The sequence below is a fragment of the Lithobates pipiens genome, unplaced genomic scaffold (assembly GCF_037356315.1).
Source record: "Lithobates pipiens isolate NorthernLeopardFrog02 unplaced genomic scaffold, aLitPip1_a1.2 Scaffold_18, whole genome shotgun sequence".
In the NCBI taxonomy this organism is placed as follows: domain Eukaryota; kingdom Metazoa; phylum Chordata; class Amphibia; order Anura; family Ranidae; genus Lithobates; species Lithobates pipiens.
This window is the reverse complement of record NW_027507758.1, coordinates 632,962,148-633,199,950: the sequence shown is the minus strand read 5'-3', so window position 1 is coordinate 633,199,950 and position 237,803 is coordinate 632,962,148. Positions and strand designations below refer to the sequence as shown.

The following is a 237,803-nucleotide window of genomic DNA, read 5'->3' as shown; positions in this document are numbered from 1 at the left end:
GTTAGACAAGGCATTAAACCTCCCACCACTCAGCCTGTTGGCAAGAGCATCTAAAAGACACACTAAAGGGGTACAAATATAATCTCTCAGCAGCCTCCACTGACAGGGATTATGGTATAGGGCAGGGTGTCCCAGGGTCTTGCAGCACATCTGCCAGCAGCACACCACCAGCTGCTAGACTATAGCTGGCAAATTTCTCTGCCCCATCTGCTGCAGCGAAAAAAATAATACAGTCACTGCCACCCACATGCCCAACATCTACATGCAAGCTTGTCAAAGCTGCTGGCTCTACAACTTCTGCCTTTCCATCTGGTGGATTCTACCCCCTTCCTTGAATTTGCAGAATGTGCTGTACCACAATGGCAAGTTCCCTGTCGCTATTTCTTTTCACATAAGGCTATTCCAGCTCCCTACCATCACGTGGAAGGCAATGTTGTGGCATCGTTTGGCAAGGCAGTCAGCCGTAAAGTCCATATTACTGCTGACAAGTGGTCCATCAAGTATGGGCAGGGACGATTTATTTTGTTCGCAGCACACTGGGTAACTCTGCTTGCAACTCGGAAGGATGCAGAACAGGGCTCAGTGCTGCAGCTTGTTGTGCCCCCCCATGTCTCCATACAGCTGGTGTTGATGCCAGATTTGTCAGCTCTATCCCCTCCTCCTACTCCTCCCCCTCCGCCTGCATGCCATCCTCTGCTGAATAGTCCTATGAACCTCAAGTACCCCCTAAGCATTCAAAGGGCTATTCAATGTGTCAGGCTAAAAGGTGCAATGCAGTGCTTCAGCTGGTGTGTCTAGGGCACAGGAACCACACCGGAGTAGAGATTCTTGCAGCTCTGCAGGGGCAGGCCCAGAGGTGGTTCAGCTGGAGCCGGGGAATGGTGGTGTGTGATAATGGCACAAACCACCTTTCCATGTTTAGAAAGGGAGAGTTGACACATGTGCCATGCCTGGCACATGTCCTCAATTTGGTGGTGCAGCATTTCCTAAATAGGTACCCAGGGTTGGAAGATCTACTAAAGCAGACCAAAAAAGTCTGTAGCCATTTCAGGCAGTCACACACATCCAGTGCTCAGTTGGCTGAAATACAGCGGAAATTCTACCTGCCTGTAAACAGCTTGATTTGTGACATGCCCACCAGGTGGAACTAGAATTTAGCAATGCTGCAGCGGCTACACATGCAGCAGAGGGCCATCAATGAGTACCTGTGTGAGTATGGCACAATGACAGGCTCAGGCCAGCTTGGCTTTTTTTCCCCCACACCAATGGCTGCTTATAAAGGATGCATGCACTGTATTGTCATTATTTGAGAAGGCAACAAGGATGGTGAGGCGTGACAATGCATGCATCAGTGACACAATCCCTGTTGTGTTCCTTCTGGAGCAGACTCTGCATAGCATTATGGACAGGGCACTCGTGGCAGAGCAGCCGGAGGAAGAAGAGGACTTGCTTTACTCTCAAGGCCCACTTTATCCAGACACCATTGTTCCCCTGCCACAGAACACACAAGAGGAGAAGGTGGAGGAGGAAGATTCTGGCAGTTTCAGAGGCATTGAAGCAGAGGAAGACCTACGTCAAACAGTGAGAGATTGTTTTCAATCCCCAGAACCCTTGGGAGTAGTATGTGGCTGGGAGGAGGCAGTTCCAGATACTGTAATCCTCAGTCTGCTTCTCATGCCTCCACAAATTTGCGGTGCATGGGCTGCCTCATGCTTCAAAGCCTTCCAAAGGACCCAAGAATACGTGGTGCAAAGAAGAAGGATCACTATTGGTTGGCAACCCTCCTTGATCATTGTTACAAGGGGAAAGTCTCAGAACTCATCCCATCCCCACAGAGAGTGCAGAAGATGAAATCTCTTGAGAACACCTTAAAGAGGAGTTTATCAAATTCTTTTCCCAACTCTGGTAGGTTACAGTGTCGTGGAAAACGTAGTTTTGAGGATTACACCCACTGATGACTTTCTTAATTGTTTTGTCCTTGCTGCCCAGGGCTGTTAGATTCCACATCCCATTGGCAGCATCTGCATCACATGGTGGATTATTATCTAGGGGTGAAAACAGAGATGGGCTCTGATATGCTGCACTGATATTCTGCATTGATAACTTGCACTGATGGGGCTACACTGATGGGGCCTGTACATTAATATGCTGCACTGATGGGGATGCACTGATAAGCTGCAATTATGGATCACTGATAAGCTGCACTGATTGGCACTAATGGGGCTGCACTGATATGCTGCACTGATGGGGCTGCACTAATGCACTGACAATCTGTGCTCATGGGTCACTGATAAGCTGCACTGATTGGCACTAATGAGGCTGCACTGATTGTCACTTATGAGTCTGCACTAATATGCTGCACTAATGAAGCTGCACTAATGAGGCTGCACTTATGGGCACTGATAGGCTGTGCTGATTATTATTACTATACACAATTTACATAGCGCCAACCGTTCACGCAGTGCTTTACAATGTAGAGGGGGGCAGCACAAATACAATACAGTTCAATACAGAAGGGACAGGAGGACCCTGCTCATAGAGCTTACATTCTAAATTCTGATAGGCACAGATGAGGCGAGACTGATGAGCCTTCAGTGATAGGCTGCACTAGTGGGGCCGCACTGTTGTCACTGATGAGGCTGCACTGATAAGCTGCACTGATGGGCACTGATAGGCTGCATTGATAGGCGCCGATGAGGTTATTAAAATAAAGTGCTAATGTACATGTCTCCATGTGCATGTCTGAACAAACGATTGTCACATTCATCCCATGAATTTTCTCAAGTAGACCCCTTATGCCGTGTACACACGACCGGACTTTTTTCGAGGGACTAGGTCTGGCGGTCTTTCCGACGGAGTTTCGGCGGAGTTCCGACAGACTTTCCGAATTAACGGACTTGGCCACACACAATCACACCAAAGTCCGATGGATTCAAACGTGATGACATACGACCGGACTAGAATAAGGAAGTTCATAGCTAGTAGCCAATAGCTGCCCTAGCGTCAGTTTTTGTCCGTCGGACTAGCATACACACGAGCGGATTTCTCGGTTCGGCGGAAAAATTTAAAACATGTTCTATTTCTAAAGTCCGCTGGATTTTTGGCAAGCAAAGGTCCGATGGAGCCCACACAAGATCGAATTGTCCGACGGATTAATTCCGTCGGACCTTTGCTGTCAAAAAGTCCAGTCGTGTGTACGCGGCATTAGTTTCCTCTGTCAGACACGGTTTCATACTAATACCTGAGGATATATTCATACACTTGTGAGTACAGTAGACACTGAAGGATATAAAGGGTACATTTCCATGAAAAGTACCCTAAATGTAATTTTAGAGCATACCGATGCAATATTTTACCCAGTTGTTTTGGTAAAATTTTAAATATGAGGTTGTGCTGAGTAAATAGATACCCAACATGTCCAGCCTTAGAATTGTATTGGCCATTGAAATGATGAAAAACGTTGGTACCCAAAAAAATCCCACAGATGACACTTTAACCCTTTCGCTGCCATGGGCGTACTGTACATCGTACTGATCTACATAACTGCTTCCAGCTGGCCAGGTCAGTTCTACATAGGGGAATGGGAATGGTGGGACCCATAGAAATGACATGACAGAGAACCTCATAGATATGACGTTGTCATCTGATCTATCAGGATGACCAGATTGGAGGACAGTCTCATGTCTGGGAGGTACCTGCACAGTGTCCGTGTGCATTTTGGTCTGTGGCCTTCACCAACTGTTGCCCTGTCATTATGATGTTTGTGTTGCTCTGTAGTGTCTTACCAAAGTTTTATGTGCTGATCTTATCTTTACAACACTGCCCTCTTGCTGGTCTGACTTTAAATATGAAAGGTTTTCTCTAATTGTTGGCCATCCTTATATTAACTCATGATTCATTAATTAACAAACAACCATCCCCACCCTTAACAGTATACAACTAGAGCACCCTTATGGGGGCAGCACTTTGCTGGGGGGACGTTGCTGGGGTTCTTTACTTTAGTGATTATTTCCTTTAGTGATTCATTATACAAGTCATATGCACTCCAAGCTCTGCACTTCAGAGGTTGCACGAAGTGAACATACATAGAAAACTGCACTGAAAAGCACCAATAAAGCTGCAGGTTAGACATGTGCACTGACAAAAAATTTGTTTGTTTCGTTTCATTAGTTTGTTTTATTTTTTTGGAAAATCAAAAATTCGGAATTCGGAAACTTTGGGAATTTTTCCCCTTTTCGATTTTTCGGATTTTCGATTTTCCGAATTTCTAATTGTCGGATTTCCGAATTTTCAGATTTTCGATTTTCCGCATTTTCGGATTTACGAATTTCCTAATTTTTGATTTTCCGAATTTTGGATTTCCGAATTTCCGGATTTTCGAATTTCGGATTTTCGGAACTCCGAATTTTGGATTTCCGGATTTTCGAATTTCTGAATTTCGAATTTTCGGAACTTCGAATGTCCAGATTTTCGAAATTCGGGAATTCAAAGATTTGAAAGTCTAAAAAATTTGAAAATCTGAAAGAAAGAAAGAAAATCTGTTTAATTAATAACTAACGAGTAAATTAACGAGTGTGAATTTATCCAAAGTTACAAATTATCTGAAATAACAAATGCCACATCTAAACAAATGTTCTAACACCAAACAAATGTATGAACTTCCTTATTCTAGTCCGGTCGAACGTCATCACGTTCAAATCCGTCACACTTTGGTGTGATTGTGTGTGGCTGAAAAGCACCAATAAAGCTGCAGGTTAGACATGTGCACTGACAAAAAATTTGTTCATTTTTGTTTTCGTTTCATTAGTTTGTTTTATTTTTTCGGAAAATCAAAAAATTTGGAATTCGGAAATTTGGGGAATTTTCACATTTCGATTTTTCGAATTTCCGATTTTCCGAATTTCTAATTGTCGCATTTCTGAATTTTCGGATTTCCAAATTTTCTATTTTCCGAATTTTCGGATTTACGAATTTCCTAATTTTCGATTTTCCAAATTTTGGATTTACGAATTTCCGGATTTTCAAATTTCTGAATTTCGGCTTTTTGGGAAATCTGAATGTCCGAATTTTCGGAATTTGGGAATTCAAAGATTTGAAAGTCTAAACAAATTGAAAATCTGAAAAAAGAAAGAAAATCTGTTTAATTAATAACTAACGAGTAAATTAACGAGTGCAAATTTATCTGAAGTTACGAATTATCTGAAATAACAAATGCCACATCTAAACAAATGTTCTAACACCAAACAAATGTATGAAATCAACAAGTGAGTCCTTCTATGTGATCTAGAAGATCCTGAATCACAATGCCTTAATGGATGAACACCAGGACACTGCTTCTATAAGAAAGGTTACAAAAACAAAACCATCAGCAACAGCATAAACATGGCCCTGAAAACCCAAAGAGACAATCTCCTCCAATACAAAGAGAAAAAAAAAAACAATCATATACATCTAGTCACCACATACAATCCAGCACTAGAAGGGATATAAAAGATAATCAAAGATTTACAACCTACCATAACAGAGGATGAAACTCTGAAAGAAATGTTCCAACAACCCCCTACTGGCATTCAGACAACCACTTACCCTCAGACATAAACTAATTAGCAGGAAGCTTCATTCTGATTATGAGGTCATAATGGAAAAAAACCCTGCAATAAAAAACGCTGCAAATTGTGCAATCAGATCAATCCATCTAAAAGTGTCACACACACAAATGGGACCTTCAATATCATTGGATCATACAGCTGTACCTTCAGTAAAGTGGTGTACCTCATCCAATGCAAAAGGTGTAGCACAGACACACCATCAAGAACCATAAAGAAGATAGTTTCTGCACACCTGTGGGACGTAATTTCTCATAGCCGGATCACACCATGGAAGACCTCAATGTATTAATGCTTAAAGGGAAAGGAACACTTTTGTCCTAAGAATGATAGTTCTATTTGACACAAAAATGAACAGTCTAAATTTTAGATATGGGTTTCCTTACTCATTATTCTCCAGTTTTACAGCCCTCTCTCTGACTATTATCCCCCCCAGTCTATAGCTCTGCCTCTGTTTTATCTCACTAAATATGCTATTTGTATTACCATTGCCATGTATATTTGTTTGTGTGTGTTTGTTTTTTCCCCCCTTTCCCTCAGAGATTTTCTTCTTAGTTTTTTTTTTAACATATTTTCAACCTACTGCTAAAACATTTGTGCTGCTGGGACCTTAAAGAAAGGGACATACCCTGAAAGCTTGTCCTGAAAAATAGTATGTTAGTGCAAAATAAAAGAAGTATCACCGACAGTACTCAGTTGTCCGTGTAAGTAATGCCTTTTACACACACGGCCGTATTTTTTCGACAGACGGAATCCATCGGACAATTCGACCGTGTGTGGGCTTCATCGGACCTTTGCTGTCGAAAAATCAGACGCACTTTAGATTTAGGCTGGATTCACACCTATGCATTTTTTGCGATTTTTGCATTTTGCAGATTTGCACTACAGAACGTGTTCCATAGGAAACCATGTTAAATGGACTGTTCTGCAAATCTGCAAAATGCAAAAAGCACTAAAAATGCATAGGTGTGAATCAGGCCTTAGAACGTGTTTCAAATCTTTCCGATGGACTTGAGTCCGGTCGAAAAAATCCATTTGTCTGTATGCCAGTCTGACAGACGAAAACCAACACTAGGGCAGCTATTGGCTACTAGCTATGAACTTCCTTATTCTAGTCCGGTCGAACGTCATCACGTTCAAATCCGTCACACTTTGGTGTGATTGTGTGTGGCCAAGTCAGTTCGTTCGGAAAGTCAGTCGGAACTCTGCTGAAAAGTCAGACGGGAAGCCCGTCGGACCTCGTATGCCGGAAAGTCCGGTCGTGTGTACACGGCATTAGACATATAGAGGAATTATGAGACGTTTCTCTGGGCTGCAGTTCCTCTGAACTCCACAAGATGGTGATCTCACGTCTACCTAGACAGGAAGTCTCTATGAAATACAGACAGGAAGTGACCTGGAATAAAGACACAAAGTGCTATTAGGTACGAAGTAGAGAGAAGCCATCATTGAAAGTGGCAGCAGAGGAGGTAATAAGATCTTATCTTCTATTTACACACAGTAACCCCCCGTCATGTCCGTCCTCTTCCTCCATAGTCGCTGTGATGTCTTTTATCTCCAGCAGATGACGATACACACATATATAGTGTGGGAACCTAGATTAACCCCTTCAGGGTCAGAACATTTCCCTGTTTATGGGCCCAAAACATTTTCTTCATTGTGGAAATAAATTCCACTAATATGGTCCTCTAATCTGACAATAAATAGACAAGCCAGTGACCATACTGACCATACATGGCCTACAAAGGGCAATTATTACTCTACACAGGCAGAAAATGGGCAATCATTACAATGTGCAGCCAACGCAATGATGGAGTGCAGGGGTCAAGAGTATGGAGCATAGAGCCCCTTACATTGCTGGTCAGTAGGAAGAAAACATTCCCCAGCCTGCCATGAAGAATATGTTCCATCATTGGTGTCAGAGGGAGGAAAATACTGAGGGTTCTGAGGCAATAAGAGGAGCTAAGGGGTCTCTGAGAAGGTACTGAGGCTGTGGAACTTTGGGGCCCCTGAGGGAGTAGTGGAGTACAAGGGCTCTGAGGTAAAGTAATCAGATTTTTAAAATGAAATCTGAGGATATATATATATATATATATATATATATATTGTCAAATGGTAAACTATTTTATAAGCATATTTTCCTCAAATTATATATGCAGTGTATGTGGTATGTGTTTTTGGAATGATTGTGTGATATATATATGTTATTTCTCACATTTTGTCAATAAGGTAAAAAAAAAGATACTTCTTATGCCGCGTACACACGGTCGGAGAATCCGTCGGAATGCGTCTTATCGGACCGTGTCGTCAGATAATCCGACTGTGTGTGGTATGCATCGGACTGATTCCGTCCGAATCTCCGTCGGACCCAATTTTCCAACATGTTAGAAATATTTCCCGACCAACTGGGCCGGTCGGACCTAACCCGATCATGTGTAGCGAATTTTGATCAGACCAAGTGCCACGCATGCTCAGATCAAATTCCTACATCAAAGCTATTGGCTACTAGCCTGAATGTAGTCCCATCGTAACGAAATTACATCACCGCGTTCTTGGCAACTGCTAAATCAGACAACTTGGCCCGACCGTGTGTATGCAACAGTTTCGGACACAATCCGTCAGACTAAATCCGACGGACAAAATCCGACGGATTTGGTTGGCAAAATCTCCGACCGTGTGTACTTGGGCTTAGAATTTTTGGGGATGTGACTACCAAATGAAAAGTTTTTCTCAATCTTATCTTCTTAACAATGCATATTTTGCATTTTATTCTTACCAAAGAACAGAGTTCAGGGGTGTGCGCGATGTGCAGAGTTCAGGGGTGTGCAAAATGTGCAGAATTCTGGGGTGTGCGCGATGTGCAGGGTTCAGGGGTGTGCGCGATGTGCAGAGTTCAGGGTTCAATAGTGCGCTACATACACAGTGCAGAGATCGGGAGTGCGCTGCGTACCCAGTGCAGAGATCGGGAGTGCGCTGCGTACCCAGTGCAGAGATCGGGAGAGCGCTACATATCCAGTGCAGAGATCGGGAGAGCGCTACGTACCCAGTGCAGAGATCGGGAGTGCGCTACGTAGCCAGTGCAGAGATCGGGAGTGCGCTACGTAGCCAGTGCAGAGATCGGGAGTGCGCTACGTAGCCAGTGCAGAGATCGGGAGTGCGCTACGTAGCCAGTGCAGAGATCGGGAGTGCGCTAAGTAGCCAGTGCAGAGTTCGGGAGTGCGCTAAGTAGCCAGTGCAGAGTTCGGGAGTGCGCTAAGTAGCCAGTGCAGAGTTCGGGAGTGCGCTATGTAGCCAGTGCAGAGTTCGGGAGTGCGCTACGTAGCCAGTGCAGAGTTCGGGAGTGCGCTACGTAGCCAGTGCAGAGTTCGGGAGTGCGCTACGTAGCCAGTGCAGAGTTCGGGAGTGCGCTACGTAGCCAGTGCAGAGATCAGGAGTGTGCTAAATACAGCATTCAGGAGCATACTATGTACACAGTGCAGGTTTCAGGAGCACGCTATATACACGGTGCAGGGTTCAGGAGCACGTTATGTACACAGTGCAGGATTCAGGAGCACGCTATGTACACAGTGTAGTATTCAGAAATGCATTACATAGAGTGCAGAGTTGCGAAATGGCTTATTATCTTGAAAAGATTGCATTTGGAGATGGTACTGACCACCAAACTCCATATGGCAGGTATATGCAATTAGCGGACCTCCAGCTGTTGCAGAACTACAAATCCCATGAGGCATAGCAAGACTCTGACAGCCACAAGCATGACACCCAGAGGCAAAGGCATGATGGGACTTGTAGTTTTGCAACAGCTGGAGGTCCGCTAATTGCATATCCCTGCCATATGGGATATAATTGACATTAACCTGAGAAGAGAGAGATAGTAGAAAGAGAAAGTTCACATTACTTTTATTGAGATTCAGGGCTCTTGCACACAGGTGGCTGAGCCCATGCAGTGTAATTGCAGCCCAGGTGAAATGTACAGCCCGTCACTGACATAAATAGTTGTACGCTGCTGTACTGATGTTTATGATCACTCTATAGAGTAATACAGCAGCACACAACTATTCATGTCTGTGACAGACTGTACATTGCACCTGGGCTGCAATTACAATGATTGGACTCGACCACCTGCATGCAAGAGCCCTGGCCTGATGGCCTAGAGGGAGGGAGGGATGGATGAATGGGGGGAGGGATAGATTTATGGATGGAGCAAGGGATGGTTGGAGGGAGACAAGGATGGATGTTTGGATGGAGGGAGAGATGGTTAGATGGATGGAACAAGAGATGGTTGGTTGGATGGATGGAGGGGTGGTTGGATGGATGAGGGAGGGATGGTTAAAGAGATGGATGGAGGGAGAGATGGTTGGATAGAGGGAGGGATGGTCAAATGGGTGGATGGAGGAAGGGATGGATGGATGGATGGATAGAGGGGTGGATGGTTGGATGGAGGGCAGACTCCTCCCCCACAGCTCTCTACTTCAGCAGCAGCATCCTCCTCCTATACAATACAATCAAATCTAATGCTCTTACTGCAGAGAGTGACGGCGACATCACTCCTGTCAGTCAGCGGGCTGCTGGAGATTGGATCCATCATTAATCATGCTTTCTGCCACACCCCTGGACCCGGAAAAAAAAAATATTCGCCCGCAGCTAAGGCTAACCGCTGAATGCCTGCTCCTCCATCTGACAGTTCTTAAATAGGTAAGGTGTGGAGCCACCTAGTGACGTCACTTGGTGGCATTACCTCCCCTTGTGATGTCACCAACCACTGCATATTGTCAGTGACATCGCAAGAGGCGGTGCCACCAGGTGTCATTACCAGGTGGCCCCACTCTTACCTATTAAAGAACAGTCAAACAGAAGAGCAGGCATTCGGCGGTTAGCATTTGTCGCGGGCGTAGCATTTTTAAATTTTTTGGGTCCATCGGTGCAGTGGGCATTGTGATTGATGATGGATCTACATCAGGGGACATTGTTTTTTTTAATTTAAAAAAAAAGGAATTATCAAAAACTGTTGTACTGACTTTATTCCCTTTATCACTTTTTTGGTTTGAATAATCATTCACATGGGGGGCAGGATCTGGGGGCATCCTTGTTAAAAGGGGCTTCCAGATTATGATAAACCCCCTGCCAGGGGCATAACTATAGGGGGTGCAGCAGTCGCAACCGCAACTGGGCCATGTGATGCAGGGGGCCCATGCAGCCCCCTCTACATATGGCCGGCAGCAGCATAGGCAGCTAGGGGTACCAGTGCACCATGCACACGTGTGGCTGGAGGTGGATGGTGACTAGCAGAGCTCCATGCTCGACTATCGCACTGGCTGCTCTTTAGTTGTGCATTCCCCGCATGACCTGTGTCCTCGACCGACTCCCCAGAGTACCCCTCTCCTGCTCCATGCATTGCCGCTCAGTCCGATGTCTGTTCTCCCCAGCCAGAGTCCCGCCCCCCCGAGTCCGGCCCACACTGCACTGCATACTTCTCCTGGGTAAACAAACTTTAAGCACACAGATGCATTGCAGCCCTATGAGAGCCCCCCGGAGGACACTGCAGGCTTGTCTGCCAGCCCCCCTCCTCCCCCGTCATACACAGATGATGAAAGGTCTTTCTGGGAGATATGCTGATCACCCGTCCAGCACACTGGATGGAGCCCAGGCCAACATGGATGAGTGCGCGGCCTGCAGCTTGGTCATGGCGAGTGAGAGGACCCCATACCCCACACACTATTACATACCCCCTCCATCTCCCCCTGGGGACAGGGACCCCTTCTCAAGTGGGGACAGGGACCCCCACCTCCCCTGGGGACAGGGACCCCTTCTCACTTGGGGGCAGTAACTTCATCTGCCCTGGAGAAAAGGACCTCATCTCTTCTGGGGACAGGGACCCCATCCTGCCTAGGGACAGTCCCCCAATGGGGCACCTAAAAATGTAAAAAAAAAATACTGATACCAGTGGTGGAACTACAGGGCTCACAAAGGTCATACCCGTGACCACTCCACCCTGGAGTTCCACTGCCGGACTCGGAGGGAAGGGCCCTGGCTGGGGTTCAGGGGGGCCCTTTATGGTTTCTTGCATCGGGGCCCTGAAGGTTCTAGTTACGCCACTGCCCCCTGCCCACATACCCCCTCAACCACAGCTCACGGTTGTTGGGAAGAGGCCTTTGTTTCCGTCAACATGAGGACAAGGTGCTTTGGGGTGGGGGGGGCAGAGCCCTCCTGCCTCAAAGCACTTCACCCATGTTGAGGGCATGTGGCCTGGTATAGATGGGGGATGGTTTCTAATGGATAATTGTGCGGTCGTGTGACGCTGTACCCAAATACAATTGATGTCCTTTTTTCCCACAAATAGAGCTTTCTTTTGGTGGTTTTGATCACCTCTGGGGTTTTTATTTTTTTGCTCTGTAAACAAAAAATAAAAGCAACAATTTAAAAAACAAAAACAAAAAAATATATTTTTTACTTTCTGCTATAAAACATCAAATAAACAAGTGTATAAAATCGAATTTCTTCATCATTTTAGGCCAACATGCTTTCTGCTACTTGTTTTTGGTAAAAAGAAAATCCCAATAAGAGTATATTAATTGGTTTGCGCAAAAGTTATAGTGTCTACAAACTTTTTACATGTTTGGGAGTTCTGGTGCAAACTGAACAAGGGGGTGTTCGGCCCAACTATATCTGACAATTATCCTGATTATCCAGCAACTCTGGCCAAATGTCATTACGTTCCCCTTCCTGGACATCACGATGACCCGACATTGACCTCACAGCAATGACTCAGAGCAAACAAGTCAAAGGAAGAATCACATTTATCATTCCTTGTCTGCAGATCTAAAACTAATCAAAGCCAGTTCAGAAACCAAACAAACCCAACAGAGGAAAGGGGATTTCTGATCCATGAGGCCAAGAGGGTCCTGGGGATGTATAAAACACTAAACAGTCCAAACTAAATGTGTTATCATGGCTCAGTAGTTCTTCAATGTACAGCAGTCCTGTTATGACCCCCCTCACATCCACATCCTATTATTGTGTAATCAATACCATCCATATAATTCTTACTTTCATTTCCCAAAGTTATCCGTCTACAAGGAGACCTGTATAGATCAAATGACGGCACCAATGAGGATGGAGGAGGACCGGAGTCACATGACTGAGAAGATACAAAACCTCACCCTGGAGATCATCTACCTGCTGACCGGAGAGGTGAGGAGGATTCTGGGAGGTCACATGACATCACTCTTATCTCTATTAATAAAACACAGACCTGACCGGAGAGGTGAGGAGGATTCTGGGAGGTCACATGACATCACTCTTATCTCTATTAATAAAACACAGACCTGACCGGAGAGGTGAGGAGGATTCTGGGAGGTCACATGACATTACTCTTATCTCTATTAATAAAACACAGACCTGACCGGAGAGGTGAGGAGGATTCTGGGATTCTAACATGATATTCCTATTGGTTCCTCAATACAGAGATTTCCTCTTGTGAAGTCAGGTGATCATATGACCATCACAGTGCCTCCATGTGACTCCCTCAAACCTGAGAGACACAACATGGAGAAGATTCTACAAGTCACCAAGAAGATGATGGAGCTGCTGACAGGAGAGGTGAGGAGGATTCTGGGAATTCTGGGACATTATCCAGTAACAGACAAGGGATGTGTCTGGATGGTGACTGTATCATTGTGTGTGTCAGGTTCCTATAAGGTGTCAGGATGTCACTGTCTATTTCTCCATGGAGGAGTGGGAGTATTTAGAAGGACACAAGGATCTCTACAAGGACGTCATGATGGACCATCAGCAGAATTTGAGTTTTGTGAAGAATGTAAGGAAGGAATTTCCCCGCAATGAGATGATATTGAACCTCACCCTGGAGATCCTCAGCCTGCTGACTGGAGAGGTGAGTGTAATGAAGGGGTTAAATCTGACTCCGCTGTACACTGGGATGTATTTGGAGTCTCTATAGGTCTTCTAATGTTCTTCTAATCTGGTGTTTCTCAACTTTTTTGCCTTTGAGGAACCCTTGGCAAAAAATTTGAGATCTCGGGGGAACCCCTAAAATAATTTTCAGATCAACACCCCATGGAACATCGGTGTGATCAGTGAGCTGTTGATATAACAATTATTGTTTTTAGAAATAGCATTAAATAATAGAATAAATATTAAAACGTACTTCTTTAAAGTGGTTGTTAACCCAATTGCCACATATTGATCTGACACACATTACATGCTTTTACAAGCATTGCAGCGTGTCATTTGTTTTTTTAATTTCAAATACCTTGTAATCTGGTGTTATAAACTTGGGCATGTACCCCCTCTTCTTTGCTGTCCAGCGCCGAGAGAGCTGAGTAGGAGGGACCCAGATTCCCTCTGACGTATGCAAGATACGTCAGAAGATGAATCTGTGATCTTTCACCCTGTGGCAGCGCAGCACCGATTGGTAGCAAAGGGGCAGGAGCAGAATATTGTTTGGGGTTAACAAATGCTTTAATGGCTTTTTTCTGCACAAATGTTAAATTCTGGGTTCAATTTGTGATATGCACACACAATTTCCATCTTCAACTAAATTTAGGGGTGTCACCAGGTCAGGGCACAGGGGTGTCACCAGGACAGGGCATAGGGGAGTCACCATGACAACACACAGAGGAGTCACTTCACCAAGGCAGGGGTTTTTGTCAGGGAACAGGGGTGTCACCAGGACAGGGCATAGGGGAGTCACCAAGGCAGAGCACAGGAGAGTCACCATGACAACACACAGAGGAGTCACTTCACCAGGGCAGGGGTGTTGTCAGGGCACAGGGGAGTCACCAGGTTAGGGCACAGGAATGTCCTCAGGAAAGAGTACAGGGGAATCACCAAGTCAAGGCACAATGGTGTCGTCAGGGCACAGGGGAGTCATCAGGTCAGGGAACGGGGGGGTCACCGGGTCAGGGCAAAAGGGGGTCACTGGGTCAGGGCAAAAGGAGGTCACCAGGTCATGGTACAGGGTGGACACCAGGCTAGGGAACAGGGGATATGTAGTACTGTTTATTTTCCTCCACATGCAGAGCTGCACAGGGAAGCTGCGGGCACATGTCTGTTATGGTGCGCTGATCCCAGCCAGCTCTCCTCTCTCATCCATCCCAGGTGATGTCACACACAAGTACCTGGGATGGACAGAAGCGAGGGGCCGGTGGGGATCACTGGAGTACAGTTAGGATTAGAGGGAGTGCAGGTATGCTGCACACATTTCACCTATTGTGCTTGCCTCCCTACAGCATTCTACACCTGCTGGAATCAATAGTCACTGATAAGAAAGGGTGAGCAGATGCTTCTCACATGCTGCACGCCCTCCTCTAGTCCCGCTCCACCCTCTTCAGTGATGTCATAGAAGCTGGAATTACAGGGGAGGCATCGGGTATCCATGCCCCTTGTCAGTACTCACTGTCAGTGTCCATTGGACAGATATACATCCTCCACAATGGTGAATTACGGTAGAACCTCTGGTTGAGAAACCCTCTTCTAATCAATAATGACATCCAATCAAGCAGGGCCGTTGTTAGATATCACGGGGCCCTGTACAGCCTACCTGACAGGGCCCCCCTGAAAATATCAAATTTCTGGTTTTTCTAAGTTGTTGTGAGGGCCAGAATGTGGTATTTTTTTTTTGTATAGCACTCTACTCACAATGGGCTGTCTAACATATGGGAATTCATGATTTTTTAAAAGTGTGTTGTATCTAACTACATGTGGCAACTGCGTACATCTGCAGAGGGCAGTGCGTTTCCTTACTGTACAGAAAAATGGCCGCTCTTACATGTATTCCTGCACCACAAGTGGTGTGAACAAGCCCTAAAGGCTATTTTAGGTAGGGGAAGGAGACAGGCCTGGAATTGTGAATGCAATTGGATTAGCAGTGAAATTAAATTGGGAAATCTCTCTAGAAAAAGAAATACTAAAGGAGAGTTGGGATCATAGAGTAGATGGGTGACAGTCAGGAAGGGTAGAGGGGAAAGTGCCAGGGAGACCGGTCCTGGGCTGGAAAATGCCAATAAGTACGCCCCGTTGCGTGACATTGGTGAAACCAGTCAGGGACCAGTACTGCTGGAGCTGAGTGATTCCCCTAGCTGCCTGGGGAATAACTCCTCTAGTGATGGTGGGAGTAAAGCCAAGGGAAAGGAAAGACAGATTCTTGTGGTAGGGGACTCAATTCTTAGAAAAACAAAGAGGGCAATCTGTTACAAAGACCTGAAGCACTGAACTGTATGTTGTCTACCCACCACTCAGGTTCAGCACACCTTGTGGACAGATTACTGTGAGGGGCTGGGGAAGACCCGGATGTCATGGTGCACGTTGGCACCAATGACAATGTCAGAGGAAGATAGAGTGTCCTAAAACAATGATTTTAGGGACTTAGGAGCAAAATTGAGGAAAAAGTCCTCCAAGGTAGTATTCTCAGAAATACTACTGGTACCTCGAGCCACACCAGAAAGGCAGAGGGAGATTAGGGAAGTAAACAAGTGGCTGAGGAGCTGGTGTAGTAAGGAGGGGTTTGCGTTCCTGGAGAACTGGGCTGACTTCTCAGTCAGTTACCAGCTCTTTAGCAGAGACAGTCTACACCTAAATGGTGAAGGTGAAGATGGCCAACAAGTTAGAGGGGCTTTTAAACTAGGCAACGGGGGGGGGGGGGGGGGGATCCAGAGGTAGAGATAGCCAGCGTGGAATAAATTCCAGAGGATAGTATTGAGAGCATAAGTGGTAGATTGATTAAAGCACCTAAACGCGAAGTAAGTACAGTAACAAGTCCTGTTTGCAACCTCAGAAGACCCAATAAGGAGATAGTATGTAATTGGTCTAAACTACGTGGCATATTCATCAATGCCAGGAGTCTGGAGGACAAGATGGCACAGTGGTGTAGTGGTGGTGTAGGGGGTGGCACAGTGGTGTAGTGGTTAGCACTTTCGCCTAGCAGTAAAAAGGTTCGCTGGTTCGAATCCCAACCATGACACTACCTGCCTGGAGTTGGCATGTTCTCCCTGTGCCTGCGTGGGTTTCCTCCGGGTACTCCGGTTTCCTCCCACCCTACAAAAGACATGCAGGTAGGTTAATTGGCTTCTGTCCAAAATTGGTCCTAGTATATGAATGGGGACCTTGGATTGTGGGCTCCTTGAGGGTAGGGACCGATGTGAGTGTACAATGTGCAGGGATAGGGACAATTGCAGACACTCACTCAGGTTGAGCTGGATGGACTGGTGTCTTTATTCAACCTTATTAACTATGTAACTATGTAAGATGGGAGAACTAGAGCTACTGTTGTACGAGGAGGATTTGAATTTTGTGGGAATTTCAGAGACTTGGTTCAACAGCTCTCATGATTGACTGGCAACCATTCAAGGGTATTCCCTATATCGCAAGGATAGAGAGGGTAAAAAAAAGGGGGAGGGGTATGCCTGTATATCAAAAATTATGTACAAGTGAATGTGAAAGACAATATCACTAAGGGAGTGGGGAGGAGGTTGAATCCTTATGGTTAGAGCTACAAAGGGAGAAAACTAAGGGGAAAGTAATACTGGGAGTATGCTATAGGCCCCCTAACCTGAGGGAGGAGGGGGAGACGGACCTCCTATCACAATTTGGATTAGCAGCAAGGATGGGAAGTGTTATCATAATGGGGGATTTTAATTATCCAGACATAGACTGGCTGGAAGGAACCGTGCACTCATCTAAAGCTCAATATTTCCTAAATGTCCTGCAGGACAATTTCATGGGTCAGATGGTAAATGCACTGTGACGAACCCTCTATCCTCAATCAGGTCTTGGTCCGCCATCTATGCTTCCTCTGGCCAGAACCAGCACTATATACAGCATTGAACCTGACTAGCAGAGATCATAGTGGGTTCTCATTCACCCTGTGCTCCTATTAGAGACACAGGGTGATTTTTTTTTTTTCAAATATGAATTTTATTCAACTCTAAACAGGGGCGGGGCCCCACATTACAAATATAAACGTGTACAATACCATGACTACATAGGTTATGCAGGTGATGAAAACATACAGAGCAGTTCACAGATCATGTGTTAGCAAGCAATATTGTACTCAGCGACTGTCTCCGACAGAAGACACACTCGCTCAAGTCAAAACTCGCTCAGGTGTCCGCAATGTCCGGGCGCTCTCCCCCCACTCCTCCCACTTTTCATGAGAGGGGGAACCCAGAGTTTATTGAGGTGGGGGCAGGGAGGGGGGGCAGAGAGTGCAAGAAAAAAGGAAAGTAAAGAAGACATGGCGGTAACGGGAATTTGCAGATTCTCAAAGGAGATGGGAATGGGTTAGATCCCCATCAAGTGCTGACCTTCATCTGAGAATATAAAGATTTTCCATATACCCCAGGTCTTTTTATAGGCCTCTTGTTTATGTTGTGCAGTGAGGAATAGGTCCTCCATTTTCTTCACCTCCTCCACCCTCCGCAGCCAGTGTACAGCGGCTGGGGGAGAGTGTTGTTTCCAACAGAGGGGAATACACGCCTTTGCTACATTGAGTAAGTGGCACACAAGTGAGCTCCTATATGTTTTAATAGAGATCTTTGAGTGATGCAGTAGGAAAAATTAGGCATCATCCCGAATGACATAGGCCATGAACTTCTGAGTGATACGACGGACCTCTCCCCAGCATTCCTTTAAGATATGGATCAAAGTTCCCTCCTCTTCGGCACAGCGCCAGCACTGGCTCGAGGAGGAGGGAAAGCATCTTTGTAGCCTGGAAGGTGTCAGGTACCAGCAGTTGAGTAGCTTGAAATTAGATTCTTGCATTTTAGTACAAAGAGAGGATTTAAGGGCTGTGATAATGCATTGCTTTTGTGTTAGTTTAGGTCTTTTTCCCATTTTGTCAGACAGGGTAAATGTGGTTGTTCTTCTGGAGTGATTAACAGTGAGTACGTTTGGGATAATATGCGGGCTAGCGGGTAGGTTCCTGAACATAGGTCTTCAAATGAAGTCTGCTGGCGCATAAAGTCTTGGGGTCTAGGGAGGGAATGGAGGAAATGGTGTAATTGTATTGCTTTCCAGAAGGGGAGTTGGTAAGTTCCTGTTGGGTCAGTGATCTGAGATAGATGGCCACGTCCCCATAGCGATAAATTTAGCTGCGTGGTCAGAGTCTGAGAGACACAGAGTGATTTACACATAAGAGGGTTTGGGGAAGCTGGACAAGGAGCCTCCAGAACTCTCCAGAGCAAGCTGAGTTCCACAAACCCCCGACCCAAAGTCACTCCTGTCATATGTACCAACTAGAAACAAAGCGTTCCTAGACCTACTGATTACTGACAATACAGACCCGATCACGGATGTGGAAAAATGGGGCAATTTCCAAAACAGGGATCACAGGTCAATTAGTGCCAGTATAAATCGCACAAATAGGAAACATAAGGGGAATACAAAGGCACTGAATTTCCCTAAACTACGATTAGCGATCCTTGCTAGAAGATACTAAATGGGAGCAAAAAACACAGAGGAAAATGGGTATGCTTTAAGAGCATTTTAAATAAGGGTATTAGCCAGTGCATCCCGAAGGGAAATAAATTTAAAAGAGCTAATAAAAGTCCTGGGTGGCTTAACTCCAATGTAAAAATGAATATAAAAGCAAAGGAGAAAGCTTTCAAAAAATACAAGGCTGAGAGATCATCATGAGCATTCCAACTTTACAAAGAATACAACAAGAAATGTAAGGCAGCAATCAGGGCGGCTAAGATAGAACACAAAAGACACATAGCGGAGGAGAGCAAAAAAATCCCAAGAAATTCTTTTAGTACATAAATAGTAAGAAAGGGAGGTCAGATCATATTGGTGCCATAAAGAATGATGAAGGGAATCTGGTTAGTTAAGGATGGGGAGATGGTGAAGGTATTGAATTTATTCTTCTCATCAGTCTTCACGAGGGAATCGAGGGGCTTCAGTAACCAAAACAACAATGTTTATCCTCCTGACACCTCACAGGAAGCACCCTCATGGCTAACAGAGGACAGAATTAGAAATAGACTTAAACAAACTTAACATTAATTAGTCACTGGGTCCAGATGGCTTGCACCCGAGGGTCCTTAAGGAACTCAGTCAAGTAATTGCCAGACCATTGTTCCTAATTTTTATGAACAGTCTACTGATGGGAATTGTACCAGCTGATTGGAGAAAAGCCAATGTAGCACCAATATTTAAACAATAAGGGCCAAGATGCATCCCTGGGATGCCTAACATCAATAGTTAGCCTAACATCAATAGTATGCAAGCTCCTGGAGGGGATGATAAGGGACTATATACAGGATTTTAGCAATGACAACGGTATCGTTAGCAGTAATCACCATGGATTCATGAAGAATTGTTCTTGCCAAACAAATCTATTAAACTTCTATGAGGAGGTGAGCTGTCATCTAGATTAAGGAAGGCCGTAGATGTTGTGTATCTGGATTTTGCAAAATGATTGGATGCAGTTCCCCATAAACGTTTACTGTACAAAGTATGGTCCATTGGCATGGACCATCGGGTGAGTACATGGATTAAAAACTGGCTGCAGGGGTGATTTCAGAGGGTAGTGATAAATGGGGAGTACTCAGAATGGTCCGGGGTAGGTAGTGGGGTCCCCAAGGGTTCTGTGCTGGAACCAATCCTTTTTCATTTGTCCATAAACGACCTGGAGGATGGGGTAAACAGTTCAATCTCTGTATTTGTGGGCTATACTAAGTTAAGCAGGAAAATAACTTCTCCGCAGAATGTGGAAACCTTGCAAGAAGATCTGAAAAAAATAATGGGGTGGGCAACTACATGGCAAATGAGGTTTAATGTTGAAAATTTTTAAATAATGCATTTGGGTGGCAAAAATATGAATGCAATCTACTCACTAGGGGGGGAACCTCTGGGGAATCTAGGATGGAAAAGGACCTGGGGGTCCTAGTAGATGACAGGCTCAGCAATGGTATGCAAGGCCAAGCTGCTGCAAGCAAAGCAAACAGAATATTGGCATGCATTAAAAAGGGGATTAAATCCAGAGATAAAACGATAATTCTCCTGCTCTACAAGACTCTGGTCCGGTCGCACCTGGAGTATGCCGTCCAGGTCTAGGCACCATTCCTCAGGAAGGATTTACTGGAAAGAGTCCAGAGAAGGGCAACAAAGCTAATAAAAGGACTGGAGCATCTTAGTTATGAGGAAAGGTTACGAGCGCTGAACGGCCATTTACTAAAATTAGAAGAAATGCGGTTTAACTTTAAAATGCGTAGATGGTTCTTTACTGTAAGGCCGCGTACACACGGGCGGACTGTCTGCCCAACTTAGTCCACTGAACAGTGTTTCAGCGGACAATCCGCTCGTGTGTGGGCTTCAGCGGACTTTTTCAGCGGACAGTCTGACGAACAAAGTCTTACGGAATTTCCGTAAGACAGTCCGTTCAAACTTGGTTTTGTCCGTCCAAACTTGGTTTCAGCGGACAGTCCGCTCGTGTGTAGGCAAGTTGGACGGACTAAGTATGGCGCATGCTCAGAAAGGGTTTACACGGCCGAAGGTTGCATTGCAGTGTATAGGACGTCGTTTTTCTAGTCCAGTTGTACGTGCTGTACACGTCATCACGCACGCTTTCAGCGGACTGTCTGCTCATCGTGTGTGGTCAAGTCCGTTCATGCTAATTTTGAACGGACTGTTTGTCGGATTGTCTGCCGAACTTAGTTGGGCAGACAATCCGCCCGTGTGTACGCGGCCTAAGAGCGGTAAGGATGTGGAATTCTCTTCCACAGGCAATGGTTTCAGCGGGGAGCATGGATAATTTCAAAAAACTATTAGATAAGCACCTGAACGACCACAACATACAGGGATATACAATGTAATACTGACAAATCACACATATAGGTTGAACTTGTGTCTTTTTTTCAACCTTGCCTACTATGTAATCAAAAGTCAGCAGTAACAAATTCTGTAGCTGTTGGCTTTTAATAAAAGGAGACTTGTCCAGCACCTTCCTCACCAGGGCTAGTTCTTCACTAGTCTTCTTGTTCCTGGTGTTGAAATCTTAACTGTGGGCAGCTGGCTGTTCTGCTTTCTGCTTTACAGCCACCTGCCCACTGTGCATGCGCAAGCCACGCTGCTCTATCTAACTGGCCCTGGAGTCTTCTTGGACCTGTGATGTGTCCCAGAAGGCTGCAGGCAGGGAGGAAGAAAGAACTTTTGCTTAGATCACCTAGGCAATCTGAGAGGAATTGGGAGCAGGTACCTTTCAAAACCAAGTACTTTGCTCCACCCCAATAAAAATTTCATGCCAAATGTGGCAGAGAAGGGGGAGACTTAAAGCGGAATTTCCCCTTTTAGGTGAAGTTCTGCTTTAACTAGATCAGTCAGTGAACAGTTAAATAGAAAAAGTTGATCAGTGATATATAGATTTGGTGATGCCAGTGTAGGGAGGGGAGAGAAGAGTTGTATAGAATAGAAGAAGTGAACTGAAGGGAACCAGACTGGGGGAGAGGAATGGGAAGCCCAGCTACATATAGTGGGAAGCCCAGCTACATATAGTGGGAGAGGAGTGGGAAGCCCAGCTACATATAGTGGGAGAGGAGTGGGAAGCCCAGCTACATATAGTGGGAGAGGAGTGGGAAGCCCAGCTACATATAGTGGGAAGCCCAGTTACATATAGTGGGAGAGGAGTGGGAAGCCCAGCTACATATAGTGGGAGAGGAGTGGGAAGCCCAGCTACATATAGTGGGAAGCCCAGCTACATATAGTGGGAGAGGATTGGGAAGCCCAGCTACATATAGTGGGAGAGGATTGGGAAGCCCAGCTACATATAGTGGGAGAGGATTGGAAAGCCCAGCTACATATAGTGGGAGAGGAGTGGGAAGCCCAGCTACATATAGTGGGAAGCCCAGTTACATATAGTGAAGGGAACCAGACTGGGGGAGAGGAATGGGAAGCCCAGCTACATATTTATAGTGGGAGAGGATTGGGAAGCCCAGCTACATATTTATAGTGGGAGAGGATTGGGAAGCCCAGCTACATATAGTGGGAGAGGATTGGGAAGCCCAGCTACATATAGTGGGAGAGGATTGGGAAGCCCAGCTACATATAGTGGGAGAGGATTGGGAAGCCCAGCTACATATAGTGGGAGAGGATTGGGAAGCCCAGCTACATATAGTGGGAGAGGATTGGGAAGCCCAGCTACATATAGTGGGAGAGGAGTGGGAAGCCCAGCTACATATAGTGGGAAGCCCAGCTACATATAGTGGGAGAGGAGTGGGAAGCCCAGCTACATATAGTTGGAGAGGAGTGGGAAGCCCAGCTACATATAGTTGGAGAGGAGTGGGAAGCCCAGCTACATATAGTTGGAGAGGAGTGGGAAGCCCAGCTACATATAGTTGGAGAGGAGTGGGAAGCCCAGCTACATATAGTTGGAGAGGAGTGGGAAGCCCAGCTACATATAGTTGGAGAGGAGTGGGAAGCCCAGCTACATATAGTTGGAGAGGAGTGGGAAGCCCAGCTACATATAGTTGGAGAGGAGTGGGAAGCCCAGCTACATATAGTGGGAGAGGAGTGGGAAGCCCAGCTACATATAGTTGGAGAGGAGTGGGAAGCCCAGCTACATATAGTTGGAGAGGAGTGGGAAGCCCAGCTACATATAGTTGGAGAGGAGTGGGAAGCCCAGCTACATATAGTTGGAGAGGAGTGGGAAGCCCAGCTACATATAGTGGGAGAGGAGTGGGAAGCCCAGCTACATAGAGTGGGAGAGGAGTGGGAAACCCAGCTACATATAGTGGGAAGCCCAGCTACATATAGGGGGAGAGGAGTGGGAAGCCTAGCTACATATGTATAGTGGGAGAGGAGTGGGAAGCCCAGCTACATATAGTGGGAGAGGATTGGGAAGCCCAGCTACATATAGTGAGAGAGGATTGGGAAGCCCAGCTACATATAGTTGGAGAGGAGTGGGAAGCCCAGCTACATATAGTTGGAGAGGAGTGGGAAGCCCAGCTACATATAGTGGGAAGCCCAGCTACATATAGTGGGAGAGGAGTGGGAAACCCAGCTACATATAGTGGGAAGGCCAGCTACATATAGTGGGAGAGAAGTGGGAAGACCAGCTACATATAGTGGGAGAGGATTGGGAAGCCCAGCTACATATAGTGGGAGAGGATTGGGAAGCCCAGCTACATATAGTGGGAGAGGATTGGGAAGCCCAGCTACATATAGTGGGAAGCCCAGCTACATATAGTGGGAAGCCTAGCTACATATAGTGGGAAGCCTAGCTACATATAGTGGGAAGCCCAGCTACATATAGTGGGAGAGGAGTGGGAAGCCCAGCTACATATAGTGGGAAGCCCAGCTACATATAGTGGGAAACCCAGCTACATATAGTGGGAAGGCCAGCTACATATAGTGGGAGAGGAGTGGGAAGCCTAGCTACATATGTATAGTGGGAGAGGAGTGGGAAGCCTAGCTACATATGTATAGTGGGAGAGGAGTGGGAAGCCTAGCTACATATGTATAGTGAGAGAGGAGTTGGAAGTCCAGCTACATATAGTGGGAGAGGAGTTGGAAGCCCAGCTACATATAGTGGGAGAGGAGTTGGAAGCCCAGCTACATATAGTGGGAGAGAAGTGGAAAGCCCAGCTACATATAGTGGGAGAGGAGAGGGAAGCCCAGCTACATATAGTGGGAGAGGATTGGGAAGCCCAGCTACATATAGTGGGTGAGGAGTGGGAAGCCCACCTACATATAGTGGGAAGCCCAGCTACATATAGTGGGAAGCCCAGCTACATATAGTGGGAGAGGAGTGGGAAGCCCAGCTACATATAGTGGGAAGCCCAGCTACATATAGTGGGAAGCCCAGCTACATATAGTGGGAAGCCCAGCTACATATAGTGGGAAGCCTAGCTACATATGTATAGTGGGAGAGGAGTGGGAAGCCTAGCTACATATGTATAGTGGGAGAGGAGTGGGAAGCCAGAATACAGCTGTGTCAGAAGAGTGACAAGGAGAGAACAGGGAATATATATAAAAATGTATTTATTGTTTCACATATTTGTTTTATTTAAGTGGCAGCTACAGGATTTTCTCTGCACATATCCAGGAGCACAGTGGTGGTATCACGGGTGTGGGTAGATATACTTGTGGACCATCAGTAGGGGATATATATAGGCTGGGCAGACAGGAGGCAGGATAGATGGGACAGAATGAGGAGCACATGAGTGAAGGACTGCAGGGAGACACCAAGACACAATCAGAGATATCAGGGAGAAGGATCGGAGGTTGATTTCAAGGAAGGGAGATGGGCATATCTGAGAAGCAGAGTGAGTATGGCAAGAATCTGGATGGAGAAAGTGAAGAGAAACAAAGTTACAATCAGAAGGGAACATGAACGAGTCACACAGAGAGCAGAGAGGGAGTGCAGCTAACATGCAGAGCACTGAGCCGATAGAATGATAGGAAGCAAATAGAATGTAGCTTAGCAGCTGCAAATGGACGTTTTAGCTTCCCGGGCTCCCCTTCTGGAACTGAGAGGGCCCGGGCCCCATACATTGGGGGAGCGGTGGTACCCCCTTATCAGTGGCCCTGCACACAAGTACTATGAATACATGAAGGGTACGTATGATATTTGGTTGTAGCATAAGGTGCTGGCATTGTGTATAGAAGAGAGGAATTTCAGCTTAACCACTTCAGCTCCGGACCAATAAATACCTTAAGGACCAGAGGTCTTTTTGCAATTTCGCACTGCGCTGCTTTAACTGGTAATTGCGCGGTCATGCAATATTGCACCCAAACGAAATTTGCGTCCTTTTCTTCCCACAAATAGAGCTTTCTTTTGATGGTATTTGATTGCCTCTGCGATTTTTTTTTTTTTGCGATATAAATGGAAAAAGAGCGAAAATTTTGAAAAAAAAAGATATTTTCTTCTTTTTGTTATAAGAAAAATTGAATAAACTAAATTTTAGTCATACATTGAGGGCAAAATTTATTCAGCCACATGTCTTTAGTAAAAAAAATGTCAATAAGCGTATATTTTTTGGTTTGCGCAAAAGTTATAGCGTCTACAAACTAGAGTACATTTTCTGGAATTTACACAGCTTTTAATTTATGACTGCCGATCTCATTTCTTGAGGTGCTAAAATGGCAGGGCAGTACAAATCCCCCCCAAATGACCCCATTTTGGAAAGTAGACACCCCAAGGAAATTGCTGATGGGTATGTTGAGCCCATTGAATATTTATTTTTTTTGTCCTAAGGGATTGAATAATGACAAAAAAAAAAAAAAAAATTTTTTTTTACAAAAAGTTGTCACTAAATGATATATTGCTCACACATGCCATGGTTATATGTGGAATTGCACCCCAAAATATATTCCGCTACTTCTCCCGAGTATGGGGATACCACATGTGTGGGACTTTTTGGGAGTCTAGTCGCGCACGGCACCCCGAAAACCAATCACCACCTTCAAGATTTCTAAGGGTGCAAATTTTTGATTTAACTCCTCACTACCTATCACAGTTTCGAAGGCCATAAAATGCCAAAATAGCACAAAACCCCCCAAAATGACCCCATTTTGGAAAGTAGACACCCCAAGCTATTTACTGAGAGGCATGTTGAGTCCATGGAATATTTTATATTTTGCCACAAGTTGCGATGGCAGGGATCAGGCCTGACTCTGCGATCGCTGCAGTTATGTGTTTAGTGTTTTGTAAGTGACAGTGATCGATCGATACTGCACTTGGGTGGGCTGGGCAGAGGGGCAAAACGCAGGTGCCAGCAGGTATTTGGGCTGATCCCGCTAACAATGCGTTTTTTTGGAACCCTAAACTGCTGGGGACGCTAGTATAGATCTGATCAGATCAGATATTGATCTGTTCAGATTCTATACCACTACGGGAGGTGTATGCTTTGCGTGTGGGTGTTAGCGGTACTGGCACTAACCTAGCGCTGCCTGGGGCGACGCAGACCCTGACCCTAAAACCTAATTGATATCACCCGCCGGGTGATCAGGGGGTTAAACCTTTAACACTTATACGGTGATCAGTGGTGAAAGGGTTAACTAGGAGCAATCAGGGGGTTCAAATTTTTATTAGGTAGTATATGGGGGTCCCTGGCGCTATATAAAAACCTGACGGGGAACCTAAATAACTAACTGGCTAACCAGCGTCACCAGTGACACTTATACTGTGATCGCTGGTGAAAGGGGGTGAAAGGGTTAACTAGCAGCAATCAGGGGGTTAAAACCATTATTGGGTAGTATATCGGGGTACCTAGCGCTATAAAAACCTGGCGGTGAACCTAAAAAAATAACTAGCTACCTAGCGACACTAGCGACACTGATGCAGCGTTCAGAAAAATTATCGCTTAGTGACACTGGCAAAAGGGGGTGAAAGGGTTAACTAGCGGCAATCAGGGGGTTAAACCCATTATTGGGTAGTATATCGGGGTACCTAGCGATATAAAAACCTGGCGGTGAACCTAAAAAAATAACTAGCTACCTAGCGACACATGCAGCGATCAGAAAAATGATCGCTTAGTGACACTGGCAAAAGGGGGTGAAAGGGTTAACTCTAGGGGCAATCAGGGGGTTAAATCTTTATTGGGGGGTGATAGGGGGCTACCCTGGACCTAACACTAACTGTCCTGACAGTTTTTACTGTCACAACTGACACTGAATGCATTGATCAGTAAAGAAATGATCAATGCAATCAGTGACACTGTGACTGGGGGGGAGGGGGGGCGGGGGGGGGATCGGGGGGCGATCGGGGGGGGGATCGGGGGGGGTTTGTGTGCCTGTGTGTACCTACATGTCAGTGTAGTGTTGGTGCACACTTACTTTTACTCTTCTCCTCGTAGTCCGGTCAAAAAGACCGCCCCGAGGAGAATGACATCACTTCCTCCTTCCTGTGTAAACAATACACAGGGGAGGAAGCTTCTCATTGGCCAGGAGCGATCCAGAGGGGGTGGCCGAAAACCAACGGCCATCCCCTCATCACGGAGCGCTCCTGGACCGAATCGGACCGCCGTAACCAGCGGGAGGGGGTCCGATCGGACCCCCCACCCGCTGGAAGGCAATCACGTAGATGTACGTGATTATGCCTGCCTGTGCCATTGTGCTGACGTACATTGGCAATACGGCGGTCCTGAAGTGGTTAAATCCAACCAGTGAGACCCATGATTACCAGCATGTCACACCCACTGACCACTAAATCCATGGGTAACATTTCCTGGTGGGTCAGTGAGCCTTACTAGTGAAAAATTAGTGACTCTATTATATGACTTCTAGAATGATCTATAAATCTGACCACATTGTAATAATATTATTGGATGGAGATGTCTGTCCTATGCTGAATCAGGCACAATGTGGCCAATCCCTGGAGAATAAATATAGAGCTGACCGTAGAGGTGAGGGATTATGGGAGAGTGATATTTATCATTGTATAACGCAGAACTGTACAGTAATAATGAAGAAATCTACTGAAAATGACACAAGAAGGAGATCTCACAATATGGCCAAAAGATCCTCGAGAATCCAGAATCCCATCACCACCCCCCCATCCCTGATCCCTACAAGACACAAGACACAGAAGATTCTAGAAGTCACCAAGAAGATGATGGAGCTGCTGACAGGAGAGGTGAGCGGTGCCGGGAATTCTGGGACATTATCCAGTAACAGACAAGGGATGTGTCTGGATGGTGACTGTATCATTGTGTGTGTCAGGTTCCTATAAGGTGTCAGGATGTCACTGTCTATTTCTCCATGGAGGAGTGGGAGTACTTGGGACACAAGGACGTCTTGGTCGACAATCGGCCGCCCCTCACATCACCGGGTAAGAGGAGACTTTATTGTAAAGGAGAGAGCAGTACGGAGGGTCCACCTAGACCCCCCCATCATCTGATAAACACATAGAAACAATGTATTCAGTCTCAAGAAGTGGGAGGCAGCGGTGTGGGGCTGCTGCAACTTGTCTCATGTGAACATTTAAGCTTCCACTGATTACTGAATACCAATATTATGAGTCCTGACCCTTACACTGTATCATTTATATTGTACATTACATACTCCTGACCCCTGCACTATATACTCTTTGTTGTATATTACATAATTCTGATACTATATAGTCCTATCTGCTGTATCTTATGCAATATGTTAAATTACATTCCTGACTTCTGCTCTCTACCCTCTACCCACTGCTATATATACACATAATATGTATTCTCTTTTGTTACACCCATTTTCTACCAGCTGGACATTTTATATATGATGATTTGATTGGAGCACAGACTTTCACATGTTGTTAATAATGTGGATGCTGGAACATTAAACAGAAAGTGATAATGAGGGAGGAGTCAATAACCCAATGATGGGGGTCTTCAGGATCAGTCCAGTCTTCATCTTGGGTGTTCTCCCCCCATCCTCACTCTCTGACCTCTGGTTGGGCTCAGCCCCGCTGTTATTCATGACTAAATCATGGACTAAATAAGGAAGTGCAGGACTTCTTGTGTTGGGAAGATGGCAATGAGTCTGTTCTTTGTATTTCTATTTTAGTAGATGGACGGGAGATGAGGAAAACCTCAGAGGATTGTCTCACTTTGTCTCCAGACTGTAAAGTAGAAGATGAGGACATCACACAGTATAGTCCAGGAGAAAACCCGACTACCTCAAATGTCCATCCGGCACCACACAGTGTAGATGGACCATCGTATTCCTCTTATCCTGAGGAACCTCAGACTGTGAGGGACGGTGCTGTCCTTCCAACAGATAAGAGGTTTTCCTGTACTGAGTGCGGGAAGTGTTTCCGTTTTAATTCCCAACTTAATGTGCATAAAAGATCTCACACGGGAGAGAAGCTTTATTCCTGTCCTGAGTGCGGGAAGTGTTTTCTTTTTAAATCAAGACTTAATGACCATAAAATATCTCATACAGGAGAAAAACAGTATTCCTGTTCTGTGTGTGGAAAATCGTATTCACGGACCTCACATCTTCACACACATCAAAGAGTGCACACGGGGGAGAAGCCATATTCCTGTTCTGAGTGCGGGAAATGTTTTTCACGGAGCTCACTTTTATATACACATCAGAGATCTCACACGGGTGAGAAGCCATATTCCTGTTCTGAGTGTGGTAAATGTTTTTCAGTTCAATCCAATCTTGAAAAACATAAGAGGTTGCACACTGGGGAGAAACCGTATTCCTGCGCTGAGTGCGGGAAATGTTTTTCAGTGAAGGACAATTTTTACAGACATCAGAGGTCTCACACGGGGGAGAAGCCATATTCCTGTTCTGTTTGCAAGAAAAGTTTTTCAATGAAGCCCAATCTTTCCAGACATCAGAGATCTCACATGGGGGAGAAGCCGTATTCCTGTCCTGAGTGTGGGAAATGTTTTACACAGAAGTCCAGTCTTTACAAACATCAGAGATTGCACATGGGGGAGAAGCCACTTTCCTGTCCTGAGTGAAGGAATTGTTCCTCACAGAAGTCCTGTCTTCCGAAACATCAGGGATCCCACACAACCCTCAGTGTATTTGTGCCTTGAGTGTGGGAAATGTCTTCTATATGAATGTTGCTGGACATCACAGTTCTCATGTGGGGAAGAAGCACACCCTGATATACACCTCAGATATACTCCATGGCTGATCTTCATCATGTTAAAAACAGTTCATAAGGAGATCAGAGATCACCAACGACATGGATTAAGTGTTGTACCGTGTTGGCCATTGTTAGAAGTAGACAAATTACAAATAGAAACTACACAAATAGGGGAGGAGCGGTTAAACCCTGGGATTTTAGAGGTGCAAATAGAAAGAATCATACAGGTAATAACCAAATATTTCGTGCACAAGCACGGAATAATTTTTATTACAAAAAATAAATATTTCTGAAGAAATAGAATCACATACAAAAGATAAATTTCATTATCCACAGAAATCTCGCATCTAGAACACAACACAATTGTGTAACTAAAAACACTTTAGAATATACCACTCGACATGTTTCACTACAAAATAGCTTCCTCAGGAGTAATCGGTACATCTAGTGGATAAACTGTGAACACAAAAAGTATATACAATTCAGTGTAACTAATTGACATGCAAATGCACTCAGATGGCAATATTTAAATAAAATATCGTAATTTCATAACAGTTCTATTCATTATCTCACAGAGACAAAAATATCATATCAAATATTTAGTATGGCATAGTTCCAAATGTGATCTCACCTCAAATACCAATGCTGTGCTAACCGCATCACAAAATTTAATAAGCCCCAACACGATGGGTGGCATAAAACCTAAGCCCGATCTCTGGTATGGTGTCAATCAGTCCGAAAATTGGGGATCACAGGAGAGTTGCTAAAGATGGGACCTAGGTTATGAAATACAAATTTAAGGTCTGGCTAATGACAATATCTATACAATCTCAAGATATGTCCGAGTGTATCGATTTTCATACCTGACTGTTATCAATGAAATTGAATCAGCAATTCAACTAATTAGCCCATCTGCATATCCATGCAGCTCATTTTGTTGAAGTGGCTATAGCCATATAAACCCCAATATGATAGCATTTTGTTGTGTCCGGTTCTCTTTAATGAGACATCAGAAGTCTGTCAGACCCCTCATGTCCCTCCTGCCCACCACTGAAGATAATGGAGAGCAGATCACGCTCCATTCTTGCCCCCTTAATCTCGCATGTCCCATAATTTCCTCAAATTTAATCTTTCTAAAACGGAGCTGGTAATATTTCCTCCTTCCTGATCCCCTCCCCATGACTTTACCATCAAGATCAACAGTACAACCATTGGTCCCTGCACACATGCCAGACTGCTGGGTGTAATCCTAGACTCTGACCTCTCCTACAGCCCCCTCATCCAATCACTGGCTACATCTTGCCACCTTAACCCCCTCAAAAAATTTCCATAATTCGCCCCTTCCTGACTAACAACACCACAAAACATCTTATTCACTCTTTGGTTATTTTCCACCTCGACTACTGCAACTTCCTCCTCACTGGCTGACCTTTACACAGGCTATCCCCCTTCAGTCTATTATGAATGGTGGTGGTAGACTAATACACCTCAATAACCGATCCATGACTGCTGCTCCTCTCTGCCAATCCATTCACTGGCTTCCCCTCCCCCACCATATAAAATTCTAAATACTAACTGTGATAGACCTAGCTAGGGCAGTGGCTTTTGGAGAGGACTGGGAGCAAGCCTCTTATCCATTGACTATGGGCCCTGGCATTTAAGGGAATACTTCTCTTTTAAGGTGTATGTCTGGGGAATCCGTTGAGTGGTCTTGTTACTTTGGATTTAAGTTAATTTCTCCCCAAGACACACAGACTCTGGGACTGTAAATCCGGGGTCCATGTTGAGGACCTAGATGCCACATTTCCAGCAAGGACTGCTCCACATTATGGGACTCATAGCAGATGTTGATATCATCAGCAATCCACCTGTCTGGGGTTTCCTGCTATACTGCGTTTATTGCAAGTAGGTCTAGTGTGTCTACTAACGGTCTTTCATCCATTGTTATTTGTGCTAATTACTCACCTTTTGTCTGTCTGCTAAGCAAACCATCGTGGATTGTGTTAATACTTGTAATACTGTGTATTGTCCAGTACACTGTATTCAGCATTGTAGAAGTCGGCAAGTCTGACCTGGAATAAAACCTCTCAGTCATCCAGGGGGCTAATTAATGTAATGTTTATAGTATATGTCTGTTGTCCTAATTATATTCCTGTGTACAGTTGGTATTGGTAGGGTAATATGATCAGGAGGGGATTTCCTCCTATGGTGCATATATTCTGTGTTAGTTTGTTCAAATAAATGTCTTCCAGCTTTGCAGCCAAATGAGTCCTGCCTAGTTCTTGGTTGCAACATGTGGCTATAATATCTGATATCTATCTTCAAATTAGAGGATACAGTATATGATGGAAGCACTCAAGCAGAGTAGGAAGTAATTCCGTTACACTAACCACAACATACAAAAGCCATCCACAGTATGACCCCCGGCTACATCACCAACCTCATCTGCAGTTATCACCCAAATTGTTCTCTCTGCTCCTCCCAACGCCTCCTGCTCTCTAACTCCCTTGTTACCTCCTCCAATGCTCACCTCTAGGACTTAAAATGCTGTGAAAACTGTTGGTGCTATATAAATCCTGTGTAATAATAATAATTCACAGCATCACCGGCCACACCAGTCAGGAATGATAGCAATGAACCCGGAAGTAACCTAATACATATCACTTCCGGGGTCATTCTAGCTATAGGGATCAGCGAGTGGATTCTCTCTGGACTCTCTTCATAGGTGGGATAGTGGAGCCCAGCAAAAATAGTGGGCGTATATGGAAACCATCCAATCCTCAGTTTGGAAAGCTCGCCCTGTGAGGATATCTGAGAGCGCACTTAGTCTTCACCAGAATGTTCCAGAAGGGTACTGCTGGTCTCTTTGGCAAATGATTCCACCATTGTAGGCAGGTTTGGGAAGGTTTCCCTAAAAAACATAATTTGGTGTTTGGCAATTTCCAGCATTGGCCATGCCTGTAAAATATCTAATCTTGGTGTTTGCCGATACCGGACTAGTAATATCATACATTTCCATAACCAGGAATGAGATGAGGAAGGATCCATATTATGTCCAATCATAAAGCAGATTTCTGGCCTCACTCACAGCTTTACTGTCACATCTAGGGGATCCATCAATGTGCTCCAGGCAGTACAGTACAGGGACAAAGTTATTTGCACTAACCCACTAATCCACAGTTGACAGCTGAATGGGCTGGGCGGGGACACGTCATCAGTTGGGACACTGAAAGTTGCTAAACCCCCAAACAACCAGCCTGAGCTGCTATATACCAGAGCAATAGTGTTACTACAGTCAGAGGTTCACTGAGTCAAACTCCTATTGTATTCAGTTGTTTACCAAACCCCCAAAAAGCTAAATTCTGAAACTGGGTTCAGTCCAAACCTGGAGCTCATTTCTAGTGGTCAGTGTAGTGGCCATTTTCATTGGTGACCAGTTGAAGAAGGATCCCATATCAGTGGTCACTGTAGTGGTCCCTCACATTGGTGACCAATGGGAGAAGTGCCCCCTTATATCAGTGGTCGGTGTAGTGGTTTCTTACATTGGTGATCAATGGGAGAAGGATCCCCTTATCTCTGTGGTCAGTGGGAGGAGAATGTTCTTACATCATCATCATCAGTGGGAAGATTGCCCCCCTTTCAGATCATTTATGTCAGTTGTTACTGAGAGGCAGAAAATTTTCATTTCTCAAGGAACCCCTAGAAATCTTTGGAGGAACCCTGAGTGCGAAAGGCTGGAATGCAGTGTGGCATGGAGGCGATCAGCCTGTGGCACTGCCGAAGTGTTATGGAAGCCCAGGTTGCTTTGCTAGGGGCCTTCAGCTCATCCGCATTGTTGGGTATGGTGTCTCTCATCTTCCTCTTCACAATACTCCACAGATACTCTATGGGGTTTAGGTCAGGCAAGTTTGCTGGCCAATCAAGCACAGTGATACCATGATCATGTGACCAGGTATTTGTAGTTTTAGCATCGTGGGCAGGTGCCAAGTCCTGCTGGAAAATGAAATCTGCGTCTCCATAAAGCTGGTCAGCAGAGGGAAGCATGAAGTGCTCTAGAATTTCCCGATAGAGGGCTGCGCTGACTTTGACTTTGGACTTGATAAAACACAGTGGACCAACACCAGCAGATGACATCTCCCCAAATCATCACGGACTGTGGAAAATTTTGCATTTCATTTGTAAGTCCCAGAGTCTGGAGGAAGAGTGGGATGGCACAGAATCCAAGTTGCATGAGGTTCAGTGTGAGGTTTCCACAGTCCGTGGACATTTCATTGCCAGTGTTGTGTCGAATACTGTCCCCCGTCGGATAGTGTGCGCCCTTTACTGTGCTTTTGCAGTACGGAGGACAAGGAGATGCCATAGGTCTCCGAAGATGAATGGCGCCTGCGCACTCAGTCCAGGTTCAAGCCCCACCATCCAAGTGGACATAGAGTTAGAATAAAAAAATAGCAGAGCGAAGCGAGGCCGTGCCCCGAAGCGTGACGAGCGAAGCTAGCCCACGAGGGGCCCTCTTACTAAGTGCTACCGTATGTCCACTTGGATGGTGGGGCTTGAACCTGTGTGACTCAGTGTGCAGGTGTCGTTCATCTTCGGAGACTTTCAAAGTCTCCTTGTCTTCCGTACTGCGCAAGCGCTGCACCTGCGCAGTATGGGGCGGACACTATCCGATGGGGGGACAGATTTTGGCAGAACACCGGCTTTTTTTTTTTTTTTTAAACAACACACAGACCCTCCAAAGGCCTCCCAAATGCATAGAAGAACCTCTGGGGTTTGTGTGCTACTTTGGTAAATTTTAAAACACTTTTTCTTTTGTAAATGACAGCACAGCTGCAGCACTTTCTGTAAATCACAGAGTTGTCCCTTCACAGGCAGGATTAGAACCCCTCCAGGATTAGGACATTACCCAGACATGTTATTTAACCAGGTCAGCTCTTTGGAGGTACATAATACACCCAGAGAGTAAGGGGTTAATCACAAGCTGATGGCAGCAGTAGCAGTGCTTGTTTTCTTCAGTTAGCTCCCAGCCGCACAGTCAGAGTGATTGGGGTGGCTATATAGCTGCCTGATCCCATTTACACTGCAGACAGCCTGGTCCCCCCACCATGACCCCCCAGTGTGGTTCTTGGCCTCTCTCACTTGTCCTGGTACCCCGATACTGCATCCAGCGCTTCAGGAGGCCAAAAGGGAGGAGATTGGTGACCACCCATTCCCCGATCTCCTCTTAACTAAATTAAGCCGGCAGTCCTCAGCTCTGCGTGTTTCCCGTTTCGGAGCCGTCATTCCCCCGGATGATAGCACCAAGGAAGCATCTAACCGAGTGCCATCTGTGCATTGGAGGGTAAAGGAGACGTTGGAGGTCTAATACACCCCCCATGTCTCATAAAGAGGACCTGTCACCTGCCCAGTGATACCACATGGGGGTCTGTTAACTCCCTGTGATAGCAATACAGCCAAATAAGAAAAAAATAATAAAACAAGTAGAAAAAAATGATGATAACATTTATATTAAAAAGTAACCCCCATTGCCCTGCACATATCTGCAAATGCACCCATACTGTGTATGTAAAGCGTGATTGCACCACACATGTGAGGGATCACCACGAATGTCAGAGTGAGAGGAATAATTCCACCACCAGAAATCACACTTCTCTCTAAACTGATTAGCAGGAAAGCGCCTCTGATGGGTTTACTTCCTATTTCATTCCCTGCAAAGGTAAAGCATAATTGACTACTATGCATCGCATAGTAGTCCATTATGTGTCACTTACCCGACACAGGAGCCAGCGAAGTCACCGCTGTCCCCTGTAGTCCGGCAAATCCATCTTCTCGGTGGGTCTCGCATGCGCCGTAGACAGTGGTGTCTGTCTTTCGGCAAATATCTCCTAAACCGTGTAGGTTTAGGAGATATTTCTTGGACCTACAAGTAAGCCTTCATCTAGGCTTACCTGTAGGTCAAAGTGTGTTGTAAGGGTTTACAACTACTTTAAGTGCCCAGTGGTCAAGTGGTTAAACGAAATCTCTCTAAAACTGAGCTATTAATATTCCCCCTCGCCCGTGCCCCCCTCCATGACTTTTTAATTAAAATGCAACAATGCAACTATCAGTCCCTCCCCTCACGCCAGGGTACAGGGTGTAATCCTAGACTCTGACTGGTTATTTCAGCCCCAAGTCCAATCGTCAAAAGTTTGTAGAATTCACCTCCGTAACATCTCTAAAATTCGCCTCATTTTAACAAATGAAACCACCAAGCTCCTCATTCACTCGCCTTGACTATTGCAACTCCCTTCTCATTGGCCTGCCTCTCCATAGGCTACCCCTCTTCAGTCTATCATGAATGTTGCTGCCAGACTTATCCACCGCTCAGCATTCGCCAACCCTCTACTCAATCCCTACACTGGCTCCCAATCGCCCAGCTAATTAAATTCAAAATACTAACCACAACATCACCAATCTTGTCCAAATATCACCCAAATCATCCTCTCTGCTCTTCTCAAGACCTCCTACTCTCAAGCTCTCTCGTCTCCTCCTCCTATGCTCGTCTCTAGGATTTCTCAAGAGCCTCTCCCATCCTCTGGAACTCGCTACTGATCACAGCTTCCTGTATTCGGGATCGGTGATCAGTGTCGCGTCACACAGCCCAGCCCCCCACAATTAGAATCATTCCCTAGGACACAATTAACACCTTCACTGCCCCCTAGTGGTTAACCCCTTCACTACCAGTCACATTTACACAGTAATCAGTGCATTTTTAATCGCACTGATCACTGTATAAATGTAAGGTAAGACTCCACGACACATTCCAGTGGGCCTCCTACAACCCATACCCAATGGAGAGAGGCCCTGGACCCACCGGTCTATGGATTTCATTGTGGGGTTACCCAACTCCCAGGGCAACACAATTGTCCTTATGGTGGTTGACCGGTTCTCGAAAAGTCACATTGTATTCCACTTAAGAAGTTGCCCACTTCTAAGGAACTGGCTTCCATTTTTGCTCGGGAGATCTGTCACTTACATAGGCTACCAAAGGTGATTGTCTCGGACAGGGGTAGTCAGTTTGTGTTCCGATTCTGGCGAACATTTTGTGCACAGTTGGGAATTCAGCTTGCTTTCCCTGCTGCGTATCACCCGCAGTCTAATGGGGCCACAGAAAGAGCCAACCAGTCCTTGGAGCAATTCCTACATTGCTATATTTCTAATCATCATAACAACTGGTCAGACCTCTTAGCATGGGTGGAGTTTGCTCACAATAGTGCCTTGAATTCTGCTTCCCGATTGTCCCCATTTATGGCGAACTATGGTTTACAACCTTTCATGTTGCCTGACTCGTTTATTCCGCAGAGTATTCCTACGTTAGAGGATCATCTCCCTGGTCTTTGTTCCACTTGGGCACAAGTCCAGGAATCTTTGCGATGTGCTAATGCTAGGTACAGACTCCATGCTGACCGCAGATGCCTGCCTGTCATCTCGCAACCTCCGACTTTGTGTTCCCTCTCTGAAGTTCGGTTTATTGGGCCTTTCAATATTCTTTGCAGGATTAACCCAGTGGCTTACGCATTAGACCTTCCTTCTAATATGTGTATTTCAAATGTATTTCATGTCTCCTTATTAAAACCTTCGGTCTGCAACCTCTTTACCATCTCGGTGCCTCGTCCTCACCCCGTACAGGTTGAGAACCATGAGGAGTATGAAAAAAAATCCATTGTTGACTCCCGTAGGTTCCGCGGGGCGCATGCAGTGCCTGGTGCATTGGAAAGGGTATGGTACAGAGGAACGCTCTTGGGTCTCATCCTCAGATGTACATGCCCCTGTCCTCCTCCTCCTCCGTGATTTCCATAGATGTTTTCCCCTCAAGCCTGGTGGTCCTCCGAGGAGGAGGGGTCATTGAGGAGGGGGTACTGCCAGCGCTTAGCTCAGCCCTTCCTTGTTAAAGCTGGCCGCTCAGCTGTCAGCAAATTGCCAGCTTCCTTTCTCTCCACAGTGACTAACCTGTTGATGATATCCTGCTCGTCAGTCCTGCCTACTTAAGCTGTCCAGCCCAGATGATCTCTGCCTTTGCCTTGGTCACATCTCTAGAGATGCTCTCCTTTGCTCCTTGTTTGGCTGACATTCCTTCTGGCTCCAGATCCTACTTGCTATTCTACTACGCTCATCTCTGGCTCCTTGATATTTTGGCTTGTCTGACTATCCGTTCCAGTTCCTGAACTCTGGCTATGTTTTGACTATGTTTACTCTGTTTACCTGTTTATTATTATTATTAAAGAAGTGTGATTTAACTGTACTTCTGTCTCAGTCTGATTCATGGTTTCTGACAGAAGCACAGCTAAGAAAGTAGGGATATAAAATCACATGATAATGGATTCCAAAAAAATATACATTAAATAAGGGAGATAACATGATAGACATGAGTAGCACCTTGGTAATTTATTATACATAATAATGACATAATTCATAAACATTCTATTGGTAATAGATGCATTGGTATATGGTAATAAAATTGTTCCAGTTCATGAAAGACATAATTATGTTAATAATAGTAATGATTGATAATAAAATCCATAGCATTTGTATTGTTGAATCTCAGAATCACAAGATTGTATGATGTAACATAAGGCTGAGGCTCTAGGGGTTTTGTAGAGATATCCACTCGTCAGGGACAATTTACATAAGCATAAGTCTATAATAGAAAAGAAGAAATGAGCAGATGCTTGACAAAGAGGGAGAACAGAGCGGAGGTGGAGTAGATATTTCCAAATGCTCTTACAAATATAATGGGTAAATACTTTAATTATGTTGCTGACAGCTCAAGGCACCATGGAGAGACAGACATCTCATGGGAGCTGAGGCCGCAATTCCGTGGTCGCACTAGGGCCAAAGGACGTGATATAAAGGGCATCAGTGATGGTGTAGTCCCCTGTTGGTGATTAGATATTAATTAGGGTGTGTGCAGGCCTGGACTGGCCATAGGGCAGAACAGGCATTTGCCCGGTGGGCCGGGGCCGGGGCCGCCCATGGCCTGTTTATGATCAGGCCGCACAGCGGGAGGTAAGCGGCTACCGCAGCCTGATCATGGGTAACACAGGCCATGGCCGCGGCTCGCCTACCGCTATGCGACCGTGCCTGTGTCATGCGGAACTGGTGGCTGCATGGGCTGAGCTGTGTGTCTCTCTCACACACAGCTCAGCCTCAGAGCCACGCTTACAGTCCCTCTATCCTCCTCCAGCCATGGGTGTCTGCACGGTGGGGAGAGCTGCAGGCTGCTGTCACTATTCCCCCCTCGCTCCCCCTCCCCTTCTCACGTCGGCAGCAGGGGAAGAGAAGGCATTCCTGTATGTTAGTTCCCCCCCCCCCCATTGGCCAAAACAGAGGGCCAATCAGAAGAAACTAGAGGGGCATCATGGGAAATGTAGTCCCAGAGATAGGTGGCACCATTGGTCTCAGCAGGGAGCAGACTACAGTCCCCAGCATGCACTCTGCTGGGGTGAAAGAGAAAACCCAGAAACAAGCTGAGTGCTTGTAGCAGCTACTACAGGAGACATGAAAACGAAAGAGAGGACTGTGCTGGGGGAACTAATAGTCCCTGCACCACCAGAGAGAGCGCTACGCTGTACCCACACCACCAAAGAGAGCCACGCTGTACCCACACCACCAGAGAGAGTCACACTGCACCGCACCACCAGCACCGCACCACCAGAGAGAGTCACACTGCACCGCACCACCATAGAGAGCCATGCTGTACCCGCACCACCAGAGAGCCACGCTGTACCCACACCACTAGAGAGAGCCATGGTTTACCCGCACCACTAGAGAGAGCCACGCTGCACCGCACCACCAGAGAGAGCCACGCTGCACCGCACCACTAGAGAGAGCCACCCTGTACCTGCACCACCAGAGGGAGCCACCCTGTACCCGTGCCACCAGAGGGAGCCACACTGTACCACACCACCAGAGAGAGCGCCATGCTCTACCGCACCACCAGAGAGCAGGTCAGTGTCACTGGGCCATGGTCACAATAGGAGACAGACAGTACTGGCATTGTATGGCCACAATAGGACTGGGACACTGTAATATAAAGGGGACTGCCCTGTAAAGGGGCACTGTAATCATTGCAGTGCCCCTTTTTAGTGCAGTTCCCTTTATATCACAGTGTCCCTGCACATTACAGTGTGGAGGACCGACACCAGCCACCCACGCTAATGTCTACCGAACCCCACCCCCCTGGTCCCTGGAAAGGTTGGCTGCTCAGTCTAAAATGCCCGGGCCTATTTTTTGTCCCAGTCCAGGCCTGGGTGTGTGACAGTTACAGTGGATATACTGTAAAATAATCATTATGTGAATGTGTTTGTGTGTGTGTGATCGTGGATCCCGCGGACTCAATGTCTGCGGGGATACCCGCGGTTGTGTCACAGAGAGGAAGAACGGGGACATGCTGATGTAAACAAGCATTTCCCCGTTCTGCCTAGTGACACTGACACTGATCACTGCTTCCTGTATTCCGGATCGGTGACCAGTATCGCCTCACACAGCCCAGCCCCCCACAATTAGAATCACTCCCTAGGACACAATTAACCCCTTCACTGCCCCCTAGTGGTTAACACCTTCACTACCAGTCACAGTAATCAATGCAATCACAGTAATCAATGCATTTTTAATCGCACTGATCACTGTATAAATGGGAATGGTCCCAAAATAGTGCAAAAAGTGTCTGATCTGTCCGCCATAATGTCGCAGTCATGATAAAAATCGCTGATTGCCACCATTACCAGGGGAAAAAAAATTATTAATAAAAATGCCATAAAACTATCTCCTATTTTGTAGACGCTATAACTTTTGCGCAAACCAATCAATAAACGCTTATTGTGTGTTTTTTTTACCAAAAATATGTAGAAGAATACGTATCGGCCTAAACTGAGGGAAAAAAATGTTTTAATATATTTTTTGGGGATATTTATTATAACAAAAAGTAAACAATAATGTGTTTTTTTTTCAAAAGTGTCGCTATTTCTTTGTTTATAGCACACAAAAATAAAAACCGCAGAGGTGATCAAATACCACCAAAAGAAAGCTTTGTGGGGAAAAAGGGATATCAATTTTGTTTGGGAGCCACGTCGCACGACCGCTAAACTGGCCTTCACAGCAAGGAGCACATGGAAGAGTAATGCAGGTAAAACAAAACCAAAGGAAATTTCCAAGTTAACTTGCCAGCCAGTCTGAAACCAATAATGACTTTGCAGAGTGAACACAACCCCACCAGATGATCGCACAGGGGCCCTTAGCTGGCGGACAGGTCCCCACTCCGCAAACACTTCTCTACATCCCCAAGGAGCTTTTCACTACCAAGCGGATCTCAACCAGCGTCAGTCTGCCCAAGTCAGCTCTTTAGAGCAATCAACCAAATTAACTTGTCTACAAGTTTGCTTTAAATACAGAAATCTAGTTTGCACACATTTGCAAAAGCATACGTAAGCTGCAGAGGCTGCGAGAAGGCACCCCAATATTATCTGCGGTCCTAACCCTATACAGTTTTGAGAGCCTCCACAGTAGAAGCATATGCATTATAATAGATAGGCAGAGGGCAGGTGAGCCTGGGAGGAGGTTCTTTAAAGGCACAGGGGTGCACTGGACACCCAGCATATAGCACAATGGCAGCAAAGGTGTCCAGTGTATCCCCTCACCAGTATATCAACAGTAGAAACAAATGGCCACTGCCCCCCTCCTCCCCTGTTTTTAACACAAACAGTTATGCTGCGTACACATGATCGTAATTCTTGTCGGAAAAAGCTCTGATGGTTTTCCCGACGGAATTCCGCTAAAGCTGTCTTGCCTACACACGGCCACACCAAATTCCCATAACTCGGTGACGTACAACACGTACGACGGGACTAGAAAAAGGAAGTTCAATAGCCAGTAGCCAATAGCTTCCGTCTCGTAGTTGAATCTGAGCATGTGTGATTTTTGGAGTGTCGGAATTGCATACACGCGATCGGAATTACCGATAGAACGTTTTCCCATCGGGAAAATTGAGAACATGCTATCAATTTTTGGCTGGCGGAAATTCAGACAGCTAAATTCCGATGGAGCACACACACGGTCGCATTTTCCGATGAAAAGCTCTCATCGGTCTTTTTGTGGCCGGAATTCCGATCGTGTGTACGCGGCATTAGACAGGTTAATTTGGTTGGTTTCTGGCTGGCTGGCAAGTTGAGCTGGGAATTTCCTTTGGTTTTGCTTTACATGCGTTGCCTTTCCATGTGCTCCTTGCAGCAAAGGCCATTTAAAGGTGGGGGCAGCCTAATTACTTACGGAATAATACAACTGGACTCCTGGGGACACTGTACAAGTTATATATGTAGTCTCGGTGCTCTCTGCGGACATTTCTACCTATGATAAATGACAAATTAAACCCACCTTGAGACTTTCCCCACAGCTGGAGTGTGCTGAGTTCTTGGATAATATCTACACGGTGTTTACAGATTGGCTTTATCACTCCAACGAGCTCGCTCCACTTCATGGATGTAATTATTATGTTTGGATGATCTCACCAGTCAGGAGACTTTCCTGTCATCCTACATGATCCCTTCTGAGGATTCTTCTATCCTTCCAAACAAATGTATGAAATCATCGATGAGTCCTCCTTCTATGTGATCTAGAACAGGGGTCATCAACCCCCGGGCCGCGGCCCAAAGCCGGGCCGTGCCGCCTCTCTAGGTGGGCCGCAGCTCCAAGGACACTGTCAGGTCCGAGATTATCAACCCCCGGGCCGCGGCCGGCTAAGGCTTCAGCTTCACCGCTGACGGAGAAAACTGTCAGCGGTGCGGCCGGCCGAACAAGCAGAGCAGATGACCTCATCCCTCTGCGCTACGCACAGGCGCGCCGCTGTCCCGTCCTGGCTACAGTTACACAGAAGCGGCGGCTAATGAGAGAGAGAGAGAGAGAGAGTGACCTCATCTCTCCCCGCCCACCCTCACTGAACTTACTTTCCCGCAGTCTCCAACGGCTCCTCCCCTCACTCCCATGCTGGAACTGTAAGTACATTGCACTCTGCACTCCTAATATTTTATTATAATTAATATTAATTTAATTTAATTAATTTAATTAATTTAATTTAATTAATTGGGAAATTAATATTATTTCTGCAATGGGACATCAAATATTATTTCTGCAATGGGACAACTAATATTATTTCTATCACGGGACATTAAATATTATTTCTGCAATGGGACATTAAATATTATTTCTGCAATGGGACATCTAATATTATTTCTGCAATGGGACATCAAATATTATTTCTGCAATGGGACATCTAATATTATTTCTATCACGGGACATTAAATATTATTTCTGCAATGGGACATTAAATATTATTTCTGCAATGGGACATCTAAAATTATTTCTGCAATGGGACATCTAATATTATTTCTATCACGGGACATTAAATATTATTTCTGCAATGGGACATCTAATATTATTTCTGCAATGGGACATTAAATATTATTTCTGCAATGGGACATTAAATATTATTTCTGCAATGGGACATCTAATATTATTTCTGCAATGGGACATCTAATATTATTTCTATCACGGGACATCTAATATTATTTCTATCACGGGACATTAAATATTATTTCTGCAATGGGACATCTAATATTTCTGCAATGGGACATCTAATATTATTTCTGCAATGGGACATCTAATATTATTTCTGCAATGGGACATCTAATATTATTTCTGCAATGGGACATCAAATATTATTTCTGCAATGGGACATCTAATATTATTTCTGCAATGGGACATCTAATATTATTTCTATCACGGGACATCTAATATTATTTCTATACTGGGACAGTTAATATTATTTCTATCATGGGACATTTAATATTATTTCTATCATTGGACATCTAATATTATTTCTATACTGGGACATCTAATATTATTTCTATCATGGGACATCTAATATTATTTCTATACTGGGACATTTAATATTATTTCTATACTGGGACGTTTAATACTATTTTTATACTGGGACTTTTAATAATCCTTTTAATACTTTTATACTGGGACTTTTATACTTTTAATAATACTTTTATACTGGGACTTTTAATAATACTTTTTATACTGGGACCGTTATAATACTTTTATAGTGGGACTGTTATAATAAAACCAATTAGTGACAATCTGTTACGCTTTGGTGGCAGGTGACAGTGACAATCCACATCTGCTGGCAGCTGACATTGACAATCCACATCTGGGGGCAGAAAAGTGGCAATCCACATCTGGTGACAGGTCGCAGCAGTGGCAATCCACATCTGGTGACAGGTCACAGCAGTGGCAATCCACATCTGGTGACAGGTCACAGCAGTGGCAATCCACATCTGGTGACAGGTCACAGCAGTGGCAATCCACATCTGGTGACAGGGCGCAGCAGTGGCAATCCACATCTGGTGACAGGGCGCAGCAGTGGCAATTCCCATCTGAAGACAGGCTGCAGCAGTGACAGGCCGCAGCAGTGGCGATTCCCATCTGAAGACAGGCCGCAGCAGTGGCAATTCCCATCTGAAGACAGGCCGCAGCAGTGGCAATTCCCATCTGAAGACAGGCCGCAGCAGTGGCAATTCCCATCTGAAGACAGGCCGCAGCAGTGGCAATTCCCATCTGAAGACAGGCCGCAGCAGTGGCAATTCCCATCTGAAGACAGGCCGCAGCAGTGGCAATTCCCATCTGAAGACAGGCCGCAGCAGTGGCAATTCCCATCTGAAGACAGGCCGCAGCAGTGGCAATTCCAATCTGAAGACAGGCCGCAGCAGTGGCAATTCCCATCTGAAGACAGGCCGCAGCAGTGGCAATTCCCATCTGAAGACAGGCCGCAGCAGTGGCAATTCCCATCTGAAGACAGGCCGCGAGCTGCTGCCATGACTGGGCGGCTTTCTGGTTTTACCACTCGGGTCAAGGAGGTTGCTTCCGAATGTGAGTCTACGCACTGTGTCCTCCATAGAGAAATGCTGGCTAGCCGAAAAATGTCACCTGAACTGAACAACGTTTTGCAGGCTGTGATTAAAATAATCAACCACATTAAAGTACATGCCCTTAACTCACGTCTGTTCGAACAGCTCTGTGAGGAGATGGATGCAGAGCACACTCGTCTTCTCTTATACACAGAAGTGAGATGGCTTTCTAAAGGTAGATCACTGAGCAGCAGTGGCAATTCCCATCTGAAGACAGGATGGAGCTGCTGCCATGACTGGGCGGCTTTCTGGTTTTACCACTCGGGTCAAGGAGGTTGCTTCCGAATGTGAGTCTACGCACTGTGTCCTCCATAGAGAAATGCTGGCTAGCCGAAAAATGTCACCTGAACTGAACAACGTTTTGCAGGCTGTGATTAAAATAATCAACCACATTAAAGTACATGCCCTTAACTCACGTCTGTTCGAACAGCTCTGTGAGGAGATGGATGCAGAGCACACTCGTCTTCTCTTATACACAGAAGTGAGATGGCTTTCTAAAGGTAGATCACTGAGCAGAGTGTTTGAGTTACGAGAGCCGCTCCAGAGATTTCTTTCTGAAAAACAGTCACCACTTGCAGCACATTTCAGTGTCACAGAATGGGTCACAAAACTTGCTTACTTGTGTGACATATTTAACCTGCTCAACGAACTCAATCTGTCACTTCAGGGGAGAATGAGAACTGTGTTTAAGTCTGCTGATAAAGTGGCTGCATTCAAAGCCAAACTGGAATTATGGGGGCGACGAGTCAACAATAATATTTTTGACATGTTTCCAACCTTATCAGAGCTTTTGAAAGAGACTGAGCCAGAACCTTCTTTCACACAGCTGGTGCATGATCACCTCTATCAGCTTTCAAATGAATTTGAGCATTATTTCCCATCCTCAAAAGACCCCCGAATTGGGAAGGAATGGATCCGTGACCCATTTGTGAATAAGCCAGGTGAATCCACTCTGTCCGTGCTAGAAGAGGATCAACTGCTTGAGATCGCAAATGATGGTGGCCTTAAAAGTATGTTTGAGACGACTTCAAACCTCCATACGTTCTGGATTAAAGTCAAGGCAGAATATCCTGCAATTGCCACAAAAGCGCTGAAAAGCTTGCTGCCATTTCCAACATCCTATCTTTGTGAAGCTGGATTTTCTGCAGTGACAGCAACCAAAACAAGATTACGGAGCAGACTGGACATAAGCAACACACTTCGAGTGTCACTGTCTCCTATCACCCCAAGATGGGACCGCCTAGTTGCAGTAAAACAAGCTCAGGGATCCTACTGATTCTGCATTATGGTGAGTAGAACTATTTCATTTTATATTCCAATGTAATAGAAATAACGTGCTTCAGTCACCCTGACACCATAACACTGTTTAGTTGCAGGGAAACAAGCTTGGGGCTCCCACTGATTCTACATTACATTGAGTTGAACTATATAATCATTGTATTATATTGTAATAATATAAATAATGCACTTCAATCGTCCCGATATTATGGTATCAGGATGATTGAACCGATAACGCACCACATCGCGATTCCTCCCCCCCCCACCGGGCCTTGGAAAAATATTCTTCCACAAAACCGGGCCTTGGTGCCAAAAAGGTTGGGGACCACTGATCTAGAAGACCTGGAATCACAATGTCTTTATGGATGAAGTTGGATGACCCAGTTTATATATTATTTATTGCTTTACAGCTTTTTTTTTCCACTCCAGGATTAATTATTTTATTTATAAAAACATTCAAGGAAGTGCTCTTACTTTTAGAGCTCTCCACCACCATTCCTATGAGAACATTACATCCTTGTAAATTTATGTTTAACATCTTCATTATGAGTGCATTGATATATGTTTTCAAGCTTTTGGATGTATTTTTAAAATGTCTTCACCAAAAGGATCAGGTATCTTTTTTTTTGTTATACATCTGTTGTTAACTTGTGTTCTGTGTCTTTAAGACTTTTCAACATGTAATCAAATGTATTTGTTAAGCAATTGGTTGCATAAGAACGGTTTTAATTTTTTCTTACTTTTTTGTGTTAAATTTAAGTTTTGTGGTAGCCCTGTAAGATATTTTACATGCGTGGTTACTATGAAACATTTGGGGCTGCAGTTCCTCTGAACTCCACAAGGTGGTGATATCACTCATATCCAGACAGGAAGTTTCTATGGAATACAAATAGGAAGTAGTGTCAGGCACAGGCAGGAAGTGATGTCTCCAAAACGGGAAGTTGAGGAACACAGCACTTCCTGGTGTTGGTTATACAAGCATTGTGTCACATCTGTTCTTCAGTGTGTGCAGTTTTTAGTATTTCTTTTTAATAAAAGGCGTTACACGATGTGGGACTCCCCTTCCTCTCCTCCCTGAGTGTGTATGAAGAGGCGGAGCTCTGAGCGTGTATGAAGAGGCGGAGCTCTGAGCGTGTATAAAGAGGCGGAGCTCTGAGCGTGTATGAAGAGGCGGAGCTCTGAGTGTGTATGAAGAGGCGGAGCCCTGAGTGTGTATGAAGAAGAGGAGATCTGAGTGTGTATGAAGAAGAGGAGATCTGAGTGTGTATGAAGAGGAGGAGCTCTGAGTGTATATGAAGAGGTGGAGCTCTGAGTGTGTATGAAGAGGCGGAGCTCTGAGTGTATATGAAGAGGCGGAGCTCTGAGTGTGTATGAAGAGGAGGAGCTCTGAGTGTGTATGAAGAGGCGGAGCTCTGAGTGTGTATGAAGAGGCGGAGCTCTGAGTGTGTATGAAGAGGCGGAGCTCTGAGTGTGTATGAAGAGGCAGAGCTCTGAGTGTGTATGAAGAGGCGGAGCTCTGAGTTTGTATGACGAGGCGGAGCCCTGAGTGTGTATGAAGAGGCGGAGCTCTGAGTGTGTATGAAGAGGAGCTCTGAGTGTATATGAAAAGGCGGAGCTCTGAGTGTGTATGAAGAGGCGGAGCTCTGAGCGTGTATAAAGAGGCGGAGCTCTGAGCGTGTATGAAGAGGCGGAGCTCCTGCTGGAACAGGGGTCGGAGGAGGAGGAGAAGTCTAGGAGGGAGATGACAGAAAGCGCAGCAGACTTGCAGGAGTGAGCGAGGAGGATCTGGTTCCTTTGCCATCGGAGGTGGGGAGAGTGTGAAGGATGTTGGTGACTCTGGTAGATGAAAAGCTGGGAGTCATATTGCTCTGGTGAGTGGGGAAGCACCACTAAGGGGGCGCCCTCACTATCACGTGTGTAAGAGGAGGAAGAAGGCGTGGCTACACTACAGCTGCCACAGTTTGGAGCACCGAGAACTTTACACCTTATCAACTTTTAATTGATTGGTGGATTATTATTATTTTTTAACAAAATACTTTCATTGAAATAGTTGCAAAGTGAAAGCAGTGGACTTGCAGATAACACTATGTACAGCATAAAATATTGTATGTTTACATGAATTTGCACCAATTTTTAGTTTATTCATGTAGCGGCCACAACCCTTGGCAGGGCGGCCTTAACTTCTGGTCTTACCGGTTACCTCCGCTTGGCTGGTTCTTCCAGGTCTAGGGGTTCCCAGGGTTGGTACCCAACAACTTTGGACGCTGACACCAATAAAGTCCTTTAGAAAAGGTTTTTTTATTTGCAGGGGTAACATCCAACATCCAGTCTCATATGGGAACAGAGGGCAAGGGTGAAGGAACTCAGGCACTACGAACTGCAAATATCAGAAAGTCTCTAATACCACCCAAAGAGTAGCCACTCGCAGCTGGGAGCTTCAAAGCTGAACAAATCTCTAGCCAGAGATTATGGCAGTCAGCACTTTGATCCAGAACTTGTGAAATATTGGACCTTAAGTAACTTGTAACTGAAGTGAACAGGAACCTTTTTCCTCAGTACCTGGAATGTTCTCTGTCTCCTTGGCAGTACTGGAAAAAGCGTGGATTCGTCGGTGTCCTTCTTACCTCAGCAACCAGACACTTCTCTGGATGCCACTTGTCGGCCCTCCTCCGAAGAGTCCTCTCCCGGTCACTCACATGAGCTGCGGTGTCCCTCCAAGCCGAGAGCACACCCGGACACCTTGAATCCTCCCTCAGTTACTGTGCCTCGGACCAGCCGGTTCCAAGACTCGGGAACAGACGGATCCCTACCCCAGACCAGGCGCGTCTATTGGTGCTAACCAACCAAAGCATGTTGCAGAGCGACATACGCTACCGTGACCAGGACCCCTCGCGGGGCTACCCCAGTCCAGAATCAGGAACAGGTCGCTAGGGCCTCACAAACTAACCCTGAACACGTGACTTCCACATCTTAAGTACCCTCCCCCAGACTCCTCAGCAGGGCCCGGCGCACCCACTGATTGGTTCTGGGGAACGCCAATACCCAAAGCGACCAACCAGGCCTGGTTCTGAGCCTGTCATGTGCACCTCACTGTACACATGACCAGGCAGAACTCTAACACAGCCCAGCCAAACTGATGTCAAAGTTAAACCTACACAATTAACCCTCAGAACCCCACTACTGTTCTGAGGTAAAAACTAAATTTATGCATGACAGACACCTTGTCCAAAGTGTCATCGCTACCATTTAAAATAGCAGAAAATATGAGATTAAAGAAGTAGGTGCAAAGCGGAAGTGTGTGATCTGCAGGGAACAGCATCTTGAGCACAAAGCACTTTATGTTGTATATGAATTTGCACATGGCACAGTTTACTTAACCACTTAAGGACCGCCGTATTGCCATTATACGTCATCGCAATGGCACAGGCAGGCACGAGCACGTAGATGTACGTGCCTGCCTTCCAGCGGGTGGGGGGTCCGATCGGACCCCCTTCCGCTGGATACGGCGGTCCGTTTCCCTCCAGGAGCGATCCGTGATGAGGGGATGGCCGTTGGTTTCTGGCCACCCCCTCTGGATCGCTCCTGACCAATGACGAACTTCCTCCCACTGTGTATTGTTTACACAGGAAGGAGGAAGTGATGTCATTCTCCTCGGGGCGGTCTGTTTGACTGGACTACGAGGAGAAGACTAAAAGTAAGTGCACCAAAACACTACACTGACACATAGGTACACATAGGTACACAAACCCCCCCCCCGATCCCCCCCCCAGTCACAGTGTCACTGATTGCATTGATCATTTCTTTACTGATCACTGCATTCAGTGTCAGTTGTAAAAGTAAAAACTGTCAGGGCAGTTAGTGTTAGGTCCAGGGTAGCCCCCTATCACCCCCCAATAAAGATTTAACCCCCTGATTGCCCCTAGAGTTAACCCTTTCACCCCCTTTTGCCAGTGTCAATAAGCGATAATTTTTCTGATCGCTGCATCAGTGTCTCTAGTGTCGCTGGGTAGCTAGTGTTTTTTTTAGGTTCACCGCCAGGTTTTTATATCGCTAGGTACCCCGATATACTACCCAATAATGGTTTTAACATCCTGATTGCCCCTAGTTAACCCTTTCACCCCCTTTTGCCACTGTCACTAAGCGATAATTTTTCTGATCGCTGCATCAGTGTCGCTACTGTCGCTAGGTAGCTAGTTATTTTTTTAGGTTCACCGCCAGGTTTTTATAGCGCTAGGTACCCCGATATACTACCCAATAATGGTTTTAACATCCTGATTGCCCCTAGTTAACCCTTTCACCCCCTTTTGCCAGTGTCACTAAGCGATCATTTTTCTGATCGCTGCATTAGTGTCGCTACTGTCGCTAGGTAGCTAGTTATTTTTTTAGGTTCACCGCCAGGTTTTTATATCGCTAGGTACCCCGATATACTACCCAATAATGGTTTTAACATCCTGATTGCCCCTAGTTAACCCTTTCACCCCCTTTTGCCAGTGTCACTACTGATAAAAAGTTTAAAGATAGCTTTTGAGTCAAAAAGTCCACGTGAGGAATCTTCAGTGGTATACAGTCAGTTCATGCATAAAGTGATACTAAAGCTTTTCCGTGTCCGCTGATGAAGTCCCGCCCATAGGGACGTAACGTACAGACGGAGATCACGTGACGTCACCCGCGGTCATTGATCATTTTAAAGATCGTATGAAGCTTCGTTATTGTAAGTGTGTTTTTTATGTATATTCATCATTAAAACGTTTTTCTATGGAGAGCACTATGGCCTGTCTTTCTATCCACATGGTCTGAGGAATTGTGAATACTGCTATATACCGATCCAGTGTGGGTATTCCACGAACGTGTCAGTTCATTTGACTCTGAATAGGAGAAAGCTGTGTTTTCGTTTGTGAATTGGTCGGATATTGTCGGAGAGGAGTACAGCGATTGGATGAGTTGATATTTAAGTGCATACGACCCTCTGTAATTTAAAGGGTCCATACGATGAGGTGAGCAGCCAATTTTACCATTGGTGGTGGTCCCCCCCTTGGCACTAAGTCACTTTATGCATGAACTGACTGTATACCACTGAAGATTCCTCACGTGGACTTTTTGACTCAAAAGCTATCTTTGGACTTTTTATTAATTTTAATATGTTAGTAATCATTTTATTTTAGTTAGAGCGCTGTACCATCTGTTTGATATATTGTATTTTGGGATTTGGTAATTGATCCTTGGTGTCCAGCAGCTTTTCGTAAAGGGGTTGTACTGCGCTGATTTTTTCTGTATTTATACCCCGATATACTACCCAATAATGGTTTTAACATCCTGATTGCCCCTAGTTAACCCTTTCACCCCCTTTTGCCAGTGTCACTAAGCGATCATTTTTCTGATCGCTGCATCAGTGTCGCTACTGTCGCTAGGTAGCTAGTTATTTTTTTAGGTTCACCGCCAGGTTTTTATAGCGCTAGGTACCCCGATATACTACCCAATAATGGTTTTAACATCCTGATTGCCCCTAGTTAACCCTTTCACCCCCTTTTGCCAGTGTCACTAAGCGATCATTTTTCTGATCGCTGCATCAGTGTCGCTACTGTCGCTAGGTAGCTAGTTATTTTTTTAGGTTCACCGCCAGGTTTTTATAGCGCTAGGTACCCCGATATACTACTCAATAATGGTTTTAACATCCTGATTGCCCCTAGTTAACCCTTTCACCCCCTTTTGCCAGTGTCACTAAGCGATCATTTTTCTGATCGCTGCATCAGTGTCGCTACTGTCGCTAGGTAGCTAGTTATTTTTTTAGGTTCACCGCCAGGTTTTTATAGCACTAGGTACCCCGATATACTACCCAATAATGGTTTTAACATCCTGATTGCCCCTAGTTAACCCTTTCACCCCCTTTTGCCAGTGTCACTAAGCGATCATTTTTCTGATCGCTGCATCAGTGTCGCTACTGTCGCTAGGTAGCTAGTTATTTTTTTAGGTTCACCGCCAGGTTTTTATAGCGCTAGGTACCCCGATATACTACTCAATAATGGTTTTAACATCCTAATTGCCCCTAGTTAACCCTTTCACCCCCTTTTGCCAGTGTCACTAAGCGATAATTTTTCTGATCGCTGCATCAGTGTCGCTACTGTCGCTAGGTAGCTAGTTATTTTTTTAGGTTCACCGCCAGGTTTTTATAGCGCTAGGTACCCCGATATACTACCCAATAATTGGTTTTAACCCCCTGATTGCCCCTAGTTAACCCTTTCACCAGCGATCACAGTATAAGTGTCACTGGTGACGCTGGTTAGCCAGTTAGTTATTTAGGTTCCCCGTCAGGTTTTTATATAGCGCCAGGGACCCCCATATACTACCTAATAAAAATTTGAACCCCCTGATTGCCCCTAGTTAACCCTTTCACCACTGATCACCATATAAGTGTTACGGGTGACTCTGGTTAGTTTGCTTTTTATAGCATCAGGGCACCCACCATTTATTACCCAATAAAGGTTTAACCCCCTGATCACCCGGCGGGTGATATCAATTAGGTTTTAGGGTCAGGGTCTGCGTCGCCCCAGGCAGCGCTAGGTTAGTGCCAGTACCGCTAACACCCACGCGCAAAGCATACACCTCCCGTAGTGGTATAGAATCTGAACAGATCAATATCTGATCTGATCAGATCTATACTAGCGTCCCCAGCAGTTCAGGGTTCCAAAAAACGCATTGTTAGCGGGATCAGCACAGATACCTGCTAGCACCTGCGTTTTGCCCCTCTGCCCAGCCCACCCAAGTGCAGTATCGATCGATCACTGTCACTTACAAAACACTAAACACATAACTGCAGCGATCGCAGAGTCAGGCCTGATCCCTGCGATCGCTAACAGTTTTTTTGGTAGCATTTTATATTTAAATCCGGAAGGCAGTGCTTGGTTTTCGGGGTCCCATACGTGGCTAGGCTCCCAAAAGTCCCCCACATGTGGTATCCCTGTACTCGGGAGAAGCAGCAGAATTTATTTTGGGGTGTAATTTGACTTCTGCCCATAGCATGTGTGAGCAATATATCATTTAGTGACAACTTTGTGCAAAAAAAAGTTTGTAATATTCCCGCAACTTTTGGCAAAATATAAAATATTCCATGGACTCAACATGCCTCTCAGTAAATAGCTTGGGGTGTCTACTTTCCAAAATGGGGTCATTTTGGGGGGTTTTGTGCTATTTTGGCATTTTATGGCCTTCGAAACTGTGATAGGTAGTGAGGAGTTAAATCAAAAATTTGCACCCTTAGAAATCCTGAAGGTGGTGATTGGTTTTCAGGGTGCCGTGCGCGACTAGACTCCCAAAAAGTCCCACACATGTGGTATCCCCCATACTCGGGAGAAGTAGCGGAATATATTTTGGGGTGCAATTCCACATATAATCATGGCATGTGTGAGCAATATATCATTTAGTGACAACTTTTTGTAAAAAAGATTTTTTTTTTGTCATTATTCAATCCCTTGGGACAAAAAAAAAATATTCAATGGTCTCAATATGGCCCTCAGCAAATAGCTTGGGGTGTCTACTTTCCAAAATGGGGTCATTTGGGGGGGTTTTGTGCCATCTTGGCATTTTATGGCCTTCAAAACTGTGATAGGTAGTGAGGAGTAAAATAAAAAATGTATGCCCTTAGAAATCCTGAAGGCGGTGCTTGGATTTCGGGGTCCCGTACGCGGCTAGGCTCCCAAAAAGTCCCACACATGTGGTATCCCCGTACTCAGGAGAAGCAGCAGAATGTATTTTGGGGTGTCATTTCACATATGCCCATAGCATGTGTGAGCAATATATCATTTAGTGACAACTTTGTGCAAAAAAAAAAGTTTGTAAAATTCCCGCAACTTGTGGCAAAATATAAAATATTCCATGGACTCAACATGCCTCTCAGTAAATAGCTTGGGGTGTCTTCTTTCCAAAATGGGGTCATTTTGGGGGGTTTTGTGCTATTTTGGCATTGTATGGCCTTCGAAACTGTGATAGGTAGTGAGAAGTTAAATCAAAAATTTGCACCCTTAGAAATCCTGAAGGTGGTGATTGGTTTTCGGGGTGCAGTGCGCAACTAGACTCCCAAAAAGTCCCACACATGTGGTATCCCCATACTCGGAAGAAGTAGCGGAATATATTTTGGGGTGAAATTCCACATATAACCATGGCATGTGTGAGCAATATATCATTTAGTGACAACTTTTTGTAAAAAATTTTTTTTTTTTTGTCATTATTCAATCCCTTAGGACAAAAAAATAAATATTCAATGGGCTCAACATACCCATCAGCAATTTTCTTGGGGTGTCTACTTTCCAAAATGGGGTCATTTGGGGGGGGGTTTGTACTGCCCTGCCATTTTAGCACCTCAAGAAATGAGATAGGCAGTCATAAATTAAAAGCTGTGTAAATTCCAGAAAATGTACTCTAGTTTGTAGACGCTATAACTTTTGCGCAAACCAAAAAATATACGCTTATTGACATTTTTTTTACTAAAGACATGTGGCTGAATAAATTTTGCCCTCAATGTATGACTAAAATTTAGTTTATTCGATTTTTCTTATAACAAAAAGAAGAAAATATCATTTTTTTTCAAAATTTTTGCTCTTTTTCCATTTATATCACAAAAAAAAATCGCAGAGGCAATCAAATACCATCAAAAGAAAGCTCTATTTGTGGGAAGAAAAGGACGCAAATTTCGTTTGGGTGAAAATATTGCATGACCGCGAAATTACCAGTTAAAGCAGCGCAGTGCGAAATTGGAAAAAGACCTCTGGTCCTTAAGGTGTTTATTGGTCCGGGGCTGAAGTGGTTAATTTATTGATAAACACCAAAAGATCAGTGAAGTAGGTGTAAAGTGGAAGCAGTAGAATGTGAGAGAATATGATTTGATCACCTAGCACTTTATTGTAGCACTGACCCCCAAAGGAGCTGCTGAATTTGTTTGGGCCTGTACTCTGATAGTGAACCCCCACTGACTTGGCTCAGTCCCCTTGACACAAATTTTACTGCAAAATCAAAGGGGCCAAAATGTCCCCCCCCCCCCCCCCCCCGAGCAGTAATATATTTCTATCCCCCTTGGTTAGGAGTGGAGATGAGCCATCTATAAGGATATACAGTACATACACACACAGCACAACGCCGTGCTGACACTACGAGACGGTTCTTGGGGCTGCAGTTCCTCTGAGCTCCACAAGGTGGTGATCTCACCTCTACCCAGACAGGAAGTCTCTATGGAAGACAGACAGGAAGTCTCTATGGAATACAGGAAGTTCCATGTGAGAGGAAGTAGAGTGAAGACGTTGCTGGATCTGGCGGCAGAGGAGGTAATATGTAGATTAACCCCTTCAGGGGGATTAGTTGATGATGAATATATCTTCCTTCCAAATCTGGCCATACATGGTTCAGTTTTATCGTTCATCCAGCGGGATGAGGTGAAAAAACTGAAGTGATTCCCCCATCCACACATTGGAGGGGGATGGGGCAATCCTCCCGCTGCACTATTGTATTCTGACAATGGGGGGCGCTCCTCCGCTCTCAGAATACACAGATCAGTGATGAAGCTATTGGCTGCAGCCGCTGATGGAGTGACTTTTATCCGGCAGTGACCACACATGGATGGAAATGTGACCGATCCCTGCTGAACCAGCTGAATTTCCATGTCTCTATGGTCACCATAAGTGACTTCCTCCCCTCCCCCCTCATCTCCTTAATTATGTAAGTCATGCTGAGATCATCTCCCATTGGCTGAGTGTTAGAATATTATTCCAAATTCATAATTCGGCACTTATAGGTGTTATAATATATTTATGGCAAGCTTGCAAAACATATTTGGTTTTATGATTAATCTTAATAAATAGTATGTGTGAATGACCTTGATCAAGTTTTCAGTGAAAAATGTCCTCATCTGAAGCTGAGTTTTTTTTTATATACTCTTTATTTCTTTTCTCATTTACAAAACATCATAAGTGCATTTCAATTACATACATTATTTTAATACCAATACTAATATACCCCACCCCTTAACAAAAAAAAAAAAAAAAAAAAAAAAAGGGGAAAAAACCCCCAATCCCCCACATCACTCCCCTCGTTCCTCTCCTTCCCTTCCCACCCATGTATGTTGCTCTTTTTCCAGAAATGCTCCCCATTGTTGCCATTTACTTAGATGTTTTTGGCCTGAGTCCTCCAGTCTCTGTATGGACTCCTCCATTACCCTTATATGTTCTACTTTCCGGATCCACTCTGATACTGTCGGTACCTGCACGGACTTCCAATGACACAGAATCAGGGATTTAGCCACGTTCAATAAGACTGGGGTCATTGTACCTCTGTATTGCACAATCCCTTTCTTTGTATCATGGAACAGGCATTCCCATGGAGAATTTCCCACCCTTTCCCCTGTCACTAAAAATGTCAATTCTCTTATTTGCTCCCAGAAAGGGGTTATTTTGGGGCAGTCCCACCATATGTGCTTGAAAGAACCTAGTCCCCCACATTCCCTCCAACATAGCTTCTGATTTTCCTCACTGAACCTCTGTATTCTCTGTGGCGTCAAGTGCCACCTCGCTATTAATTTAAAGGACATTTCGATCGTTTGCACATCTCTTGCCAAGGAATAAGTCATTTTAATTATTTTGCTCCTCTGCTCCTGATTTCTCAAAGGCCCTATTTCTTCCTCCCATTTCCTCAAGTAGTCTGGAAGCTCCACGTCTCCCTCTTGCTTTAATATCTTGTATATTTTGGAAATCCTTTTCTGTAGACATTGTGGTTCTTTAAATAATTTTTCAAGTGGGTTAAGTTGTGTCTTTCCTCTTAATGGTTGTGGTAATCCTTGGATAAAGTGAACCATTTGCGTGTATCTCCAATAATCAAGTGGCCTACAACCCCATTCTTGTGTGATTTCCCTAAAAGTGATTATCCTATTCCCTTTCATTACTTCTAAAAGTGTTATATCATCCCTTTTTGCCCACCTACTGAAATATAAACGCTCCTCTTTCCCTGGGGGGAAATAATTTGTGTCCAGGAGTGACATTAAAGGTGAGTTATAGTGCCACTTGTGTCTCTTATTTATTTTGTCCCAAATTTTTAACGTGTGCCTAGTTAAAGTGCAAGTGCTCGTCCCTAAGTCCCTATATTGAGGGGGAATCCATATCATTTTAGCTAACTCTGTATTACTTAGTGTGACTTCCAAATCTACCCAACTCTTCTCTTGTTTGTTATGACACCAGTCCGCTACCCTTGAGATTATTATCGCCTCATAATATTTAGTGAGATCTGGTAGTGCTACCCCTCCCCTCTCTTTCTCCTTCACTAGGACCTTATAGGCTATTCGCGGCCTCTTTCGAGCCCATATAAACGACAAAATCATTGATTTGACCTTTCCCAGGTAGCTTATGGGCAGGGGGATAGGGATCATTTGGAGCGTATAAATTACCAATGGTAATATGAATATCTTTATTGTATTTATCCTCCCCATCCAAGTGAGAGCTTTATATCTCATTTTATTTAACTTGTCCTTAATTTTGTTCAATAGAGGTAAATAGTTAGCCCCGTAGAGGTTAACCGTTTGTGCCGTCAACTTTATACCCAGGTAGGTCAGCTCTCCTTTACACCATTTAAATGGTAGCTGGGAGCTTAGCGCTGTCTGTTCTACCTGCGTTAAATTTACGTTTAGGATTTCCGATTTGGTCGCATTTATTTTAAAGTTTGATAAGTGGCCAAACTGTTCGAACTCTTTAAGGAGGGGTGGAATTGTTGTAATTGGATTGACTATGTACACCAGTACATCATCTGCAAATGCAGAGATTTTATATTCCCTCCCACCTACCCGAAGGCCCCGTATATCCTGGTTCCTCCTTATTGCAACCAACAGTGGTTCCAATGAGATCACGAACAGAATCGGTGAAAGGGGGCATCCCTGCCTCGTCCCATTGAACAGTTGCAGGGGGCGAGACAGGGATCCGTTCACTCTAATTCTCGCTGTTGGCTGCAAGTATAGAGATTTAAGCCATCTCAGCATCTTTTCTCCCAGTCCTAGATATTCTAATATCCTATCTATAAACTCCCACTCTACTCTGTCGAAGGCCTTTTCGGCATCTACTGACAGCAGTACTGTGGGGGTCTTTCTCCTAGTAGCTTCCTGGATTAATGCTATGGACTTTAGGGAATTATCTCTCCCTTCTCGCCCCTGGACAAACCCCACCTGATCCGGATGGATCCATTCCGGAAGGAGGGTTTTTAGTCTTTCTGCCAGTATTTTCGAGAAGATCTTTATATCCGTGTTTAGTAGGGAGATCGGTCGATAACTCTCCACGGCTGCTGGGTCCTTACCCTCTTTCAAAATCAGGGTTATGTGTGCGCACAGAGCTTCCTCCCGGAACCTCTCTCCTACTCCCACCGCATTGAAGTAATCACAGAGTTTTGGAATCAGGAACTTCTGGAACTTCTTATAGTACAAAATCGAATATCCATCGGGGCCTGGACTCCCCCCGAGTGCTGTATTGTTAATTATTCTCCTCACTTCCTCCGGTGTTATCGGAGATTCTAATGTCTCCATCTCCTCCTTTACTCCTCTGGGGAAGTCCATGTCCCGAAGATACTCCTCTATTTTTCCTTTCCTTGTCTCCTTATCTCCCCCTTTCCCTCTTATATTATACAACTCACTATAGTACGTGTGGAAATTTTCTGCAATTTTTGGAGTGGAGTATTGAATCTCTCCTCTTTTGTCTTTAATCATTGAGATATGGGTCCTATTCTTATGATCCTTGACTCTTTTTGCTATCCATTTTCCCGACCAGTTCCCCCATTGATATCTCTCTCTATTTATTTTATGGAATGCCGACTCCCTTTCTTGTTCCAGAATTTTTTCCAGTTCTCTTTTTTTTTCCCTTAACTCCTGTCTCTCCCTTAGTCCCTTTGGTCTAGTTTCCTGTTCTAATTTGTTAATCTCCCTGTATAGGTGAACTTTTTGTTGTTCCCTTTCCTTTTTCTTCCCTGCTCCAATCCCGATCAAAACCCCTCTAATGACTACTTTGTGTGTTTCCCACAGGGTAGCTCTCATTATATCTGATGTATCGTTTAGTTCATAGAAACTAATCAGTTCCTGTTCTATCTTGGCTGTAACTTCCGGATCCTGTAGTAGAGAATTGTTTAATTTCCATGTCCTCCCTGTTCCACTCTCTCCCTGTACTTCGAACTGGATTACTACTGGGGCATGGTCCGAAAGGGTAATTGATTTAATTTCTGCTTTTTTCAGGTTTGGGACTAATTGGTGGTCAAGTAGGATATAATCTAATCTTGCGAAGGAATTATGTGGAGCTGAGTAGTGAGTGTAATCTCTCTCTTTTGGGTGGGAAATTCTCCATGCGTCTATAATCTGTGCATTGGCTAAGGTTCTCTTTAAAGCTCTATATCTCCCCTCTGCCGCCCTACTACCGCCCCCCGAGTTGTCCAGTTTAGGATTTAGAGTCCAGTTCAAGTCCCCTGCAATGATTAATTTACCCGCTTTGAAACCCTCCAGTTTCTCAAGTACACTCCTTAAGAATCTGTCTGGATTTCTGTTGGGTGCATATACATTCACTATAGTACATTTCATATCAAACAACTTGCCCCTAAGAAATAAGTATCTACCTTCCGGGTCAGCCAATCGCTCCTCTATTTCAAATCTGGTTGTTCTATCGAACCCCGTAGCTACGCCTCTTGAGTGGGCTGAAGGTGTGTCCCCGTAGAACCATAATGGATATTGAAATGATAGCAGCTTTACGGGGGATGCATTAGTAATATATGTCTCTTGGAGACAAACCACATTCCCACCTAGAAATTGGAGTTCTTTATCTATCTTGAATCTTTTTTCTTTTATATTTAATCCCCTTACGTTATATGATATTACATTAATTGCAACCATCAAATACTATCTGAAGCTGAGTTAGTAATAAGTTTCTGATGTAGCCAATTTGAGTATGACATATATGGTATCTTGGTACAGAATGTCACGAGAAGACAAAAATAGACATGTGTCTACGTAGCTAAAGCAATAATACATTGTGGATTATATCCTGTTAAAATAAGTTTAGAGTAGTCTCAGTCATATTAATACGTATTGGTATATAGTTACTTAAAGAGGAAGTAAACCCTTCCAAACAACTTGGACCTATATGTAAGCCTAGATTAAGGCTTACCTGTAGGTCCAAGCAATATCTCCTAAACCTATATGGTTTAGGAGATATTTGCCCGAAAATGGGCACCGCTGTCTACGGCGCATGCGCCGTAGACAGCGGCGCGCATGCGCACTAAATGCGGCAAATCCAAGAATGGATTTGCCAAATTTGTCGACTCCCGTGCGCATGCGCGGGAGTGACGTCATCGCGGCTTCGCCGTATGACAGCGGCAGAGCTGCGAGGCGCGGCTCCCGTGCGCATGCGCGGGAGTGACGTCATCGCGGTTGCGCCGCTGTGATTCGTCGGAGCTGCGAGACGCCACAAGCAACATGGATGCGGCGGACTACAGGGGACAGCGGCGACTTCGCTGGCTCCTGTGTCAGGTAAGTGACACATAATGAGCTACTATGCGATGCATAGTAGTCCATTATGCTTTACCTTTGCAGGGAAAAAAAGAGGAAGTAAACCCATCAGGGTTTACTTCCTCTTTAATGTAAAGTTGCTAATATGTGTTCATATTATGTAAATGTTTGGTTATATGACATTACATGATCAGCACATTACTTCAACTATGGAATGTTACATGTGGGCTTGTCAATCAAGCTCCATATGACACTCTGAGTTAGTATCTACTTTTGGATTGCACATTGCTGAAGTTAGCAGAAATGAATGTGTGCCATACAAGGTTCTAAGTTTGTGAGGTTATGACGTTCACGTATAACATATAAGCCAACGTTTCCGGATTGAAGATGGACACTCACACTCACAGACACACACTGGAGAGATGACTGACATATTCACACAGAGATTGATGAATTGGGACAGCTGAATTCTGCCAGAAGTCTAAGCACGTCATTTCCTGCTTCTTCTTGGAGGACACACGAGACAGCAAGGACAGAAGGCAGCAGCCATAAAGCACATGCTTTCATAAGCTTATTACAGTTTTATAACTATTCTATTTTATATATTTTTACCTACACTGAACTGAACTATTATACTTTTTACATTGTATTTATGATGCCAACTGTGTGACAAATAAACTCACACTTTGATTTAAGTCAGTTTGACTATCAATGCTATTCATCCGGAAACGCCTCTGAGATACAAGAATATTAGACTTAAATAATATTCTTTCACTGAGCAATATTCTTATTTGTCTCTGAGCTCTTTCTTGCTATTCCTCGTCCTGCCTGTTGTTTCCTTGGATTGATTTTCTGTGTAGTGACCCCGGCTTCATCTCTTGGATGCGCTCGTCTGTTGCTTGTCCTGACCTTTATCCTGATTCCTGGATCTCCTCATCTCTCCTCCATATCTTCATACACAGCTTTTCTCCACACCTGCAGTGATCCTGGGGGGGGGGGGGGGGTGGAAACTTTGCACCAGCACTCAGCAAAATCCATCCCCACCATTAGGAGCTCTGGAGAACATTGTCTGCTATTTACACTCCGTTCCTCCGCACGTCACCTGATCACATGAGAGCTTACTTTCATACATTCCTGACAGATTTCTGTATGGTGAAGGTCAAAGTTCACTCTTCAGTTTAGGAGAGGAAGGACACACCCAGGAACAATGATTTGGTTTGCACAGGAACCTCATATAGAGGACCCCTCAAATCTCCCCATCCAAATGTCCCTCCATCCAGAGTCTATATGTCCTATGACATCACACTGACCTCACAGCTCCTCCTCCCAATGTCCCTCCATCCAGAGTCTATATGTCCTATGACATCACACTGACCTCACAGCCCCTCCTCCCAAAGTCCCTCTATATGTTTTTTTTTTCTGATGCTCTTGATGTGGATGGACTCTTGGCATCCTCACTTGCAAAATGGAACTGTTAGTCCTATGTTGTATATAATGACACCAGAATTGCTTACGACAAGCCTTTACCCTATAGAGTTGTAGTTAAATTACATCTTTAGAGCCTTTAATAAATAGACAACTGCTTGAAGAGGCGAGGAGGATTCTGGGAGGTCACATGACAACACTCTTATCTCTATTAATAAAACACAGACCTGACTAGATAGGCGAGGAGGATTCTGAGAATTTCATTTACATATACTTTTTTGTGTTTTTATTTAGAGTTTTCCTCCTGTGAAGTCTGGAGATCATATGACCATCACATTGCCTCCACCTCCCTCCCTGATAGAATAGAGAAATACAAAGAAGATTCTAGAAGTCACCATATAGATGATGAAGGAGAGGTGAGGAGGATTCTGGGAATTCTGGGACATTATCCAGTAACAGACAAGGGATGTGTCTGGATGGTGACTGTATCATTGTGTGTGTCAGGTTCCTATAAGGTGTCAGGATGTCACTGTCTATTTCTCCATGGAGGAGTGGGAGTATTTAGAAGGACACAAGGATCTCTACAAGGACGTCATGATGGACAATCAGCCGCCCCTCACATCACCGGGTAAGAGGAGACTTTATTGTAAAGGAGAGAGCAGTACGGAGGCTCCACCTAGATCCCCCATCATCTGATAAACACATAGAAACAATGTATTCAGTCAGTGTGTGTGTTTCCTACAGATGGATCCAGTAATGGGAACCCACCAGAGAGATGTCCCCGTCCTCTGTATTCCCGGGATTCCACACAGGAAGATCACACCATCCCTCACCATCATCAGGTAGATGAGGAACAATCACTGATTGTATCATTAGGATCTGTACATTATCTGCATTGTTACCATTGATGTCATTTTTATTCTATATTCAGAGTGGAAACCTGAGAGATTCTAAAGTTGAAGTTAAAGAAGAGATAAAAGAGGAGGATGATGAGGATGGGGTGATGGAGGAGTCAGAGTTTCTAAAAGAACCCAAAGATCTGTACCAGGACACCATGGTGGAGTCATCCAGCTACAGAAACCCACCAGAGAGATGTCCCCGTCCTCTGTATTCCCGGGATTCCACACAGGAAGATCACACCATCCCTCACTGTTACAAGGTTGGTGGGATGGAGCATCTAGCGATGATGTGTGGAATTTTTATATGTGATGTCACAATAATAAATCTTATAGTTTACAGATGATATTCTCTCTCATTTTCTTGGTTTAGAGTGGAGATCCAATCGATATAGAATTTGAGGTGAAATCAGAAGAAGGAGAGAGGTATGTGAGGGATGATCAGCAGTCTATGGAGGAGGATGGAATAACGGGGACATTTATAGAGGAGGACACTCCTACAGAGATCAGCACAGGTGGGTCATTAACACTAAATACATTCCTCCACCCATACTGCTCACTGATTGGTCCAGAGTAGGGTGGGGACTGGGTGATATCAGCCTGTAATCCCCTGGTCCCTTTCCTGAGCTGTGTTCCCCGTCCTGTATTCCTGTATGTCTCTCTGATAATCTTCCTTCTCTGTGCTGCCGACACAATTTATGTATCTAGACTGGATTTTTGGCAATTAGCTGGCAGCAATGTTGTTCTACCTAGACACCATGGACATGTGCTGTGGGTCTTCTGCATTATGCCCAAGTATAGCATGATCTCTGGCAGAGCAATTCTCCCAGAGTTATTTGCTTTGTTGTCGGGTGGAGGGATATGTCTGTATAGTCTCAGACCCAAGTCACTGAGTGCAGTCTCAGGAGATGGGAGGCAGCGGTGTGGGACCTCTGCAACTTGTCTCATGTAAACATTTAAGCTTTTGCTTATAACTGAATACCAATATTAGCAGTCATGACCTTTACACTCTTGTACATTATATCATTCTGATACTATATAGTCCTATCTGCTTTATATTATACAATATATTCTGCATTACATAGTCCCGACTTCTGCTCTCTCCCCTCTACCCACTGCTATATATACACATAATATGTATTCTCTTTTATTACATCCATTTCCTACCAGCTGGACATTTTATATCTGATGATGTGATTGGAGCACAGACTTTTACATGGTGATAATAATGTGATAACATCCTCAAACTTTGGAACCTTAAACAGAAAGTGATAATGTGGGAGGAGTCAATAACCCAATGATGGGGGTCTTCAGGATCAGTCCAGTCTTCATCTTGGTTGTTCTCCCCCCATCCTCACTCTCTGACCTCTGGTGGGGCTCAGCCCCGCTGTTATTCATGACTAAATCATGGACTAAATAAGGAAGTGCAGGACTTCTTGTGTTGGGAAGATGGCAATGAGTGATAGAGGGGGAGGGGACACTTGTCCTATAATCCCCTCATCACTATCACTCCTATAAAAGACAGTTCTCGTTGTTTCCTCACTCTCTGACTAAGGTCCATGAATAAAGAAATGATCTGGTAGGAGATCAGAGGACCCATTTACTAGTTACCTTGAGGGGGGAATTGTAAGATCCTCAGAGACAAAGCTGCCTGATGTGGGCGGAGTCCTGGTTTAGGGGAACCAATCAGCTCATGTCTAGTAATAATCTTTGTATTTCTATTTTAGTAGATGGACGGGAGATGAGGAAAACCTCAGAGGATTGTCTCACTTTGTCTCCAGACTGTAAAGTAGAAGATGAGGACATCACACAGTATAGTCCAGGAGAAAACCCGACTACCTCAAATGTCCATCCGGCACCACACAGTGTAGATGGACCATCGTATTCCTCTTATCCTGAGGAACCTCAGACTGTGAGGGACGGTGCCGTCCTTCCAACAGATAAGAGCTTTACCTGTACTGAGTGCGGGAAGTCTTTAGGTTCTAAATACAATCTTAATGTACATAAAAGAACTCACACTGGAGAGAAGCCTTATTCCTGTCCTGAGTGTGGGAAATGTTTTTCACAAAAGTCCCATATTTACACACATCAGAGATCTCACACGGGTCAGAAGCCGTATTTCTGTCCTGAGTGTGGGAAATGTTTTATACAAAAATCAGACCTTGTCACACATCAGAGATCTCACACAGGGGAGAAGCTGTATTCCTGTCCTGAGTGCGGGAAATGTTTTTCAGTGAAGTCCAATCTTACCAAACATCACAGAACTCACACGGGGGAGAAGCCGTATTCCTGTCCTGAGTGCGGGAAATGTTTTTCAATGAAGTCCGATCTTCACACACATCAGAGATCTCACACAGGGGAGAAGCCTTATTCTTGTTCTGAGTGTGGGAAATGTTTTTCACAGAAGTCCAGTCTTTACAAACATCAGAGATCTCACACAGGGGAGAAGCCGTATTCCTGTCCTCAGTGTGGGAAATGTTTTTCAGACAACTCCAGTTTTAGCAGACATCAGAGATCTCACACAGGGGAGAAGCCGTATCCCTGTCCTGAGTGCAAGAAATGTTTTTCACTGAAGTCCAATCTTAACAAACATCAGAGATCTCACACGGGGGAGAAGCCATATTCCTGTCCTGAGTGCGGGAAATGTTTTTCAATGAAGTCCGATCTTCACACACATCAGAGATCTCATACGGGGGAGAAGCCGTATTCCTGTCCTGAGTGCGGGAAATGTTTCTCACAGAAGTCCCATCTTTACACACATCAGAGATCTCACACAGGAGAGAAGCCGTATTCCTGCCCTGAGTGTGGGAAATGTTTTTCTCAGAAGTCCAATCTTTACACACATCAGAGATCTCACACAGAGAACAAGCCGTATTCCTGTCCTGAGTGTGAGAAATGTTTTTCAGATAAGTCAAATCTTTACAGACATCAGAGATCTCACACAAGGGAGAAACCACTGTCCTGTCCTGAGTGATGGAATTGTTCCTCACTGAAGTCCTGTCTTCCTGTACATCAGGGACCCCACACAACCCTCGAAGTGTATTAGTGCATTGAGTGTGGGAAATGTCTTCTATATGAATGTTGCTGGACATCACAGCTCTCATGTGGGGAAGAAGCACACCCTGATATACACCTCAGATATACTCCATGGCTGATCTTCATCGAGTAAGAAACAGTTCCAGGGATGTGGACATTTTTTGAAAAAACTACTTGTCCAAGGGACTAAATCGGGTCCCAATCTCCTTGTTCCTCATCTACCAGAGAGCTCAGCAGCGGTGTGGGAGATCATTAAAAACTACAAGCCGACATCGGCAAAGGAGAGAACTCTGTGAATGAATGGCACGGCAGCGCTCTTTTCATAAAGTGACAGCCGGTACGGGGAACTTCTCCCCGCACTGCTGTCACACAGAGGACTCGGATCTCTGAGCTGCTACAGGAACATGTAACATCTTCCCCAAGGTGAACGTTTCCTTTAACCCTTTTGCCCTGCCAGAGACGGTTTTGCATATTTTTTTTTTGCCCACGTTTAACCCCTTCAATGCCGGACACTTTCGCCCCCCTTTGAGCCCAGGCCAATTTTCAACTTTCAGCGCTCCCACACTTTGAATGACAATTGCGCGGTCATGTAACAATATACCCATATGACATTTTTGTAATTTTTCCCACAAATAGAGCTTTATTTTAGTGGTATTTGATCACCACCGGGGTTTGTATTTTTTGTGCTACAAATAAAATAATACAGAACATTCAAAAAAAAAAAAAAAGGTTTTCTTTGTTTTTGTTATAAAATCTTGTAAAGAAGTAAGTTTTCTCCTTCACTGATGGGCACTGATGAGGAGGCACTAATATGAAGCACTGATGAGGAGGTACTGACAAGCATCCCTAATGGGCACTGGTGGGCCTGTACTGATAATCAATGCTGAATATCAGTGCAGATCCCCCCTGTCAGGAGAGACGCTGATTGGCTCTCCTCTACTCGTGCCTTGTCAGCATTAATAAAGGAAAGCCGATAACCTGCACTTCCTGATTATGTTGTGATTATCTTTGATTGGACACAACTGATCACATGGTATAGAGCCAACGTCATAGGCTTTTTACTGAGAATGGAGATGCGTTGTTTCAGAGCGACACACCGCACCACCGAATGCCACGCACCCGAGCAGCTTATTCTTCTGGACCTCATATGACATCCACTCAGGATAATGGAACCCCCCGGCTGGCCGTCATTCTGCTATTGGCCGGGCGGGAATGAGTTAAAAAATCATTTTGGGCCTTAAGATTATATTAAACCCCCAAAACATGATATATTTTCTGAAAGCAGACACCCTAGAGCAGCCTTTCTCAACCTTTTCAGCACAGAGGAACCCTTGAAATAGTTCTCCGGGCTCAGGGAACCCCAGCTAAAAATGTGAAATCTACAACTCATGATACATTAGTGTGATGGTTAGTGGGAAGAATGGTCCTTAGCCCTTGTACACACGGTCGGAGATTCTGACAACCGAGGAATTCCAACGGATTAATTCCGGAAGAGGTCCGGAAGTGATGTTGCATACACACGGTCGGACTAAGTTGTCGGAAAATCCGATTGTACATAACGTGATGACGTTATTTTGTTACGACGGGACTACGTTCAGGCTAGTAGCCAATAGCTTTGGTCTAGGAATTTGATCTGAGCATGCGTGGCACTTTGTCCTTCTGAGTAGGCTACACATGATTGGAGTATGTCCGATCGGAGCATTTTGACGGAAAATTTTACCGGCAAGTTGGAAAACTTGGTCCGTCGGATATTCTGACGGAAACAGTCCGATGCAGACCGCACGGACCGTCGGAATCTCCAACCGTGTGTACAAGGGCTTACACTTGTGGTCATTGGGAAGAATTACCTCCTTACAGATAGTTAAAAAGATCAATGGTGTCGGTGGGAACTTATCCGGGAGGCAGAAATTTCCCAATGCTGAAGGAACCCCTAGCAACCTCTGGAGGAACCCTGGTTGAGAATCACTGCCCTAGAGAATAAAATAGTGGTAATTCCAATTTTTTTTTGACACATATTACCACAAAAGTCTGGGAAATGCAAAATTTCAGTCAAAACAAGTTCATTTCAGGGGCACAAAAAGACAATAAATCACCCAATTTTTTGTAAAATATAAACGCCGAAGTTGCACCGAGTACTGTAAATATATACCCAACATTTCAAACCTTAAATTTGTGTGCGCCTGTGAAATGGTGGCAAATTTCAGTACCCTATATTTTCTAGAGGCGATGCTTTAAAAGCCCCCTATAGGTCATCAGATAAGTGTTATGGAAGAGGTCTGGGGATAGAATTATTCCTCTCATTCTGCCTTGCGTGGTGATATGTAACACGTGTATCACAATCAATGTTTTCAGGCGTGGGCACCACAATGTGTGAGTGTGTGTTTGTACATGTGTATATGTGGCGGCAGGGCCTTAAGTTTTTTTTTTTTTTTTTTAGCGTGGGTTATGTGACTGGGTTTAAATGTAAATTTGTACCATTTAAAAAATATATATTTCTTGATCATACATCAAGGGACACAGGAGCTTCATTACATAGTGGGTTATATAGGCACCTCTGGTGATTGGACACTGGTTAACCCCCAATTAAGCAGAATTCCTCCCCTATATAACCCCTCCCATATGGGAGGCACCTCAGTTTTTTCGCCAGTGTCTAAGGTGGTTGGTCACGTAAAACATGTGCTATGAAGAAAGCTCTGTGCAGGTCCCTGCCGGGGTCTAAGGACTATGATAACCAAGTCCATATCTCAGGCTGATATTTGACTCCCAAGATGATATGAAACCCGGGCCTCACCATCCGAAGAAACGAGGTTTTGCCTGTAAGTCCTCTCCTGTTGGAAGACTGGGCTCTGGGAAAACCAGACTTGGTGTACTATTTACATAGTGGCACGAAAGTTTCTGGCAGTCTTTTACAAGGTCCAGGTCCAGCTCAGAGCGCCAGGGGGCTCTAAGTGGAAGATACAGGAGCTGTGGGCAGTAAGCATCCTAAGGGATTGGATCCAGGCAAACCTAAGACACCTACTCAGCATTAGTGATGGCCGAACGGTTCGCCCGGCGGTCGTTTCACGGCGAATTTCGGCTGTTCGCGGTCCACCCGTTCGGCGGACTATTGGCGCCGTTCACCCGGCAGACTTCCGTGTTTACTGTGTAAAAGAACTTTGACCTATGATGACACATCCATCATGGAGTACAGGACAACCAATTGAGACATTACAGCACATGGACACTTGGACATTCCCCCTAACTTATAAATACACCCGATCCGGCGGCCATTTTACATTCTTTCTTCTGTCACTATAGGGAGAGGTTGCTGTGTGGAGCAGGGAGAGATTACAGTGACCCAAATCGCTAGCTATTTGGTACACAAAAGTTCTTTTCAGGACTGGTATAGGTGTTAGGTGTAGTTTAGGATAGGCAGTGCAGTGCTAGTGATTGTTGCAGCAGCCTGAGTGTCTTTTGTCAGATTAGAGAAAGGGACTGCAGGGAGAGTCAGTTTAGTCATTAGCTGTTACTATCAGGTCCACAAAAGTGCTATTTCAATTATTGTTCCAGTAGCCTCTGTTTTGTCAGTTTATATAGGGACAGGCAGGAAGCAGTGTGTGAGGCAGTGAGGGTCAGTTTAATCAGTAGCTGTTACTATTAGTTCCACAAAGGTTCTTTTCAGGACTGGTATCAGTGGTATGGTAATAGGCTTGTACACGTATAATATTCTTTCTTCCAAATATAGAAAGAATATTATACTTGACTGCTGCCCTTCTGCTGCAGTCTGCTAATCATTCACAACCTACTTGTTCCACAAAGGTCCTTTATAAGGACTGGTAATAACCTGGTGTAGGGTGCTATAGTACATAGGGTTGAGTGAGGTACAGTCTGCTATTCTATAAGGACTGGTATAGGTCCACAATACATAGGGTTGAGGTGCACTACTGCTGACCGCTGCCCTATACTGCAGCAGTCCTTCATCGGTATAGGGACTGACGTACAGTCTGCTAATCAGTCACAACCTACTTGTTCCACAAAGGTCCTTATAAGGACTGGTAACTTGGTCTGTCTAGGGTTCTACAGTACATAGGGTTGAGTGAGGTACAGTCTGCCATTCTATAAGGACTGGTATAGGTCCACAATACATAGGGTTGAGGTGCACTACTGCTGACCGCTGCCCTATACTGCAGCAGTCCTTCATCGGTATAGGGACTGACGTACAGGCTGCTAATCACTCACACACAACCTACTTGGTCCAAAAAAAATTCCTTATAAGGACTGGTAAGGTATAGGGTGCTACAGCACATAGGGTTGAGTGAGGTACAGTCTGCTACTCTATAAGGACTGGTATAGGTCCACAATACATAGGGTTGAGGTGCACTACTGCTGACCGCTGCCCTATACTGCAGCAGTCCTTCATCGGTATAGGGACTGACGTACAGTCTGCTAATCACTCTCACACAACCTACTTGGTCCACAAAAGTCCTTATAAGGACTGGTAAGGTATAGGGTACTACAGTACATAGGGTTGAGTGAGGTACAGTCTGCCATTCTATAAGGACTGGTATAGGTCCACAATACATAGGGTTGAGGTGCACTACTGCTGACCGCTGCCCTATACTGCAGCAGTCCTTCATCGGTATAGGGACTGACGTACAGTCTGCTAATCACTCTCACACAACCTACTTGGTCCACAAAAGTCCTTATAAGGACTGGTAAGGTATAGGGTACTACAGTACATAGGGTTGAGTGAGGTACAGTCTGCCATTCTATAAGGACTGGTATAGGTCCACAATACATAGGGTTGAGGTGCACTACTGCTGACCGCTGCCCTATACTGCAGCAGTCCTTCATCGGTATAGGGACTGAGAGTTTTGTCACAGGGTCATTTAAAAAATGACAGGCAGAGGAAGAGGCAGGCCCTTCCGCAGGGGTGGTAGGGGTAGGGTAGGAGCAACAGGCTTGAGCCAAAGTGGGAAGTTGCAGAAGGTGCGTTCAATTACTTTAAAGGATGCACCAGACTTGGTTGAGTGGTTCACTCAGCCTTACTCTTCTGCACCCTCCTCATCCTCTCGATCTGCACCCTCTTCTTCTCTTCTTCTCTGCTATGTGCACCCCCAAAGACACTACCACCAACACCACCACCATATACCTTCCGCTTGAGTCACAGGAATTATTTTCCGATCCATATCAAGACATTTCTGATGCGCAGCCACTCTTGGTATTGGATCAGGAAGAGGAGGTAACAACAACCGCTACTCAGCAGTCTGACGACAGTACCCAGCCCAAAGAGGAGGTTGGTCCCCGGTGTTGCTGCCTACTCCGAGATCTCTACTTATAGCGGTGGGGAAGGTGACGTTGATTATGATGTGTCTAGTGATGTCACGTGGGTGCCCACAAGAGAGGAAGAGGAGGGGAGTTCAGAGGGAGATGTGGACCAGCAGATAGAGAGGAGAAGCAGGAATAACTTACATTGCACAGGAGGGACAAAGCAGACTGCAAATGTATCAGGAGCGAGTCATCGACCATGTACGGTCACATCTGGCGCGCCCAGGACACCGGCACATGGCTCCGCAGTGTGGGCTTTTTTTAACGTGTCCGCTGCTGACAATAGCGTTGCCATCTGCACTCTTTGCAGTCAACGCATTCATCGCGGTAAGCCCAACACTCACCTAGGGACGACCGCCTTAAGAAGGCACATGAGCAGCCATCACCGAGCCCAGTGGGAGCAACGGAGCACACAAAGCCACACTCCAGGCTCTCACCGTCCAGCCTCGTCTTCTACTTCTCCTTCTCCTCTCTCCTCACAATTGTCCTCCACTCCTACCTTCCATCACGCCAAGCTCACGATTTTCTGCAAAAAGGCAGGCTTCCGTGGGCCTAATGTTTGAGCGTAAAAAAATGATAACGCCGGATAACCCTCTTGCCCAACGGTTGACGGCTGGCTTGTCAGAACTCATAGCCCGCCAACTACTGCCATATAAACTGGTGGACTCGGAGGCCTTTCGCAAATTTGTGGCCATTGGAACACCACAATGGAAGGTCCCAGGAAGGAAGTATTTCTCAGAGAAGGGCATCCCAGAGCTATATGGCCATGTTCAGCGGCAAGTGAATGTATCTCTGGCACACAGTGTCGGTGCCAAGATACATCTGACCACAGACACGTGGTCTAGCAAACACGGGCAGGGAAGGTATATCACTTTTACTGCCCACTGGGTGAACCTTCTGACGGCCGTCAAGCATGTAACCCGTGGCACCCGTGTAGATTTGGTTTTACCGCCACGGATTGCATGCAGGCCTGACTTTTCTTCTCCTCCTCCTACTCCATCCTCCTCCCTCTCCTCCTCGGCTGACTCCTCCTTTTCCGCTGCTAGCATCTCTTCCGCTGCGCCGCCCAAGCTCCCCAGAACCTATTCGACATGCCAGGTGAGACGTTGCCATGCCGTGCTGCGTCTGTTGTGCCTGGAAGCCAAGAGCCACACTGGCCTGGCACTCCTTTCAGCATTGCGTTCACAGGCAGATCAGTGGCTAACACCGCTCAATTTGACAGTTGGTAAAGTGGTGTGTGACAACGGTGCCAATCTGCTTAGTGCATTGAAACAGGGCAAAATCACGCACGTGCCACACGTCTTAAACTTGGTCATGCAGCGATTCCTTGTCAAATACCCTGGGGTCCAGGACATCTTGCGGCAGGCAAGGAAAATCTCGGCCCATTTCAGAAGATCTTACACGGCCATGGCTCGCCTTGCTGACATTCAGCGGCGACACAATCTGCCGGTCAGAAGTCTTATTTGCGATTGCCCGACGCAATGGAACTCAACCTTCTATATGCTTGATAGGCTGCTCCAGCAGAAACGTGCAGTTAACGTCTACCTGTATGAACTCTGCGGCAGAACCGGTTCTGGGGAGCTGGGTTTTTTTTCACTGCGCCAGTGGCTGCTCATGCGCGACACATGCAGACTTCTGCGCCCATTTGAGGAGATCACCAAACTGGTCAGTCGCAGCCATGGCGCCATCAGTGACATGGTACCCTATGCCTTCTTTATGGAGCGTGCATTGCGTCGTGTCATTGATCAAGCTGTGGAGGAGCAGGAAGATGAGGAAGTCGCAATGCTGGATGAATTCCCAGGGGGGGCTACTCTATCTGAGACAAGTCAACAACAGGAGTCTGAAGAGGAGTCAGAGGAGGATGGTGCCGGGGCGGATGAGGAGCAAGAAGAGCATGCTTTAAACCTTTCTGGGATCCCTGTTGTGCGTGGATGGGGAGAGGAGAATGAAGAGGACGACATTATCCTGGATGATGAGCAGGAGCCAGGCCACCACACCGCTTCCAGTTTAGTGCAAATGGGGGCTTTCATGCTCCAGTGTTTTAATAGGGACCCCCGTATAAAAAGCATAAGGGTAAAGGACCAGTACTGGGTGGCAACGTACTTAGACCCCCGGTACAAACACAAAATGGCGGAAATGTTACCGCCGTCACAGAGGACTGGCAGAATGGAGCACTTCCAAGCCTTGCTTCGAGAAATGCTGCATTCTGCTTTTGCGTGCACTGGCAGAGGAGCAATTCCCACTCCCAGAGAAGGAGTTGCGGGTACCAATCCAACAGCGCCTGCAAGAAGAGGCCGGTTTGAAGATGTGTTGGTGACTTCGGATATGAGGTCATTCTTTCAGCCGACCCATCGACAGGTGTCATCCAGATCCAGCATCAGGGAACGCCTAGACCGTCAGGTGTCCGACTACATTGGGTTAACGGCCGATTTGGACGCTCTGATGAGTGATGAACCCCTGGACTACTGGGTGGACAGGCTTGACCTCTGGCCATAGCTTGCCCAATTTGCAATCGAACTGTTGGCTTGCCCCTCGTCCAGTGTCCTGTCCGAAAGGATGTTCAGCGCAGCAGGGGGGATCGTGACCGATAAGCGTACTCGCCTAGCTCACGACAGTGTTAACTACCTCACATTTCTAAAAATGAATGAGGCATGGATCTCGGAGGAATTCAACACGTGACCAGTAGACCATGTATATGTCTATAAACAATTTTTTAAATCGAGCACAGAGACCTTCTTTCTTCATTTGGCTCACTTCCTTGTCCAAAAAAAGCACACCGTACTATATGCCCGTACCCTCCTCTTTGAAGAGGTTGAGCGGTGTTATATTTCTACTGGGGCTGCTTATTATGAGGGGCTCCCACCATCCCTGTGCTGTGCTGACATCCTCCTGGGGCTGTACCTCTGCTGTGCATATTTTGAGGTGCTCCCACCATCCCTGTGCTATGCTCATTATGAGGGGCTCCCACCATCCCTGTGCTATGCTCATTATGAGGGGCTCCCACCATCCCTGTGCTATGCTGACATCCTCCTGGGGCTGCTTATTATGAGGGGCTCCCACCATCCCTGTGCTATGCTCATTATGAGGGGCTCCCACCATCCCTGTGCTATGCTCATTATGAGGGGCTCCCACCATCCATGTGCTATGCTGACTTCCTCCTGGGGCTGCTTACGGTGCAGGTGTCAGTGCTGTATATCACGGTGCTGATGTCAGTACTCTTTATCACGGTGCTGCTGTCAGTGCTGTATATCACGGTGCTGGTGTTAGTGCTTTATGTCACGCTGCTGATGTCAGTGCTCTCTATCACGGTGCTGTTGTCAGATGACTTTATCACAGTGCAGGTGTCATTGCTGTATGTCACGCTGCTGATGTCAGTGCTCTCTATCACGGTGGTGCTGTCAGTGCTGCATTTCACGGTGCTGGTGTTAGTGCTTTATGTCACGCTGCTGATGTCAGTGCTGTATATCACGGTGCTGGTGTTAGTGCTTTATGTCACGCTGCTGATGTCAGTGCTGTATATCACGGTGCTGCTGTCAGTGCTGTATATCACGGGGCTGGTGTTAGTGCTTTATGTCACGCTGCTGATGTCAGTGCTCTCTATTACGTTGCTGTTGTCAGATGACTCTATCACGGTGCAGGTGTCATTGCTGTATGTCACGCTGCTGGTGATCATCTCCTGCACCCTCTTCTTTGCCTACCCTGGTCCCTGACCTTCCCTCTCCTCCATTGCCTTCATGCGCTCCACAGTCCTGAATTGTCTCAACAATTTCCCATATAAAAAAAGAATGCTTGTAGTTGTCGATCCCAGATTCACCTCATACATGTGTTATGTCATTGGCCATGTGGTGGGACTATGTTTGCACAGCTATTAATTATTTTGTGGCTGCAAATTTGACCTGTAGGTCTGCGAAGTTTGCCTCCCATTGAAGTCAATGGGGCCCGCCGCGAACGTTCCGGTTCGCGAACTATCGGCCGTGTTCGCGGTCCGCGTTCGCGAAGCGTCCCGTCGGAAGTTCGTCCATCACTAGTGATGACGTACGACCGGACTAGAATAAGGAAGTTCATAGCCAGTAACCAATAGTTGCCCTAGCGTTGTTTTTTGTCCGTCGGGATTAGCATACCCACAAACAAATTTCTCGGTCCAGCGGAGTTCAGGTGGAAAAATGTAAAACATGTTCTATTTCTAAAGTCCACCGGATTTTTGGCAAGCAAAGGTCCGATGGAGCCCAAACACGATCGAATTGTCCGACGGACTCGTTCCATCGGACCTTTGCTGTCAAAAAGTCCAGTCGTGTGTACGTGGCATTAGAAAAGATTCCGATCGATAGTTTACGCAATAGACACGTCAACTCCATCTCAGAGGTGTATAAATCGCTGCAATCGACAGCCACGGCCGAAACACTTTTTATGAAATTGCATAAGGACCTTCTGGAAGACAATCTGGGTGACATGATTCTGAAGGGCTATCTGAAAATTGGCCATTATATCATCATCAATGAACTGTGACGAGAAACTCAGTATAAATTGATACACAGGCCATTTATCTTTTTTTCAAATGTTACTCCTCATCCAGGAAGGTGCCTCCCAAGGTAGGATTTACAAGCCCTCACCGTCCCACCGCTTTTGGCTGTGCTCTCCAATATCAACCTTCTGGGACCGAGTTATCACCTTCATTTCTGGCATCACTGAGTGGCTGTTTCCCAAGACACCTCTCTTACTATTGTTATAGAGTTATAATGCACCTGGACACACACACGTTCTGGGGAACACAGTGTTTTTGCTTCCCAATGGACACATTTATGCCTCTTAGCAGCCTGCAAGAACATATGGAAGGTGGGGACATCTTCCTCTCCACCTATGGTTACTGCAGTTAAAAGGGACCCTCCGAAACTTCTTTACAGAGAAAACTAGACATAGAATCACAGAACTATGGCCCCACAGAAAGGTTCTTTACCAGATGGTGTTCATATATTGAACAACCCCCCATGGAAACTCTGTCTTTAATGCAATCCTTCCAATTTATGGAGTGGTTCCTCAAGGCACGCTTGACCAACCACATCTTGTCTGTTTGTTAATCTGGCTGCCTAATTTCACTCCCCTTGTGATCTGGGCTCTTATGGAGGGACAGCCATTCTCTTACCTGTCGCCCCCCCACCCTTATTTTTTTATCTCTATAGATGGGAGGTATAAAACCTTGGCTGTGTGTGCATATTAGCTCACAGCTATTATAACTATTTATTACTCAGCCTTCTTTTGATGAGAGTCATCCAAGCTTTGTGTTTGATTTCTCCCCACGTTCCAAGCGATGCGAGAAAACGTACAACTGTTATTTTGCCGGCGACGCTTTAATATAGTATATATTGTAACGCCAGCGTTACTCGAAACTCATTTGGTAATCATATTTGCACCATTATTTTTGTAATTACTTTTCTATACTGCGATTAAACTTTATTTTACTGTAATTCCACGTACACATGACCGGACTTTTCCCGGCAGACTAGGTCCGATGGACTTATGGTGGAGGTCCGTCGTTTTTTTTCCGAAAACGAACAGACTTGGCCACACATGAACGGACTAAGCCCTTGTACACACGGTCGGAGAATCCGTCGGAATGTGTCCTATCGGACCGTGTTGTCGGATATTCCGACTGTGTGTGGTCTGCATCGGACTGTTTCCGTCGGAATATCCGTCGAACCAAATTTTCCAACTTGTTGGAAATATTCTCCGACAAACTGGTCCGATAGGACATACTCCGATCATGTGTAGAGAATTCCGATCGGACAAAGTGCCACGCATGCTCAGATCAAATTCCTACATCAAAGCTATTGGCTACTAGCCTGAACGTAGTCCCGTCGTAATGAAATTACGTCATCACGTTCTGAAAGATCGGATTTTTCGACAACTTTGTCTGACCGTGTGTATGCAACAGTTTCGGACACAATCCGATGGACAAAATCCGGCAGACAAAATCCGACGGATTTGGTTGGCAGAATGTCCGACCGTGTGTACGGGGGCTAAGTCAGTTCGGAAGTCTGTTCATTTTGAACGTCTTGACGTAAGCGGGACAAGGAAAACAAGGAAGTTCAATAGCCAGTAACCAATAGCTTCCCTTGCGTCGTATTTGGTCCGTCGGACCACCACACAGACGAACGGTTTTCTTGATTTTAGTCCTTCGTAATTTAGTCCCATCGGATAGTTTTGAAACATATTCTATTTCTAGGTCCGTCTGATTTTTTTTTTCCCCCGAAAAACAATCGGACTAGCCCACACACGATCGGATTGTCCGACGGACTAATCCCTTCGGAACCTAGTCTGCCGGAAAGTTCGGTCGTGTGTACGCAGCGTAAGTGTTTTCTATTTCTCAACATCCTAATAAACATATTTTGAAAAAAAAAAAAATGTTTTGCATTTGTTCACTAGATGGCGCTAATTCCTATGATCCTTAGAACATGTAATAACCGAGTATTGCAGTATTTTCAATTTTAAATCAATGGTTGGTTTAATATTGTTAGTTTAATTAACTTATATCCTTCAGCATCTACTGTACCCATAAATGCATGAGCTCAGTTATCTGTACGATACCATGCCTGATGAAGGAAACTAAGGGGTCTACTTATAGAAAATGTATTGGACGAATGTGGCAATCATTCACCCAGCTGTTACAAATATTAGCCATATTTTAATTAACACAGTGATTTCCTACGATTGTCAGCTCCATCTAATGGCCATCATGTGGTATTTTTCCTGAAATACCTCCATCATTAATAATAGTTCAATACAACATTATGGCCACTAGTTGGACCAATGATCACATGAAAAAAATTCTTTCAACTAATTAAAAAAAAACTAAAATAAAAACAGTCCTCTAAGTGTTTGTGAAATCTTACACCACTAAATGTTCTCAGCCAATGAAAGGTAATGACTCAATTTTTATTTTTCTACTGCTATCAATGGCCAACACGGTACAACACTTCATCCATGTCTTTGGCGATCTCTGATCTCCTTACATGATGAAGATCAGCCATGGAGTATATTTGAGGTGTATATCAGGATGTGCTTCTTCCCCACATGAGAGCTGTGATGTCCAGCAACATTCATATACAAGACATTTCCCGCACTCAAGGCACTAATACACCTCGAGGGTTGTGTGGGATCCCTGATGTACAGGAAGACAGGACTTCAGTGAGGAACAATTCCCTCACTCAGGACAGGAATACGGCTTCTACCGCATGTGAGATCTCTGATGTCTGTTAAGATTGGACTTCTGTGAAAAACATTTCCCGCACTCATGACAAGAAAATGGCTTCTCCCCGTGTGAGATTTCTGATGTTTGTAAAGATTGTTCTTCTGTGAAAAACATTTCCTGCATTCAGACAGACAGGAATACGGCTTCTCACCTGTGTGAGATCTCTGATGTGCGACAAGATCTGATTTTTTTTTTTTTTAAAACATTTCCCACACTCAGGACATGAATTTGCCTTCTCTCCCATGTGCGATCTCTGATGTCGGTAAAGAATGGACGTTTTTGAAAAACATTTCCCACACTCAGGACAACAAAATAGCTTCTCTCTGTGAGATCTCTGATGTCTGTCAAGATGGCACTTCTGTGAAAAACATTTCCCACACTCAGGACAGGAATACGGCTTCTCCCCAGTATGAGATCTCTGATGTGTGTAAAAATGGGGCCTCTGTGAAAAACATTTCCCGCACTCAAGACAGGAATACGGCCTTAACCCTGTGTGGGATCTCTGATGTGAGTAAAGACTGGAGTTGTCTGAAAAACATTTCTCGCACTCAGGACAGGAATACGGCTTCTGCCCCGTGTGCAGTCTCTGATGATTGTAAAGGTAGGACTTCTGTGAAAAACATTTCCCGCACTCAGGACAAAAATATGGCTTCTCTCCCGTATGAGATCTCTTATGTCTGTATAGATTGGACTTATCTGAAAAACATTTCCCGCACTCAGGACAGGAATACGGCTTCTCCCCTGTGTGAGATCTTATATGCACATCAAGTTTGAATTTAGAATGGAAACTCTTCCCGCACTCAGTACAGGAAAACCTCTTCTCTGTTGGAAGGACGGCCCCGTCCCTCACAGTCTGAGGTTCCTCAGGATAAGAGGAATACGATGGTCCATCTACACTGTGTGGTGCCGGATGGACATTTGAGGTAGTCGGGTTTTCTCCTGGACTATACTGTGTGATGTCCTCATCTTCTACTTTACAGTCTGGAGACAAAGTGAGACGATCCTCTGAGGTTTTCCTCATCTCCCGTCCATCTACTAAAATAGAAATACAAAGATTATTACTAGACATGAGCTGATTGGTTCCCCTAAACCAGGACTCCGCCCACATCAGGCAGCTTTGTCTCTGAGGATCTTACAATTCCCCCCCTCAAGGTAACTAGTAAATGGGTCCTCTGATCTCCTACCAGATCATTTCTTTATTCATGGACCTTAGTCAGAGAGAGAGGAAACAACGAGAACTGTCTTCTATAGGAGTGACAGTGATGAGGGGGATTATAGGACGAGTGTCCCCTCCCCCTCTATCACTCATTGCCATCTTCCCAACACAAGAAGTCCTGCACTTCCTTATTTAGTCCATGATTTAGTCATGAATAACAGCGGGGCTGAGCCCCACCAGAGGTCAGAGAGTGAGGATGGGGGAGAACAACCAAGATGAAGACTGGGCTGATCCTGAAGACCCCCATCATTGGGTTATTGACTCCTCCCTCATTATCACTTTCTGTTTAAGGTTCCAAAGTTTGAGGATGTTATCACATTATTATCACCATGTAAAAGTCTGTGCTCCAATCACATCATCCGATATAAAATGTCCAGCTGGTAGGAAATGGATGCAAGAGAAGGCAGGCCTATGCACTGTACAACTTATTATATAGGATACAAAGTTTAGGACTGTACAGTATCAGAATGATGTAATGTACAACATAGAGTATATAGTGCAGGGGTCAGGAGTATGTAATGTACAATATAAATGATATAGTGTAAGGGTCAGGACTCATAATATTGGTATTCAGTAATCAATATTGGAAGTTTAAACCTTTACATGAGACAAGTTGCAGAGGTCCCACACCGCTGCCTCCCATCTCCTGAGACTGCACTCAGTGACTTGGGTCTGAGACTATACAGACATATCCCTCCACCCGGCACAGCCAGCAAACAGAGCAAGTAACCCTGGGAGAAATGTTCTGTGAGAGATCTTACAAGACCCGGGCATAGGGGCAGAAGACCCAAAGTACATACCCCGGGTGCCTAGGTCTAGTAACATCTATGGTAAAAATGAACATTTTGCTGCAAGCTGAACCCCAGAATCTCCATAAATCCAGTCTAGAGACATAAATTGTGTCGGCAGCACAGAGAAGGAAGATTATCCAAGAGAAATCCAGGAATACAGGACGGGGAACACAGCTCAGGAAAGTGACCAGGGGATTAAAGACTGATATCACCCAGTCCCCACCCCCTACTCTGGACCAATCAGTGAGCAGTATGGGTGGAGGAATGTATTTAGTGTTAATGACCCACCTGTGCTGATCTCTGTAGGAGTGTCCTCCTCTATAAATGTCCCCGTTATTCCATCCTCCTCCATAGACTGCTGATCATCCCTCACATACCTCTCTTCTTCTTCTGATTTCACCTCAACTTTAGAATCTCTCAGGTTTCCACTCTGAATATAGAATAAAAATGACATCAATGGTAACAATGCAGATAATGTACAGATCCTAATGATACTATCAGTGATTGTTCCTCATCTACCTGATGATGGTGGGGGATGGTGTGACCTTCCTGTGTGGAATCCCGGGAATACAGAGGACGGGGACATCTCTCTGGTGGGTTCCCATTACTGGATCCATCTGTAGGAAACACACACACTGACTGAATACATTGTTTCTATGTGTTTATCAGATGATGGGGGATCTAGGTGGATCCTCCGTACTGCTCTCTCCTTTACAATAAAGTCTCCTCTTACCCGGTGATGTGAGGGGCGGCTGATTGTCCATCATGACGTCCTTGTAGAGATCCTTGTGTCCTTCTAAATACTCCCACTCCTCCATGGAGAAATAGACAGTGACATCCTGACACCTTATAGGAACCTGACACACACAATGATACAGTCACCATCCAGACACATCCCTTGTCTGTTACTGGATAATGTCCCAGAATTCCCAGAATCCTCCTCACCTCTCCTGTCAGCAGCTCCGTCATCTTCTTGGTGACTTCTAGAATCTTCTCCATGTTGTGTCTCTCAGGTTTTAGGGAGTCACATGGAGGCACTGTGATGGTCATATGATCACCTGACTTCACAAGAGGAAATCTCTATATTGAGGAACCAATGGGAATATCATGAAAATTACGTGTTTTGTTTTTAACATGTTATGCCAACAATGTTATTTTTTTAATCATGTATGAATACAAATGCTAATTTATCTATCTAAAAGCTATTTGTGTGCCTTTAAAGTCCATGTTTTTGCTTCTCTAAATATTTCCAATAGGAATATCATGTGACCTCCCAAAATCCTCCTCACCTCTCCGGTCAGGTCTGTGTGTTTTACTAATAGAGATAAGAGTGATGTCATGTGACCTCCCAGAATCCTCCTCACCTCTCCAGTCAGCAGGTAGATGATCTCCAGGGTGAGGTTTAGTATCTTCTCAGTCATGTGACTTCGGTCCTCCACCATCCTCATTGGTACCCTCACATTTGATCTATACAGATTTCCTTGTAGACGGGTAACTTTGATAAATGAAAGTAAGAATTATTTGGATGGTATTGGTCACACAATAATAGGATGTGGATGTGGGGGGGGGGGGGGGGAATAGGAGGGTTGCTGGACATTTAACCACCTCAATACTGGACGCTTTTACCCCCTTCCTGCACAGGCCAATTTTCAGCTTTCAGCACATTTACACCTTGAATGATCGTGACACTGAACCCAAATTTAATATATATATATTTTTTTTTCAGACAGACATGTGTGAGACTTTTTCACAGCCTAGATGCATAGACGGACCCAAAATCCAAGGAGCACCTTTGGACTTTCAAGGAGCATACATTTTGCATCCAATTTCCTGACTACCTATCACATTTTTGGAGTATGTTTTCTTACACAAATGTTAAATTAGGGTCATTTTGTGGGTGTTTTTAGTGTCCTGGTACTCAAGGGCCTTCAAAAATGTGATGGGTAGTCAGGAAATTAGATGTGTAATTGAACTCCTGAAGGTATCATATATCAAAACAGATGGTACAGCGCTCTAACTAAAATAAAATGATTACTAACATATTAAAATTAATAAAAAATCCAAAGATCGCTTTTGAGTCAAAAAGTCCACGTGAGGAATCTTCAGTGGTATACAGTCAGTTCATGCATAAAGTGATTTAGTGCCAAGGGGGGGACCACCACCAATGGTAAAATTGGCTGCTCACCTCATCGTATGGACCCTTTAAATTACAGAGGGTCGTATGCACTTAAATATCAACTCGTCCAATCGCTGTACTCCTCTCTGACAATATCCGACCGATTCACAAACGAAAACACAGTTTTCTCCCATTCAGAGTCAAATGAGCTGACACGTTCGTGGAATACCCACACTGGATCGGTATATAGCAGTATTCACAATTCCTCAGACCATGTGGATAGAAAGACAGGCCATAGTGCTCTCCATAGAAAAACGTTTTAATGATGAATATACATAAAAAACACACTTACAATAACGAAGCTTCATACGATCGTTAAAATGATCAATGACCGCGGGTGACGTCACGTGATCTCCGTCCGTACATTACGTCCCTATGGGTGGGACTTCATCAGCGGACACAGAAAACTCCTGAAGGTGCTCCTTGGATTTGTGTTGGCAGGCTGTGAAAAAGTCTCACACATGTGGTATCACCATACTCATAAAAGGTAGCAGAATGTGTTTTGGGGTGTAAGTCTAGATATATCCATGCTGTGTGTTAGAAATATCTTATTTTTTGGAGAGTAAACACCCTAAGGTTTTCTTTAAGAGGCATGGTAAGTCTTTTGAAGACTTCATTTTATTGTCCCAAGTTATTGAAAAATGAGAAGAAAATTAAAATGATTTTTTTTTTTTTTTTTTTACAGAAAGATGTCAGTTTAATAAGAAATTTCTCACACACAGCATGGGCATACTTAGAATTACACCCCAAAACACATTCTGCTACTCCTTCTGAGTATAGTGGGGTGAGACTTTTTTCACTGCCTGAACTGATTAAATACTAGACATTGGGGTCAATTCACTAAGTGGTATCTACCGCTTTAAAACCTGTAGCAAAATAACACTTGGCTTTTTTAAATTTTTTTGCAATTCACTAAAAAATACTACTAAAATACTGCATGAACTATTTTATTAAGTGATGTGGTACTTTAGGATTTAAAGCTTGCGGTAATTTTACCACAAGATTTGTTAAGCCATGTCATGGCCAGTGTCCTTAACAAGCAGTAAAGGGTTGGTTGTTAACCACTTCAGCCCCGGAAAAATGTACCCCCTTCATGACCAGAGCACTTTTTGCGATTTGGCACTGCGTCGTTTTAACTGGCAATTGCACGGTCGTGCAACCTGGCTCCCAAACAAAATTGACGTCCTTTTTTTTCCACAAACAGAGCTTTCTTTTGGTGGTATTTGATCACCCCTGCGGTTTTTATTTTTTGCGCTATAGAAAAAAAAAAAAAAGAGCGACAGTTTAGGCCAATACGTATTCTTCAACATATTTTTGATTAAAAAAAACAGCAATAAGTGTTTATTGATTGGTTTGCGCAAAAAATATAGCGTTTACAAAATAGGAGATCGTTTTATGGCATTTTTATTAATTATTTTTTTTTACTAGTAATGGCAGTGGTCAGTGATTTTTATCATGACTGCGACATTATAGCGGACACATCGGACATTTTTGACACATTTTTGGGACCATTGTCATTTATACAGCAATCAGTGCTATACAAATGCACTGATTCCTGTTTAACCACTTCCCACCCGGCCAATGCATATATACGGCCGGGTGGGAGCCGTCTACTCCTGATAGGACGTTTCTGAACGTCATTCAGAAGTAGCGGGATCGCGCGCGCGCGCGCGCCCGCGCAGCGGCGCGATCCCGATGTGCTCGTGTCACCCGGACACGGCACATCTGAGATCGGCAGGAGGGCTCTGTGATTGGCCCTCCTGATCACATGACGGCCGTGTCCAATCACGGCCGTCATGTGATGTAAACAAACAGCCGGTTGCTAGGCAATCGGCTCTCCTCTCCTCACACGGAAGTCACCGCTGAGGAGAGGAGAGCAGAACGCTGCAGCCGGCTGATGATCAGTGAGTATGGGCTGCTTTTTACAGCTTTTTACTCACTGATCATCAGTCTAGTGTCAACACACAACACACCACACAGTACAAACACAGTCCCCACATATGTCCCCAAACCACACATGTCCCCAAAACATACATGTCCCCAAATAATAAAAACACATGTCCCTAATAATAAAAACATGTCCCCCACATATGTCCCACTAAAATCACATGTCCCAATGATTATCTGCACACATATGTACGTGATCACCTGCACACATATGTACATGATCATTTGCGTACATATGTCCGTGATCACACAAACCAATTATTATACAGTTAACGGAATTTTTTTTACCAAAAACATGTAGCAGAATACATTTTGGCTTAAATTGATGACAAAATTTGATTTTATTGGATTTCTTTTCAAATAGAAAAAAGAAAATATTGTTTTTTTTCCAAATTTCCGCTTTTTTTGCGCTTATATCGCAAAAAATAAAAAACGGAGTCGTGAATAAATAACACCAAAATAAAGCTCTATTTGTGCGAACAAAATGATAACAATTTCATTTGGGTACAGTGTAGCATGACCGCGCAATTGTCACTGAAAGCGCGAGAGCGATGAAAGCTGAAAATTGGGCTGGGAAGGAAGGGGGTGAAAGTGCCCTGTATTGTAGTGGTTAAATGACACTGGCAGTGAAGGGGTTAACCACTAGGGGGCAGTGTAGGGGTTAAATGTGCCCGGGGGATGATTCTAACTGTGGGGGGTGTGGCTATGTGTGATATGTCACTGATCTCTGCTCCAATCACAGGGAGCTCTGATCTGTGACACTGTCACTAAGCAGAACGGGGAGATGCTTGTTTACATCAGCATCTCCCTGTTCTTCCTCTCCGGGAGACGATCGCGGGTATCCCCGCGGCGATCGAATCAGCGGGACCCACGACCCGACTCACGGAGCTTGCTGCGTGCGTGCGCCGCCGCGCCCCCCCTCTTAAAGGGCAACGTACAGGTACGTCAGTTTCCCTTCTACCGACGTACATCGGCGTGAGGCGGTCGGCAAGTGGTTAAGGAGTGAGCAGCCACTGGCATCCTTAACAACCAGTAACTGTCATGGTTGTTAAGGATTGTGTGGCGGTCATGTTCTTATAAACCATAAGTAATCTGCTGTCAGTGGGATACCCCACTGACAGTAGAATGTAGGGCTGGGCGATTTTCCCCCCCAAAAAAAATCTGCATTTTTTTTATAAAAAACTAGATTTACGATTTAAATAGATTTTTTTTTTTTTTATTATATTAATTAAAGTGCATCAACAAACAAAATTGCAAAGGCAAACCCTTTCTCTAACTGAAAAGTCAGTGTGAAATGTGCAACAAAACGGAAAATTGTATACTCACCTTTCCGTAATTTTCCTTTCCTGTTGCATCTCATGGCAGCATACACCTATGGGTTGTGGCTCCGCCCCCGCAACCTGATAGGACCGTTTAACTATTAAATCTTGAGAGGGCCCCTGCTTCAGCATTCTCAATATATAGATACCTCACCTTAGACGGGTGGGCATCTGTATGCTGCCATGAGATGCAACAGGAAAGGAAAATTACGGAAAGGTGAGTATACAATTTTCCGTTTTCCTGTCGCATCATGGCAGCATACACCTATGGGGAATAACTCGCAAAACTGGGTGGGTCTAAGCAGAAAAAGTTTATTTACAAGGAATGGAGGAATTGGACTGAATAATCGCTCTACCAAATTCCACCGTGGACAACCTAGCGGAGTCCACTTTGTAGTGGGATATAAAAGTACTTTTTGAAGACCATGTGGCTGCCTTGCAGATGGTTTCTGAGGAGACTTTGCAGAAAGCTGCCCAGGAGGTTGCCATTGCCCTTGTAGAGTGCGCCTTTAAGCCCTCAGGTATCTGAGCTTGATTAGAAGAGTAGGATTTCTTTATGATTTTCACAAGCCATGCTGCGATGGTGCGGGAAGTAGCTGCCTGTCCTCTTCTGGAGCCATGAGGGATGACTAGGAGGTTTTCCACATTCCTGAAGTCACTGGTCTTCGAGAGGTAGGCCAGCAAGTTAGATTTTATATCCAGTGGATGAGGGTCGCCCTGCTCTGTAGAAAGAGTGGGAAGGCATATTTCCTGATTAAAATGAAAGGAGGAAGCCACTTTGGGGACGAAGCGGTCTGAAGGTTTCAGAACTACCTTGTCTGGGTAGATGGTAAGGTATGGTTCCTTTGCCATTAGTGCATGCATTTCCGACACCCTCTTGGCTGATGTAATCACTATCAGAAAGGTGATTTTGAGGGTTAGATTCCAAAGGGAAGCTTTTTCAACTGGAAAGAATGGGTCATGGGATAGGAAGTCCAGTACTATCGAAAGATCCCAAGTTGGAAATGAGGGCTTTCTGGGAGGTCTCAATCTTAGACAAGCCTTCTGGAATTGAGAAATAAGAGGTTCTTGAGCCCATTTCACCCCCGTTATGGCAGATAGAGCTGATACGTGTACTTTCAAGGTGCTTGAACCAAGACCTTTGTCAAGACCTAGCTGAAGGAACTCTAGGACCTGAGCAACTGTAGGGGATGACGGGTCCCAGGCTTGTTGTTGTGCGACCGATAGGAACTTATCCCAGATTCTCTTGTAAGTGTTATTAGTGGTAAACCTTCTGGCTTGGAGAAGGGTGTTTATCACTTTGTGGAAACATCCGTGAGCTATGAACCTAGCCCTTTCAGTCTCCATGCTGTTAGGTGTAACTTCTCCGGGCATGGATGGAGGAATTGACCTTGAGAAAGTAGATCCGCTGTCACAGGGAGCGGCAATGGTTCTGCTGTACTCAATTGGAGTAGGGTCATGAACCACGGCCTCCTCGGCCAAAAGGGCAGGACTGCTAAAACTGTGGAACTTGATTTCCTGAGTCTGAGTAGAAGCCTCGATATGATTGGAGTTGGTGGAAACACGTAACCTAGGTGGAAATTCCAGTTGTGTTGTAAACAATCCGTGCCTTCCGCCGAAGGAAAGGGAACTCTCGCCAGGTACCTCTGACACTTTGCGTTGTTTGGAGTTGCTGTCAGATCGATATCCGGAACCCCCCAAGTCTTCGTTATCAGAGAAAAGGCCTGACTGCTTAGGGCCCATTCGTGGTTGGATACGAACTGTCGACTCAAGGTGTCTGCTATCTGATTCTGGACACCTGGCACGTATGTTGCCCTGAGACTGGTTAAATTCAGTTGCGCCCATTGGAAGACTGGTTGGACTTCTTGCAACATGGAGCGACTCCTGGTGCCTCCTTGCCTGTTGATATAGGCCACAGCCACTCGATTGTCCATCTTTAGTAGGACATCTTTTCCCTCCAGAAATGGGCTGAAGGCTAGTAGTGCCTGGAATGCTGCTTTCATCTCCAATAAGTTGGAAACCACATTGTGTGTCCTGAATGGCCAACAACCTTGGGCTGCGTGGTGACGATAGTGTGCTCCCCATCCTTCCATGCTGGCATCCGAGGTGATTACTTCTTGAGAGAGAAGGACTAAGCGTTTGCACCTCTTCAGATTGTGTGGTTTTGTCCACCATGATAGCGATTGCTTCACCTCTTCCCGGATCACTATCGGCTGGGTCATTGACACGCCGTTCCATTGTTTGAGGAATGATATTTGAAGAGGCCTGGCATTCCACTGGGCCCATTGTACCATTGGGATAGTTGCCGAGAATGACCCTAAAATACTGAGACATTCCCTGGCGGGGATGGTAGTGGCCACGAGTAATCTCTTTACTTTCCGGATTAGGATGGGAACTTTCTCCTCCGGGAGTTCTACTGTATTGAGTCGGGTATCCAGCTCTGCCCCCAGAAAAATCATTTGCTGTGTGGGATTTAGACTGCTCTTCCCCCAATTTATCAGCCACCCAAATTTTTGCAGGGTGGAAATTAGGATTGCGCGGTGAAGTAGGAGGGAATCTCGGTTGTCGGCCAGGAGAAGGATATCGTCTAGGTAGTGGTGCACCCTCAGGCCTTGCTCCCTTAATAGGGCAATTACTGGCAGTAACACTTTTGTAAATGTTCTTGGAGCAGTGGATATTCCGAACGGGAGACTTTGGAATTGGAAATGTTGATGACCTACAACAAAACGGAGAAATTTCTGAAATGAGGTGTGAATGGGAACGTGCAGGTAGGCGTCTTGTAAATCGATGGAGAGCATCCAATCTCCTATGTTGATGGCCTGGAGGATTGTCTGCAGACTCTCCATTTTGAATGCCTCCACCAGGATTCGGTGATTGAGTTTCTTTAAGTCCATGACAGGACGTAAGTCTCCGGTTTTCTTTTTTACCAGAAATAGAGGAGAATAGAATCCTCTCCCTCTCTGTGGTAGAGGAACTTCCCTTATAGCTTGCTTCTGGATTAGGTCCTGAACATATCCGTTCAGTAGTACTCTCTTTTGGTGAGATGATGGTATCCTTGTTATTCGGAAATGGTCCCTTGGGTGCTTTCAGAACCTCCATCTGTGTCCGAATTGGACAGTCGCCACTGCCCATGGATCCTTTATTGTCCCCGCCCATACCTGCTTGAACAACCTTAGCCTGGCTCCTACTACAGCTGGTTGGGCGGGCGCACCTTCAAAAAGACTTTTGATCCCCTGAAGTAGGGGTCTTGGCTTTCTGGAGCTTGAGGAAGGATGATTGAGGATTCTTCCAGTTTCTCCTGTACTCCTTGCCAGGTCTATAGGATCTTGCCTCCCTATATTTGTCTGGGAGGTTTCGTCTGGGGGCTGACGGTCTTTGCTGTTTAGATCTTCTATCTGAAGGGATCAGACCTGATTTTCCCCCGGTAACTTTAGAAATCGCAGAATCTAGCTTTTCTCCAAAGAGATTTGCTCCGTCAAAGGGAATCTTGCACCAGTTTGTCTTCGAGGATGGGTCTGCAGACCAGGGTTTCAGCCAAAGTGCCCTTCTGGCCATTACTGAGCTCAGCATTGCTCTAGATGTAGATTTAATTATATCTACAGAGGCTTCTGCTACAAAGTCGCCTGCGAGAGATAGTTCCTGTAGGGCTGAGATTACGTTCTCTTGTTCCCCTCCTTCTGACACCAGTCTCTCGGTATTGGCGGACCAGTTGGAAATGGCTCTACCGACAGCTGCTAGGGCCACAGCTGGTCTGCATGCGCCTCCTGCTGATAGGTAAGATCTTTTCAGATCTAGGTCAATTTTCCTATCTAGTACATCTTTAAATGTAACCGCATCTTCGATTGGAAGTGTCACATGTCTGGCAAGACGCATCAGAGAAGAATCCACCACTGGCGGCGTCACTAATGGAGTGACACTAGGCTCCTTCAGGGGATAAAGTTTTGCTAACCTGTTAGTTAGACTGATCTTCTTATCCGGCTTTTGCCATTCCTCTTTAATCAAATCCTCTAGTTCCTCAATAAATGGGAAGGTCTCAGGATCTTTCTTGAGATTTGGAAAATATTTCCTCAGCTTCTGAGGAGTTTGTTTTTCTTCCACCCAATTGATCGCTTCCTTCACTGATTTAATGAAGGGTTCAACTAGTGCAAAGTCGAAGCCGGAAGAGGCGTCAATGTCATCATTATCTGACAAAGGATCTGACATCCTTGAAGTGGAGGGAACAGCAGATGTGGTGCCTTGCAAAGGTCTGCTAGTTTCCGGCCCTGCGATTTGGAGGGGCAATTCAGTAGCTGGAGTACTAGGATCTAATTCCCTGTCTTTTGTTGCTTCATTGAAGCATGAACGACAGGCCAGCTTATCTGGGAGTGCTATTGCGCCACAAACCCAGCATGAGTTTCCAGAGGGATGGAGACTTTGAGCGCGAGAAGAGTGTCTGCTAGTAGGGGATCTTCTGTGGTAGGAGTGTCCATGTCGAGAGTAGGACCTTGATCGCCTCCTCCTGTGATCTCCGCTCTCTCTGCGCCTTGAGCGGCTTCTGCTATGGTCTCGGTCCCGTCTATGACTTGAGCGGCTTCTTCTTGAGCACCTTGAGTGCGACGATCTGGATGACCTGATAGGGCTGTGCAATTTAGACAGCGTTAGTGACAGGCTCTCTTTTTCCTCTTCGTACTTACCAAGTTGACCCCACTTACCTAATAGGCTGGCGATGGTCTGCTGGGGCAGCGGCCTCCATGAAGAGTGAATCCTAAAAACGAACGGAAATCAGTGTGCAAAGACAGGTACGGAGATATGCCAGTTGCAGAAAAAGAACTTTAGAAACGAAGAGACTGACCTGAGATCCGAAGGGAACGATATGTAAGAAACGATCGGAATGACGAAGACGATCTTGGTCGTGAAGCAGCAGCAGCCACGGTACACAAAGCAAAAATGCCATTTTTAAACCCCACGCTAATGCCGTCGCAACGTCGACGTCATCCCGAACATGCGCAGAAATGTCCCACGACATTCGGCTCCATTTTGGAAAGTGGCGAACCGACAAGACAACGAGGCACTGAACGCCAGCGCATGCGCAGAGGAGTTCAATCATCGGCGCCCGAGGAGCGAGGTTCTACAGAGCTTGACAGGAAAGGAACAGAAAATACCTAGAAAGCACAGGTTAGAGGCCGCTGCATAATAAATCTGTTTAAGATTTGTAAAGATAAATAACGATACCCCTGAGACCATCAGAGTGGGGATTCCTCCATTAAGCTCATTTAGAGGCTGTACAGGTAGGACTTCCACCCAGGAGAGGCTTGAACCTGGCTGGGGCGATAGCGGTAAGGGGTGATGTCCGGTCTTCTCAGGTGTGGAAAAAAAGGAGAATGCTGAAGCAGGGGCCCTCTCAAGATTTAATAGTTAAACGGTCCTATCAGGTTGCGGGGGCGGAGCCACAACCCACAGGTGTATGCTGCCATGATGCGACAGGAAAGATTGTTAACCACTTCAGCCCCAGAGGATTTAACCCCCTTCCTTACCAGAGCACTTTTTGCGATTTGGCACTACGTCGCTTTAACTGAAAATTGCGCAGTCGTGCGACGTTGCACCCAAACAAAATTGACATCCTTTTTTCCCCACAAATAGAGCTTTATTTTGGTGGTATTTGATCACCTCTGCGGTTTTTATTTTTTGCGCTATAAACAAAAAAGAGCAGCGATAATAAATATCCAATTTAAAAAAAAATAAAAAAAAACATTTTTCTCAGTTTAGGCCGATACGTATTCTTCTACATATTTTTGGTAAAAAAAACAAAAACAAAAAAAAATAAAAAAATCGCAATTAGCGATTATTGATTGGTTTGTGCAAAAAATATAGCATCTACATAATGGATAGATTTATGGCATTTTTTAAAGTAGTAATGGCGGCGATCTGCGATTTCTTTTCCTGACTGCGACATTACGGCGGACACATCGGACACTTTTGACAGATTTTTGGGACCATTCACATTTACACAGCGATCGGTGCTATAAAATTGCACCGATTACTGTGTAAATGTGACTGGCAGGGAAGGGGTTAACACCAGGGGGCGTTGCAGGGGTTAATATGTTCCCTATGGGAGTGATTCTCACTGTGGGGGGAGGGGACTCACAAGGGGAGGAGACCGATCGGTGTTCCTCTGTACTGGGAACACACCATCGGTCTCCTCTCCACTGACAGGACGTGGATCTATGTGTTTACATGCACAAATCCACGGTCCTGCTGTGTTCCCGGGCAATCGCGGCCGCCGAGCACACGCACCGGGTCCCAGGTCCCCTAGACGGCTGGGAATTAGAGGACGTCATATGACGCCCATTGAGGATGGGAGATCCCATCTGTGGGCGTCATATGACTATACGCCGGGGGCTGAAGTGGTTAAACATAAAAAATTATAAATACTGTATTTGGATTGAGCTAATAAAACAACAAAAAAAAATTCTAAGGTTACTCTTATGCCGCGTACACACGACAGGACTTAAGTCCGTCAGACTTTCGACGGAGTTCTGACAGAGTTCTGACGGACTTTCCAAATGAACGGACTTGGCCACACACAATCACACCAAAGTCCGACGGATTCGACCGTGATGACGTATGACTGGACTCGAATAAGGAAGTTCATAGCCAGTAGCCAATAGCTGCCCTAGCGTCGGTTTTAGTCCGTCAGACTAGCACACACACGAGCAAATTTCTGGGTCCGGCAGAGTTCTGGCGGAAAAATTTGAAGCATGTTCCATTTCTAAAGTCTGTCAGACTTTTGCGAATCAAAAGTCCGTTGCAGCCCACACACGATTGAATAGTCTGCCGGAATCATTCCGTCAGACTTTTGATGTTGAAAAGTCCGGTCGTGTGTACGGGGCATTAGTTTAATTGAACATGTAAACAGTAACACCATTCCCATAAAATTTTTTATTGCATTTTAAACATTCTTTGCAAGGAAAATGTGCCCATCAACAACAGCAGGTTGAGGCAAGCTCGGTGACAGGTGACAAGTCACAAAACAACAAAAAATCCTGAGGTAACTGACTCTAAGCCCTTGTACAAACGATCGGAGATTCCGACGGAATGTGTCCGATCGGAGCGTTTTGTCGGATATTCCGACTGTGTGTGGTCTGCATCGGACTGTTTCCGTCGGAATATCCGTCGGACCAAATTTTACAACTTGCCGGAAATATTTTCCGACAAACTGGTCATACTCCGATCATGTGTAGAGAATTTGATTGGACCAAGTGCCACGCATGCTCAGATCAAATTCCTACATCAAAGCTATTGGCTACTAGCCTGAACATAGTCCCATCGTAACGAAATTACGTCATCACGTTCTGAAAGATCGGATTTTCCGACAACTTTGTCTGACCGTGTGTATGCAACAGTTTCGAACAAGATCCGTCGGACAAAATCCGACGGATTTGGTTGTCAGAATCTCCGACCGTGTGTACAAGGGCTAATACTGGCCATACTACCTAGTGGGGAAATAGACAGCACGCTGGACAAAGAGTACAGGATGCTTTGTAGCACATCGGCTATAGAACACTGCATGCTTGCCTTTTTTTTTACTGACACTTTGGAAGAAAATTGGTATTTAACTAATTGAGAAATAATTTATTTACTAAAAACTGTTTACAGCCATAGACAGCCAAGAAGATCCATTGACATTCCTTTGCGCACAATTCTTATTAATAATCCAAATGTAAGCTATTTAACTGCTAGGAACTGTTAACATAAATCACAGCTGCGGGCAGGATTATTAAGGCGAGACAGCGGCTTCTGCCTACTCCGTGGCGGCCCGGGATCACGGGTGGCTGACTGAAAGTTCAACTTCTCCCCTGCACGCGGTCACACGCTGGAGAGGCTAGGGGACACAGGAGGGTTGTGTGTGAGGGCAATAATAGGAGGATTGCGCCGGTAGGGGAGCTCAGAGCCTCAGACGCAGTGCACATTTCTGCTCCCAGTGTCAAGTTCCATTCCGGACATGCAGGGCCGTTTGAAGGAATTTGGGGGCCCCAAGCAAAATGGACATGGATGCCCCCCCCCCCGCGCACGCACGCACACAAAGCCTACAGGAATCACAGCATAGCGATACAGTTTAAGTTCAATAACTGGTGTGGAGGTAATCGGGGGACACAATAACTGGTGTGGAGGTGATCGGGGGGACACAATAACTGGTGTGGAGGTGATCGGGGGGACACAATAACTGGTGTGGAGGTGATCGGGGGGACACAATAACTGGTGTGGAGGTGATCGGGGGGACACAGTAACTGGTGTGGAGGTGATCGGGGGACACAGTAACTGGTGTGGAGGTGATCGGGGGGGACACAGTAACTGGTGTGGAGGTGATCGGGGGGACACAGTAACTGGTGTGGAGGTGTTCGGGGACACAATAACTGGTGTGGAGGTGATCGGAGGACTCAGCAACACGTTTTATTATAATTTAATATTCTGGCCCCATAAATGGGGAAATGTTCTGACCCTGAAGGGGTTAATCTACAAATAATAAATATTCGGGCATAGCTTGCACTATGGACAAAATATCTGAATCCACAACACGATCGTTCCAATAAAACTTTCTGATAAAGTGTCAGACAACTCCTGGGGTAACCTGGCAGTAATTACTCAGAAAACCCCTGACTGTAGATGACTAGGTGTGCTGGGCTCTGTAGTCCCACAGAGTTTGTGGTGCCTGTGAACCAATAGAAACCTCTATAGCAGTAAATGAGGAATACTGAGAGTCCTGGTTGCAGATACTCTAGTGAAAGGCGGGTCGGATATCGCTTATATGTAAACAGAGGGCGCCTTTCATGACCTGGTGACATCCGACGTGTTTGGATTGAAAAAACGCAAATCTTTGTCATGAATGGTTATTGGTGGGTGAAGAGGTCCTAAAATGCGCTCCTACCCCCGCCACGATTCCTAATCCATTTATAGCCCAAAATAACAAAAAAATAAAAATAAAAAAAGTCTGAAACTGGCATTTACTGACATCAATAACTACCCTTGTGGTAATTGTAATATACGGGATTAATCTACATTTCCACACTGTATATGTGTGTATCATCATCTGCTGGAGATAAAAGACATCACAGTGACTATGGAGGAAGAGGACGGACATGACGGGGGGGTTACTGGGTGTAAATAGAAAATAAGATCTTATTACCTCCTCTGCTGCCACTTTCAGCAATGTCTTCTCTCTACTTCCTCCCGACTCACCTCTCACCTGGAACTTCCTGTCTGTACCCCGACATCACTTCCTGTCTTCCATAGAGACATCCTGTCTGGGTAGAAGTGAGATCACCACCTTGCGGAGCTCAGAGGAATTGCAGCCCTGAGAAACATCTCGTAGTGTGAACCCGGTGTCTTGTCTAATAACGTCCTCCATCGGATAGTGTCCCCCCTGCGTACTGCGCATGCGCAGTACACAGGAACACAGATTCCGAAAATTGCCGAGGATGAACGGCACCTGCGCCGTGAGTCCAGGTTCTATCCCCACTATCCAAGTGGACATAGAGTTAGAATAAAAAAGAGCCGAGCGCAGCGAGGCCGAGCCCGAAGCGTGGCGAGCAAAGCTCGCCCGCGAGGGGCCCTCTAAAATTCACAACCCTATGTCCGCTTGGATGGTGGGGCTACCACCTCCACTCACGGCGCAGGCGCCGTTCAGCTTCGGAGATTTTCCGAAGCTTCGTCTGCTCCGTACTGCGCATGCGCAGTACGGAGTGGACACTATGTGATGCCCAGACTCTATATGCCAGAACACCGGCCTTGTACTGTGCTGTGTATGTACTGTATATCCTTATAGATGGGTCATCTCCACTCCCACCAAGGGGGATAGAAATATATTACTGCTCAGGGGAGACATTTTGGCTCCTTTGATTTTGCAGTAATATTGATTTCAGATTTATTATTATAGAGGATTTATATAGCACAGACAGTTTACTCAGCACTTTACAACTTGAGGGTAGACATTACAAATACAATACACTTTAATAAAGTAGGGATCAGAGGGTCCTGCTTGTTAGAGCTTACAATCCAAAAATCTAGTCATGTAGAACATCTGTTATATGGATACAAAGAGCCCCAGCCGAGAGTAAAGGGTGGAAATGGCTCCTGATCCCCAGATTTGGGCAATTATGTCCCCAATATAAATAGAATAAAACCCGCGCTATGTGTAACAACTCAAATACCTACAGAAATAACTTATACCGGACTGCTGCTGTAACAAAGGTAAGTGTTCCCTTTATCAACTAGAAGAACATTATGTGTCACAGCGCTGTCCTATTGTGTGTGCACATAAATCATCACAAATACACTACAATATGTGGAGACATTCATATATAAAGTGCTAGGAGCTCAAATAATATTCTCTGCGGATCTACTGCTTCCACTTTACACCTACTTCACTGATCTTATGGTGTTTATCAATAAATGAAGTAAACTGATCCATGTGCAAATTCATATACAACATAAAGTGCTTTGTGCTCAAGATGATGTTCCCTGCAGATCCACTGCTTCCACTTTGCACCTACTTCTTTAATCTTATAATATTTGCTGATATAATAAATAAACGAAAATTCTGTGCAAATTCATGTAATCATACAATATTTTGTACTCAATATAGTGTTCTCTGCAAGTCCACTGCTTCCACTTTGCATCTACTTCAACATACTTATTTTTCTTTAAAGAAAATCCACCAATCAATGAAAAGTTGATAAGGTGTAAAGTTCTCGGTGCCCCAAACTGTGGCAGCTGTAGTGTAGCCACGCCTTCTTCCTCCTCTTACACACGTGATGGTGAGGGCGCCCCCTTAGTGGTTCTTCCCCACTCACTAGAGCAATATGACTCCCAGCTTTTCATCTACCAGAGTCACCAACATCCTTCTCACTCTCCTCACCTCCGATGGCAAAGGAACCGGATCCTCCTCGCTCACTCCTGCAAGTCCGCTGCACTTCCTGTCATCTCCCTCCTAGACTCCTCCTCCTCCGACCACTGTTCCCACAGGAGCTCCGCCTCTTCATACACCAAGCTCCGTCTCTTCATACTCAGAGCTCCTCCTCTTCACACACACTCAGAGCTCCTCCTCTTCATACACACTCAGAGCTCCACCTCTTCATGCACACTCAGAGCTTCTCCTCTTCCTACACACTCAGTGCTCCGCCTCTTCATACACACTCAGAGCTCCGCCTCTTCATACATGCTCAGAGCTCTGCCTCTTCATACACACTCAGAGCTTCTCCTCTTCATACACACTCAGAGCTCTGCCTCTTCATACATGCTCAGAGCTCCTCCTCTTCATACACACTCAGAGCTCCACCTCTTCATACACACTCAGAGCTCCACCTCTTCATGCACACTCAGAGCTTCTCCTCTTCATACACCAAGCTCCGTCTCTTCATACTCAGAGCTCCTCCTCTTCACACACACTCAGAGCTCCTCCTCTTCACACACACTCAGAGCTCCTCCTCTTCATACACACTCAGAGCTCCACCTCTTCATGCACACTCAGAGCTTCTCCTCTTCATACACGCTCAGAGCTTCTCCTCTTCATACACACTCAGAGCTCCGCCTCTTCATACATGCTCAGAGCTCCTCCTCTTCATACACACTCAGGGAGGAGACAAAGGATATACAGTACATACACACACAGCACAAGGCCGTGTTCACACTACAAGATGTTTCTTGAGCTGCAGTTCCTCTGATCTCCACAAGGTGGTGATCTCACCTCTCCCCAGACAGGAAGACTCTATGGAATACAGACAGGAAGTGATGTCAGATACAGACAGGAAGTTCCATTTGGAAGGCCGTAGTGACAAGACACTGCTGGATCTGGCTACAGAGGAGGTAATATGTAGATTAACCCCTTCAGGGGAATCAGTTGATGATGAATATATCTTCCCTCCAAATCTGGCCATACATGGTTCAGTTTTATTGTTCATCCAGCGGGATGAGAGGAAAAAACTGAAGTGATTCCCCCATCCACACATTGGAGGGGGATGGGGGAATCCTCACCGCTGCACTTTTGTATTCTGACAATGGGGGGCGCTCCTCCGCTCTTAGAATACACAGATCAGTGATGAAGCTATTGGCTGCAGCTGCTGATCGAGTGACTTTTATCCAGCAGTGACCGCTAAGGATGAGCTCAGGCGCGTTCGCATGTTCCACGTGCAGAGCCCGCCAGGAAGTCGGCGCAGTGCTGCGCTAATCACAGGCAATGAGACATTGCCATGATGTGCGGCTGCAGAGATCGGGCAATGTCTCACTGTCTGTGATTAGCACAGCGCTGCGCCGACTTCCTGGCGGGCTCTGTGCGTGGAACATGAGAACACACCTGAGCTCATACCTAGTGACCACACATGGATGGAAATGTGACCGATCCCTGCTGAACCCGCTGAATTTCCATGTCTCTGTGGTCACCATAAGTGACTTCCTCCCCTCCCCCTCATCTCCTTCATTATGTAAGTCATGCTGAGATCATCTCCCATTGGCTGAGCAATATTCTCATTTGTCTCTGAGCTCCTCTTTGCTATTCCTCGTCCTGCCTGTTGTTTCCTTGGATTGATTTTCTGTGTAGTGACCCCGGCTTCATCTCTGGGATGCGCTCGTCTGTTGCTTGTCCTGACCTATAAATAAGATTACAGAATAGGAGAGTAATGCGGGATGCAGTGATTCCTTTGTATTGTACAAACCTAACACTGAAAAGATGAACTTCCCTTTCTTCCTCAGCTGTTGTTTCAGATTTGATAGAGTGGAAAACACTCAAAAGCTTTTCTTTATAGTTTATCGCAATTTCAGCAAACTCCGGGGCTATGTAAATAATTCCCTATGTTATATATGTCACTAATGAAGATCAGTGAGCAGACCCTGATGTGTGTGTGTGTGTGTGTAACTATCTAATACTAAGTACCATCAAGTACCAATTTTACACAGCCAGAGGGGCAAGATGGGGAAGGGAGGGGGGGGGGAGGGAATGAGGGGGGGGAGAGAGAGGGGGGAGGAGGGAGAGAGGGGGATGAGGGGGGAGAGAGATGACAGAGGGGGGTGGGAGAGAGAGAGGGACAAGGGGGGGGAAGAGAGGGGGGAGGAGGGAGAGATAGGGGTGAGGGGAGAGGAGAGGGATGGGGGGAGGGACGAGGGCAGAGGAGGGAGAGAGAAAGGGAGAGGGCAGAGGAGGGAGGGAGAGAGGGACGAGAGGGGGAGGGAGAGAGAGGGATGGGGGGAGAGAGAGGGGCGAGAGAGAGGGGGACGAGGGAGGAGGATAGAGAGGGACAAGGGAGAGGGGGGGAGGGAGAGAGGGGGTGGGAGAGAGAGGGGCAAGAGAGAGGGGGAGAGAGGGATGAGGGGGGAGGGACGAGGGGGAGGGAGAGAGGGACGAGGGGGGAGGGAGAGAGAGAGGGGGGAGGGAGGGAGAGAGAGGGATGGGGGGCGAGACAGAGAGGGGGGAGGGAGAGAGAGAGGGACGAGGGGGAGGGAGAGAGAGAGGGACGAGGGGGGAGGGAGAGAGAGAGGGACGAGAGGGGAGGCAGAGAGATAGGGACGAGAGGGGAGGCAGAGAGAGAGGGACGAGGGGGGAGGCAGAGAGAGAGGGACGAGGGGGGAGGCAGAGAGAGAGGGACGAGGGGGGAGGCAGAGAGAGAGGGATGAGGGGGGAGGCAGAGAGAGAGGGATGAGAGGGGAGGCAGAGAGAGAGGGACGAGGGGGGAGGGAGAGAGAGAGGGGGGGAGAGGGACGAGGGGGGAGGGAGAGAGATGAGAGAGGGACGAGGGGGGAGGGAGAGAGATGAGGGAGAGAGATGAGAGAGAGAGAGAGGGATGAGGGGGGAGGGAGAGAGACAGGGAGGTACAAGGGGGGAGGGAGAGAGAGGAACGAGGGGGGGAGAGGGATGAGAGTGGGAGAGAGAGAGAGGGACTAGGGGGAGAGAGGGATGAGGGGGGGAGAGAGAGAGAAACGAGGGAGAGAGAGGGATAAGAGGAGGAGTGAGAGAGAGGGACGAGAGGGGGAAGAAGAGAGGGAGGGGGAGAGGATGGGGGAAGAGAGAGGGAGGGGGACGAGAGGGGAGGGAGAGATATAGTATAAACAGGAAAGTCAGTGCTACTACCCATACACCCCTTAGATAGTGGAGCTCCCGGGCGCTCGATCCGCAGTCACCGGCTGAGTAAAGTAATGTGGAAAAAATGATCTGCGCTCCGTTTGTTGTTTTTAAAATTTCTTCATTTTATTGAATAGCCACAGTGAACAAACACAGATTAAGTCAGTTGACGTGTTTCAGCTTATCAGGCCTTAGTCATAACCACATTACAGACATAAAACTTTGAAATAAATAGTAGCTCTAAAGATCGCAGGCTCCACCTGCAGTAGCTCTAATTGACCACAGGCAATTATCTAAAAAAGAGAATCAGCTGGAATACATATAGGGTGATCCATGTGTATGCCACTCATTTTCACATACCTTGTAGTGATAGTATGCACATGTATGTGCACACACACATGTAAATACACGTGCATACATTCATACACGTATAGACATATACATAAGAAAGCACACCATAAAATTCAAAAATCATTAAATAAAAAAGATGAAAATAATAATCCAGGTATGTGAAAAAAAAAAAACAGAAGAGAGAAAGGAAGAGAGAGAGGAGGCTCTGGGGAGAGGTATTCTTAATGTAAGTATAAGTCCAGATCCCACCTCAGGTTTAACCCCAGAGGAGATGTAGTTTTAAATCTGAAAATCCACCATGTTTCTCTCCCCAATAGCCTTCTCTCCCCATCACCTCCTCTGGGCGAGTGAGACAACTGTTCTATTCCTCTGAAGTGAAATGAGGAAAGATCGCCCTGATGACATTCTCTGTCGTGACGTGTTGCACTCAAAATTTTCCAGCATTTGGCTTGTGTGTGTCACAGTGATGTTCCCCTATCCGGGCTCAAAGGACGGGTGGTATAACCTACATATTGGAGGCTGCATGGGATACAGGTGATCAGGTAGATCACATCGTTTGTGCCACAGTTGATGTATTGCTGCATAATGAACTCTTCATCTGTGGCTGTGGCAACAAACGTTTTACCCAAAAGACACAAGTTACAGTACCTACAGGTTTTTGTATTACAATGGTAACTTCCAGGATCGGAGAGCCAGGTGGGTTGGCAGTGTTTAGATGAGAAAAGACTAAGACTAGTCCCTAATGTGGGCACACGATGGCTAGAAAAATGGCAACCTGCTTGCAATATCCCATTTAAATCTTTATCTGTATACAGTATTGGCAGATTCTTTTTATTATTCTGACTATTTGATAATATTCTTGGGAAAATGTAGTTACAAACGTAATAGGTTTGCCCGTTCTTCTATTTCTAGTGTTGTAACGTTTATTCTTATTTTTATACTCTCTCTTGGCTTTAGGCTTATCTGGTAGTAATTCCTCTCTGTCCATTATGAAAACCCTTTCCAGTCCTTGGTGTATAACAGATTCATTATAACCTCGGTCCAATAAGCGCTGATGAATGACCTTGCATTCCAGCTAAAAGGCTTGGAATGGCATTGATGGTGTGGGATGGATGACAACTGGCTGCAAAAAGTGTAGTGTTACCAGAGCACCTATGGCTTTGTTCAGAGGGGTGGCTGTGGACATGGTACACTTGGACAGAGGGTTGGCTATGGACGTGGTATACTTCGTTAGAGGCGTGGCTGTGGACATGGTACACTTGGACAGAAGGGTGGCTGTGGACGTGGTATACTTGGACAGAGGGGTGGCTGTGGACGTGGTATACTTGGACAGAGGGGTGGCTGTGGACGTGGTATACTTGGACAGAGGGGTGGCTGTGGACGTGGTATACTTGGACAGAGGGGTGGCTGTGGACGTGGTACACTTGGACAGAAGGGTGGCTGTGGACGTGGTACACTTGGACAGAGGGGTGGCTGTGGACGTGGTATACTTGGACAGAGGGGTGGCTGTGGACGTGGTATACTTGGACAGAGGGGTGGCTGTGGACGTGGTATACTTGGACAGAGGGGTGGCTGTGGTATACTTGGACAGAGGGATGGCTGTGGACGTGGTATACTTGGACAGAGGGGTGGCTGTGGACGTGGTATACTTGGACAGAGGGGTGGCTGTGGACGTGGTACACTTGGACAGAGGGGTGGCTGTGGACGTGGTACACTTGGACAGAGGGGTGGCTGTGGACGTGGTACACTTGGACAGAGGGGTGGCTGTGGACGTGGTACACTTGGACAGAGGGGTGGCTGTGGACGTGGTACACTTGGACAGAGGGGTGGCTGTGGACGTGGTACACTTGGACAGAGGGGTGGCTGTGGACGTGGTACACTTGGACAGAGGGGTGGCTGTGGACGTGGTACACTTGGACAGAGGGGTGGCTGTGGACGTGGTACACTTGGACAGAGGGGTGGCTGTGGACGTGGTACACTTGGACAGAGGGGTGGCTGTGGACGTGGTACACTTGGACAGAGGGGTGGCTGTGGACGTGGTACACTTGGACAGAGGGGTGGCTGTGGACGTGGTACACTTGGACAGAGGGGTGGCTGTGGACGTGGTACACTTGGACAGAGGGGTGGCTGTGGACGTGGTACACTTGGACAGAGGGGTGGCTGTGGACGTGGTACACTTGGACAGAGGGGTGGCTGTGGACGTGGTACACTTGGACAGAGGGGTGGCTGTGGACGTGGTACACTTGGACAGAGGGGTGGCTGTGGACGTGGTACACTTGGACAGAGGGGTGGCTGTGGACGTGGTACACTTGGACAGAGGGGTGGCTGTGGACGTGGTACTCTTGGACAGAGGGGTGGCTGTGGGCGTGGTATTCTTGGACAGAGGGGTGGCTGTGGGCGTGGTATTCTTGGACAGAGGGGTGGCTGTGGGCGTGGTATTCTTGGACAGAGGGGTGGCTGTGGACGTGGTATTCTTGGACAGAGGGGTGGCTGTGGACGTGCTATACTTAGACAGAGGGGTGGCTGTGGACATGGTATACTTAGGCAGATAGTGGTGTACCCCAAGGTTCAGTATTATCGGTGTTATCAGTGGTGTACCCCAAAGTTCAGTGTTGGGGCCCTTACATTTGATCTATTTATAAATGATATCGGGTCTGAGATTTCAGTGTTTGCAGATGACACCAAGCTATGCAGTGGAATACTATGAGAGAAAGAAGGGTTTTGGGACGTTAATTGAAATCACGGTCTGGTGAGGCCGTGTCTTTCCATCCCTGTCAATATGACAAGAAGGCACGCAAGCCAATAAGCAAGCAAGCAAGCAAACAACAAGGGGGTGCTCACCGCCGCTGGGTTGTCAACCTCAGCCCCCGTTCACAATGTCCCCGGATATCTCACTACTATCTTCACCATCAACATACAGATTTTAGTGAGTAAACATGTATTTCGGGGGGGGGGGGGGGGGGGTCATGTTGTCATGTTGATATATGCCAGACGATTTATGTACTTCAAAATGAGAGATTTACCGTGTGCCTGCTCCTGATGAGTGGCCCATAGCCACGAAACGCGTCGAGATTTCAGATGCCGTGTTTAATGCATGTACCATTTTTTTCGAGCTGTTAGATGCCGTGTTTTATGCATGTACCGTTTTTTTCGAGCTATCAGATGCCGTGTTTTATGTATGTACCTTTTTTTTCGAGCTATCAGATGCCGTGTTTTATGTATGTACCATTTTTTTCCATATTTTATGGTTTTTCCTTCATGACAGGAAGATTGAGGCCATAGGTCATGTAGGCATTACCTTGTAATATATGTATATATTCATACGTTATTGGTGGATTACGTAATTCTATCATGCAGTGTTATATGTTACCAGTGTCATTACCATATCTAATTGTAAACTGACATTAGCAATATATAGGTTATCCACTGTATATGATTCATTAAACATTTTATATTTTTTTGAGTTGCAAACCACGTGCTTCATCTAAAGTCCCACCCCCTTGTTGTTTGCTTGCTTGCTTGTTGGCTCGCTTGCTTTCCAGTTTCCTCCCCTTCCCCGCCTCTTGCGATGTCCCATAAGTGCCATCATTGTGTATCGACGTCACACCACCCATGGCGGGTGTGCGGCGTCCTTGTGGCGCTGCTATGCCCGCGGCGTTGTTGTTTCCACGCTCCTGAGCGGCATGGGAGATGGTCATGGCACCACTGGCTTGGACGCTAGTCGCTCGGTTTGTGTTGCCTCCCTACCACCTACTACGCATGTGTGACGTTGGTGGGCTGTCCTGTGGTGGTGCTTATATAGGAGTCCTTCCAGGGGGGGATTCGGCACTTGGGGCACTTCACTTATCGGACCCGGTGCCCTCCATTGGATCACGTCCTCCCTATTCAGCACTAGGTAACCCTGCACATCATGAGTTACCTCTACTTAATCAGTCTATCATTCAGGTTTTGGTTTGTTGTAACCTGGCGGGCACTTTTCTACATTTCTCTCAGTGTTGGTATCTTCACCCCGGCACTCTTCACCCCTCAACCTCACACAGCTATAATAAAATTTTTATTCATCAAATTCTCCCCACAGAAACCTCACCATCTGTGTGTCTATTTCTCCATGGAGGAGTGGGAGTATTTAGAAGGACACAAGGATCTCTACAAGGACGTCATGATGGACAATCAGCCGCCCCTCACATCACCGGGTAAGAGGAGACTTTATTGTAAAGGAGAGAGCAGTACGGAGGCTCCACCTAGATCCCCCATCATCTGATAAACACATAGAAACAATGTATTCAGTCAGTGTGTGTGTTTCCTACAGATGGATCCAGTAATGGGAACCCACTAGAGAGATGGATTCCACACAGGAAGGTCGTGGACCCCTTTCAGGATGCCAGGCACATGAATTACTATGGCGGGGATAGGCAGGGGGGTGTGTATTTTGAAGCATGTGATTAGAGCCAGAGGCTCTAATAGGCTTCAAAATAGGGTGGGCTCAGGACACAGAGCACTGCGTCACGATCCCACCCTGTCGGGTGACGATAGTAAATACATTTTCACTATGGTCACGCTATAGTTCCTCCTCGCTAATCAGGAGGCAGGTCTGTGAGACCTGTTTCCCAATTTGGCCATCCTATTGGATGTCTAGCGCTTTGGTGGAAGAGGAGACACACAGGGGAGGAGGCCTGAGACACTGGAGCCACCGCTGCCCGCACTGGTGGAGAGAAGGAGGACAGCCCGCCACTGCAGGAAAGGAGGAGAGCCCCGCCACACAGCGGGTAAGTGCCACTGGACCATTTGCGCGTGGTCAGTGCCGTGGGTGGTCCCGCGGGTGCTGCTGGTGGCCAATGCCACACTATCCGGTGGGGGGGGAGTTGTTGCATGTTTTCTGCCCCCCCCTCAAAAAGGAGAACCCACCAGTCTCCACTGGCTATAAGTTCATAAGTGAATACACACTAACACAACAATACCTGCATGCTGATAGTGCATGCACTGATGATAGTGAAAAATGATGTAATGAAGAATTAAATTAAAAAAATTAAATAGAATGAAATACCAAAGTGATGATATTAAAACGCCATTAAAAAAAAAGTCCATGAGGAAAACATGAGGCAGTGTCTCACCCGACAGGAAAGTACTGCCGGAATGTCACTTCCGGTTTCACGTCCTATGTCGCTTCTGGTTGCCATACAGCTACGTCCCAATGCGTTTCGTCATCACGACTTCGTCCAGGGATTCTGTAGGACGTGAAACCGGAAGTGACGTTCTGCCAGTACTTTGCAGTGGGGTGAAACACTGCCTCTCCCGATAATTGGTCTAATCCCTGTTATACAAGTGTGTTAAACTGTGTTCAAGACATACTGCACTAGTAGAGCTGTACTCTTTCATCCTTTATATGAGCAACCTAATCCAGACCTACAGAAGTGAAGAACTTTGTGGTGTAATATTAACCTTTTTGTGGTTAACCACTCTATTGCCAAACAGGAGAATGTGTGGCATTTTGATCCGGTGAGTTCATATCTGATGGGGAAGAGGTGGTGTGTGCACATGTGGTGTGGTGTGAAGAGCTGAACACTATTGGAGGACTTTCTCTATTGCACATCGGCATAATGTTGCACTAACGTTTTTCACATGGACTTTTTTAAATGGTGTTTTAATATCGACGCTTTGGTATTTCATTCTATTTACATTTTTTTATTTCATTCTTCATTACATCATTTCTCGCTATCAGCATGCAGTTATTGTTGTGTTAGTGTGTTTTCACTTATGAACTTATAGCACTGCTGTATACAGATAGTTATTTGTTTTAGGTGTAATGTTTTTTTTAATGTATTCAGTCAGTGTGTGTGTTTTCTACAGATGGATCCAGTAATGGGAACCCACCAGAGAGATGTCCCCGTCCTCTGTATTCCCGGGATTCCACACAGGAAGATCACACCATCCCTCACCATCATCAGGTAGATGGTTGACAATTATTGGTAGTTCTGATATACTGTATACACAGCATGTTTCTTACAATTAATATTTCTCTTATATTCACCGACCGACACAGCTCCTCTCTGTAACAAAATGGGTTGTTAGCCCTATCACTGGAGATACTAGGCAAGTTGTAATAAAACACTTCAGAACTTTTAGTTCCGCCCAGGGGGCGCTCCCTAGGCTACAACCCCACAGCCTGCTCAGGCAGAACTCCGTTTTTTCTTGCCTAGTGAAGGAGATACACCTAGGAACCCTGCGGGCCCATAGGTCCGTGTTTTTTTGATGCAGAAGCTTGGCTTTTTGCGCAAGATGAATGATCCTATGATCTATCAACAGCCGGCTGGGTGACAGGCTGGTTCACTTATCCTTGTAGTCTCCCCAGTCCGGCCAGCGAGTGTGTGCAGGTCGCAGCTACGGCTCGGCAGGCCACGGCATACCTCAGCTCCAGAGGTGGTCGGGGAGCTTTATGCTCCAGGGCGTACATATGGCCGGGCTACTGATGTCTGCATCACAGTATACCAAGGCCAGTAGTCTTCCCTATACTGATCAGGAGCTGACTACCGTGCAATGTCTCCCAGCTTCAGGACTGGTAAGTAAAGCTCTCCCTGCCTGGCAGGGTGGAGCAGCTGGGCATTCCCTGGGAGGTCGATTCGGGAGCCCCCCTCTCTTCTCTCCCCTGTCCTGACTCCCTCCTTCCCCCCCCCCTCACGGGGGGGGGGGGGGGGGGTGGCTGTACATGTGCTGAGCGGTGTGTGTGTGTGTCTGGGCTCTCGCCTGGGGGTTTTAGCTGTGCTGGGTGCCTGGGTCCTGCAGCTTAGTCCCGCAGGATGCCTGTGTAGTCATGCCCCTGTGTTGGTGCAGCGCTGTGCCTGCCACATGTTCTCTCTAGTCCCACATAGCGCTGTTCGTGGCCATTTTAAGTATGGGCAAGGGTCAGACTGGCTTCTGGCTTCAGTCGGCCATTTTCCTGGTGATTCCCTATTAAGTACACTGGCGGCCATTTTCTTGTAGCCAGACCACGTTTTTGTGCTCTAGCCGCTGCCGCTGTGCTCTCTGCTTCCTGTTTGGTCATCACAGGGCGCTGGGAAGGTTTTCCTGTGTTCTGAACATGTGTGTTTGATTGCCCACCGATCGTGCGACCAGTCGCCCACAGACACAGTTTTCTGCTATCTCTGCATCTGGGAGCGCTGGGGATCTCCAGGCATTGCGGTAATACAGCGTGGAACAGCCCAGGGTAGTGAGTCCAGCGGGTTAGAGCCCCTCAGCCAGCGGCAGCAGGAGGGTGGGACTGTCACTGTCCTAAGTCCCCTTCGGGTGGCAGACAGGGTAGGGTCAGCATGGCTTCAGAAACTGGTGTTTCTTCCCCCGAAATCCAGACAGTTGCAACCGGGTCACCTGCGGACTGCGCGACCCCTATGGACACCCTTACGGCAGTCCTCAATTTGTTCGTTGCCAAGATAGAGGTGGTATGTGGGAAGAAAAGTGATAAAAAGTGGCCCCTGCCCACCCCCCCGTCCTCTGGGGAGAGCTCTGAGGCAGACTCGGGCCCTGCTGAGGCCGGTGACCCCTGCTCTGTCTTGTCAGATGACGCTGACCAGGACCGTTCGGACAGTGAGGATGAGTCCGGGTCCGGGCGCGATAAAGTGCTAGTTGGAACACTTATCACAGCTGTGCGTGATACCCTGAAGATTCAGGAGCCAGCGGACCCATCTGCTGATATACCGGTTCCCTTTGGGTCCCGCAAGCCAGCACGTTCACCTAAGGTGTTCCCGTATCTGACTTATTTTGATAAGTTAATTTACAAGGAATGGGGTCACCCGCAACGGACCTTTTCGGTCCCCAAATACATGGCGGTGCGTTACCCCTTTGAGGAAAGCCTTCTCAAGAAATGATCGGCTCCTCCGGTCGTGGACCCCCCAGTATCCAGGTTAAATAAAGTAACCACGATCCCGCTTCAGGGGACTCCGCATTCAGAGATCCCACGGATAGGAAGGCCGAGGCGGGGGCTCGTTCCTTGTTTACGGTTGTGGGGTTAGCCGTGCGACCAGTACTGGCATCCGCACTGGTGTTGCAGACACTGACTGAGTGGGCAAAAGTTTTGCACCTTGAATTGGGAGAGCAACAGGCTTCCCCTGTCTGCGTAGAACTAGCAGACCAACGAGTGTAAGGCCTTATGTACGTTTGTGACGCGGCCCTGGATACTCTCCCCCTGTTATCCAGGGCTCCAGTGTCAGCCGTGGTGCTGAGGCGCCTGATTTGGTTAAAATGCTGGTCTGCTGACCAGGCATCCAAAAAGCCCTGACGGATCTTCCTTTCCTTGGCGACCGGCTCTTTGGAGCCTCGTTGGATGACATTATTAAAAATGCCACTGGTGGTAAGAGTACTCTACTCCCACAGGCCAGGAAGGCTAAGGAGCCACGCCGTAGGCAAGGGCCCTCTTTTTCCGGCTTTTTCATCTGCCCGGTGCTTCGACAAAACGTCCCAGCCCGACAGGACGCCCACGGATGGTCAAAAGCGTCCCTGGAACCGCAAGCCTACTAAGCCTGCGAACAAGGGTGCTACCGCATGAAGGTTTGCCCCCACCCATGTCTCAGGGGGGGGGTCGCCTTCGGGAGTTTGCAGCCCAGTGGTCCTCCCGGTTATCCAACCAATGGGTCTGCGATCTGATTTCCACAGACTACAAGATAGTTTCTCTCTTGGCCGCCAATCAGATTTTCCCCTCCAGCATACCCGTATCCGCGGTTCGCCGGGAGGCCCTGTTGGGGGCGGTAAGGGACTTTCTGAATCAGGAGGTGATTGTACCAGTTCCGGCATTGGAAAGCTTCCAGGGATTCTACTCAAATCTGTTTGCGGTTCCCAAGAAGGAAGGGGTACGTCCGATCTTGAACTTGAAAGCCCTCAATCACTTTGTAAAAGTGCAGAGGTTCAGAATGGAATCATTTCGCTCAGTAGTCACTGCACTCCATCAAGGTGACTCCCTGGCGTCCTTGGACATCCAGGATGCGTAACTGCACATACCCATATGCCTTCGGCATCAAAAATGTCTCAGTTTGGCAGTCAGGGAAGTCCATTACCAATTTGTGGCTCTTCCCTTTGGCCTGGCATCAGCCCCCCGAGTCTTCACCAAGGTACTGGCTCCAGTATTGGCGTTGTGGGATCGCGATCGTGGGTTACCTAGACAATCTCCTGAGAGCATCTTCCGCCTCAGAATTAGAGGAGGATGTGGCGATCACCATGCAGACCCTGCAAGAATTTGGGTGGCTGTTGAACCTAAAGAAGTGATTGTGCCGACCCAGCGTCTGGAGTACCTAGGTTTGCTATTGTACTCCAGGGAAGCGAGGGTATTTCTCCCTTCAGACAAACTGCAGATTCTCAGATCTGCGGTCAAACTACTGTTGTATCACAAGTGGTCGTCGCTCCGCTTTTGCATGCGAGTACTGGGGCTCATGGTAGCCTCTTGGCAGTACCTTATGCCCAGTTCCACACCAGAGTACTGCAGAAGGAGATCTTGTTGAAATGGGACAAATCTCCGTTGTCCCTGGATCGACAGATCCAGGTGAGCCAACCAGTCAGGGACTCTCTGATCTGGTGGTTGAGGTCCCCAGTGATTCAGTCCATAAAATCATTCCTTCCTCTGAAATGGACGGTGATCACTGTGGACGCCAGTCTATCCAGCTGGGGTGGAGTGATGGGAATTCAGTCGGCTCAAAGCCTCTGGTCGACGGAAGAATCCAAGTTGGCGATCAATCTGCTCGAATTGAGAGCGATCAGGCTGTGTCTCCACACATGGTCGTTGAGTCTTCAAGGGCGTCCCATCAGGATACAGTCGGACAACGCCACGGTTGTGGCATACATAAATCACCAAGGAGGAACAAGAAGCTCAGCCGCTGCTCGGGAGGTCGCACACATACTTCGGTGGGCAGAGCGACACGTACCGGCCTTGTCGGACATTTACATCCCTGGGGTGGAAAATTGGCAGGCGGACTATCTGAGCTGCCAGATACTGGACCCAGGAGAATGGGCATTGCACCCGGAGATATTCAGGCAGCTGTGCCTGAAGTGGGGCACACCAGATGTGGATCTACTGGCCTCCCGTCTCAATCGGAAGGTGACAAGATTCGTGTCCAGGACAAGAGATCCATGGGCAGACGCGTCAAACGCGCTGGTGGCTCCGTGGGATCAGTACCAGCTGATCTACGCCTTTCCTCCACTGAAACTGTTGCCACGTCTGCTCCGCAGAGTGGAAGCCCAGGGGATTCCAGTAATCATGGTTGCCCCAGATTGGGCTCAGCGGCCCTGGTACACGGACCTGGTGCGTCTGGTGGCAGACGCTCCCTGGCGACTGCCGTTGCGAGAGGACCTCCTATCTCAAGGTCCAATCTTTCATTATGCTTTACAATCGCTGGCTTTAACTGCATGGCTATTGAGAGCCAGGTGTTGAGGTACCGGGGTCTGTCGGACTCGGTGATCCCAACTATGTTGAGGGCGAGGAAATCTTCTCGGAAGATATACCATCGTACCTGGAAGGCCTACATCTCCATGTGTGAGGAGAAAGGATGGCATCCGCGTTCCTTTTCCATATCCAGGATCCTGCTGTTTCTCCAGCAAGGAGTTGACCAGAGATTGGCATTAAGCACCATCAAAGGGGAAATTTCAGCTTTGGCTGTCTTTTCAACCACCCCTGGCATTGCACTCCTTAGTGAGTGCCTTCGTTCAGGGGGTACGACACGTAGTCCCTCTGGTGCGTCCACTGTTACCCCCATGGGATTTGAACCTGGTGTTGTCGGCACTTCAAAAACTGCAGTTTGAAAACATCAGGGAGATTCCCCTGTTGACTCTTTCCCAGAAAGTGGTCTTTCTAGTGGCCATTACATTGGCCAGGAGGGTTTCGGAATTGGCAGCCTTGTCTTGCAAGTCGCCCTATCTGGTCATCCACAGGGATAAGGTGGTGTTGTGTCCGCAACCGTCCTTTCTACCGAAGGTGGTCTCAGCTTTTCATATCAATGAGGACATTGTATTACCATCGTTGTGTCCTAAGCCGAAGCACCCTAAAGTGGTGACCCTTCACGTTCTCGATGTGGTTATGGCTCTAAAAGTGTATTTGTCTGCCACTGCTCCCTTTCGGAAGTCAGACTTACTGTTTGTTTCAGGGGCTGGTCCAAAGAAGGGTATGGCGGTCTCGTCGGCCACCATTTCCAGGTGGATCAGACAGATTGTAGTACAAGCCTACACCTTGAAGGGGCAGGTGCCCCCCTTTCCGGTCACGGCCCACTCTACAAGGGCAATCGGAACGTCTTGGGCTTTCTGAAACCGAGCGTCTGTCGCTCAGGTGTGTAAGGCGGCGACCTGGTCGTTAGTCCATGCGTTTACCAAGTTCTGCAGGGTAGACGTCAGTGCATCGGCTGATGCCTGTTTTGGCCGCAAAGTTTTGCAGACGGCCGTGTAGTTGCAATAATTATGCAAACTTGTTTTTCCTAGTTTTTCAATAAAAACGCAGTACTGTTGTGTTAATGCACTGTTGCATTATTTCCGCAATTAGTTGCGGTCTTGTGGATCACTCCTGTTGAGGATACCCGGTTACGTGGTGGTGTTTTTTCCACACACTGCTGTTTTTTGTGGGTTTAGTTTCACTAGTTCCCACTTGCCATGGTAGATGAAGTTTTATGCTGTTTTTCCCACCCCTCGTTTGGCACTGCTTGGGGACGTCCCATTTAGTTACAGAGAGGAGCTGTGTCGGTCGGTGAATATAAGAGAAAATAGGATTTTTGTACTCACCGTAAAATCCTTTTCTCTGTAATTCACCGACCGACACAGCACCCACCCCTCCTTTTTCTTTTTACGTTATACTGCTTGTTGACATACTGAGTTCTGCCTGAGCAGGCTGTGGGTTTGAAGCCTAGGAACCGCCACCTGGGCGGAACTAAAAGTTCTGAAGTGTTGTATTACAACTTGCCTAGAATCTCCAGTGATAGGGCTAACAACCCATTTTGTTACAGAGAGGAGCTGTGTAGGTTGGTGAATTACAGAGAAAAGGATTTTACGGTGAGTACAAAAATCCTATTTTTATTATATATTCAGAGTGGAAACCTCGGGGATGATAATATTGATGTTAAAGAAGAGTATAAAGAGGAGGATGAAGAATATGGAGTGATGAAGGAGTTATCAGAAGGACACAAGGATATGATGGAGCCACCTAATACCAGGAACCCACCAGAGAGATGTCCCCATTCTTGGGATTCCACACAGGAAGATCACACCGTCCCTCACCATCATCAGGTAGATTAGTGGATATCAACTCTGTCCTCAGGGCCCACTGACAGGCCAGGTTTTATGTATTACATTGGGGGAGATGCAGACTAGAATTACTGCAATCACTGAGCAGCAAATGATATCACCTGTGATGTATTTCAGTTATCTTGCAAACCTGACCTGTTAGTGGGCCCTGAGGACAGGGTTGATGACCACTGAGTTAAATGATGGCAATTATTGGTAGTTCTGATTTATACACAGCATGTTTGTTACCTTGAATGTTTTATTATATATTCAGAGTGGAAACCTCGGGGATGATAATATTGTTGTTAAAGAAGAATATAAAGAGGAGGATGAGGAGTATGGAGTGATGGAGGAGTTTTCAGAAGGACACAAGGATATGATGGAGCCACCAAATACCAGGAACCCACCAGAGAGATGTCCCCGTCCTCTGTATTCCCGGGATTCCACACAGGAAGATCACACCATCCCTCACTGTTACAAGGTTGGTGGGACAGAGCATCTAGAACATGGACAAAATCCCAAGAAATTCTTTAAGTATGTAAACAGTAAAAAAGGGATGACAGACCATATTGGCCCCATAAAGAATGAGGAAGGACATCTGGTTATAAAGGATGGGTAGATGGTGAAGGTATTGAATTTATTCTTCTCCTCAGTCTTCACGATGGAACGAGTAACCAAAACTGCAGTGTTTATCCTCATGACACATCACAGGAAGCACCTCCGTGGTTAACAGAGGACAGAATTAAAATTAGACTTGGGAAACGTAACATTAATAAATCACCGGGACCAGATGACTTGCACCTGAGGGTACTTAGGGAACTGAACTCAGTCAGGTAATTGCCAGACTATTGTTCCTAATTTTTACTGACTGGAATGGTACCAGCTGATTGGAGAAAAGCCAATGTAGCACCAGTATTTAAAAAGGGCCCAAAATACATCCCTGGGAATTACAGACCAGTTAGCCTAACATCAATAGTATGTAAACTCTTGGAGGGGATGATAAGGTGCTATATACAAGATTTTAGTAATGAGAACGGTATCATTAGCAGTAATCAGCATGGATTCATGAAGAATCGTTCTTGCCAAACCAATTTATTAATCTTCTATGAGGAGGTGAGTTTCCATTTAGATAAAGGAAGGCCCGTAGACGTGATGTATCTGGATTTTGCAAAAGCATTTGAGACAGTTCTCCATAAACATTTACTGTACAAAATAAGGTCTGTTGGCATGGACCATAGGGTGAGTACATGGATTGAAAACTGGCTACAAAGGCGAGTTCAGAGGGTGGTGATAAATGGGGAGTACTCGGAATGGTCAGGGGTGGGTAGTGGGGTCCCCCAGGGTTCTGTGCTGGGACCAATTCTGTTTAATTTGTTCATAAATGACCTGGAGGATGGGGTAAACAGTTCAATCTCTGTATTTGCAGACAATACTAAGCTAAGCAGGGCAATAACTTCTCCGCAGGATGTGGAAACCTTGCAAAAAGATCTGAACAAATTAATGGGATGGGCAACTACATGGCAAATGAGGTTCAATGTAGAATAATGTAAAATAATGCATTTAGGTGGCAAAAATATGAATGCAATTTATACATTGGGGGGAGAACCTCTGGGGGATTCTAGGATGGAAAAGGGCCTGGGGGTCCTAGTAGATGATAGGCTCAGAAATGCCAAGCTGCTGCTAACAAAGCAAACAGAATATTGGCATTAAAAAGGGGATCAACTCCAGAGATAAAACGATAATTCTCCGGCTCTACAAAACTCTGGTCCGGTCGCACCTGGAGTATACTGTCCAGTTTTGGGCACCAGTCCTCAGGAAGGATGTACTGGAAATGGAGCGAGTACAAAGAAGGGCAACAAAGCTAATAAAGGGTCTGGAGGATATTAGTTATGAGGAAAGGTTGTGAGCACTGAACTTATTTTCTCTGGAGAAGAGATGCTTGAGAGAGGATATGATTTCAATATACAAATACCGTACTGGTGACCCCACAATAGGGATAAAACTTTTTTGCGGAAGGGCGTTTAACAAGACTCGTGGCCACTCATTAAAATTAGAAGAAAAGAGGTTTAACCTTAAACTACATAGAGGGTTCTTTACTGTAAGAGCGGCAAGGATGTGGAATTCCCTTCTACAGGCGGTGGTCTCAGCGGGGGGCATCAATAGTTTCAAGAAACTATTAGATAAGCACCTGAATGACCGCAACATACATGGATATACAATGTAATACTGACATATAATCACACACATAGGTTGGACTTGTGTCTCTTTTCGACTATGTAATCTCACCTACTATGTAACTATGTATTGGTTTCGTGGACTTTTGTCCAAAAAATGTTGAAGAGACTCACAATCCCACCAGTAGTGGAGCATGGTACCTTATGCTTTCTCACATCTCCAGCATGTATTGAGTATGGATGGGGAGAATTTATGGAGGTGGGATGGAGTTCTGTACCAACAGTTTTTTTTGGACTTTGTAGCAATTTTCCTGAATGGCTGCATTAAGAGAGCCCTTGTGTGTGTATTCATTAATGGTATCCCACTGATCATCAGAAAGGGAAATCTGAATATCTTTCTCCCAGGCTAAGCGCGCTGACTGAGGGTGGTGGGAGAATCCTCTAAGAGCAAGGCATATATGGAAGAAATTAAGTGTCTTTGTCGCAATTTTTGTGTGCATTAAGATTAAAATGGTGTAAGGTGTCTTGTCTACATTGATGTTGAGGCATGGGTTGATAAGAAGTGGTGTAATTGTCTATACATCCAAAAAGGAAAAGAGTTAGTGAGGGACGTAGATACTAAGTTCTCATATAATCGGGGGGGGGGGGGGGGGTGCCTTTCAAAAAAAATAAAAATACTGTGCGAGTACATCTTTGTGAGGCCACTCATGGTCCAGAAATTAACTTGTAGCTCCTGGGAGGGAAATCCAGGTTTCCTTTTATCATGGTTAAAGGCCCCCAAAATCCAGGAGAAAGCCCTGAATTTTTCCACCTGTTTGAAGGTCGCCAGAGAGGGTTGAATGAAGGGGGGTGTCAGGATCTCCTGTGGCCAATGTTGAGGGAGTAACCAGGGAAGAGTATGAATTGGGAATTGCGTGAATGAGTTCTCTAGAGGTACCCATTTTTTTTTATGGTTTCACAAATGTTCCAACCCACAGTTCTTGTAATGTGACATGCCTGATAGTATTTATGGAGGTCAGGTAGTCAAATTCCCCTCTTAGATTTTGAGCGTGTGAGTCAAGCGTAGTTGATATGTATGCGGTGGGGCGTTTCTCCAGATAAATAGTGAGTAAGCCTTCTTGTAAGTCGCAATGAAGGATCCTGGCGTGGAAGGATGATCGATCTGTGGATTATTTTCTTTGAGCTTATATTTTACAGATGATATTCTCTCTCATTTTCTTGATTTAGAGTGGAGATCCAATCGATATAGAATTTGAGGTTAAAGCAGAAGAAGAAGAGAGGTATGTGAGGGATGATCAGCAGTCTATGGAGGAGGATGGAATAACGGGGACATTTATAGAGGAGGACACTCCTACAGAGATCAGCACAGGTGGGTCATTAACACTAAATACATTCCTCCACCCATACTGGCCCGTAGACGTGGTGTATCTGGATTTTGCAAAAGCATCTGCTCATGTCTAGTAATAATCTTTGTATTTCTATTTTAGTAGATGGACGGGAGATGAGGAAAACCTCAGAGGATTGTCTCACTTTGTCTCCAGACTGTAAAGTAGAAGATGAGGACATCACACAGTATAGTCCAGGAGAAAACCCGACTACCTCAAATGTCCATCCGGCACCACACAGTGTAGATGGACCATCGTATTCCTCTTATCCTGAGGAACCTCAGACTGTGAGGGACAAGGCTGTCCTTCCAACAGGGAAGAGGTTTTCCTGTATTGAGTGTGGGAAGGGTTTTTCACAGAAGTCCCGTTTTTACACACATCAGAGATCTCACACGGGGGAGAAACCATATTCTTGTCCTGAGTGCAGAAAATGTTTTTCAGACAAGTCCAGGCTTTACAGGCATCAGAGATCTCACACAGGTGAGAAGCCGTATTCTTGTTCTGAGTGTGGAAAACACTTTGTAGAGAAATCAGTACTTGTCACACATCAGAGATCTCACACGGGGGAGAAGCCATATTCCTGTCCTGAGTGTGGGAAATGTTTTTCAGTGAAATCCTATCTTTACATACATCAGAGATTTCACACAGGCGAGAAACCTTTTTCCTGTCCTGAATGTGGGAAATGTTTTTCACAGAAGTCCCATGTTTACACACATCAGAAATCTCACACGAGGGAGAAGCCGTATTCATGTCCTGAGTGTGAAAAATGTTTTTCAGATAAGTCCAGTCTTTACAGACATCAGAGATGTCACACAGGGGAGAAACCGTATTCCTGTCCCGAGTGCGGGAAATGTTTTTCACGGACGTCCAATCTTTACACACATCAGAGATCTCATACAGGGAAGAAACTGTATTTCTGTCCTGTGTGTGGGAAATGTTTTTCACGGAAGTCCAATCTTTACACACATCAGAGAGTGCACACGGGGGAGAAGCCGTATTCCTGTTCTGAGTGCGGGAAATGTTTTTCAGTGAAGTCCACTCTTTCCAGACATCAGAGATCTCACACAGGAGAGAAGCCACTTTCCTGTCCTGAGTGTGGGAAATGTTTTTCACGGAAGTCCCATCTTCACACACATCAGAGATCTCACACGGGGGAGAAGCCGCATTCCTGTTCTGAGTGCGGGAAATGTTTTTCAGATAAGTCCAGTCTTTACAGACATCAGAGATCTCACACAGACAAGAAGCCGTATTCCTGTCCTGAGTAAGGGAATTGTTCCTCACTGAAGTCCTGTCTTCCTGTACATCAGGGATCCCACACAACCCTCGAGGTGTATTAGTGCCTTGAGTGCGGGAAATGTCTTCTATATGAATGTTGCTGGACATCACAGCTCTCATGTGGGGAAGAAGCACACCCTGATATACACCTCAGATATACTCCATGGCTGATCTTCATCATGTAAGAAACAGTTTGTAAGGAGATCAGAGATCACCAAAGACATGGATGAAGTGTTGTACCGTGTCGGCCATTGATAGCAGTAGAAAAATAAAAATGGAGTCATTACCTTTCATGCATTTTGTTGCTTTTGTAAATATTTAGCGGCCTATTAAACAAAAATAGTATGAATGAATAAATGAATGTTGCATGCATTCCCCTAGGTGTGAAAAATATTAGTATTTTTTATTGTAATTTAACAAATATTTTATTAGAAAAATGGTGAAGTTAGATGACCCAAGGGCCTCGGAATACACAAAGGGGCAGTGGATACAATCATCAGTAACATCCAATTGTAAAAACAATATTTAACATAGTAAAGATATGTAAAAACTGTTGATATTCAAAGACAGTAATAGTAGCGAGCGTCTTGTCTCTATGACCAACATTTCAAAGCTCATCATGGAAACTACTCCAAGTAATAATTGTAGGAAGTGTGTACTGAGATGTAGTCTTGGAACAAAAGAGAGGCGGCAGAACAAGCCCCAGAAACTAAAGTATCGGTTATATTTAATTTCATACAATGATTTCCTATTATTATTGGTACCCTCTAGTGGCAATAATGTAGTATTGCTCTACTTTTCCTGATAGATGTATTTTAGGGAATATACCGCATTATGGCTTCTAGATGGAGCTGACGATCATAGGAAATGAATGTGTTAATTAATTAAATGATGGCCCAAATTTATAACAGCTGGGAAAATGCTTGTTATGCTCCTCCAACATATTTTCTATTTATTACATACTTGCCAACAGTCCTGATTTTTCCCAAGATATTGGCTTTGTCCCAGTGTTCCGTGATGGCGCTGCTGACTTTTAAAAGTTCCTTGGGGTGGGCCTTTGATGACACATGTGCAGCAGCTCATACCATTGCTGTTTGAAACCTATGTCTGAAGTGGATCAAGTGTGGCCAGAACAGCAGCCGTTTGGTCACTACGTGCTTAACCAGACATATGACAAACTGCCATGCAGTCCCTTGGCAGCAGCACCTGAAAAATCCACATCATAGAAATAGGCGGACTTCTCCTTCATCTGGTATCTCAAACCCTACAATAACTCCAGTGTTATCAAAAACCTGAACTGAGAGGAATGAAGGTAAAGCAATAGGTGTCCCAAGTACTTGCAGCCAATCTGCTAGCAGTACCACCAGTTGAATTCAGCAGGCAAATTTCCCTACCCCAGTTGCTGAACCGTAAAAAGAAATTCGGTCCCAGCCATTCACATGCTCAGTATTTAAATGCAAGCTTGGCCAAATTGCTAGCATTGCAACTGCTGCCTTTTCAGCTGGGAGACTCAGCCTTTTCGTGAATTTGTGGAATGTGCTGTACCACAGTGGCAGGTTCCAAAACGGCATTTCTTTTTACATAAGGCCATTCCTGCTCTCTACCGCCAGGTGAAAGGCAATGTTTTGGCCTCGTTGGACAGGGCGGTCAGCAGTAAGGTTCATATTACAGCTGACTCATGGTCCAGCGGGCATGGGCAGAGATGTTATCGTTCCTTCACGGCGCACTGGGTAACTCTGCTGGCAGCTGGGAAGGATGCAGAACAGGGTTCAGTGTTGGAGCTTGTTCCCACCACCATGCCTCCAAAAAGCTAGTGGTTATTCTGCCACAAAATCTGCATGCTCCACTACCGTCCTCTTCTTCCCCCTCTATGGCAGTGGCTCTCATCCTGGGGGTCGAATGATGATTTGCCTGGGGTCACTGAATCCTGGGCTGTTCTTGAAGCCCGCACCACTCTCTCTGCCTTTTTGCGGCCACCCAGCAGGGCTGTCCCTGGAGCCTGTGGCTGCCCAGCTGGGTTGTTCCTGGAGCCCGTGGGCGCCTTCGCGGCCGCCCATTCAGTTCACGGCATGGCTGGGGCACAGAGACTAGAGGTCAGCTGACTGTTCAGGAATGTGAAGTGGGAGGGACTGGAGGAGACCCTATCTCCAGATTTTGGCATAGTTGTAACTGCTATGAGACACCACAAAGTCGGAGACTCGGAGTGAATCCAGAGATAAAGTGTGTAACACTACCTGTGATTATAGTTGCCATTAAAAGTCCTACTACAGTTCTCAGTTCAGTTCCCCCCCACCAAGGAGTAAGAGAAGGAATTAAAATAGAGAATACATGGAGGGGAGAGGAAAAGGGGGAGGGGGAACAAAGCAAAGGGGGGAGAGAGAACAAGAAAGATTGCAAGAGAGGAATGGGGGAAAAAAACAAGAAATTAGAATAGAGAGAGATAATAGGGAAAGAAAGGAGAACAAAGAGAAAGAGTGGTAATATGTACCATAAAGGGGTTTTGATACTGCATGAGTGGAAGGGACTCATCACTTGTCTTGCCTCGGATGCTGAAAACCCATGCTACAAAATAAATTTTACTGTTAGGGGTCCCCACAACTTGGGCAATTTTATCAAGGGGTCACGGCACTAGAAATGTTGAGAACCACTGCTCTATGGCATCTTCTGCAGAAATGTCCTCTGAACCAGCAGTGCTCCCTAAGTGATCAAGGGCTATGCAAGCAGTCAGGCAAAAAGATGCCATGCGGTGCTTGAGTTGGTCTGCCCAGGGGACATGAGCCATACTGGGGCAGAGAATCTGTCAGCTCTGCAGGGGCAGGCTCAGAGGTGGTTGACGCCACGCCAGCTTCAGCCAGGAATGGTTGTATGTGACAATGGCACCAACCTTCTCTCCGCCCTCCGACAGGGACACTTGATCCATGTTTGGCACACATCCTGAATTTGGTGGTGCAGCGGTTCTTGAGCAGGTACCCAGGCTTACAGGATCTCCTGAGGCAGGCCAGAAAAGGCTGTGGTCATTTCTGCCAGTCATACAATGCCAGTGCTCAGCTGGCTGACATTCAAAGGGAAAGCAATCTGCCTACCAACCACCTCATTTGTGACTTGCCCACCAAGTTGCACTCAATATTAGCAATGCTGCAGCAGCTGCACACACAGCAGAGTTCCATCAATGAGTACCTGAGTATGGTACTAGGACAGGGTCAGCGGAGCTTGGCTTCTTTTCTCCACACCAGTGGCTACAGATTAAGGATGCATGCAGTGTCCTGGTACCATTTGAGGAGGCCACAAGCATGGTGAGCATCGACAATGCATGCATCAGTGACACTGTCCCTCTAGTGTTCCTGCTGGAGCACACGCTTTGTTGAATCATGGGCACTTGAGGCAGAACAGCGGAGGAGGACATCCTTTCCTTTCAAGGCCCCCTTTATTCAGATAGCATTCCTGCAGGTCCTCCAAACACACAGGAAGAAGAGGAGGAGGATTGTGTCAGCGTGGATGTTGAGGATAACAAGCAGCAGTCTTCAAGGGATGGTTTTCAGTCCCCAGAAACTGAGTTGTACATGGCTGTGAGGAGGTAGTAGTGAGGTAGTGAGGATAATGTGATCCTTAGTGACCCAGATGACTCAGAACAGAATTCCTCTGCAAACTTATGCTGCATGGCCTCCCTTATTCTGCAAAGCCTGCAAAAGGACCCTAGGATTTGTGGTATTAAGGCAAGGGATCTCTACTGGCTGGCAAACCTTCTTGATCCACGTTACAAGGGTAAGGTTGCAGATGTCATACAGCCTTCGCAGAGGGAGCAGAGGATGAAACATCTTCAGGAGGCCCCGAAGAAAAGTTTGTGTAATGCATTTCCAGACTCTGAGAGGTTACAATTTCCTGGTGCTGGACAATGTGTTTCTGAGGCTTCGTTCAGAGGAAGAGCGGTGGAGAAGGTGGCTGGCTGACCGTTGCCTTTAAACAATTTTTCAGTCCTCAGCGCCAAGGTCTGATAGATTCCAGCAACCATCGCCAGCATCTGCATTATATGGAACAGGAATATCTAGGGGCAAGAGCAGACTTGGAGACCTTTCCAACAGAGTATCCACAGGGTTACTGGGTCTTGAAGATGTACCACTGGCTAGAACTTGTTCAATATGCATTTGAACTAATGGCCTGTCCTGCATCCAACATGCTTTCCGGACGCACATTCAGTGTTGCTGGAGGGTTTGTAACAGATCAAAGAGTGCACCTGTCCACAGACCCCGTTGATAGGCTCACATTTATCAAAATTAATCAGTCCTGGATCAGCAGCTGTCGAGCACCTGATGCTGATGTAACTGATTGAATTTGCTATGGATCTGGGATCCCTTGAAAACTGCCTATGCTGCTTATCCTATTCATCCTCAATCACAATGATGCTAGCTTCCAACAATATTTTTGGTTTAGGGCACCACCACCACCCAAGGCCCAATTTTTCTGCCCCTGTTTAACAGGGGCATGTAATTACAATTTTTGAAATAATATTTAACAGCAGGGACCATTCCTGCGCCCAACAACAGTAACAATGAGGGGTTACCATGTTCTGCCACCACCAACATCTAAGGTCCAATTTTTCAGCAGAGTATATAGTGCAGTCAGTGTAGTGTATATAATACAGTGCAGGGTATATAGTGCAGTGTACAATATACAATATAGTGTATTGAAGTGCTTAAGGGAAGCCCTATGACAGAATTAATAAACAAAAAGGCATGGGTTCTCCCATCCATACTAGGCCCTTTGGGTCTGGTATGGATTTTGTGGGGGACTCCCATGCCATTTAAAAAAAATGTGGCTGTTTTTTTCAATGATTTTTTTATGTATATTGCAAAGATCCTGCAATACATTACAGCCGCAAGCAGTTTTAAATGACATTTTTTTCCTTTAGAAATGTCATTTTGCTGCGGTACTGTTGTAAACATGGGAAAAATTTGCTACTTTACATGCAGACTAAGGGGACCCGGCACGATATTTAAAGGAACATTTAATTTTTATTGTTAAAATCACTGCTCCTGAAAAAATGGCTATTTTGGAAACTTTTTTTGCATTGATGCATGTCCCCTGGGGCAGGACCCGGATCCCCAACACTTTTGATGGCAAAAATTTGCATATAAGCCTTTAAAATGAGCACCTTTGATTTTTCACATTCGTGTCCCAAAGACTTTAATGGTACTTGCATGCTCGCACAAATTTTTTGTCTGTTCATTCACAAGTTCTGGTGTGAACGGGGGGTGTTCAGTTCATCCCTAGTGGTGAACAGTGAGGCCGCGTACACACGCGCGGACTGTTTGCCCAACCTTGTTCGTCAAACAGTTTCGGCAAACAGTCCGCTCAAAATTTGCATGAGCGGACTTGCCCACACACGAGCGGACTGTTTCAGCGAACTGTTTGCCAAACAGTTCGCTCAACTTTTGAAATGAACGGACTCGCCCACGTAAGGAGGAGGCAAATCCGCCCATTTCGAGCGCGTGTACAGGTAGGCGGGGCCCGCGAAGGAGACGTCGCGGGCTCCGCCGCCTGGAATGGACTTAAAGGGGAACCCCAACGCCGAAAAAAATCGGCGTGGGGGTTCCCCCAAAGTCCACACCAGACCCTTGTCCGAGCACGCTACCCGGCCGGCCAGGAAAGGGGGGCGAGCGAGCACCCATGTGACCAACCCATGTGACATATACCATGTGACACCGCCCCATTGTCACTATATAAGTGGCAGCGGAGCGTGTCCCTGGCATTCCGGCCGGAGGGAGCGACGTGTCAACATCGCCTGGAGAAGAAGAACAAGAAGAAGAACAAGAACGGAAGGCGGCGACAGAAGACCGGGCCACCGCCTGTAAAAGAGCTACAAGAAGGCGCGGTGGCCCGGCAGAAGAACCGAAGGCGGCGACAGAAGAACGGAAGGCAGCGGCGACAGAAGACCGGGCCACCGCCTGTAAAAGAGCTACAAGAAGGCGCGGTGGCCCGGCAGAAGAACCGAAGAGGGGGACAAGACCCCCGAAGTCGGGAGAAGAGGCCGGCGGCGGGGAGGAAGAAAGCCGGACTCCTCCGCTAGTAAAAGAGCTACACACACATAGCGGAGGAGTCCGGCGAGAAGACCCCCGAAGACGGAAGACCCCCGGAGCTGTGCAATAAAATATTTTTTCCCCTGTGTTGTGTTTTTTTTTGTACTTTATTTCACAGGTGAATGGGTAGGGGTACATTGTACCCCATACTCATTCACATAGGGTGGGGGGCCGGTATCCGGGGGCCCCCTTCTTAAAGGGGGCTCCCGGATTCCGATAAGCCCCCCGCCCGCAGACCCCGACAACCAACGGCCAGGGTTGTCGGGAAGAGGCCCTTGTCCTCATCAACATGGGGACAAGGTGCTTTGGGGTGGGGGGGCCGCGCGGCCCCCCCTTCCCCAAGGCACCCCCCATGTTGAGGGCACGCGGCCTGGTACGGCTCAGGAGGGGGGGCGCGCTCGCTCGCCCCCCTTTCCTGGCCGGCCGGGTAGCGTGCTCGGACAAGGGTCTGGTGTGGACTTTGGGGGAACCCCCACGCCGATTTTTTTCGGCGTTGGGGTTCCCCTTTAAGCCCATTCCAGGCGGCGGAGCCCGCGACGTCTCCTTCGCGGGCCCCGCCTACCTGTACACGCGCTCGAAATGGGCGGACTTTCCGAGCGGGAACAGTCCGCTCATTTCGAAAGTACAGCGGACAGGCCCACACACGGGCGGACTGTTCGCTCAAACACAGTTTCAGCGGACAGTTTTTCGGAATTTCCGAAAGACTTTGTCCATCCAACTGTCCGCTGAAACTGTCCGCTGAAAGCCCACACACGAGCGGACTGTCCGCCCAAACACTGTTCAGCGGACAAGGTTGGGCGAACAGTCCGCCCGTGTGTACGCGGCCTGAGAGATTACAGAAAACCCTGTGTCACTGTGAACTTGAACTTCATCCCTACTAGGGATCAGCCAGTCTGTCCGGGTTCCATTCATTGGCCTCCCTGAGCCCCCATTTCATAAGTATATTTGTGCATACATTTTCAGAGACTGCAAACTTCAAACCCGCAGGATTTACTGTGAAATCAAAGTAACACCAAATCCTACACTCATCCCTGGTGACTACAAGTGTAGACATTATTCCTTCATCACTCTGAAGTCATTCATATGTAGCGCCATCCTAGGTCAGGTGATAGAAGTGAGCCAAATTTAGTTTTTTGGTTCTGCTGGACACTTAATTGTGTTTTGCCTACTCTGAGTTCTGCAGCTGCAGGCTTGTCTGTCTCCAGAAAGACTCCAGAATCTTTTGGAAACATAGTGAGCAGGAGAGGACAGAGTCTGAGCTGGCCCTGGATACGGCTTCAGTCAATCCTCCATTGAGAATAATGGCCAGCAGGGGTCTGTAAGGTGTGTATAAGGCTGAGAGCAGAGAGTTACCGGTTCCTTTTGCCTGCTGAGAGTGACCCAGTCTGGAAAGGCTGTTAAACCTTCCAAGGTTCAGGAGAAGCCTTATGAAGTCCTGGATGGTTCTCGCTTGGTGAGGAGCCATAAGATCACCACTAAAGTCACAGGAATATTCAAGGCAACAATCTAGAGAGGATCCATTTAGGATATCTTGTGTCAGTCAGATGAAGAAAACAAGTCCTTCAGTCTGCCTGGATCACAGTGAGTAGGCGTCAGAGAATCCTGAGCAAATGACTGTTGCTTGTGCACCCTTTCTGGATAGAGGGACAGTTCTAAACCAAGATGCCAGGGCTGAGCCTTAGGGAAGAGAATGCCCTTGTGCTGAAACTGTATGCTACCTTTCTGTAGCGGGAAATAGCTGCTTCGAGATAGTGTCCTCATTCATGTTGTTTGGTTCTGGGCATCCCAAAGCGTTTCCCAATCCTTATTCCAGTTCTTCAAAACAATAAAAAGACACTATCTGCCTGATTACTATCTGAGGAGCATTTGATGCATCTGAATGAAATACCCTGTGCCTAGTTGCTTGCTCCATTAAGGGATCATAACCTGGGATCAGATCGGAAGACCAAGTCAGGGGTCCATTACACATACATAGGAAGACGCCAATAATACTGTACGCTGGACTATTGTATCAACCAGTATGATCAGATCTTATTGATCGGGAGTTATAGAATTGTACATCCTCCATCTCAGTCTGAAGAAGGAGAATTCTTCTGTGGAAGGTGGAGGTCTGTCCATGGTCTGTCTGTACTATGGTAATCTATGGTAGATAACCAGTGGTTAAAGTCTCCCCAGATTAGGAATCCCACCAGACAGTCTATGTATGGCAGAAGGGAACATGGATACAAGGGATTATCACATCAAAGTCTGAGGAGCGTTTCTGATGGAGCGTCTTTTTATTCTTATATAATTAGGTTTTACTGGATATAATATATACTGGATGTAAATAACATTTATTTTTAGGCATTTTCTGTTGATTCTTCTAAATACCAACATAGTGACCCCTCCAAAATCCTCCAAACATATCACTCCAAATTCACACCCCCCATACACACAGCCTGAGGAAGTTTGAGACTTATTCTGATCTCTGTATCTAAAGAGGAATTTGGAAGCACCGAGCAATGAGTCGTGTAAGAAGTGACTGAAGGCAGAGCAGGCTCCAATAGAGGAAGTAGAAGAAATCCCGCTTCCCCTTTTCCTCTTCCTGCATTAGGAAATAATTGTATGTAAAGTTCAGATTAACTTCTTATTCAAACACATTCAATCTTCATAGAATAGAAGAAGTTGGACTCTCTTGGTGCCGTGGTTCCAGGTTTTATCTTCCATAATCTTCTGTCATTGGACTCTTCATATTTCTAGAACTACAGTATCTTCAGGTCTCTTCATTGTTGGGTAGTACAAACGATCTTATTGGAGGATGTATGGGCAGATCTAACAAGGTGAGACCCCACCAATCATCCTACTGACTGCTCTAACCAAAGGGGAGTTCCATATTCTGAGAGCTGGCAGGAAAGGGGAACTCTGCTCACAGCATTCTAATTCCAAATAGACCTGAAGTCTGTATATTGTGTAGGCGCCATATAGATAATGTATAAATGGATGATGTATACTGTATAGAAATTGACCGAACACCCCTCGGTTCAGTTTGCACTAGAACTCCCAGAACAGAGAAAAATTTCTGACCTGAACGGCAAACCCTATTAAAGTCTATGGGAGCCGAACTGTAAAAATCAAAAGTTCCCATTTTGAAGGCTTATATGCAAGTAAATGGCCATAAAAAAGTGTATAGGGGTCTGGGTACTGCCCTGGGGGACATGTATCAATGCAAAACTATTTTTTTTTTAAAGATAATTTTTACAGGAGCAGTGATTATATTGATTCCTAAAGTGAAACAATAAGAATTAAAAATCCCTTTCCTGGGGGGTCCTCTTGGTCTGCCTGTAAAGTGGCACATCTGTTCCATGTATTGAACCTGCTGCAGCAAAAATGAAATTTCTAGATAAAAAAAAGTATGAAATGCCATTTAAATTGGCGGAAATACAATTCCATTGCCAGCAATAGAAAAATGTTAAAACCAGTGTGGGGGTCCGTGCACTGTGGGCGCACGGGTGCCGCCCCCCCATCCATGCGCCTGGCCCCTTTCAGGACACCGGATGTATGGATTGCCATGGCGGGATGGTACTTTTTGAAGCACCTGATTAGAGCCAGAGGCTCTAATAGGCATCAAAGTAGGGTGGGCTCCGGGCGCAGAGAGTGCACCCTGATCCCACCCAATTGTGTGATGATAGCAAATTCATTTTTACTGGTTTCACACTAACCTTCCTCCCCACCAATCAGGAGGCAAGGCGTCAGACCTGTTTCCTGATTGGCCAAAGTGCCAGGCCACCCTATTGGATGCCTGCCACTTAGGAAGAGGAGCGGAGGAGACACGCTGGAGCAGAGGTCGCCGCCGCTCTGGTGCATTGGAGAGGAGCTGCTGCGGTAAGTCCCTTCTGTCAGAGGGGGGGGGGGTGCTGCCAGAGCTGCGAGCCCCGTGAATGGGGGGGGGGGGTCGGGGGGCACAGTGGCTGCGTATGATAGGCACAAGTGGCTGCATATACTGGGGGAGATGTCCATTACAGTGGGGGAGGTGACGTGGATATTACAGTGGGGGAGATGATGTGGATATTACAGTGGGGAGATTGTGGATATTACAGTGGGGAGATTGTGGATATTACAGTGGGGGAGATTGTGGATATTACAGTGGGGGAGATTGTGGATATTACAGTGGGGGAGATGACGTGGATATTACAGTGGGGAGATTGTGGATATTACAGTGGGGGAGATGACGTGGATATTACAGTGGGGGAGATTGTGGATATTACAGTAGGGAGATTGTGGATATTACAGTGGGGGAGATGAGGTGGATATTACAGTAGGGAGATTGTGGATATTACAGTGGGGGAGATGACGTGGATATTACAGTGGGGGAGATGGCATGGATATTACAGTGGGGGAGATTGTGGATATTACAGTGGGGGAGAATGTGGATATTACAGTGGGGGAGATGACGTGGATATTACAGTGGGGAGATTGTGGATATTACAGTGGGGGAGATGGCGTGGATATTACAGTAGGGAGATTGTGGATATTACAGTGGGGAGATTGTGGATATTACAGTGGGGAGATTGTGGATATTACAGTAGGGAGATTGTGGATATTACAGTGGGGGAGATGACGTGGATATTACAGTGGGGGAGATTGTGGATATTACAGTAGGGAGATTGTGGATATTACAGTGGGGGAGATTGTGGATATTACAGTAGGGAGATTGTGGATATTACAGTGGGGGAGATTGTGGATATTACAGTAGGGAGATTGTGGATATTACAGTGGGGGAGATGACGTGGATATTACAGTGGGGAGATTGTGGATATTACAGTGGGGGAGATGACGTGGATATTACAGTGGGGGAGATTGTGGATATTACAGTAGGGAGATTGTGGATATTACAGTGGGGGAGATGAGGTGGATATTACAGTAGGGAGATTGTGGATATTACAGTGGGGGAGATGACGTGGATATTACAGTGGGGGAGATGGCATGGATATTACAGTGGGGGAGATTGTGGATATTACAGTGGGGGAGAATGTGGATATTACAGTGGGGGAGATGACGTGGATATTACAGTGGGGAGATTGTGGATATTACAGTGGGGGAGATGGCGTGGATATTACAGTAGGGAGATTGTGGATATTACAGTGGGGAGATTGTGGATATTACAGTAGGGAGATTGTGGATATTACAGTGGGGGAGATGACGTGGATATTACAGTGGGGGAGATTGTGGATATTACAGTAGGGAGATTGTGGATATTACAGTGGGGGAGATTGTGGATATTACAGTAGGGAGATTGTGGATATTACAGTGGGGGAGATTGTGGATATTACAGTAGGGAGATTGTGGATATTACAGTGGGGGAGATGAGGTGGATATTACAGTAGGGAGATTGTGGATATTACAGTGGGGGAGATGACGTGGATATTACAGTGGGGAGATTGTGGATATTACAGTGGGGGAGATGGCATGGATATTACAGTGGGGGAGATTGTGGATATTACAGTGGGGGAGAATGTGGATATTACAGTGGGGGAGATGACGTGGATATTACAGTGGGGAGATTGTGGATATTACAGTGGGGGAGATGACGTGGATATTACAGTGGGGAGATTGTGGATATTACAGTGGGGAGATTGTGGATATTACAGTAGGGAGATTGTGGATATTACAGTGGGGGAGATGACGTGGATATTACAGTGGGGGAGATTGTGGATATTACAGTAGGGAGATTGTGGATATTACAGTGGGGGAGATTGTGGATATTACAGTAGGGAGATTGTGGATATTACAGTGGGGGAGATTGTGGATATTACAGTAGGGAGATTGTGGATATTACAGTGGGGGAGATGAGGTGGATATTACAGTAGGGAGATTGTGGATATTACAGTGGGGGAGATGACGTGGATATTACAGTGGGGAGATTGTGGATATTACAGTGGGGGAGATGGCATGGATATTACAGTGGGGGAGATTGTGGATATTACAGTGGGGGAGAATGTGGATATTACAGTGGGGGAGATGATGTGGATATTACAGTGGGGAGATTGTGGATATTACAGTGGGGAGATTGTGGATATTACAGTGGTGGAGATGATGTGGATATTACAGTGGGGGAGATTGTGGATATTACAGTGGGGGAGATGGCATGGATATTACAGTGGGGAGATTGTGGATATTACAGTGGGGGAGATTGTGGATATTACAGTGGGGAGATTGTGGATATTACAGTGGGGGAGATGACGTGGATATTACAGTAGGGAGATTGTGGATATTACAGTGGGGAGATTGTGGATATTACAGTGGGGAGATTGTGGATATTACAGTGGGGGAGATGACGTGGATATTACAGTAGGGAGATTGTGGATATTACAGTGGGGAGATTGTGGATATTACAGTGGGGGAGATGGCGTGGATATTACAGTAGGGAGATTGTGGATATTACAGTGGGGAGATGGCGTGGATATTACAGTGGGGAGATTGTGGATATTACAGTGGGGGAGATGGCGTGGATATTACAGTGGGGGAGATTGTGGATATTACAGTGGGGGAGATGGTGTGGATATTACAGTGGGGGAGATTGTGGATATTACAGTGGGGGAGATTGTGGATATTACAGTGGGGAGATTTTGGATATTACAGTGGGGGAGATTGTGGATATTACAGTAGGGAGATTGTGAATATTACAGTACTGAGATTGTGGATATTACAGAGGGGACATGACGTGGATATTACAGTGGGGACATGACGCGGATATTACAGTGGAGGAGATGACGTGGATATTACAGTGGAGGAGATGACACGGATATTACAGTGGGCACATGAGCTGGATATTACAGTGGGGGAGATGACGTGGATATTACAGTGGGGGACATGACGTAGATATTACAGTGGGGACAAGACACGGATATTACAGTGGAGGAGATGACACGGATATTACAGTGGAGGAGATGACACGGATATTACAGTGGGGGAGATGACGTGGATATTACAGTGGAGGAGATGACGTGGATATTACAGTGGGGGAGATGACGTGGATATTACAGTGGGAGGAGATGACACGGATATTACAGTGGAGGAGATGACACGGATATTACAAAGGGGGAGATGACACGGATATTACAGTGGGGGAGATGACACGGATATTACAGTGGAGGAGATGACACGGATATTACAGTGGGGGAGATGACGTGGATATTACAGTGGGGGGAGATGGCATGGATATTACAGTGGGGGAGATGACACAGATATTACAGTGGGGGAGATGACGTGGATATTACAGTGGAGGAGATGACACGGATATTACAGTGGAGGAGATGACACAGATATTACAGTGGGGGAGATGACACGGATATTACAGTGGGGGAGATGACACGGATATTACAGTGGGGGAGATGACACGGATATTACAGTGGAGGAGATGACACGGATATTACAGTGGGGGAGATGACGTGGATATTACAGTGGGGGGAGATGGCATGGATATTACAGTGGGGGAGATGACACGGATATTACAGTGGGGGAGATGACGTGGATATTACAGTGGGGGAGATGATGCAGATATTACAGTGGAGGAGATGACACAGATATTACAGTGGGGGAGATGACGTGGATATTACAGTGGGGGAGATGACGTGGATATTACAGTGGGGGGAGATGGCATGGATATTACAGTGGGGGAGATGACACGGATATTACAGTGGGGGAGATGACGTGGATATTACAGTGGGGGAGATGATGCAGATATTACAGTGGAGGAGATGACACAGATATTACAGTGGGGGAGATGACGTGGATATTACAGTGGGGGAGATGACGTGGATATTACAGTGGGGGAGATGATGTGGATATTACAGTGGGGGAGATGATGTGGATATTACAGTGGGGGAGGTGACGTGGATATTACAATGGAGGAGGTGACGTGGATATTACAGTGGGGGAGATGACGCGGATATTACAGTGGGGAGATTGTGGATATTACAGTTTCTTTTTTATTTGCTGATCCAAAAGATTATCCGATCCGAGGAACGATCAGAATCGTGAGTTTTTTGATCTGGAGGAAGCAATTTGCAAAACGCGTTGACAAGAGTGCATGGAGAAGCTTATGGACCCTACTTATTCATACATTTTGTACAGTATATGTGTCCATATGGACTTTATCCATATCTCCATGCTTATCGTATTGGGTATTTGTTGATCCTGTCAGTCAGTAGGGTGCTTTGTGTATTAAATGTATTTTTAATTAGTATATTTTGTAATAAAGATTTATATATTTTTATGTAAACACCGTCTCATGTTGCGCCCACAAAATCCACTTGTTTTTTGATACAGTTGCTTCAACTCATTCAATCCTTTTTCTTTATATTGGATGTTGGCATAGTGGGGGTCCTCCCTTTCTATTGTCTCATGTAAACATTTAAGCTTCCACTGATTACTGAATACCAATATTATGAGTCCTGACTCTTACACTGTATAATGTATATTGTACATTACACACGTCTGACCCCTGCACTATATTTCCTATATTGTGCATTACACACTCCTGACCCCTGCACTATATACTCTATGTTGTACATTACATCATTCTGATATTATATATAGTCCTATCTGTTGTATCTTATACAATATGTTGTACATTACATAGTCCTGACTTCTGCTCTCTCCTTTCTACCCACTGCTGTATACAGTATCTCACAAAAGTGAGTACACCCCTCACATTTTTGTAAATATTTTATTCTCTCTTTTCATGTGACAACACTGAAGAAATTACACTTTTCTACAATGTAAAGTAGTGAGTGTACAGCTTGTATAACAGTGTACATTTTCTGTCCCCTCAAAATAACTCAACACACAGCCATTAATGTCTAAACTGCTGGCAACGAAAGTGAGTACACCCTTAATTGAAAATGTCCAAATTGGGCCCAATTAGCCCTATTCCCTCCCCAGTGTCACGTGACTCATTAGTGTTACAAGGCCTCAGGTGTGAATGGGGAGCAGGTGTGTTAAATTTAGTGTTATGGCTCTCACTCTCTCATACTGGTCACTGGAAGTTCAACATGGCACCTCATGGCAAAGAACTCTCTGAGGATCTGAAAAAAAGAATTGTTGCTCTACATAACGATGGCCTATGCTATAAGAAGATTGTCAACACCCTGAAACTGAGCTGCAGCACGGTGGCCAAGACCATACAGCAGTTTTACAGGACAAGTTCCACTCAGAACAGGCCTCGCCATGGTCGACCAAAGAAGTTGAGTGCACGTGCTCAGCGTCATATCCAGAGGTTGTCTTTGGGAAATAGACGTACGAGTGCTGCCAGCATTGCTGCAGAGGATGTAGGGGTGGGGGAATCAACCTGTCAGTGCTCAGACCATACGCTGCGCACTGCATCAAATTGGTCTGCATGGCTGTCGTCCCAGAAGAAAGCCTCTTCTAAAGATGATGCACAAGAAAGCCTGCTGAAGACAAGCAGACTAAGGACATGGATTACTGGAACCATGTCCTGTGGTCTTTTGAGACCAAGATAAACTTATATGGTTCAGATGGTGTCAAGCGTGTGTGCAGGCCACTTTGCAGGCATACTATAGACACCCCCCAGGCATGATATTTAAAGGAATATTTCAATTTTCTTGTTTCACTTTAAGCATTAAAAAAATCACTTCTCAATTTGCATTGATACATGTCCCCTGGGGCAGGACCCAGGTCCCCAAACACTTTTTATGGCAATAACTTGGATATAAGCCCTTAAAATTAGCACTTTTGATTATTCATGTTCATGTCCCATAGACTTTAACGGTGTTCGTGTGTTCTGCCAAATTTTTTGTCTGTTCGGTATGTTCTGCTGCGAACTGAAGCGGAGGGTGTTCGGCTCATCGCTATTCAAGTCACAACGGTGAACACAAATATATGAAGAGTTACACATTATGTGGACTGGATTGTGCTAATAAGGACACATTCTATCAGTTTATGTTTATGTATATTCATTCACTGAGGGGTGTCTAAGAATTCTGGGTACTGTATTAACAGCCTGTGATTTATCTCACATTTATTATAATTTCTGACATGAACTATTGTTTTTGGGTAAGTTTTAAATATATACTTATTTCGAGAGGTTACTACTACAGAAAAATTCACATTAGGATCTCGAATCTGGGGTTTGATTTTTATTATTCAGAGCTTTGGAGGGGGTGGGTTATCTGATTTATATGTAAACTGCTCTATGGCCACTAGAAAACGATGGATGGAGCCAAGGAAATCACTTTACGAAATAAAATATGGTCACTTTTATCACGGTTGGATGAATGCTGCTCACATTTAGTCAACTTTTCTTTTCTTTTTTTAATAAACCTTTAGGCGTTTGTGAAATTTGCCACCACAAAATGTATTCAACCAATGAAAGGTAATGACTCCATTTTTATTTTTCTACTGCTATCAATGGCCAACACGGTACGACACTTCATCCATGTCTTTGGTGATCTCTGATCTCCTTATCAACTGTTTCTTCCATGATGAAGATCAGCCATGGAGTATATCTGAGGTGTATATCAGGGTGTGCTTCTTCCCCCACATGAGAGCTGTGATGTCCAGCAACACTCACTAAAGGCACTAATACGCCTTAAGGGTTGTGTGGGATCTCTGATGTAAAGGAAGACAGGACTTCTGTAACATTTCTCTTACTCAGAACAGGAATACGGCTTCTCCCCGTGTGAGAGCTCTGATGTCTGTAAAGGTGGGACTTCTGTGAAAATTTTTTCCCACACTCAGAACAGGAATATGGCTTCTCCCCCGTGTGAGATCTCTGATGTGTATAAAGACTGGACTTCTGTGAAAAACATTTCCGGCACTCAGGACAGGAATACGGCTTCTCCCCCGTGTGAGATCTCTGATGTCTGTAAAGACCAGACTTGCATGAAAAACATTTCCCACACTCAGGACAGGAATAGGGCTTCCCTCCCATGTGAGATGTCTGATGTGTAGAAAGACTTGACTTCCATGAAAAACATTTCCCGCACTCAGGACAGGAATATGGCTTTTCTCCCGTGTGAGATCTCTGATGTCTGTAAAGTTGGGACTTGTCTGAAAAACATTTCCCACACTCAGGACAGGAATATGGCTTTTCCCCCGTGTGCAGTCTCTGGTGTGTGTAAAGATGGGACTTCTGTGAAAAGCATTTCTCGCATTCAGGGCAAGAATATGGCTTCTCCCCTGTGTGAGATCTTTGATGTTTGTAAAGACTGGACTTCTCTGAAAAATATTTCCCACACTCAGGACAGGAATGTATATTTTCTCCTGTATGCAGCCTCTGATGTCTTTGATAGAAGGCCTTTTGTGAAAAACATTTCCCACACTCAGCGCATGAATACGGCTTTTTCTCCGTGTGCAAAATCTGATGTCTGTAAACATGGGATATCACTGAAAAACATTTCCCGCACTCAGGACAGGAATATGGCTTCTCACCTGTGTGAGATCTCTGATGTGTTTGAAGATTGACCTTATGTGAAAAACATTTTCCACACTCAGAACAAGAATACGGCTTCTCCCCCGTGTGAGATCTTTTATGCACATTAAGACGGGATTTGAAGCGGAAACTCTTCCCGCACTCAGTACAGGAAAACCTCCTATCTGTTGGAAGGACGGCACCGTCCCTCACAGTCTGAGGTCCCTCAGGATAAGAGGAATACGATGGTCCATCTACACTGTGTGGTGCCGGATGGACATTTGAGGTAGTCGGGTTTTCTCCTGGACTATACTGTGTGATGTCCTCATCTTCTACTTTACAGTCTGGAGACAAAGTGAGACAATCCTCTGAGGTTTTCCTCATCTCCCGTCCATCTACTAAAATAGAAATAAAAAGATTATTACTAGACATGAGCTGATTGGTTCCCCTAAACCAGGACTCCGCCCACATCAGACAGCTTTGTCTCTGAGGATCTTACAATTCCCCCCTCAAGGTAACTAGTAAATGGGTCCTCTGATCTCCTACCAGATCATTTCTTTATTCATGGACCTTAGTCAGAGAGTGAGGAAACAACGAGAACTGTCTTTTATAGGAGTGACAGTGATGAGGGGATTATAGGACGAGTGTCCCCTCCCCCTCTATCACTCATTGTCATCTTCCCAACACAAGAAGTCCTGCACTTCCTTATTTAGTCCATGATTTAGTCATGAATAACAGCGGGGCTGAGCCCCACCAGAGGTCAGAGAGTGAGGATGGGGGGAGAACAACCAAGATGAAGACTGGACTGATCCTGAAGACCCCCATCATTGGGTTATTGACTCCTCCCTCATTATCACTTTCTGTTTAAGGTTCCAAAGTATAACCACTTCAATACCAGGCACTTTCACCCCCTTCCTGCCCAGGCCAATTTTTAGCTTTCAGCGCTGTCACGCTTTGAATGAAAATTGCACGATCATACCACACTGTGCCCAAATGACATTTTTATAATTTTTTTTCACACAAATAGAGTTTTATTTTGGTGATATTTAATCGTCACTGTTTTTTTTTTTTTGCTAAACAAACAAAAAGAAATGAAAATTTTGGATACGCTCTGAGAGCAAGAGAGCTGCGCTGAAGCTGTTTTTCAGATATGACACAGTATTGAGGTGGTTAAGGATGTTATCACATTATTATCAACATGTAAAAGTCTGTGCTGCAATCAAATCATCAGATATAAAATGTCCAGCTGGTAGAAAATGGCTGTAACAAAAGAGAATACAGAAACCCACCAGAGAGATGTCCCCGTCCTCTGTATTCCCGGGATTCCACACAGGAAGATCACACCATCCCCCACTATTACAAGGTTGGTGGGACGGAGCATCTAGAACATGGGTTTGTGGAGATGATGTATGGATGTTTTTATGTGAGCTTATATCTTACAGATGATATTGTCTTTCATTTTCTTGTTTTAGAGTGGAGATCCAATCGATATAGAATTTAGGGGTTCCCCTTAAAATCCATACCAGGCTACGGGGCTAGCAAGGTGTCAATCTCGCTGATGGAGGCAGCGACATTAACTTCCTTCGCTAGTCCCGTCTTCCTGGAGCCACGTTCAAAATGAATGGACTTTACTCTGTGGGCAAGTCTGTTCATTTCAAAAGTCCTAGCACACAGACGGACAGATTGTCTGCCGGTCTGCCGAGTCTAGCAGACAATTTTGAGTCAAGACTTCTTTCTAAGTCCGCCAGACTTTTGGGAAGAAAAAGTACGCCGGAGCCTACACACGGGTGAATTGTCTGGCAGACTCTGGTCCGCCGAATAGTCCGATCACGTGTACTCGGCATTACATGCACTGCTGACTCACATAGGGGAGATCACATGACTGGACTGGAGCAGCCTGAAAATTAGTTAGTCAGCATAGCTATTAGGAGGGGAGGGGCATTTTAAGGCCAGTTAGGTTTATGCTGGAATTCTGATTTAATCTTCCAGCAATCATGATCAGTGTGGTAATGCTATTTAGATATCCCTTCCCATTGGTGGTCAGTGATATTTAGATATCCTTTCGCATTGGTGGTCAGTGACATTTAGATATCCTTTCGCATTGGTGGTGAGTGACATTTAGATATCCTTTCGCATTGGTGGTCAGTGACATTTAGATATCCCTTCCCATTGGTGGTCAATAGCATTTAGATATCCCTTCCCATTGGTGGTCAGTAGCATTTAGATATCCCTTCCCATTGGTGGTCAGTGGCATTTAGCTATCAATCGCCATTGGTGGTCAGTGGCATTTAGATCTCCCTCTCCATTGGTGGTCAGTGGCATTTAGATATCTCTTCCTATTGGTGATCAGTGGCATTTAGATATCCCTTCCTATTGGTGATCAGTGTATTTAGATATCAATCGCCATTGTTGGTGATTGCCACTGACCAACAATGGGGAGGGATATCTAAATGTCATTTACTGTAAATATCCCTCCCCATTGGTGGTCAGTGGTGTTTAGCTATCCCTTCCTATTGGTGGTCAGTGGCATTTAGATATCTCTCGCCAATTGGTGGTCAGTTGCGTTTAGCCATTCCTCCCCACTGGTGGTCAGTGGCATGTGCTTAAAAATGGCTGAAATACAGTCTGTATGCAGATTTCTATAGAAGGTAGAATTGAAGAGAAGAAGAAGTATTGCAGAAGTGACCATCTAGGCTTGCATCTTTCTTTTAAAGCGGGAGTCCACCGGGACTCCGCGTTTTTTTTTTTTTTTTTAAAAGCCAGCAGCTACAAATACTGCAGCTGCTGACTTTTAAATAGTGACACTTACCTGTCCAGCGCGCCCGCGATGTCGGCACCCGAAGCCGATCGCTCGCTCGTCTATCGGGTCCTGCCGCCACCATCTTGGGTATGGGAATCAGGAAATGGAGCCTTTCGGCTTCATTTCCCGGTTCCCTACTACGCATGCGCGAGCCGCGCGGCGCAATCCGGACGGTCCCCGCTGCCTCTGGGAGCTGTGTGTTTCCCAGCAGGCAGCGGGGCACTTGCTGAAGGGGGCGGGCGCTTGTGGAAAGGGGCGTAACGTACGCCCCTTTCCGCAGAGAGCTAGCCCGGAAGTGGGTGCAGTTACCTGGATTATCCAGGTAACTGCACCCCCCTCCCCCCTGAAAGCTGCCGATTGTGGCGCCGGAGGGGGGGGGATTCCGATGAGCGGAGGTCCATTTTAGGGTGGACCTCCGCTTTAAATAAACTAAATTTCTTTGTTAGAAAGTGTGCCTAAAAATGCACACTCCCATATTACTTCCCTCATCACCTCCCTTCCACTCCCCTCTAAGGGTGGGGGCTAAGAGTAAGAATGTAATATGAACAACATGACTAATTAAAGACAAAGCATAAGTGAGTTTGAGAGACAGCTTGGCTCAGAGTAATTATATAAACACCCAGTTTCTCAAACAAGATATCCATTAAATAGGAATACCCTTATGAAATATAAACTTAGAATATCAATCAAAAATGTCTCAACAGCTTCTTGAAACTGAGAACTCAGTTCAAATGTCACATCTGTAAGTTATTAGTTCAAAAGACATTCATATACACAAAATTACAGGGGATTTCATAACCTCAGTTATATTTATAGGACCTCCATCATTCGGCTCCCCACTACAGCTCTGCAAGAGCACTGTGTGTGCTGAGTCTGGAGTGAGCCGCAGGCTGGCTTTTACAAGCACTGCAGTGTTTGATCACTGCACTCCACCTGCATCACTCTCCAGTGAATTGTTGTGCCTGAGACTCCTGTCCCTTCCACCCCCGCTTGTCCAGGCCCTGACAGAGCATATAGTGTAAAGGCCAGGACTCATAATATTGGTATTCAGTAATCAGTGTAAGCTTAAATGTTTACATGAGACAAGTTGCAGAGGTCCCACACCGCTGCCTCCCATCTCCTGAGACTGCACTCAGTGACTTGGGTCTGAGACTATACAGACATATCCCTCCACCCGGCACAGACAGCAGACAACAGAGTAATCACTGGAAAATTGTTCTGTCAGAGATCTTGCTAGACCCAGGTATTGGGCAGAAGACCCAAAGCACATATCCCAGGTGCCTAGGTAAAGAAACGCCTATGGCAAATGCCAGCTGAACCCCAGAATCTCCATAAATCCAGTCTAGATACATAAATTGTGTCTGCAGCACAGAGAAGGAAGATTATCCCAGAGAAAGTGACCAGGGGATTACAGGCTGATATCACCCAGTCCCCGCCCTACTCTGGACCAATCAGTGAGCAGTATGGGTGGAGGAATGTATTTAGTGTTAATGACCCACCTGTGCTGATCTCTGTAGGAGTGTCCTCCTCTATAAATGTCCCCGTTATTCCATCCTCCTCCATAGACTGCTGATCATCCCTCACACACCTCTCTTCTTCTTCTGATTTCACCTCAAATTCTATATCGATTGGATCTCCACTCTAAAACAAGAAAATGAAAGACAATATCATCTGTAAGATATAAGCTCATATAAAAACATCCATACGTCATCTCCACAAACCCATGTTCTAGATGCTCCGTCCCACCAACCTTGTAACAGTGAGGGATGGTGTGATCTTCCTGTGTGGAATCCCGGGAATACAGAGGATGGGGACATCTCTCTGGTAGGTTTCTATAGCTGGATGTCTCCACCATGGTGTCCTGGTACAGATCTTTGTGTTCTTTTAGAAACTTTGACTCCTCCATAACCCCATCCTCATCATCCTCCTCTTTTATCTCTGCTTTACCCTCAACTTTAGAATCTCTCAGGTTTCCACTCTGAATATAGAATAATTACATAAATTGAAACAATGCAGATAATGTACAGATCCTAATGATACTATCAGTGATTGTTCCTCATCTACCTGATGATGGTGGGGGATGGTGTGACCTTCCTGTGTGGAATCCCGGGAATACAGAGGACGGGGACATCTCTCTGGTGGGTTCCCATTACTGGATCCATCTGTAGGAAACACACACACTGACTGAATACATTGTTTCTATGTGTTTATCAGATGATGGGGGATCTAGGTGGAGCCTCCGTACTGCTCTCTCCTTTACAATAAAGTCTCCTCTTACCCGGTGATGTGAGGGGCGGCTGATTGTCCATCATGACGTCCTTGTAGAGATCCTTGTGTCCTTCTAAATACTCCCACTCCTCCATGGAGAAATAGACAGTGACATCCTGACACCTTATAGGAACCTGACACACACAATGATACAGTCACCATCCAGACACATCCCTTGTCTATTACTGGATAATGTCCCAGAATCCTCCTCACCTCTCCTCCATCATCTCTCTGGTGACTTCTAGAATCTTCTTTGTATTTCTCTATTCTATCGGGGAGGGAGGTGGAGGCGATGTGATGGTCATATGATCTCCAGACTTCATCGGAGGAAAACTCTACATATGAACACAAATAGTAAAATCAAATGATATTCCCAGAATCCTCCTCACCTCACCATTCAGGTCTCCATTTACTAAAGCCTCTCTTCAGACTGAGGTATAATTTACCTACACAGGGCCTCCCACTCCATAGGTTAAAGCAAGACATATGCAATGCTTTCTTTATTACATAGAACACAGGACAATCCTACTTTTCTAGTGAGGATACCAAGGGTCGACCCACATCCTAAGAGCATCAGAAAAAAGAAAAAAAAAAGAGCCAGAAGGAGGGACATTGGGAGGAGGAGATTTGAGGTCAATGTGATGTCATAGGATTCCCTGACTCTGGTTGGAAGGACATTGGGAGGAGGAGCTGTGAGGTTAGTGTGATGTCATAAGATTGTCTTAACTCTGAATGGAGGAACAGTGGTAGAAGGAAAACCATAAGTCACCCTACAGTAATAAACTTCAAAAATCTCCCACTTCCTCCGCTCCCCTCACCCTCCCGCCTGGCCCCAATCTGAACCACATTCCTGTCTGAATAATGTGTCCGGGTTTCAGGCAGAAACATTATTCAGACCAACAGTGAGAATGGGCTGACAAGAGCCCAGGAGCCAGGACGCCATTTCTAGTCACCATGGTGACCTGGGATTTGTTGAGCCCCGACTTATGGTGACCATAGAGACATGGAAATTCAGCTGGTTCAGCAGGGATCGGTCACATTTCCATCCATGTGTGGTCACTGCCAGATAAAAGTCACTCCACAACGGCTGCAGCCAATAGCTTCATCACTGATCTGTGTATTCTGAGAGCGGAGGAGCGCCCTCCATTGTCAGAATACAAAAGTGCAGCAGGGAGGATTCCCCCATCCCCCTCCAATGTGTGGATGGGGGAATCACTTCCGTTTTTTCCTCTCATCCCGCTGGATGAACGATAAAACTGAACCATGTATGGCCAGATTTGGAAGGAAGATATATTCATCATCAACTGATCCCCCTGAAGGGGTTAATCTACATTAGGGTGACCAGACATCCCCGGATTGAGGAAACTGTCCCCGGAGCCAGTCTGTCCCCAGATTGCACTGGTATGGAGGGGGGGCATCTGTTACTCTCGCCCTGGGTGAAACCTGGTGCTGGGGAGAGCCCCCCACTCTGATAGATCATGGAGACCATGGAGAGGTGAGCAAAATCAACCAATCTACGCTGTTCATGTGGGGGGGGGGGGGGGGTGAGTAGTGCAGGAATCAGGTAGGTCAGTGTAGTGGTCAGTATAGAACTCAGGTAGGTCAGTGTAGTAGTCAGTATAGGAATCGGGTAGGTCTGTGTAGGAATCAGGTAGGTTAGTGTAGAGGATAGTGTAGGAATCAGGTAGGTCAATGTAGGGATAAGCTAGGACAGTGTAGGCATAAGGTAGGTCAGTGTATTGGCCAGGTAGGACAGTGTAGTGGTCAGGGTAGGAAACCAGGTAGGTTAGTTCAGTGGGCAGGTAGGTCAGTGTAGGAATCAAGTTGGTCAGTACTACTGTACTAGTGGAAGGGACTCATGGAGTGCTAAAAGTCTGGCAGGGGTGCACATTTCTTGCCTTGTCCCGGACGCTGACAACCCACGCTACACTTCTGACTGCATATATAATTTGAGGAAAATATGCGTATAAAATAATTTACCATTTGCCAATAAAAATATATATATATATATATTTCATTTTAAAAATCTGGTCACCTTAATCTACATATTACCTCCTCTGCCGCCAGATCCTGGAGTGTCTTCTCTTTACGACTAGGTCCTAGGAAATGCAACTTCATGCCAGAATCTGACATCACTTCCTGTCTGTATCTGACATCACTTCCTGTCTGTCTTCCATAGAGACTTCCTGTCTGGGTAGAGGTGAGATCACCACCTTGTGGCGCTCAGAGGAACTGCAGAAACATCTCGTAGTATGAACACAGCCTTGTGCTGTGTGTATGTACTGTATATCCTTATAGACGGGTCATCTCCACTCCCACCAAGGGGGATAGAAATATATTACTGCCCCTTTGGCCCCTTTGATTTTGCAGTAAAATTGATGTCAGATTTAGTCATGTAGAACATCTGTTATATGGATACAAAGAGCCCCAGCCGAGAGTAAAGGGTGGAAATGGCTCCTGATCCCCAGATTTGGCCAATTATGTCCCCAATATAAATAGAAGCGCTGTCCTATTGTGTGTGCACATAAATCATCACAAATACACTAAAATATGTGGAGACATTCATATATAAATTGCTAGGGGCTCAAATAATATTCTCTGCAGATCTACTGCTTCCACTTTACACATACTTCACTGATCTTATGGTGTTTGTCAATAAATGAAGTAAAATGATCCATGTGAAAATTCATATATAACATAAAGTGCTTTGTGAGTAAGAAGGGTAGTGGTGCACTGCACACAAGGAGGATATATCTATTGATAAGAGCAGTATATAAAATTCGCAATGGGGGGATATCCAGTAAACAATACAGGTCTGGGTATGTCTATGTGACTAGTTTAAACAGCAACACTCATTTCTACTAATAGTCCACAACATAAATACATAAAATAGTGAAAATTCATATAAAATCCAAAGTGCAACGTGTTGCGATCCTGTAGTCGCATAAAAGTGCAAATATTCCAATGTGCCGCTGTGGCTGATAAAACAATAATGTTCGTTGCTATTAGTGTAAAATCTACAACATAAAACCGTGAAATAATAAAAACAAGAAAAAAGAAGAAAAAACACAATATAACATTCAAAAGTGCAGCGTGTTGCGATCCTAAAATCGCATAAAGTGCAGGTGTTCTGCTGTGGTGCACATAGGCAAACCTTCAAACATAAATAATAATTAAGTGACAAAAAATATAAGTGTATCAGACAAAAAGTCAGTTTTCAGTGCAAAGTGCTGCGATTATTCTCAAAATCGCATAGGATGTGACTTCTTCAACAAGATATATGATGTGGAGCTGTTGTAATGGGAAGGGCAGTGGTGCTGGTGGAAGGGGATGTGGCCTTGGTGGTCCCGTATATACCAGTAATGGATGTCCCCTTACCTTACCGCTGTAAGGTAACAGCTTATATATAGAGAGCTTTTTGGGATCCTTTAGCGGAATTTTCCCTTTAATGTGGGGTGCCCAGGTCCTGACCAATGTTATGGTTCCTTTAAGGGGGTTTCCTCTGTGGTATTGCAGTCAGGGTTCCTCAGTGGTATGGCATATACATGGATTTAAGCAGAAATGGAGGAAGAATACTCCATAGTGTAAGGTGCTTCAACAGGTTTATTGTTATTAAAACAGTTTAAAAATACTCACAAACAAACAGTCTGTACAGGTATGCCCGCGGCGATCGAGTCCGCGGGTCCCGCGACCGGACTCACGGGGGTCCCGACCAGCGCGGGAGCGTGCCGTCGGCGGCACGCTCCCGATGGCAGGGCGGCATTGAAGATTGGACGTACATGTACGCCAATATGCCTGCCCGTGCCATTCTGTCGACGTACATTGTCGTGCGCTGGTCGGGAACCGGTTAAAGAAGTAGGTGCAAAGTGGAAGAAGTGGATCTGTAGGGAACAGCATCTTGAGCACAAAGCATTTTATGTTGTATAGCGATACCCTCACTTAAGAGGGCCGCAAGTTTGGTTTGGGCCCTGAGCACAGCTCCGCCAACCCCCCCCCCCCCCCGGCAATCTGCTCTACCCACTCTGGCACAGTTAGTATCTAGCAATACACATTAAATCACTTATACTCTAAATATGTGTGTGCGTGGGTGGATAACTCAAGCTCATAGACAATCTTTGAAAGTATATAACTGACTTTACTTGTTGTTTTATAAAAGGAATAACATGAATCGAACATTTGGTTTGCAACACATAAGCAGGTCCCTGCAGTAACCAGTAATAAAGATAAACAGAGTAAACAGCATAATAAAGTATTGCTATGCAACTTTAGCGCTGCCCTTTTTCAGCTACTTCCCCGCATGGGTAAACTAACACCCAGCACTATCTACCTATGCAGTCAGGCCTGACTGATCTAGATGGAAGTCCAGTGAAACAATATTCGCTAGCAATCTTTCGGTGGTGCACTTGAAGAACAACTTTGTAATCCAAACGAATAATAAAGATAAAGTATCTGTCTTTAAACAGCTCTCACCACCCGGACAAGTCCAAGTCAGTTTCCTCCGCCAATTCGTCTAGGAACAGGAATCCACCGACCTCCGAGTCTTCAATCCTTCTGGTGTACTGCAGCAAGGATGAGAAAACGTCTCTCAGGTGCAGCTAGGCTGCCAGAGGGCTCTTTGGAAAAGAGCACAAGGCCCAGGCTTCAGGCCTTGTGCCTCCAGCAGTTCAGCACAGACCTCCTCTTGCTAGGAGAGGGGGGGGGGGTGTCCAAAGAGAGCGAACTAGGCCTCTCCCCCTCCTTATATGCCCTCCCCCATGAGTCTCTGGGGCATAACTCCAAACATCCTGGGAACCAGCGGGGTTCTGGGAACAGTAGTTTTATAGTCCTTAAAGAGACCCCGCTACACACTCCCCCCACTTAAACTCTTTGGTCCCCAAAGATAAACTTTTAACACATATCCTGTACCAATTTTGAAAGTGCTGGGTATGATGTTGGTACAGGGAATTTCCACCAGAACTCAGAGGTGGGATTCCCTGTCCCACAGGTCACACTGGCATGAGTGACCTGCCTAACAGTGCCAGAGAGTGAGCTGGGATTGCCCTCCACCAAATGATCAGTGGAGGGATTAGAGTGTTCAGCACTTCTTCTAGCAGTCACAACAGAGTCCTCAGAGCTCTCCCCCATTTGAGAGTAGGTTAGCTTCTTGGGGGGGTCTCACAACTCGGCGAGCTCTCTGTTCTCTTGGGACTTCAGGCTCTGGTGCCACAGGCTCTACTTCAGGAACACACTCTGAGAGCATCACTGGTTCTGGAACATCGGTCCTTTCCTCTTCTGAGTAAATGCTAGGGAGGTCCTCCCAGCCTTCAGGCACACCACTAGATGGAATGAACTCTGTAGCTTCTGGGTTCAGTGTCCCATCCTGTGTATCCTCAGTAGGTGGGAGATCTATGGCAGAATTTCCTGGAGTTGATGAAGGCCACAGCCACTCAAGCTCTCCTCTTCCACCTTCACCTCGTTGGGAATCTTGTCCATTTCTAACCCGGGAGGTCTGAGACCGAGTGCTGGGTCCCGGGGTATACAGAATGGAAACAGATTCTGGTGGATTTCTCACTGGAGGTATTCTGACTGCTTCAGTAAGCGGGAGCAAATGATTCCTGTGCCAAGTCTTCAAGGGCCCCACTTTCCCCTCTGGTTTTAATTTATACACAGGCAATCCAGGTAGCTTTCTGCAAATGACATAGGGCTCCGATCTCCATCTATCAGCAAGCTTGTGCTTCCTAGGGATCCCCAGATTGCGTAGCAGTACACGGTCCCCAGGCTGCAGGTCTTGCACTCGAACCTTCAGATCGAAGTTCCTCTTGTTGCGGGCTCCCCTTTGGTCCGAGGCCGCCTGAGCTCGTTCATGGGCCACTTTCAAATTGTGTCTAAGTCGGTCCACATATCCCTTGTGGGAGGTAGCAGAGGCATGGTCTAGGGAAATGCCAAAGGCCAGATCCACCGGCAATCTTGCTTCTCTCCCAAACATGAGCCGGTAGGGGGAGTAACCCGTCACATCACTTGTGGTGCAGTTGTAAGCGTGCACCAAAGCTGATATGTGTTGGCTCCAGTGTTGCTTCTTCTCTGTCTCTAGAGTTCCAAGCATGTTTAGTAAGGTCCGATTAAACCTCTCAGGTTGGGCATCTCCTTGTGGATGATAAGGTGTAGTCCAACAGCATCCTGGCAGGGATCTCTATGGGTCTCTCCGTAGGGTTTCTCACACTCACTGGGACTCTTCCTCGAGCCTTCTTCAGGGCCTTGATTGGAATCACTTCCGGTATCACTTCCAGGCCTGAGTGGTCCTCCCTTGGATCGGATTCCAGCATGACAAAGGGGCCAGGCTGTTCCCAGGTAAGCTTCACCGTCGCCCTGAGGCAGGCTACCTCTCCGGACTGCAGCACCACTCCTTCTCTCCCAAGTCTCCACACCTTCCCTATCCCCTCTCCTGGGGTCTTCTGCTCTAGGACCAACCGTTGGTAGGCTGTCTTCAGCATGGGATGGATATTGGGATCTTGATGGTTTCCCGTCTTCACTAGGGGGGTCAGAAGTCTTCGCACCAGATCCGTATTGGTCCCTATGATGAGGGACATCTTGCTGGCCCCGGGCGGTCTAGGACACACAACTGCCAGGGTGTCAAACACCTCTGTTTTCCGCCCCACAGATGGATCGCAGGTCAGCTTTATGGGCAGGTAACCATCGTAGGGGAAACTCTGAGCTCCCAGGCCCCATATCTCCAGCTCTTCTATCTTCTGTATAGGCAAATGGCTCAAGTGCCTATCATAGAAGTCTCTGTACAACAAAGTCACTTGAGCTCCAGTGTCCAGGAGGGCCTTCGTGTAGACTCCTTCCACCTGGATGGAGACAGTGGGGGATGGGCCGACCAATTCTTCTGGGTAGGGCCGGGTTGAGGCCACCTTCTTCTGGGGACCCGTCTTCATCCAATTGGTTTTTGACTTTATTCTTTTTCGAGCCTGGTATGCATTGACCCTCCCCACAGTAATGGGAGTACAAACCCGCTGAGGGATGTTATTCGCTCTTATTTGTAGACATTCCTTCTGAGGGGTCTGGTTTTCTCTCTCTCTCTCCCTTCTATTCAGTTTGGAGTTCACTGAAAGGCATGGGCACCTGGTTAACTCCCTCACCGGGGCCCTCTGGAGTTTCCCGCCGGCTGGCGGTTATCTATCTTCTTCTTCTTGGGACTGGAACATCTACTGGCGAAGTGGCCACTGCCCCCGCAGTTGTAGCATAGCATCTCTTCTCAGTCCCGAGTGGGGCTTGGTGTTGGTGTATCTGGAAACAACTCCTTCCTAGGACTTGGTTTCTCGGCTCCCCCTTGACCTTTCGCCATCATAGCAGTCAACATCTCCATCACCTGGGACATCTGTAACTTCAAAGTGTCCACCTCCTTATCTCTAGCGGGAGTCATGGCCGGTGTAACTATTGCTACCGGTTGTTCGACGGGCTCGATGGGATGTTCTTCCCTTTTCTCTTCCAGTAGGGCCTCTTCCTCTCTGATCATTCGGATGAGGTCAGTGTACCCCAGATTCTTCCCATCCTGTTGGGCACGCAGTGTCCATGCAATAGGATCCATGGGTTGAGCTCCCCTCAGTACCTGTTGAGCATGGGCCTCATCTACTTTCCCTGGGCTGATCCCCTTCCTTAGGATCATCCTATGCAGGATTTTATCTAAACGTCCCATGTAGTCTGATAGTTTTTCACCTTTCTTCTGGTAGCAATGCTCTAACTGATAAGCAAGCTCAGAGATTTTCTCTGTCCCACCAAACACATTCTGTAATACATCTAGGTACTCCTGCGCATTACAGTCTGTCCTGCTCATCTTCAGGTTGCGTACGGCCTCTAGAGCAGGCCCCTTTAGACTTTCCACAATCCTCTGCTTCTTTCTGCACTCTGGAACTTCCCATTCCTCTAGTGCCTGAGTTGCGCTATCTAACCACTCTTCAAATCCCTCTTCTTCCGAAGGTACAGGTTTCCTCCCTGAAAACATCCGGAGTTTTCTGTACCCCGACATCGGGTAATCTGTGGGATCCTTCTTGCACTGGGCTACAATCTCCCCCAGGACAGCACACAGTTCTGCGCTAAGGGTGGCCGGTGCTGGTCTGAGACTCTCGGGTGAGGTACGGGCCGCAGCCTGCGGTGATCCCGTTGGCGATGGCTCCTCCTTTGTTGCGTGCGTCAACCTATAGGATCTGTTGTCTTGTGTCCGCACACAGTTGCGCTTGCAAGCCTCCGGCATCCCATCCCAGTATTCCACTAGCGCGTACTGATATGAGATGTCTGGGTCTGATTTTATCTCCATCACCCATGGTTCATGGTCTGGGGACACTGACTTCATTAACTCCTCTACGGTCTCAGTCGACCATTTCTCCCCTGGGAGGCTAATGACCACTGACTGACTTGGGTCGGCCTTAGCCGCTTCACACCACACTCTGACTCCCTGTGGGTCCATGCCGGTACCTCTGGCGTGTTCACCGCTGTCTCAGAAATCCCGGATTTACGAGCCCCCACGTATAGCGATACCCTCACTTAAGAGGGCCGCAAGTTTGGTTTGGGCCCTGAGCACAGCTCCGCCAACCCCCCCGGCAATCTGCTATACCCACTCTGGCACAGTTAGTATCTAGCAATACACATTAAATCACTTATACTCTAAATATGTGTGTGCGTGGGTGGATAACTCAAGCTCATAGACAATCTTTGAAAGTATATAACTGACTTTACTTGTTGTTTTATAAAAGGAATAACATGAATCGAACATTTGGTTTGCAACACATAAGCAGGTCCCTGCAGTAACCAGTAATAAAGATAAACAGAGTAATCAGCATAATAAAGTATTGCTATGCAACTCTAGCGCTGCCCTTTTTCAGCTACTTCCCCGCATGGGTAAACTAACACCCAGCACTATCTACCTATGCAGTCAGGCCTGACTGATCTAAATGGAAGTCCAGTGAAACAATATTCGCTAGCAATCTTTCGGTGGTGCACTTGAAGAACAACTTTGTAATCCAAACGAATAATAAAGATAAAGTATCTGTCTTTAAACAGCTCTCACCACCCGGACAAGTCCAAGTCAGTTTCCTCCGCCAATTCGTCTAGGAACAGGAATCCACCGACCTCCGAGTCTTCAATCCTTCTGGTGTACTGCAGCAAGGATGAGAAAACGTCTCTCAGGTGCAGCTAGGCTGCCAGAGGGCTCTTTGGAAAAGAGCACAAGGCCCAGGCTTCAGGCCTTGTGCCTCCAGCAGTTCAGCACAGACCTCCTCTTGCTAGGAGAGGGGGGGGTGTCCAAAGAGAGCGAACTAGGCCCCTCCTTATATGCCCTCCCCCATGAGTCTCTGGGGCATAACTCCAAACATCCTGGGAACCAGCGGGGCTCTGGGAACAGTAGTTTTATAGTCCTTAAAGAGACCCTGCTACAGTTGTATATGAATTTGCACATTGTTCGGTTTACTTAATTTACTGATAAACACCATAAGATCAGTAAAGTAGGTGTAAAGTGGAAGCAGTGGATCTGCAGAGAATATTATTTGAGCCCCTAGCACTTTATATATGAATGTCTCCACATATTGTAGTGTATTTGTGATGATTTATGTGCACACACAATAGGACAGCCCTGTGACACATAATGCTCTTCTAGTTGATAAAGGGAATACTTACCTTTGTTACAGCAGAAGTCCGGTATAAGTTACTTCTGTAGGTATTTGAGTTGTTACACATAGCGCGGGTTTTATTCTATTTATATTGGCCAAATCTGGGGATCAGGAGCCATTTCCACCCTTTACTCTCGGCTGGGGCTCTTTGTATCCATATAACAGATGTTCTACATGACTAAATCTGACATCAATTTTACTGCAAAATCTAAGGGGCCAAAATGTCTCCCCCCCAAGCAGTAATATATTTCTATCCCCCTTGGTGGGAGTGGAGATGACCCATCTATAAGGATATACAGTACATACACAGCACAAGGCCGTGTTCACACTACGAGATGTTTCTCAGGGCTGCAGTTCCTCTGAGCTCCACGAGGTGGTGATCTCACCTCTATCCAGACAGGAAGTCTCTATGGAATACAGACAGGAAGTGATGTCAGGTACAGACAGGAAGTTCCGGGTGAGAGGTGAGTCAGGAGGAAGTACAAAGGAGACATTGCTGGAAGTGGCAGAAGAGGAGGTAATAAGACCTTATTTTCTATTTACACCCAGTAACCCCCGTCATGTCCGTCCTCTTCCTCCATAGTCACTGTGATGTCTTATATCTCCAGCAGATGATGATACCCACATATATATGTAGCGGTGGGCTCCTGAAGAGCACGCGCTATCTGTTTTCAAAATTTTACTTTACCCAAAATACAGTTTGGTTTGGGTTTATTTGTCTAAATTTGACTTCTGTGTCATGGTGACTGGGCTGTGAGATGTTCAGCTTGGCCACAGGGGGGCACTGTCTCGGGCGGCAGGCATGGAACTATGGCAGTGATGGCGAACCTTGGCACCCCAGATGTTTTGTAACTACATTTACCATGATGCTCCACTACACCGCAGAGTGTATGAGCATCATGGGACATGTAGTTCCAAAACATCTGGGGTGCCAAGGTTCGCCATCACTGAACTATGGTCTGGTTGGGCGTTTAATTTACTCTCTCTCTGAGTCAGGTCAGGGGGAGCGGCCCTCTCGCTGTGCCCTCTGGGAGAGGGTATTTAAGATACGGACGTCACCTGGTTCGGGGTTCCGGTCCAGTATCAAGTGCTGATTAAATGGTCCTGGTCCTCCTGACCAGCCCCCAGAAAGGCTATGGCCTGGGCTGCGGATCCACCAGACTTTAATCCCTCTGGGCTGGCTAGCCCAAGGCACGGGAACTAAGGAAGGATTCTGAGGTGGTTGGTTGCCGTCTCCGGTTCGAGAGAGACCCATTGAACTTCGAGCATTCCAGGGGAGGACTCTTTAGAAGAACGGGTTGGTTTTCTTAACAAGAGCCTGGAAGGGCTGAAGTAACCAAGAGAATCTGATCTTGTGGATATCGCCAAGCATGCTGAAAGATCCAGGTATACTACAAGTGTTCTACAGCTTAGTTTCCCTACGTGTTCTGCAAAAACGTCGGTGATAAAGACTTAGTTCCTGAGTAAGCACCTTGTTGGCTGCTAGGTCTTGTGAGAGAGGGACTGTCCAACCTGAGTGTTCATCCAGCTGCGAATGGCTATTCTCTGGATTCAGTCAAAGTAAGCAAGTTCCTTAATGTTTATAGACTTTGACATAAGAGTACCTGAACGTTCCTTTCCAACCCTCTGATCCCAAGTTGAAAGACTGTTCAATGGTTTGAGTTTTTGCAAATAAAATCCATTCAAGTGGATCTATTGTCAGTCTCAAGTTACTGGGTCATCTACCATGGGACATCCCCTAGACGTGTCACAAGGAGAACAGAAGGTAACGGTAAGCCCGAAAATAACCAGCAGTTCCTTGGGGGGTTAGTGCCACATATATTGTGGAAATGTAGAATAACCCCATATATTACAATTAGGGATTGTAAGATCTTTTGAGCAGGACCCTCTTAATCCTCTTGTTTTTTTATTTTATTATAACTGTATTGTCTCCCTTTTATATTGTGCATAAATTGTTGGTGCTATATAAATAAAGTATGTAGCACTGACTCTCGAAGGAGCTGCTGGTTTGATTTGGGCTTACTCAAATCAAACTCCGTCTAGGGGTTCCGGTGGTAGATGGCCCAAAGAAATGCAGAAACTGACATTGGATCCTCTTTTGAGGTTATTTATTTAGAATATAACATAGTTTCTTAATAAAGGTAGAGGGTTAGAAAGGAAGTTCAGGTACTTTTGGAACTGCAAAATCCAGAGAATTACTGTTTCACAGCTGGGTTCTCACAACCTCCGGATAGACCTCCTCTCACTAGGCCTAGCAGCCGGCAGGGTGTTAAGTGAACAAAATCTCTGCCACAGACTTGGATGTAGAACACTTGAAAAGCAAAAGTCTGTAACTGAGGGACGTAGTCAAATTTAGAGAACTATCATACGGTACCAGTATCTCTCAGCCGGTCCGGCGATACCGTATGAGTTGTAGATCCATGTAGTGTCCTTCAACTGAGCCTCCAGGTTCCTTCTGAGAAACCAGCCTTACGTATGGCCTTCTCCCGAAGAGTCCTCCCCTGGATGCTCCTCCAGTTCCTGGGCCTCTCCCTAGATGAGACGGCACCGGACCACCTTTGAATCATTTTGGCCTCATATCCATTCAGGCCTGTCCCTGCAGTTGCTTCGCCTCGGGCTATCCAGCTCCGAGGCTTGGAATTGCATGGATCCGCACCCCATGCCTGGAGGGCCATGGGGGCTGGTAAGGAGGACCAGGACCAAAGACAGAAAATTTCTTCTGGACCGGAACCCCGAATCACGTGATCGCAGTACCTTAACCACTTCCCACCCGGCCAATGTATATATACGGCGGGTGGGAGCCGCCTGCTCCTGATAGGACGTTCAGGAACGTCATTCAGGAGCAGCGGGATCGCGCGCGCCCGCGCAGCGGCGCGATCCCGATGTGCTCGTGTCACCCGGACACGGCACATCTCAGATCGGCAGGAGGGCTCTGTGATTGGCCCTCCTGATCACATGACGGCCGTGTCCAATCACGGCCGTCATGTGATGTAAACAAACAGCCGGTTGCTAGGCAATCGGCTCTCCTCTCCTCACACGGAAGTCACCGCTGAGAAGAGGAGAGCAGAACGCTGCAGCCGGCTGATGATCAGTGAGTATGGGCTGCTTTTCACAGCTTTTTACTCACTGATCATCAGTGTAGTGTAAACACACAACACACCACACAGTGAAAACACAGTCCCCACATATGTCCCCAAAACACACATGTCCCCAAAACATACATGTCCCCAAATAATAAAAACACATGTCCCTAATAATAAAAACATGTCCCCCACATATGTCCCACTAAAATCACATGTCCCAATGATTATCTGCACACATATGTACGTGATCACCTGTACACATATGTACATGATCATTTGCGTACATATGTCCGTGATCACACAAACCAATTATTATACACTTAACGGAATTTTTTTTACCAAAAACATGTAGCAGAATACATTTTGGCTTAAATTTATGACAAAATTTGATTTTATTGGATTTCTTTTCAAATAGAAAAAAGAAAATATTGTTTTTTTCCCAAATTTCCGCTTTTTTTGCGCTTATATCGCAAAAAAAAAAAAACGGAGTCGTGAATAAATAACACCAAAATAAAGCTCTATTTGTGCGAACAAAATGATAACAATTTCATTTGGGTACAGTGTAGCATGACCGCGCAATTGTCACTGAAAGCGCTAGAGCGCTGAAAGCTGAAAATTGGGCTGGGAAGGAAGGGGGTGAAAGTGCCCTGTATTGAAGTGGTTAAATACCAGCTCCCAGAATGCACAGTAGGAAATAACTCCCACTGGGCTGGTTCCAAGACAAGGATGGCACTCAATACACCCAACTAGACTGCTTTCTGCAACTTGCTGGCGGTGACAGTGACACCTGCAGCCAAGATCCAAAGCTGGGGGATTTAGAAGACCGACTGTGTCGCAATAACCTCCAAAAGAAATTCCTTACTGCTTGGATGAAAGAAGTCCTGGTGGAGGATGCATTCTCCCCGTTATTTGCCATTGAACGGGCTCATAGAATCCCCATGGGAGCCCCCCTCCGGTAGCACAGCCTCGACCCATGTTGGTGCATATTCTTCATTTTCGGGATCGAGATATGACGTTACAAAGAATTTGAGAAAAAGGGGATCTTAAATATTATAATAATAATGCGATTACCATCTTCCTCGATTTCTCCACCGCAATGCAGAGAGCATCCTTCTTTGGCGTAAAGAGGCATCTGTGGGAAAAACATCTGCCGTATAGCATGCTATACCAAGCTAGATTAAAGCGGAGGTCCACCCTAAAGTGGACCTTCCGCTCATCGGAACCCTCCCCCCCTCCGGCGCCACAATTGGCACCTTTCAGGGGGGAGGGGGGTGCAGGTACCTGTACAGTACAGGTATCTGCACCCACTTCCGGGATAGCTCTCTGCGGAAAGGGGCGTAGATTACACCCCTTTCCGAAAGTCCCCCGCTGCCTGCTGGGAAACACACAGATCCCAGAGGCAGCAGGGACCGTCCTTATTGCGCAGCGCGACTCGCGCATGCGCAGTAGGGAACCGGGAAATGAAGCCGAAAGGCTCCACTTCCTGATTCCCATACGCAAGAAGGTGGCGGCAGCACCCGAGAGACGATCGGGAGATCGGCTTCGGGTGCCGACATCACGGGCGCGCTGGACAGGTAAGTGTCACTATTTTAAAAGTCAGCAGCTGCAGTATTTGTAGCTGCTGGCTTTAAAAAAAAAAAACGCGGAGTCCCGGCGGACTCCCGCTTTAAGGGTTGTGCATAAGGGCCGGCGGAGGCCGACCAGTGGCTGGATTCACTGGGCAGATACTGATCTCCTCCTAATTCAATATGTTACCTCATTGCCTTCTTTTGTGGGAGTTGATATTGTTGAATGCCACCATGTTGCCTACTGCTTCTGATGCTGCAAATCAGTCATGTTGCTAAAGCATTATATATATATAAAATAATTTTATTTTTTTCTGGTGACTAATAAATCCATAGATACTTACAGATTCAGAGCGGAATGTCATAAGTGTGATTGTGATTGGCCTCAATGCTGGACCCCACAAGGGCCCCGGGGGTACCATTTGCTTGTCGTAAAAAAAATTCTATGTCTAAGGCAGGGGTAGGCAACCTAGGCACTCCAGCCGTGGTCAAACTACAAAACCCATCAATATTCTTTTTTTTTTTGTATAATCAGTATTTATTGCAATATAACAGAAACAGAAACATGAAATACAAGACAAGCTCAACATCACATTTAAGTGCAATACCTATCGGCCTCAGAAAAGCCACTCTAGGGTCAGTTTAACAGCATGTAAGTTGAACAAATAGACATACATAAAGAGAGAAGTCACAAAGTCGTAGAGAATGGAAGAATGTCGTGGGCATACATATAGTGGGTAGGTTGGTGAAACTCTATAGTTGCAAGGTTGAAAACAGCCTAGTAGGCATTGGGACTACTCTGGTATAAAAATTATCTGAAGTGTGGACGCCATCCCGTCACTAGGGTAGAGGGGGGGGCCCAACAGCCACCAGCTAGCCGCCCTCCACCGCCAGCGTATCCCGGGAATCTGGCGTCACCACAGAGGATCGGCCAGAACGTCTCCACGTGCCAACCTTGGAAATTCTCGCCCGGAAGCCCCGGGGTTAAAGAAGGGATCACAGCCCACCATCTACCAGCTCCGGTATATCAGGCTCCACGACATTCAGGCCAGGGAGAGGATGAGACATAAGAAAGGAGGGAGAGGAGGAGAGAAAAGGACTGTATAGGGTAGAAAGAAAAAAAAAACTGCGTATGCAGCGGGTTAGGGGGGGTATATTAGGAGAGGTAGGAAGAAGGGAAGGGAGGTAGGAAGAAAAGGACAGGTAGAGGACAGGTAGAGTAGGTCAAATTACCTGAATATAAGTTCCAAATGTCTGCTTTGTCCGTACCGGGCACACCATTCCTGAGCTTAAGTTTCATATGCAGTATTCCCTCGCTAAGAGCCCCCAGGGGGAGATCCAGTCCCCCCACAGGCTCCAGCCAATCTGAGAGCTTTAAGGGTAGGGTCTGCCAACTCCAGCAGAGCCACGCCTAAACTTGAGGGTACTTGGTGAGGGTCCGATGCATATGCCGAGCAGGGTCTCCAGATATCATGAAATCGGTCCTCAAGGCCCTTACAGGTGGAAACCCAATTCTCCGCCTCTTTCACCACGTTCACTCCCCTGCACCACTCCTCTCGAGTGGGAATTCCAGGCCTTTTCCAGTATATCGGAATCAGGCGTCTGGCTGCATTCAGCAAATGTGCCAGCACAGTATTCTTATATATACTGAGCGGGACCGGGAGTACCTGCAGAAGGAAGTGCAGCGGCGAGAGAGGGACATCTATCCCCGTCACTACCTTTACTTGGCCCTGTATGTCTTCCCAGAAGGGTCGAATTAGGGGGAATCCCACCATATGTGAACTAGGGTCCCTCGGTGCCCACATCCCCTCCAACAGAACTTCAATGCGGAGGGGTAAATACAAGCCAAGTCCGCTGGCACCCGGTACCAACGTGCCAATAGTTTAAAATTGGTCTCCTGGACTTTGGAGTCTCTAGAGGACGAATGGGTGAGGGAATAAAGGTGTGATAACTGCGTCTCTGTAAACGTCGTCCCTATGTCAGTCTCCCATCGCCTAATATAGGCAGGGGTGGCCAGGGGGCCGGCCGAGTCCAACAGCTGGTATAACTCAGAAACCAGGTGTGGAGTTTGCTCCTCCGCAAGAAAAATGCGCTCAAATGGGGTGAGGGACAGGGGATCCCTAATAGTATGACCATGTACCTGGAAAAAGTGGTGCAGTTGTCTGTATCTCCAGAAATTCATTCGTGAGCCTCGACTACCTACGGGCAGGGCTTCATATGGCATAAGACCGCCATCCCTCATGAGTTTCCCGCAACTAGCGTTCCCATCATCAACCCAAGTCTCGAAGAAAGCCATCTGTTCTCCCGGTGGGAACTATAGGAAGCCATCCAGTGGGGCCAATGGGGACATAGGGGGAGCCAGCTTTAGGAGTGGGTTGATCTTGTCCCAAACTGAAAACACATGGTTTGTCAAGGGGGAGGTCATCTCCGCCAGGCCCCTATATTCCTGGGGTAGCCAGGGTGCGTAGGATAAGTTCCTACCCTCCAGACATTTCTCCAGAGGGACCCAGAGCTTAGTTCGAGAGTGGAAATGCCAATCCAGAATCTTCTGGAGGGCTATAGCTTGATAATACTGTCTGATGTCTGGGACACCCAGGCCACCCCTCCTCTTCGAACGACGTAGCACCCGTAGAGCTATTCTAGGTTTACGGTCATTCCCAATAAAGCGAGACATCATACTACTTAAGCAGTCGAAGAAGCACTTGGGTAAGGGGATCAGAATCATCTGCAAGTAAAAGAGTATACGTGGTAGGACATTCATCTTTATGACGTTCACCCGACCAAACCATGTAAAAGCCGTCCCCGTCCATTGCAAGAGATCTCTCTTGATCGCATCCAATAAAGGTGGGTAATTGGCTAGGTATAGGGTATCAAAGCGGTTTGTTAAGTGCACCCCCAAGTATCGCAGGGACGACATGGTCCAAACGAAGGGAAAGGCTGCCTTGAGGGAAGCCATTAGGTGAGGGGCCAATTGAATGGGGAGTATTTCTGACTTTGAAAAATTGATCTTAAAATTAGATAACGACCCAAAAAGTTTCAGTTCCCTCATCAGGTTTGGCAGAGAGAGCAGGGGGTCCATAAGGTGAAACAGCACATCATCAGCATAGGCCGAGAGTTTGTGTTCTGTATTACCAACTTGAAGGCCCTTAATATCAGGGCTAGCCCTCACCGTGCGTAGAAAAGGCTCCAGCACCAGGGCAAACAAGAGGGGCGAAAGAGGACACCCCTGCCTCATGCCGTTTCTAATGGGGAACCGGGGGGGCGTGGCCTGACGCGAATGGCGGCAGACGTGTAGCTGAGGAGCTCCTGCCGGTCACGGATCTATCCATCGCCATCCGCCCTCCACCGCACACAATCTGCTCCCAAAACTGCCCTACCTGGACCGCACTGGGCCGCCGCGGGGATCTGGACATTTATCTCCCAGCACTGAGGCTCCAAGCCGCCCGAACCTGCCGCTGAATCCTCCGCCGACCGCCGCCATCTTTGGCCTCCGGGATCGCCTGAGGACGCCGAGCCCACGCCGGCGGGAGAGGTAAGGGGCTGCCATCGGTCCCCTTCTGTCATCTTCCCCCCGCCCGGGTCTCATTTGGGGCGGTTTCGGACTTCCGCGGCCCTCGGGGAGCCCGCGACCGGCTCCGGCCTGGTGCGGCCTACTGAGGCCTACGGATCCCCGGGGTTGCCTACAGCTGCTACCCCGGACAGTGCTCCACGGCCGTTCGGGCCTCCAATTGCGGCCGCGGTTTGCCTCCTTGCGCTGGCCTGATTGCCTTCCCACCCCCCCCTCACGGAGACTTGCTTCTACCTGCGGTCCTCCACCCTCGTTTGTTTGTGGCTCCCGGCCTGCCCTCCTGGCCCACTATTTCAGGCAGACATCCTTGCTACAAGCACTCCCTGCAGCCTCATACTCCCTCTGATTACAGACTCTGCTCTGAATATCAATGTGTACTCTTTCACCTTAATGCCGCAGGGGATTGTCAACTTTACATTGCTTTTACCTGGATGGACTTTTAATCCTCTCAGATAATAAGCCAAAATATCCCCCGGAATTACTATGGTGGCTTTCCTCTTGAACTATCTCATGATTGTGACCGCGTGACCGCATGCAAGCCCCTTCTAAACATCTAGACTTTCACTTATAAGGGCCTGACCTGACATATGGAGAGGTAGGTCGGACCTACACCCCGCTCCCGGCTCCCCCGGCCCCACGGCCCTCATTTCGGACAGTAAATCGGACCAAACGTAGCTCCATGGGGAAAGACAAGCTCAAAGCACACAAGGGCGGCATTGGCCGTCACCCAGGAGGGGACCTGGATGATTATTTTGGCAATGGCAGGTTGTCCTCACAGCATCGCTCAGCATCTAAAGGGACGCCGGCCCCTCCATCCCCGGCGCGCTCTGAATCAGCCCTGCATTCTCAGGTGCGTCCCCACAGCCAGCTCTCTCACTCTGAGGACTCTGCCCTCTCCCCCAGGCTTACCAGAAGCCGTTCTAATGCCTCCCTGGGATCGGGAGATGGATGGGACATGGAATCGCAGATCAGATCCCTGCACAGTTACATGAGATCTCTCCCTACTAAAGCTGACTTTGAACGCTGTGTGCATAGGATCGAGGAAACGTATCGGAAGGAGATCTCTGACCTGAGGAAGGATGTGGGGGTACGCTTTGACGATGTGGATGCAACGGTAGATGGCCTGCGGGACACTGTACAATCACATGATCGGATCCTTAATACCCATACTGTCCTGCTCCAGCAACTCTCATACCAACAAGACGACCTCGAAAACCGCAGTCGGCGCAACAACATACGTATACGGGGGATTCCCGAGTCGGTTGACCCCAAGAATCTACCTGCCGCAGTGACGGCTATCTTTAACCAACTACTTCAACGCCCCAAAGATGACCCGATTGAACTGGACCGGGTGCACCGCACGTCGGGCCCCCGCACTCCTGACCCCTCCTTCGTCCGTGACACTCTGTGCCGTGTTCATTTCTACAAAATAAAGGAGGACATTATGAGGGCCGCCAGCACTCAGCAGTCGATTCTATTCAATGAAACACCTATCATGCTCCTTCCTGATCTCTCCCGCCAAACGCTAGCAATGCGGAAATCCCTGAGACCCCTCACGCAACTCCTACAAGCGAGGCAGATCAAGTACCAATGGCGTTTTCCGTTCCAACTTCGAGTGCACCACGCGGGTAAAACCGCCATATTTCGTACATTGGGGGACTTGCCTACATTTCTCAGTACGCTTGAACTGCCTCAAGTCACGTTGCCTGATTGGCCATTTGTTCCGACCACCCCTGGTCTACCCTACACCCCGCAATGGCAGAAACAGGGTCGCAGGCGCACCCCTCGGTCTCCGCTACCTCAGGACCCCAACGGCTGACCTGATCCTGTGGGCCCACCCGGGCCTGTTTTCTTTCTCCGCCTCTGGGGTCCGTCCCCTTGATGTGCTGGGACCCGAAAGGATCCAATAGCTTTGCTGCTGATTAACCCTTTTGTTTGCAGGTTTTTTTTTGTATATTTCTTATGTCTTCTGTTACTGTGCACCCCCCCCATATCCTTACAGTGGGTGTGCTCTGTTATGCCTTCTTTTTTTTTTTTTTTTTGCCCGTTCCTGGAATGATCTCAGGACTTGTCCCTGCACCCCACTAACTGCAGCAGCCCCCCCTGGGTTGCCCTTGCCATACTTCACAGTTGTTGCTATGTTTGGTTTGTCCCCTCCCTGGGACCTGTTACATGTCTTTTCCCCTATGCCTCATACCGGTTTACTAACGCATTTACTGATGACCGCTAAGATACTTTTCGCTGTTATGTTATTTGGTTTTCTTTTTAGGTCGCAACTGAATCCGGTTTACCCGTGGGGCCGGGGTGCTGGGAGCTGCCCGGCTCGGTGATTTTACTCCACGCCCTCCCCCCCCCCCCTTACGGGTTTTCTTTTGTTTGTTTTTTCTATTTTTATTTCTATTTTTTGCTGTGCGCCCCACGGTGTTCTCATGAGCACTGTGGGGGGCACCGATTTTTGCCTTTATGTTAGGCTTCTTTTCTACATGCTGCTTACTTTTTGGAGCCACTTAGTGGTCTTTTTTGTTTTTGTTTTTATCTTCCTCACAATTTTTTTTTACATGACCTCTTGGGCCTGTCTCCCACGATTGATGTTTACAGCTATTGTATTTCGTGTATCCCTGTTTATTTTACCGGGAGCGGGTGTCCATGCCTATGATTCTTGCTACTCCCTCTACAAGGTTGTTATACTGTCTTTTCTCTCTCTTCTTACCTTTTTTCTTCCCTCCGTCTTCTCTCTGCTTGTACCCTTCCACCCTCTGCCTCTCCCCCTGCCCCCCCTACCCTACCTCTATTCCCGTTCCCTACCCCAACAGGGTTCGCCCATGGTGACACTTATCATGTTGATTCTGAGCTCCCCCCTGCGACCCCCCCATGGCTAGTGACGGCTCCATAACCTTTGCCTCCTTTAATTGTAGAGGTTTCAATACGCCTGAGAAGCGGAGCCAGACACTCTACTATTTTCACAAGAAGCGTGCGAAAATTCTGCTGCTTCAAGAAACACACTTTCGCGCGGGAGCTATTCCAGCCCTGCGCAATAGATATTACTCGCAATGGTTTCACAGTGTTAATCCTCAGGCCAAATCTAAAGGGGTATCTGTTGCCTTTCATAAATCTTTTAATCCGGAGGTTCTAGACTCTCTCATAGATGACTCGGGTCGGTATTTGTTTTTGAAACTGAAACTAAATGATTTTCTCTTCACAGTGGCTAACATCTACGTGCCGAACGTGGGTCAGGCTCGGTTCCTCTCCTCGGTCCTCACCAGACTATCCTCCTTTGGAGGGTCAGCTTTCATTATTGGCGGTGATCTCAATATTGCCCTCTCCCCATCTGCAGACACATCCTCGGGTAAGTCTTCCGTTCCTTATTCCACCTTGACACGCATTAAATCACTTTTACATTCATCCCATCTGGTGGATGCCTGGCGAATCCAGCATCCCACGGAAAGGGATTACAGTTACTTCTCAATTGCACATAACTCCTACAGTAGATTGGACCACTTTCTCATATCACAATCACTACTAGACACACCTCTCCAAACATCGATCGGTAACTTTCTGTGGTCCGACCATGCTCCCGTCTACCTGTCCCTGGTCCGCCCCCCTGCTACCCGTCGGGGAGCGAGCTGGAGACTTAACGACAACCTGCTGCGGGACTCCGTGTGTTTGGCGGATGTCTCTAAAGCCATTAAGGATTTTATAGGTGACCATTCCGCTGACACTACCTCCCCTATGAACCAATGGGAGACACTCAAATGTGTGCTCCGGGGTACCCTTATACAACACGGTTCTCGCCTTAAAAAGGCCCGAGCCCATGACATACGCAGACTCCTTACTACCATTGCGGACCTCGAACCCCTTCACAAAAAGGATCTGGATCCTGCTGTTTTTGTTCAGCTTTCCAACGCCCGCAGGGACCTGCTCCAGCTCCTAGACGCGCACTCCCTGATTGCCAGGGATAAAGCGCGGAACCATTTCTACTCATTGGCGAACAAATGTGGGAAACATCTGGCTAGGGTTATCCATCCCAGACCCCCGCGACATTCTATCCCCTTCATCGTTCAATCGGACCATACCAAAACGTTTAACACCTCTGGGATATCTGCATCCTTCAGGCGATACTACTCACAGCTTTATAACCTTCCGCATGCAACCCCTCCAGATAGGTCCCCCCCATCTCCTGACCCCATGCAAGCTTATATTTTGGAGACCGCCCTACCTACTATTGACAAGGTGGACGCAACGGCCTTGGATGAGCCCCTACTTACCTCTGAATTTTTACAGGCTATCAAAGCCCTTAAGGTGGGAAAATGTCCGGGCCCTGACGGCTTTACACCCCGGTTTTACAAAACTTTTGCCCCCCAACTTGCACCCCTCCTGACAAAAGCCTTTACTTCGGTAGACAGCTCTAACCTTCCTTCCAAGGACTCCTTATCTGCTAACATCTCTATTATCCCTAAACCGGGCAAGGACCCTTCCCAATGCAGTAGCTATCGGCCCATCTCCCTGCTCAATATAGATATTAAGCTATTCACAAAAGTTTTAGCTACCCGTCTGTCACCTCTACTGCCTAAAATTATTCATAATGATCAAGTGGGGTTTGTCCCTGGCAGGGAGGCAAGGGACAACACCACCAAGACGATACATCTTATTTCCCTGATCCAACGTAGAAACCTGAGAGCTTGCCTCTTATCTTTCGACGCTGAAAAGGCCTTCGATAGAGTCAGTTGGAGGTTTCTACAGCTGTCTCTAGAACAACTTGGCCTCGGAGCTCCCTTCATCTCTAAAGTTATGTCCCTATATTCACGACCCTCAGCTGCGGTCCTGGTTAACGGAACCGCATCAGCCCCCTTTGATATTGCAAACGGCACCAGACAGGGCTGCCCCCTGTCCCCCCTCCTCTTTGTCATCATCATTGAACATTTAGCCTGTGCCATACGACAAAACCCCTCCATCCTCGGTATTCAAACTCCATCTGCACATCATAAACTCTCCCTGTATGCTGATGACCTCCTTGTGTATATTCAGAATCCACACATCTCCCTACCATCCCTACTCAGGGAATTTCAACGTTTCGGTGTCCATAGTAACTTTAAGATCAACATCTCTAAGACAGAAGCCCTCAACATATCCCTCACCCCCTCTACGCTGTCCCTTCTAAAGTCCAACTTTTCATTTAAATGGCAAACCAAGGGGATCTCTTACCTAGGGGTCATCATACCCTCCAACCTGGCTGATTTGTTTTCCCTGAATTATATTCCCCTGCTTAGCCGTATACGGAAGGACCTCGAGGAGTGGGGGGGATCTCCTTTACCCTGGTTCGGAAGGATTAATATCCTAAAGATGGACACTCTACCCAAGTTCCTGTACTTATTTCAAACGATCCCCATCCACGTCCCCAAATCATTTTTTATCTCCCTACGCTCGCTAGCTATCAGATTCATGTGGAACAGGGGCCTCCCCAGAGTCAAATTTAAACTGCTTACACTCCCGAAGACTATGGGAGGTACCGGCCTCCCTGACTTTGAGACCTACTACACAGCTGCTCATATGTCCCGCATTATAGAATGGTTCCCCCGTCCGCCTTGCAAGGCCTCGGTGTCCGTTGAACAGGACCTTTCTCCTGTGGATCTCCGAGCTCTTCTATGGGGATACAAACGAGACTACTCTCGTATGACCTCCTTATCCCCGCTGACCTTGGCCTCCTTGAAGCTATGGTATATGACAGGGCTAAACACCACCCTTTCCTCCGATCCAGGCCCCCTGACGTCCCTCTTTGACCATCCTGCCTTACCACAAAGTACGGGGGCAGCCTCCCTAGGACCCTTTAGGCGTACGGAGTGGCCGCAAGCTCGCACATTTGTGCATCCTACTCAGGGGACCTCGGTCCCCACGGCAGACTCCGGAGATTGGCTCACGGCCCTACATGTGTCCACGTTTACCAAACGCCTACACTCCTCCTCTCAAATACATCGCAAGCTCACCATCTTCGAGGAACTGTGCTCGCTCCTAGAAACTCCCAAACACCTACTATCCTCCTTATATAACCTACTGCAGACGTTAACACATGATCAACTCCCACATTACACTAGGCTGTGGTCTGCGGATTTGGGTGAAGACATCTCTGTGCCGGAATGGCAAACCTCTTTTCATTTCACACATAAGTCTACCATCTCTTGCTACTCTCAAGAAAAGAACTACAAGCTATTGTCCAGATGGTACAGAGACCCTGCTACTTTACACAAAATCTTCCCATCTACGCCAGCCACCTGCTGGCGCTGTGGAGCTTCAGTCGGAACATACATGCATATCTGGTGGGACTGTGAGAGGATCCGCCCCTTCTGGACCCAGGTTTTTGATTGTTATAATCTCTTAGCTGATGTTCCGGTTCCTATCTCTCCGAAAATCGCATTACTCTCCATACTGCCCGGGTCTATTAAATCGCAGAGACAGAGATTGCTCCGCTTTTTTATGTCCTCTGCTAGACAACTGATACCTGCTTATTGGAAGACGACGAATACTCCCCCATTGTCACGGTGGGTATCGATTATGAATGACACCATGAGAATGGAGGAGATGTTGGCGCTGGACAATGACACCTACACCAAATTTATATCTCAATGGTCGATCTGGCTCCGCTTCTCCTCCTCTGACGCTTTAAAGAACCAAATCTTGAACGCATAAGGTCATTGTGGGCTCTCTCTCTTCCCTACCCCCCCCCCCATGCCCCTCCCCCTTGCCTCCCCTCTCCTCTCCTCTTGCTATCTAGCTTTCCCCTCTACCACTTTGTTCCTCTTTATTTTGCTCCTCTCCTCCCTTTCCTCTTCTCTCTCTCTCTTTCTATCTTCTTTATGTTATTGATTAAATACTGTCTCATGTAGTAACCCATGAGTATTTTTCACTACTGGGGCCTCATGGATCGGAGAGCAGGCCGTTTTCCCTACTCTCCAAGCTTCCCATCGGGGACCGGCTGTGGCCGATAGTCATTAACCGACCCCCGTAAATGTACTCCTATTACTGTTCCTGCTTGCATTTGCCTCATGATGGTTACTGTTTTATCGTTTTGTTTTTTTACCTGACGTGTTTCAATAAAAATATTTTCAACACTAATGGGGAACCGGGCCGACAAAGTCCCATTCACCTTGACCTGAGCACAAGGTGTGGAATATAAGGCCGCGATCGTAGTCAACATCCGCGGGCCTAGTTGTATGGAGTGAAGCACCTCTGTCAGGTAGGACCAGTCTATGCGGTCAAAGGCCTTTTCGGCGTCTGTGGACAAAACAATATACGGTTACAGGACTGGGCAGGAGCGGGCCCAGTGAATAAGATGGACCGCCCGAAGGGAGTTATCCCTGGCTTCCCTCCCGGCTACAAAGCCCGTCTGGTGAGGGTGGACAAGGTTAGGAATAAGGTGCTTCATTCTATTTGCTAAAATTTTCGTCAGAATCTTTATGTCCAAATTAAGAAGGGAAATAGGGCGGTAGCTCTGGGGGATGGTGGGGTCCTTGCCTTCCTTCGGTATCACTGTAATGTGAGCTAGAAGGGCTTCTGGGGGGATGGCACCACCCCTAGCTATTGCATTAAAATAGGCACACATGGGAGCCTGCAGCTGGGGCAGGAAAGCTTTATAGTAAGCCTTAGTGAATCCGTCCGGACCAGGACTCTTTCCATTAGGCAAGGACTCCACCGTGGCCCCATGCTCCTCTGCAGTAATTGGGAGCTCCAAGGCTGCGGATTGTTCTTCAGTAAGTTTCGGTAGGTCAGCCGCCGCCAAGTAGTCTCGGGTCGCCTTGAGTCTATCCGCTCGGGTTGCGGGGGAGATTGTAGAGTCTAGATTATATAGTGTTGTGTAATACTCTCGGAACCCGGCCGCTATTTTAGAGGATTGGACTACCGGAACCCCTGCAGAATTGTGCAATTTGTGAATATAGGTCTGAGCGTTTACGGAGGGCGCGGGCCAGCATCCTTCCGCATTTATTCCCTTGTTCATAATATTTATGGGCCAAAAAGCGAAATTGTTTGCGGGCTTGGCGGTCTAATAACCGCAGAAATAATTCCCGTAGCTCCGTCAAAGCCGACAAGGCCTCTGGACTCCCACTAGTTTTATGATCGAGTTCAGCTTTCTAAAGGGCAGTATATACCCGTGTAAAATCGTCCCGTCGTTCTTTTTTCAGCCTAGACCCTTGAGAAATTAAGGCCCCTCTAACCACCGCCTTATGTGCTTCCCATATAACCCCTTCACCCAATTCAGCTGACGGATTTTCCCTGAAGTAATTGGTTAGTGTGTCTGTGACCTCCTTCACCGCGACCCCATCATCTAGTAAATTATCATTGAGCCGCCATGTCCAGGCCCTCTGCAGGCCCGAGGGCAGGGCAAAGGCAACCGTCACTGGGGCATGATCTGAAATCGAAATGACGTCGATAGACGCAGACTGAAGGAGTTCCAGAATATTGCGGTCAACATAGATGTGGTCAATGCGTGTGTATACATCATGCACCTTAGAATAATAACTGTAGTCCCTATCTGGGGGGTGTAGTGTCCACCAACCGTCCGACAGGAGATGAGACTGCATAGTCTTGCGGTAGTGTTTAAGGAGTTTGTAGGAATGTGAGGGTCTCGCATGGGATGTGTCCAGCTGGGGGTCGGGGCTTACGTTAAAGTCGCCTCCTACAACTAAAAAGCCTTCCCTAAAATCTGCTAGACGGTCTAATGTGCGGTCAATAAAAGTGAGTTGGTCGGCGTTAGGGGCATAAAGCGTCGCAAATGTGTATAGTTGTCCAGCTATAGTGCCCTTCAAATAAAAATACCTGCCCTGGGGGTCTACCTTGTGATCAGAGGGTTGGAAGGGGCGGGACTTGTGTATGCCAATGGCTGTACCTCTCGATTTAGCTAGGGGGGAGTTACTCAGGAACCACTCGTTAAAAAGATGGGTAGGTAGTCTAGGGGCCGACTGATGCATAAAGTGAGTCTCTTGAAGGAAAATCACCTGTGTCTTCAACCGCTTCAATTCTCCCCAGAGCTTACTACGCTCATGAGGGGAGCATATGCCCCTAACATTGTAAGTGCTTACCTGCAATGCAGCCATCCAAAAAATTCAGGCCGGGTCATGCTCGAAAACTGGTGGTGCGCCCGGTGCAGACGACAAAGTGGCAGAGTTGACCTAAAGAAAGAAGAGTCAGAAAAAAAAGCAGACCAGGGAAAAGAGAGAAAGAGAAAGGGGGAGAAAAAACATATGCGTGAGACATAAACAAGGCACATCTGGTAAAACATAGTTACATAGTTAGTCAGGTTGAAAAAAGACACAAGTCCATCCAGTTCAACCTTAAAAACAAATAAATAAAATAAAAAATAATCGTACAATCCAGATACCCAATTTTATGCCCACAATTGATCCAGAGGAAGGCGAAAAAAAAACCCAGCAGAGCATGCTCCAATTTACTACAGCAGGGGAAAAAAATTCCTTCCTGATCCCCCAATAGGCGATCGGATTTTCCCTGGATCAACTTTACCTATGTTAGTACCTAGTTATATTATGTACCATCAGGAAAGTATCCAAGCCTTTCTTAAAGCAATCTACTGAACTGGCCAGAACCACCTCTGGTGGGAGTCTATTCCACATTTTCACTGCTCTAACTGTGAAGAAACCTTTCCGTACTTGAAGCTGAAATCTCTTTTCCTCTAGACGTAAAGAGTGCCCCCGTGTCCTCTGGGTTGACCGTACAGAGAACAACTCAACACCAAGTTCACTATATGGACCCCTAATATATTTGAACATGTTAATCATATCCCCCCTTAATCTCCTCTTCTCAAGAGTGAATACATTTAGTTCCTCTAATCTCTCCTCATAGCTGAGTTCCTCCATGCCTCTTATCAGTTTGGTTGCCCTTCTCTGCACTTTCTCCAGTTCCCCGATATCCTTTTTGAGAACTGGTGCCCAAAACTGAACGGCATATTCCAGGTGAGGTCTTACTAATGATTTGAACAGGGGCAAAATTATATCTCTTTCTCTGGAGTCCATACCTCTCTTAATACAAGAAAGGACTTTGCTCGCTTTGCAAACAGCAGCTTGGCATTGCATGTTGTTATTGAGCTTATGGTCTACCAAAACCCCCAGATCCTTCTCCACTATGGATTCCCCCAGTTGTACTCCCCCTAGCATGTATGATGCATGCATATTCTTAGGCCCCAAGTGCATAACTTTACATTTATCAACATTAAACCTCATCTGCCACATAGTCGCCCAATTAGACAGTGTATTGAGGTCGGCTTGTAAATTGGAGACATCCTGTAAAGACGTTATTCCACTGCATATCTTGGTGTCATCTGCAAAGACAGAAATATTACTTTTGATGCCAGACCCAATATCATTTATAAAGATGTTAAAAAGTAAGGGTCCCAACACTGAACCTTGGGGTACACCACTGATAACCTTAGACCATTCAGAGTAAGAGTCATTAACCACGACTCTTTGAATTCTGTCTTCTAGCCAATTTTCTATCCATTTACAAACTGATATTTCCAAACCTGTAGACTTTACCTTACACATGAGCCGTGTGTGCGGAACTGTATCGAATGCTTTTGCAAAATCCAAGTATACCACGTCCACCGCCACCCCTCTGTCCAAGGTTTTACTTACCACCTCATAAAAAGAAATCAGATTTGTCTGACAACTTCTGTCTTTCATGAATCCATGCTGTCTGTTGCTTAAAGTGTTTTTGTTCAGCAAGAACTCGTCTATGTGGTCTTTTATTAAACGCTCCAGTATCTTCCCAGCTATAGAAGTTAAGCTAACAGGTCTATAGTTACTTGGTAAAGACTTTGATCCCTTTTTAAATATAGGCACCACGTTCGCCCTGCGCCAATCCAGTGGGACTATTCCCGTCATTAATGAGTCCCTAAAAATTAGATACAATGGCTCTGAAATTACAGAGCTCAATTCTTTTAGGATCCGTGGGTGGATGCCATCAGGTCCAGGTGCTTTATCCACCTTTATTCTGTCTAAGTATTTCTGGACCATATCCCTTTTGAGCCATTGTGGATCATTTGGGGCTGTGTCACTACCACCCCCATTATGGACATGCGCTCCCCCATGCTCTTTTGTGTACACAGAGCTGAAGAAAGTGTTTAATAAATTAGCCTTCTCTTTGTCCCCAGTCACAAACTCTAGATTGTTTTGTAAAGGGCCTACATGCTCAGACTTGACCTTTTTACTATTAATATATTTGAAGAATTTTTTGGGGTTTGTCCTACTATCTTTTGCAATCTGTCGTTCGTTTTGAATTTTTGCATCCTTGATTTCCTTTTTACATATACTGTTAATTTCTTTGTAACATTTAAATGACACTAGTGATCCTTCATTTTTATATTTTTTAAAAGCTCTTCTCTTACAGTTTATAGCTTTTTTAACTTTGGCCGTGAGCCACATAGGTTTTGTTTTTAGCCTTTTAAACTTATTGCCCATGGGAATATACTTTGCAGTGAGGTCCCCAACAGTCTTTTTGAAGAATTCCCATTTCTGTTCTGTGCCCATTGAAGCGAATATTCTCTCCCAGTCTAAGTCCTGGAGAGTAGCCCTCATCCTTGGAAAATTAGCTCTCTTGAAGTTAAGTGTTTTTATCTTACCCGTATGTATTTCTTGTTTAGCGCTAACATCAAAGGAAATCATGTTATGATCACTGCTACCCAGGTGTTCCTTTATCTGGACATTAGTAATAAGCTCTGCATGGTTTGAGAAAACATAGCGGCCAGGGCCGGCTAGAGGTAGAAAAAAAACTAAAAGTTATGTCAAGGTCCCCACCCCACTCAGGAGGGGGGTGGGGCCCATGCCACAACCTCATATCCCAACAAGGATCTAAGCCCGTGAAAAGAAAAAAAAGAAAAACGGGAATCATACTGGGGGTACGTGGAATCCCATAGTGAAGAGGGAAGGGGGCCCCCATCTCCATCTACCACATCTGACCTGGTGCGGTAAAGGAGGGGGAAAATAAGTGAGGTGGCAATGACTAATGTGTAGCAGGTTCCCCATGGCAAAAAAACAATGCCAAAAAAAAAAAAAAAAATAACTACAAATGTGAACCCAAAAAACTCGAACCAGCACAAGCTGTCGTGGAGAATTCCAGGTAAGTCAAGTCAACCCAGAGTTCTGCAGATCTCAGGAGTGTGTCCTTGGGAGAGAGAGTCAGCACCCTCAGGGACCGAGGTCAACAGAATCCGTGGAAGGATCCATGGATTGTCTCCTATGGCGCCATCTGCGATTTTGACTTCTAGCGGGCAGCCACGGTTGCGGTGTCGGCAATCTAAAAGCCGCAGAGTCCAAGGGGTTCCTCCAGTCCGGAAAGTCAACCTGTTCCAGCTCCAAGGAAGCTAAAAAGTGTGGGAGATCATCTTTAGTGCGGAGAGTCACGGTCCTACCGTCCCTAGTAACTTGGAGGGCAAAGGGAAACCCCCACCGGTATGACAGTCCAGCCTCTTGAATAGCCAGTAGGAGGGGGCGCAGGGCCCTGCGTTGCATTAGAGTGAGCCTTGAAATGTCCTGGTAAAAAGCCAGATGTGCACCATCAAAGTCAAAATAGGGTTCCCTCTCATTTTCTGCATTATGCGATCCTTAAGCGTATACTTATGTAGCTTACAGATAATGTCTCTTGGATTATTCACATCTTGAGAGGGGGGTTTCAATGCCCTATGTGCACGGTCAATTTCTACAGTAGCTGTGGCAGGTAGGCCTAGGATCTCCTTGGGTGGGAATAATGTCCCTAGCTCCTGTGGCCTCGGGGAGGCCCCGGATCCTAATGTTGGCCCTGCGACTGCGGTTCTCGGTGTCGTCCAACTGACAAAGCAGGGCCTCAATCTGACGGCCTTGCGCATCACATTTATCCTGTAGCATGTTTATAACAGGGAGTGTCTCTTCAAACCTCTGCTCCAGGGACTCCATCCTGCCCCCTAGGTGTACTGTGTCTGCCTTAAGCTGTGCAATGTCCTCTTTAAACGCCTTCTCCACTCTATCAGCAAAGCGCTCCAGGTCAGCCTTGGTGGGGAGGGACAGAATATGGCGCCTGATATCTGCGTCAACCAGGGGGTCCGGTTCGTCAGGGGCTTCTGCCAGCAACCCGGGGGGCCCTGGGGAGGTCGGGGGGGCCGAATCACTCACCGACTACGGGGAAGGTATTGGCGATGCATCCCGCCGGTGCGACTTCGCGGCTGGCACGGCTTTGCCAGCCTTCAGGGCCTTGCCGGCCGGTGCCATTTTGGAGGCCTCCCGGCCTTTCTCCTCCTTCCCTGGGAAGAAATTATCCAGCTGTGCTTGCTTCGAGTGGTCCACCCGTGGGTGCTGGGACGACGCCCAGCTCTTGTGAGACAACGCTGTGTGAGGATGGGGATGGATTCACCCTCCTTATGCTGCTATCATGCGGCGGTGAGACGGAGCTGAGGAGACACACGTCTTCACTCCTCCATGGTCAGGCCACGCCCCCCCCAACAATATTCTTGATCAATGTGGATATTAAAATCTTACCAAAAGTATTAGTAGATTAAATGTTATTATTTCTACGCTTTTTCATCCTGACCAAACCGGCTTTATTCCGGAAAGGTCTACAGCCATAAATCTCTGCCTCCTCTTTATGAATTTACAAGTCTCCTTGGATTCTCCAGATACGAGAATTGTAGTGTCCTTAGACACTCATAAGGCATTTTATTCAATAGAATGGCCTTATCTGTTTGGAGTGGAACGGTTTGGTTTCGGGGTCAGATTTATCCAATGGGTCAAGTTGTTGTATACTCAACCAGTGGCTAGAATTTGGGTCAATAATCATATCACAGACCCCTTCACAATTCACTGTGGCACTCGGCAGGTGGGTACGTTATCACCCCTGCTGTTTGCCTTGGCAATTAAGCCATTGGCAGCAATGTTGAGGCAGCATGAATCCATCCATGGCTGCAGAATTGGTTCCTTGGAGGGGAAAACTTTGTACACAGATGATATGCTGTTATATGTAGCAGACACCAATACCTCCCTGCATATGGCATTAAAATGGGAACCAATCCCAATGCAATATCCTCTGTATTAAATAGCCTCCGATGTTAGCTCCGGAGCTCGAGTGATCAGAAGCAGCTCTGCTTTTGATAACGTTGCATCTATATGACGAAACACGTCAAGCTGACTTTCTTGCACGTCACTACTGGCACGGAGAGTGGAACGCACGCTATGTGCTGAACAGCGACTACGTCTCCCACACAAGCAGGGCCAATATTTCTTATGGTGATGCCTCTTGTCATACTGATAGTTTTAATCATTTATGAGATTATTTTGTAAGCTGCCATTTTTAAATAAACCTGAGGATACTCTACTCTATGAGGAGTTTTTCTTTCCACATACCGCTTGTTGCACATCACTTATCCCTGGAGCTCCGGAGCCATCATTGGAGGATATTTAATGCTGAGGATACACCAGAGGATATTGCATTGGGATTGGTCCCCATTAATGACCTACAAGCACGGCAGACTCCTTTTGCTATAAGGCAAATGAGTCCTTCACATTTGGTGAGTGTGGATCATTGTTCCCAGAATGTGGAAGTACTGACACCGATGGAACACGGAGCACGACAGGACTTTTTGCACTAAGAAACTACTCTATTTTGCACACTATCACGATACGCACTTTTAAATATTGTCACTTTATTTGATTTGATAGATGTATTATTAATTCATTTCTGCATTTGGTTCACATAGATATAGGTATGCACTTTATTATCCTACTGTTTCAACAGTCATATATTTACCCATTAGTAAACATCCTAAGATATAGATATCCATAGGATCTATATAAGTGCAAAGTCACATTGATAAGTAGTAATAAGGTGGAGCAGATGCTGTCTATTTTTCATTTAAGTCTATCTTGCCCCAGAGTGGGGACAATACTGGACAGCAGCGGCTCATATTGCCATATACCACCAAATCACGATTGTTTTATAGTATCAACTGTACAGCAAACCTCCTATTCCCCCCTCACATCCACAGCCTATTATTGTGTGACCAATTCCATCCAAATAGTTCTTACTTTAATTTCCCAAAGTTATCCGTCTACAAGGAGACCTGTATAGATCAAATGACGACACCAATGAGGATGGAGGAGCACCGGAGTCACATGACTGAGAAGATACTAAACCTCACCCTGGAGATCATCTACCTGCTGACCGGAGAGGTGAGGAGGTTTCTGGGAGGTCACTTGACATCACTCTTATCTCTATTATTAAAACACAGACCTGACCGGAGAGGTGAGGAGGATTTTGGAAGTCTAACATGATATTCCTATTGGTTCCTCAATACAGAGATTTCCTCTTCTTAAGTCAGCGCACCTGCTATGCCGATCCCGCGAGCCAATGTATAGCTACGATGGTTCGCGGGATCGTGCTGACCTGCTGCAGTATAATGACGGTGGTTGGTCGGTAAGGGGTTAATAAAGCACAGACCTGACCGGAGAGGTGAGGAGGATTCTGGCATTTTAACATGTTACTCCTATTGGTTCCTCAATACAGAGATTTCCTCTTGTGAAGTCAGGTGATCATATGACCATCACAGCGCCTCCATGTGACTCCCTAAAACCTGAGAGACACAACATGGAGAAGATTCTAGAAGTCACCAAGAAGATGATGGAGCTGCTGACAGGAGAGGTGAGGAGGATTCTGGGAATTCTGGGACATTATCCAGTAACAGACAAGGGATGTGTCTGGATGGTGACTGTATCATTGTGTGTGTCAGGTTCCTATAAGGTGTCAGGATGTCACTGTCTATTTCTCCATGGAGGAGTGGGAGTATTTAGAAGGGCACAAGGATCTCTACAAGGACGTCATGATGGACAATCAGCCGCCCCTCACATCACCGGGTAAGAGGAGACTTTATTGTAAAGGAGAGAGCAGTACGGAGGCTCCACCTAGATCCCCCATCATCTGATAAACACATAGAAACAATGTATTCAGTCAGTGTGTGTGTTTCCTACAGATGGATCCAGTAATGGGGACCCACCAGAGAGAAGTCCCCGTCCTCTGTATTCCCGGGATTCCACACAGGAAGATCATAACTATGCAAAACATTATCAGGTAGATGAGGAACAATCACTGATAGTATCATTACGATCTGTACATTATCTGCATTGTTACCATTGATGTCATTTTTATTCTATATTCAGACTGGAAACCTGAGAGATTCTAAAGTTGAAGTAAAAGAAGAGATAAAAGAGGAGGATGATGAGGATGGAGTGATGGAGGAGTCAGAGTTTCTAGGACACAAAGATCTGTACCAGGACACCATGGTGGAGTCATCCAGCTACAGAAACCCACCAGAGAGATGTCCCCGTCCTCTGTATTCCCGGGATTCCACACAGGAAGGTCACACCATCCCCCACCATCATCAGGTAGATGAGGAACAATCACTGATAGTATCATTAGGATCTGTACATTGTCTGCATTGTTACCATTGATGTCATTTTTATTATATATTGCAGAGTGGAAAGCTTGAGGATGATAACATTGTTGTTAAAGAAGAGTATAAAGAGGAGGATGAGGAGTATGGAGTGATGGAGGAGTTTTCAGAAGGACACAAGGATATGATGGAGCCACCTAATACCAGGAACCCACCAGAGAGATGTCCCCGTCCTCTGTATTCCCGGGATTCCACACAGGAAGATCACACCATCCCCCACTGTTACAAGGTTGGTGGGACAGAACATCTAGAACATGGACTTGTGGAGACAATGTGTTGATTCTTTTTGGTGATGTCACAATAATGAAGCCTATTTCACACAGATGTTATTATTGATTTTTCTCTTGGTTTAGGGTGAAGATCTGATAGATATGAAAGCTCATATTAAAGCAGAAGAAGAGACATATGTGAGAGATGATCAACAGTCTGCAGAGGTGGATGGAATAACGGGGACATCAAAGATCAGCATAGGTGGGTCATTAACAGTAAATGCACTATATAGTTCTGCCCCTTCACTGTATACTCTGTGTTGTACATTACATACTCCCGACCCCTGCAATTTATACTCTTATGTTGTACATTACATCATTCTGATACTATATAGTGCTATCTGTTGTATCTTATACAATATGTTGTACTTTACCTAGTCCTGACTTCTGCGCTCCCCTCTACCCACTGCTATATATACACATAATGTGTATTCTCTTTTATTACACCCATTTCCTACCAGCTGGACATTTTTATATCTGATGATGTGATTGGAGCACAGACTTTTACATGTTGATAATAATGTGATAACATCCTCAAACTTTGGAACCTTAAACAGAAAGTGAAAATGAAGGAGGAGTCAGTAACCCAATGATGGTGGTCTTCAGTTGGGAAGATGGCAATGAGTGATAGAGGGGGAGGGGACACTCGTCCTATAATCCCCTCATCACTGTCACTCCTATAAAAGACAGTTCTCGTTGTTTCCTCACTCTCTGACTAAGGTCCATGAATAAAGAAATGATCTATTAGGAGATCAGAGGACCCATTTACTAGTTACCTTGAGGGGGGAATTGTAAGAGCCTCAGAGACAAAGCTGCCTGATGTGGGCGGAGTCCTGGTTTAGGGGAACCAATCAGCTGATGTCTAGTAATAATCTTTGTATTTCTATTTTAGTAGATGGACGGGAGATGAGGAAAACCTCAGAGGATTGTCTCACTTTGTCTCCAGACTGTAAAGTAGAAGATGAGGACATCACACAGTATAGTCCAGGAGAAAACCCGACTACCTCAAATGTCCATCCGGCACCACACAGTGTAGATGGACCATCGTATTCCTCTTATCCTGAGGAACCTCAGACTGTGAGGGACAGTGCCGTCCGTCCAACAGATAGGAGGTTTTCCTGTACTGAGTGCGGGAGGTGTTTCCGTTCTAAATACAATCTTAATGTTCATAAAAGACTCCATACAGGAGAGAAGCCGTATTCCTGTCCTGAGTGTGGGAAATGTTTTTCAGCGAAGTCCAATCTTTCCACACATCAGAGATCTCACACGGAGGAGAAGCCATATTCTTGTCCTGAGTGCTGGAAATGTTTTTCACAGAAGTCCTATCTTGACACACATCAGAGATCTCACACAGGGGAGAAGCCATATTCCTGTCCTGAGTGCGGGAAATATTTTTCACAGAAGTCCTTTGTTTACACACATCAGAGATCTCACACGGAGGAGAAGCCATTTTCTTGTCCTGAGTGTGGGAAATGTTTTTCACACAAGTATCATCTTTACAGACATCAGAGATCTCACACAAGGGAGAAGCCACTTTCCTGTCCTGAGTGAGGGAATTGTTCCTCACTGAAGTCCTGTCTTCCTGTACATCAGGGATCCCACACAACCCTCAAGGTGTATTAGTGCCTTGTGTGCGGGAAATGTCTTCTATATGAATGTTGCTGGACATCACAGTTCTCATGTGGGGAAGAAGCACACCCTGATATACACCTCAGATATACTCCATGGCTCAGAGATCATCAAAGACATGGATGAAGTGTTGTACCGTGTTGGCCATTGATAACAGTAGAAAAATAAAAAGAGTCATTAACTTTCATTAGCTGAGTACATTTTGTGGTGTAGAAATTTAAAGGTCTATTTAAAAAAAAAAATATGACAAGAACTCACACAGCCATTATGAATTTTGTGTATTCTTTTATTTCATACAGTCATTTCCAATAATCATTAGCTCCATCTCGTGGCAATATTGAAGAACAGCACGATTAAAGTGTTACTAAACCCTCAACAGTAAAATCTGTCTGTAGAATAGCATGCTTGTTATACTCACTGTGGAACTTAAGGGGTTAATCCTCTGTATTGTGTAAAAAGTCTCTTTGATCCTGTATGGACAGATCCTCCCCCTCCTGCAGGGTCTCTCTTGGTAAGGCCAGATAATACACATTCAGAGTAGTCTTTCTGCACATGCTCAGTTTGGTCTCTATTGCTAGAGAGAACATTTTCTTGTTGAGCTGAGCTTTTCAGGTCACATGATATTGACGACATCACACATGTGGGCATGTATATAGATCCTAAAGGACAGCCCAGTCCCCCCCCCCCCCCTCCTCCTCCATGCCCAGTAACCAAAAAATAACTCATTGGATGGGATGTCGCATCTTGATTGATGGATGATCCGCCACCCATAACAGCATGAGGACACAGGCTATAGTGGAAATCTCCTCCTACCTGAGCACTCAGGCAAACCGTGCAGTTTATCACGCGACCGTGGTATACAGATCAGCCAAAAAAGGTATATAGTGGCGCTATTTTAACCACTTTCAGACCGGACCATTTTGCTGGTAAATGACCAGAGGTCTTTTTACAATTTGGCACTGCGCTGCTTTAACTGGTAATTGCGCGGTCATGCAATGTTGTACCCAAACAAAATTTGCGTCCTTTTCTTCCCACAAATAGAGCTTTCTTTTGATGGTATTTGATTGCCTCTGCGATTTTTATTTTTTGCGATATAAACATAAAAAGACCGCAAATTTTGAAAAAAAATGATATTTTCTACTTTTTGTTATTAGAAAAATCCAATAAACTCAATTTTAGTCATACATTTAGGCCAAAATGTATTCAGCCACATGTCTTTGGTAAAAAAAAAGTCAATAATTGTATATTTATTGGTTTGCGCAAAAGTTGTCACATCTACAAACTAAGGTACGTTTTCTGGAATTTACGCAGCTTTTAGTTTACGACTGCCTATCTCATTTCTTGAGGTGCTAAAATGGCAGGGCAGTACAAAACCCCCCCAAATGACCCCATTTTGGAAAGTAGACCCCCTAAGGAAATTGATAAGTGGCATGTTGAGCCCATTGAATATTTTATTTTTTTGCCTCAAGCGATTGAATAATGACAAAAAAAATTTTTTTTTTTTTTTTTCACAAAGTTGTCACTAAATGATATATTGCTCACACATGCTATGGGCATATGTGAAATGACATCCCAAAATAAATTCTGCTGCTTCTCCTGAGTACGGGGATACCACATGTGTGGGATTTTTTGGGAGCCTAGCCGCGTACGGGGCCCCCGAAAACCAAGAACCGCCTTCAGGTTTTCTAAGGGCGTAAATATTTGACTTCACTCCTCACTACCTATTAGAGTTTTGAAGGCCATAAAATGCCAAGATGGCACAAAACCCCCACAAATGACCCCATTTTAGAAAGTAGACACCCCAAGCTATGTGCTGAGAGGCATGTTGAGTCCATGGAATATTTTATATTTTGCCACAAGTTGCGGGAAAATTACAAACTTTTTTTTTTTTTTTTCACAAAGTTGTCACTAAATGATATATTGCTCACACATGCTATGGGCATATGTGAAATGACACCCCAAAATAAATTCTGCTGCTTCTCCTGAGTTCGGGGATACCACATATGTGGGACTTTTTGGGAGCCTAGCCGCGTACGGGGCCCCGAAAACCAAGCACCGCCTTCAGGCTTTCTAAGGGCGTTACAGTTTTGAAGGCCATAAAATGCCAAGATGGCACAAACCCCCCCCAAATGACCCCATTTTGGAAAGTAAACACCCCTAAATTTAGGGGTACACTAGTGAGACTAGGTAATAAATGGCGGGTGCCCTGAAACTATAAAAAAATAACTAACCAACCAGCGTCACCTGTAACAGTTATATGGTGATCACTGGTGAAAGGGTTAACTAGGGGGCAATCAGGGGGCTTTATGCGGTAGTATATGGGGGTCCCTGGCGCTATAAAAAGCTGCGGCGAACCTAAATACCTACCTGCCTAACTAGCGTCACCTGTGACACTAATACAGCGATCAGAAAAATGATCGCTTATTAGGCTGGGTTCACACTGGAGCGATGTGGGAACGCCACGAATGCGCGGCGGGTGCCCGCATCGCATGCCTCCCGGCGGCAGTTCACACTGCCCTATGCGAACTGCTGGGAGGGTCAGTGAAATGTTAATGACACCCCCAGATCAGTTCGCATATCGCAGTGCGATCTGCAAACTCGGATCGCATGGTGTGAACACCCATGCGATCCGATTCTGCTGCGGACCAAAAAAAGGGTCCCGTGCGAGGGTGCGGCGGGTGCGACACGAATTCAGCCATACTATCTGTATGGCTGAACTCGAATCGCACAGAGATCGGATGTGATTTGCACTGCAGTGCGGTGCGAATCACATCCGTTCTCATAAACCGCTGCAATGTGAACCCAGCCTTAGTGACACTGGCGACGGGGGGTGATCACGGGGTTAAACCTTTATTGGGGGGGTTAGGGGGGTACCTTAGAACTAAAGGGGGCTAACCCTAACTGCCCTAACAGTTATTACAGTCACAAATGACACCCGCTGGGTGATCAGGGGGTTAAACCTTTATTAGGTAATAAATGGCGGGTGCCCTGAAACTATAAAAAAATAACTAACCAACCAGCGTCACCTGTAACAGTTATATGGTGATCACTGGTGAAAGGGTTAACTAGGGGGCAATCAGGGGGCTTTATGCGGTAGTATATGGGGGTCCCTGGCGCTATAAAAAGCTGCGGCGAACCTAAATACCTACCTGCCTAACTAGCGTCACCTGTGACACTAATACAGCGATCAGAAAAACGATCGCTTATTAGGCTGGGTTCACACTGGAGCGATGCGGGAACGCCACGAATCCGCGGCGGGTTCCCGCATCGCATGCCTCCCGGCGGCAGTTCACACGGCCCTATGCGAACTGCTGGGAGTGTCAGTGAAATGTTAATGACACCCCCAGATCAGTTCGCATATCGCAGTGCGATCTGCAAACTCGGATCGCATGGTGTGAACACCCATGCGATCCGATTCTGCTGCGGGCCAAAAAAGGGTCCCGTGCGAATTTGCGGCGGGTGCGGCGAATGGCTAAACTCGAATCACACAGAGATCGGATGTGATTTGCACTGCAGTGCGGTGCGAATCACATTCGTTCTCATAAACCGCTGCAATGTGAACCCAGCCTTAGTGACACTGGCAACGGGGGGTGATCACGGGGTTAAACCTTTATTGGGGGGGTTAGGGGGGTACATTAGAACTAAAGGGGGCTAACCCTAACTGCCCTAACAGTTATTACAGTCACAAATGACACCAATGCAAAAAAAATAAAAAATAAATGACATTGGTGTCACTGTGACTGGGGGGCAGGGGTAATTGGGGGGGTGATCGGGGGGGTGTGAGTGTGCCTGGCATGTTCTACTGTGTAGTGTCGTGTTGGTGCAACTCACCGATCCTCTCTCCTCGGTGTCGGAACGAAAAATACCGACACGGAGGAGAGATTACATCACTTCCTCTCCTGTGTTTACATGACAGGAGAGGAAGTGATGTCACGGAGCATTTTCATTCGTCGGGAGCGATCGCGAGGGGGTGGCCATGAATGAATGGCCGTCCCCTCGTCCGGGATCGCTCCCGAACGAATACCGACCGCCGCGGGCACCGGGCGGGGGCCCGATCGGGCCCCCGACCCGCGGGAAGGCAGGGACGTACATGTACGCCAATATGCCTGCCCGTGCCATTCTGTCGACGTACATCGTCGTGCGGCGGTTGGCAAGTGGTTAATGTAAAAAGAACATTTACAGTATAAGCTGTTGGCACTGGGGGGGATGAACTATTTTCATATTACTGGGTTTAGTAACACTTTGTTTTCACTTTATAACCAATGATAAAAATGTGCTATGGGTACAGTGTTGTATGTCTGAGTAATTGTCATTCAAAGTGTGAAGCACTGAAAATTGGCCTGGGCAGGAAGCGAGTGAAAGGGCCCAGTATTGAAGGGGTTAATACATTCAGGCTAATCCCAAACGTATGCAGTAATAAAACAAGATTAGGGATGAGCTCAATTTTCAAGTCGAACATAAGTAACTTGAACATTGGGTGTTCGTTTGCTTGCAAACGAGCAGAAAATTCGAGCACCGCGGAATGCCCCAAAATGCATGATTTGGCCAATCACAGCATGATCTGCTGTGAGAGCCATGATTGGCCAAAGGCATATTTAGGTGTATATATATATATATATATATATATATATCAGAAAATTTGAGCACCGCAGAACGCCCCAAAATGCACTGCGAGATCACAGTGCATTGACAGCTGCTGATTGGCCAAAGCATGCACCTGACCTGCATGCTTTGGCCAATCACAGCACAATCTGCTGTGAGGGCCATGATTGGCCAAAGGCAAGGGTGCCTTTGGCCAATCATGGCTCAGGAGGACTAAATCATGGCTCAGGAGGACTAAAGCCCCATACACACTATCAGATTTTCTGCTGATTTTTGTGTTCAGGTTTACCAAAACCATAAAATATGGGGTCAAACCTTAGGAGTTTCAATTTGTATGCAATCAGGCAGGCCCTTGCACTACATGTTTTGGTAAATCTGAAGACAAAAATCAGCAGAAAATCTGATAGTGTGTATGGGGCTTTAGTCCACGCCCCACACTATATAAGGCTGCCCCCTCCACACATCTCAAGGGCCCCACACACAGAGAGGACCTCCACCCCCACAGAATCTTGAGCTTGTGTCTGGAAGAGAACGCGCGGGGGGAGGCGTTGGTATATCAAGGACAGCAAGGGGGCTCTGCACGGATGTGGCTCCCCAATGACTGAGTGCTGCCCACCCTGTCCTCAGCAATCCTACTTGAAGATCACCAGGGGTGCCACCACTGATCCTTAGACTCTTTACTCCAGCAGCAGGACCCTTTCCTGCTGTCCTGGCCACCCTCCCACTGCGTTGGCTGAACACCAGGGCCCGGTCACATGTGTGACCTTTGCGACTGTGGTAGTTGTGCCTCTGGTTCTGAGTAAACTAGAGAAGCTGAGGGGTCTCTGAGGTGGTAGTGGGACTAAAGGACTCTGGGAGCCACTGAGGGTTTACCGGGACCCCTTATGCCGCGTACACACGATCAGACTATCTGGCGGACCAGAGTCCGCCGGACAATCCGCCCGTATGTGGGCTCCGGCGGACTTAGAAAGAAGTTTTGACTCAAAAATTGTCCGCCGAACTGCGAGTCCAGCGGACAATCTGGCCGTCTGTGTGCTAGTCCGCCGGACTTTTGAAATGAACGGACTTGCCCACACACGGAGAAATGTCAGTTCGTTCATTTTGAACGCGGCTCCCGGTAGACGGGACTAGCGCAGGAGGTCAATGTCGCTGCCTCCATGGGCGAGATTTACACCTCGCTAGCCCCGTCACCTTGTATGGCCTTAAAGGGGAAGCCCTACGCCATAAAAAGGTGTGGGGTCCCCCCCAAGGTCCATATTAGACCCTTATCCAAGCACACAACCCGGCTGGTCAGGAAAGGGGGTGGGGACGAGCGAGCCCCCCCCCTCCTGAGCCATACCAGGCCACGTGCCCTCAACATGGGGGGTGCTTTGGGGAAGGGGGGCCCTGCGGCCCCCCCATCCCAAAGCACCTTGTCCCCATGTTGATGAGGACAAGGGCCTCTTCCCGACAACCCTGGCCGTTGGTTGTCGGGGTCTGTGGGCGGGGGGCTTATCGGAATCCGGGAGCTCCCTTTAATAAGGGGCCCCCATATACCGGCCCCCCACCCTATGTGAATGTGTATTGGGGTACCATGTACCCCTACCCATTCACCTGTGAAAAAAAGTGTAGAAAAGAAACAACACATGTTTTTAAAATAATTTATTGCACAGCTCTGGTGGTCTTCCGTCTTGGGGGGTCTTCTCGCTGGACTCCTCCGCTATCTTCTGCTCTTTTACTAGCTCTTTCACTAGTGAAGGAGCCCGGCTTTCTTCTTCGTAGCCGCCGCCGTCATCCAGGGGTCTTCTTTCGACTTTGGGGGTCTTGTCCCCCTCTTTGGGGGTCTTGTCCCCCTCTTTGGTTCTTCTTGCCGGGCCTCCGCTCCTTCTTCCAGTTCTTTTACTAGCGGTGGCCTGGTCTTCTGTCGTCATCGCCGCCGCCATCACCTTCTCTTTTCTTCTTCTTTTCTCCTTCTTCTTTGAGATTTTGACTCGACGCTGTCTCTGGCCGTAATGACAGGGATCCTCTGGGACTGTGACATCATAAGGGGCGGGGACATCACCCAGTGACCCTGCCCATTGTCCCTATATAAGTCGCCGCACAACGCGTCCCTGTCATTACGGCTAGGGACCTCGTCGAGTCAACATCTCAAGGAGGAAGAAGAAGAAAAGAAGGCGGCGACAACGACAGAAGACCAGGCCACCGCTAGTAAAAGAGCTGGAAGAAGGAGAGAAGGCCCAGCAAGAAGAACCAAAGACAACATGGGGACAAGGTGCTTTGGAGTGGGGGGGGGGCGCAGGGCCCTCCTTCCCCAAAGCACCCCCCCATGTTGAGGGCACGCGGCCTGGTACGGCTCAGGAGCGGGGGGTGGCGCTCGCTCGTCCGCACCCCCTTTCCTGACCGGCCGGGTTGCGTGCTCGGATAAGGGTCTGATATGGACCTGGGGGGGCCCCCACGCTTTTTTTCGGTGGCGACATTACCTTCCTTCGCTAGTCCCGGCTACCTGGAGCCACGTTCAAAATGAACGGACTTTCCTCCGTGTGTGGGCAAGTCCATTCATTTCAAAAGTACGGCGGACTCACACCATAGTCCAGTTGGGTGTGGGCAGGTCCGCTCGTTCAGAAAGTCCAGTGGACTTTCCGTCAGTTTGTCCTCCAGACTAAGTCCGCCAGATAGTCTGATTGTACGTACGCGGCATTAGGAGAAAGTGCAACAGGACTTTAGTGGCCTCCTAGGAAGTAATAGGGGTGGAAAACTATGAGAGGTTAGTGGGGCTGAAGGGCTGTGGGGGGCCCCAGAGGAGGTAACCAGGCTGCAAGGCTCTGAGGTAAGAGGGGACTTTAGGGCTCATTGGGGCTCTTGATCTCTGATGGTCCTCCCACCCCACCTGCACTTACTTTTCCGACCTCCTTAAAGAACTCCTCCCAGCAAGTGAAAGAAGCCTTCACTTCACTAACTCACTGGTCAAGAAATATGTCGCAGGACAAAAATAGACCAAGAGAACAAACCCCTCCCCCACTGTCCTCCTCTTACCCACACTGTGTTGCTATTGGAGAGAACAGAACAGACTCCTCCCACAAAGTTCTCTACTCCACCAGCAGCATCCTTCTACTATCCAATCCAATCCCTTCTCTTATTGCAGAAATTGACAGTGACATCACTCCTGTCAGTCAGCAGGCTGCCGGAGATTGGAGCCTTGCAGCCGGAGTTTTGGCAATTATCCAGATTAGCCGGAAACTCTGGCCAAAAGTCAGCAAGTTCCCCTTCCTGGACATCATGATGACCTGACATTGTCCTCACAGCACTGCCTCAGAGCCAATAAGTCAAAGGAAGGATCGTATTTATCATTCCTTGTCTGCAGATCTAAAACTAATCAAATTCAGTTCAGAAACCAAACATCCCCAACAGAGAAAAGGGAATATCTGATCCAACAGGCCAAGAGAGTCCCAGGAGATAAAAAAATATATCACACACTAAACAGTCCAAATAAAATGTGTTCCCATGGGGGCAGTATTCCTTAAATGTACAGCTACCCTCCTATTACCTCCTCACATCCACATCCTATTATTGTGTGACCATTACCATCCAAATAATTGTTACTTTCATTTCCAAAAGTTATCCGTCTACAAGGAGACCTGTATGGTTCAAATGATGGCACCAATGAGGATGGAGGAGGACCAGAGTCACATGACTGAGAAGATACTAAACCTCACCCTGGAGATCATCAACATCAGACACTTTTGACACATTGTTGGGACCATTGGCATTTATACAGCGATCAGTGCTATAATGCACTGATTACTGTAAAAATGTCACTAGCAGGGAAGGGGTTAACACTAGGGGGCGTGTACAGTGTTTGTAACTGTAGGGGGAGGGGACTGACCCATAGGAAATGACAGATCGTGGTTCCTAGCTATTAGAAACACACAATCTGTCACTCCTCACAGAATAGAACAGGGATTTTTATGTTTACACACACACTTCCCTGTTCTGCCTCTCGCTCCCACGATCAGTCGTGGTCATCGCAACCTTCAGCCATGAGCATCGGCACCCCCGCAGCGCACCTGCTATGCCGATCCCGCGAGCCAATGTATAGCTACGATGGTTCGTGGGATCGTACTGACCTGCCGCAGTATAATGATGGTGGTTGGTCGGTAAGGGGTTAATAAAACACAGACCTGATCAGAGAGGTGAGGAGGATTCTGGCATTTTAACATGTTACTCATATTGGTTCCTCAATACAGAGGTTTCCTCTTGTGAAGTCAGGTGATCATATGACCATCACAGTGCCTCCATGTGACTCCCTAAAACCTGAGAGACACAACATGCAGAAGATTCTAGAAGTCACCAGAGAGATGATGGAGGAGAGGTGAGGAGGATTCTGGGAATTCTGGGACATTATCCAGTAACAGACAAGGGATGTGTCTGGATGGTGACTGTATCATTGTGTGTGTCAGGTTCCTATAAGGTGTCAGGATGTCACTGTCTATTTCTCCATGGAGGAGTGGGAGTATTTAGAAGGACACAAGGATCTCTACAAGGACGTCATGATGGACAATCAGCAGAATTTGAGTTTTGTGAAGAATGTAAGGAAGGAATTTCCCTGGAATGAGACGATATTGAACCTCACCCTGGAGATCCTGCTGACTGGAGAGGTGAGTGTAATGAAGGGGTTAAATCTGACTCCGCTGTACACTGGGATGTATTTAGAATGACTTTAAGTCTTCTTATGTTCTTCTAATCCAATATTTCTCACCTTTTTTGCCTTCAAGGAGCCCTTGGCAAAAAAGTTGTGATCTTGGGGAACCCCTAAAATAATTTTCAGATTTTTAGACACTTCACAGAACAGCGGTGTGATCAGCGAGCTGTTGGTATAACAATAATTCTTTTTAGAAAAAGCATTAAATAATAGAATAAATATTAACACTCACTTCCTTAAAGGGTTAATAAACCCATGTGTTTTAAAAAACAAACATGTCATACTTACCTTTATGTAAGGATTGAAGGACTCAAAAAATAGGTGGACTTTGTGGGCACATAATGAGAGGAAAACTGATTAAAAAATTATAAATTTTATTGCAACATGAAAACATACAATCAACACCCTATATAGACATGGTTACCAGTTACCCAATAGTGCAGTTAAAGAAGTTGGATCTAAGGTATAGAGGTTGACTTAATGATAAGTCTAATTCCAGTGGAAAGTGTGCGATCGGAGCTTGTTGTCGGAAATACCGACCGTGTGTAGGCTCCATTGGACTTTTTCCATCGGAATTTCCAACACACAAAGTTTGAGAGCTGGATGTAAAATTTTACGACAACAAAATCCGTTCGCGTAAATTCAAATCGCGTGTAGACAATTCCGACACAAAAAGTGCCACGCATGCTCAGAATCAAGCAGAAGAGCAGCACTGGCTATTGAACTTCAATTTTTCTGGGCTTGTCATACGGGTTGTATGCCAACGCGTTCTTGACATTCGGAATTTCCGACCAACTTTGTGTGACCGTGTGTATGCAAGACAAGTTTGAGCCAACATCCGTTGGAAAAAATCCCATGGATTTTGTTGTAGGAAAATCCTATTGTGTATACAGGGCATAATAGAAAACGTTTGATCCAATATCGCCTCCACACTTGCTCGTTGATGTGTTTCACTAGATATTAGCTTCCTCAGGACAAATACTGGGTGTGTGCTGGTGAGCCTGTATGCCGGGATATAGGGACACCCCACGAGACCAGACAGACATTCAAAAACAGAGGCTTTAAATCTAATGTATATGTGTATCAGATCGATGCGTATACATGGATGACACGTATTGCTGTAGCAAACCCGCTAGGTAGCAAGGGGATTATACACCTCAGTAAGGCAGAACTCTATCAAGCAAGTCACTCGTGTATAGTAAATGCAAAGCCAGCAATGTAGAAAGATAGGAATCCAGACAAACAAATTGTCATAGAATAAGGCGTAAACCATCAAAAATCAAGATACCAAAATGTAGGTTCTGGGACCTGAGATACTCTAACAAGGTATCAGATAGATAGAGAAAGCTCTCCAAGTTGTGGGGGACAGGGCAACATCTAAATCCTATAGGTATGGCAAATGTCCACATTTTGGAAGCCTATTAGTAGGGCCCTGGCAGTTGCCGAATAAGAGGTGGAGGGTCCTTAAGTCATGCTCAGATATGTGCAGCTGTCCTCAGTGTGTCATACTTACCTCCACTGTGCAGTTTCGTTTGCACAGAGTGGCCCCCGATCCTCCTTTTCTGGGGTCCTTCAGCAGCGCTAGTAGCTCCTCCCCGCATTGACTACCCAGAGAGGCCCTCTCCTTCAGGGCACCCGTGCAGGCACGCTCCTGAGTCCTGCTTCTGCGTCCATAGACACAGAAAGCAGGACTCTGCCCCGGCACCTGAGTTATTGGACTTGTTTGACAGCAGCGGGAGCCAATGGCTGTGCTGCTATCAATCTATCCAATCAGGACATGAGACATCAGCTGGAGCTGGTGTGCTTGCCCCCGAGGAGAAGAAAACCAGGTTCAGGAAAGTAAAATGGGGGCACTGGGGGGGCTGCAGCACTACAGAAGGTTTTTCACCTTAATGCATAGGATGGCAACAACTCACCTCCGGCATGTCTTTCACAAAGGGAGACTGCTCTCTTTCACAGACTTGCAATCTAAATTAGCATTGCCTTCCAGCATGCTATACTACTACTTACAACTAAAGCATAAGGTATCGCAGTAGAATGGGTACAATCACCCACCCTTGTTTTCCATATACTGCAAAATGCAATGGACACAAAGGGTATAATATCCCAATGCTATCTTATGCTCCTATCCGCACTCTTAGCCCTTGTACACACGGTCGGAGAATCCGTCGGAATGTGTCCTATCGGACCGTGTCGTCGGATAATCCGACTGTGTGTGGTATGCATCGGACTGATTCAGTCGGAAAATATCCGTCGGACCCAATTTTCCAACATGTTGGAAATATTTCCCGACCAACTGGGCCGATCGGACATACTCCGATCATGTGTAGAGAATTTTGATCGGACCAAATGCCACGCATGCTCAGATCAAATTCCTACATCAAAGCTATTGGCTACTAGCCTGAACGTAGTCCCATCGTAACGAAATTACGTCATCACGTTCTGAAAGATCGGATTTTTCGCCAACTTTGTCCGACCGTGTGTATGTAACAGTTTCGGACAAGATCCGACGGGCAAAATCCGACGGATTTGGTTGTGGAAATCTCCGACCGTGTGTACAGGGGCTTAGAGGGCTTTCCCATGAAAGCAGCGACCCAGTGGAAGGCAGGCTTAGGCCATATTACAGAGGAGCAGTGGGAAGAGGCCCTTCAAGCTGTTAACACTTGTTCGCTGAACGTATCGCAAAAAGTATCCCAATTGTATATCCTGTTGCAAGCACATTATACCCCAGTAAAACTCTATAGAAAGGGCAAACTGCCCGAGTCGTTGTGTGGCAAGTGTAAAATAGTGCCAGGTGACCTGATACATTTCCTCTGGCATTGCCCCAAACTCCACAGATATTGGAATTGGGTCCTGGCCACGCTTAACCAGGTATTCCAAATAAATGTCCCTCTTGATACACTATGTTGCCTTCTAGGTGTACTGGAGGGGGCAATCCCAGAGGAAATTACAAGGATGGCCTTTGCCAGAGCCTTATTCCAAGCTAGGAAAATAATACTTATGAGCTGGAAAGCTGTCACTCAGCCGTTGGTTAAATCCTGGATTCAGTACATGGGTGGAATTCCCTTATCATGGAAAAATACATATATCAACATAGGGGGAATCCTGGGAAATTTGACAGATTATGGGCTGCATGGCTTGATACACCAGGTATTAGTCCCAGAGAACTGGTACAGATGAGGCTGCTCAGATGCCCATGTATACAATGGATGCCCAGGGAAATGCTTGCTTGAGCATAATGTAACATTGTAAGGGCAAAGCGGGATGGTATAGCTGTCAGTCCAATGGCAAGGGATGGCAGTGTTTCACCATATGGAATTGAGCATTGAATGTGCCATACAATGACTACTCACTGTTACCTGTTTATTGAAGGGTATGACTAATGGTTATGTAACTGATTTTTCACTGACAAATTGAAGTGTAATATGATATTTGTTTGGATTTGCTTTGTTTTTCTTTTGCAATAAAAAAAATGTGTTAAAAAAAAAAAAAAAAAAGAAAGAGTTGATTAGTGTTATATGGATTTGGTGATGACAGTGTAGGGAGTGGAGAGAAGAGTTTTTTTTATAGAATAGAGGAAGTGAACTGAAGAGAACCAGTCTGGGGGAGAGGAGTGGGAAGCCCAGCTACATATAGTGGGAGAGGAGCGGGAAGCCCAGCTACATATAGTGGGAAAGGAATGGGAAGCCCAGCTACATAGAGTGGGAAGCCAAGCTACATATAGTGGGAGAGGAGTGGGAAGCCCAGCTACATATAGTGGGAGAGGAGTGGGAAGCCCAGCTACATATAGTGGGAGAAGAGTGAGAGGCCCAGCTACATATAGTGGAAGAGGAGTGAAAAGCCCAGCTACATATAGTGGAAGAGGAGTGAAAAGCCCAGCTACATATAGTGCCAGAGGAGTGGGAAGCCCAACTACATATAGTGGGAGAGGTGTGGGAAGACCAGCTACATATAGTGGGAGAGGAGTGGGAAGACTAGAGAAAAATTACGAGGTGAGCAGCCTGTGAAAGTGGTGGTGGAGAGCACTCATCCTTGTTTGCACTGTGTGGTGAATACATTTATGGCAGGATATTCTTCAATCAAATATTATTCATGTGAACTTTTGTTATAAGATTTTTCACATTTAATGGATTGGATTATTATTATTGTACTTGAATACTTTTAATAGTGTAATATTTAATTTGTATTTATATTGTAGAGAATTTATGTAAGGATCCAGCCAGGGAGACCAACATGTTGCCAACATCCCAATTCAAGGAACCCTAGAGGAGAGGTACCCCCCAATATACACAGGTGACTTTTAGAGGGGTTGTAAACCCTCACATTTTTTCACCTTAATGCACCTTATGCATTAAGGTGAAAAAACTTCTGACACTGACCAGCCCCCTGTTTTATTCACCTGAGCCCATTCGTTCCCACAGCGGAGACGTGTTCTACCTCTCTACCCGTGAAAGAGTAAATAAACATCTCATTCTTCTGTCTTTGAATCTTTTAATCTGTGTTATGTTTCATTTTAGTGTTATATATTACAAAAAAACTCCCTATGGAATGCCCCTGAAGAAAGGATTTTTTACAGGTCCTGAAACGCGTCGGACTGATACCAGGAGAATATTTCCATATGATCCAATTCTGCTATTGTTTTTATCTATTTAGTTATATGGTAATTTCAAACCCCTTTTTTTGTAAATGACAGCGCAGCTGCAGCACTTTCTATGCATCACAGAAATGTCCCTTCACGGGCAGGATTAGGACCTCCCAAGATTAGGACCACCCCAGGATTAGGACCCCCCGAGGATTAGTGCACCACCCCAGGATTAGGACCCACCAGGATTAGGACCACCCCAGGATTAGGACCCCCCAGGATTAGGACCCCCCAGGATTAGGACCACCCCAGGATTAGGACCTCCCCCAGGATTAGTGCACCACCCCAGGATTAGCGCACTACCCCAGGATTAAGACCCCCCCAGGATTAGGACAACCCCAGGATTAGGATCCCCAGGATTAGGACCACCCCAGGATTAGGACCCCCCAGAATTAGGACCCCCCAGGATTAGTGCACCACCCCAGGATTAAGACCCCCCAGGAATAGGACAACCCCAGCATTAGGACCCCCAGGTGGTGATGCATGCGTGAAGAGTACACCTTTGAAAGTTTTTTCTTCTGCAAATTCAATATTGGATTTCACAGTTTGGGACTTATTTAGCACTTGCACATAATTTGTGAAGGACTATTAGTTATATAAGTTTCACCTACATTTATTTATTTTTCTATTTTTCATGTCCACTTGTATTAAATTTTTCTATTGTTTGAACCTGGTTTTTATGTTCATGTATCAATAGGGAATATGTTTCTCATTTATATGATTTGAGATTTATATGGTGACACGTATAATTTAATTTCGACTTTGTCATAGCGCTACACATATATTTTTTCTTATACCTTCATACTTACCACGTATTGTAAGACTTATGCCGCGTACACACGATCGGATTTTCCAGCGGGAGCTTGTTGGCGGTAAAGTTTGACCGTGTGTACAGTGGTGTGAAAAAGTGTTTGCCCCCTTCCTCATTTCCTGTTCCTTTGCATGTTTGTCACACTTAAGTGTTTCGGAACATCAAACCAATTTAAACAATAGTCAAGGACAACACAAGTAAACACAAAATGCAATTTGTAAATGAAGGTGTTTATTATTAAAGGTGAAAAAAAATCCAAACCATCATGGCCCTGTGTGAAAAAGTGATTGCCCCCCTTGTTAAAACATACTATAACTGTGGTTGTCCACACCTGAGTTCAATTTCTCTAGCCACACCCAGGCCTGATTATTGCCACACCTGTTCACAATCTAAGCATCACTTAAATAGGAGCTGCTTGACACAGTAAGGTCCACCAGAAGATCCTTAAAAGCTACACATCATGCCGAGACCCAAAGAAATTCAGGAACAATTGAGAAAGAAAGTAATTGAGATCTATCAGTCTGGAAAGGGTTATAAAGCCATTTCCAAAGCTTTGGGAATCCAGCGAACCACAGTGAGAGCCATTATCCACAAATGGCGAAGACATGGAACAGTGGTGAACTTTCCCAGGAGTGGCCGGCCGCCCAAAATTACCCCAAGAGCGCAGCGACGACTCATCCAAGAGGTCACAAAAGACCCCAAAACAACGTCCAAGGAACTGCAGGCCTCACTTGCCTCAGTTAAGGTCAGCGTTCATGCCTCCACCATCAGGAAAAGACTGGGCAAAAATGGCCTGCATGGCAGAGTTCCAAGGAGAAAACCACTGCTGAGCAAAAAGAACATCAAAGCTCGTCTCAATTTCTCCACAACACATCTTGATGATCCCCAAGACTTTTGGGACAACATTCTGTGGACCGATGAGACAAAAGTGGAACTCTTTGGAAGGTGTGTGTCCAAGTATATCTGGTGTAGAAGGAACACTGCATTTCATAAAAAGAACATTATACCAACAGTAAAATATGGTGGTGGTAGTGTGATGGTCTGGGGCTGTTTTGCTGCTTCAGGACCTGGAAGACTTGCCGTGATAAAAGGAACTATGAATTCTGCTGTCTACCAAGAGATCCTGAAGGAGAATGTCCGACCATCTGTTCGTGTACTCAAGCTGAAACGAACTTGGGTTCTGCAGCAGGACAATGATCCTAAACACACCAGCAAGTCCACCACCGAATGGCTGAAGAAAAACAAAATGAAGACTTTGGAGTGGCCTAGCCAAAGTCCTGACCTGAATCCTATTGAGATGTTGTGGTATGACCTTAAAAAGGCCGTTCATGCTCGAAAACCCTCTAATGTAACTGAATTAGGACAATTCTGCAAAGATGAGTGGGCCAAAATTCCTCCAGGATGCTGTAAAAGCCTCATTGCACGTTATCGCAAACGCTTGGTTGCAGTTGTTGCTGCTAAGGGTGGCCCAACCAGTTATTAGGTTTAGGGGGCAATCACTTTTTCACACAGTGCCATGATGGTTTGGATTTTTTTTTACCTTTAATAATAAACACCTTCATTTACAAATTGCATTTTGTGTTTACTTGTGTTGTCCTTGACTATTGTTTAAATTGGTTTGATGTTCCGAAACACTTAAGTCTGACAAACATGCAAAGGAACAGGAAATGAGGAAGGGGGCAAACACTTTTTCACACCACTGTATGCTCCATTGGCCATTTGTTGGTGGACTTTCCGCCAACAAATGTTGGCTAGCAGGTTCTCAAATTTTCCACCAACAAATGTTTGCTGTCAGACTTTCCGATCGTGTGTACACAAGTCCATCGGACAAAAGTCCAAAGTACAAACACGCATGCTCGGAATCAAGGACAAGCCGGAAGCGCTCGGTCTTGTAAAACTAGCGTTCGTAATGGAGATATCACATACGTCTTGTATGTCACTACGTTCGTAATTGTTGGCCAGCATTTGTGTGACCGTGTGTATGCAAGAAAAGTTGGAGCCAACAACCTTTGAACAAAATTCCACGGTTTTGTTGTCGGAAAGTCTGATCGCGCGTACGAGGCTTTACTGTCTGCTTTCATTTATGTAGAAGTTATGCCTAAGCTCCTGAAGAAGCAATTTTTTGCACATAACGTGTAGAGCTGAGCTGCAGCACATCCCAAACTATCTACACCAAGCATGGTGGATTACTGGTCAATCTAAGGACATTCATATAGCCATTCAGGATTGTTTGGTGTAACTAGTGGTCTGATTTACAGCATTTAGGCAATATTTATATTGTGAAGTTTTTAATAATTTGTGTTTATAATTTTTTTCTTTTTTCTTTTTTTTTTCGTAATAAAGATGTTTGAATTTTAATCATGTGTAGCTCAATGCCTATAAAGTCCAGTGCTAATTTCTCCAAATAGTACTCCGTGATATTTAACCAGTTCAGCTCTTTGGAGGTACATAGTACACCCAGAGAGTGAAGGGTTAATCACAAGCTGAAGTAGCAGTGCTTGTTCTCTTCAGCCGGCTCCCAGATGCACAGTAATGCCCCATACGCACGGTCGGAAATTACAACGGAAAAAGTCAGATCGGATTATGTTGTCGGAAAATCCGATCGCGTGTGGGCTCTATCGGAACTTTTTCTGTTGGAATTTCCGACTGAAAAAGTTTGAGAGCTGGATTTAAAATTTTCCGACAACAGAATCCGATCTGACTTTTTCCGATCATGTGTAGAGAATTCCGAGGCACAAAGTGCCACGCATGCTCAGAAAAAAATTGGAGACGAAAGCTATTGGCTACTGGCCTCCACGTAGTCCCGTCCTACGTTACGAACATCACCTCATTCCGAACGATCGGATTTTCTGACAAATTTGTGCGACCGTGTGTGCGCAAGACTAGTTTCGGCCAAAAATCCGTCAGAAAAAAATGTGACGGATTTTGTGGTCGGAATGTCTGACCATGTGTATGGGGCATAAGCGTGAACCGGAGGGGGGCTGTATAGCTGCCTCATCCCATTCACACTGCAGGGGGCCCGGTCCCCCCACCCCAACACTCGTGCCCAGTAAGGTTCCTGGGCTCTCCCAGTTTGTCCCAAGACCCCGAGACCACAACCAGCAGCTTCAGGAGGCCAAATGGGAGGAGACTGGTGACCTCCCATCCCCCAATCTCCTCTTCACTCAATGAAGCCGGCAGTCCGTGGCAGTGTTTCCCGTTTCTGAGCCCTCATTCCCCGGATGATACCGTCAAGGAAGCATCTAACCGAGCGCACACCTGGGCATTGGATGGTAGAGGAGACATTGGAGGTCCAATACACCCCCCCATGTCTCATAAAGAGGACCAGTCACCTGCCCAATGATATCACATGGGGGTCTGTTAACTCCTTATAACAATACGAGTAAATAACAAATGACCTATAGGGGCCTTTTAAAGGGTCGCCTATAGAAAATATAGGGTATTGAAGTTTGTCACCAATGCTTTCCAGGCTACTAAAAAAATAGTAAATTAATATTTTTTTACCCGAAAACTCCCCCCCTCCCCATTGTCAAAATACAATAGTGCAGTGGGGAGGATATCCCCCTCCAATGTGTGTATTGGGGAATCGCTTCAGTTTTTTCCTGCTTCCACTTTGCATCTACTTCTTTAATCTTATAATATTTGCTGTTATATTACATAAACTGAAAACCTGTGCAAATTCATGTAATCATACAATATTTTGTACTCAATATAGTGTTCTCTGCAAATCCACTGCTTCCACATTGCATCTATTTCATTTAACTAATTTTGTTAACAAAATCCACCAATCAATGAAAAGTTGATAAGGTGTAAAGTTCTCGGTGCTCCAAACTGTGGTAGCTGTAGTGTAACCACGCCTTCTTCCTCCTCTTACACACGTGATGGTGAGGGCACCCCCTTAGTGATGCTTCTCTACTCACCAGAGCAATATGACTCCCAGCTTTTCATCTACCAGAGTCACCAACATCCTTCACACTCTCCTCACCTCCGATGGCAAAGGAACCGGATCCTCCTCGCTCACTCCTATAAGTCTGCTGCTCTTTCTGTCATCTCCCTCCTAGACTCCTCCTCCTCCGACCGCTGTTCCTGCAGAAGTCCCGCCTCTTCATACACAGAGCTCCGCCTCTTCATACACACTTAGAGCTCCGCCTCTTCATACACAGAGCTCCTCCTCTTCATACACACTCAGAGCTCCGCCTCTTCATATACACTCAAGGCTCCGCCTCTTCATACACACTCAGAGCTCCGCCTCTTCATACACACTCAGAGCTCCGCCTCTTCATACACACTCAGGGCTCCGCCTCTTCACACACACTCAGGGCTCCGCCTCATCACACACACTCAGAGCTCCGCCTCTTCTTTATACGGAGAATGGGGGAGGTAGCTCTCAGTCAGACTTTTATAGAGCTAAACAGGTCCTGTGTAGAGTGGCGCTCCACTACAGGAAGTGGAGGTCACATGATTCCTATGTAGAGTGGCGCTCCACTACAAGAAGTGGAGGTCACATGATTCCTGTGTAGAGTGGAGCTCCAGTGACTGCAGTCTGCAGCACATACTGATCCATTCTTTTGGGATTTGCAGAAATACAAGAAGATATTTTTGGGAGGTTTTGTACTTTCTGGTAAAGTGCTCTCCTTGTAAAATCAATTTTTCATAGATTTTTTTTTATTATCATTTACCAATTTATATTTCTGCTGATGATGGAAGTTGATGTTTATGTTGGAAGAAGAATACAATCCATGTCTCTAATCACAATCTCATTGTCCTTGTTTGCCCGACCTTCATACCAACTAACAGGACCAAGACTGAGACACACACGGATCTCCAAACAGAAAATGTTTTACGGTTCAATGATATGTCGGCATTAACCCTCCATCTTCATGAAAATCATATCTGTTCTGGTGCAAATATTATCCACTTACCAACTGCCCGGTCGCATTGTACTGAGGACAGGGGGCGTTGTACTGAGAACGGGGACGCTGTACTGAGGATGGGGGGCACTGTACCGAGGATGGGGGGTGCTGTACTGAGGACGGGGGGTGCTGTACTGAGGACGGGGGCGCTGTACTGAGGATGGGGGGTGCTGTACTGAGGACGGGGGCGCTGTACTGAGGACAGGGGTACTGTACTGAGGACAGGGGCTCTGTACTGAGGATGGGGGGCGCTGTACTGAGGACAGGTGCTCTGTACTGAGGATGGGGGGCGCTGTACTGAGGACAGGAGGCACTGTACTGTGGACGGAGGGTGCTGTACTGAGGGCGGAGGGCGCTGTACTGAGGACGGGGGCCGTTGTACTGAGGACGGGGGCCGTTGTACTGAGGACGGGGGCCGTTGTACTGAGGACGGGGGCCATTGTACTGAGGACGGGGGGCGCTGCACTGACAACAGGGGGTGCTGTACTGAGGACTGGGGGGCGCTGTACTGAGAACGGTGGGCGCTATACTGAGGACGGGGCGCAGTACTGTGGAGGGGGGAGCTGTATGGAGGTAGGGGGACCCTGTACTGAGGACGGGGTGCTGTACTGAGAACGGGTGGTGTTGTACTGAGGACAGGGGGGCGCTGTACTGAGGACAGGGCGCTATACTGAGGACAGGGGGGCGCTGTAGGCAAAGCGATGTGCTGGTACGTCTCTGCCTACTTCCAGGTTTAGGGCGTGTACATGTTCACCCCACCCGACTCCCACTGTGAGTGCTGTGTCCAATCATAGCTCAGAGCTCTGTGTTGGGTTGTGTACAGAGGGAGTGATCTGTCAGTGATCATTAGTATAAAGCAGCGAGTTATGGAACATCTATAACCCCTTCATCACCCCTAGATGTCTATAACCCCTTCATCATCCCTAGATGTCTATAACCCCTTCACCCCTTTGGAGAGGCAAAGGCTGTTCAAAATGGCATATATTTCAAACAAAGAGAGATGTCTTCAAGGGCACCTGGCTACTGACTGGAGCTCTACTCTCGACAGGAAACATCCACTCACACGACTTGAGGATGAGGAGGTCAAATGTTTCCTGTCTAGAATGGAGCTCCAGTAGTTCCAATCTGTGACCTGGGCATATTGGCACATTCTTTCAAGAGGAATGAACTGTTTTGTGTTTTCCGTTTCACTTTTTTTTTGCTATGACATCTTTTTGTAGTGTATGCGGGATTCTTTTTTTTTTAAATATGCAGCACACACTTCGCTCTGCGTTGGAATTGTCCATAAAGCTTGAACAGTCCTTAGACATCAACAATGGTGAGCTTGGTGGGACCTTTGTTCTGAAGACATCTCTCTTTGTTTGAAATATATGCCATTTTGAAATATTTTTGTGAGGACATAATGTTCTCGGCTTTGCACAGGCACAATGGCAGGTGTTCTTTTGTCTATTGTAGGTCACTACTATTCTGTGTATTTCAGGCTCATGAATGGAGAGACATATCTGTGATGTGAGCCACCAAAATCCACAATCACACAAAGTGGAATATGCGCCACCTGAGCCGCGTTTTGCCTCTTTACACATGTAACCGTCTTTGCCTCTCCAAAGATTTTGAGGAACACCATTTCCCTGAGGATGTCTTCTTGAAGGAATACCTCTGCAACAATTCCTGTACAATAATCTTGTGAGCAGAGGTGCACACATAAACTGCAGCTCAGTCCCCTATGCTGAGCCTACAACTGATATTGCAGACACTCCTCCAACTCAAATTGGACTACATGACTCTTCCCCCAGTTCTTCATCTGCACATGTACTGGCACGGAAAATCCATGCTTAATTCTCTGCACAGCAAATATGCCATTTAACATCAACATTTACACTCTGTAAATGACGGGCCTGGGTAATATCTTGTGCCACATCTTCATGCTTTCCCAACATGTGTACTTTAAAGTTTTTCCTGAGAAGACAAAGGCTACACTGAGGGCATTTCACAAATTTCCCATATGGAGGACAGGGAACTTGACACTAGACAGGATGCAGCAGGTGGTGGCATCAGCACTGGAGAGGGTGCTGCGGGTGGTGGTATCGGCAATGGGGAGGGTGATGTGGGTGGTGGTCATAGCATTCTGCCATAGCATTTTCTGTCATAGCTTGCCAGTACCATGCCGTACGGCATGCACCAATAGGCGTTTCATCTTCGTTTGTTTCCATGTCTCATTGTACTTTTCGTTCAGTGTTCTTCGTACATTTGGGTTTAGTTAGCAGTACTCTCATCTCAGGATCTGTCACGTCTACAGATCCATATGGGCTAAGGTTTCATTTTTTAATGATTGTTGACCACAATCTTCTCGCCCACATAACATACGTCATACGATGCATGTTCATTTCATTACACCTGTACGACTGCCCACCGCGGTCTGTGGGTACACTAGCCCTGAAGGTTCAGTTTTACTACTTGTCTCTGCACTGCAGGTTACTCTGGCTCACTTACTACATACACTGGGGGGGGGGGGTCTGTCATCAGGTCATTCACGCGCTGTGGTCTTGTAATTTTTGGTCACGTTCTCATACTCAGGTAGGCTAGTGGGGTGATGTCTGGGTGTCTGTTGTCACTTTCATTGGGTCTATTTCCTTGGGTTGGGCATGCCGCACGTTTCGGGTGCAACCATTTATGTTCATCCTTTCAACCTCACATGGTGGTTCGGGGCATGGTAGCACTCCGTCACCAAGGAGTTGGTCCATACTCCATCACCAAGGAGTTGGTCCATACTTAAGCACACAGCGGAGCTTTGTCACAGGGGTTTTCCTTTCCCAGTCGGGAAAGTGGTACGCTTCAGCATGTTTTCCGGGTTCCGTTCCAGCTACTCCCATCCGCCAGCATGGAACAAGTTCTGGGCATTATTCTTAATGCAGATTCATGTGGGCTAAATATGCTCTCCATGGTCTGTTACGGTTCCAAGACAGGATGGAGATGATCAAAGCTCCCTCGGTCAGAGACGGGGTGTCAGCGCAGCCCCAGCTTCCACTCTTCCTACGATCCCTCAGTTCACCGGTCTTGTCAAACCTTCTGATTTAATTTGCCTGAGCCAAGCATGTTCCTTGTCTGGGGTGGTGTTTGGTATCTCCTATTCCCGGTCTTCAGACAGCCCTGCTGGAAGCATTTTTCAGGCTTGCATGCGGGCTGCATCACTATCTTGTCAGATTCTTTTGTTTGTAGTTTCTTGGCTTCAGCTTCATGATTAGACAGTCATGCTTTTGTTGCCAAATCAAGTTACTGGAGGCAGTCATTTCTTAGGGGTACTGTGTCTGGTTCTTTACCTTTGTTCTGAGGGTAGGGGGCCAGGCCACTAGGGTGCCCAGTGGCAGGATCCAACATCATTCAGTGCATTTGGCTGCTCTTTCCTGCGGAAACATTTTTTCATCAAGGTATTCGTCCATGGATTTGACGATTCAGAACTTGCTTCAGTTGGGGGGGGGGGGGTGCAGTGGCATCCAAACTGTTATCATCAAAGTTTGAACTGTCTTCCATCAGATCTGCCTGTTGGTAGGGCAAGGTAATGGTGCAGATGTCGTTTCACCACTGGGCTTTCCCTTGGGTCGGAAGCAGTCCCTGCTTCTATACCTTGCCAAGCACTCCGTTGGGTCTTTGGTACCAGCGGGGGTGGGGGGGGGTCGTCAGCGGTTAATTCATTCAGTTATGTCCTGTAGCAGGGTGACCCAGGTTACCGCCCAGGGATCTATAGTCTCTCTCGGGGTGTGTGCTGGGCCAATGTCCACTTGACGGCCCACAAAGTGGTGGGTTCGGGCCAGCGTTATCATTATTCTGGGTCCCATTCTCAGTGCAATCTCTTACTTATGATGTTGCCAGGGGTACTGCTCAGGTAAGTCAGGCCAGTCATCTTTGTACGATTCCCCAGCCTGTTTGAAAAGGGGTGCTTACAGTCAATTTGGGTAGGCTGGATTCATGCCATGTGACTTATTCCCCAGGTTGGAGTCTGGCCCTCCTTCGTCTATTCTGGACTCAAACTCTGTCAGGTCAAGCAGATGCTTGACCTGATTTACATAGCATGGGACCAGGTTCTGAGTATCTGGTAGGGTTCTCCATGTTTAGATGGTGCTCATTGCCACAGCATATTGGCCTTATTCCGCCAACACTAGCAAACTCATCCATCAGGTATCCAGCACTTCAGGCCCCTGCAAACTCCTGTCAGGTAGTGCTTTTTGCGGCTTACCCTCTCAGCTTCCCCTACCAAGCATAGACAGGCCGGGGGTTCCTGGGAATTTCACAGAGTTATATACCATTGTCTATTCATAGCATTCGATCTTCCCTCCCATTATTTCGCAAGGGATCCTCAGGGTAGGCCCTTGCTCCTTTCCCCTCATGTATCCTTATGCTTCAAGCAGTTCGTTCCATGTCTGGGTTTCTCTGAATCAGACTCAATCCGTTCATCACAGCGCATTTATTTGGGTTCTGGGCTGTTGCAGTTCCAAGCAGGGGGTCCCTCCTCATTATCAATTCATGGGAGGTTGGTGTTCATCGTGTCATAGCTGACACACCGGATCTGTTCATCCGGGTGTACGCTACCCTGTTGGACGATTGGTTACCACCTTTCATCTAGCTTTTTATCACACCTACTTTCATGTCTTTTGCCCTCTTTTCAGGCGTACTGACCAACTAGGCCAAGGCACACCTCAGGCCTTGGTAATTAGGGTATCGCATTTCCAAGTGAAGACTCTGACTACAAATATATATTTGAGTCATAAACATTGTCCTAAATATATTCTGCTACGTGTTTTTGATACAAAAAAAATCCAAATAAATGTATATTGATTGATTAGCTTGAAAGTTATAGCGTCTACAAACTATGGTATATGTACTGGAATTTTTATTTGTTTTATACAACAAATGGCGGAGATAAACTACTTCTAGGGCAAACTGACACTAACTGTCGCTGGGGGGAACTGACATCACCAGTGACACTAATACAGTGATCAGTGCTAGAAATATGACACTGGCTGGGAAGGGGTTAAAATCTAGGGGCGATAAAGGGGTTAAATGTGTTCCATAACTCGGTGTAATGTGTGTACAGTGTGCTGCTTTATACTAATGATCACTGACAGATCACTCCCTCTGTACACAACCTAACACAGAGCTTTGAGCTGTGATTGGACACAGCTGATCAGCTGGTCCCGGGTGTGAATCATTGGCCGGGACGCTGTGTACAATCACAGTGGGAGTCAGGTGGGGGTGAATGTGTGCATGCCCTAAACCTGGGAGTAGGCAGAGACATACCAGCACATTGCTTTGCCTACAGCGCCCCCGTCCTCAGTACAGTGCCACTCGTCCTCAGTACAGTGCCACTCGTCCTCAGTACAACGCCACCTATCCTCAGTACAGCACCCCCCATCCTCAGTACAATGCCACCCATCCTCAGTACAATGGCACCCATCCTCAGTACAAGTGCCACCCGTCCTCAGTACAATGCCACTTGTCCCAAAAACAGCACCACCCATCCTCAGTACAGCGCCCCCTGCCCTCAGTACAGTGCCCCCCGCCCTCAGTACAGCGCCCCCGTCCTCAGTACAACGCCCCCCTCCTCAGTACAGCGCCCCCCCATCCTCAGTACAGTGCCCCCATCCTCAATAAAATGCCCCCCATCCTCAGTACAGCACCACATATCCTCAGTACAATGTATGAATCATTGGCCGGGATGCTGTGTACAATCACAGGGGGAGTCAGGTGGGGTTGAGCACGCATGCGCCCTAAACCTGGGAGAAGGCAGAGACATACCAGCACCTCCCTTTGCCTACAGTGCCCCCCGTCCTCAGTACTGTGCCCCCCGTCCTCACTACAGCACCCCCCGTCCTCAGTACAATGCCACCCATCCTCAGTACAGTGCCCCCCGTCCTCAGTACAATGCCCCCCGTCCTCAGTACAGTGTCACCGTCCTCAGTACAGCACCTCCCGTCCTCAGTACGGCGCTACCCCCCGGCCTCAGTACTGTGCCCCTGTCCTCAGTACAGCATCCTCAGTACAACGCCCCCCGTCCTCAGTACAGCACCCCCCGTCCTCAGTACAGTGCCCCCCACGTCCTCAGTACAGCGCCGCCCCCCCCCCCGGTCCTCAGTACAATGTGGCTGAGCGGTTGTTAAGTGGATAATATTTGCACCAGAACAGATATGATTTTCATGAAGATGGAGGTTTAATGTCGACATATCATTGAACCGTAAAACATTTTCTGTGTGGAGATGGATGTGTGTCTCAGTCTTGGTCCTGTTCGTTGGTATGAAGGTGGAGCAAATAAGGACAATGAGATTGTGATTAGAGACATGGATTGTATTCTTCTTCCAACATAAACATCAACTTCCATCATCACCAAACATGTACATTGGGAAATAATAAACAATCGCTTTTACAAGGAGAGAATTTTACCAGAAAGTACAAAACCTCCCAAAAATATCTTCTTCTATTTCTACAAATCCCAACAGAATGGATCAGTGTGTGCTGCAGACTGCAGTCACTGGATCTCCACTCTACATAGGAATCATGTAGGCCACACTTCCTGTAGTGGAGCTTCAGCTGCAGAGATTCACAATAAAGTTTAGTAGAAAAAAAAAAAAAAGTGGAGTGGAGGCCACATGCTTTCTATCATTGGTGGAGCTCCAGTCTGCAGCCAGACCTCTCTCAGACCCTATGGAAAACAGGAAGTGATGTCAGATACAGACAGGAAGTTCTGGGTGAGAGGTGAGTCAGGAAGAAGTAGAGAGCGACGTTGCTGGAAGATGCAGCAGAGGAGGTAATAAGATCTTATTTTCTATTTACACCCAGTAACCCCCCCGTCATGTCCGTCCTCTTCCTCCATAGTCACTGTGATGTCTATTATCTCCAGCAGATGATGATACACCCGTATATAGTGTAGAAAACTAGATTAACCCCCTTCATGGAGGATCAGTTGATGATGAATAGTGATGGGCTCGGGTGTGTTTGAAACCACACGTTCCCGATCCCGCCAGGAAGCCGACACAGCGCAGCGCTAATTATAGGCAGTGAAAAATGTCCTGGTCCTCAGCTGTACAGATTGGTACACGTATCACTGCCTGTGATTAGCGCTGTGCAGTGTCGTCTTCCTGGCGGGATCGGGAACGTGGGTTTCCAACACACCCGAGCCCATCAACTGGAGTCAAGTGATCAGACAGTTCCCAATCAGTGGTCATGCTATCAGACAAGTTTTTTTTGGTTGTAAATTCAACTGAGAAAAACTAGATATAAAATAATGTAATATATAAAATAATGATTACACAGAATTGTCACACATACATCACCCTCTCTAATATTTACAATACGATATGATTTTACAGGGGACATTTAAAGTTGACATATTTGCATAACTAAATGGATTAAAAACAAAATCTCCCATTGGATCAATATGTTTGCAATGAAGACGTATCGCCCCCTCTATGATATCTTACAATACGGTATGATTTTACTGTGGAAAAGATACAGAGATTTGGGGCTACATATGGTTACATAATGTCACGTACCGGTTGGAGGCCCAGGTGCTGAGAGGGCTCCCCTTGCGGCTAAGTTGTACACACCCCTGGAGATGGTACAGTGAGTACAGTGCCCAAAGAGGCACGGTTTGTCAGAGGCAGTTGTAGTCAGAAGAGCTGATCACCAGGAGATGACTGTAGCAGACAGGAAACACTTGAAGAGCAGGTTTGCTGAGGTGCCTGGTAGAGAGGAAACCAAGAGCCAGGCCAAAGGTCATACACAGGGGATCAGTCAGGCAGCGGAACTGGAACAAGCCGGGGTCTTACACAGGAGACGGGAGAAGCAGAGTCTAGTGAGCCAAGCCGGCGTCAAACACTTAGGAAGCAAGCAGGAGTAGAGGTACAAGCCAGAGGCCAAACCAGGATATCAGGAAGCAGGGTCAGTAACGGGAAGTCCAAGAATCAGGAATACAGAGCCACAGGGGAGCTGCCGATTGACCAGCAACACCATGCTCACAGCAGCACACGTGCTAACCAGTGATGAGCCACTATATACGAATGTGACAAAAATTCATAAAGGGAAGTGTGCGGAAATGTAGCGCTGATAATGAAAAACAGTAATAATAAAAAGCTGCACAACTCAAATATATAACAATAGAACTCCCATATATGTGAAGATAAAGGAACAACAAATAAGTCCCAAGTGAGTCAGTCCAAATAAATGGTTGTTCTCAAAAGGAGGGAAATGATGGGCTTAATGAATATTTAACATCCAGAGAAAAGTGGCATCCAAAGTAAAATAAGAATGGTTACTCTTACCAGAACCAGTGGACCTGGATGTCAGCGACACTAGGTCAATCAAGCATGTCTATCCAGATCAGCGGATCAGGAGGAACGGTCCAAAGGGTCCAGGGAAGGTGGGATCTTAATGATGGCGACAGCCACTGAGCCGTGGGTGACCAGGTGGAAGAGGTCAAACAAACTCACATCACAGAGGGTATGCAAAGAAAAGAAGAGGGCTTCCAATACTGCAGGTCAAAAAAGGTGGGTTTCTATTCCTAAAAATCGGCATACAAATAAAATGTGATCACAAATAAAAAGCAATATGAAGAGCAGTGAAACCAAGCCTGACACGTTTCGTCCTACTAGGACTTCTACTGGGGCATCTAACAGCTCCCCCCATATTGCTTGTATATATAGATATCTTTAAAATTATAAAACCAATCAAAACGATACAATCAGAAATGGGCAGTAACAGGTTCCGTAATAGGAGGAGGACTAGTCACCAGACGGCCTATGTTCGAACCTCCCAATAGGAACCAATCACACCACAATTCACCAGGCTGTATAAGCAACCTAAAAGGTCACCCAGAAGTAAATAAGTCTGCACATGGTACAATCAACGTGCCATAAAGCCCGCAAAAATGGACAACATTGCCACGTGGTCTGCAACAGCAAATCGTGATCGATGGTGTGGGCGTGATAAACACGCAACCCAAAGCAGCCAATCCAGATCAAACTATAGACGTACATCCAGGTTAGATCATCATCCACCTCACTTAGAGGCATTGAACGACGAAAGAAAACTGGAACTGACGTCGTATGTTGGCCATGCCAGCATCATGACTCATGTAATGCGTCAGTCATGGAGCAACAAAGTGGTCACGTGACAAGGCCTGTTGATGCTGCCTAACACTCAGTGAAGAAGATACGCTATGGGTCTGGCACAACAAATGAGCACAAAGTCAGGTAACCAAAGGAATCCAGACATGCGGCGTGTCACCACGCCGCACGACCGGCACCATAATCAACATCATAAAAACGGCAGACAAATACGAATGAACATAAAATGAACCGAAGACACAGATATACCAGAGGGCAACTGGAACAGAATGCCACAACACTCAACACAGACCATAACATCATACAGTTAGCGATGGTATAATCAACAAAGGCAAAAAGAGCACAGTTAGTACATATGAAGGCAGCAGTAATCTCCCAACGCTAGGAGAACTGCGGGCTTCGGCAACCCTTGAATACCTAGACATTTAAAGCTACACAGCAAAAAAGGCAGTAAAAAATAATAAAATGAAGCAGAAGTAAGGGATAAACTCGAAAAAATGGGTCACATTAAGCTTTGTTGATGAATCAGTTAACGTCCCACTCGATGTTCATGCCGAACGGCAAGTAGGTCCTAAGCTCATAGATCCAATACGTTTTGAGAAGAGATACCCCGCGGAGGCGGGACTCGCCCCTCCAATGGGGAACAAACTTGTCGATGACCACAAATTGTGTTCCACTGGGAACTCAATTATGGTATTTCAGATAGTGATGGGGGATCTTCCCACTTTTAATATTGGTGAAATTTTCATTCATCCGAATAGAAAAAGTTCTGATGGTACGTCCTATATACTGCTTATTACAAGGACAAGTCAGTAAATAGACTAAAATAATAATAAATTTAGTGGCATATGTAGTGAAGTGTCCCATAGAGTAAATGCTTTGAGTGACAGTGGATTGAAAGTTATCACTCTTAAGTCTGCCACAACATTATGAAGACAGACGTTGCATTTACGACACAGATAGTACCCCTTACATTGTTGGAAAAATTGGGTATGTTTAGGGGGTTCTATCACATTGGGTGCAATCTGCCCCTGTATAGACTGTGCTCCCCTAAATATAACACCAGCACTATCGGGGATAGCTGGTCCCAAAAATCTGTCACTTTGGAGAATCCCCCAATGTTTTTTCATGATCTTAATTTATCTCTATTGTACAAACTATGAGGTGAAAAATTACCATCTAAATTTATCATCCTTAGCAGTTTTAGGGGGGGGGGGGCTTTCAACAGTGAATCCCTATCTAATCTGGAAATCCGGTCAATTTATATATCAAGATCCTGATAGCCTTTTTCCAAGAACCTATTTTTCAAAATGGTAGATTGAATTATGAAATCCTCTGTCCGTGTACAGTTTCTCCTCAGTCTGAGAAACTGACTACGGGGAACTGACTTCAGCCATTGGAAGTGGTGACAACTATCGACCAGAACGTACCCATTCCGGTAGGTTTGAAATAGGTCTTGAATTCCAGGTGTTTGTCTACAACAATAATCTCCAGATCCAGAAAATGAACAGGGGTAAGACTAGCCGCATAGCTCAGACGTATACCTCTGTCATTCTGGTTGAGAAGGGACATGAATTCATCAAGAGATTCACGGTTCCTATTCCATAGGTTGAGGATGTCGTCTATATACCTGGCTCACAAGACCAATTCAGGTCTCTTGAAGGCATAGACGACATCCTTCTCCCATTTGGCCATAAACAAGTTGGCCAAGCTGGGGGAAAAGTTTGCCCCCACGGCCACTCTTCTAGTCTGCAAATAAAAATTACTCTGGAACCAAAAATCATTATGTTGGGTTGCAAATCTAAGGAGTTCCATGATGAAATTTCACTGAATCAGAGAAAGGGTAGTATTCTTGGATAAATAATACTCTACAGCACCTAAACCTAAGTCATATGGAATGCAGGTATATAAAGAGGCTACATCCGCTGTAACCAGGAACATGCCATCTTGGTAATCTACAGAGTCTAATAGTATCGCCAGTATCCTTCAAATAAGAAGGCACTAGCCGTACTAGTGGCTGGAGATGAAAATCAACATATTTCCCAATCCTAGATGTTACCGAGTCAATCCCACTGATTATGGGACATCCAGGGGGATTGGCAGGATCTTTGTGCACCTTCGGGAGATAATATATAGCAGGAATTCGAGGTGCAAGAGGCACGAGGAAATTCCGCTCTGTCTTATCTAAGATGCCCAAAGAGTAGCCTTCATTGACCAGTTCAGTAAGGGACTGCTTGATGATGGTGGTTGGATCAGTATGGATAAGACTATAGGTATTAGAATCTTCAAGAATCTTATCCATTTCTGCAATATAGTCCTCCTTATTTAATATGACTATTGCTCCGCCTTTGTCGGCAGGACGAATAATCACATTTTTTTGTTCGCACAATTGTTTCAGCCCTATTTAAATATTGGGATCTGTGTATGTTTTTTTGCTGGGTAGTTTGTCTAAATGACGTAGTAAAAGACTAAGAAAAACACTAATGGCAGGTGCCATGGTCCCTGGAGGGTGAAATAAAGATGGGTTCAAAAGTTCCGTAAGTGTGTGGCCATTGCTGATGGCAGAGCTAGTGTTGGAGGGGAAGGAAAGAAAATTTCTCTGGATACTGAGTTTACAGATACATTTTTGAATGTCTATAAAAGTGGAGAATTTGTTGAGTGTTTTTTTTTTGGGGGGGGGGACATATTTCAGTCCCTTGTCCAACACCAACTTCTCCTCATCGGTCAAAATAACCAAACTCAGGTTAAAGATACCAGAGCATGTCAGGTTCTTTTTCTTTTTGCTGTGGATCCTCTACCCCTCTCTGGTACCTCTCTTCTTTCTGGACTTCCCAGGTAATCCTGTGTGGACCCCCCGGAAAACCCGAATGATAGGAGGGCCCTGGTTGGCTCTGGTTATAGTGATAAGGGGACCTAATAAATAGGTCTTCCTCTCTATCTATATACCCATAAGAGTCCTGATACGTTTCTCTTGGTCCCTTCCCCTGAAGGGGGATGAAGCGATTAATGGTGCGGATGGGTGTCCTTGTCATATAATCATTCTCATGGCCACCTCAATTATAATCATTGCGATAATCATGCTAACCGGGTGGGGGTCCTCTCGGTCCCTCATTGTGATATGAATTACCTGGTGACCCACATTGCGGTCCTCTACCACTGTTTTTGGCACCTCTACTTCTAGCAGCGGGGAGATTTACCGGGTGAGGATTTTGGGAGTAGTGAGGTCTATTCCCAGAATCATATGATCTATTGATTCCACCCTTAGGATCCTGTGGGGTATTTCGTGGCTTCATTGGACCCACCTTTACTCTTCAGTTTAGTAGAGGTAGGACACACCCAGGAACAATGATTTGGTTTCCCCCTCCCAATGTCCCTCCATCATGACTTTTTACTGATGCTCTTAGCATGTGGGCAGACCCTTGCATCCTCACTAGCAAAGTGGGACTGTTGGTCTTGCATTGCATATAATGACATCAGAATGCCTGCAACAAGCTTTTAACCTGCATAGTGTGAGGGTCCTGTGTGGGTGAATTATACCTCAGTCTGAAGCGGGGCTTCAGCCGCCGCAGTTATACGGCGACAGATTTGCTCTCCTGCGTGAATTGCCGTCATATGGCTGTTTGCGCAGGCGCTCCTGCTGCATGCTTCGTGAGCTTTCATTCTGTCTCAGACAGCCTAACTGTCTTCCCCATATCCAGGAGAGTTGTGTCTTCCATCTGTTGGCCACTTCAGAATATTCTGCCATAGAATCGCACCTCCAGATATCCCTGAGACTCCATGGGACTACCAGAATGCCAGACCACCTGCCATATTAGTAATATGATGTGTTCCTACCCATCCACCCTTTTGTAAGTGTTTTTTAACCCTTTTGGGAAATATAAAGTTTTACTTCTGCACTTAGAGGCGGCTTTTTTCTTTTCATTTTACTTCCAGAGTTTGCTTCTCTCTTCAAGTGCTGCCGGAAGTGCATGAAGACCCTCTTCTATTTCTACATAGACTGATAGACTGATATCTGCACCCTTATACACACTTTTATAAGGTGTCAGGATGTCACTGTCTATTTCTCCATGGAGGAGTGGGAGTATTTAGAAGGACACAAGGATCTCTACAAGGACGTCATGATGGACAATCAGCTGCCCCTCACATCACCAGGTAAGAGGAGACTTTATTGTAATCGAGAGAGCAGTACGGAGGGTCCACCTAGATCCTCCATCATCTGATGATAAACACATAGAAATAATGTATTCAGTCAGTGTGTGTGTTTCCTACAGATGGATCCAGTAATGGAAACCCACCAGAGAGATGTCCCCATCCTCTGTATTCCCGCGATTACACACAGAAAGATTACACCATCCCTCACCATCATCAGGTAGATAAGGAAAAATCACTGATAGTATCATTAGGATCTGTACATTATCTGCATTGATGTCATTTTTATTATATATTCAGAGTGGAAACATGAGAGATTCTAAAGTTGAAGTTAAAGAAGAAATAAAAGAGGAGGATGATGATGCTGTAAAAGAACACAAAGATCTGTACCAGGACACCATGGTAAAGTCATCCAGCTACAGAAACCCACCAGAGAGTCCCCATCCTCTGTATTCCCGGGATTCCACACAGAAAGGTCACACCATCCCTCACCATCATCAGGTAAGATGATTGACAAATACAGTATTGGTAGTTCTGATTTATACACAGCATGTTTATTACAATTAATCTTTTTATTATATATTCAGAGGGGAAACCTCTGGGATGATAATATTGATGTTAAAGAAGAGTATAAAGAGGAGAGTGAGGAGTATAGAGTGATGGAGGAGTTATCAGAAGGACACAAGGATATGATGGCGCCACCTAATACAAGGAACCCACCAGAGAGATGTCCCTGTCCTCTGTGTTCCCGGGATTCTACACAGGAAGATCAAACCATCCCTCACTGTTACCTCAAGGTTGGTGGGACGGAGCTTATAAAACACAGACTCATGGAGACAATGTGTGGATTTTTTATGTGATGTCACAATAATAAAGCTTATATTTTGCAGATAATATTCACTCTAATTTTCTTGATTTAGAGTGGAGATCCAATCGATATAGAATTTGAGGTTAAAGCAGAAGAAGAAGAGACGTATGTGAGGGATGATCAGCAGTCTATGGAGGAGGATGGAATAACAGGGACATTTATAGAGGAAGAAACTTCTACAGAGATCAGCACAGGTGGGTCACTAACACAATACATTTAATAATACATTTAATACATACCTAATACATTTCTCCACCCATACTGCTCACTGATTGATCCGGAGTAGGTAAAGGACTGGGTTATATCAGCCTATAATACCCTGGTCCTGTATTTCTCTCAGATAATCTTCCTTCTCTGTGCTGCAGACACAATTTATGTATCTAGACTGGATTTATGGAGATTCTGGGGTTCAGCTGGCAGCAAAATGTTCATTTTCATCAAAGGCTTTACAAGACCAAGGCACCTGGGGTATGTGCTTTGGGTCTTCTGCCCCATTCCCGGGTATGCCAATATCTCTGACAGAACAATTCTCACAGGATTGCTTGCTCTGTTGTCTGCTGGCTGTGCCAGGTGCTGGGATATGTCTGTATAGTCTCAGACCCAAGTCACTGAGTGCAGTCTCAGGAGATGGGAGGCAGCGGTGTGGGACCTATGCAACTTGTCTCATGTAAACATTTAAGCTTCCACTGATTACTGAATACCAATATTATGAGTCCTCACCCTTACACTAGTCAAAATATATTTTGACACTTTGCATACTCCTGACCCCTGCACTATATACTCTATGTTGTACATTACATAATTCTGATAGTAAAAATCCTAACTGTTGTATCCTATATAATAAGTTATACATTACATAGGCCTTACCAATACTTCACCCATTTCCTACCAGCTGGACATTTTAAATCTGATGATTTGTTTGGAGCACAGACTTTTACATGGTGATAATAATGTGATAACATCCTCAAACTTTGGAACCTTAAACAGAAAGTGATAATGAGGGAGGAGTCAATAACCCAATGATGGTGGTCTTCAGGATCAGTCCAGTCTTCATCTTGGTTTTTCTCCCTCTATCCTCACTCTCTGACCTCTGGTGGGGCTCAGCCCCGCTGTCATTCATGACTAAATCATAGACTAAATAAGGAAGTGCAGGACTTCTTGTGTTGGGAAGATGGTAATGAGTGATAGAGGGGGTGGGGACACTCGTCCTATAACCCCCTCATCACTGTCACTCCTATAAAAGACAGTTCTCATTGTTTCCTCACTCTCTGACTAAGGTCCATGAATAAAAAATGAACTGGTGGGAGATTCAGAGATGTAGGGCTGAAACAATTAATCGTCATAATCGATTATGAAAATAGTTGTCAACTATTCTCATAATCGATTAGTTGGTCAGTCGATTAATTGGCCTGCATACAGAATGCATTATTTCTTTACATATCAGAAAATACAGCTCAGTACACCATCCATACATGTCAGTAAATGCCTGAGAACATGAATGTGTGAGGAGCAATGCATCATGGGACATGTAGTCCTGGGCAAGAGAAGGACGCAAGTGATTCTAAAGGCAGAAGTTTTTTTTATTTTCCTATAGGGGAACTCTATACTATACTTTGCGGCTTCCAATAGGGGAACTCTATACTATACTTTGCAGCTTCCTATAGGGGAACTCTACTATACTTTGCTGCTTCCTATGGGGGAGCTCTATACTATACTTTGCAGCTTCCTATAGGGGCACTCTTAAGGCAGGAGGAGCCAGAAGTGCCGGGGAGAGGTCCAGAAGAGAAGAATCAGGGCTGCTCTGTGCAAAACCATTACACAGAGCAGGTAAGTATGACAAGTTTGTTTTAAAAAAAATAATCCAACATTTACAATGACTTTAAGGGCTCTGTGCAGGGAAGATCAGCATCTGAACCCAGAGAAGGTGGATGCTGATAGACTGGAGGTAATAGAAGGCATTACTATTACATAAAGTAAAAGTTTACTAGTATTGTACATTATATATAAAATTATTATATCCATGAAAAAAGTTTCAGCTTTCAGTACTACTTTAACATAAAAGTTTTTTCCCCCTCTAACCTCCATATAGCTTCATGTCTGACTCCCAGGTAAAATACCCATATATCCTACATCTGAGTATATTTATTATATATATATATATATATATATATTACTTACACTATTTTACGGTATAAATGAATTCCTTATAGTAGTGATTATCTGCTGTTTTTGTACTATAAGGCTACTTTCACAGTGGGGGGGGGGGGGCGTTAGCGGTAAAGCGCCACTAATTTTAGCGGCGCTTTACTGCTGATATAGTGGTGCTTTTTGGCCGCTAGCGGGGTGCTTTTAACTCCCGCTAGCGGCCGAATAAAGGGTTAAAAGTAACCGCAAAGCGCTGCTGCTGAAACACTTTGCTTTGGCAGTGATGCCCATTGATTCCAATGGCAGGGGTGGTGGAGGATCAGTGTGTACACCGCTCCTTCACCGCCCAAAAGATGCTGCTTGCAGGACTTTTTCTAACGTTCTGCAAGCGCACTGCTACAGTGTGAAAGCACTCGGCTCTCACATTGGGGCTGCAGGGGATGCGTTTTCAGGCGCGATTTTTAGCCCAGAAGCACCTAAAAAATTCCCCATTATAAAACGGGTCTAAAGGATTATTTTCTTTAACCCTAATAGATGAAAAAAATCATGCTGCTGCTACTAAATGTCCTATGCTGGCCATACACGGATCCATTTTTGAACAAGAATATTTGCACAAATATTTTTATGAAAATTAATGGACGAGTGCAGTTCGAAAATTTCCACTTGCTTTTAACATTCAAATTTAAAATGAACGTAACTTCTAAGCAAAAACCACATACACTATTTGAAAATTTGTTAGATCGAGAAAAGTTTTCTGTTCTGCTCCTTAGAATTTTTCCATCACTGTGGTCAAAAATTAATGCTGATTTGACCCCACTAATGGTTAGAAAATTGGATGAATGTTTTTTTGAAAGAAAAATTTGCTTGTGTACGGCCAGCATAAGTTAGTGACCTCAGGTGCAGGGAGCTTGTACCCACCTACCTGTCTATGACAAGGGAGTCAGTCATCCATCATATTATATTACACTCCTGTCTGATAATCTGCAAAACAGCGTTTTATGTCTATTTTACATTTTAATAATCTTAATCTCTAATTCTGATATGTAGCAGATTCACCCTCTATACATCTATCTGTCTGTTATTCTCGGAGTGGATTAAATATACAACTATATATCTGGATATTTATATTTACCACTGCATATAGATATTCAAGAATTTTAACAAAATTATACACCAACCTTTTTTTGATGTTTTTATCCAATTAGTCAATAAATTGAAACAATAATCGACCAACTAATTAATTATGAAAATTATCATTAGTTGTCGCCCTACAGAGGACCCATTTACTAGTTACCTTGAGGGGGGAATTGTAAGATCCTCAGAGACCAAAGAGCCCTGGTTTAGGGGAACCAATCTGCTCATGTCTAGTAATAATCTTTTTATGTCTATTTTAGTACATGGACGGGAGATGAGGAAAACCTCAGAGGATTGTCTCACTTTGTCTCCAGAAGGTAAAGTAGAAGATGAGGACATCACACAGTATAGTCCAGGAGAAAACCCGGCTACCTCAAATGCCCATCCGGCACCACACAGTGTAGATGAACCATCGTATTCCTCTTATCCTGAAGAACCTCAGACTGTGAGGGACGGTGCCATCCTTCCAACAGATAAGAGCTTTTCCTGTACTGTGTGCGGGAAGTGTTTTTCATATAAGTCCAATCTTTACAGACATCAGAGATCTCACATGGGGAAGAAGCCATATTCCTGTTCTGAGTGCGGGAAATGTTTTTCACAGAAGCAACATCTTTACACACATCAGAGAGCTCACACGGTGGAGAAGCCAAATTCCTGTCCTGAGTACGGCAAATGTTTTTCAGTGAAGACCAATCTTTCCACACATCAGAGATCTCACACAGGGGAGAAGCCGTATTCCTGTCCTGAGTGTGGGAAATGTTTTTCACAGAAGGCCAGTCTTTCCACACATGAGAGAATTCACACCGGGGAGAAGCCGTATTCCTGTCCTGAGTGCAAGAAATATTTTTCAGACAAGTCCAGCCTTTACAGACATCAGAGATCTCACAGGGGGCAGAAGCTGTATTCCTGTCCCGAGTGTGGAAAATGTTTTTCACAGAAGTCCAATCTTTCTACACATCAGAGATCTCACACAGGGGAGAAGCCGTATTCCTGTCCTGAGTGTGGGAAATGTTTTTCAGTGAAGTCCAGTCTTTACACACATCAGAGATCTCACACGGGGGAGAAGCCGTATCCCTGTCCTGAATGCGGGAAATGTTTTTCAGTAAAATGCGATCTTTACATACATCAGAGATCTCACACTGGGGAGAAGCCACATTCCTGTCCTGAGTGCGGGAAATGTTTTTCAGCGAAGTCCGATCTTTACAAACATCAGAGATTTCACACGGGGGAGAAGCCGCATTCCTGTCCTGAGTGCGGGAAATGTTTTTCACAGAAGTCCAATCTTTACACACATCAGAGATCACACACAGGGGAGAAGCCACATTCCTGTCCTGAGTGTGGGAAATGTTTTTCAGCGAAGTCCAGTCTTACCACACATCTAAGATCTCACATGGAGGAAAAGCCGTATTCCTGTCCTGAGTGAGGGAATTGTTCCTCAATGAAGTCCTGTCTTCCTGTTCATCGGGGATCCCACACAACCCTTGAGGTGTATTAGTACCTTAAGTGTGGGAAATGTCTTCCAATATGAATGTTGCTGGACATCACAGCTCTCATGTGGGGAAGAAGCACACCCTGATATACACCTCAGATATACTCCATGGCTGATCTTCATCATGTAAGAAACAGTTCCAGGGGTGTGGACTTTTTTTGAAAAAACATCTTGTCCAAGGGACTAAATTGGGGTCCCAATCTCCTTGTTCCTCATCTACCAGAGAGCTCGGCAGTGGTGTGGGAGTTCATTGAAAACTACAAGCCGACATCGGCAAAGGACAGAACTCAGTGAATGAATGGCACAGCCTCGCTCTTTTCTTAAAGTGGCAGCTGGTACAGGGAACTTCTCGAACGCACTGCTGTCACACAGAGGACTTGGATCGCTGACCCGCTGCAGGAACATGTAACATGTTCCTGAAGGGGAACGTTTCCTTTAATCCTTTCACTGCCAGAGACATTTCTGCATTTTTTTTTTTTTGCTCACATGTTTAACCCCTTCAATACCAGGCACTTTCACTCCCTTCCTGCCCAGGCCAATTTTCATCTTTCAGCGCTCTCACACTTTGAATGACAATTGCACGGTCATGTAACATTGTACCCATATGATTTTTTATCTCTTTTTTTCCACAAATAGAGCTTTCTTTGGTGGTATTTTATCACCACTGGGGTTTTATTTTTTGTGCTACAAATAAAAAAAGCAGAACATTTTGAAAAAAAAAAAGTTTTTCTTTGTTTCTGTTATAAAATTTTGTAAATAAGTATGTTTTCTCTTTACTGATGGGCACCGATGAGGAGGCGCTAATATGCAGCGCTGATGGGTGGTACTGATGAGGTACTGACAAGCATCCTTGATGGGCACTGATTGGCATCCCTGATGGGCATTGCTGGGCATCACTGGTGATTATCGCTGATGGTCCTGTACTGATAATCAATGCTGAATGAGATCTCCCCCTGTCAGGAGAGCCGCTGATTGCTTCTCCTCTACTCGCGCCTTGTCAGCATGAATAAAGGAAAGTTGATAACCAACACTTCCTGATTATGATGTGATTAGCTTTGATTGGACACAGCTGATCACATGGTAAAGAGCCTACGTCATAGGCTCTTTATTGATATTGGAGATGCGGGATGTCAGAGAGACACACCACACCACTGATTGTCACTCGCCCAAGTGGCTTATTCTTCTGGATGTCATATGAAGTCCTCTCAGGATAATGGAACCCCGCCTGGCCATTATTCCGCTATAGGCTGGGCGGGAAGGAGTTAAAAAAAAATTAGGCCTGAAGATTATATAAAACCCCAAAACATTATATATTTTCTTAAAGCAGACACTCTAGATAATAAAATAATGGTAGCTTCAATTTTTTATGTCATGTGATATTACCGCAAAAGTCTATGAATTGCAAAATTCCAGTAAAAAAATCACACTAAAGTCCATTTTAGGGGGCACAAAAACACAATAAATTACCCAATTTTTTGATCAAATATAAAAGCCAAGGCTACACCGGGTAAATAGATACCCAACATATCAAACATTAAATTTGTGTGCGTCTGTGAAATGGTGACAACCTTCAGTACCCTATATTTTCTATAGGCGATGCTTTAAAAAAACCATATAGCACATAATTTTAGTGTTACGGCGGTCTAGTGATATGTAACATGTGTATTGCAATCAAAGTTTTCAGGCGTAGGCACCCCAATGTGTGAGTTTGTACATGTGTGTTTGTATATGTGGGGGCGGGGCCTGAGATTTTTTTGGGGGGGGGAGTTATGTGCCTGGGTTTAAATAAAATTTTATACAAATAAAAAAAATGGCATCACATAGAGCAGCATTTTTCAACCAGGGTACCTTGAGGTTACTTCAGGGGTGCCTTGGCAAAATGTCGAACAATTGTCCCAAAATTGTATACAAGCCGGAAGGTGGATGAAGCCTTTTAGTTACACAAAGTCACAGGTTTTTCTTTGTACACCATTACAACCTTCTAGCTGCCAACCGCCTACCGACCAATGACATCATGAGTTGAAAAGGAGGGTGTCAGTAGCCTGAATATCATCCTTGTGTGACCCTCCCCCGCCTCTCTCCATCAGCTTTGGGATCTCAGCTGAGTGATGGAGAAAAACTGAGGGAGAAGAGAAACACTGGAATACTAGTCAGTACCAGTTTGCAAAGGTGTATTTGCTTTGTAAGAATAAATCACTTCTAACGTTGGGTGTCCTACGTGTATTGATGTTGTTGCATTATGTAGAGCTATTAGAATAGTTTTTACATTTTGGATTGGGGCACCTCAAGACTGTCCATAATTTTGGAGGTTGCCTCAAGACTGTCCATAATTTTGGAGGGTGCCTCAAGACTGTCCATAATTTTGGAGGGTGCCTCAAGACTGTCCATAATTTTGGAGGGCACCTTGACTGAAAAAAGGTTGAGAAACACTGACATAGAGGACATTGCATCAGGGTCAGGAGCAAGAAGGTGAGGAGCAGTAGTGTACCAAGAGAAGGGGTGGGGCCGTTCGCCCTGGGTGCCGCACAGGATGTCAGTCTGGGGGTGTGCAGTGTGATCCGGAGGAGATTGCAGCAGGGCCATCATAATGAGCGGGCGCCCCTGCACTTTCCCAGCTTTGTATGTGTAGCAGTACCCCCATGGGGGCTGCTGATTTGTTCTATTTCCCACTGGCTATTCCAGACACTCAGGGCTTCCTTTCTCTCTGACGCCTCGGGTTCCATGCTGTCAGTAAAAGGTCACACACTATTGTAGTTAAATAATGTAATCAGTTTACTGGAAAGAGATTAAGTTACTTAGAGCAACACCTCTTTGATTTAGTTATACAAACAAATAAGTACTGTAAAAGATGTTGTCAAATGTTCATACTAGCACACACTGAACAACTGGTGTATGCTGACACATCTTCAAGTGGGACTAGTGCTCAGGGTGGTAAAACCTTGACGCTGGGCACTTTCCTACTTCCAGTACAGGTGTGCAAACACTTAAAACCCGCTACACACTATGCAATACTATTATAACAATCCAATACAATACAATATAATTGCTCGAGAGCTCCCCTTGCGGTGTAATGCAGTCCTTTGCATGTAATAAACACAAGGCCTCCCAGTGAGTTGTATAGTCTCTGATCTTCTTTCTTCAGCTAGCTATTGTAATGCCTTTGTAATCCAAAGGTTTAGCAGATGGTAAAGTAACTTAAAGTAATGGATAACAGCAACTCCAGTTATGCGACCCACTTATAACTTCCTTCTGTGAAAGTACACCCGGACCATCAGTCAATACCTAGTGAAGTATAGGCTTTAAGGCCCGGTTGCACTCAGTCTATTTAAATGAGACTGCTCTGTGGAACAGCAAGTCTCAGCAACACTGTGAAACTAGTCTATAGCCTGTTAATTGCTTTATGTAACTTCTGGGCAACAGCCCTCTCACCACACCAGGCCTGGAAAATTGGATGCCTCCGCTACAGTGATCTCAGTCCTGCTGCCAGCCAGCACCGTCATGCCGCACTGCTCCGCAAGATGACCTGTTGCCCTCGGTTGGCTCCGTCAGGTGTTCTGGATCCTCCGACCCGGACACACGCTACTTCAAAAGTCTGTATCCAGCATCTTTCCAGTGGCCTCAACTTTGTTCTGCACCAAGCAGGCCGCGCTCTTCAGGACAACTCCACACAGGTCCCTGCAGGCAGGTCATGTGTCCCAGGAAGAAGAAAAAGAGGGCCCCCCCTCCCGCCACACTCCGGTTGTCTCTGCCGCTTACCAGAGTCGTCGGTAGTGGAGGAGCCAATCAAGTCCTGTAACATAGAGCCGAGTGAGGGAATGATGGCCCCATTCCCTTGGATGACGGAAGCGACGTCAAATGTCACTTCTGCCCAATGCTCTTAAAGGGTGGAAAAAAATGTTTTTAGTGTAGAATGTGAGATTTGAGGTCACATTAAAGATGTCCTGTCATGCTTTTTTTCTAGGATTTTTACAAGGAATGTAAACATCCCTTGTAATAGATATAAAAGTGTCCCCATTTTTTTATTGTAAAAGGACAGTGTAAAAATAAAAATTAAAATAAATAAGAAAAAATTACGAAAAAATGTAAAGCGCCCCATCCCACAGAGCTTGCGCACAGAAGCAAATGCATATATAAGTCGCGCCCGCATATGAAAATGGTGTTTAAAGTGGAAGTAAACCCTTCTATCGTTTTCAGTCAAGGAAGCTGCCATCTTGGCCTCTAATGATTCTTCAACTGCCATAATGCTGCACATGTGATCAGTTATGAAACCAGCCATTGGATGGTTTGAAAGTTTGGTTGAGAGCACAACCAATGTGAAAGTTAGCATTTCCGGCATGCCGGGAATGTAAGTGTTTGTTGAAACTGGGTTTACTCCCGCTTTAAACCACACATGTCAGGTATCGCTGTGATCTTTAGAACGAGAGCAATAATTCTAGCAAAGAACCTCCTCTAACTCTAAATTGGTAACCTGTAGTAACCGGTAACCTGTAGACATTTTTAAATTTTGCGTATGAAGATTTTTAAGTGCCAAAGTTTGTCGCTATTCCAATAGCAGGTGCAATTTTTAAGCATATGTTGGGTATCAATTTACTTGGCGTAACATTTTCTTTCACAATATAAAAAAAATTGGGATAACTTTACTGTTGTCTTATTTTTAGTTCAAAAAAGTGTATATTTTTCAAAAAATAACTTGTAAGACCGCTGCACAAAATATGGTGTGACAGAAAGTATTGCAACAACTGCCATTTTATTCTCTAGGGTGTCTGAAAATATATATATATAATGTTTGGGGTTCTAAATAATTTTTGAGCAAAAAAATAGGATTTTTATATACAGCTTACCTGTAAAATCCTTTTCTTGAGAAGTACATCGCAGGACACAAGAGCTTCCTTACATAGTGGGTTATATAGGCAACTCTGGTGATTGGACCCTCAATTAAGGAGAATTCCTCCCCTATATAACCCCTCCCATATGGGAGGCACCTCAGTTTTGTAACAAAGCAATAAGAAACCACGTAAAAACCCAAGAGGGCGGGAGCCCTGTGTCCCGTGATGTACTTCTCAAGAAAAGGATTTTACAGGTAAGCTGTATATAAAAATCCTATTTTCTTGATCATACATCACGGGACACAGGAGCTTCATTACATAGTGGGATGTCCCAAAGCAATGCTCAGTTTGAGGGGAGGGAGACACAGATCAGAATTATAGACCGCCATGGACCGGAGGATCTAAACTGCAGCCTGCAGTACACTGTGCCCAAAGGCGATATCCTCTTGCCCTCTGACATCCACCTGATAAAATCTAGTGAATGTGTGGACTGATGACCAAGTTGCAGCCTTACAGATCTGAGCCAGGAAGGCCTGGTGATGCACTGCCCAAGAAGCACTTACAGCCCTAGTTGAGTGCGCTTTCACTTGAAAAGGAGGGATCTTCCCCTTTACACTATAGGCCTGAGAAATAACCTGTCTAATCCACCTTGAGAGAGTGGATTTTGACGCTGCCTGGCCCTTCCTAGGGCCTTCCGGCAAAATAAATAAGCAATCAGTTTTTCTTATCTGGGCAGTTGCCTGAATATAGATACTGATTGCCCTTACCACATCTAAAGTGTGCAAAGATTCTTCTTCTGCGGACTGTGGGTCTGGAAAAAAGGATGGTAGGATTACATCTTGATTCAAATGGAAACCTGAAACCACCTTAGGCAGAAAGGACCTGTTGGGACGCATTACCACCCAGTCCTTATGAATAATTAGATACGGTTCCTTGCTGGAGAGAGCTGCTAGTTCTGACACTCTTCTAGCCGAGGATATGGCTACCAAGAAAACCAATTATTTAGTCAAAAGAACTAATGAAGCCAGATGCAAAGGTTCAAATGGTTGCCCCTGCAAAGCCGAGAGAACCAAATTCAAATCCCATGGGCATACCGGAGGTTTGACTGGCGGCCTTATCCGCATAGCCCCCTGGATGAAAGCCCGCACCAGGGAATGTGATGCAAGTGGCTTCTGGAAAAATACTGACAAGGCCGAAATCTGCACCTTGATAGTGCTTACGGCCAAATTCATTTCTAGGCCTGACTGGAGGAAGGCCAAGATCCTGCTAGTGACATACTTTCTAGGATGCCATCCCCTGGGTTCACACCAGGAAACATATGCCTTCCAGATTTTGTAGTAAATAAGCCTGGAGGCTGGCTTTCTGGCATTGACCACAGTAGAAAGGACTGGCCCCGAAAGCCCATGATCCCTCAGAATGTGGGTCTCAGCAGCCAAACCGTCAAATTCAGACTGTGTAAAGCAGGATGGTAAATTGGACCCTGTGAGAGCAGATCTGGCCGGAGAGGGAGGATCCACGGCCTGCCTACTGCCAACTTCATGATCTCTGCATACCAAGGTCGCCTGGGCCAAGCCGGGGCCACCAAAAGAACCGACTTTGATTCCCTCTTGACTCTTCCCAGGAACCGTGACAGAAGCAGGCATGGGGGGAGGCATAAATCAGATTGTACTGATCCCAGGGAACTGTCAGAGCATCCGACCCCTGAGCGAGTGCATCTCTTGTCCTTGACACAAATTTGTCCAGCTTTCTGTTTAATCTGGACGCAAACAGATCTACATCTGGAATACCCCACCTGCGACATATCTTCCGAAACACGTCGGGGTGCAGAGCCCATTCTCCTGGGCACAACTGCTGGCGGCTCAGAAAATCCGCCTGCCAATTTTCCACTCCTGGAATGAAGACTGCAGAAAGGCATGGAACATGCCCTTCTGCCCAGGCAAGTATGCGATTCACCTCTTTTTGTGCAGCCAGACTCCTAGTACCATCCTGGTGATTGATATAGGCCACTGCTGTGGCATTGTCGGACTGAACCTGAACAGGGAGACCCCGTAGTCTGTAAGACCAGTTTATGAGAGCCATATAAACTGCCCGGATCTCTAAGACATTTATGGGCAGTAGCTTCTCGGTCGCAGACCATTTCCCCTGCGAGCACGTCTCCTCTAACACTGCTCCCCAGCCTGTCAGGCTGGCATCTGTCGTAATAATCTTCCATGGAAGAGGAAGAAAAATTTTGCCTTTCAGCAGATTCTCGGTTTGTAAACACCAAACGAGACTCTTGCGTGTCCCTGGGGATAGACACATAGGAAGATCCAAGGCCTGGGGCTTCCTGTTCCAAGTCGCAAGGATGCATCTTTGCAGAGGGCTTGAGTGGAACTGGGCGAATGGAATGGCCTCGAAGGAGGCAACCATTTTCCCTAACAGTCTCATGCACAACCGAATGGGGGAAGATCTTCTGCCCAGAATTAGGCGCACCAGACCCCCAATGGCCAAGGCTTTTGGCCTTGGTAGAAACACCCCGCCCTGAGCGATGTCGATGACCATACCCAGGTACTCCAATCTGGTAGCAGGCTGTAGGGACGACTTTTCTAAGTTTATAATCCAACCTAGGCATTCCAGGTGTTCTAGCGTTCTGGTAACACTGGTTCAGGAGCGCTACTGTTTTCTCTATGAGAAGCAAATCGTCTAGATAAGCCATGACGGCTATACCCTGAGCTCTTAGGTTTGCCAAGAGAGGGTCTAGAATCTTTGTGAAGACTCGAGGAGCTGTAGCGAGCCCGAACGGCAAGGCCACAAATTGAAAATGGCGCCGATCTACCGCGAACCTTAGATACTCTTGGTGTGCGGAAAAAATTGGCACATGAAGATATGCATCCTTGATATCTATTGATGCCATAAACTCTCCCCCTTGCAGGGAGGAGACCACAATGCGTATTGACTGCATTCGGAAGGACCGGATGCGTAAAAACCGGTTCAGATCCTTCAGATCCAGGATAGGTCTGACACTTCCATTTGGCTTTGGAACGGTGAAGAGATTCGAGTAAAAGCCTGAACCCTGTTCTTTTGGGTCCACTTCCACTATCACCCCCTGGGATAGTAAGTGATCTAAGGCCAGAAATAGCAGTCTTTGCTTTACTGGATCCCTGGGGATCCTTGACCTTAGGAAGCGAGAAGGTGGAATCTCCTGAAACTCTACCTTGTAGCCCAGAGATACCGAGGAGACTACCCACTTGTCCCGGATCTCTTCCCGCCAGGCTTCTGCAAACTGCAGGAGCCTTCCCCCCACTCGGCCGAGCGGGGGCGCCCCTTCACAAGGAAGCTTTTGGGCTCTGCTTGGCAGGCTTTCGCCCCCAAGCCTTTTTCTGTCCCTGGGCCCGGCCTTGAGCCTTTCCTGTAGAGGGAGGTTGGGAAGGCCGTCGCCACTGCTTAGAGCTTGATGCTCCGGGAGAAAGAGAACGCCTAAATGATGGACGTTTGCTCCTTTTGGTTGGAACGAGAGTAGATTTACCCCCTGAAATTTTCTGGACGAATTTGTCTAATTCTTCTCCAAATAAACATTACCCCTTAAATGGGAACCCAATCAAATGCTTCTTGCATGATAGCTCAGCTGCCCAATTTTTTAGCCATAGGGCCCTTCGCATGTGTACCAACAGGAGAGACAAACGAGATGCTTGTTGGACAGAATCCAAAATCGCATCAATCATAAAACACAGAATTTGAGGTATTTCTGCATAATTCTCCGCTTCCTCACTGGGAAGAAGGCCAAGCATCTGCTTAACTTGTTCCTTGAGGAACTGACACAACCCCACAGCTGCGACTGTAGGTTGCACTACAGCGCCAGTCATGGAAAAGGAGGCTTTTAATAATGTTTCCAGCTTCTTATCAGTTGGATCCTTAAATACCCGAGCATTATCCAAAGGACAGGTCAGGTTTCTATTCACGCAAGAAACAGCCGCCTTGACAGATGGGACCCCCCCATTTCTTGGTGAAACTTTCCTCCAGAGGATAAAGCATAGAAAACCTTTTAGGAGGAGCAAACAGTTTATCGGGATGTCCCCAATCCTCATACAACAATTTATCCATTAAGGGATGAATTGGAAAGGAAAAGGCAGTCTGTGGGATTTTCCTGACCCCCAGGGAAGAAACAGAGGATGTGGCGACCTCAGCAGAGGGCATTCTGAATGTGGTACGCACCAACTCAGTATAATATTGTACCTGTTTTCTGAGCGCCTGGGAGGAGGGGACTCTCTCCTCTTCCTCTGATTCATCCGACTGCTCTTGATCCCTATCCCATGATAGGGATCTCTCCTCATTGTCAGAGGTGTCATCTGAAAGAGGAATCTCAGCAAAGGGAGGGGATCTACCCCTTTTCCTGCTATCTTTTAGGGAAGCTGAAATAAAATTCATGATTCTCCCTACAAAACCCTCCAATGTAGCCCTAAGGGAGTCCTCAGTGACATATACCGTGGCTGAAATATTAGGAGAGGCTGCAAAACCTGACAGGGGCACTGACTCATCCTGTGAGGCTGGCTCCAGTCTTGCCGGGGGGATGGTAACTTACAGGCATTTTTAGAACCCCTAGACCTAGGCGGTGATTTCCCAGTGCCCTTGTTACCTCCCCCTGAGACCCTCTTACAAGGAGACATAGTCCTAAGCTACAAAGCAGAGGTACTAGTACAAAGTGCAATCACTTTTGTGCTCCAAGTCTCACAATAAATATAAATGCTTAAACTGCACAACCCGACGTACACGGCTCGCAACCACACTCCCCCCTCCTCCATTAGCACAGGAGCGCGCGTGCACGAGGACCGCCGGTCGTCCAGGGGGGAAAGGGATCACCATCAGAGCCATGCGGGACCCCTAGACTACGTGGGACCCCTGTTTTACCTTTATTGTGGCAGAGATTGCAGTGGAGACGTGAGTCATCTGGAAGAACCAGGCTTCACTGAGCGTGTGTATTTGAAAAAGTATGTAAGTATGCATCAGGCTGCTCTTACTCCCTCTAGTGGTGGAAACCAGGTAAGACATACAACTACTCAATGAAGAAATCCATAATATATTAATTTATATAGGATTAACTTCCCTTACCTGTCCTCGCCGCAGGAATTGCTGAAAACAGACAGATTCCAGCCTTCACCCATCACGGCGGGCAGAGTTGTGCCAACCTTCAGGATTTTTGGGGTTCCTTCTCAGAGGAACCTCTTACCTGGACCTTGTAAAAGACTCTGCCAGAAACTTTCATGCCACTATGTAAATAGTACACCAAGTCTGGTTTTCCCAGAGCCCAGTCTTCCAATAGGAGAGGACTTAAAGGCAAAATCTCGTTTCTTCGGATGACGAGGCCCAGGTACCATACCATCTTGGGAGTCAAAATAACGGCCAGAGATATGGATCCGGTTATCGTAGCCCTTAGGCCCCCGCAGGGACCTGCACAGAGCTTTCTTAATAGCACATGTTTTACGTGACCAACCACCGTAGACACTGGCGAAAAAACTGAGGTGCCTCCCATATGGGAGGGGTTATATAGGGGAGGAATTCTCCTTAATTGATGGTTAACCAGTGTCCAATCACCAGAGGTGCCTATATAACCCACTATGTAATGAAGCTCCTGTGTCACATGATGTATGATCAAGAAATATTATTTTAACTTGTAAACACGAAGTTTGAAAAATAGGCCCGGTCCTTAAGTAGTTAAAGTCTTGTTTTTTTAAATAACAAACATATTATAGTTACCTGCTCTGTGTAATGGTTTTACACAGAGCAGCCCAGATCCTCCTCCCCTCAGATCCCTCACGGTGCCCCTGGCCCCTCCCTCTTGCTGGGTGCCCCCACAGTAAGCAGTTTTCAATGGGGGCACCCAAGCAGGCATGCTCTCGGACGTGGCTCTGTGTGTCCATTCACACACGGAGCCATGGCTCAGCCCTGCCAACTCCATCTCCTGATTGGCTCACTGGCTGTAATTGACAGCAACGGGAGCCATTCAGGAGTGTGGCCACTGTGCGTTTGGATACATGCATCCTTTCCTGTCTGCATGTCAGATTTTGACATTGGACTCTGTCCATGCAGTTGCTGTGTCCCAATTGACTTTGGACTGCCTGCACAGTGATGCACAGAACACCATGCATCCCCACACGGTACATGCCCATTACACTGGGCAAGTACACATATGCTCCATGTGAATGAGGCCTAATTGTCATGTGGGCCAGATAGCGGGAAAGAGGAGATGTCGGGTAATTAAAAGAGAAGTATGGGAATTTTATTTTTGAATAATACTTACCTGGGTGGATTCTGCATCTGTCCTCCACCGGCTCTAAGGCTGAGAACTGAGTAATCAAACACTGCCGATCGCTCGGTTCTCACAGCTTCCAGAGCTGAGAGTTGGGGGTTGTCTGTCTCTTGCTCTCTGCTTTGCCCCCGCTCACTCAAACACTGGGCTGTGGAGGGGGTGGGACCTCTCTCTCTGAGAGGCTGAGTCAGGTGCCGGTCCAGGCATATGGGTGGTTCCAGTCTATATGCAATCTTTTCCCAGCCTGGACTGGCTCTGTGACGTCAGCCGAAAGTGGTCTTCAGTCTGCATTCAGCTGAAAATGGGTCACAGGAGTGCAAAACAACCGTCCAGGACCAGGCAGGTTCTTCCTCAGGCTTTAGATCCAGGCTTTCTCCCTGAAGCTGGCAGGTCCCTCAAGCACCCTCTTTCCTATTTCAGAGGGCATCCACTATCTCCCTCTCATAGTCCAGGGCATTCAGACACCTGCTGCCCTAGTCCAGGACCTGCAGACACCCTGGGACAATCTGGGACCTCCTAATCTGGATGGGGGGTGGAAGGGAGATACTCTGGATACTCTCCCAGTATCTCCCTTGTACCCCCCTATCTAGGAGCCTTTGCCACACCAACCACCATTTCCTAGTCAAGGGCCTCCTCTGCACCCCCCCCAGTCCAGGACCTCCTCTGCACTCCCCTTCTAATCCAAGGTCTCCTCTACAGCCCCTGTATGGGATTTTTTTTTAATCACACTTACCTAGGTGGATGCAGCACCTGTCCCTGCCGGCTCTAAGGCTGAAAACTGAGTAATTATACACTGTTGATCACTTAGTTCTGTTCTCTCAGAGCAGAGAGTAGGTGACTGACAGTCTCTGGCTCTCTGCTCTGACCCCCCCCCCCCCATGCTCACTGAAACACTGGGCTGTGGAGAGTGCGGGAGCGGCTGGGCTCAGGGTCTCAGTGGCTAGGTGTCTGTCCAGGCCTCCTCTGCACTCCCCTCCTAGTCCAAGGCTTCCTCTACAGCCCTCCCAAGTTTAAAGCCTCCTCTGCACCCTGCCCTCTGAATCCAGGTCCTTTGCCACACCAACCCCACTTTTCAAGTCTAACGCCTCCTCTACACCCCCACCCTCCAGTCCAGGGCCTCTGACTTATTCCCCTCCTCATCCAGGGCCTTCTCTGCATAACCCAGTCCAGGGCTTCCTCTGCACCCCCTAGTCCTGGGTCTTCTGTGTAGTCTCCTATTTGTCCAGCGCCTCCTCTGCATCCCCTAGTCCAAAGCCTCCTCCTCCTTATTTCTGCTAGACCAGGGCCTCCAATGTACTCCCCTCTTAGTCCAGGGCCTCCTCTGCACTTCTCTCCTAGTCCAGTGCCTCCCCTGCATCACCCAGTCCAGGGCCTCCTCTGCACTCCCCCTGCTAATCCAGGGTCTTTGCCATACCAACCCTTTTCTAGTCCAGGATCTCCTCTGCACCCCATAATTTGCAGCAATAGCTGAAAAGTCTCTCTGTAATGCCTTTCTATAGCGCGGGTGGGCAGGAGGAGCAGAGTAATTCAGCGCTAGTGCGCCTGTGCGGTCTCCATTCTATTTGATTCTCCAGCATTTGGCAACCTATGCAGCGGGTTGCCTGTCCATTACACTTGATTAGGTAGCAGTGACACCCCAAGACCAGCAGTTCCCAGTGTGGGTGGGGGTGGAACACCTGGTGGTGCCCCCTAGATGCATAAATGGGGGCATGTGCCCCCCTCAGTTTCGGCCCTGTCCTGTATAATGACAATAACTTCGGCCCTGAAAAAACATCTCATAATAGCCATTCCTGTAAAATATCTGCCATGCAGGGCTACCACAGAAAATCAAAAATAACGAAAAACTGTTTAAAAAAAAATCATATGCAGCCAACTGTTTAACAAGGATATTTTGTTACATATAGAAAAGTCTTAAAGACACATAACGCGAGTTAAAACAAATGTATAGCTAATAAAACAGCCCCAAAATGGATTCTTCTCACCTTTTTGTAATATGATACACCCGTATTCAGGGTGTAACATGTTACTGTTGCAACAGCCGATCCCCCGTTTTAGACAGCGAGCTGAAATCTTATTTTTTACACACCCACTATCATAATTTTAACCAGTTGCGGACCGCCCACTGCACATTTACTGTGGCGGTGCTGCAGCTCTGCACCAGATTACGTACCTAGTATGTGATCCGCACTCCCGAGTAGGGGGCGTGCCTGCCAGCCTGGTGCTAATGTGATTTGGTTCAGAACCAATCAATCTTCATGTCTAGGCCAATGATTTATGGCCTGGACCTGCTGATCGGTTCTGACAAATCGCAGAACCTCCTGTGTCTGTGTTTACAATTGGAAATTATGTAATCTTCTGCTCCTGGAGCTCTTTTCAGATCCAGCTTGAGAAGAGATAATATCTACTGTAAGTACAAGCACTACACTGATACCAGATCACATAGTTAGGCACATTTATCCCCTGATTGCCTCCACAGTTAACCCTTTCACTCCCTGTCAGTGTCATTAGGTACAGTGTACAGATTTTTTTATTGATCACTTTATTAGTGTGCCCATGATTAAGCTCCAAGGGGCGGGGCAAAACACATTGGGGGCGTGGCCTGGTGGCAGCCCAGGCTGAGGTTGTTATTCTCAAAATCACACACTCGTGTGGATGTGCACCGTCTGGGATTCCTTTCTTTCTCTCTCCAGCCACTGTATCAGTGTCACTGGTGATGCCAGATAGCATTAGCATCAGTTCCAGATAGTGTCAAGGTTCTTACCACATATTCCCTAATAAAATTTTAACCTCTGATCTTCCACCAGTTAACCCATTCACTCCCTGTCACATTATCAGTACTACAGTGTACAGATCTTTTTTCTGATCACTGTATTAGTGTCAAGGGTGATGCCAGATAGCCTTATGCCGCGTACACGATTGGACTTTCCGGCAGACTTGGTCCGGCGGACCGGAATCCGTTGGAAAATTTGATCGTGTTTGGGCTCCAGCGGAATTTTTTTTTCCCTAAAAGTCAGACGGACCTAGAAATAAAACATGTTTCAAATCTATCTGACGGACTCAAGTCTGCCGGACTAAAAATCTGGAAAAACGGTTTGTCTGTGTGCTAGTCCGACAGACCAAATACAACACAAGGGCATCTATTGGCTACTGGCTTTTGAACTTCCTTGTTTAGTCCCGTTTATGTCATCACGTTCAAAAATGAACGGACTTTCGTTCATTTTGGCCGGTCGTGTGTGGACTTGGCCAGTCGTGTGTGGCCAAGTCCGTTTCGTTCAGAACGTCTGTCGGACCTCTGCCGAAAGTCCGTCGGGAAGACCGTCGGACCTAGCCTGTCGAAAAGTCTGGTCGTGTGTACGCAGCATTAGTGTCAGTTAGCGACAATCCCAGACAGCGTCAGATTCATATTCATTATCCCATTCAACCCTTTGATTGCCAGTAGCACACACACACACACACTATATACCTCCATTACTAGTATAGTGTATGAACGGATCAATATCTTTGATCAGAACTATACTAGTGTCCCCAACAGTATAGTGTCCCCAAAACTGCAGCGTTAGCAGGATCAGCCCTGACACCTGCCAGCACCCGTGTTTAGCTCCCCCCCCCCCCCCCAACAAGTGCAGTGTCAGTAGATCACTGCCAAAATTGTATTTGTAGTGGTTCAAGCTGTTCCTGACAACCAGGAGCTTTTTGTTCCTGTGAGTCGCACTAGGCACCTATAAATTAAGTGGCCAAAATATCAAATGAAAGGTACACAAGTGAAGAGGCCTACAGGATACTGAGCATGACAGATGAGAGCGATGGGGAGTCCTCACTGTCAGATTCAGGCTCAGTATACAAACCTGAAAGGGAATGCTGCTCACTAAGCCTCCAAACTTTCACAGGTGCTCCCGCTCTACTGTGAACTTTCAGGTGCGGACTTTACGCAAGTCTATTGAAACAAAAAAGGTCATGCACTGCCGCACTCCAAAGACAGGCATCTTTATTGTGAAAAGTAAAATTCCATTGTGACAGTCATTCAAGTAGGGACAAAACAGGGATCAATAGCTAACACGTTTTACATCATTAGATGCTTACTCATAGCTTACAAACCTGTAGAGAGCAGCAGCACCCTTACAGATTCCCTTATGCAGCAGAGTGCCAGTACTAGTGCCTTTAGGTGAACTGGCAATCACCAGTGGCCTAGTACATCCTGGTCTTAGACAAACTAGCACTGCAGTAAAACTTGGTGACGTGGCGAATCCAATAAGTGCAGTTCAAGCTGGTGAGGTGGCTAGCACAAGTAGTGTCCTGCAGCCACCAATAATTAGAACACAGGCCCATAGTGCCCATAGTGTATTTCCCACTGCATTTGCAGATCCTGATTTGAAGCCCACAGAGTCTGCATACTCCCCCTCCCCCATTCACTGGCCAACTCAGAATTCAGGTGGAAACAGCACTTTTAACTCCCCTTGGGTTTTTGGAGCGTTTTTTCACATTAGATCTGTCTGGATCTATTGTGGACCAAAGCAATTAATATGCCAATCAATATATCACCGCAAACCCAAATTAGAGCCTATCTGTCAACATGGGCGTTACTAAAAAGAATGAGTTGCGGTCATATTGGTCCACTGACCCGATTCACCAAATGCCCGTGAAGTTTGTTGCCATGACCAGGGTTAGATACAAAAAAATTATGTGATTTATGCACTTCAACAACAATAAACTCTGTTGTTCTTGGGGTGACTCTGAATAAGATCAGCTCTGCAAAATTTGGCCCCTCATAAATCACTTTAACCAAAATTTGCAGCCTTGTATACTCCCCAACAAGCTGTCTGCATAGATGAGTCCCTGATTACATTTTCTGGCTGCCTTGTTTTCAAACAGTTTAACCCCAGCAAGCTTGCCAGCTATGGGGTCAAAATGTATAAGCTCTGTGTCAGAGCAACAGGTTACACATGGAGTTTTCTGGTTTAAGAGGAAAAAGATAGTCATGTGGAGCCCCACGACTACCCAGACTACATAGGGAGCAGTGGCAAGATTGTTTGGGACTTGGTGTGACCCTTATTCGGAAAGGGGTACCATTTATATGTGGACAATTATTACACAAGCGTGACACTTTTTAGACACCCTTTTGAATTAGGAATTGGCGCATGTGGCACCATGCAACATAATCGCCTCTGCTTCCCCCAATGGCTTGCAAATTCCTGACTTAGTCAGGGGGAGAAAGCCTACTTGAGGTGTAATCGAATTGCTTGCAGTGAGGTTGAAGGACAAATGGAATGTTTTCTTTCTGTCTTCCATTCAAGCAGATACGACAGTCCAAATTACAATGTCGACTATTGTTGAGAAGCCCTTCTGTGTCCACAACTACAACCTTAACATGGGGGGTGGACTTCAACAACCAGATGATGGCTCTCTACTTAATTTCCTATAAAGCCAGACGCTGGTACATAAAAGTGTCTGTATATTTATTCCAATTGGCCGTGTTCAATGCTTATGTACAATACAAAGCGTCAGGAAGAAGTCGATTCTTCCTAAAATTCTAGGAAGAGATCATCATGGCAATTTTGTGCCCAGAAGGTGCTGTGGTCCCAATTTCCCAACAAGATGCAGTGAGCTGGCTGCATGAGAGGCATTTTCTGGATGTCCTCACTGGTACCTCTATCCAAAGAGCACCCCAATACAGATGTTGTGTCTGTAGGAAACGCAAATATAGGTGTGACCCCCACTATTTTTGTCCCTCCTGTCCTGGCCAACCTGGTCTCTGCATTGAGGACTGTTTCCATCACTACCACAAACTAGTGGAGTATTAGTATAGGGTACAGCACGGCACAGTTTAGGGCACACATTCTCTAAAAATGTTAGCTACTCAGGAAACTGGCTATTGCATTTTGAGAAACACAAACCTGGAATGTTTATAGTTTTTTAAAGTTACAAAAAAGTGTAAAATAAAGTAAAAACCATAAAAAAAAAAAAAAAATAGTTGTTTTATGTGAGTTTATGTTCTGTTGTTAGTGTTTTATAGTTAACCACTAGGGATGGGCCAGAACACCCTCCTGTTCGGTTCGCAGCAGAACATGAGAACAGGCAAAAAATTTGTTCCAACAAATGAACACTGTTAAAGTCTATGGAACACGAACATGAATAATCAAAAGTGCTAATTTTTAGACATGTGCATTCGTTTTCGTTCGAATTTTGACAAACAATAACGAAAGCACAGAATCCGAAAAACGAAAGATCCGACATAAATAAATGCTTTATTTTCGTTTTGGCACAGTTCGATACAGATAGGAGATTCGACATGCCTCTGACAATAACAATCTGTGTCTATTGAACTTGTATAATAACAGTCCATTTATTTACACAGGGGCAACACGACTTCCAGCACGACTTTGGGAGGCAACTTGGACATGACTTGAGTGTGAAACACAGCACGACTTACAACACAACTTTAATGTAAAAAAAACGACATGGGTTCCCCTTCAAGAGCATACCAGGCCCTTCGGGTCTTGTATGGATATTAAGGGGAACCCCGCACCAAAAAAAAAAAAAACAATGGCGTGTGGTCCCCCTCAAAATCCATACCAGGCCCTTCAGGTCTGGCATGGATTTTAAGGGGAACCCTGCGCCAAAAAACCCTTTATCCGAGCACGCAACCTGGCAGGCCGCAGGAAAAGGGGGGGAACGAGAGAGCGCCCCCCTCCTGAACCGTACCAGGCCACATGCCCTCAACATTGGGCGAAACGCGTAGAGATTTAAATACTACAAACCACATCCAAACATGCAGTTTTACTAGACTCTGGAATGTTTTTACTTAATTCTATTGATTTTTTACTATGTGCAAAATTGCTTACACATGAAGTCAATGCTTTTGATGTATGAACTGTGGGATTGATGTTTTTGATGTGTAATACTTCAATATATTTACTACTTATGATGGATCATGGATTATACAATGTGTATCTTTGTGCCCTATGCTATACATTTAATCTATAGTTAATAAATCTACACTATTTGATTTTTGTTGCTCTTCTGCTTGTTGCTTCCAAAATCGCATGCTTCGTCAAAGTCCCAACCCTTTCTTTTTACCGTATCAATAGGGATGGAGGTCATCTGGCCTCATTTAAAGTCCCAACATTTTCTCTGCAATCTATGTGGACCCTACGGCTGACTGCTGCGGACGGGAGACAGATCCCACTGGGGTCAGAGCGTAAGATTCCCTGGGGTGCGGAGTCTAAGAGCCAGCAGGTGTTCACCAGCGCCTCGAGTGGTGAGGATGGACTTGGCTGCAACTGGCTCCAGGTCGCGACCCCCAGGGTCCCCCAGCTCACACCCACAGTAGGCAACAGGAAGATAGGGATTGTGAGAGACAAAGTCAAGGTCGGGGCCACAAGCAGAAAGGAATAGTCAGGAACACGCCAAAAGGTCAGGATCACAGGCAAACAGGGATAGTCAAGGACACGCCAAAGTCGGTAATGGAACAACAGCAAAGCACACGGCAGGAAATAGGAAGCTAATACACAAAGGTTGATCAGCAGGGTTGGCTTGCAGTGCACAGGTTAATATAGAGTTCTCTGATAGGGGCTAGGGTGGAGTCATGCAAGAGGACGGATTACAAAAGCAGTCAGGTGAGGGTCGGCTGGTCTCTAGAGGTGAACACATGGAAACAGGTAAGCAAACTATTGCAAAACCATGACAAGAAGCTCCCAGCCTGGAGGACTGTGACCCTCCCAGGCCACCCTGCACCCTTACCAGGAGCCCAGCAAGGCCCTGCACCTATGAAAGGCTGGGGCCCTATTTTCAGAGTGACTGCAAGCTATAGAAGGGGGATTTTACCTGAGATCCAGTCTGGAGAGTCCACTACACAGCTGTCCACCTGACTTGTGAGTGTAGACCTGAGAGTAGGATCTGGGTAAATGTTGTTGGTAACCCCCCTGTTGCAATAAGACTGAGGTTCGCCTAGCCTGTGACATTGCTTTGGTGCCCAGTGATGTCCATTTCCCGAGAGCTGAGTCTAAGGGACTTTTCAAGAAGAATTAGTTGCATTCAAAAGCGCAATCTCCAAGACTACTTATTGAGCCAGAAGTGTGGAAGATACTGTGTGCCTGGCTGCTCTTACACTGCGGGAAAAGTGGATCTGGGACAAGATGTGTTGTGAAAGTTAATGTTAATGTGTTGTGAAAGATAATGTTACACCGGGTAAATTGATACCCAACACGTCACGCTTCAATGGCAATGGCAATGGCATCAAACTTCTACCCTCAAAAATCTCCATAAGCGACATTTAAAAAATTCTACAGGTTGCATGTTTTGAGTTACAGAGGAAGTCTAGGGCTAGAATTATTGCTCTTGCTCTACTGATCACGGCAATATCTCACATGTGTGGTTTGACTACCGTTTTCATATGCGGGCGCTACTCACGTATACGTTCGCTTCTGTGCGTGAGCTCGCCGGGACAGGGTGTTTTAAAAAAACATTTTTTTTTCTTATTTATTTTACTTGATTTTATTTATTTTTACACTGTTTTTAAAAAAAAATTTGATCACTTTTATTCCTATTACAAGGAATGTAAACAACCCTTGTAATAGAAAAAGCATGACAGGTCCTCTTAAATATGAGATCTGGGGTGAAAAAGTCCTCAGATCTCATATTTGGACTTAAATGCAATAAAAAAATAAAATCATCATTTGAAAAAATGTGTCTTTAAGACAGGTCCCGATCGCCTTCGCCGCTACCGATGGCTCCGGTAAGCGGCCGAGGGTGCGGAAGATCGGCAGGGGGTGGCACCTCTCCCGCCGCCGATAACGGGGATCTCGCCACAGAGACCACCATTATCGTACGCACGACCGATGCCTGAAGAGATGGATATCTCGGTTGTGGCAGCAGCTGCTGCTGATAGAAAAAAAGCATAATAGACATCTTTTTTGGGAGGCTATAGACCCTGGTAGCATGGAGAGAAGAGCTATCTCAGGGGTCATTTGTAAAGATTCTTCATATATCTGTAGCGCTGGCTCCTGCCGATCAGGCGCTATGCTTTTTTCTAAAGTTAATTTGCCTGGAACCACAGTTGGGTTTCAGGACTGTTTCTCTAAATTTCTGGTTTCAGTACCAGTGGGTTCTCCTTGACCGCAGGTGTCGCTGTCACCTCCGGCAAGAGTATAAAGCAGTCTAACTGGGTGTATTGAATGCCATTGTTTTCTCAGAACCAGCCCAGTTGGAGTGTTCTCCTTCTGTGCATTCTGGGAGGTGGTATTTAAGGTACTGACGCCATGTGGTTTGGGGTTCCATCTTTATTTTTCTGTCTGTTCGGTTCTGGTGGTCCTCCTGACCCAGCCCCATTGCCCTCCTGGCCTGGGGTGCGGAACCATGCATCCTGAGTCTCGGGGCCGACTGGCCTGAGGCAATGCAACTGCGGGGACAGGCCTGACTGGATTTCGGGGCCTATTGATCCAAGGGTGGTCCGGTGCTGTCTTATCTGAAGGGAGAGGCCCAGCAACTGAAGAACTCCAGGGGAGGACTCTTCAGGAGAAGGCCGTGCACAAGGCTGGCTTCTCTGAAGGAGCCTGGAGGCTTAGTTGAAGGACGCAACCTGGATCAAATCACATATAGTATCTCCGGATTGGCTGAAAGAACCTGGTATCGTATGTTAGCTCTCTAAATTTATCTACGTCCCTCAATAACGTTCAAGTGTACATCACAAGTCTGTGGCAGAGACTTTGTCGAACACCCTACCGGCTGCTAGGCCTAGTGAGAGGAGGTCTATCTGGGGGTTGGTAAATCCACTTGTGAAACGGTCTTTATTCTCTGGATTTTCTATAAGGACTTCCATTATTTTTGCCATCTAAATTACCTGAACTTACTCCTAACCCTCTACCCTTTATTGAAAGACTCTGTTTCTGTTCCAAATAAATAATCCAAAAGAAGATTCAGTGTCAGTTTCCACATTCTTTGGGCCATCTTCCACAGGAATCCCTAGACGGAGGAGTAAACAAGAAGGTAACAGTAAGCCCAATAAAACCAGCAGCTCCTTTGGGGGTGAGTGCTACATATCTTATCATATACCTGAAATAACTGCTTTCAGAAAGGGTCGAATCCGGTCACACTCCCACCAGACATGAAGGTAAGTGCCTGTGGCTGCATTACATCACCAGCAGAAGGCCAAGCTAGTTGGGAATATTTTTTTAGCGTTGCAGGATCCCTGTACCATCTGGACAAGATCTTGAAATTCTTCTCTTGCGTGTAACAAGAGATGGAGGACTTGTGTGCGAAGCGGAACACTGTCTGCTCTGGAGAGGGTCTTTCCCAAGTCTGCCGACCACATCCTGATGCAAGTGGGTAGGTCAATTTGAGTGAGGGCTTGGATCAAGCTATAAATGTGGGAGAGTAAATGTCTGGATAGCTCCTGGAGGGAACTTAGATGATCGAATTCAGTTAATTGGCGGTGGATCTGTGATGAAAGGAATAAATGTTTTGTGAAAGTTGTTAGATGTAAGGCCGTGAGCCAGTCTCAGGTGCCCTCTAGGACCATCGTGGTCCCGCTTCCCGAATGTACGAAGGTGTGTGCCTGAGGCCAGGAAGAGCGGCGAAATGAACCAAGTGTGTGGACCCCGATGCGCTGTGGGAAGGCCAGATTATCGAATAGAGGTGATAAAGGGGATGGGTCTGAAGAGAGAATCTCACGCAACCCTCTCCTATACCAGAGCACAAGGACAGCCATGGTAAGAGGTGACGTGGATGATTGATCAGGGAAGTTTCCCTTGTAACCCCAGAGTAGAGCAGGTAGGTCGACAGGGGACAGATCTTGTTCGACCATCACTGAGGCTTTCTGGAAAGGTCGTGGGAACCATTCTAGTGTGCGGGCCGTAAGAGTGGCTTTATAATAAAGCTCATAGTCTGGTAAGCCTGTGCCGTCCTATAGCTTCGGGCGTGTGAGCACATTGTATTTGACTCTGGAGAGTCCCTTTTTCCATATAAAATGGATAGAGAGGGAGCGTAGGGCAGATAAAAAGGATTTGGGAATGGTGACTGGAATGGTTCGGAAAAGATATAATAATTTGGGTAGTGTATCCATCTTAAGGGTATTAATGTGGCCAAACCAGGGTAGAGCCGTACCCCCCCAGAAGGCCAAATCCTTTCTCAGAAGGGAGAGGAGGGGGCTATAATTTAGTGTGAAGAGATTAGAGAGATTAACAGGGATCGTTACACCTAGATAGGAGATGCCTTTGGTCTGCCATTGAAAGGAATAGTTGGAAGGTAGTGAGGACATGGTTGATGTGGATAGGGAGACGTTGAGGGCCTCTGTCTTGGAAATGTTAAGTTTAAAGTTGCTCAATAAGCCAAAGCGCTTAAATTCTGAGAAAAGTGAGGGGAGAGTTGTGTGGGGCTATCGGGCGTAGATTAACCACTTCAGCCCCGGACCAATAAACACCTTAAGGATCAGAGGTCTTTTTCCAATTTCGCACTGCGCTGCTTTAACTGGTAATTGCGCGATCATGCAATATTGCACCCAAACTAAATTTGCGTCCTTTTCTTCCCACAAATAGAGCTTTCTTTTGATGGTATTTGATTGCCTCTGCGATTTTTATTT

At 46.2% G+C, this 237,803-nt stretch overlaps 5 protein-coding genes and 1 pseudogene across 7 annotated transcripts; 4 read left to right on the top strand and 2 right to left on the bottom strand.

The window, feature by feature from the left end:
- Window positions 1–7,001: 7,001 nt before the first annotated feature.
- On the top strand, window positions 7,002–32,409 carry LOC143989658 (uncharacterized). The gene is made up of 7 exons (XM_077489916.1): window positions 7,002–7,075; window positions 12,669–12,797; window positions 13,071–13,205; window positions 13,294–13,497; window positions 28,009–28,194; window positions 28,281–28,389; window positions 29,109–32,409. Exons 2-7 carry the CDS (start codon window positions 12,702–12,704, stop codon window positions 30,017–30,019), a joined length of 1,641 nt encoding a protein of 546 aa, XP_077346042.1. The 5' UTR covers window positions 7,002–7,075; window positions 12,669–12,701; the 3' UTR covers window positions 30,020–32,409.
- Window positions 32,410–45,381: 12,972 nt separating this feature from the next.
- Window positions 45,382–46,425, top strand: LOC143986887 (SCAN domain-containing protein 3 pseudogene; annotated as a pseudogene).
- Window positions 46,426–55,721: 9,296 nt separating this feature from the next.
- LOC143986885 (uncharacterized) lies at window positions 55,722–215,279 on the top strand. The gene is made up of 22 exons (XM_077485291.1): window positions 55,722–55,738; window positions 62,650–62,771; window positions 62,860–62,983; window positions 63,100–63,197; window positions 63,287–63,514; window positions 63,625–63,766; window positions 64,979–66,221; window positions 76,168–76,183; window positions 86,732–86,810; window positions 98,063–98,130; window positions 104,805–104,919; window positions 106,574–106,671; window positions 112,772–112,969; window positions 113,241–113,447; window positions 116,368–116,509; window positions 116,628–117,787; window positions 209,342–209,489; window positions 209,609–209,706; window positions 209,787–209,987; window positions 210,074–210,283; window positions 210,407–210,548; window positions 213,894–215,279. The coding sequence occupies exons 3-22, from the start codon at window positions 62,899–62,901 to the stop codon at window positions 215,054–215,056; spliced, it is 5,841 nt and encodes a 1,946-aa protein (XP_077341417.1). The 5' UTR covers window positions 55,722–55,738; window positions 62,650–62,771; window positions 62,860–62,898; the 3' UTR covers window positions 215,057–215,279.
- Window positions 78,504–95,545, bottom strand: LOC143989671 (uncharacterized). 2 transcript variants are annotated; one of them, XM_077489931.1, is made up of 7 exons: window positions 95,453–95,545; window positions 82,212–82,342; window positions 81,793–81,927; window positions 81,581–81,704; window positions 81,367–81,464; window positions 81,136–81,277; window positions 78,504–79,875 (listed from the first exon to the last, which is right to left on the bottom strand). In XM_077489931.1, exons 2-7 carry the CDS (start codon window positions 82,293–82,295, stop codon window positions 78,881–78,883), a joined length of 1,578 nt encoding a protein of 525 aa, XP_077346057.1. In that variant the 5' UTR covers window positions 82,296–82,342; window positions 95,453–95,545; the 3' UTR covers window positions 78,504–78,880. The 2 variants fall into 2 exon arrangements, with proteins under 2 accessions (XP_077346057.1, XP_077346058.1); XM_077489932.1 differs by lacking the exon at window positions 95,453–95,545 and adding an exon at window positions 83,033–83,713.
- On the bottom strand, window positions 134,241–142,483 carry LOC143989632 (uncharacterized). Of its 2 annotated transcripts, none has more exons than XM_077489879.1 (7): window positions 142,388–142,483; window positions 140,566–140,687; window positions 140,363–140,486; window positions 140,149–140,246; window positions 139,835–140,062; window positions 139,584–139,725; window positions 134,241–135,682 (listed from the first exon to the last, which is right to left on the bottom strand). In XM_077489879.1, the coding sequence occupies exons 3-7, from the start codon at window positions 140,445–140,447 to the stop codon at window positions 134,463–134,465; spliced, it is 1,773 nt and encodes a 590-aa protein (XP_077346005.1). In that variant the 5' UTR covers window positions 140,448–140,486; window positions 140,566–140,687; window positions 142,388–142,483; the 3' UTR covers window positions 134,241–134,462. The 2 variants fall into 2 exon arrangements, with proteins under 2 accessions (XP_077346005.1, XP_077346004.1); XM_077489878.1 differs by having other exon boundaries at window positions 142,405–142,483.
- On the top strand, window positions 150,461–176,765 carry LOC143989652 (uncharacterized). Its single transcript, XM_077489909.1, has 9 exons — window positions 150,461–150,510; window positions 173,275–173,403; window positions 173,738–173,872; window positions 173,961–174,084; window positions 174,201–174,298; window positions 174,388–174,612; window positions 174,703–174,909; window positions 175,034–175,151; window positions 175,842–176,765. The coding sequence occupies exons 2-9, from the start codon at window positions 173,308–173,310 to the stop codon at window positions 176,498–176,500; spliced, it is 1,662 nt and encodes a 553-aa protein (XP_077346035.1). The 5' UTR covers window positions 150,461–150,510; window positions 173,275–173,307; the 3' UTR covers window positions 176,501–176,765.
- Window positions 215,280–237,803: the final 22,524 nt, after the last annotated feature.

Coding starts and splice junctions, on each gene's coding strand:
- LOC143989658 (XM_077489916.1), top strand. CDS start 12,702: ATGACGGCACCAATGAGGATGGAGGAGGACCGGAGTCACATGACTGAG. Junction 13,498..28,008: donor TCAGCCTGCTGACTGGAGAG/GTGAGTGTAATG, acceptor TGTATAACGCAG/AACTGTACAGTAATAATGAA. Junction 28,195..28,280: donor TGGAGCTGCTGACAGGAGAG/GTGAGCGGTGCC, acceptor TGTGTGTGTCAG/GTTCCTATAAGGTGTCAGGA.
- LOC143986885 (XM_077485291.1), top strand. CDS start 62,899: ATGGAGGAGTGGGAGTATTTAGAAGGACACAAGGATCTCTACAAGGAC. Junction 209,490..209,608: donor GCTGCCCCTCACATCACCAG/GTAAGAGGAGAC, acceptor TGTTTCCTACAG/ATGGATCCAGTAATGGAAAC. Junction 209,707..209,786: donor CCATCCCTCACCATCATCAG/GTAGATAAGGAA, acceptor TTATATATTCAG/AGTGGAAACATGAGAGATTC.
- LOC143989671 (XM_077489931.1), bottom strand. CDS start 82,295: ATGAGGATGGTGGAGGACCGAAGTCACATGACTGAGAAGATACTAAAC. Junction 81,928..82,211: donor TCTACCTGCTGACTGGAGAG/GTGAGGAGGATT, acceptor TCCTCAATATAG/AGATTTCCTCTTGTGAAGTC. Junction 81,278..81,366: donor CCATCCCCCACCATCATCAG/GTAGATGAGGAA, acceptor TTCTATATTCAG/AGTGGAAACCTGAGAGATTC.
- LOC143989632 (XM_077489879.1), bottom strand. CDS start 140,447: ATGGAGGAGTGGGAGTATTTAGAAGGACACAAGGATCTCTACAAGGAC. Junction 140,063..140,148: donor CCATCCCCCACCATCATCAG/GTAGATGAGGAA, acceptor TTCTATATTCAG/AGTGGAAACCTGAGAGATTC. Junction 139,726..139,834: donor CCATCCCTCACTGTTACAAG/GTTGGTGGGACG, acceptor TTCTTGTTTTAG/AGTGGAGATCCAATCGATAT.
- LOC143989652 (XM_077489909.1), top strand. CDS start 173,308: ATGACGACACCAATGAGGATGGAGGAGCACCGGAGTCACATGACTGAG. Junction 174,299..174,387: donor ACTATGCAAAACATTATCAG/GTAGATGAGGAA, acceptor TTCTATATTCAG/ACTGGAAACCTGAGAGATTC. Junction 174,910..175,033: donor CCATCCCCCACTGTTACAAG/GTTGGTGGGACA, acceptor CTCTTGGTTTAG/GGTGAAGATCTGATAGATAT.